A 288,358-nucleotide genomic window follows, 5' to 3' on the forward strand; every position below is an offset into this window, starting at 1 on the left:
ACAACAGGAAACACGGGGGGTTACTGGGAGAGAACTGGGTGGGTACTGGGAGAGCACAGAGAGAACTGGGAGTGGGTAACTGGGAGAGCGTCGGTTACTGTGAGAAATACAGAGCAATACCAAGTATCCCATCAATACCATACGGCCTGTCTGACGTCTGAACTCCTCATCCCAGTGACAGCCCGGCCTGAGCTACCCTCAGAGTAACGACCAGGAACCGTTCACAATAAAAATAATCCAGTCTTTATAACCCGTTATATCCCTGTATATTCCTCATATTATATACTCTCCGGCCGTATACCTAATCCCGTCCTTATAACCCGTTATATCCTGTATATTCCTCATATTATATATTATATACTCTCCTGCCGTATAACTAATCCCGTCCTTATAACCCGTTATATCCCTGTATATTCCTCATATTATATATTATATACTCTCCGGCCGTATAACTAATCCCGTCCTTATAACCTGTTATATTCCTGTATATTCCTCATATTATATATTATATACTCTCCGGCCGTATAACTAATCCCGTCCTTATAACCCGTTATATCCCTGTATATTCCTCATATATTATATACTCTCCGGCCGTATAACTAATCCCGTCCTTATAACCCGTTATATCCTGTATATTCCTCATATTATATATTATATACTCTCCTGCCGTATAACTAATCCCGTCCTTATAACCCGTTATATCCCTGTATATTCCTCATATATTATATACTCTCCGGCCGTATAACTAATCCCATCCTTATAACCTGTTATATTCCTCATATTATATATTATATACTCTCCGGCCGTATAACTAATCCCGTCCTTATAACCCGTTATATCCCTGTATATTCCTCATATTATATATTATATACTCTCCGGCCGTATAACTAATCCCGTCCTTATAACCCGTTATATCCCTGTATATTCCTCATATTATATATTATATACTCTCCGGCCATATAACTAATCCCGTCCTTATAACCCGTTATATCCTGTATATTCCTCATATTATATATTATATACTCTCCGGCCGTATAACTAACCCCGTCCTTATAACCTGTTATATCCTGTATATTCCTCATATATATTATATACTCTCCGGCCCATATAACTAATCCCGTCCTTATAACCCGTTATATCCTGTATATTCCTCATATTATATATTATATACTCTCCGACCATATAACTAATCCCGTCCTTATAACCCGTTATATCCTGTATATTCCACATGTTATATATTATATATTCTCCGGTGGCAGGGAAGGGATGCGCCCAAAAGTATAGAAGAAACAGATGTTTTTAAACGTAAAATTTATTATTTACAAAAAATAATATACAGAGGAAGAGCAGACCACTTCTTACTGCATTACAGGTTACTGTGACAGAGGAACACACTGATCGCCAGCGCTGCAGCTTTAAGCATTAACCCTTTACGTGCTGCCTGGGGCAGCGGCTGCTTAGAGACCCCAAGAGGTCAGACGCTCGCGTTTTCTCTCTCTTTCTTACTCAGCCCTACAAGAAACAAAGAATTTTAGGAGCAAACCTGGAAATGGGGTTCCTGCGCTACATAAAGATCTTCTACATGGCAAACACCTCAGAACATGCGCGGCACCCGGTGAGCGAGACACGAAAAACACAAAATAGTAATGTGCTCCATACGAAGAACTAACGAGGCTCTGACCACGTAACGGTAACGTGCGAGCGATCGCTAGTGGTTCACGGGGGCCTCCGGTATCCGGACGCATTACACCTAGCTGAGAAACCGCCATGAGAGATGCGGCATCGCCCGGGCGGGCAACTCCGAGGACAGGGTGGCAGAGCCCTAAACTACCGCCAAGATGTACAGGGTCCGAGCTCTATTCACTAAGGAGGGAGTCTGCAGGAGAGCCGGTTCTGAAACACTCTGGAGTCGCACTCTGAAGCAGCGGACGCCCCAGACACGCGTCTCACGCAGGCTCCCCGGAGCACGAAGATCTGCACATTATTCACAAAACTCTGAATATCAACACAAACAACCCAAAAGCAGCCACAAAAAACTCCGAAAGCGGGTCATCTAAAAATCACACATTTGGTCATGCGCTAAATACACAGGCAAGCTTTCCTGTCTCTACAGCGGGAGTCCCTCGCGGTTGCCTCGGCTACGGTTTTGATGGGTACGGACAGTGACGGCTGAACCGTGGTCCGTGTTGCTGGCAACCTACCCAGCCAGGGCTTCGGAGTAGTAAGTTCGGTCCAGGTGATCTCACCGCAAGTATCGGTGGACAGGTTACAGACACGCACCTCATTGCTCCACTTCGCTCAGCCCTCGGGATGCCGCAAGCGCAAAGGAGAGCTGCGGGCATGGATGGGAGCTCCACCTGCCCCTGTCCACGGGCGGCCCTGGTGGGGAGTGAATCACAAATACAAAACCACATTTACTTTAATAAGAACAGCCCGATAAAAAGGACCCCCTGGTCATACAAACCGGGAACTTACAAGATGCTCTCGGGTGGATTTTATTTTTGTTTAAATATTTGGCTCCTTAGAACTATGATTACTGACCCGTGCCCCCTGCCACCATCTGCCCCCCAGCAATCCCAGCCCGGAAGTAGAATGACCATAAACGTGACGGCCCAGCCTGTTCATTACGCCTGCAGGAAGTAAGATGACCAGTACCGGTTACGGGCCCCAGAAGGTCCACCTTCCAGTAATGATCATGAAACTACTAAATGTAAGCAGAGGTTCCCCCATTGGTGTCCTGCCTGCTCTCCGGCCCCGGGGTTACACGCGTATTCCCACCGAGGATTACTCCCCAAGGTCTATCATCAGGGGACGGGAGACCCAAAATCCATCAGTTTCCCAGCAGCAGCGCTTTACGAGAAGCTTTAAGTCAGGGACCTCGAGTCTTCTGGTGGCAGACGAAGCCCGTCTGGGTAAAGCTCTTCCCCTGTAGGGTGTCTCAGAGCAGCTTCTGGTGCGTTACGAGGTCGGGTTTAATGCAGAACATCTCGCCGCACTCCTTACCGGCTAAAGCTCTCTCCAGGATGCATCTCCCGGTGCGGCTTCTGGATAAAGCGATTTCCGCGTTCGGTACAAGCAAACCGCCTTTACGGGTCTTGGGAGATGACCTCCACTTTGAAGGCCTCCTCTCTGCCATCCTACTCCACGACCACAACGATCTGGGCGCCTTCCTCTGTAAGCTCTTCCTGCTTGGGGTGAATTCTTTCATGAATGAGGAGGATACCGCGGCGGTTGAACTTCTTGCCGCATTGGCCGCAGGCGTACGGTCTTTCACCGGTATGGATCCTCCGGTGGGTGGTCAGATTATGCTTCAGGCTGAAGGTGCGACCGCAGTCCTGGCAGGAGTACGGTTTCTCCCCGGTGTGCAGTCGCTGGTGCTTGGTTAAATGCTGTTTTTGAGTGAAGCTTTTCTTGCATACCGGACAGGAGTACGGCCTCTCTCCAGAGTGGATCCTCAGGTGGTTGACGAGGGTGAATCTTTGGTTAAAGATCTTTCCACACACCGGACATACGAAAACGCGCCGACCGTGGATGCGTTTGGTCCCTTGGTCGTGAAGCGCGATGGACTTATTGAAGTGCAGCTTCTGGTGGGAACGCAGTTTGTCTTTGCTGCTGAAGCTTTTGAGACACTTGGTGCAGGGGTACGAGGCCTTTCCGGAGTGGGATCCCTTGTGGGCAAGAAGATTGTACTTGAGGTTGAAGCTTCTCCCGCACTCGTTGCACGTATACGGCTTATCAGCTCTGGGCAGCCGCTTGGTAAGGAGTCGTTTCTCCTTAAATGTTTTCACGCGTTGATCACTGGCATGGATGCCGGCTTCTGGGTGAGGGCCCCTGAGCTCCTCCTGATGCCGCCGCTCCAGGATATTCATTCCTGATGACTCCGCAGCGGAGTCTCCTGGGCTCATTATCTGTGCGTTGAGGGCCTGGCGCATGTTTTGGCGTTGGTGCGTCTTTTGGTGCACTGTGAGGATTCCTTTGCGGTTGAAGGTCTTGCCGCACTCGGGACAGGTATACGGACGCTCCCCCGAGTGGATTCTCAGGTGTCTGATTAGACTCTGCCGATGCTTGAAGATTTTGGCGCAAACATTACAGTCATATGTCGGAAGACCAGACTGCGGCCCCCACTGTACGAACCCTTTCTTGTTGTGGCTGTTTGGGGTCGTAGTACGCTCCAGTTGTGTTTCTGGTGGATTCTGCTGAATGCTGCCAGGGGGAGCCGGCATCGGAGGTAATTTCCTACAGCGCATGGACTGGTGTAAGTGGTGGGTTTTGCGGCTGATGAACCCCCTCCCGCAGTGGATGCAGGTGTACGGCTTCTCTCCGCTGTGGATCTTCATGTGCGTGAAGAGGTTGTACTTTGTGCTATAGCTGCCCCCGCACTGGCCGCACTTGTACGGCTTCTCCCCGGTGTGGACGCGCATGTGCTTGGTTAGGTGCTGCTTCTGCACGAAGGACCAGTCGCACTGCGGGCAGGAGTAGGGCCTTTCACCGGTGTGTATCCGGTAGTGATTGACAAAGGTCTGCTTGTTGCCGAAGCGTTTTCCACACTGGGGGCATATGAACGGTTTGGTAACGGCAGCCGGTTCTCTCCTCCTCGGAGAGCCGGCTTTGTGGTGGGCTGGCAGATCTGGCGTGAGGAAGTCCTGCTCTCCGGGGGGATGGGTGGACGTATGGCCCGCTTCCACGTCACCGACGGCTCCTCTTGTCCTCTCGTGACTTTTTTGATGGATAAGCAGGTTCTCCCGGCGGCTGAAGGTCTTGTCGCACTGAGTGAAGGAGCACGGTTTCTGGCCGCTGTGGATCCTTTGGTGTGTGGTCAGGTTGTGCTTTAAGCTGAATCCGCAGCCGCACTCGTGGCACTTGTACGGCCGCTCCCCGTTGTGGAGCCGGAGGTGTTTGGTGAGATGTTGCTTCTGTCTGAAGCGTTTGCCGCAATGCTCGCAGCTGTACGGGCGCTCGCCCGTGTGAACCCGCTGGTGCTTTGCCAGGTTGTGTTTGTGACCAAAACCCTTTCCGCACACCAGGCACTGAAAGGGCTGCAGGGTCTCCGTGGGACTGGTGTCGGCCATGTTGGAAAGATCCTGTCCTTCTATCTCAACCTGCACCTCGTATTTGACTTCGGTGAGATCCGGCTCCTTGCGGTTAAAAAGGTTTTCTGGTGAAACGGCGTAAGGGAGGAGCTCCTCTGCGGCCGATTCCCGAGAACCGCGTCCTCCGTACATCGCGGCGGCTTCTGGAAGAGATGCAAAGAAAGGATAAATAAAAAAACGTGAAATAGAAGTGTCTACGTCGCCTGTGTCCCACAGTCTCTACTGTGTCGCCCTGCAGTGATAGGGGCAGACTCCGTGTCCCACAGTCTCTACTGTGTCGCCCTGCAGTGATAGGGGCAGACTCCGTGTCCCACAGTCTCTACTGTGTCGCCCTGCAGTGATAGGGGCAGACTCCGTGTCCCACAGTCTCTACTGTGTCGCCCTGCAGTGATAGGGGCAGACTCCGTGTCCCACAGTCTCTACTGTGTCGCCCTGCAGTGATAGGGGCAGACTCCGTGTCCCACAGTCTCTACTGTGTCGCCCTGCAGTGATAGGGGCAGACTCCGTGTCCCACAGTCTCTACTGTGTCGCCCTGCAGTGATAGGAGCAGACTCCGTGTCCCACAGTCTCTACTGTGTCGCCCTGCAGTGATAGGGGCAGACTCCGTGTCCCACAGTCTCTACTGTGTCGCCCTGCAGTGATAGGGGCAGACTCCGTGTCCCACAGTCTCTACTGTGTCGCCCTGCAGTGGGAGGGGCAGACTCCGTGTCCCACAGTCTCTACTGTGTCGCCCTGCAGTGATAGGGGCAGACTCCGTGTCCCACAGTCTCTACCGTGTCGCCCTGCAGTGGGAGGGGCAGACTCCGTGTCCCACAGTCTCTACCGTGTCGCCCTGCAGTGGGAGGGGCAGACTCCGTGTCCCACAGTCTCTACTGTGTCGCCCTGCAGTGGGAGGGGCAGACTCCGCGTCCCGCAGGTCCCTTCTGCCGGTGTCACCCTGCAGTGGGAGGGGCAGACTCCGCGTCCCGCAGGTCCCTTCTGCCGGTGTCACCCTGCAGTGGGAGGGGCAGATTCCGTGTCCCGCAGGTCCCTTCTGCCGGTGTCACCCTGCAGTGGGAGGGGCAAACTCCGCGTCCCGCAGGTCCCTTCTGCCGGTGTCACCCTGCAGTGGGAGGGGCAGATTCTGTGTCCCGCAGGTCCCTTCTGCCGGTGTCACCCTGCAGTGGGAGGGGCAGACTCCGCGTCCCGCAGGTCCCTTCTGCCGGTGTCACCCTGCAGTGGGAGGGGCAGATTCTGTGTCCCGCAGGTCCCTTCTGCCGGTGTCACCCTGCAGTGGGAGGGGCAGACTCCGTGTCCCGCAGGTCCCTTCTGTAGGTGTCGCCCTGCAGCCATTTCCTGCTGTTTCTATACACATTATCGGGGCTTTTAGGGCCGTAGAACCCTGCGATACCCTCATAGCAAACATTCTGACCTCCTAGAAAAGAGGGGCATCGGGGGGGGGCATCAGGGGAGCGGAGAGTGGTACAGGAATTCATATAATTAAGCAGCTGATCAGCACATCTAGTCAAATCTTAACCAGTTGTTGGTCTCGTCTTAGATTCAGGAGCCATATGTTTATCCCATGCATGTTTAATAGCCTCACTGTATTACCCTCTACCACCTCTGTTGGGAGGCTGTTCCACTTATCTACCACCCTCTCAGTAAAGTAAAATTTGCATTACACATGGATTTGAGATCCAAACAGGGACTTGTCCTTAGAGAGGGACACTTGGTTGGAACGGATCAGCCATCATCAGGCAGAAAAGGGTACGGAGGAGGTCGTTACACGTAAGGGGTAAAGGTGCAAGGACGTGGCTGCCCAACTGCCCCCTGGGCCTGATCCCATCCCACAGATTACTGATACCACCAATGCCCGTTCTGAGACTCCCCTTCCCAAATGCCCCAGCGATCTCCACACGCAGAGGGGATTCGTGTTAAAGTGACCCAGGGCTAGACTGGAAGCTTATGGGACGAGCCGTAACGCCTGTTATGTCTTTAAGTAAAAGCCCCAGCGCGTCACACTTTACCCTCACACCAAAACTTGCCACAATTACAGCCATTAGAGGGCAATAGAAAGGGCTGGGGCATCTTACCTATTTCCCAGCCGCTCAATGCTTCTGCTGCAGCAAACTGCCCTCCTAGCACATTGCATTATGGGAAGTGTGCAGGGGGAGGGGCAGGCAGGGAGTGAAGGGAGGGATGAAGCTCAAGGAGGAGAGAGAGAGAAAGCGAGTGAGAGAGAGAATGAGTGGGGAATCCAGGACACAAAAGGGTTTATTCACTAAACCGCAGCAGAACGTAACATCTCCCTGCCTTCACGGCACATTATGAAGGGGCAACCCTGTATAATGTATAGTTAAATCATTGAGCCGGCCCCCTGTATAATATAAAGTTAAATCATTGAGCCGGCCCCCTGTATAATGTAATGTTAAATCAGTGACCGGCCCCCTGTATAATGTATAGATAAATCAGTGACCGGCCCCCTGTATAATGTATAGATAAATCCGCGAGCCTGCCCCTGTATAATGTATAGTTAAATCAGCGAGCCGGCCCCCTGTATAATGTATAGATAAATCAGTGACCAGCCCCTGTATAATGTGTAGTTAAATCAGCGAGCCGGCCCCCCGTATAATGTATTATGTTTGCGATATTCTTCCGTTCTTTGTATTCGTATTTCTGTGGATGTTTGCCTCCGGTGTACATGCGCGTGCTGCTAACCAGTATAATAGGCCAACTCTTTGCAATGCCTCTTAACCTTGTGGTTCCAGCCCGTGTCCTCGGTCAGCCTCCAGGGTATGGAAGCTCCTTATCTGCACTTGTTACCTGCCAGAGCGATGGCCTCATGTGCAGAAACGAGAGGATTCTACCCCAAACCGTTAAGAGACCCTCCGTCTTCACATAACACTAAGCACTCGTTTTCTTTCCGATGTCCCCTGGCAGGTCGATCAACAAATAACTCCAGTTGGGACCCAATTGTGGTATCAGTGAGGACCCCAAACCAACCTCCTCCCTGAAAGTAGCAGAGCTCAGACCACGGTGCGGCTTTGGCTTCAAGCGTTAGAGACACAGGACCATCCGTCCTCCTTCAGCCACTCGCCTTCCTGCAGCCAGAGTTAGGAACCTTCCTGCTCCATCGCTTCCCCACCAGCATGTCAGGTTCTCCCAAACACAACATTTCTCATATTATATACTCTCTGTATATTCCTCATATTATATATTATATACTCTCCGGCTGTATAACTAATCCCGTCCTTATAACCCGTTATATCCCTGTATAATCCTCATATTATATATTATATACTCTCCGGCCGTATAACTAATCCCGTCCTTATAACCCGTTATATCCTATATATTCCTCATATTATATATTATATACTCTCCGGCCGTATAACTAATCCCGTCCTTATAACCCCTTATATCCTCTATATTCCTCATATTATATATTATATACTCTCCGGCCTTATAACTAATCCCGTCCTTATAACCTGTTATATATCCCTGTATATTCCTCATATTATATATTATATACTCTCCGGCCTATATAACTAATCCCGTCCTTATAACCCGTTATATCCCTCTATATTCCTCATATTATATACTCTCCGGCCATATAACTAATCCCGTCTTTATAACCCGTTATATCCCTGTATATTCCTCATATTATATATTATATACTCTCCGGCCGTATAACTAATCTTGTCCTTATAACCCGTTATACCCTGTATATTCCTCATATTATATATTATATACTCTCCGGCCGTATAACTAACCCCATCCTTATAACCTGTTATATCCCTGTATATTCCTCATATTATATATTATATACTCTCCGGCCGTATAACTAATCCTGTCCTTATAACCCGTTATATCCCTGTATATGCCTCATATTATATATTATATACTCTCCGGCCGTATAACTAATCCCGTCCTTATAACCCGTTATATCCTGTATATTCCTCATATTATATATTATATACTCTCCCGCTGTAAAACTAATCCCGTCCTTATAACCCGTTATATCCTGTATATTCCTCATTTTATATATTATATTCTCACCGGCCGTATAACTAATCCCGTCCTTATAACCCGTTATATCCTGTATATTCCTCATATTATATATTATATACTCTCCGGCCCGTATAACTAATCCCGTCCTTATAACCCGTTATATCCTCTATATTCCTCATATATTATATACTCTCCGGCCGTATAACTAATCCCGTCCTTATAACCCGTTATATCCTGTATATTCCTCATTTTATATATTATATTCTCACCGGCCGTATAACTAATCCCGTCCTTATAACCCGTTATATCCTGTATATTCCTCATATTATATATTATATACCCTCCGGCCCGTATAACTAATCCCGTCCTTATAACCCGTTATATCCTGTATATTCCTCATATTATATATTATATACTCTCCGGCCCGTATAACTAATCCCGTCCTTATAACCCGTTATATCCTCTATATTCCTCATATTATATATTATATACTCTCCGGCCGTATAACTAATCCCGTCCTTATAACCCGTTATATATCCCTGTATATTCCTCATACTATATATTATATACTCTCCGGCCTATATAACTAATCCTGTCCTTATAACCCGTTATATCCCTGTATATTCCTCATATTATATATTATATTCTCACCAGCCGTATAACTAATCCCGTCCTTATAACCCGTTATATCCTGTATATTCCTCATATTATATATTATATACCCTCCGGCCCGTATAACTAATCCCGTCCTTATAACCCGTTATATCCTGTATATTCCTCATATTATATATTATATACTCTCCGGCCCGTATAACTAATCCCGTCCTTATAACCCGTTATATCCTCTATATTCCTCATATTATATATTATATACTCTCTGGCCATATAACTAATCCCGTCCTTATAACCCGTTATATATCCCTGTATATTCCTCATATTATATATTATATACTCTCCGGCCTATATAACTAATCCTGTCCTTATAACCCGTTATATCCCTGTATATTCCTCATATTATATATTATATACTCTCCGGCCGTATAACTCATCTTGTCCTTATAACCCGTTATACCCTGTATATTCCTCATATTAAATATTATATACTCTCTGGCCGTATAACTAGTCCCGTCCTTATAACCTGTTATATCCCTGTATATTCCTCATATTATATATATTATATACTCTCTGGCCCATATAACTAATCCCGTCCTTATAACCCGTTATATCCTGTATATTCCTCATATTATATATTATATACTCTCCGGCCGTATAACTAACCCCATCCTTATAACCCGTTATATCCCTGTATATTCCTCATATTATATACTCTCCGGCCATATAACTAATCCCGTCCTTATAACCCGTTATATCCCTGTATATTCCTCATATTATATATTATATACTCTCCGGCCGTATAACTAATCTTGTCCTTATAACCTGTATATTCCTCATATTATATATTATATACTCTCCGGCCGTATAACTAACCCCATCCTTATAACCTGTTATATCCCTGTATATTCCTCATATTATATATTATATACTCTCCGGCCGTATAACTAATCCTGTCCTTATAACCCGTTATATCTCTGTATATGCCTCATATTATATATTATATACTCTCCAGCCGTATAACTAATCCCGTCCTTATAACCCGTTATATCCTGTATATTCCTCATATTATATATTATATACTCTCCCGCTGTAAAACTAATCCTGTCCTTATAACCCGTTATATCCTGTATATTCCTCATTTTATATATTATATTCTCACCGGCCGTATAACTAATCCCGTCCTTATAACCCGTTATATCCTGTATATTCCTCATATTATATATTATATACCCTCCGGCCTGTATAACTTATCCCGTCCTTATAACCCGTTATATCCTGTATATTCCTCATATTATATATTATATACTCTCCGGCCCGTATAACTAATCCCGTCCTTATAACCCGTTATATCCTCTATATTCCTCATATTATATATTATATACTCTCCGGCCGTATAACTAATCCCGTCCTTATAACCCGTTATATCCTGTATATTCCTCATTTTATATATTATATTCTCACCGGCCGTATAACTAATCCCGTCCTTATAACCCGTTATATCCTGTATATTACTCATATTATATATTATATACCCTCCGGCCCGTATAACTAATCCCGTCCTTATAACCCGTATATTACTCATATTATATATTATATACCCTCCGGCCCGTATAACTAATCCCGTCCTTATAACCCGTTATATCCTCTATATTCCTCATATTATATATTATATACTCTCCGGCCGTATAACTAATCCCGTCCTTATAACCCGTTATATATCCCTGTATATTCCTCATACTATATATTATATACTCTCCGGCCTATATAACTAATCCTGTCCTTATAACCCGTTATATCCCTGTATATTCCTCATATTATATATTATATTCTCACCGGCCGTATAACTAATCCCGTCCTTATAACCCGTTATATCCTGTATATTCCTCATATTATATATTATATACCCTCCGGCCCGTATAACTAATCCCGTCCTTATAACCCGTTATATCCTGTATATTCCTCATATTATATATTATATACTCTCCGGCCCGTATAACTAATCCCGTCCTTATAACCCGTTATATCCTCTATATTCCTCATATTATATATTATATACTCTCCGGCCATATAACTAATCCCGTCCTTATAACCCGTTATATATCCCTGTATATTCCTCATATTATATATTATATACTCTCCGGCCTATATAACTAATCCTGTCCTTATAACCCGTTATATCCCTGTATATTCCTCATATTATATATTATATACTCTCCGGCCGTATAACTCATCTTGTCCTTATAACCCGTTATACCCTGTATATTCCTCATATTAAATATTATATACTCTCTGGCCGTATAACTAGTCCCGTCCTTATAACCTGTTATATCCCTGTATATTCCTCATATTATATATATTATATACTCTCTGGCCCATATAACTAATCCCGTCCTTATAACCCGTTATATCCTGTATATTCCTCATATTATATATTATATACTCTCCGGCCGTATAACTAACCCCATCCTTATAACCCGTTATATCCCTGTATATTCCTCATATTATATACTCTCCGGCCATATAACTAATCCCGTCCTTATAACCCGTTATATCCCTGTATATTCCTCATATTATATATTATATACTCTCCGGCCGTATAACTAATCTTGTCCTTATAACCTGTATATTCCTCATATTATATATTATATACTCTCCGGCCGTATAACTAACCCCATCCTTATAACCTGTTATATCCCTGTATATTCCTCATATTATATATTATATACTCTCCGGCCGTATAACTAATCCTGTCCTTATAACCCGTTATATCTCTGTATATGCCTCATATTATATATTATATACTCTCCAGCCGTATAACTAATCCCGTCCTTATAACCCGTTATATCCTGTATATTCCTCATATTATATATTATATACTCTCCCGCTGTAAAACTAATCCCGTCCTTATAACCCGTTATATCCTGTATATTCCTCATTTTATATATTATATTCTCACCGGCCGTATAACTAATCCCGTCCTTATAACCCGTTATATCCTGTATATTACTCATATTATATATTATATACCCTCCGGCCCGTATAACTAATCCCGTCCTTATAACCCGTTATATCCTGTATATTCCTCATATTATATATTATATACTCTCCGGCCCGTATAACTAATCCCGTCCTTATAACCCGTTATATCCTCTATATTCCTCATATTATATATTATATACTCTCCGGCCGTATAACTAATCCCGTCCTTATAACCCGTTATATATCCCTGTATATTCCTCATACTATATATTATATACTCTCCGGCCTATATAACTAATCCTGTCCTTATAACCCGTTATATCCCTGTATATTCCTCATATTATATATTATATTCTCACCGGCCGTATAACTAATCCCGTCCTTATAACCCGTTATATCCTGTATATTCCTCATATTATATATTATATACCCTCCGGCCCGTATAACTAATCCCGTCCTTATAACCCGTTATATCCTGTATATTCCTCATATTATATATTATATACTCTCCGGCCCGTATAACTAATCCCGTCCTTATAACCCGTTATATCCTCTATATTCCTCATATTATATATTATATACTCTCCGGCCATATAACTAATCCCGTCCTTATAACCCGTTATATATCCCTGTATATTCCTCATATTATATATTATATACTCTCCGGCCTATATAACTAATCCTGTCCTTATAACCCGTTATATCCCTGTATATTCCTCATATTATATATTATATACTCTCCGGCCGTATAACTCATCTTGTCCTTATAACCCGTTATACCCTGTATATTCCTCATATTAAATATTATATACTCTCTGGCCGTATAACTAGTCCCGTCCTTATAACCTGTTATATCCCTGTATATTCCTCATATTATATATATTATATACTCTCTGGCCCATAAAACTAATCCCGTCCTTATAACCCGTTATATCCTGTATATTCCTCATATTATATATTATATACTCTCCGGCCGTATAACTAACCCCATCCTTATAACCTGTTATATCCCTGTATATTCCTCATATTATATATTATATACTCTCCGGCCGTATAACTAATCCCGTCCTTATAACCCGTTATATCCCTGTATATTCCTCATATTATATATTATATACTCTCCAGCCGTATAACTAATCCCGTCCTTATAACCCGTTATATCCTGTATATTCCTCATATTATATATTATATACTCTCCTGCTGTATAACTAATCCCGTCCTTATAACCCGTTATATCCTGTATATTCCTCATATTATATATTATATTCTCACCGGCCGTATAACTAATCCCGTCTTTATAACCCGTTATATCCTGTATATTCCTCATATTATATATTATATACTCTCCTGCTGTATAAATAATCCCGTCCTTATAACTCGTTATATCCTGTATATTCCTCATATTATATATTCTCCGGCCCGTATAACTAATCCCGTCCTTATAACCCGTTATATATCCCTTTATATAAAAAAGTTTTACCAGTAAATGTTAATTCATGTAAAATATGTGAACAATTGTTTGTTAATAAAAGCTATGATTGAGAAAAATATTTTGTTTTTATTTCCTTTTTTTTCAACCTGCCCCCCCCAGTTATGCACATCTGCCCCAGGCTTGCCACTCCCCAGAAATGCCTTATACCCCCTATATGCCACTGTGCCCCATGATACACCTTTTAACCCTCTATATGCCCACTGTGCCCCATGATACACCTTTTAACCCTCTATATGCCACTGTGCCCCATGATATGCCTTTTCACCCCCTATGTGCCACTCTGCCTCCAGAAATGCCTTATACCCCTATATGCCACTCTGGCATTTAGGGGGTTAAAAGGCATATTATGGGGCAGAGTTGCATATAGGGAGGTACAGGGCATTTCAGGAGGCAGAGTGGCGTATAGAGGATTAAAAGGCATTTCTGGAGGCAGAGTGGCATTAAGGGGGGTACAAGGCATTTCACAGAGCACTCTGCCTCCAGAAATGCTTTATGTCCCCCATTTAACACCCCCCCCAAATTTACCGGAGCTTCTGAGTCCCCGGTGCTTGGTCCGGGCAGCGTGTAGAGCTCTACCAATCGCGGACTCAGATGCACCGGTAAATTGGGGGTTTGGGGCATAACACAGGAGGATCCAGGTCCCCTGCATCGGATCTGGATCTTAGTCTCATAGTCAGACCTATTTGAGCTCTGATTATAAGATGACCCCGATTATAAGACAAAGGGTATTTTTCAGAGCATTTGCTCTGGAAAAAACCTCGTCTTATAATCGAGCAAATATGGTATATACTCTCCAGCCGTATAACTAATCCCGTCCTTATAACCCGTTATATCCCTGTATATTCCTCATGTTATATATTATATACTCTCCGGCCCGTATAACTAATCTGTCCTTATAACCCGTTATATCCCTGTATATTCCTCATATTATATATTATATACTCTCCGGCCGTATAACTAATCCGTCCTTATAACCCGTTATATCCCTGTATATTCCTCATATTATATATTATGTACTCTCCGGCCGTATAACTAATCCCGTCCTTATAACCCGTTATAATCCTGTATATTCCTCATATTATATACTCTCCGGCCGTTATAACTAATTCCCGTCCTTATAACCCGTTATATCCTGTATATTCTCATATTATATATTATATACTCTCCGGCCGCATAACTAATCCTGTCCTTTAGAACCTGTTATTTCCTGTATATTCCTCATATTATATATTATATACTCTCCAGCCCGTATAACTAATCCCGTCCTTATAACCCGTTATATCCCTATATATTCCTCATATTATATACTCTCCGGCCGTATAACTAATCATGTCCTTATAACCCGTTATATCCTGTATATTCCTCATATATATATTATATACTCTCCAGCCCGTATAACTAATCCCGTCCTTATAACCTGTTATATCCTGTATATTCCTCATACTATATATTACATACTCTCCGGCCGTATAACTAACCCGTCCTTATAACCCGTTATATCCCTATATATTCTTCATATTATATATTATATACTCTCCGGCCCGCAGGGGAGGGCTGGCAGCCTAAGGCCTGGGGGGCAAGTCAGGTGAAGTGGCTCCGCCCCCTCGCACTCACCTTTCACCCCTCACGCTGCTCCCATCACTATGCGGCCATCAGGCTGCTGGAAAACTTATCTAAGCGGCCGCTGGTTGCTGATGCCACCGGCCGGAGCTACTTTAATCATTTTTTTTATTTATTTAATATGCAGGATCGCTTTCCATATTAAAAATAAATAAATAAAGTATTAAAGTAGCGCCGGTCGGCAGCATCAGCACCCAGCGGCCGTTTAGATTCGATTTCCAACAATCTGATGGCCGCATAGTGATGGAGCAGCGTGAGGGGTGAAAGGTGAGTGCGAGGGGGCGGAGCTTTCACCCCTCACGCTGCGCTATCACTTGGCGGCCATCGCATACGGCCACTGGGTGCTGATGCCGCCGGCCGGCGCTGCTTTAATACTATTTTTTTTTTTCATTTAATAGCCGATCCGGCTTGCCATATTCAATTTAAAAAAAAAGGATTAAAGTAGCGCCGGCCGGCGGCATCAGCACCCAGCTGCCGTTATCGATTAGATTTCGGACGGCCTGGGGGGCAATTGCCCCCTGCCCAGCCCGCCCCTGTCCGGCCGTATAACTAATCCCGTCCTTATAACCCGTTATATCCTGTATATTCCTCATATTATATATTACATATACTCCAGCCCGTATAACTAATCCCATCCTTATAACCCTTTATATCCCTATATATTCCTCATATTATATATTATATACTCTCCGGCCGTATAACTAATCCCGTCCTTATAACCCGTTAAATCCTGTATATTCCTCATATTATATATTATATAACTAATCCCGACTTTATAACCCGTTATATCCTGTATATTCCTCATACTATATATTATATACTCTCTGGCCGTATAACTAATCCCATCCTCATAACCGGTTATATCCTGTATATTCCTCATATTATATACTCTCCGGCCGTATAACTAATCCCATCCTTATAACCCGTTATATCCTGTATATTCCTCATATTATATATTATATACTCTCCGGCCGTATAACTAATCCCGTCCTTATAACCCGTTATATCCCTGTATATTCCTCATATTATATATTATATACTCTCCGGCCGTATAACTAATCCCGTCCTTATAACCCGTTATATCTCTGTATATTCCTCATATTATATACTCTCCGGCCTATATAACTAATCCCGTCCTTATAACCCGTTATATCCCCAAATATTCCTCATATTATATACTCTCCGGCCGTATAACTAATCCCGTCCTTATAACCCGTTATATCCCCAAATATTCCTCATATTATATATTATATACTCTCCGGTTTTATAACTAATCCCGTCCTTATAACCCGTTATATCCCTGTATATTCCTCATATTATATACTCTCCGGCCATATAACTAATCCCGTCCTTATAACCCGTTATATCCTGTATATTCCTCATATTATATATTATATACTCTCCGGTCGTATAACTAATCTCGTCCTTATAACCTGTTATATCCCTGTATATTCCTCATATTATATTATATACTCTCCGGCCTATATAACTAATCCCGTCCTTATAACCCGTTATATCCTGTATATTCCTCATATTATATACTCTCCGGCCGTATAACTAATCCCGTCCTTATAACCCGTTATATCCCTGTATATTCCTCATATTATATATTATATACTCTCCGGCCGTATAACTAATCTCGTCCTTATAACCTGTTATATCCCTGTATATTCCTCATATTATATATTATATACTCTCCGGCCTATATAACTAATCCCGTCCTTATAACCCGTTATATCCTGTATATTCCTCATATTATATATTATATACTCTCCGGCCGTATAACTAATCCTGTCCTTATAACCCGTTATATCCCTCTATATTCCTCATATTATATATTATATACTCTCCGGCCGTATAACTAACCCCGTCCTTATAACCCGTTATATCCTGTATATTCCTCATATTCTATATTATATACTCTCCGGCCGTATAACTAATCCCGTCCTTATAACCCGTTATATACTCTCCGGCCCATATAACTAACCTCGTCCTTATAACCCGTTATATCCCTGTATATTCCTCATATTATATATTATATACTCTCCGGCCGTATAACTAACCCCATCCTTATAACCCGTTATATCCTGTATATTCCACATATTATATACTCTCCGGCCATATAACTAATCCTGTCCTTATAACCCGTTATATCCCCGTATATTCCTCATATTATATATTACATACTCTCCAGTCCCCACTTCATGGCATCTATTGGATTGGATAGGCTAGTGGATTCCACATCTCTCTGCCTTTTACTCTGAAGGGACGTCCTCTCGTTCTTTGCGCAATCTTATTAATAAACAGGTCATCAGAGAGCAGCTGCTATTGGCTCCCTTTTTTTTGTATAATGACATCATATCACCTGTAAAATGATTTACACATCTCTTCCTTTTCCCCAAGATGCACAACTTTACATTTATCGGCATTGAACCTTGTCTGTCTCCGGCCTTGCACTGGCCCCTCTCCACCTCACCGGGGACTGTTTTGGTGATAAATATTAAACTATGAACCACCTCGTAACGGCCACTTAGCCACGGACTTCTGATTGTACTGCACTTCAGCATACGTTAGTGTTTTGCTCTGGTAAGAAACAGAGAAGACGGGACACAGGACGTGGTGTAAAATACTGGTCTCCATTATATACTTTTGCAGAAATATTGAAAACTTTTACATTATTTTTTTTAAACTGTTCTAATTTGTAAGACTAAAGAGTCAGTCGCCACTCCACACGTTCCGCACTCAAATGCAGGCAACACCCGGCCCCAAGCATCGTCTCTCCCCCACTCTCTATAATCTGCACATCTGGATCACAGCTGGGGGTTATTATTCCTAAATCGTAGGATGCGAAGTCCTGAAAAGCAGGTTGAAGTACCACATCTTGTGAGGGGGGGGGAGGTCGCATGACTTGCGCTCGCAAATCAAAACTTCATCCAGCAGCCCCCCAGCCAGACGCAGCTCACTTTTAATGGAAGACTACAGCGGCCAGACGCGGTCGCACCGGAGCCCTCAAAACCAGCTCCTAGCAAAAGGAGTTTCGACTTAGGTGTCCGACGCTCAAGCCAGAGCCGGCTACTTCATATCGAGCGTAAACCACAGGCCGGGAGACGCGGCTTAGTCCTCCTCGTCGGAAATTTCTTGCGCAGGGATAAGGCGAAGGCTGTTGGCCCGGATGCTTAGGAGGGAAGTGCAGAACGACATGAGGTCAGCTACCCCTTGCCCCGTCACACCGGTGCCGTCCAGGTTCATCTGCACTATAGAAACTTCTCTCAGAAAGCAGAGACCTAAAAGACAGAAGAGACTGAATGGCATGCAGTGAAACCGCGCAGGAGCAGCCCTGAAATACAGCATAAAAATAACACAAAATGTGCCGGGAGATGCGATGGGTATTCTGGGGCAAGTTTCCTCTTCCGTGAAATGAGAAGTCGGCATTTAGTGAGGTAAGGATCACTGATTGGTACAATAACAGGCCCAAGATACGGCACCTGGCTCACAGCAGGCTCTCCTGCCGCTGACACTACCACCACCCCACCATCACACTGCGCAGCAGACACCTCTGGCCCGCCCATCACATCGCACAGCAGGCTCTCCTGCCCCCCATCGCATAGCACACACCTCTGACGCCCCCCCCAATCACACTGCACAGCAGGCTCTCCTGCGCCCCCCCCAATCACACTGCACAGCAGACACCTCTGGCCCCCCCATCACATCGCACAGCAGGCTCTCCTGCCCCCCCATCGCATAGCACACACCTCTGACGCCCCCCCCAATCACACTGCACAGCAGGCTCTCCTGCCCCCCCCAATCAAACTGCACAGCAGACACCTCTGGCTCCCCCCCATCACATCGCATAGCACACACCTCTGACGCCCCCCCCATCGCATAGCACACACCTCTGACGCCCCCACCATCACATAGTACACACCTCTGACACCCCCCCTCGCATAGCACACACCTCTGACGCCCCCCCCCAATCACACTGCACAGCAGACACCTCTTGTATCAGCGACTCTCCATGAACTACCGGTCACATTACCCCCTTTAACCCCCAAACCCCCCCACGCGATCACTTACCCTTGTTGGTCACCCGTGTCCGGCTGAGATTGACCTTCAGCAGGTTTTTGCAGCGTCTGATGCCAAGTTTTAACACATTATCCCCAACAGCCGTGTCCGCGAGCCCCAGAACCTGGACACGGAGATAAATCACACCCGTGGTATAAACGCATTTGTAACGCATGCCACCTGGAGAGCGTGTAAACGCGCAGCAGTAATAATGCACTGGAGTGCCTCACATGCATCTTACCTGCAGGTGTGGCAGGTGTGGGATGCACCGAGACACCCCTCTGCTGGTCACTTTAGTACGGTCCAGACTCAGCTCCTCCAGGTGCCTCAGACCCTGCAAATGGACCAGTCCGGCGTCCGACACCGACGTGTTACACAAGGAGAGGACCTGCAGTCTGCGGAGGGGGAGACCGTGAGATCCCACCCCTGGGGCACATCTAACATCACATGACAGCTTTAAAAACACATTCTACTGGTTGGAAAAATCACTTCATGTGTTGGGAATTCGGGCATTTTAACGTTACGAACATTGCCAGCCAATCAGGCAGTGGGCCAGCCCGGTGCATGCTGGGGTACCACAAGTAAGAGGCAGTTTCTACCGCTCTGCTCTAGTGTCTGTTACTCTCGGGGGGGCGCTGTGACATTCCTGTTTTACAAGCAAATACCTTTTCAGACCAACTGAAGGTTCCGGGCCCCGTGTCAGGTTTACCTGCGCAGGTGGGAGACATGCTGGACGCCCTGGTCTGTGATGTGAGTGTGATCAGTCAGGTCCAACTCAACAAGTGTACTCAGCTGCTGGAGAAAGGACAGACCGTGGTGTGTGAGACAGCGCCGTCCAGGGAGCACCAGCCGTGCAAGCGAGAGACCTGCAAAAAAGAGCAAGACCTTTAAACGGGAGCCCTGGAGACAGAAAAGAGCGCGTAAGACCTCGAGAGCAAGGCACAGACAGCAGGGGAATTCTTACCGAACACACTAGTCAGGGATGGTTTATGGGTAGATGGAGCGGACACTCACCTGACAGAAGTGCCAGCACTCGGTCCGAGGTCACAGACTGCACTCCTGACAGCGTAAGAGTTGTGAGCTCAGACAGAGATGTGACAGCCATGAGAGACTGCTCTGTAACGTGGGTGCTGTCTAAGTGCAAAGTGTTCAGCTGCTTCAGCTCACACAGATGAGAGATGTCCGACACCTGAAACACAAGAGATGTCCGACATTTCAGCGGCCGCGACAGGTCAGCAGGAGATGGGCCGAGACATCCCTGAATGTGAGCGGAGGGGACGCACAGGACAGAACACCAGGTGGGGTAGAAGTAATTGATGCCCCAGTAATCCCAAACACGGCGAGGAGACCTCAGACCCCCTCGGGATCCCGGGGGAAGGTGAGGAGGTGCTATACTTACTGGGGTATGTTTGATGCTTAGCACTCGCAGGTCGGGGGTACGGTGGCCCAGCAGGCTCAGGGTGCGTTCTGTCACAGCGGTCTGATTTACACTCAGGTGAGTCAGTGAAGAGCGAGTGCAGAGCAGGAAATCACACATTCCAGCATCGCTCACTTTGGTCTGATCCAGGACAAGGTGCGACAAGTGCTTCAGATCTGGAAATGGACGGACAGACAGACTGAGCGCGACAATAAGAGTAACGGTTTCTTAAAGAACTCTATAAGCTCTGCAGAATATGATGCCATTATATTATGGGTCACCCCACCCCCAGTTCTTTTCCTTGCATGTGCTGTGTTCTGCCCACGCTTAGGGCCAGAGCGGCCCACTGGGAACCCCGATTATTTATTGCTCTGTCAATGTACTATGTACTGCCCCCCAAGGTGATTAAGACTGAACCATTCTATTGCCCCCCACAGGCAGTATGCCAAGGAGACTGGGTGTTTAGTAGATGGGGGCTCAGATGATCATACAAATGGCTGAAAACATATTTTGGGGCACAAACTAAAAGAAAAGGGTAAAAAAAGAAAAGGGGGAGATTAGCGGAAAATGATTCCAGGGGTCAGTAATTGGTGGGTTTAACCCTTTAAAGGGAAATGAGCGAGGAAGGCAGAGACTCACCTCTCAGGTAGAGCAGACAGGACTCTGTAAGTTTGGTGCAGGAGCTGAGATTGAGATATTGCAGCTTCGGCAAATACTGCGCCACCGACAGAGCCACGTCTGCGAAGAGACAAAAAGGAAACCGTGAGAGTCAAACGCACCGAGTGCACTCAATATACACCCGTTACAGGTTACCGGCGCTGGGGCCGCCCGTCGGCAGGGCACAGGCGCTGGGGCCACACTCGGATACCTGTCAGCAGGGTACAGGCGCTCAGGCTGAGGATCCTCAGATTGGGGAAGCCCCGCAGATGTCGGATGAGGTCATTGGTGCAGTACTGGTAGCAGTTGAGGGTAATGCTGCGGACCGGGTTGCCTGTAAACAGCTCGAGGTTCCGGGGCCGGAGGACGCGCTCCTTGATCATGTGATGGATGAGGAGTTCTGCCAGCTCCGGGGTCAGACGGGAAAGCGAGCCCGAGTACTGCAGGGTCGGTGCTGAGGGAAAGACGGACACGCGTGACACAGGAGGAGGCTAAACTTACCTGGGAGACATGGGAGGTGAAAGGGTTAACAGAGGATGAAGGGGGCCGCAGAAAACGGGGTGGGGGAGGGGAACAGATTAAAATCATCCGGGTGATAAAGTGGCAGGGGGGGGGGGGTAACTTCCGTGGCAGGGCAGGGAGCCTTCATGGATCTTGCAGCACGTAGTCAAAGTGGCCACAGAACAGGGTTATCTTCTCACATGGTGACGTGGCGGGGCAGCGGCGGGAGGTTGTAATTGGGGGTAGCACAGGGTAAGTGAGATGGGGGGGGTACGGGGAGAGTACCGGTGATTACAGCGAGTGCACCCTGCAGGGCCTGGCGGCGTAAGCTGGGGACGGCCGACAGCCTGGAGACTCTGCAGACAGCCGGCTCCCGCTCCACGCTCTCCTGTCGAAGCTCAGCAGCCACTCGCGCCCTGACGCTTGGGGGGCCCTCCAGAGACGGGGAGGAGGCCGGGGCCATAGAGTCACCGCTCTCATCCGACGGTCTGAGGAGACAGCAGTAAAATATTGTACCGAACACACAAAACACACGCAGCACCGAGACGCAGAGACCGCACAAAACACACGCAGCACCGAGACGCAGAGACCGCACAAAACACACGCAGCACCGAGACGCAGAGACCGCACATCACACGCAGCCCCGAGGCGCAGAGACCGCACAAAACACATGCAGCACCGAGACGCAGAGACCGCACAAAACACATGCAGCACCGAGACGCAGAGACCGCACAAAACACACGCAGCACCGAGACACAGAGACCGCACAAAACACATGCAGCACCGAGAGGCAGAGACCGCACAAAACACACGCAGCACCGAGACGCAGAGACCGCACATCACACGCAGCCCCGAGGCGCAGAGACCGCACAAAACACACGCAGCACCGAGACACAGAGACCGCACAAAACACACGCAGCACCGAGACGCAGAGACCGCACAAAACACATGCAGCACCGAGACGCAGAGACCGCACATCACACGCAGCACCGAGGCGCAGAGACCGCACATCACACGCAGCCCCGAGGCGCAGAGACCGCACATCACAGGCTGCAAAAAGAGCACTTAAACTAACAAGCTACTCACCGGAGCCTCACTCCATTAGAGGGCCAGCGGTGGGATCCCGAGCTGGGCGATCTGGAACCCGATGGAATCAAATCAACGTCTGAAAACAGAGCAAGAGCAACAACTTCCTCTGAATGAGTCAGTGGGTGGGGTAAACTCCTGCAGTGGGAGGGGCCAGTGTCCCATAAATTCCTTGTGTTTGTGTCGCCCTGCACTGGGAGGGGCCAGTGTCCCATAAATTCCTTGTGTCTGTTGCCCTGCTCTGGGAGGGGCCAGTGTCCCATAAATTCCCTTTGTGCCACCCTGCACTGGGAGGGGCCAGTGTCCCATAAATTCCTTGTGTCTGTGTCGCCCTGCACTGGAAGGGGCCGGTCACAGTGTTTTATATTTTACCTCCCGGGGCACCCGGCTCTCCCTCGGGTCTGACTTGCTCCTGACTCACCAAGCTCTGCCCTCGACCTGCAAAGGAACCATAAAGATCAGCCGTGGTCTACGAGACGTCTGCCCGCGGCCGGTCTGTTTCCTTACCCCATGAGTGCTGCGGGGAGGGAAGCGGCCCGTCTCTCATTAGGACGTTGGGGGACACGGAGTGAGCCGGTGAACCCAAAATAGGCAGGAGGCGCTGTCCTTGTGACATGAGCTCATCGGGACTGCAGATGGTGTCCACGGGGGCCGGAGACGATGCGGGGGGCTCAGGAGACAATGCGGGGGGCTCCAGGTCGGGTTCTGCTAGAAGCTTCTCTTTGTGGCGAACACACAGAGCGGCATTAGGGGTGAGGCCGAGGTCGCGCAGGCTGTGCTCCATGTCCTCCTCAGTGAAGTGTCTGGTGGGAAAGGTCTGCAGGAGGCTGCAGGGCGCCAGAGACGGCTGCGTGGACTCCAGGTGATCGCAGACGGACCGCAAGAGACAGTCCGCAGGAAACCACAAGCGGACGGAGCTTCCCGAGGGGAGACGCACCTGGAAGGAGGAGGAATCCGGTACATTCGCGCACAATACAGGAAACTCATTCTAATAGCATCCCCTCCCCCACACCTCCGTGCTCCTCGATGTACCCCCAGCGGCGGCCCTTTGCACCCCACGACTCACCATTAGAGCGCAGCCATTATCTGTCAGATGACCTTTGCTCTCTGAACTCTGACCCCTTTGGGGCTCGTTAACCTGCTGCCGGTCATGCAGTTTCTGCCGATCCTCCGCAATACGCTGGAGAACGAGATCCCGATCCTAGAGAACGAGGAACGTCCGTAACCGAGAACAACCATACATTAGACAGGGCACCGGCATCTCGATGATTTACCTATACATTAGACAGGGCGCCGGCATCTCGATGATTCAGGGCGCCGGCTCGCTGATTTACCTATACACGGCGCCGGCATCTCGATGATTTACCTACCATATTTATCGGCGTATAACACACATCTGCATTTCGCCTCCTCTGCAGTCCGGCACTCCGTGTGTCGGCGCTTTACTCTGACTCATTACTATGTGCCGGAACGCTCGCGGTACTTCAGCGACATCACCCGCGCAGTCTGGTGTGTAGTAGTGAGTCTGAGTGCCAGACCGCGTATATCGGCGTATAGCACGCAGCTACGATCGCAGCCCAGACATTTCGGGGAATAAGTGCGTGTTATACGCCGATAAATACGGTATACATTATACAGGGCGAGCCCTTGCTGCGCAGTGAAAGGTCTAACCTTTTTCTTGCAGCGTCTCTCTTCCTTCGCCTTCTCCGCCTCTCTGGCGCTCTGCTTCTCCTCGTACTCTCGTCTGTGCTGCGCTCTGCTGGAGATGGCTGGTGGACAGGCCCCGGGCTCCGGCGACGCTCTAGCAGCTGCAGACACGAGAAGAAAATGGTGAGAGATCCCGCATCACCCGGCAGTGGCAGGGGCAGACCCCGCCTGCGTCACCAGGCAGGGGCAGACCCCACCTGCGTCACCCGGCACCCTGGGCAGTAGGTTCGTCAGTTAAGAGTTGTGGGGTTGAGATGGTGTCTGACCTGGGGCGTCACCGACAGTTCCTCTGTCTCTCGGCGGATTGAAAGCTGTCACGGCTCCTGCTCCGGGGTCTGCCTCGCGTTGGATGTGTAACGAGCCACGCTGCTGCCCACTCCGCAAAATCCTGTCACATAAAATACAAAAATTCACTGCCTTCCCGCACACCCCTCCCCCAAGGGTCAGGATCCACAAATACCCTATCTGCCCCGGCATCAGTAAGAAGCGCACCAAGATCCACCAAGTGGACTTCACTAGCCTGATGCAGTAGCTGCTGGGCCCACACATGGTGAAGTTGGGGTATCTCAGGCTCGTGGACCCCAGGACCCCACACCAGGGATAGTTGTCCCTCCCCTCCGTGCCCCCCCGACATGCGGACAGTATATAACAGATCCGTGGCACTCACCAGTCGGCGGCGTCCTGCACCCCCAGACAGCCGGCCCGCAGAGCGCCCTGAACCTGCGACTCCTCAAAACCCATTTCATAAAGAGCCAGGAAGAGCTCGCCGATCGTCTGCAGGGAAAGAGGCAGCTCGTGGCACAACCAGATTTACCCTCCGATAACCCCCTCTATCTGCTGCCGGCCACGGGATATGTTGGGTGGCTTTCCCGGCACAAACAGCACACTGAGCTGATTCGTGTCCCTACACGGGGTGGCCAGTTACCCGGGCAATAGGGCACAGAGTCAGAGCGCCTAGCGGTCCAAGGAGAGCCAGCACGGAGCGCTCTTCTCCGGCTCACAAGGTGTTCCCAGGGAGCGTCTCCACGGGGCCACCAGGGAGCAACTGCCAGCGGACGGCCCCTGGCACCATATCTCATGCAGCCGCCCATAACACCAACGGACCCCCCCCCCCAGCAGCCCCACTGCATCCAACACACCGACTGTACAATCCCCACAGTGCCCAGTCTTACCCTGGCTACCACCCAGCACCGGGGCCCGCAGAGCAAACTCTTACCCCGGCCACCACCGTGCAATGCCCCTGGCACTCTGCCCTTTCCCCTTCGAGTCACCCCACAAACTCACCCCACGTCCTGCCGGCTCCTCCATGGTCATGGGGGGTCCACAGACTTCCTGTTTCAATTACAAAATAAAGTGCTTCAGCAACGTACACTCAGTTACACCATCACTCAGTGTCTGTGAGTCATCTCTACACTTCGCCGACGCTCACAACCTCCTTGTGTCACTCACACTCACCCCCTCCATGTTTCACCTAGACTCTGACACTTACACTCCGACACTCACAACCCCTTGCGTCCCACCCCGCGAGTCACTCACACTTTTTACTCAGACTACCCCTGTCAGGTTCGCTCACTCTCCTTCGCTGAGTGCAGTGGGGATTCCAGACTCTGATTGGTCCTTCCATCTGTCACTCCTAACACTACGGGTCCGCCTATATCCTGCTGACGATATGATTGGCTGATGTTGTATTATTTTCACGCTTCTCTAGTGACGTCAGTATTTGGCCAAACAACCCGGATTACGCTACTTTTCCAGCCAATAGGAAAGCCAATTGTTTAACCGAGCTTCAGGAGGGGCAACCCCTCACGTCAATCAATGCTGACCACGCCCAGAATCGAAGGCCTGTATCTGTAAAACTTTATTAACAATTAATTAGAGGAAACGGAAGAGGTGGGTTTGGGGTTGTGGATTCTTCCTCTGTCCCCAGTCTCAGAATAGCTATGCAGTATAAACCGTGTATACAGTATATACCCCAGACGGAGTAGAGAAAGATATGGGGGCAGTTTACACGGTGTATACAGTATATACCCCAGACGGAGTAGAGAAAGATATGGGGGCAGTTTACACGGTGTATACAGTATATACCCCAGACGGTGTAGAGAATGATATGGGGGCAGTTTACACGGTGTATACAGTATATACCCCAGACGGTGTAGACAACGATATGGGGGCAGCTTACACGGTGTATACAGTATATACCCCAGACGGTGTAGACAACGATATGGGGGCAGCTTACACGGTGTATACAGTATATACCCCAGACGGTGTAGACAACGATATGGGGGCAGCTTACACGGTGTATACAGTATATACCGCAGACGGTGTAGACAACGATATGGGGGCAGATTACACGGTCTATACAGTATATACCCAGACGGTGTAGACAACGATATGGGGGCAGCTTACACGGTGTATACAGTATATACCCCAGACGGTGTAGGGAACGATATGGGGGCAGCTTACACGGTGTATACTGTATATACCCCAGACGGTGTAGAGAACGATATGGGGGCAGATTACACGGTGTATACAGTATATACCCCAGACGGTGTAGAGAACGATATGGGGGCAGCTTACACGGTGTATACAGTATATACCCCAGACGGTGTAGACAACGATATGGGGGCAGTTTACACGGTGTATACAGTATATACCCCAGACGGTGTAGACAACGATATGGGGGCAGCTTACACGGTGTATACAGTATATACCCCAGACGGTGTAGAGAACGATATGGGGGCAGCTTACACGGTGTATACAGTATATACCCCAGACTGTGTAGAGAACGATATGGGGGCAGATTACACGGTGTATACAGTATATACCCCAGACGGTGTAGAGAACGCTATGGGGGCAGATTACATGGTGTATACAGTATATACCCCAGATGGTGTAGACAACGATATGGGGGCAGTTTACACGGTGTATACAGTATATACCGCAGACGGTGTAGACAACGATATGGGGGCAGATTACACGGTGTATACTGTATATACCCCAGACGGTGTAGGGAACGATATGGGGGCAGCTTACACGGTGTATACTGTATATACCCCAGACGGTGTAGAGAACGATATGGGGGCAGATTACACGGTGTATACAGTATATACCCCAGACGGTGTAGAGAACGATATGGGGGCAGCTTACACGGTGTATACAGTATATACCCCAGACGGTGTAGACAACGATATGGGGGCAGCTTACACGGTGTATACAGTATATACCCCAGACGGTGTAGACAACGATATGGGGGCAGCTTACACAGTGTATACTGTATATACCCCAGACGGTGTAGAGAACGATATGGGGGCAGATTACACGGTGTATACAGTATATACCCCAGACGGTGTAGAGAACGCTATGGGGGCAGATTACACGGTGTATACTGTATATACCCCAGATGGTGTAGAGAACGATATGGGGGCAGCTTACACGGTGTATACAGTATATACCGCAGACGGTGTAGACAACGATATGGGGGCAGATTACATGGTGTATACTGTATATACCCCAGACGGTGTAGAGAACGATATGGGGGCAGTTTACACGGTGTATACAGTATATACCCCAGACTGTGTAGAGAACGATATGGGGCCAGATTACACGGTGTATACAGTATATACCGCAGACGGTGTAGAGAACGATATGGGGGCAGTTTACACGGTGTATACAGTATATACCCCAGACGGTGTAGAGAACGATATGGGGGCAGCTTACACGGTGTATACAGTATATACCCCAGACTGTGTAGAGAATGATATGGGGCCAGATTACACGGTGTATACAGTATATACCGCAGACGGTGTAGAGAACGATATGGGGGCAGTTTACACGGTGTATACAGTATATACCCCAGACGGTGTAGAGAACGATATGGGGCAGTTTATATAGTAAATACCCCCAGATTGGAATAATATATATAGAGAGCTCAAATGGCGTATCTCACAGCTGTGATCCTGCGCCAGAGCTCTCAGGGACTCTCTGGTTAAAGGTTAATATTTATTGGGCCGCCGTAGAAAAAGGTGCGACGTCAGCACCCCGGGGATTCCTGATTCTGCGTAAATAAAGAGACCTCCAGAAGTGGTTACCGAGCGGGGAGCAAGTTTCACTCATTTAACCGAAAGGGGCTGGTATGTTCCAAGGGGAGGGGAAAGGGGTTAGGCCTCCCGTGGGGGCCGATCCGCCATAGGATCCACTGTTCTCCGGCGGCTGCTTCCTCTGACGGGTCCTCTTTTTCTTCTCCGGTTCTCGCATTATATAGCAGCCGCGAGCCGACGTCCTGTACGGAACGCGTTATCCTTTAAGTTTTTGGCGATTTTGGCACTTTTTTAATTCCTTGCCCTTTATAAACCCCGGTACCCCTCTGTGACAGGGCCAGGTTAACTGGAGTTGCCCCGGACCAACTGTACCCGGGCAGAGGCAGACATTCTCGTGGAACTCTGTGTCGGGGGGCAGTTTGCACAAAGTGTTTGGTTGGGTGAGGGTGTTTTGGGGGTCTGTGTTGGGGATTGGTGTGCGGTTTACCCGGGTCATGGAGTGTCTGTGTCCTGGTTCTGATCACATGACCCGGTAATATTTTATAACCATACCTGGTCGAACCCGGAGATTGCCGGGTGAGCGCTGCTCCTCCGGGTCGTGGGAGCGGGGTCTTGCCCCTTTTTCTGGTTGTATATATAGCTCTGTCTTTGGTTTTAATAAAGGAGTCCTGTTTTCACCTCAACATGAGTGCTGCCTGATGCTTGGGGTGGGCTGCCTGATGCGTGTGGTGGGCTGCCTGATGCGTGGGGTGGGCTACTATGATCCTTTATTGTCCTTTTCAGGACAATAGCCACACTGTGTAGCTAAGCTTCGGATAGCCACAGGGCCAAAGCATCTTCGGTGCAGCGATGTCCCCCCTTCTATCTACAACGCTGGTTCTGAAGGGGTTAATGGTTGGTTTCCCGGCAGGAGGAAGCAACGATTGGCGGGAGTACCCAGTCGGGGTGCAGGTCGGTCCCGTCACAGGACCCTCTTCTGCTTTTCTCCAGTTTATTATTGTCTGTGATTCGAAATCATCCTACTGATTCTGATTATAACAGCGCTATGGAATCTGATGGCAGCAGCAGGGTACCTGCCATACCGGAGAACCTACCAGGAGCCGACCATTGTGGGGCGTGGCCAGGACAGCCCACTGATGCCACTGACATAGGGGGCGTTCCAGCTGACATCAGTGATGTCAATGGGTGGGAAACTCCCCCATTTAAGGCAGAAATGGGCGGGGATTGGGGCGTGTCAGGACCCCTGAGACCTCGAGAGTTCCCAGGTATGGTACCTACCGCCCCCACACACACTACCTCCAGGACCCGGTGTCACGGACCCCCTCTCACCCCCCCTCATCCATCGCTCCCCAGGGGGTCTTTCTCCCACGCTATCGCGTAACCCAGTTAGCACATTAATCCCCCGCGAGTAAAAGAGTCTGGTATTCGCTGCACCCCGTCAGACAGATCACGTGGCAGATATCGGGGCCCGGAGGTGATTGGTAGAGGCGCCGATCACAGTGAGGGCTGCGAAGCTGTCAGTGGATTGTGCTGCCCGTGGAGCTGGTGACTGCCAGGGCCACAGACGCTGCGAAGAAGAACCCTGATTGGTTTTTGGCAGGAAAGGTACACAAAGTGACCTCACGGTTGCTGGTCTGGGGTTTAATCCGACTCCCCGCCGAGCCGTAAAGGAGTTTTCTGTTCTTTCTAAGCAAAAGTGGCAGTTGCTTCTGGTCTGATCCGGATCAGCAAAGGGAATCGTGGAAGGGATGAACGCCACGGACTGTTATTAACTCCTTACTAACCAACAGATACCTAGATCCCCGGGGTAAGACCCTTGGGGCCCCTGGGCAAGTGCAGACACACAAGACACGAAACAATCTGCTTACCTATTTACCTCCCCAAACTTGTCGCTCTACCTGGTGGTACCACGGTGACCTCGTGGCACAGCGATCAGGGAGCAGGTCATGTGATCAGTGACGTCAGAGACCTCAGCAGGATGCGTAAAAATCATTTATTTTCTTTACATCAGAGGCAGAGCAGCCACGGGGGACGTGGACTATTATTATATTCACATATAATAATCAGAGGGCTCAGATTGGCTAGATCAGATTGGGGGCCAGTGCAGTTACCCTAGTAACCTTTTGTCATAACCAGTGAAATGTAAGTAATTTGGGTGAAAAGGCAGGAAGGGTTGATTGCCCCCCCCGACTTGATGCCCCCTCTTAAAGATTTGCCCCTCCGGTCTGGCATGGGGCAAAATATGCAGCTGCTGCTGTCCTCTGTGGCATTTCTGACCATCCTGATGTTGACCGTCAGCCGGTTTATTGTGGATCCCGATTGCCCCACGCCAGGAACGTCTGCCACACCTGCCCCATATCGTGGGTCCGTCCGTCTGGGTTTGTCATTGGCGACGGGGACATTAGGGTCTGATTTGGCATCTCGGGCGAGCGGCCGGCCCGAGGGGTTATTATAATTGTGGGGGGGTTCACGTGGTCAGAGGTCACCCCGTGGTATGAATATCTCATAACAAAAATGCCAAGACCACAAAAAAGAAGGAGAAGAGACTCTGCTTCTTCCCAAAGCTTGACCACAGTAAGTTCTGAAGGCCTCTCGTGGTGACCCTGGACGGGCGGCCCAGGCTTATCAGTCGGGTACGTGGTGTCTCACGGGATGCGCGTGGATAACACCCGGTGCGGGGAGCAACGCCTGGAGGGTTCAGGGAGAAGCCGCGGTTTTCTTGTAGAATGATTCTGGTGGACGTGGCGCCGTCATATTCCTTGCTAGGAAGAGCAGTCATTTTAACGGTGCCACAAACTTCTGTCCAAGCTTTACCTTCCCAGCAAGAGCGGAGAGCAGGTGCCCCAAAACACGTGGAGCCCAACCTCCGAGGGTTAATGGTTTGTCAGCTCTGCTCCCTGCAGAACATGAAAGGCGAGCGCTCTGTGGGGTGCGGAGACCCAATGACACGTAAACACGGGCTCTGGAACGCCGTGTCCTGCGTCTCTGCGTGGCTCTGGTGCGCCTGTCACTCCAAACCTTCCCCCTCTCATCAACGAGCCCCACACACTTCACTCACTTATTTCACCCCACATTAACCTGACTGGTGTACCCTCCACTAAATTCCCTCACATCCCCTGTCACACAACTCACAGCCAACCACCTGCCCCACGTACTGCCCTATCACAAAAGTCAGTGCCAACCACCTGCCCCACGTACTGCCCTATCACACAAGTCAGTGCCAACCACCTGCCCCACGTACTGCCCTATCACACAAATCACGGCCAACCACCTGCCCCACGTACTGCCCTATCACACAAGTCAGTGCCAACCACCTGCCCCACGTACTGCCCTATCACACAAATCACGGCCAACCACCTGCACCACGTACTGCCCTATCACACAAATCACGGCCTACCACCTGCCCCACGTACTGCCCTATCACACAAGTCAGTGCCAACCACCTGCCTCACGTACTGCCCTATCACACAAATCACGGCCTACCACTTGCCCCACGTACTGCCCTATCACACAAATCACGGCCAACCACCTGCACCACGTACTGCCCTATCACACAAATCACGGCCTACCACCTGCCCCACGTACTGCCCTATCACACAAGTCAGTGCCAACCACCTGCCTCACGTACTGCCCTATCACACAAATCACGGCCTACCACTTGCCCCACGTACTGCCCTATCACACAAATCACGGCCAACCACCTGCACCACGTACTGCCCTATCACACAAATCACGGCCTACCACCTGCCCCACGTACTGCCCTATCACACAAGTCAGTGCCAACCACCTGCCCCACGTACTGCCCTATCACACAAGTCAGTGCCAACCACCTGCCTCACGTACTGCCCTATCACACAAATCACGGCCTACCACTTGCCCCACGTACTGCCCTATCACACAAATCACGGCCAACCACCTGCACCACGTACTGCCCTATCACACAAATCACGGCCTACCACCTGCCCCACGTACTGCCCCATCAAACAAGTCAGTGCCTGCCCCACGTATTGCCCTATCACACAACTCACGGCCAACCACCTGCCCCACGTATTGCCCCATCAAACAAGTTAGTGGCTGCCCCACGTATTGCCCTATCACACAAATCACGGCCAACCACCTGCACCACGTACTGCCCTATCACACAAATCACGGCCTACCACCTGCCCCACGTACTGCCCTATCACACAAGTCAGTGCCAACCACCTGCCTCACGTACTGCCCTATCACACAAATCACGGCCTACCACCTGCCCCACGTACTGCCCTATCACACAAGTCAGTGCCAACCACCTGCCCCACGTACTGCCCTATCACAAGTCAGTGGCTGCCCCACGTATTGCCCTATCACACAAGTCAGAGCCAACCACCTGCCCCACGTACTGCCCTATCACACAAATCACGGCCTACCACCTGCCCCACGTACTTCCCTATCACACAAGTCAGTGCCAACCACCTGCCCCACGTACTGCCCTATCACACAAATCACGGCCTACCAGCTGCCCCACATACTGCCCTATCACACAAGTCAGTGCCAACCACCTGCCCCACGTACTGCCCTATCACACAAATCACGGCCTACCACCTGCCCCACGTACTGCCCTATCACACAAGTCAGTGCCAACCACCTGCCCCACGTACTGCCCTATCACACAAATCACGGCCTACCACCTGCCCCACGTACTGCCCTATCACACAAGTCAGTGCCTGCCCCACGTATTGCCCTATCACACAACTCACGGCCAACCACCTGCCCCACGTATTGCCCCATCAAACAAGTCAGTGGCTGCCCCACGTATTGCCCTATCACACAACTCACGGCCAACCACCTGCCCCACGTACTGCCCTATCACACAAATCACGGCCAACCACCTGCCCCACGTACTTTCCTGACTCTCCTGGTGTGGAGTCCCGGTAGACGGCTGAAGCCTTTACATGAGGTTGAGTTTAGTGAACAGCAGAGAATTATCCCGGCCCACATCGGACCATCAGATTTAATAATCACACGTGGAACATATCCCACTATTTAGTGAATATGTCCCCACGCTGGGGTCACTGTGTCTGTGATTTAAATCAGACTCAAAAATCGAATCCTCTCTTTTGCCCTCTAATCCTTAGCCCCCCCGACATCAATTTATTGACCACGAACCCTTAGGGTCCCACCGCTCTCCATCACCCTCCACACCCTCCCTGCTCTCTATCTCTCTGCTCTCGTCTCTCTCTCTCTGCACGCTCTGCTCTCTCTGTGCATGCGCTCTGCTCTTTCTCTCTGCACAGTCTCTTCTCGCTCTCTGCATGCTCTCTTCTCTCTCTTTGCACGCTCTCTTCTCTCTCTGCACTCTCTTCTCTCTCTCTCTCTCTCTGCATGCTCTCTTCTCTCTCTCTGCACGCTTTCTTCTCTCTCTCTGCGCACTCTTCTCACTCTCTCTCTTCATGAGCTCTCTTCTCTCTCTCTGCACGCTCTCTTCTTTCTCTCTCTGCACTCTCTCTCTCTCTCTGCACTCTCTCTCTCTCTCTGCACTCTCTCTCTCTCTCTCTCTCTCTCTCTCTGCACTCTCTCTCTCTCTCTCTCTCTGCTCTCTCTCTCGGTCTGCATGTTTCATGTTCTGTATTTCTCTTTCTAGATGCTCTGAGTGCTCTCCTTCTCCTCTCGGTACCCCACCTCCTCCTATCCCCCCTCTCCATTGGAGTCACAGTGTTAGGATCAGTATAGGATGAGCTGGGCGTGTTGGGGCCCGTCCACGGAATTTGCCCCCCCCCGCTCCCTGTTGATCAATAATCTCCTAATAACATTAATTAAGGATCATCGCCTATGTGGCTGGCACTGCCAGGATACAGCAGTACCGAGTATGTCTGCTGTCACAAATAAAGACACAAACGCCGCTACAATGTCAAACCTTTAGTTGGCTGCAGTGCCACGTCTCTCAACCGCCCGCGGTGCCACGTCTCCCATCCACGCACGCTCCCACCTCTCCCAACCGCCCGCGGTGCCACGTCTCCCATCCACGCACACTCCCACCTCTCCCACCCGCCCGCGGTGCCACGTCTCCCATCCACACACGCTCCCACCTCTCCCAACCGCCCGCGGTGCCACGTCTCCCATCCACGCACACTCCCACCTCTCCCAACCGCCCGCGGTGCCACGTCTCCCATCCACGAACGCTCCCACCTCTCCCAACCGCCCGCGGTACCACGTCTCCCATCCACGCACGCTCCCACCTCTCCCAACCGCCCGCGGTGCCACATCTTCCATCCACGCACGCTCCCACCTCTCCCAACCGCCCGCGGTGCCACGTCTCTCATCTGCCTGCTGTGCTGCGTCTCCCATCCACGCTCCCATGTTCCCCATCCACCCGCGGTGCCATGTCTCCCACCTGAGCCCATGACCTAGCCTGACAGGTCCACGTGACACCAGGCATGTCATATTATTCCCCCCCTGCACTATAACCGCGACTAAACACCATCACCAAACCGCACCACCAAATACCACCAAACAATATCGCCAAATACCACCAAACAGCACCAGCAAGAGGTCCAACAACTGACCAGCAGCACCAATAGGGAAGGTGGGAGGAAGAACCACTGATCTTCTAGATTTCTGGAAAGGAAATGCCTACTCGTAGTACCCAGGAAGGAGTTATGTATGCCCATTACTGCCCATCCTGCCCATTCCCTCCATTCTAGGCTCCTTCACTTCAGGGCTTCATCTGACAGCGGAATGCGTCACACTTTGTGTCAGACACGTCCCGCCACAGTAAGCGCCGACCAGTCTGCACCAAATAATAGCTGATGGGGGAGACTCCACGAGGGCGACACACATTCCATCTACCCCAAAAGGGCAACACCATGCTATCTACCCCCTCAAAGAGGGCAACACAGCCCTGGACCCAATCCCCGTAGAAGTTGCATCAGGGACCCACAGTCTGTGGATCTCCGAAGACGAGAACGGCAGACACAGAGCCGTATCAGAATTCCGCTGGCCACCAGAAGCGTTCTCTTTAACAATTTCAGTCACAGAGATCTGCAGCCTGTTTATGTCTCTTTGTAGTTGTTACACCCACCGCATTTCGCCTCAGTAACCCCCTCGGCTCTCTGTGGTGCAGTACATGGCGTGGCCCCGGGGCCATTTCTTGCCGTGTTTTCTGCCCCTCGGAATGTACGTTTTTTCTGCGTTTGAACAATAGTTGTTGTGTTTGTAACAGTTAATGCGATCCCTGCGCAGACACACCCTGCGGATTAACTCAATCTGATTATTACACAGAGGGGAGCCGGGGGCCGGCAGGTTAGTTATACAGCAGTAGTGAGTATCACAAAATGTGCCTACACAGTGCAGTACATGTATGGACACTGGAGACCCACACGTACAGGCAGAGACCATGTGTATTAAATGTATTATCGTATGTGATGTGCATCGAGTATGCATATCCTACGTGTGTTTTAATTCCCTCACTGTATTAACCTCTACCACTTCTGCTGGGAGGCTGGTCCACTTATTTTCCACCCCCTCAGTAAAGTAAAACTCCCTTCCATCCCACCTCAGCCTTTGATCCTCTAGTGTTAGATTCCGGTCTCTTGTTGTAACTTTTCCCTCCTTTAAAATAAATTCTCTCTCATCCTTTCTCTCTCTTCTCTCCTCCATCTCTCACCCACATCCTGTCTCTCTCACTTCTCTCCCATGTTTCTCTGTCTCTCCTATCCCCTCTCACTTTTCCTCCCCGTCTCTCTTCTGTCCCCCAATGAATGATTGAATGTGTGAATGAGTTACTATATTAAGTATGTGTAAGCATTAATGTGGATGTGCAAGTGTTTGTGTGCTAGCATGGCCGTATAAGTGTTTGGGAATGCAAAGATGCACAGATAGGCTGTTTGGGGTGCAGAAACGGTACAGGCAGATTGTTTGGAGGCAGTTATGGCACAGACAGGCTGATCAGGGCAGAAATTGCACAGACAGGCTGATCAGGGCAGAAATTGCACAGACAGGCTGCTCAGGGCAGAAATTGCACAGATATGCTCTTTGGGGGCACAAATGGGACAGGCAGGCTTTTGAGGGGTAAAGATGTCACAGGCAGGCTGTTTGAGGTAAAGACGTCACAGGAAGGCTGTTTGGGGCATAAATGGCACAGGCAAACCTTTGGGGGCAAAAATGGCATAGTCAGTCAGTTTGGGGGATAAAGATGGTACAGGCATGTTGTTTGGGGACAAAGATGGAACAAACAAGCTGTTTGGGGTAAAAACTATTTAGGGGGTTAAGGATTGGTATGAGGACACAGGATGGCAGGGGCCGGGGTGAGGAGGTATTATATGAAAGGCCCCGAAAACCCAAGCTCCCAGTCATTGCCAGCTGCCATGTGCCCCACTGAGGGACTTAGAATGTTGCAGTTCTTGGCTAAGTGCATTGTGTGGTCTGGTCATGCAGAGGTTAACGGGGGCAGACGTCTCACACGCCCAGCAGCCGCTCTCCTTAATCTCTCTGATTAATTTTCAGCCGCTGATTGAGGAATCAGAAATTCCGAAGGAGGCTGTAAGTGGAAAATGGGGAGAGGGTCTCGTCATGAGACGCCCGGGAAGAGACCGCTGCGCATGTAAACCTGAATCATCAGAGATTTCCAGACCTGAACTTCGTGACTTATTCCAGGGAAGGATGTTGTGGAACAATAAGGGGCTCATTTATTACGTCTCCGGTTAGAGGGCGTCTGAGACTTGTACCGGGGCAGTTATCACCATGAGAGGAGACTGTCTGCACCGTAACCATAACGGCTCTTGTCTCGCTATCAGAGTAACGGTGCAGGGCAGAAGCAGCATATCGTTCCTGGGGTCAGAAGTGGAAGCGGCCTCTGGTTCTCTTAGCTAGTGACAGATCACCTTATTGCTTCCCAAACCCCCATTCCTCCTTGACGTCCCTCTTTTTTTAGGAGCTCAGAATCTGGAGTGAGCCTGGGGTTAGTGGCCCCTGGGTGAAGTATTTGTAGAGCGTCTCTCCCCATAACACACTTTCTAACAAGCAAACTCACTCTAACACCCACTCACCACCATACACTAAGACCCACACATTCACCCTAACACCATACACTTACACTCTCTCTCCTCCTCTCCCACGCACCACTAACCCTAGGCTCGCAGCTGACACCTTAGCACTGTACACTGACACATTCTAACACACTTATGCTAACACCATACAGTAACACACACCCTCTAACACCATACTCTCACTTGGACACACTCTAATACAATACACACACTCTCTAACACCATACTCTCGCTCGGACACACTCTAATACAATACACACACTCTGTAACACAATACTCTTACTCGGACACACTCTAATACAATACACACACTCTCTAACACCATACTCTCGCTCGGACACACTCTAATACAATACACAGACATATAGCATACAGTAACACACACCCTCTAACACCATACTCTCACTCGGACACACTCTAATACAATACACACACTCTTTAACACCATACTCTCGCTCGGACACACTCTAATACAATACACACACTCTCTAACACCATACTCTCACTCGGACACACTCTAATACAATACACACACCCTCTAACACCATACTCTCACTCGGACACACTCTAATACAATACACAGACATATAGCATACAGTAACACACACCCTCTAACACCATACTCTCACTCGGACACACTCTAATACAATACACACACCCTCTAACACCATACTCTCGCTCGGACACACTCTAATACAATACACACACTCTCTAACACCATACTCTCACTCGGACACACTCTAATACAATACACACACCCTCTAACACCATACTCTCACTCGGACACACTCTAATACAATACACAGACATATAGCATACAGTAACACACACCCTCTAACACCATACTCTCGCTCGGACACACTCTAATACAATACACAGACATATAGCATACAGTTACACACACCCTCTAACACCATACTCTCGCTCGGACACACTCTAATACAATACACACACCCTCTAACACCATACTCTCGCTCGGACACACTCTAATACAATACACAGACATATAGCATACAGTAACACACACCCTCTAACACCATACTCTCACTCAGACACACTCTAATACAATACACACACTCTCTAACACCATACTCTCACTCGGACACACTCTAATACAATACGCACACTCTCTAACACCATACTCTTACTCAGACACACTGTAATACAATACACAGACATATAGCATACAGTTACACACACCCTCTAACACCATACTCTCACTCGGACACACTATAATACAATACACACACTCGCTAACACCATACTCTTACTCGGACACACTCTAATACAATACACAGACATATAGCATACAGTAACACACACCCTCTAACACCATACTCTCACTCGGACACACTCTAATACAATACACAGACATATAGCATATAGTTACACACACCCTCTAACACCATACTCTCACTCGGACTCACTGGGTATCAGCACCCAGCGGCCGTGTGCGATGGCCGCCTAGTGATGGGAGCAGCGTGAGGGGTGAAAGCTCCGCCCCCTCGCACTCACCTTTCACCCCTCACGCTGCTCCCATCACTATGCAGCCATCAGATTGTTGGAAATCGAATCTAAACGGCCGCTGGGTGCTGATGCTGCCGGCCGGCGCTACTTTAATACTTTATTTATTTATTTTTAATATGGAAAGCGATCCGGCATATTAAATAAATAACAAAAAGGATTAAAGTAGCTCCGGCCGGTGGCATCAGCAACCAGCGGCCGCTTAGATAAGTTTTCCAGCACTCTGATGGTCGCATAGTGATGGGAGCAGCGTGAGGGGTGAAAGGTGAGTGCGAGGGGGCGGAGCCACTTCACTTGACTTGCCCCCCAGGCCTTAGGCTGCCAGCCCTCCCCTGCCGACGGCTTTGATCCACCAGGAAATCCAGTGTTTCAGCTCCAAAGAGGATATTCCGCCAATCTTTTTATTTCTAGTCTCAGATTATAAATAAATATCACGCTGTTTAATTTTTTTACCCCAGTTGTAGTGTTTGCTCCATAATATAATGTTTTCATTTCGGGAACCGAGATCCCTCACACAATTTAATGTACACACAACTTAATGTACACCGATCTGCCATAACATACACACACACACACATATATATATATTACACACACACACACACACATATATATATATACATATACCGATCAGCCATAACACACACCCACACACATATATATATATATATATTATATATACACACACAGTATGAGTCCACCCCTCACATTGGTGTAAATATTTATTATATCTCTCATGTGATAACGCTGAAGAAATGATCTCTGCTACAATGTAACGCAGCGAGTGTACAGCCTGTATAACAGAGTAACTTTACTGCCCCTCAAATATACCCCAACACACAGCCATTAACCCCTCAATATACCCCAACACACAGCCATTAACCCCTCAAATATAACCCAACGCTCAGCCATTAACCCCTCAATATAACCCAACACACAGCCATTAACCCCTCAAATATACCCCAACACACAGCCATTAACCCCTCAAATATAACCCAACACACAGCCATTAACCCCTCAAATATAACCCAACACACAGCCATTAACCCCTCAATATAACCCAACACACAGCCATTAACCCCTCAATATAACCCAACACACAGCCATTAACCCCTCAAATATACCCCAACACACAGCCATTAACCCCTCAAATATAACCCAACACTCAGCCATTAACCCCTCAATATAACCCAACACACAGCCATTAACCCCTCAAAAACATAACCCAACACACAGCCATTAACCCCTCAAATATAACCCAACACACAGCCATTAACCCCGGAAATATAACCCAACACACAGCCATTAACCCCTCAATATAACCCAGCACACAGCCATTAACCCCTCAAATATAACCCAACACACAGCCATTAACCCCTCAATATAACCCAACACACAGCCATTAACCCCTCAATATAACCCAACACAAAGCCATTAACCCCTCAAAAACATAACTCAACACACAGCCATTAACCCCTCAAAATAACCCAACACACAGCCATTAACCCCTCAATATAACAACACACAGCCATTAGCCCCTCAAATATAACCCAACACACAGCCATTAACCCCTCAAAATAACCCAACACACAGCCATTAACCCCTCAATATAACCCAACACACAGCCATTAACCCCTCAAATATAACTCAACACACAGCCATTAACCCATCAATATAACCCAACACAGAGCCATTAACCCCTCAAATATAACCCAACACACAGCCATTAACACCTCAAATATAACCCAACACACAGCCATTAACCCCTCAAATATAACCCAACACACAGCCATTAATGTCTAAACCTCAGCAACAAAAGTGAGTACACCTCTAAGTGGAAATGTCCAAATTGGGCCCAATTAGCCATATGTGTGTACATATTTTTCTGTGTGTGTAAGTATGTGATAGATGTGAGGGAGGGAGGTATGATGGACTGAGGTGTTTTGTGTTAGGGAGTGAAGTGTGATGAGTCACGATTTTTCAGTTAAGGTCTGTCTGTTATGGTGAGTAGTGTATGTATTTTACTGTGTGTGACTAAGTGTATACAAATGTTACTGTGTGTGTACATATGTTACTGTGTGTGTAAGTATGTGATAGATGTGAGGGAGTGTGGTGTCATATGTGATAAGTATGTTGTGTGTCTTAGTGTATACAAATGTTACTGTGTGTGTACGTATCATACATGTCCGTGTATATAGAAAGTATGTTACTGTGTGTATAGTATGTTAGCGTGTCTTAGTCTATGAATATGTTTCTGTGTGTTTAAGTATGTTACTGTGTGCATATAGTAAGTATGTTAGTGTGTCCTAGTGTGTAAATATGTTACTTTATGTGTGGGTGTTCATGGGGGCCATAGCTTTTTTTTGTTACATCACTGGGTAATCCTAACCAAGCACCAAGATTCCTGACCCATCAAAACCAGGACCATCAGAACCATCAGAACCATCGCAAATCTCACAGTTCTCTGTAGAACATAAAGACACAGAATCCTCACCCTGCAATGGCGGGGCTGCCACCTGGATGTCTCGTATTACCTGTGAGCTCCGGTGCTGCCCCACACGACATAACTGACACCAAAGGGATGGAGACTGATTTGGGGGGAGATGCATCTCCAGCACGGGGCAGATACAATTCCAGTCTGTACATATTTCAAATACCTCATTTTATGTGGAGCAGAAAGGGAGCTGCTCCTGCCAGAGGGTATCACAGAGCAGTTCAAATACCCCGACGCATCCTCGTCCCATGGGCAACAATACAGAAAACAGACAAAGGTGTTTTCACTAGAAAGGTCTGACTCTGGTTTCGCATCCACCTGATTTCAAGCACTGTTTTATCTAGTTGGCTGTTGATACACACTTTACACAACTTACACAGTTTGCACTAGAGTCCTGGCTTCGGTGGTTCACATGAGAAACCTCTCAATAATGGTGTTATTTGAAAAATGTCTAGATGTCACCCATTGTGTGTTGAGTGGATTTTATTGAGTGTTGAGTGGATTTTATTGAGTGTTTTGGGAGTTTCATTGGGTGTTGAGTGGATTTTATTGAGTGTTTTGTGGGTTTCATTGTGTGTTGTGTGGGTTTCATTGGGTGTTGAGTGGATTTTATTGAGTGTTTTGTGGGTTTCATTGGGTGTTGAGTGGATTTTATTGAGTGTTGAGTGGGTTTCATTGTGTGTTGTGTGGGTTTCATTGTGTGTTGTATTGGTTTCATTGGGTGTTGAGTGGATTTTATTGAGTGTTTTGTGGGTTTCATAGGGCGTTGAGTGGATTTTATTGAGTGGGTTTCATTGGGTGTTGAGTGGATTTTATTGAGTGTTGAGTGGGTTTCATTGGGTGTTGTATTGGTTTCATTGTGTGTTGTGTGGGTTTCATTGGGTGTTGAGTGGATTTTATTGAGTGTTTTGTGGGTTTCATTGTGTGTTGAGTGTATTTTATTGAGTGTTTTGTGGGTTTCATTGGGTGTTGTGGTGATTTTATTGAGCATTTTGTGGGTTTCATTGTGGATCTTACTTGTTCACTTTATTTGTTTAATATGTTTTTCCTGTTTTCTCCCCTCTGAGGAGAATTTGCCCTTCTCTGCCCCTTGTGGCCGCTTATTCTATGTTCTGTATACGGATGTGTTTGTCTGTATTCTTCTTGGTTGAAGAAAAATGCCAGATAAACAATCCTTTCTAGTATGAAATACTGATAGGTAGTGAAGATGCCTTTGTCCATGTGTGATGACCCAACAACTGCTGGGATCCACTCATGTAGATCTTTGGGTGCTCACAAGGTGACAATGATCATTGTTGGCTGATGAAGTAGACATTGTGAAGATCGGAGTGGATTATTCATACACATTATTGAAAAATCGTGGCACAGGGATCCCTGAGGGTAAACCAGGAACTGATTAAAGTACAATGTACAATGTAATGAATACAGTTCAATGTCTGTGAGTCCGTCTTGGACCCCAGGTTCCCGGCTGTAAAGATTTTTATCATCAATCTCCTGGGATCTGCCATATATATGGTAACCTACACCATTTTGTAACCCTCCAGCGGTTACCCACTTGCCGCTAATCTCACTTTGGGTTTGGGAAAAGCTTAAAACCTGCTCAGCAACAAGATGGTTCAGTTTTGGACTCCAAGATTCTGTCGGCTTTGAAAAGTCTCAATAAAGGTTCACATTTATCGGCTGCAATCAGCTTCCCCTGTCTTGTCTGTAATCGCGTCAAACGGCAAACCGCATCATTCGTATCACAGAACAAGTGGCCAATAAACCTTCCTGCCCCTGTTCTCCAGGCATTACCCCATGGTGCGACTTCCCATAGTTTGATCTCCAAACGCTCATTAGTTTTTTAGATGCCCAAATTGATACATAGAATTTGCCAGCGGATGAGAGCCGTCGGTTCCAAGTAATCTGCACACAGTTCCTTGAAACTCAGTCACTGTTCTCATCTTAGATTAAGAGCCATATATCCTGCACTTCTGCTTAATGGCCTCCTCCAAAGCATGAACCCGTCTCACCAGCATCTCTCCTCTCAAGTAACTGAAGCCCAGGGGCTGCAGACCATTAGATTAATAGGGACAGAACGTTGATCCAGGGATTTATTCTGATTGCCATATTTGGAGTCGGGAAGGAATTTTCCCCCTGGTATGGGGCAATTGGCATCTGCTTCATAAGGGTTTTTTGCCTTCCTCTGGATCAACACAGTAGGGACACAATATGTATATAGGTTGAACTTGATGGACTTTGGTCTTTTTTCAACCTTATGAACTATGTTACTATGTTACTATGTTACTATGGCTAGAATTGGTTTGTCTGCTGAATGTTCCTCTTTTACAGGTTTTGAAACCTTTTTTCACCTCTTGATTGCCCACAAACTGGTGGAGGGACCACAACTTTCATCCCAACAGCCACAGAGATTGTTTATAGCTTTTCCTTCACGTTCGTGGAGAAAGGTCTTGTGCACACTGGGAGTTTCCTTGTGGGACGGCTCTTTGATGCCATCACTGTCCTTCCTGCCAATAGCGCAGATCATCATGTTTATGGAGAATCGTGGAAACATGTATATTCTTCAAACTTGCGATTTTGGGTAATTAAATACATTGACATTAAGCTCAGTATCAAAGGAAGGTGTAAGGGGGACGCACTGTAGGTCCGGCTATTAGGACGCCGTCGGGTTCTTTCCTCCCACTTCTTTCTTCGCCTTTCCCATTTAGAGAGACACATTCCTCCCACTTGTTTTGGGTAACCGGAGCGCATTGTGATAAAAGCACGTGGAATGTTTACCATTATTTCTCTGTGTCTAATTATTCAGAGAAAGCAAAGAAAATAATAGTGCTTCGTACGGCTAATCATCTGAATTATTGTTGGGTAATAAATAGAATTTCTGTAACTGAGACATGTCCCTCCGGAGTGTGTGACACCTGAGCCGTGGGATCGGTTATAAACTTATAATCCACACTGAACAATTCCGAGGAGCTTCGTGTAAAAGCGCTGCATTCATTTTGTACTTTAATTGGGTATTTATTCCTTGACCATAAAACACGTAACAGGCGCTCAGCCACCAAAATGTGAAGCTTGAACCATGGGCCGTGGATGCTCAGGAGCGTGGTGGGGTCTCCTGGACCCTTGTACCATGTCCTAAGGAAAATAAACAGACGGCACATAGTGACACAGTCACACGCTACTGGACATGTTGGCTACAAATCACAACCATACAGCTGCTCTCAGAATGCTTTACCCCGAGGACTTGGCTTTTTCCTCCGGATTTAATTGTGAATTGGTCTGGAATGTTCTCCGATGGCTGAAAAACTCCCAGTACAGCAGGACCTGTTCACTGCTTGAGTCCCAGAGCTGTCTGCCCCGCGCATGGACCTCCACTGCCATCTTTACCTCTGGGGGTTTCTCAATTCACACAGTGGCCACACACTCCATCTCACGTCAAACCAGATGTTATCCCAGAGGCGTTGTTACTGCAAAATTATCTTAACAAGTTATAGACACTTCTAAGCAGGGTCTAGCTGTGAGGCACGCTATGAAGCCATGTCTACACCAGGCCTCGTACAGCTCATTTAGGTTATCTCTGTAAGAGGGAAGGGTATTTCGGCACATAGAATCCCAATAATGTATAGCAATTATATACCTTAAATCTCCCCCTCCATCATGTGCTCGGAGTCCTGACCGGCTGCTTACATGGTAAACCCACCCGCAGCGATAAATGTGACGGAAAAAAAGGGAGCCAGCCGACAGATAAAAGGAGTCAGAGGGATGGAACCAGGTGACGGAGAGGAGCATCAAAGTATCAGATACTGAGGACCCAGAGCAGGACACAAGAACCAGAGCAGAAACTAGTGAGAGCAAAAAAAGACAATTCCGAGGAACAGTCAGAGGGTCAGGGCAGGCGCCGAGTAAGGGTGCTGGCCAATGGCAGCTTGTGTATGGCTAGAAAGAGTCATAGCTCGCAGCTTGGGACCATGGTGCTAGATGCCATCCTCACAACATTTAGGGGTACAATCTGGAGCCTGACAGTTCTCTACCCCAGCCTGTGGGTGGTACAGGAGCACATGAACAATGTGTGAGTTCCTTGGAGCTCTCCTTAGATCTATAACCCTTCCAAATGTCTAAGACGCGGCAACTCATCAATCCAAACACTCGACTATTTGTGATTTTCTTGCATTAGCACATTTCAAGATGTCAGCCCGGTGTGAGCTCTAGAAAGGTCAAACCTTGTAACCTCCTCAGTAGGAAGGGATCTTTGTTCTTCTGTAGTCCAACATTTTTAAACAAGATCGCTGAGTATTCAGGAATACAAAAAGGGAATTTAAACATGCATGGGACAAGCATACCGCAATCATGCATATAGAGGGGGTGGTAGATAAGTGGAACAGCCTCCCAGCAGAAGTGGTAGAGACTAATACAGTGAGGAAATTTAAACATGCATAGGATAGGCATATGGCCATACCTGGAAACTCTCCGGGTTACGCCTGGAGACTCCGGGTGAAGCACCGTTTCTCCAGGTCACCAAGGTGAAACCCTGGGTCCTGGGAGCACACCCCACTCCCTCTCCAACCATTGTGTGTGTTCTGCGATGTCAGCGGGCCGCCAGGCGCCCACTGACATCACCAGGACCTCATACCTGCATTCCGCAAGTGGGGGGTTTCAGGTAGCCAGACATTATTTGCCCCTCTATATCTGTGATCCTTGGAGGCAGTAACTGTACAGAAAACTGAAGTGGATCATTAACATGACTGATGTCTATTACCCAATTACCCCATGCCACCTTATACCACCTCAGGGGGCAGTTTATTGGACTGGATTAAGTGGCTCCTCAGCGGTCACAAAGTTGATTGTTGATGCATTGCTCGTCTTTAACCCGTTGAATTCATCTTCTTAAAATGCAGTGGTTTGGTGGATTCTCTACTGGTTGCCTCTGTAAAATAATGTCCAGTGTCTCCCATGGTCTCTGCTCCCCAGATGCCCCCTTACAGGAATACATTGTCAAATTTCCCCCACACAGGGGGTGTTTCCACTAATTGTGATACAAAGCTCTCAGTTAACAGTTTCAGACACTCTGCTTTTGTTTCTCAGTCAAGTGAGAAAGCTTGGTCTTCAGGCTTTAGGGTCGGGAAAGGGTGGGAAAGGTCTTTCCTCCTTCTTTAGGGTCGGGAAAGCTCGGTCCTCAGGCTTTAGGGTCGGGAAAGCTCGGTCCTCAGGCTTTAGGGTCCCGCGGGAAAGCTTGGTCCTCAGGCTTTAGGGTCAGGACAGTATGAAGTCCAGAGGTCGCTCTGGCACTCCCAGGCCAGGCCACCATTCACTTCTGCTCATCAATTTTTCTTTTGTGTTTTCAATTTTTAATCACAGGAAAGGCCTTGGTGGAATCGGATCCCCTGCAGACTTGATTGTTTGGTGAGGGAGATTCAGTAGCCGTTGGGCTGCCCCTCTCTCTATAGACAGTTCCAGTGAAGATCCGTCCCTCCAGCAGGCCTTTTGGCTGAAGATGGAAGGAAGGGGTTGCATATTCCTTTAGAGAGTGCGACCATCGAAGATGAAGAATGGGGGATCTGGTGTCTGCCGTGGCCCTTGCAGGACACCAGAACCTTTTCCACTTAGTTTGTTTTGTTCTTCGCAGTGAATCACCGACCTCAGGCTTCAATAAAACAAATCTGTGCATATTTCTGCCCATAAGGCTTCCACATAATCACCAGTACCAGCACAGACTACTTCTTAAATACTAGGTCTTTAACTCAGGTGTGACAGACATACCCCTTTGTAGTTCCTATTTACTCTGTCTCTTCTATTTACTGCCCAGCCACGTTTCCGTGATACCCGTTAGGCCCTACCGCACTTCACTTGCCAGCATACCTAGGAACTCACTGGTTGAAGCACCACTTCTCCAGGTCACTATGGGGAAACACGCCCATCCCCCGCCAACTTCCCCAACAGCGGGTGTCCCTCGATGGAACCTTTTACAGCATGGGGGGTCCGGGTAGCCAGAGCCACAAAGTTCCCCCCCAGCTCTCCCATTTTGTTTGCCAAGCTTCTGGCATTTTGTGATTAGATTGAGTGTCCCGTGGCAGCCATTCTTGCTCCGATATTATGTACAGTAGTTGGGTGCGCCCACCATTATGAATCTCAAACGGGTACCAGGACCACGCAGAGCTTTACACGAGACCGGGTGCAGTCCGGAGTAATGCAGAAGAGAAAGGAAATAGCCCAGTTTTTGAGTGACCGAGCTGTGTTATTCCCAGTCATGTTACTGATGTCAGGAGTTATACTGGGCACTGTGGGCACCAGGCGGGGAAAGGGCACAGAGGGTTTATCTGTGAAGTAAGAGATTTTGTTCTACCCCTGAAACAAATTCACATCTCAGAGTGACAGCAATTCACGTCCATGGAGTTCAACCTTCGTTTTGAATTCCTGGCTGTTGTCACTTAGAATGGGGGCTTTAGGAGCCCCCTTTATCCTTTGCCCCTGACCCCCCCCCCTACAGAGTCCAGGTTCCAGTCACTCCTCGGGTAAACGTAGACTTTTATTTACTCTCCTGCTCCGAGTCGCCGACTCCTCCTTGGAATATCCTAAAGAATGTCTTAAGTACCTCTACACTAATCAGCTTACACGGCTTCGGTTCCAGGAATTCGGGATTCTCTGATTCGCCCCTTTGTAAATTGTTATTATTAGTATTACTATTATTGTTATTCTTATTATTCTGATTAAACTAATAATTATTATGATTATTGTTATAATTGTATTATTTTATTATTATTGTTATTATTTTTCTTACATAGTTACATAGTACATAAGGTTGAAAAAAGACCTAAGTCCATCAAGTTCTACCCTTCTACCTAACCTTCCTATTCTTGATCCAAAAGAAGGCAAAAAAAACCTAATTAAGCGACTTCGAAATTCTGCCATCAGGGGAAAAAATTCCTTCTTGACTCCAAAAGTCAATCGGATTTCTCGTTGGATCAAGAAGCTCTAAAATATTAATTCTATTAACAGCCCTTTATGTCCTGCCTTTCTAAAAAAATATCCAGACCCCTTTTGAAGGCATCGGATGTATTTGATAACCACCTCCCTTGGCAGTGGATTCCGTACCTTTACTGCTCTCACTGTAAAGAATCGCTTGCTTTGTCGTCTTCCCGTCTCAGAGGACGACCTCTTGTTCTTTGTACATTTCTGGTAATAAACAGGTCCCGCAATATATTTATATAATATCGGCCCTGCATATATTTATATAATGTATATCGGGCCCGCAATATATTTATATAATGTATATCGGCCTCGCGTATATTTATATAATGTATATCAGGCCCGCGTATATTTATATAAATGTATATCGTCCCGCAATATATTTATATAATGTATATCGACCCCGCATATATTTATATAATGTATATCGGCCCTGCATCTATTTATATAATGTATATAGACCCCGCATATATTTATATAATGTATATCGACCCCGCATATATTTATATAATGTATATCGACCCCGCACATATTTATATAAAGTATATCGGCCCCGCGTATATTTATATAATGTATATCGGCCCCGCGTATATTTATATAATGTATATCCTCCCCGCGTATATTTATATAATGTATTTCGGCCCTGCGTATATTTATATAATGTATATCGGCCCCGCGTATATTTATATAATGTATATCGGACCCCGCATATATTTATATGATGTATGTCGGCCCCGCGTATATTTATATGATGTATGTCGGCCCCGCTTATATTTATATAATGTATGTCGGCCCCGCATATATTTATATAATGTATATCGGCCCGCATATATTTATATCATGTATATCGACCCCGCATATATTTATATAATGTAAATCCGCCCCGCATCTATTTATTTAATGTATATCAACCCCGCATCTATTTATATAATGTATATCGACCCCGCATATATTTATATAATGTATATCGACCCCGCATATATTTATATAATGTATATCGACCCCGCGTATATCTATATAATGTATATCGGCCCCGAGTATATTTATATAATGTATATCGGCCCGAGTATATTTATAAAATGTATATCGGCCCCGCAATATATTTATATGATGTATATCGCCCCCCGCGTATATTTATATAATGTATATCGGCCCCGCATATATTTATATAAAGTATATCGGCTCCGTGTATATTTATATAATGTATATCGGCCCTGCGTATATTTATATAATGTATATCGGCCCCGCATATATTTATATAAAGTATATCGGCTCCGTGTATAATGTATATCCTCCACATATATATTTATATAATGTATATCGGCCCCCGCATATATTTATATGATGTATGTCGGCCCCACGTATATTTATATGATGTATATCGGCCCCGCGTATATTTATATAATGTATATCGGCCCCGCGTATATTTATATAATGTATATCGGCCCCGCGTATATTTATATAATGTATATCGGCCCCGCGTATATTTATATAATGTATATCGGCCCCGCCTATATTTATATAATGTATATCCTCCCTGCCTATATTTATAAAATGTATATCGGCCCCGCATATATTTATATAAAGTATATCGGCCCCGCGTATATTTATATAATGTATATCGGGCCCGCGTATATTTATATAATGTATATCGGCCCCGCGTATATTTATATAATGTATATCAGACCCCGCATATATTTATATGATGTATGTCGACCCCACGTATATTTATATGATGTATGTCGGCCCCGCTTATATTTATATAATGTATGTCGGCCCCGCATATATTTATATAATGTATATCGGCCCGCATATATTTATATCATGTATATCGACCCCGCATATATTTATATAATGTAAATCCGCCCCGCATCTATTTATTTAATGTATATCAACCCCGCATCTATTTATATAATGTATATCGACCCCGCATATATTTATATAATGTATATCGACCCCGCGTATATCTATATAATGTATATCGGCCCCGAGTATATTTATATAATGTATATCGGCCCCAGTATATTTATAAAATGTATATCGGCCCCGCAATATATTTATATGATGTATATCGCCCCCCGCGTATATTTATATAATGTATATCGGCCCCGCATATATTTATATAAAGTATATCCTCCACATATATATTTATATAATGTATATCAGCCCCCGCATATATTTATATGATGTATATCCTCCCCGCCTATATTTATATAATGTATATCGGCCCCGTATATATTTATATAATGTATATCCTCCCCGCCTATATTTATATAAAGTATATCAGCCCCGCGTATATTTATATAATGTATATCGCCCCCGCGTATATTTATATAATGTATATCCTCCCCGCGTATATTTATATAATGTATATCGGCCCCGCGTATATTTATATAATGTATATCGACCCCGCGTATATTTATATGATGTATGTCGGCCCCACGTATATTTATATGATGTATGTCGGCCCCGCTTATATTTATATAATGTATATCGGCCCTGCAATATATTTATATGATGTATATCGCCCCCCGCGTATATTTATATAATGTATATCGGCCCCGCATATATTTATATAAAGTATATCGGCTCCGTGTATAATGTATATCCTCCACATATATATTTATATAATGTATATCCTCCCCGCGTATATTTATATAATGTATATCGGCCCCGCGTATATTTATATAATGTATATCGCCCCCGCGTATATTTATATAATGTATATCCTCCCCGCGTATATTTACATAATGTATATCGACCCCGCGTATATTTATATGATGTATGTCGGCCCCGCTTATATTTATATAATGTATGTCGGCCCCGCAATATATTTATATGATGTATATCGCCCCCCGTGTATATTTATATAATGTATATCGGCCCCGCATATATTTATATGATGTATGTCGGCCCCACGTATATTTATATGATGTATATCGGCCCCGCGTATATTTACATAATGTATATCGGCCCCGAATTTATTTATATAATGTTATCATATCCCCTCTAAGACAATGTTTTTTCCAGTGTATATAATTTTGACTTTTTTTAGTCTCTCTTCATAACGAGTATCTCCCAATCCCTTTATTAATTTTGTTTTCCTCCTTTGTACTTTTTAAGGACCGGTGCCCAGAAATGTACCGCGTATGCAGGGTGAGGTCTTACCATCGACCTGTAAAGAATCAGATAATATCCTCCTCCCGTGAATCAATACCTTTTTTATGCTGCCAAAACCTTATTGGCCCTCGCAGCTGCTCGCTGGCATTGCGCACTGTTGTCAAGTCTGTTCTCAACCGTTATTCTTAAATCCTTCGCATTGGTCGTTTCCCCCAAAGATATTCCATTTATAGTATAGGTTGCATTTTTATTATTTTTACCATAATGCATAACTTTGCATTTCTCTATGTTGAACCCCATCTGCCTGATTAGCGACCCCCCCTTTGCCCATCTCACTGATTTATCTATACATTATACAGTGGGCAGCTCACTGATTTAACTTTACATTATATAGGGGGACGGTCACTGATTTAACTATACATTATACAGGGGGCCGGTCACTGATTTATCTATACATTATACAGGGGGCCGGGTCACTGATTTATCTATACGTTATACAGGGGCCGGTCACTGATTTATCTATACATTATACAGGGGGCCGGTCACTGATTTATCTATACAGTATATAGGGCCGGTCACTGATTTAACTATACATTATACATGGGCCGGTCACTGATTTAACTTTACATTATATAGGGGGCCGGTCACTGATTTAACTATACATTATACAGGGGGCCGGTCACTGATTTATCTATACATTATACAGGGGGCCGGGTCACTGATTTATCTATACGTTATACAGGGGCCGGTCACTGATTTATCTATACATTATACAGGGGGCCGGTCACTGATTTATCTATACAGTATACAGGGCCGGTCACTGATTTAACTATACATTATACAGGGGCCGGTCACTGATTTAACTTTACATTATATAGGGGGACGGTCACTGATTTAACTATACATTATACAGGGGGCCGGTCACTGATTTATCTATACATTATACAGGGGGCCGGGTCACTGATTTATCTATACGTTATACAGGGGCCGGTCACTGATTTATCTATACATTATACAGGGGGGCGGTCACTGATTTATCTATACAGTATACAGGGCCGGTCACTGATTTAACTATACATTATACAGGGGCCGGTCACTGATTTATCTATACATTATACAGGGGCCGGCTCACTGATTTAACTATACATTATACAGGGGGCCGGTCACTGATTTAACTATACATTATACAGGGGGCCGGTCACTGATTTAACTATACATTATACAGGGGGCCGGTCACTGATTTAACTATACATTATACAGGGGGCCGGTCACTGATTTAACTATATTACACAGGGTAAGCTCGCTGAGCTCAGGGGAAGCCCCCATGGTCATCTCTTTACAATTCTCAGTTGGGGAGGAATTACTGCCCTCTCCTACAAACTCCAGGCTTAGTGAGTAGACGCGGTGGGTCTCCACCCGTGGTTGGACCCCCCAGCCCGTGTTCGCTCAGACGCTGTGAATTCCGGCTGAATAAAGGGTAAGAATGCATTAAGAATGAGGATCCGAAGCCGCGGTAACGCAGAGTCAGCACGTTCCGATCTGTTTTTCATGTCTCTTCCTTTAGGACGCTCTCCGTAATGAGGAGCCACGAGTGTCACGCGGCACCAGTGAAATATCATTTATATAGCGCCATCAGATTCCATAGCGCTGTACAGCGAGTAAACAGGACATAACAAGTATGAACAACAAAACAATTCAATGTATAGAAACAAGAAGCCAGGAGGGCCCTGGTCCAATCTAGAGGGAGTTAAAGTTAATGTTTTGTGGCGAGAACCAGGTAAACCCCTAAAAGCCCCCGCACTGACGCACGGCCCCTCGTGGACACGCAGAGTGTGGATAAATCGCAGTCATTCCACGAATGTTTAATTATAGACATTACTAAGCACGGACTCATCGGCCCCTCCGGTCCACGCCTTCCTCTTTTTACTTTAATATTCGATAAACTGGACATGGACGATACAAATGTTAGTAGCAGGTAGGTGAGCAGGTGTGTGGCGTATGGGGAGGGTAAAGGTGGGGCAGTTATACAGGTATTATAGGTGGGGCAGTCCTGGGGGTATGTGTTAGAGGTGGGGGCAGTCCTGGGGGGTATGTGTTAGAGGTGGGGGCAGTCCTGGGGGGTATGTGTTAGAGGTGGGGGCAGTCCTGTGTACGGGAGGGTAGTGCAGCTACCTTCGAGATTTTTGTGCAGACAGATCCTCGGCTGAGAGATGCACGGAGTATGAGGCAGGGGTAAGTGTGGGGGAACTGATATGAGGCAGGGGTAAGTGTGGGGGAACTGATATGAGGCAGGGGTAAGTGTGTGGGCACTGAGTATGAGGCAGGGGTAAGTGTGGGGGAACTGAGTATGGGGCAGGGGTAAGTGTGTGGACACTGAGTATGGGGCAGGGGTAAGTGTGGGGGAACTGAGTATGGGGCAGGGGTAAGTGTGTGGGCACTGAGTATGACGCAGGGGTAAGTGTGGGGGAACTGATATGAGGCAGGGGTAAGTGTGGGGGAACTGATATGAGGCAGGGGTAAGTGTGTGGGCACTGAGTATGAGGCAGGGGTAAGTGTGGGGGAACTGAGTATGGGGCAGGGGTAAGTGTGTGGACACTGAGTATGGGGCAGGGGTAAGTGTGGGGGAACTGAGTATGGGGCAGGGGTAAGTGTGTGGGCACTGAGTATGACGCAGGGGTAAGTGTGGCGGAACTGAGTATGGGGCAGGGGTAAGTGTGTGGACACTGAGTATGAGGCGGGGTAAGTGTGTGGGCACTGAGTATGGGGCAGGGGTAAGTGTGTGGGCAGTGAGTACATGCAGGCAGGGGTAAGTGTGTGGGCACTGAGTACATGTAGGCAGGGGTAAGTGTGTGGGCACTGAGTATGGGGCAGGGGTTAGTGTGTGGGCACTGAGTATGAGGCAGGGGTAAGTGTGGGGGAACTGAGTATGAGGCAGGGGTAAGTGTGTGGGCACTGAGTATGAGGCAGGGGTAAGTGTGTGGGTACTGAGTATGAGGCAGGGGTAAGTGTGTGGGCACTGAGTATGAGGCAGGGGTAAGTGTGTGGGCATTGAGTATGGTGCAGGGGTAAGTGTGTGGGCAGTGAGTACATGCAGGCAGAGGTAAGTGTGTGGGCACTGAATATGACGCAGGGGTAAGTGTGGGGGAACTGAGTATGGGGCAGGGGTGAGTGTGTGGGCACTGAGTATGAGGCGGGGTAAGTGTGTGGGCACTGAGTACATGTAGGCAGGGGTAAGTGTGTGGGCACTGAGTACATGCAGGCAGGGGTAAGTGTGTGGGCACTGAGTATGGGGCAGGGGTAAGTGTGTGGGCACTGAGTACATGTAGGCAGGGGTAGGTGTGTGGGCACTGAGTATGGGGCAGGGGTAAGTGTGTGGGCACTGAGTACATGTAGGCAGGGGTAGGTGTGTGGGCACTGAGTACATGCAGGCAGGGGTTACAGATCACGCAGGGTTTTGGGGTAATTTTGGGGGCATCAGGCTGAATGTGTTTAATGAGTCACATGGAGTTGGGGAGTTTGCCCCAGACCCAGCAGCCTCTGCGTCTCCTGCCCCAGACCCGGCAGCCTCGGCGTCTCCTGCCCCAGACCCGGCAGCCTCGGCGTCTCCTGCCCCAGACCCGGCAGCCTCGGCGTCTCCTGCCCCAGACCCGGCAGCCTCGGCGTCTCCTGCCCCTGGCGTGTCCTGTAGTGCACACTCACTCTGGACGTGGTTCACGAGTAGTAAGGCTAGAGCCAAACGGGTGCCGTTACGCTCGGTCCGTATGGCGCCAGCAGATACCGTGGCGCTTGGTAACTGCAGGGTCTCTGTGTTTCTGTCCGTTTCACTCCCTCGGGGTTAAATGAAGGACAGCCATTTAAGGGTTAACATTAATCCCGTTACCTCCTCCTAACGATCTCAGGGGGTGATTCATTAAGATAATAACCCTGCTGCGTTATGAGTTAATCTTATGTTATTGTGAATCTGCGCTCTATATGTTATAACTGCGCTACGGCATGTGTTGCTGCTATATAAGTGTGAGGGATGATACCGGCGTTGGGGGTCTGCGATGCGGTTGACGCCGCGCAGAATCTGCCGCTTACGGTTCTTCCCGTTTCTTTTAGCTTTCGGCATTTGGGGCAGATTCAGGATATTTTAGAAATCACTCCAAAGGTCTCGGCCAAAGACTTACCCGGCGCCCGCCATGGCAGGTTACGCCAGCGGGGAAGGAGGGGCAGTTAGCGGGCTCTGGTCTCCGCACCCCGCTCCAGCCTTGGCGTGGTGGTCACAGCGTCTGGCTCTTCTACCACTTCTGCTGGAAGGCTGTTCCACTTATTTACCACCCTCTTCCTCTGGCCCTCTATAAATTGCCTTCTTTGCAATCTTGTGTTTAACTCCTTATAACGAGAGCCCCAGATCAGAAACTGCCCCGCTCACTCGCCCCACTGGCTCCGAACCAGCAGAGACACCGTATCAAAGCCACGTGGAGTAATTAGTCCTCCCCAGTATGTGTGCCATATTCCCCACCCTTTGCCCCCTGCCCCACATTTGTAGGTTTAATGCCCCCCCCACCCTCTCTATGAAATGGCCCCAGGTTAGGGGTCTACATTACCCCACACATTACACAATGTATTATTGACCTCGCACACATATTACTCCCCTCAGTGTATATATTTATTGCCCCCCCAGTGTATCTATTACTGCCCCCTCAGTGTATCTATTGCCCCCCAGTGTATCTATTACTCCCCTCCGGTGTATCTATACCTGCCCCCCCCCCGTGTAGCTATTACTCCCCTCAGTTTATTGCCCCCCAGTATATCTAACCTGCCCCTATTGTATCTATTACTCCCCTCAGTTTATCTGTTATTGCCCCCAGCGTATCTATTACTCCCCTCAGTGTATCTGTTATTGCCCCCCGTGTATCTATCACTCCCCTCCGTGTGTGTATATATATATATATACCGGTATATATATATATTGCCCCCCATCTATACCTGCCCCCAGTGTATAATATATATTGCCCCCCCCGTTGTATCTATTACTCCCCTTAGTGTCTCCATACCTGCCCCCAGTGTATCTATTATTGTCCCCCATTGCACCTATGACTCCCCTCAGAGGGCAGGAGGGGGGCGGAGGCACTCAGTGAGTGAGGGGCTGCGTCTCCCAGCATGCTCTGTGGGTCATGTGACTGTCAGCCGGAGCGGGCCACGTGATGCGGAGCCGGCAGCGCCGGGGATGAGAGGTGAGAGCGGCCGGTAACCCTTTCCTGCCCGGAGCCGCGGCATCCTCATGAACCCTTTCCTGCCTAGAGTCACGGGGAGCAGCATTAACCCCTCCGTGCTCAGAGACGAGGACGTATCATTGACCTTTCCCATTAGAGGGGTAATTAACCCCTTCCTGTCCACCCTGCACTCGCTGTCAGAGCCTGGACATTAACCCTTTCCTTGCAGAGCTCTAAAGAGCTAACAGATATTAACCCATGGCTTGCCGTGCATCAGGTAGGACAATTCCCCTTGAGCCCCCTCACTGTTGCCTGCAGGTAGTTAACCCTGTAGGTGCCAGAAGCCATTTGCGGTATCCCGTTCTGCGAAAATGTATAACGTGGCAAATAATGTAATTTACTCGTTCACTGCCAGAGTGAGAGAAGGTTGTTAACCCCTTCCTAGCAGTTCGTGGGCACTTGCTGATCCTTAACTATTTCTCTTTCAGGTATGAGCCAGGCATTGTTAACCCATCACCCTCCAGAACATGTATTTTCAAGAGGTTGTTAACCCTTTCTCACCCAGAATATTCCAGCATCCTGAATCTAAGCTTCCTGGGCAGAGAAGAGGGGATGTCCCCGCGACACCGCGTTACCCCCCAAACCTGCCCCAGCTAAGCCTGTCCCTGGGTGGGGGTTAAATGGGGCAGATCCACTAAGCATTACTGGGTTAAGGAGGCCGGTGCCTCTGTTTGCCGGTTCTGGTGCGGATTCCGCTCCGGTTTCTGGATCGCGGATCGGATGCAGTTTGTGGAGTTAGTTGGATGTTTGAGTCTTCGGGGTGAACGGGCAGATTCTCAGCTATTACCCCCAGTCTCGCGGTGAAGGGGCAGATTCTCAGCTATTACCCCAGTGTCGGGGTGAACGGGCAGATTCTCAGCTATTACCCCAGTGTCGGGGTGAACGGGCAGATTCTCAGCTATTACCCCCAGTCTCGCGGTGAAGGGGCAGATTCTCAGCTATTACCCCCAGTCTCGCTGTGAAGGGGCAGATTCTCAGCTATTACCCCCAGTCTCGCGGTGAAGGGGCAGATTCTCAGCTATTACCCCCAGTCTCGCGGTGAAGGGGCAGATTCTCAGCTATTACCCCCAGTCTCAGGGTGAACAGGCAGATTCTCAGCTATTACCCCCAGTCTCGCGGTGAAGGGGCAGATTCTCGGCTATTACCCCAGTCTCGCGGTGAAGGGGCAGATTCTCAGCTATTACCCCAGTCTCGGGGTGAACGGGCAGATTCTCAGCTATTACCCCAGTGTCGGGGTGAACGGGCAGATTCTCAGCTATTACCCCCAGTCTCGCGGTGAAGGGGCAGATTCTCAGCTATTACCCCCAGTCTCGCGGTGAAGGGGCAGATTCTCAGCTATTACCCCCAGTATCGCGGTGAAGGGGCAGATTCTCAGCTATTACCCCCAGTCTCGGGGTGAACGGGCAGATTCTCAGCTATTACCCCCAGTCTCGCGGTGAAGGGGCAGATTCTCAGCTATTACCCCAGTCTCGGGGTGAACGGGCAGATTCTCAGCTATTACCCCCAGTCTCGCGGTGAAGGGGCAGATTCTCAGCTATTACCCCCAGTCTCGGGGTGAAGGGGCAGATTCTCAGCTATTACCCCCAGTCTCGCGGTGAAGGGGCAGATTCTCAGCTATTACCCCCAGTCTCAGGGTGAACAGGCAGATTCTCAGCTATTACCCCCAGTCTCGCGGTGAAGGGGCAGATTCTCGGCTATTACCCCAGTCTCGCGGTGAAGGGGCAGATTCTCAGCTATTACCCCAGTGTCGGGGTGAACGGGCAGATTCTCAGCTATTACCCCCAGTCTCGCGGTGAAGGGGCAGATTCTCAGCTATTACCCCCAGTCTCGCGGTGAAGGGGCAGATTCTCAGCTATTACCCCCAGTCTCGCGGTGAAGGGGCAGATTCTCAGCTATTACCCCCAGTCTCGCGGTGAACGGGCAGATTCTCAGCTATTACCCCCAGTCTCGCGGTGAAGGGGCAGATTCTCAGCTATTACCCCCAGTATCGCGGTGAAGGGGCAGATTCTCAGCTATTACCCCCAGTCTCGCGGTGAAGGGGCAGATTCTCAGCTATTACCCCCAGTCTCGCGGTGAAGGGGCAGATTCTCAGCTATTACCCCCAGTCTCGCGGTGAAGGGGCAGATTCTCAGCTATTACCCCAGTCTCGCGGTGAAGGGGCAGATTCTCAGCTATTACCCCAGTCTCGGGGTGAACGGGCAGATTCTCAGCTATTACCCCAGTGTCGGGGTGAACGGGCAGATTCTCAGCTATTACCCCCAGTCTCGCGGTGAAGGGGCAGATTCTCAGCTATTACCCCAGTCTCGCGGTGAAGGGGCAGATTCTCAGCTATTACCCCAGTGTCGGGGTGAACGGGCAGATTCTCAGCTATTACCCCAGTGTCGGGGTGAACGGGCAGATTCTCAGCTATTACCCCAGTCTCGCGGTGAAGGGGCAGATTCTCAGCTATTACCCCCAGTCTCGCGGTGAAGGGGCAGATTCTCAGCTATTACCCCCAGTCTCGCGGTGAAGGGGCAGATTCTCAGCTATTACCCCCAGTCTCGCGGTGAAGGGGCAGATTCTCAGCTATTACCCCCAGTCTCGCGGTGAAGGGGCAGATTCTCAGCTATTACCCCCAGTCTCGCGGTGAAGGGGCAGATTCTCAGCTATTACCCCCAGTCTCGCGGTGAAGCGGCAGATTCTCAGCTATTACCCCCAGTCTCGCGGTGAAGGGGCAGATTCTCAGCTATTACCCCCAGTCTCGCGGTGAAGGGGCAGATTCTCAGCTATTACCCCCAGTCTCGCGGTGAACGGGCAGATTCTCAGCTATTACCCCCAGTCTCGCGGTGAAGGGGCAGATTCTCAGCTATTACCCCAGTCTCGCGGTGAACGGGCAGATTCTCAGCTATTACCCCCAGTCTCGCGGTGAAGGGGCAGATTCTCAGCTATTACCCCCAGTCTCAGGGTGAACGGGCAGATTCTCGGCTATTACCCCAGTCTCGCGGTGAAGGGGCAGATTCTCAGCTATTACCCCAGTCTCGCGGTGAAGGGGCAGATTCTCAGCTATTACCCCAGTCTCGCGGTGAAGGGGCAGATTCTCAGCTATTACCCCCAGTCTCTGGGTGAAGGGGCAGATTCTCAGCTATTACCCCCAGTCTCACGGTGAACGGGCATATTCTCAGCTATTACCCCCAGTCTTGAGGTAAAGGGGCAGATTCTCAGCTATTACCCCCAGTCTCGCGGTGAAGGGGCAGATTCTCAGCTATTACCCCCAGTCTCGGGGTGAAGGGGCAGATTCTCAGCTATTACCCCCAGTCTTGCGGTGAACGGGCAGATTCTCAGCTATTACCCCAGTCTCGGGGTGAACGGGCAGATTCTCAGCTATTACCCCAGTCTCGCGGTGAAGGGGCAGATTCTCAGCTATTACCCCAGTCTCGGGGTGAACGGGCAGATTCTCAGCTATTACCCCAGTCTCGGGGTGAACGGGCAGATTCTCAGCTATTACCCCCAGTCTTCGGGGTGAGCGGGCAGATTCTCAGCTATTACCCCAGTCTCGCGGTGAAGGGGCAGATTCTCAGCTATTACCCCAGTCTCGGGGTGAACGGGCAGATTCTCAGCTATTACCCCAGTCTCGGGGTGAACGGGCAGATTCTCAGCTATTACCCCCACTCTCGCGGTGAAGGGGCAGATTCTCAGCTATTACACCCAGTCTCGCGGTGAAGGGGCAGATTCTCAGCTATTACCCCCAGTCTCGGGGTGAAGGGGCAGATTCTCAGCTGTTACCCCCAGTCTTGCGGTGAAGGGGCAGATTCTCAGCTGTTACCCACAGTCTCACGGTGAAGGGGCAGATTCTCAGATATTACCCCAGTCTTCGGGGTGAACGGGCAGATTCTCAGCTATTACCCCAGTCTCGGGGTGAAGGGGCAGATTCTCAGCTATTACCCCAGTGTCGGGGTGAACGGGCAGATTCTCAGCTATTACCCCAGTCTCGCGGTGAAGGGGCAGATTCTCAGCTATTACCCCAGTCTCGGGGTGAAGGGGCAGATTCTCAGCTATTACCCCCAGTCTTGGGGTGAACAGGCAGATTCTCAGCTATTACCCCAGTCTCAGGGTGAACGGGCAGATTCTCAGCTATTACCCCCAGTCTCGCGGTGAAGGGGCAGATTCTCGGCTATTACCCCCAGTCTCGCGGTGAAGGGGCAGATTCTCAGCTATTACCCCCAGTCTCGCGGTGAAGGGGCAGATTCTCAGCTATTACCCCAGTCTCTGGGTGAACGGGCAGATTCTCAGCTATTACCCCCAGTCTCGCGGTGAAGGGGCAGATTCTCAGCTATTACCCCCAGTCTCTGGGTGAAGGGGCAGATTCTCAGCTATTACCCCCAGTCTTGCGGTGAACGGGCAGATTCTCGGCTATTACCCCCAGTCTCGCGGTGAAGGGGCAGATTCTCAGCTATTACCCCCAGTCTCGCGGTGAAGGGGCAGATTCTCAGCTATTACCCCAGTCTCTGGGTGAACGGGCAGATTCTCAGCTATTACCCCCAGTCTCGCGGTGAACGGGCAGATTCTCGGCTATTACCCCCAGTCTCGCGGTGAAGGGGCAGATTCTCAGCTATTACCCCCAGTCTCGCGGTGAAGGGGCAGATTCTCAGCTATTACCCCAGTCTCTGGGTGAACGGGCAGATTCTCAGCTATTACCCCAGTCTCGCGGTGAAGGGGCAGATTCTCAGCTATTACCCCAGTCTCTGGGTGAACGGGCAGATTCTCAGCTATTACCCCAGTGTCGGGGGTGAACGGGCAGATTCTCAGCTATTACCCCCAGTCTCAGGGTGAACGGGCAGATTCTCGGCTATTACCCCCAGTCTCAGGGTGAACGGGCAGATTCTCGGCTATTACCCCAGTCTCAGATTCCTTCATATGCTCTGATTTAATAATATCTGAGCGTCTCGCTTGGCTCTTTTCTCCCTGCTATATCACAGCTGGAATCCCTGCTTGAATACGGGTGACTCCATTCAGAATATCTTTACCTCTCAACAGGTGACGGTTTCCATAACGACCATTATTAGAGTAATTTGGCTGCCGTCATTAGGGAGTCGCTGCAATAGTTTGTGTGACGGGCTGTTAAAGGGTTAATAATATGGATCCTGTGTGTGTGGCACAGCTGCATGTATGTTCACCGTGTGACTGCATGTGTAACACGTTTACGTGACGTGCATGAGATGCGTGGTGTTAGCGGTGTCCATGCGGGGCCTGCGCGGGGCCCTGCGGTGGCTGCGATATACCAGAAATATTATATACATGCTAGGTGTCCCTGTGTAGCGTACCTAGTCCTGGTTTGAGGCTCTCAAATCCCTGATGTCTCTCTCTTCTTCCACTGATTCCCCCTCTCTCCTCCCCAAATGCCTCTCTCTCCTCCCGCTGATGCCCCTTCACTCCTCCCCGAATGCCTCTGTCCCCCCTGATGCCCCTCTTTTCTAGGAGGTCAGAATGTTTGCTGGGTATGAGGGGATCGCAGGGTTCTACTGCCCTAAAAGCCCCGATAATGTGTACAGAAACAGCAGGAAACGGCTTTATACATTAAACGGGGTAAATAAACCCCATTATTCCTCCCCTGATGCCCCACTTAGTTACACAGATAGATTGCTGTTTTGGGTGAGCTCGTTCACTATTACATGTCCTGAGTGGCGCATGCGGTGTGTGGATGGGAATCACTTCCTGCGGGGGGCAGCGCTGTACCTGCACCGCTGTCTTTAGGGGGCAGTTGGTTTGCCGGTCCGTCGTTAACCTGCTTTATCAGGAACAGTTGGAATCAGAAGGGTGTCGTGGCCTCGCTGCCGTGGGGTCTCCAAGGCAATAATCCAGGGGTTGCATTAGTAATATGGTATACTCCCTGTCTACAGCTATCTCATCAACTGACACCAAATAATCAACTGGTGAAGAGTGGTGGATAAGTGGAACAGCCTCCCAGCAGAGGTGGTAGAGGGTGCTACAGTGAGGGGATTAAACATGCATGGGATAGACATACGGCTCCTGAATCTAAGACGAGACCAGTGACTGATTAACGTTTGAGTCTTTACAGCAAGAGAAACGGGCGACTAGACGGGGGCCGTCGGGGGCCGATCTGCCTGTACAGGTTTTTAATTCTTTGAACGTGGCCTGGAAAATCAGCGGCCTCCAGTGGACAATCAGCAGATTACACCAAACAGAATGGGGATGCTGAGGCAGGAACAGCCCTGGGTCACATGGGCGAGTGCCGGGGCCCCGCAGAGAGAAAGGAGCGACCCAGGGCCCAGTGGGAAATTTACCCTGTGCAGGATGGACACGAGGCTCCAAGAACCTGATCGGACCTCGGCGCTGGAAACATGGGCAGAAGAAGCCCCTTGGAGGCGGGTTGCTGCTGCCCGTCTGGCTCCGTCCTCCCTGTGGCCTCTCCGATTATTTCTATAGCGCCATCGCATTCCGCGGCGCTGTACAATACTCTCCATCTCTTGCGGAGCAGTAATGTCCCCGAGTATCTTCTGCCTTTTCTGGGGAGGAATTTAGAAGATTCCGGAAGCTCGGTAGCACCGTGTTAGGATCTTTTGTGTAGCCGTGGCCACAAGAGCTTGCGCTCTTATATGTTACACTTGGGACAAACCCTTTGCTCTCTGCCGCCGGCGTCCTGCAATCCGTTCACTCGATCTGTGCGGGAATTTGTAGAATAAAGAGAATAAAGTGTGTTCCGAGTGGCCTGGCGTCTTCCCGAGCGGCTCCCTCAGCCTCCTTCCATCCCCCGGCCTCCATCATTCAGGAGACTCGCGAGGATCTGGTTAAATGTTTGTTTCGGAAGATTTTTGCTGGAAATGTTAGTTTGGATCAGTGATCCTGCGCAGGTTGTTGGCGGATCGCGCCACGGATGGTCTGTGTAACGGGTGCTCATTGGCTGAACATTGACCCGCCTGGCTGTCACATTTCATGTCACTGTATGAACCGTCCCCCGGCCCTCAGATAAAACCAACCAAACCGCCCATCGGCCCTCAGATAAAACCAACCAAACCGCCCATCGGCCCTCAGATAAAACCAACCAAACCGCCCATCGGCCCTCAGATAAAACCAACCAAACCGCCCACGGCCCTCAGATAAAACCAACCAAAGCGCCCATCGGCCCTCAGATAAAACCAACCAAAGCGCCCATCGGCCCTCAGATAAAACCAACCAAAGCGCCCATCGGCCCTCAGATAAAACCAACCAAACCGCCCATCGGCCCTGAGATAAAACCAACCAAACCGCCCACGGCCCTCAGATAAAACCAGCCAAACCGTTCCCCGGCCCTCAGATAAAACCAACCAAACCGCCCACGGCCCTCAGATAAAACCAACCAAACTGGCCCTCAGATAAAACCAACCAAACCGCCCATCGGCCCTCAGATAAAACCAACCAAACCGCCCATCGGCCCTCAGATAAAACCAACCAAACCGCCCATCGGCCCTGAGATAAAACCAACCAAACCGCCCACGGCCCTCAGATAAAACCAGCCAAACCGTTCCCCGGCCCTCAGATAAAACCAACCAAACCGCCCATCGGCCCTGAGATAAACCCAACCAAACCGCCCATCGGCCCTGAGATAAACCCAACCAAACCGCCCACGGCCCTCAGATAAAACCAACCAAACCGCCCCTGAGATAAAACCAACCAAACCGCCCACGGCCCTCAGATAAAACCAACCAAACCGCCCCTGAGATAAAACCAACCAAACCGCCCACGGCCCTCAGATAAAACCAGCCAAACCGTTCCCCGGCCCTCAGATAAAACCAACCAAACCGTTCCCCGGCCCTCAGATAAAACCAACCAAACCGTCCCCCGGCCCTCAGATAAAACCAACCAAACCGTCCCCCGGCCCTCAGATAAAACCAACCAAACCGGGGGGCGTGGCCGGCCGAGCTCCAAGATGGACGTGCAGTGAACCTGCTCCTCCAGGACGCCCTATAATTAGCACTAATAACGGCTACCTACCTCGATTTTTTTTATACCGCACCCGTTCGCAGAGGCACCCGGCATGACTGGGGGCTCTCGCAAGCTGCCGAAGAGGAAGACCGTGCCAGCCATCTTCCAGAAGAAGATACTTGCGGCCGAAGTTCCCGCGCTTCCCATGATGGCGGCGTCGGGCCCCACCAACGATGAAGCCTCGGTTTCCTGCACTAAGAGGGACGTGGAGGAACTTAAGGACTTGGTCTTATCGGTCAAGAAAGACCTGATGGATCACATCCACACGGAATTACACCAACTGACGCGCGATATCACGGACATTGGATCCCGCACGGACGTACTCGAGCGCACCCATACTGACCTCCGGCGCGGCCAACACTTGCTGGAAACTGAGGTGGCTGCTCTACGCCACGAGCTCGACACGCTACAGGATGCCCAGGAAGACCTGGAGAATAGGTCCCGTAGGGCCAATTTTCGTATTCGGGGTGTCCCTGAGACGTACCAAGACACCGATGAGGTACTGCACCAGATTCTGCAACAGCTCCTACCTGATGTCCCGCTGTCGGACGTTGCCGTGGATAGAATCCACAGGGCGTTGAGGCCTAAACCCAAGCTGGCTGACAACCCTAGGGACATTATTGTCAAACTACGCGACTACGCACTCAAGGAGGACATCATGAAGGCGGCTAGGTCTGTGCAATTGCGCATAGGTAATTGTGAGCTTCAACTTTATGCGGACCTATCGCCCAGAACACTTCAACGGCGCAAGGCCCTCCATCCTGTAACGGCTCACCTGCGCTCTCACAATGTGCCCTATAGATGGAGGTTCCCTTTCGCGCTCCAGGTCATCAAGGAGGGTACTAGCTACATCCTCAAGGCCCCCTCGGAGGCCGTAGAGTTCCTTCACTCTTTGGGTCTTCCCCCCTTAACGTCAGGCCGAAAAAGGAGCCGTCAAGACCGTGGACCCATCGCGACTGCCGAGTGAATGGATGTCCCGAGTTCCTCACGCGCAGCCCCGTAGGCTAGGATCTCCGACTTGGCAGCTACGGATCGTTCTTGCAGACCTGCTCACCCCGGGTTTGGCCACCCTGATCGTCTAGCTGCAGTACACTACACTCAGGACATCACATAGCCTTTCGACAGCCCTCGATATGGACGCACTCTCCTGCCAGCTCGTCGCTCCAGCACTTCATCCGCCCCGAGGAGCCCCGCCGCGTTTTGGGACTCTCCGCACTTACGGTATCCTTTGCGGTATGAGGGGGTCATAGACTGCTGTGGACTGCGATGTAGCGGGCAGACCCTACAATGTTGCTATGCTTCACAGTTCCTATCGGGGTGGCTTCGATATTGGGGTCTGCTACTGTTTCGTATGGTTTATTGTTTCTTTATCGGGATATCGCGTTTTTATTCTTTGCGATTATTATAACTTTAATTTATCCGCATTTATTTTCGGCGTCCGAATTCGTTTCCGTGCACGCGTTTGTCTTCCTATGGCACACGTTTACGCATCATTGCCCAGAGGTAGAGTCAAGTTACACAGGGCCGCGGAGGCCATTGTGGTAGTGCGTGCCGCTAATTCCCCTTTAAGACCGATGCTGGTCTTCACTCAGTCTGGCGCTATGCCTTTACTACCGCCGATACTTCGGCGCGGGGGGTTGATGGCCAGGTTGATCCGTCGCATACAGCCTAGCCCATTATATGTTGTTACGCATCATGTTGTGTGCTGTATGACCTTTGTTCTTCCGTCTCTTTCTTTTTCTGTTTCTTCTGCTTTCCTCTTTTCCCCCCCTCTCCTTTTTTTTTTTTTTTTGTTTTTTTTGTTTTTGTTTTTGTTTTTGTCTCCAGGCAACCTTCTTCAGCTTTCTCCCACCGGGTTAAATGTCTGGTGATGTGAAGCTTATATCCCACAACGTCAAGGGGCTCAACACTCCTCAGAAGAGGCGATTGGCGATGACCTATTATCATAAACTTCATGCTGACATTGTTCTCCTACAGGAAACTCACCTACGCTCCTCTTACCTCCCACAGTATTGGGGTAAGTGTTTTGGTGCCCACTTTCATGCCACACACCCCTCACAGAAGAAGAACGGAGTCAGCATTTTTATCAAAACGTCACTTGGCTTTCAGCACCAATCGACCACGAAAGATAAATGGGGCCGCTTTCTCCTTATCACGGGTCTCCTGCACAATAAACCAACAGCGATTCTTAACGTCTACGCCCCCTCCACCTCGGCGGCCTCTTTTTACTCCACCCTCGCTGACTCCCTGTTGCCTCTGCGAGGTCATCAATTATTTGTTGGAGGTGACTTTAACACGCTTTGGGATCTACACTTGGACAGAAGGGGCCCTGCGTTGCTGGTCCATCCTCCACTCAATTCTAAACATCTCAAAGATTTCGCAACAACATCGGCTCTAGTTGACGTGTGGCGTCTCCTTCACCCGCGGTCGTTGGATTTTACTTTTTTTTCCCATCCACACCAATCCTACTCGAGAATTGACTATCTGTTCGTGGCCCAGCATCAGGCTAATGTTGTCCGTTCCTCGAAGATCCACCCTATTATCTGGTCTGACCATGGAGCTGTTGAGTGCGTCTATCGTATGTCAGACTGGCATCCGGGCCCCAAGCAATGGAGACTGGACGAGTTTCTCCTTACAGATCCATCGGTACTGGAGGAAGTCTCGGGTGACCTAGATGACTTTTTTTCGTTTAATGAAGCCCCTGACATGGACCCACTTTTGATTTGGCAGACACATAAGGCTTATATTAGAGGCTCCTTCATCCGTATCAAGGCACGTCGCAAAAAGTTGCGCCAAGAAGCCATCACATCCCTCACCAACAAAGTGAGCGCTTTGGAAGCGGCGCACAAGCATTCCTTGGATGCAGCTGCACTACGCGAACTGATCCAGCTGAAAGGGGACTTGAACCTTCTCCTTGGTAAGGAGGTGGTGTACTCGCTGAATGCCACTAAACAGAGATTCTTTGACAAGGCCAATAAACCCGACACGATGCTGGCTAGGAGATTGCGCTCCCAGAGAAAGGCTCAAAATATCTCGAAGATTATTGACTCGAACAATAAAAGCTGGTTCCACCCCCGCGATATAGCGGATCAATTTGCGTCTTTTTACCAAAGTCTCTACGATGGCCAGAAGGCCCCCCTGACAGCTCAGGACCCGACCCGCCTCCATGCTTTTTTGGGCTTGTTTCCTTGCCCCGGCTCTCGTTGCCCCAGATGGAGCGTCTCGGCGAGCCCTTCAGTGAGGAGGAACTTCGTGACGCCATTGCCTCCCTCAAGGCTTCTAAAGCTCCTGGACCTGATGGCCTCCCCGGCTCTTATTATAAGAAATTCCAACTTCAGTTACTGCCTCGTCTCCTTTCCATGTTCAATGTATTCCTCACAGGGGTGCCTCCGACTCGGGAAATGCAGATGGCCAAAATTATCGTCATACACAAGGAAGGGAGGGACCCCGCTAGCTGTAGCAGCTACCGCCCCATATCCCTCATCAACGCGGATATCAAGCTGTATGCAAAGCTGCTAGCGACCCGCCTGGGAGCTGTCCTGCCCTCCCTGGTGCATCCGGATCAAGTGGGATTTGTCCCCAATAGAGAGGCCCCGGATAACATTCGCCGGACAGTAGACCTGATTGAAGTCGCCAAACTCACCAACCAAGAATCTCTGTTGTTGGCTTTGGACGCCGAGAAAGCCTTCGACAGGGTCGACTGGAGGTATATGTGGGAGGTCTTGCGGAGGTTCGGCTTTCATGAGGGCTTCCTGAGGAGTATCCGTGCGCTCTATGACCAACCGTCCGCCACGATTGCCCTGATGGGCTGTGAATCTTCTACTATCAACATCAGGAGTGGTACCCGTCAGGGGTGTCCTTTATCCCCGCTCCTGTTCGCACTCTGTATTGAACCCCTGGCGGCGGCCATTCGACAACACCCGGATATTACGGGGATTGTGGTTCAGGACACTCAGTACAAGTTAAGCCTCTTTGCGGATGACGTTCTGCTTACACTTACCAACCCTGTGGTGTCCCTTCCTAATCTCTATAGCACCCTTCGAGAGTTTTCGCGGATCTCCGGCTATAAAATTAACGAGACCAAGTGTGAGGCGCTGAATGTCAACTGGACGGACCCGGTCCGATCATCTATTGCGTCTTCCTTTAACTTTACATGGCAATCCTCCAGGTTGAAATATCTGGGTATCTACCTCACCAATGACTTTCACTCCTTGTACAGGACTAATTTTCCTCCGCTTCTCACAGCCCTTCGGAAAGAGCTTAGACGATGGTCCCAATACCCTATCTCGTGGATGGGGCGTATTTATGTATAAACCGAAACACTCTGGAGGTCTGGCGGTTCCCAATCTCTACCTGTATTACCTGGCAGCCAGGATATCCCAACTAGAAGCGTGGTCCCTTCCTCCAGGTACTCTTCCCTGGATCGACATAGAAAGGGGATTTCTAACTTGCTCTGACATTCATGTGGTCCCCTGGCTGGATCCTCTGGGACCCCCGGCGGCTCCCACTTTACCGGCTATAACCACTACTCTCACCATCTGGCGCAAGTGGAGACGTAAGCTTTCCCTCATGGGTGCTGTATCCCAGCTGTCGCCCCTGTTGCACAACCCCCTCTTCCAGGACGGAGTACAGGCGGCCAAATTCAGGTGGTGGCGGGATGCGGATCTGACCAGACTCGGAGCGTTGGCTAAAGGCAATAAGGTGCTCTCCTTTCAGGAACTCCAGGAGGCTAAGGGTGTCCCCAACTCGGAACTGTTTCGTTACCTGCAGTTGCGCCATTTTGCTCAGTCACTGCTTCGTGCCGGGGATCTCTCGGCTCTCACGACCTTTGAACAGCGCTTCCTGCTCCGCAAACGCCTCCGAGGTTCTATATCGTTACATTATGCTCACTTTGTGTCCGTGCTCTATCCCCGGTCGCCGGCTTACAGGTCTCTGTGGCACAGGGAACTCCAGGAGGAATTCCCCGATGAATCGTGGGATGCGGCCGCGGTACAGGTCCACAAGCTCACCGCTAACACGGTCATCCGTGAGAGGTCTTATAAAGTTGTGGCCCACTGGTATCTGTCGCCTGTGCGACTCTCGCGCATGGCCCAGGGGAGCACCCGCAGCTGTTTCCGGAATTGTGGAGAACCTGGTACTTACCTCCATGCCTGGTGGACGTGTGACTACCTTCGCCCGATTTGGTCCTCCTGTTTCGACATGTTGTCAAGAGCGCTTGGCGTTACCATCGCGCCGTCCCCGGAGCTTGCCTTGTTATTCATGGACACAACGGACTCTTTGTCCCCCTCCGCTTCTCGCCTTATCCACCGTATATGTGCGGCGGTGAAACAAGCCATAGCCCGACACTGGAAGGGCTCTCCCCCCTCTCAGGGTGAAATTAACGCTAACATCTGGCATATTTTTACCATGGAAAAAATGACGGCTACCCTGCGAGACGAAGTGCCAAAATTCGAAGCGGTTTGGGATCCTTGGATATCTACCTTTATGGACCCTGTAGGAGTCCATTCTGTTCTACACCTCTAGGTTCCTGGGGACATGTGTTTATTTTTTTTTAATTATTATTTATTTATTTATTTATTTTATTTTTTATTTTTTTTCTCTCTCTTATCCTCTCTTATCCTCTCTCTCTCACTCCCTTCCTTCTTCCTCTCTCCCCTCTGGGTCTCTTCTCCCTCAATCAGAGGTGGTCTCTCAACACTTCTGTATAAACATAGAAAATTGCTTTGGTGTCACAACATTGTATACCTGGTCGTTCGTGTACTGTTATGGTTGGTCCTTTTGGGTCTATTTCTGTGTATCCGACATGTTATGCCATGATCAATGCTGTCTGCTATGTGCATTCTCTGTATTGGCACGTTGTCTTTTCCTAGTGCATTACATGTATGATTTCTGACCTCGGGTGCAAGATGTTTCTGTTTATGGATCGTTCGACTACTGAGTTTCCTGTTATTTATTTCTGCTTTGTGACCAATGCTAATAAACAGATTTAAACAAAAAAAAACCAACCAAACCGTCCCCCGGCCCTCAGATAAAACCAACCAAACCGTCTACCGGCCCTCAGATAAAACCAACCAAACCGCCCACGGCCCTCAGATAAAGCCAACCAAACCGGCCCTCAGATAAAGCCAACCAAACCGGCCCTCAGATAAAACCAACCAAACCGGCCCTCAGATAAAACCAACCAAACCGTCCCCCGGCCCTCAGATAAAACCAACCAAACCGTCTACCAGCCCTCAGATAAAACCAACCAAACCGCCCACGGCCCTCAGATAAAGCCAACCAAACCGGCCCTCAGATAAAGCCAACCAAACCGCCCATCGGCCCTGAGATAAAACCAACCAAACCGCCCACGGCCCTCAGATAAAACCAACCAAAACGTCTACCGGCCCTCAGATAAAACCAACCAAACCGCCCACCGGCCCTGAGATAAAACCAACCAAACCGTCTACTGGCCCTCAGATAAAACCAGCCAAGCTGTCCCCCGGCCCTCAGATAAAACCAACCAAACCGCCCATCGGCCCTCAGATAAAACCAACCAAACCGCCCATCGGCCCTGAGATAAAACCAACCAAACCGCCCACGGCCCTCAGATAAAACCAGCCAAACCGTTCCCCGGCCCTCAGATAAAACCAACCAAACCGCCCACGGCCCTCAGATAAAACCAACCAAACTGGCCCTCAGATAAAACCAACCAAACCGCCCATCAGATAAAACCAACCAAACCGCCCATCGGCCCTGAGATAAAACCAACCAAACCGCCCACGGCCCTCAGATAAAACCAGCCAAACCGTTCCCCGGCCCTCAGATAAAACCAACCAAACCGCCCATCGGCCCTGAGATAAACCCAACCAAACCGCCCATCGGCCCTGAGATAAACCCAACCAAACCGCCCACGGCCCTCAGATAAAACCAACCAAACCGCCCCTGAGATAAAACCAACCAAACCGCCCACGGCCCTCAGATAAAACCAGCCAAACCGTTCCCCGGCCCTCAGATAAAACCAACCAAACCGTCCCCCGGCCCTCAGATAAAACCAACCAAACCGTCCCCCGGCCCTCGGATAAAACCAACCAAACCGTCCCCCGGCCCTCGGATAAAACCAACCAAACCGTCCCCCGGCCCTCAGATAAAACCAACCAAACCGTCCCCCGGCCCTCAGATAAAACCAACCAAACCGTCTACCGGCCCTCAGATAAAACCAACCAAACCGCCCACGGCCCTCAGATAAAGCCAACCAAACCGGCCCTCAGATAAAACCAACCAAACAGGCCCTCAGATAAAACCAACCAAACCGGCCCTCAGATAAAACCAACCAAACCGGCCCCCGGCCCTCAGATAAAACCAACCAAACCGGCCCCCGGCCCTCAGATAAAACCAACCAAACCGTCTACCAGCCCTCAGATAAAACCAACCAAACCGCCTACCGGCCCTCAGATAAAACCAACCAAACCGCCCACGGCCCTCAGATAAAGCCAACCAAACCGGCCCTCAGATAAAGCCAACCAAACCGCCCATCGGCCCTGAGATAAAACCAACCAAACCGCCCACGGCCCTCAGATAAAACCAACCAAAACGTCTACCGGCCCTCAGATAAAACCAACCAAACCGCCCACGGCCCTCAGATAAAACCAACCAAACCGGCCCTCAGATAAAACCAACCAAACCGCCCACCGGCCCTGAGATAAAACCAACCAAACCGTCTACTGGCCCTCAGATAAAACCAGCCAAGCTGTCCCCCGGCCCTCAGATAAAACCAACCAAACCGGCCCCCGGCCCTCAGATAAAACCAGCCAAACCGTCCCCCGGCCCTCAGATAAAACCAGCCAAACCGTCCCCCGGCCCTCAGATAAAACCAACCAAACAGGACCCCGGCCCTCAGATAAAACCAACCAAACCGTCCCCCGGCCCTCAGATAAAACCAACCAAACCGTTCCCCGGCCCTCAGATAAAACCAACCAAACCGCCCACGGCCCTCAGATAAAACCAACCAAACCGTCTACTGGCCCTCAGATAAAACCAACCAAACCGCCCACGGCCCTCAGATAAAACCAGCCAAACTGTCCCCCGGCCCTCAGATAAAACCAGCCAAACTGTCCCCCGGCCCTCAGATAAAACCAACCAAACCGGCCCCCGGCCCCCAGATAAAACCAACCAAACCGTCCCCCGGCCCTCAGATAAAACCAACCAAACCGTCCCCCGGCCCTCAGATAAAACCAACCAAACCGTCTACCGGCCCTCAGGGGTATTTACACGTATGGAATGTATAGGTTAGGCGGGGAAGGGATAATTCTATGTATGGAATGTATACGTTATGAGGGGGAGGGGTAATTCCACATATGGAATGTATACGTTAGGATGGGGAGGGGTAATTTCACGTATGAAATGTATAAATTAGGCAGGGGAGGGGTTATTCCAGGTATGGATTGTATACGTTAGGATTGAGAGGGGTAATTCCATGGATGGAATGTATACGTTGGGGGGAGGGGTTATTCCAGTTACGGAATGTATAGGTTACACGGGGAAGGGTAATTCCACGTATGGAATGTATAGGTTAGACGGGAAGGGGTAATTCCACGTATGGAATGTATACGTTGGGCTGGGGAGGGGTAATTCCAAGTATGGAATGTATAGGTTAGGTGGGGAGGGGTAATTCCATGTATGGAATGTATAGGTTAGACAGAGGAGGGGTAATTCCACGTATGGAATGTATAGGTTAGGCGGGGAGGGGTAATTCCACGTACGGAATGTATAGGTTAGACGGGGAGGGGTAATTCTACGTATGGAATGTATATGTTAGGTGGGGAGGGGTAATGCCACGTATGGAATGTATACCTTGGGCGGGGGAGGGGTAATTCCACGTATGGAATGTATAGGTTACGCTGTGGGTTTCACGCTCTTTCCTTCGCAGGTTATGTTGTTCCGACGGCTTCAGATTCGAGAGCGTGATAAAGAGAAGGGCTGACGCCGTCACCCTGATGATCATCGGCCTCCGCTCCCGAGACCCCAAGCCTTTCCCCCGAGCCTCCTGAAGCTGCGTCTCGTCTCGAGCAATGAGCGGCTCCAAGGTGTCCTCTGAGATCCACGAAATCGTGTCCTCTGTAATCCATAGTGTGAGTACCGCGCAGCCCCGCATCCCATACATTGTATCCAGACTGGATCTTTTACGCGGATCCAGTGATGTTTGCGTGCGGTTAAATAGGTGCTCGCCGTCAGCCATAAGGGTTTAACGGGAATTTGTGGATGAGGCGTAACTTTGGCCTGAGCTGTTTCCATAGTATGTAAGTAATCAGGACAGTTGGCTTGTTTTAGAAAAAGCAAGCAGGTTTCTGGGTGTACAGTGAGGGGCATTAGTGGCAATATGAGGGAGGGGGTTCTGCCCCTTTACAGATCTCTGGACAGACCTCACCTAGAGTAGTTGGGACAGTTCTCCGTCCCCCCGGCCTCTCCGGTCTCCCCGGCCTCTCCAGCCAACGGAAGAATAAAACCCGTTTATTACCCAAATAAAAACCTCAGGTAAGATAAAAACGCCCCACGGCCGCTAGTAATTCCAGGAAAAAACATTATTATTATTGGAATAAAGGGTTATATTAGACGCGGAAGAATCAGGAGCATGTCAAGTGCAACCTATTAAAAGTGGAGCAGTCGCCATGGAAACCAACCCCACTTTTCCCCCCGAATTGCTCATTATACCCGTGGCCCGAGGGCGGCCCTTCCTAATTCAGAGTCAGGAAGTGAAACCTTTTGCTGGCATTTTGTGTATTGGTGGCTTCTGTGTCCGTGTCGGGGGGCCGTATCGTCGTTGCGTCACTTTGGATTCTGTGTTGGATGCCGTTTGTGTGGGTTCTGTGTCGGTTTTATGAGCTTTGTCACTAAGTTGGGGGCCACTTTGCCCTATGGTGGGTACCGTGTCACTGTATCTTTGGGGCCACTTTGCCCTGTGGTGGGGACTGTGTTGCCATGGGGTGGGTACCATGTCACCGTGGGGTGGGTACCATGTCACCGTGGGGTGGGTACGTGTCACCGTGTGGTGGGGCTGTGTTACTGTGTGTCGGGGGCCGTGTCGCCGTGGGGTGGGCACCGTGTCGGGGGCCGAGTCGCTGTGTGTCGGGGGCCGAGTCGCTGTGTGTCGGGGGCCGAGTCGCTGTGTGTCGGGGGGCCATGTCGCCGTGTGGTGGGCACTGTGTCGCCGTGTGTTGGGGGCCGTGTAGCTGTGGTTTGGGTACCGTGTCGTTGTGTGGTGGGTACCATGTCACCGTGTGGTGGGGCTGTGTTACTGTGTGTCGGGGGCCGTGTCGCCGTGGGGTGGGCACCGTGTCGGGGGCCGAGTCGCTGTGTGTCGGGGGCCGAGTCGCTGTGTGTCGGGGGGCCATGTCGCCGTGTGGTGGGCACTGTGTCGCCGTGTGTTGGGGGCCGTGTAGCTGTGGTTTGGGTACCGTGTCGTTGTGTGGTGGGTACCATGTCACCGTGTGGTGGGGCTGTGTTACTGTGTGTCGGGGGCCGTGTCGCCGTGGGGTGGGCACCGTGTCGGGGGCCGAGTCGCCGTGGGGTGTGTACCGTGTCGCCGTGGGGTGGGTACTGTGCCACTGTGTGTTGGGGCTGTGTTACTGTGGGCTCCGTGTCACCGTGTGTCGGGGGCCACGTCGTGCAGGTGGCTGGAAGTTCTATCACCGGAGTCTCTCCTCTATCAGTGTGATAAGGCCGCGCTCCCCTGTTTGTTTTGGGTTAATCAGTAACCGGCTCTGTCCGCAGCCTCGGCTGGATGCCTGGCGGCTCCTGGGGCTGGATTCAGGATAGAGAGGGCCTGTGGGAGCAGGTGGCAGGAAGGAAGTGGCTTTTAATCACCTTGGAGATCTTTCTGCCCTGAGAAGGGTTAATAGTTGAAACGCTTGGATGGTGATGGGACAGTCATTGCAGTCATGTGACTTGGAGTCGCCTGTTTGGCCAGCAGCTCGTAGGTGATCCCTCCATGGACTTTCTGCTGAACCAGGTGAGTGGCCGGGGGTCTAGACAGCAAAGGTTAACGGAGGCCACAACGTGTCACCTGGTGCTAATAAATCGTCCCCTGTGCTGTGTGTCAGTCGTACACCGTCCCCTATCATGTGTGTTAGTCATAGAACCCCCCCGGGGCCGTGTGTGTGTCAGTTGTACACCGTCCCCTGTGCCATGTGTGGGTTACCTGCGCTGTGTATCTGTAGTAAATCGTCCCCTGTGCTCTGTGCGTCAGTCATACAGCGCCCCCTGGGGCCGTGTGTGTGTCAGACGTACACCATTCCCTATTATGTGTGTGTCAGTTGTACTCCATCCCCTCTGCTCTGTGCGTCAGTCATACAGCGCCCCCTGGGGCCGTGTGTGTGTCAGACGTACACCATTCCCTATTATGCGTGTGTCAGTTGTACTCCATCCCCTGTGCTCTGTGCGTCAGTCATACAGCGCCCCCCGGGGCCATGTGTGTGTCAGACGTACACCATTCCCTATTATGTGTGTGTTAGTTGTACTCCATCCCCTGTGCTCTGTGAGTCAGTCATACAGTGCCCCCCAGGGCCATGTGTGTGTCAGTCGTATACCGTCCCCTGTGCCGTGTCTGTGTCAGTCGTACACCGTCCCCTGTGCCGTGTGTGTGTCAGTCGTACACCGTCCCCTGTGCCGTGTCTGTGTCAGTCGTACACCGTCCCCTGTGCCGTGTCTGTGTCAGTCGTACACCGTCCCCTGTGCCGTGTCTGTGTCAGTCGTACATCGTCCCCTGTGCCGTGTCTGTGTCAGTCGTACACCGTCCCCTGTGCCGTGTCTGTGTCAGTCGTACACCGTTCTCTGTGCCGTGTCTGTGTCAGTCGTACACCGTCCCCTGTGCTGTGTCTGTGTCAGTTGTACACGTCCCCTGTGCCGTGTCTGTGTCAGTCGTACACCGTCCCCTGTGCCGTGTCTGTCAGTCGTACACCGTCCCCTGTGCCATGTCTGTGTCAATCGTACACCGTCCCCTGTGCCGTGTCTGTGTCAGTCGTACACCGTCCCCTGTGCCGTGTCAGTCGTACACCGTCCCCTGTGCCGTGTCAGTCGTACACCGTCCCCTGTGCCGTGTCAGTCGTACACCGTCCCCTGTGCCGTGTCTGTGTCAGTCGTACACCGTCCCCTGTGCCGTGTCTGTGTCAGTCGTACACCGTCCCCTGTGCCGTGTCTGTGTCAGTCGTACACCGTCCCCTGTGCCGTGTCTGTGTCAGTCGTACACCGTCCTCTGTGCCGTGTCTGTGTCAGTCGTACACCGTCCTCTGTGCCGTGTGTGTGTCAGTCGTACACCGTTCTCTGTGCCGTGTCTGTGTCAGTCGTACACCGTCCCCTGTGCTGTGTCTGTGTCAGTTGTACACGTCCCCTGTGCCGTGTCTGTGTCAGTCGTACACCGTCCCCTGTGCCGTGTCTGTCAGTCGTACACCGTCCCCTGTGCCATGTCTGTGTCAATCGTACACCGTCCCCTGTGCCGTGTCTGTGTCAGTCGTACACCGTCCCCTGTGCCGTGTCAGTCGTACACCGCCCTTTGTGCCGTGTCTGTGTCAGTCGTACACCGCCCTTTGTGCCGTGTCTGTGTCAGTCGTACACCGTCCCATGTGCCGTGTCTGTGTCAGTCGTACACCATCCCCTGTGCCGTGTCTGTGTCAGTCGTACACCGTCCCATGTGCCGTGTCTGTGTCAGTCGTACACCGTCCACTGTGCCGTGTCTGTGTCAGTCGTACACTGTCCCTTGTGCCGTGTCTGTGTCAGTTGTACACCGCCCTTTGTGCCGTGTCTGTGTCAGTCGTACACCGTCCCCTGTGCCGTGTCTGTGTCAGTTGTACACGTCCCCTGTGCCGTGTCTGTGTCAGTCGTAAAACGTCCTCTGTGCCGTGTCTGTGTCAGTCGTACACCGTCCCCTGTGCCGTGTCTGTGTCAGTCGTACACCGTCCCCTGTGCCGTGTCTGTGTCAGTCGTACACCGTCCCCTGTGCCGTGTCTGTGTCAGTCGTACACCGTCCCCTGTGCCGTGTCTGTGTCAGTCGTACACCGTCCCCTGTGCTGTGTCTGTGTCAGTCGTACTCCATCCCCGGGGCCGTGTGGCACAAACAAGGAGCCCGTAGGATGAATACAGAAGCGTTGGCCGGACGTTGGAATTGCACGCGCATGCATGCTCCTTCACTGTAGCTGCATGGAAAGGTAGAGCGGCGTCTCCTGGGTACAAAATGGCACTTGGAGCCGGAAAGCTGCGCATGATAACCTGCTCTGAGATTTGCGGGGTCGGGGGGTCTGTTCTGGGTCCGATTAGTGGCAGTCTGTGGCCCCCGATCCATTGCCAGGGATCTCGTAAGAATGCTGTTTGTGAGCCGTTACCCTTACAAGGCACAGGGGCAGTGACTGGGGGCATCTCTCAGGGGGTTGGGGTATTTATTCTCAGTTTTAGGAAATGGGGCGCATGAAGAAGATTCCCCCGGCGGATAAAGCATCTGCATCTGTATCTAGAATGTTCTGCAGCATCGTGTAGAGGGAATATAGACAAGGCAGGGCTGCCACAATTACCCCAAGGGGCAGGATTGGCCATGTGGCCCAGTAATGAGGTAGCCTAAAACTTTTATTTAGCAGACATGTTCAGGGTGCATATTTACAGACTGCCCCGAGGGGGGAGAAAGGATCCAGCGGAAATGCTGCCAATAAAAGAAGGGCAGCCCAGGGGCAGTTACCGCCTCACACCCCTTGCACTAACCCCCCCGCCCCCACCCCATGTATAGTACAGCGAAGGAGGGCATCTCTGCGGAAAACTATCCTACCCTCTCTCCCTGCCCTTCTCTATCCTACCTTCTCTCTCCTCTATCCTACTCTCTCTCCCCAACCTCTCTCCTCTATCCTACCTTCTCTCTCCCCAACCTTCTCTCTCCTCTATCCTACCCTCTCTCCCCGACCTTCTCTCTCCTCTATCCTACCCTCTCTCCCCGACCTTCTCTCTCCTCTATCCTACCCTCTCTCCCCAACCTTCTCTCTCCTCTATCCTACCCTCTATCCCCGACCTTCTCTCTCTCCCAACCTTCTCTCTCTCCCAACCTTCTCTCTCTCCCAACCTTCTCTCTCTCCCAACCTTCTCTCTCTCCCAACCTTCTCTCTCTCCCAACCTTCTCTCTCTCCCAACCTTCTCTCTCCCCCAACCTTCTGTCTCCCCAACCTTCTCTCTCCCCAACCTTCTCTCTCCTCTCTCCTACCCTCTCTCCCCAACCTTCTCTCTCTTCTCTCCTACCCTCTCTCCCCAACCTTCTCTCTCCTCTCTCCTACCCTCTCTCCCCAACCTTCTCTCTCCTCTCTCCTACCCTCTCTCCCCAACCTTCTCTCTCCTCTCTCCTACCCTCTCTCCCCAACCTCCTCTCTCCTACCCTCTCTCCCCAACCTTCTTTCTCCTACCCTCTCTCCCCAACCTTCTTTCTCCTACCCTCTCTCCCTAACCTTGTCTCTCCTCTCTCCTACCCTCTCTCCCTCCCCTTCTCTCTCCTCTCTCCCTACCCTCTCTCTCCGACCTTGTCTCTCCTCTATCCTACCCTCTCTCTCCGACCTTCTCTATCCTGCCCTCTCTCCCCAACCTTCTCTCTCCCCTATCCTTCCCTTTTCCTTGATCTTCTGTCTCCTCCGTTCTGTCCTCTCTTGTCTCTCACCTTCTTATTCCCTCTGCCTTTCTTTTTCCCCTCTCTTTGGCCTTCTGTCTTGCCAGCCTCTCTCCCCCAGTATGGCTTCTCTCTCTCTCTCTTTATATCTCTTCTGTCTTAAGCTATTATTTATTTGTTACATTTTATTAGTAGAGCGCCAGCAGATACCGTAGCGCTGTTACAACAGAGAGACAGTGAAGATTAACAATGACATTGAAACAATTAGATGGACACACGTCAAAAGAGGAAGCCGGGGCAGTTACCATAGTTACCAGAACAGTGTAGTGGGGTAAATTCTATCTATATACGGTGTAAGAAGTATTCGGGGGGGAAATGGTGACCGCTCTCCGGCAATAGAGTGTGTGGTAGATTATAAGGGTGGGTTTTTAATGTTAGAATAGGTAGAGGAGCCCCTTTTCCCTGCCCCCCCCCCTTCCCGACATTCTCTCTCCTTCCTTCCCCACCTTCTTCGTATAATATCTGGTTAAGGAAGATGGGCCTGGCTCTGTCTGTACTGGGGTAACGTGGCTGGGATTCATGGAACCTGCCCCCTGGTGGGGTGGTAGTGATGTGTTATCACCGATTTGGGAGCTTACACGCTAAGGCACGCGCTCTTTGTGTACCCGCGACACGTGACATTGTTTAGAATCTGTCAATATTTGGCGTGTATGAGATTGGGATATGAATTAACGTCCCCGTGCCCTTGGGCCCCGCGTTATAATCCAAGCCGCTGATAAGCACCTGGGAGGGGAACAACCCCCTTGGAGCACAATGTCACCCTGCTGTGGCTACGCGTGTCCCCTCCCTCCCGTCCCAGAAATATCCCTCCAAGTCGCTGTCACCCTGTTACTCCCCACTCGTCACCCGACCAGAAATGGCGCAGGTAAGCTGGAAAAATCCCAACATGTCCAACTCCTTCCTTTCGGCCCCGGCTACCTCCGTTGTGTTTTTCCCCAAATCCTGAATCCTGTAAATTTATCGACCACCCCAGAAATCGTTTCATTGGTTGGAATTTGGTTGCATTTTTCATGTTTTTCGCATTCGGGTTTGTGAAATAGCTGAGATTTTAGTTGGAAGCCGTCCCGCTCCGTCTAATGCCGGAGACTTTCCTCGCCCTCCCTTGTCGTTATGTTATTGTCATGTTACGGGGCTTAACACTCCTCTTGCCCTTAATCCCCCCTTTCTTCTCTCCCAGCCGCCCCCCGAGGCCCCTCCGGCCGCAGCCCTTCGTTATGAGGATGACGGGGATGCGATCCAGGCGCTGGGTGTGGAAAGGTTTGAGGAGATCCTGCAGGACGTCCACCCGCGGAGCCCGACCGAACTCGGCAAGAGCTACAGCGAGGAGGACTTCCAGTGTGAGTGTCTCCGACGGGGCCACGGCTCTCTCCCTCACTGTATTCCTCGCTGCTCTTCCCTTCATTTGCCCCTCTCCGTCGCTGCTTTTCTCCTGATTTGCCCCTCTCCTTCATTGATTTTTCCATGATTTACCCCTTTCTTTCGTTGGTTTTCCCCTTATTTGCCTCCTCCTTGATTGGTCACTCCCCCCTATATTTACCCCTCTCCTTCCTTTTTTTCCTGATTTGCCCCTCTGCTTCACCCCCCCCCCCACGATTTGCCCCTCTCCTTTGCTGGTTTTCTCCTGATTTGCCCGTCTCCCTCATTGTTTTCACATCTATTAGGAGGATGGGGGGGGGGGGTGTCGAGACAGAAGCAGGAGAGAGCCCTGTTCCTAGGAGCTTACAATCTATTAGGGGGCTAAGGGGAGGATGAGACAGGAGGAGGAGATGGCCCTGTTCCTAGGAGCTTACAATCTATTAGGGGGCTAAGGGGAGGATGAGACAGGAGGAGGAGATGGCCCTGTTCCTAGGAGCTTACAATCTATTAGGAGGCTAAGGGGGAGGATGAGACAGGAGGAGGAGAGGGCCCTGTTCCTAGCAGTTTACAATCTGTTAGGAGGCTAAGGGGGGGTGAGACAGGAGGAGGAGAAGGCCCTGTTCCTAGAAGCTGTTCCATGCACCCACCACTCTCTCTGCAGATGTTTATGGTTGATCCCGCTGATAACGCTGATATGTTTCAGATCACAGGCACTCCTCTCACCACATCCACCACCCTCTCTCCTCTCATCTGCCCTCCGACTGCGGCGGCCGGGACGGCCGAAAACACAAGAAGAGGAGGAGGAGGAGGAAGAGGAGGGCGTCTGTGGCCGGAGATACCCCGGGAACCATCCCTGAGAGAGAGGAGGAGGAGGACGAGGAGGACACCGACGATGACAAAACCCCGGAGGAGCGAGTCGAAGCGGCAGACGCACAGGTACAGCATGCGTGAGCCGTGTTTCAAATGCATGCGTGCATATGTCATATGTGGTATACGTGTGACGTGTATTATACGTGTGTCCCGTGTAGCTGTACGTATATGTGTTATACGTGTGTCCTGTGTAGCTGTACATATGATGTGTGGTATACGCGTGTCCCGTGTAGCTGTACATATGATGCGTGGTATACGCGTGTCCCGTGTAGCTGTACATATGATGCGTGGTATACGCGTGTCCCGTGTAGCTGTACATATGATGTGTAGTGTATATATGATATGACATGTGTTCCGTGACTCTACATCTTCATCTGCTTTGGCCATAGAAGGTGCCACCTGCAACAAAATGACTTAATCAGTTATTTTACAAACAGACCCCGAAGCCCCTCGATGACGCTGCAGCGGTTGCGAAGGAATACCCCATGCAGCCGTGTGAAAGGAGTGGTCTAATTAACATATCTCGCTGGGCTTCATTTATACAGGGCCAGCACAGCCCTTCCTGCCCCCCCCGGACACCCCCGGGGCCACTTCTTTTATAAAGCAGAGACTCACGGTTTAGTTAACTGAGCCCTGTGTGCTGGTCTGTCTGCTTGTCAGGGCATCACTCTCACTGTCTGTCTCTGTCTGTCTCCAGCTCTTAGTGTTTGAGGGGAATGTCTCTCCCAGGAATGGTGGGCTGCTTTCCGTGTCACTTCCAGATGGAAAAGTCAGTGAGCAGACCCCGGAGGAGAAGCCCAAAGGAGGGTAAGAAAGGCTGCTGGGGAACCCAATGACGACTGTTAGCTCATGGGGCAAGAGAGCAGGACCACACCAGGGTAGATGGGCCAAAAGAACAGGGATTAAAGTGGGGGATGGGCTGATGTTTGGGGGTCGGGCGGTGAAATTAATGAGGTCTGGGTGGGTGTCCCCTGAAGACCACCGGCGGGGCCACTACAAGCCTAATAACACTAAGTATTATTGGCTATTTCTATAACGCCACCACATTCTACAGCGCTGTACAAAGGGGGTCTAATATATTATGACATGTAAACAAAGACAAATTGTGAGGAGGGCTCTGCTCCCAGAAGCTGACAATCTAAAGGGCCCGTTGGTGCTGGGTCAGGGGTAAGTCTCGGCTCCATCTGGTACTGGTCTGTACTGGGTTCTCTTCCCAGTTATACTGGGGCTGATGTCTTTTTACTGATTTGAACGCAGTCTCTTTTTGTTCTTATGTGTCTGTCTCTCGCTTGGCTGAGACCCCACAATAAACGTGGAGACCGAGGGGTTAATTCTATAATCCCCCACACACACACCAGGGACCCTCATACTCACCTTGCACCATAATTTCACACACAGAGAGGCGGAGGGAGCCGGAGAGTCCATTGGGAACCCTCGTCACCCCCATCGCCAGCCGCCCCACCGCAGCTACAGCCTCACTGAGCGCCGGCGGATCGGCAGCATGACCCACTCCGAGGACGCGCGTTACCAGCTGGTACCGACAGACGAGAGCGAAGCCCAAACGCTGGCCTCGGCCGACCTGGACTACATGAAGAGTGAGTGAGAGACCGAGGCTGACAGTCACACCGGGGCGAGAGGAGACTGCAACACAAAACAGGCACTCTCGCTGACCCCAACGCTCTGTGACTCTCACTGACCCCAGAGCTCTGTGACTCTCTCTCACTGACCCCAGAGCCCTGTGACTGTCTCGCTTGGACCCCAGCTCTCTGTGTGTCATGTTTCCCCTTACAACACTCTTTTGTCGTAGGCCACCGATTCGAAGACCTTCCGGCCGTGCGCCGGCATCTTGTGCGTAAAAGCAAAGGCCAAGTTATTCACATCAGCAAAGAACACAAAGAGCGTCACCCGCACCGCAAGAGCGTCACCCTTCAGCCCCACGAGGTGAGACGCTGCGACCCAGACGCGTGCCGTCCGGGGGCAATACCCAAGATCCCCTGGTGACCCCAGGGATTTCTGCCCCCCGCCGCTCCATCCTTTCCATTTCTCTTTGCACAGGTGTTTGTGGAACTCAACGAGCTCGTCGTAGACAAACACCAGGAGCTGCAGTGGAAGGAGACGGCTCGCTGGATAAAGTTCGAGGAGGACGTGGAGGCCGAGACGGACCAGTGGGGGAAACCTCATGTGGCCTCCCTGAGCTTCCGTAGCCTGCTGGAGCTGAGACGGACGCTGTCTCACGGTGAGAGCGCGATGGAGGTAGGAACTGTCTGGCCGGCGGGGTCCGTCTAAAGCCTGTCTGAGGGGTCTCGTTCACCTTTAGGTGCCGTCCTCCTGGATCTGGACCAGAGAACGTTACCAGGGATCGCCCATCAGGTGGTGGAGCAAATGATCATCAGCGACCAAATAAAAGCCGAGGACCGGGCGAACGTGCTGAGAGCGCTGCTCCTAAAACACAGGTAGGGGGCAGAATACACGCAGGTTATCTCAATGCAGGGGGTAGATTACTCACAGGTTAATGACCATGCGGGGGCAGAATACACGCAGGTTAATTTTAGGCAGGGGGTAGATTACTCACAGGTAAAAGCCCCTGCGGGGGCAGAATACACACAGGTTAATTTTAGGCAGGGGGTAGATTACTCACAGGTAAAAGCCCCTGCGGGGGCAGAATACACGCAGGTTAACCTTATGCAGGTTAACCTTATGCAGGGACAGTTACTGACTGTCACCCTGTCTACTGCAGCCACCCCAGCGATGAGAAGGACTCCTCGTTCTCCCGAAACATTTCAGCCGCCAGCCTGGGCTCTCTGCTCGGACATCACAGCACCAATCACCTCGCCCAGAACAGTGAGCCCAACCTGACGGACCCCCTGATGGGGGGAGACCCTGCCGAGCAGGAGACCAAGGTTGACGTGGAGCGAGAGGTGAGGCCGGAACCCAAAGAGACATTAAAATGGAGGGTATCTCTGGTTTGTCGCGCTCCTGTGCAGCGAAATGCGTTGGTTAGTGGCCTCACTGCGCCTGCGGAGCGGAATGCGTTGCCCCCTGCGGAGCGGAATGCGTCGGTTTGTGGCGCCCCCCTGCGGAGCGGAATGCGTCGGTTTGTGGCGCCCCCCCTGCGGAGCAGAATGCGTCGGTTTGTGGCGCCCCCCCTCCGCGGAGCAGAATGCGTTGGTTTGTGTTGCCGCAATCCCCCCCCCCCGCCGAGCGGAGTGCGTTGATTTTTGCCGTGACTGCGCATGAGCAGCAGAATGCGTGGGTCTGGTACATTTATCCTCTGATAAACTCTGCTTTTGTCAGAAAGATCCCAGGTTTGTTTTCCAGACTCCTTCACGCTGTGCGGTCAGCGTTGGTTCCCCAGACATTTAGGGACTGTGGCCCCTGCAGGACAGACTGAGAGATAATATAACCCCTTGTGTGTTTTGTACAGAGAGACTCGGTCCCCTCCTTGCCCTCCATCCAACGCTCCAAATCTAAACATGAACTGAAACTTCTGGAGAAGATTCCAGAGAATGCGGAGGCCAGCGTGGTGCTTGTCGGTGAGTGGGGTATGATAGGAGTTTATAGGGTGGGTATGGGGTATATTGAGCGTATGATATGGGGGTATTTGGTGGGTATGGAGGTATATTGAGCGTATGATATGGGGGTATTTGGTGGGTATGGGGTATATTGAGGGTATGATATGGGGGTATTTGGTGGGTATGGGGTATATTGAGGGTATGGAGGTATATTTAGGGTATGATATGGGGGTATTTGGTGGGTATGGAGGTATATTGAGGGTATTTGGTGGGTATGGGGTATATTGCGGGTATTTTGTGGGTATGGAGGTATATTGGGGGTATGATATGAGGGTATTTGGTGGGTATGAAGGTATATTGAGCGTATGATATGGGGTATTTGGTGGGTATGGGGTATATTGAGGGTATGATATGTGGGTATTTGGTGGGTATGGAGGTATATTGAGCGTATGATATGGGGGTATTTGGTGGGTATGGGGTATATTGAGGCTATGATATGCGGGTATTTGGTGGGTATGGAGGTATATTGAGGGTATGATATGAGGGTATTTGGTGGGTATGGAGGTATATTGAGGGTATGATATGGGGGTATTTGGTGGGTATGGAGGTATAGTTAGGGTATGATATGGGGGTATTTGGTGGGTATGGGGTATATTGAGGGTATGATATGGGGGTATTTGGTGGGTATGGGGTATATTGAGGGTATGATATGGGGGTATTTGGTGGGTATGGAGGTATATTGAGGGTTTGATATGGGGGTATTTGGTGGGTATGGGGTATATTGAGGGTATGATATGGGGGTATTTGGTGGGTATGGGGTATATTGAGGGTATGATATGGGGGTATTTGGTGGGTATGAAGGTATATTGAGCGTATGATATGGGGTATTTGGTGGGTATGGGGTATATTGAGGGTATGATATGGGGGTATTTGGTGGGTATGGAGGTATATTGAGCGTATGATATGGGGGTATTTGGTGGGTATGGGGTATATTGAGGCTATGATATGCGGGTATTTGGTGGGTATGGAGGTATATTGAGGGTATGGTATGAGGGTATTTGGTGGGTATGGAGGTATATTGAGGGTATGATATGGGGGTATTTGGTGGGTATGGAGGTATACTGAGGGTATGATATGGGGGTATTTGGTGGGTATGGGGTATATTGATGGTATGATATGGGGGTATTTGGTGGGTATAAGGTATATTTAGGGTATGGGTGTATTTGGTGGGTATGGGGTATACTGAGGGTATGATATGGGGGTATTTGGTGGGTATGGGGTATATTGAGGGTATGATATGGGGGTATTTGGTGGGTATAAGGTATATTGTGGGTATGGGGTATATTGAGTGTATGATATGGGGGTATTTGGTGGGTATGGGGTATATTGAGGGTATGATGGGGGTATTTGGTGGGTATGGGTTATCAGTGCTTCGTGGGATTTTAAACTTAGGTCTGCTTTACAAATATGTCAGGTGTGTACAGCGCTGTGGTGTATGTGGGTGATATCTTGGCATGACTGGTCTTCGCAGGCTGCGTGGAGTTCTTGGATCAGCCGACCATGGCGTTCGTGCGTCTCCAGGAGGCCGTGGAGCTGGACTCAGTGTTAGAGGTTCCTGTCCCTGTGCGCTTCCTCTTCGTGCTTCTTGGACCGACTTCGTCTAACATGGACTATCACGAGATCGGGAGGTCCATCTCCACCCTCATGTCCGACAAAGTGAGGTTCCTCCTCTTATCCACCCCGTGTCCTTCGTCCCTGCTCTCATCCCACCCATCGCACTCCCATCTTCATTGGTCTCTGCTCTCATCCTACCCATCGCACTCCCCTCTTCATTGGTCTCTGCTCGCATCCCAGCCATCACGCTCCCATCTTCATTGGTCTCTGCTCTCATCTCACCCATCGCGCTCCCATCTTCATTGGTCTCTGCTCTCATCCCACCCATCGCGCTCCCATCTTCATTGGTCTCTGCTCTCATCCCACCCATGGTGCTCCCCTATTCTTTGGTCTCTGCTCTCATCCCACCCATCGTGCTCCCATCTTCATTGGTCTCTGCTCTCATCCCACCCATCGCGCTCCCATCTTCATTGGTCTCTGCTCTCATCCCACCCATCGCTCTCCCATCTTCATTGGTCTCTGCTCTCATCCCACCCATGGTGCTCCCCTATTCATTGGTCTCTGCTCTCATCCTACCCATCGCGCTCCCATCTTCATTGGTCTCTGGTTCCCTGGATGTTCTAACCATGCCGTTGTTTGTAGTCATTTCACGAGGCTGCCTATCTTGCTGATGACCGTCAGGATCTCCTGAACGCTATTAATGAGTTCTTAGACTGCAGCGTGGTCCTGCCGCCCTCTGAAGTGATGGGTGAGGAGCTGCTCCGCTCTGTCGCTCTGTTCCAGAGGGAGATGCTTAGAAGACGCCAGGGCCAGGAGAAGAAGCTTCTCGATGAGCCCAGTACCCCCGAGGATAAAGGTGAGGAAACTCGCTACTCACATGGAACTCCCACTCTCCATTCCCATAGTACTTCCATTCTCGTGGCACTCCCACCCCACTCTCCATTCTTTTGTACTTCTGTCCCCACTCTCCATTCTCATGGTATTCCTACTCTCCAATGTATGGTACTTCCATCCTTCCCTCCATTCTCCTGGTACTTCAACCCCCTCTTCTTCTTGTGCTACCATCACCCTTCTCCCCACTCCCTCTGTACTTTTATCCCCACTCTCCTTTACTTGTGGTACTCCCACCCATCTGTCCGTTCTTATGGCGCTCCCATCTCTTCATTCTTATAGTACTCCCACCATCCCCTCCACTGCCGCATTTTCCCATCCATTCCTTTAATTCACTTTGTCTTCTCTTTCCCTCCATCCCTATTTCTCTCTCTTTTTACGTGTCCTCTCCCTTTCTCTATGATCACTTGTCTCCTTGATGTTGTTGTCGTTCTTCAGCTCTGCTCACAAAGTCGGCGGTGGTCGGTGGGACAGATGATGATCCCCTGCGCAGGACGGGCCGGCCCTTTGGTGGCCTCATCAGGGACATCCAGCGTCGGTACCCTAAATATGTTAGTGATTTCCGGGATGCTCTCAACGCACAATGCATGGCAGCCGTCATCTTCATCTACTTTGCTGCACTCTCTCCAGCCATCACCTTTGGTGGTCTCTTGGGTGAGTGGCCCACAGCCTTTTCCTTCTGCCGCCTTTTGTTTTCCTGGAGTGCGGTCTCTCGCTCTCTGCCTTTTCCACTGTTTGTCTCAGATGTTTTCTTGCCCGTTTAGGTGAGAAGACCCAGGGGCTTCTGGGGGTGTCGGAGCTGATTATTGGGACCTGTCTACAGGGGGTGATTTTCTGCCTCCTGGGGGCGCAGCCGCTGCTGGTTGTCGGATTTTCAGGACCACTGCTGGTGTTCGAAGAGGCTTTTTACACTGTGAGACATGTGTAGTGGCAGGAGGGCATTAAAGAAGGGTATGGGGGTATGGAGGCACATCAGAATCGGGTACAAAAAACATGCAAAGGAGGCAGCTGGGCGAGATGGGAATGAGAGGGAGGTCTGGGGATGTGCCACATACATAAGGATGAAAGAAAGACCCAGGGTTCCCTGCGGCTCTTACAGAAGGCGGTTAAGATCTGCAATTTACAAATAGTTTTTCAAATGTTTCTTCCAAGAGACAGATAAAGTGGATCCGTGGCCAAATACGGGGAGGAAAAAATCCCTAAGGTTGGGAATTATGTAAGTATGGGTCACGGGACCTGTCCGTTCATCTCTTCCGTCTTTCCTTTCAGTTTTGCTCCGCTAACGGGTTGGAGTACCTCGTGGGCCGGGTGTGGATCGGCGTGTGGCTTATAGTGATCGTCGTGGCCATGGTGGCCTGTGAGGGCAGCTTCTTGGTCCGTTTCGTCTCAAGATTTACACAGGAAATCTTCTCGATCCTCATCTCCCTGATCTTCATCTACGAGACTTTCTACAAACTCTTCAAGGTATGACGTCAGTTCAGGGTATGAACGTAACTACACTCCCTGCCCACCGTGATACATCAACTACCCTCCCTGCCCACCGTGGTACATCAACTACCCTCCCTGCCCACCGTGGTACATCAACTACCCTCCGTGCTCAGAGCATAACCTCAAATATCCAAAAATATAACATTAAATACCCTCCTGCACAGAGTGTGACAGAGTGCATGAGTTCTGCCCCGTGGTGGTTCTCTCTCCTGTGTTCTGCACTCCCACCTCCCCCTTATTCTCCTCTTCATTGAGTTTAGACCTTCGCCGGTTCCTTTCAGGTTTTCCAGGAGCATCCGCTCACCAACTGCGACCTGAACCAGAGCGAGTCCCAGCAGGAGAACGGGGCGGGTGGCTTCCCAGAGAACGGGACGCGTGGCTTCCCAGAGAATGGGACAGAGTCGAGAGCCAGCGGCCCGGTGATGGGGCAGCCGAACACGGCTCTTCTCTCCCTGGTGTTGATGGCCGGCACCTTCTTTATCGCTTTCTTCCTACGCAAGTTAAAGAATAGCAACTTCTTTCCTGGGAGGGTGAGTCATCGCTGCGATTCCCACTTCGTGCCACACGCCTGCTGAGGAGACGTGTCGCGTTGTGACATGACCTTAAATAGAACGGTAGACGAGCTGGAGGAGCGTCTCTGGTGGGCTGGAGGACAGAGCAGGATCTGGATTAAGATAAGACTCCCTTTTACAAGTGTGGTTTGTGAGAAACCTCCGACCTAGCCGTGGGTCTGGCTATTAGCCGTGTTCTCCTTTGAATGTGACACCACATGCCACTGTTAGCGTGATCGTTCCGACCTGTCTTCGCGGTGAGGTCTTAGAATTGAGTGCTGTGGTCGAAGACTGGAGATCTGCTTGGCATAAGTCTATCCTGAACATAAGACACGACCAAAGAGAAATGTTTTCGGAAGAGGGGATGGAGAAGGGGGTATAATCCAAATTAAAAAGGGAGAGGGAAGTGTGATAAAACAAAGGAGAGGGGGAGAGATGAGAGAAGGGGTGTGATAAAACAAAGGAGAAGGGGAGAGATGGGAGAAGGGGTATGATATAACAGGAGAGGGAGGAGATGGATGAAGGGATATAACGAGAGAGGGGGAGAGATGGATGAAGGGATATAACGAGAGAGGGGGAGAGATGGATGGAGGGGGATATGATATACCGGGAAAAGGGGAGAGATGGATGAAGGGATATGATATAACGAGAGAGGGGGGGGGATGGATGAAGGGATATGATATAATTAGAGAGGAGGAGAGATGGATGAAGGGATGTGATATAACTAGAGAGGGGGAGAGATGGATGGAGGGGGATGTGATATATTTAGAGAGGGGGAGAGATGGATGGAGGGGGGTATGATATAATTAGAGAGGGGGAGAGATGGATGGAGGGGGATATGATATAACGAGAGAGGGGGAGAGATGGATGGAGGGGGATATGATTATATCGGGACACCCTGTATACCTTGCCTGCCCTGATGCCCCTGCTTTCTCTCCTGAAAGGTGCGCCGGGTCATTGGAGATTTTGGGGTTCCGATTGCCATCTTGATCATGGTTCTTGTGGATTTCAGCATCACTGACACATACACTCAGGTGCGTAGTGCCCTACTTGATATCGGGGCCCCACCCCCGGGAGGTGAAGGTTAGGGTAGATCCTGAACTTGGGGGGCTGTTCTAAAATCCACCACGTTCGTAGTATGACCTTCTCCCGGGTTTTCGGCTCTGTAGAAGCTGAGTGTTCCTAGTGGCTTCAAGGTGACCTCACCGGATAAACGTGGCTGGGTGATCAACCCACTTGGGTCCGACCAACCTTTCCCCATCTGGATGATGTTTGCAAGTGTCCTACCAGCCATACTGGTCTACATCCTGATCTTCATGGAGACCCAGATCACAACGTGAGTTATACTCCAGCTCGTACCCTACTAGTAACGCTAACCAAAAGTGTTGTCTCAGGGGTAGTTCTTGATCGGGGGTAGTTCTTGGGCATAGTTCTCAAGCAGTAGTTTTTGGGGGAGGGGGTAGTTCTCAGGTGTTTTTTCTCTATGCTAGTTTTCGGGGGTTAGTTCTCGAGGGGGGTGGTTCTCTGTTGCTAATTCTCGGGGATAGTTCTTAGGGTGGCAGTTCTCTGGGGTAGTTCTCAGGCTGCACCTCATCACATTATTCTGTCAGCTGCCAAGCTTCGCTGAGATCTATAATGAAATAATGCCCCCCCTTTCAGCCATGTGGCCATTGGCCCCCGCCGGTGTGAGAGGGCAGGATGTTTTGCAGTGAGGGGAAGTTAAGATGTCTCGGCGAGGGCCACGTTTTCGATCTTCTGTGTCTCTCTGCAGTCTGATTATCAGTAAGAAGGAGCGAATGCTGGTGAAGGGATCCGGATTCCACCTGGATTTACTCCTCATTGTGGCCATGGGGGGGATTTGCGCCCTCTTCGGGTTACCATGGATGGCGGCCACGACTGTTCGTTCCGTGACACACGCCAATGCGCTGACCGTCATGAGTAAAGCCGTGGCCCCTGGAGACAAGCCCAAAATCCAGGAGGTGAAGGAACAGAGAGTCACCGGCCTACTGGTGGCCATTCTTGTGGGTGGGTTGAAAGACTGAGTATGCCTCATACCCCACATATATACACGCTATACCCACTTACCCCTAATCTTCCCCGACACCCTGCGTTCTTACTCCATTTACCCCCACACTCTGCCCACTTACACCTAAACCCACACTCACCCTCTGCCCAATTACACGTAAACCCACACTCACTCTCTGCCCACTTACAACTTAACCCACACTCACCCTCTGCCCACTTACACCTAAACCCACACTCACTCGTTGCCCAATTACACCTAAACCCACACTCACACATCCTATTCATTTCCTAACATTAACCCCGACATTCCTACAGGGCTCTCCATTGTAATCGGGGATCTCCTTCGCAAGATCCCATTGGCCGTTCTCTTTGGGATCTTCCTGTATATGGGGGTCACTTCGCTTAACGGCATCCAGTTCTATGAGAGAATTCAGCTTCTGCTGAAGCCCCCAAAGCATCATCCGGACGTCATCTACGTCAAGAAGGTGCGTAACAGAAAAGTGGAACAGCCTCCCAGCAGAAGTGGTAGAGGGTAATACAGTGAAGGTGTTAAACATGCATGGGATAGACATCCGGCTCCTGAATCTAAGACGAGACCAACGACTGATTAAGATCTTTACAGACTAGACGGGCCGAATGGGGTTGATCTGCCGGCAGGTTCTGGGTTTCAGTGTGCCTTAGCGTACAGGCCAGTCTCTGCCTGCACTACACTTTGGCCACACAGTCAGTACGTGGCTTCAGCAGGGATGTTCTAGAAAGTGCGGCAGGGCCAGCAGTGTATCTTCCCGACGCGCCTAATGGTTATCCTCCCGCAGGTGCGGACGTTGCGCATGCATCTCTTCACAGCGCTGCAGTTGGTTTGTCTTGCAATACTCTGGGCAGTGATGTCGACGGCTGCGTCTCTGGCCTTCCCCTTCATCCTCATTCTCACCGTCCCCCTCCGCATCTTCCTACTGCGGCGAATCTTCACTGAACGCGAGATGAAATGCGTGAGTTCTCATTCTGATCACACATTGCCCCTCTCCCCCTTTCCTGATGCCCCTCTCTCTCTCTCTCCCCCTTTCCTGATGCCCCTCTCTCTCCCCCTGTCCTGATGCCCCTCTCTCTCTCTCCCCCTTCCCTGATGCCTCTCTCCCCCTTTCCTGATGCCCCTCTCTCTCTCCCCCCTTCCGTTTTGCTCGCTGTTGGTGGCCCCTCTCCCTTGTGTCACATTATCCCTTGGTGGCTCCTCCCCTTCGTGTCACATTCTCTATTGGCTCCTCACTAATTTCTGTGTCTCCACAGCTGGATGCTGATGAGGTGCAGCCCATCTTTGATGAGCAGGAGGGAGTGGACGAGTACAATGAGATGCCAATGCCAGTATAGTGCCCGCTGTGTCACTGTGCCTTGGGGCAGAAATGCTGTATAGAGAGCTGGCAGGTGCCCAGCCATTCCCCCTAGTGCCCCCACCCACTCACACTGTGTCCACATTGTCCCCTCACATCCTACAATCAAGTGTAAAAGTGGCTACAGAAGGAGGCTGAAGGCAGGACGGGTCTCCAGAGACTCTGCTTTCCCCATAGATGTCAGACCACCTGCTGCCGTGGCGGGGGCCTGGTGGACTGGTAGCTGCCCTCTGAGGTGCTGGGCCATCAAAGCTGTTATTCTGAGACGTCTACAAGAAGTTAGACTTGTGTCTGCTGTGTCATGGAGGCCGGGCCCAAGGTTAGATCTTGCATAGATCAATCGTTATATAGGGCCATGACAACAGCTCCTCAGGGGCTGAGCTTTACACACAGCAGGAGAGCAATCGACCAATGGGCTGTGAAGGCGTGGTCAAACATATTTGTATTTAATGTTTTTGTATTATCCAAAGAGTGTATATTCTGCTATATACAGAGGTACTGAGTATTACCAGAAAGGATTATTAGCTTTAGGAGATAACATGAGGCCAGATATACATGAAATCTACTGCATTGTGATCCAAGAATCAGCCCCTCAATACGCAGCACCACCATGCGGTGCAGCGAGTCCGGTGTTCCTATAAAGAGACGTATTCAAGGTTACCCAGTAAAGGGTTCTGCTCTATGTTATAAACCACCTCCGCATGTAAACATTTTTACAGGGAGCGCAGTGTAGCTAAGCTCAAGGGACCCTCTGAGGCATGGAACCCGCGTGACGACAGCTTTCCTGTCCTGCTGCCATTTGGACACGTTGGCTACGGCTCTTTTACTCAGTCCTGGAGGTCCAGGGGGCAAGAAATGGGGGTCTGTGGACCTAACACAACGACGAGCTTCAGCGACCACCCAAAATTTGCTCTAGAGCTTATATCTAGCAGACAACCAGAACTACGGATATATTAGCCTCAAGGTAACCAGCAGCGCCCTTTCCGTAATTCTACCAGCCCGGCTCCTAATTAAAATAAATCAGTCCCTCAACTCCTGAATACAGTATATATGATAAGGAACCTCCAGTAACCCGACTCTAGAATATAGTATATATGATGAGGAACCCCCAGTAACCCAACTCCAGAATACAGTATATATGATGAGGAACCCCCAGTAACCCAACTCAAGAATACAGTATATATGACGAGGAACCCCCAGTAACCCAACTCCAGAATACAGTATATATGATGAGGAACCCCCAGTAACCCAACTCCAGAATACAGTATATATGATGAGGAACCCCCAGTAACCCGACTCTAGAATACAGTATATATGATGAGGAACCCCCAGTAACCCAACTCCTGAATACAGTATATATGATGAGGAACCTCCATTAACTCAACCCCAGAATATATAGTATATATGATGAGGAACCCCCAGTAACCCGACTCTAGAATACAGTATATATGATGAGGAACCCCCAGTAACCCAACTCCTGAATACAGTATATATGATGAGGAACCTCCATTAACTCAACCCCAGAATATATAGTATATATGATGAGGAACCCCCAGTAACCCAACTCCAGAATACAGTATATATGATGAGGAACCCCAAGTAACCCAACTCTAGAATACAGTATATGTGATGAGGAACCCCCAGTAACCCAACTCCAGAATATAGTATATATGATGAGGAACCCCCAGTAACCCAACTCCAGAATACAGTATATATGATGAGGAACCCCCAGTAACCCAACTCCAGAATACAGTATATATGACGAGGAACCCCCAGTAACCCGACTCTAGAATACAGTATATATGATGAGGAACCTCTAGTAACCCAACTCCAGAATACAGTATTTACCACCAGGAAACCCTACTGCTTCTAACCCAACTCCAGCATTCAGTATTTACCAGATGGATCCCTGTGGCTTTGCTCCCATCTGTCCCCTAGTATGGTGTCATATTTCCCCTTCCAACATACCAGCAGCAGCCTTTCCGGTAACCATACGACAAAGCACAGGGGATCTCCTAATCTCCCAGAATACTATATACCAGCGTCCTCCAGAATATGACGTAAACCCTGCAGTAAAAGCTCTAACCTCTCTAGGGACCTGTTCCCGAACACGGCAGTTATAGACTCTATGAAGCAGCTATCTCCGCATTCTCTAGAGTAAAGCATGTGGATTTCCGTGGTCCTCCAGTGTCCGGGAACTTGCACCGGCCGCGTGGAAGTGGCTGGTTGACGTCAGCTGTTTGTGGAGAAATATACATATATATGTGACCGCCCTTGCATCAGAAGCTCCACACAATCCACGAGGAGCGCATACGGTCTGAGTGGCCTAAGTTTTGGGCAATTTAAGGAACAATGTTTTCCTGCATCAGGAAGGAGTCTGTAGATTAGGAGCGACTGACACATCAACCATCATATGGTGGAGAACCAGCAGAGCACACAGTGCTGTCCTGGTGTATTGTGACCTTATGGTGTGGACCAGAATCTGTGCCTCCACAACTCAAAAAGCCTCCACGTCCCTCACTGAGCCTCCTCCTCCTGTGCCTCCGCTACTGTACCAATGTGATTCATTTTCTAACCCCCAAAAAGCAATAAGCGGTTTGGGGTGTCATATAAAACACTGTATCTTATTTAAAGAGATAATTTAATAATAGCACAAATAAAGACGTCGGTTTGATAAACTTCCTGCATTTGTGTTTACTGGAAGGGATTATGGATTCATTATTTCAAGTAATAGGAAGAGAGAAGGAGGGAGTCGGGTTTTGTCACACGGACTCCCTCACCAGCTGAAGACTTTTCCTGCCCACTTTATGCCCACCGGCGCTAGGAAGGTATGAGGACACCTGACCATCGCACTATATGAGCTTGATGGACAACCCATTCCAAAACCGGGGGCATTAATATGGAGCTGACCTCTCTTTGGGGTTATAGACGCCTCCACTCATCTGTGGAAATTTGTGTCCATTCCCAGACCCTCCTGAGACCACTAAGCTGCCCCTGCAGGGTGATCACAACTACTGAGAACAACAATGCAGGGCAATGGAGCCCAGCTTACTGATCAATCTGACATCAGTACAATATAGAATATAAAAAACTAAATATAAAAACTTTTTTTTAATAGTTAAAAAAAGTAATAATAATGTAATGACATTTAAAAATAATAAAGACTCCATTGATGTCACCATGAACCATCCTCCAGTTATAAGAAAAAGTTAAAAAAAAATGTAAAAATGGAATAAAAACCCCTCAGATTCTGAGGTCACTGACTCAGCTTCAGATTTTGATGTTGGTCGAGTCCCCTGCCACAAGTAGTCGTGGCGGTGCTGTTGAGGAGTAGGTAGTGCCTAATATTCCTCCAGCAATTCCTGGCATTAATGTAACAGAATTTAACCCCTTGCAGTTTGTGTAGCTTTTTCTGGGAGATGATGATCTAACTTTTTTTTATTTTTGCAAAGCAGACACGGACCCTCATTGATGACTCAGAATTTCTTTAATTCTAATGGACATTATAAAAAAGCCCTCTATCCAGCCCTCTCATTAGTACCCCCAGTCTACGGCTAAGCAAAGGTATGAATTGATCCTGCATTTCAGTGACTACAGCCTGTGCCCCCCGGACACCCCCTGTTTGACAGGCTGTGTAAACCCCACTCCTGATTACCCACCTCGCTGCCGGGTTTGCAGAGGCTTGTACTCCTGGATGTAATAGCTGTGTGGAGGAATGGGGGACGGTTGGAATTCAAGCAGTATATTGCTTCCAAGTATTTAAGCTCTGTGAGGGCGAGGCCAGGTATACTCATGCCTTCCGGGCTTAAACGTTAAAGGATTTCCACATTGACACTCCAGGTTACCCAGAACATCTGGGAACCAGTGCCAATGCTCCCCCTTATAATGTCTACACAAGTGTCCCTTTGTTCAAGCTATTGTATTGTTTTGATACAGTAGCCTGCGGTACTATATGGTAAAATACCACCAGTTGAAATAGCCTGGGGTGTTTAATTTTCAAAAATGTATGGTTCAATGGGGTAAATTGAGTGGACCACCTTTAAAGATGTCCCAAATAGGAGAGGGGCAAAGGATGACCAGATGTCATAATTACAAGTTTAAAAATGTGCTCCTCCAAAATGTGGTCCTTTACTGCCCAGCAAACAAACAAATGCATAGGGGAACCACTGTACTCGGGTGATGTTACTGAACACATATTGGGGTGTTGTTTGACAGTTACATATAGAAGGACCTTTATATTCACACCCAATGTATAATGTTGGTGGAAGAACTGGTACATGAAGAGAGTTAAAGTACCAACATTTAAAATCCCCTGGGGTGATTGTTAAAATATATGGTTTAATTGGGTTAATTGAACTGGCTGGATGCAAAGATGTCCCAAACAGGACATTGGGGCAGCGTGACCAGATCTAAAAAAAATGTTTTGAACTGCTACTTGTACTTATTGCCCTATAACATGGAAAAAAAAAACATTGGGTATTTCTACTCTTTTACAGTTTTGTTAATTAGCGTCTGTAGTTGAGAAAAAGATTTTTCAAATAATAGAAAAGTCTGTGTACAGAGAACCTTGTCAACCACTGTGTGTTGCTTTTAAGATCTCCTAGTTTGAAGGGACCACACACCATCACACATAACACATCACTACCGCACACAAGACACCTTACTCCGTCACACCTATCACACTCTCACACAACACACCGTACTCCATATCACATGAAACACATCACTCCCTCACACAAAACACAGTCACACCTATAACACAAAACACTTCACTCCTCACACCTAGCACACAAAACATCACTCTCACACAAAACACCACTCTCACATCTATCACACAATATACATCACTCCCTCACACCTACCACACAAATCACACTAATGACATAAGTCCCTCACACCTATCACACAAAACATTGGATTAAAACACAAGGGGTGCACACGTAAATATAAACAGGGATGTAACAAAAGGGTTCGTCTATAGTGTAAGGATGGATATAATTGGGCATGAAAATGTGTCAAGGCAGATCAGGAACCATCTGCACCCTAGAGCTAGAGCCGGGCCCGGACTGGGACAAAAAATAGGCCCGGGCATTTAAGCCCAAGCAGCCCATTTTTATTTATTTATTGTTAAAGCCCACCCTTCATGTACCATCTTTGCATTCACTCATTCACACAAATCATTAACACATTATATTAATGCAGTCTCACAAATCATTCAAGCAATTCATCCAAACATGAATTAATTCATTCTCATACGCATTCACACTACCCCGTCTCCCCATCTTATCTGCCCCTTCTCACTATGTTCCCCCTTTTCACTATGTACCCCCTCTCACTATCTATCCCCTCTCCCCATTTCTCACTATCTAACCCCCCTCCCTCACCCTACTTACCTTGTTGCCACGGGCTGAATAAAAGCATAACATGCGGCCGCATGTATCCAGCCGGCGGCCACACATACGGTACATCGTTTAGTGCTCGGTGGCCTTAAAACACCTGGGCCACTTCATCCCCAGTCCAGCCCTGTGTCTTAAAAACGGCCTGACTCTCCTTATGCCACGTAAAAATACCCCCTAATATCTGCATTAACAGACAGGTGGCCAAATCTTCATTCTTGGAATCAATGAACACAAACACATTCCATAGATTTTTATTGAGTCTCTTCCTTGTGAATGAAGCATCACCTTCCTTTCATGGTTTTACGAAGGTTTCTGCTATTTTTTTCTCTCATTTTTCTATAAAGTCCTGATACTCAATCATTAAAGATCTGTGAAGGAGAAATGAGGCTCAGAAGAACCGTTTTGTTAAAACTCTCTGCGGTACGAGGAGAAAGCCATAACCCCGACCAGCAGCGTCACTCCCCCCAGGCAGGCGGTGGCCGTCGCGGTGAAAGCGTAGGGGTACTGGAGCTTATAATACCATAACAGCATCAGGATCAGGCCTAGGAGTGGCACCAACAGACTGCCAATGTTAAGAGGCACTGGAACCAGCTCTGGCCCACGGGGGCCCTGTCCTAATGCATGCTGGGAAATATGGCAATGAAGGACACATCCATCTCTCAGCTGCAGGGCAGAAACCGTTTGGGAATTGTCGCGCAGGAGCTGTCCCTGGTAAATGAGCCGGACACGGTCCTCCTGCCCGGGAAAATACGTCCTAGGGAGGCAGAAAGAGAAAGCATTAGAGAGACAGCTGAGAATGAGGACAACAGAAGAAGGGGTGGTAAGAACCAAGGAACGAGGTGAAGACGTGAGAATGGGGGCAGCTGGAGAGAGGAACAAGGATGACAGAAAGAATGAGTGAGCGAGATAGAAGACGGTGGAGAGAAGCAGCAGGAACGCGGGAGAACCTGCTGCCCACTTACTGTTTGATATGCAGGACAGTATCAGATGGTCGGACTGTGAGCAGCCTCTCGGTATCATTCAGGAACTTCAACCTCAGCACAATAGTGCCTCCTGCCTCTGAGGGGGCCCTTTCTGGACCGTTGGGAGGACCCCGGTGCCTCAGAGTATTAGGAAGGGAGTCATCATTACTCAAGATGGGCTCATTATCATAGCGCGTTTCCCTTATAGCTGAGGGTGACTCACTGGGGTCACCTGCAGGTGAAGGTTCTCTGTTACTCTGAGTGAGGTCACTAGCAGGTGAGGGTTCCCTGTTACCCTGAGTGGGGTCACTAGAGGGTGAGAATTGCGTGTTACTCTGAGTTGGGTCACTAGCGGGTAAGGTATTCCTATTACTCTTGGTGGGGTCACTAGCTGGTGAGGGTTCCCTGTTACTCTGAGCGGGGTCACTAGCGGGTGAGGGTTCCCGGTTACTCTTGGTGGGGTCACTAGCTGGTGAGGGTTCCCTGTTACTCTGAGCGGGGTCACTAGCGGGTGAGGGTTCCCGGTTACTCTGAGCGGGGTCACTAGCGGGTGAGGGTTCCCGGTTACTCTGAGCGGGGTCACTAGCGGGTGAGGGTTCCCGGTTACTCTGAGCGGGGTCACTAGCGGGTGAGGGTTCCCGGTTACTCTGAGTGGGGTCAGTTCTAGGATGTGTTGGATGGCTATTCAATGATGTCCCCCCAGGGTCTGACACTGATGGCCCCCAATGCGTGGGCAGGCGATCCGTGGTATGTGTCGATACCCATGCCAGGGCCAGCACAGTGAGTAGTATTACTACGGCGAAGAGGAGAGTCACCTCATCTCCAACACCTTCTATGAGAGCCATGGAGAGGTCACACTGTGGGGCAGAATAAACAGCGATGAGAGACATTCCTCCAGTACTCTATACTATTACTACCGAGCCACTTGTGCCAAAGATATGAATATATACATAGAGCGCGGAGAGAGTACCAGGAGAGGGTAACCACCCCCCTGTAGAGTATGAGTACATATTACATTACAATAGCAAGCAATGCACTAGAGTAGCCCTGGGGGCATCTGGGGTATTTATTCCTGCCACTGATACTCAGTATTAATACTGGGTGCAGCTGGCAGTAATACTCCATTACTCCCGCGGTATTAATACTGAGTGCAGCTGGCAGTAACGCTCCGTTACCCCGGTGGTATTAATACTGGGTGCAGCTGGCAGTAATACTCCATTACTCCCGCGGTATTAATACTGAGTGCAGCTGGCAGTAACGCTCCGTTACCCCGGTGGTATTAATACTGGGTGCAGCTGGCAGTAACGCTCCATTACCCCGGCGGTATTAATACTGGGTGCAGCTGGCAGTAACGCTCCGTTACCCTGGCGGTATTAATACTGAGTGCAGCTGGCAGTAACGCTCCGTTACCCTGGCGGTATTAATACTGGGTGCAGCTGGCAGCAGAGCCCCGTTACCCTGGCGGTATTAATACTGAGTGCAGCTGGCAGTAACGCTCCGTTACCCCTGCGGTATTAATACTGAGTGCAGCTGGCAGTAATGCTCCGTTACCCAGGCGGTATTAATACTGAGTGCAGCTGGCAGTAACGCTCCGTTACCCCGGTGGTATTAATACTGGGTGCAGCTGGCAGTAACGCTCCATTACCCCGGCGGTATTAATACTGGGTGCAGCTGGCAGTAACGCTCCGTTACCCTGGCGGTATTAATACTGAGTGCAGCTGGCAGTAACGCTCCGTTACCCTGGCGGTATTAATACTGGGTGCAGCTGGCAGTAGAGCCCCGTTACCCTGGCGGTATTAATACTGAGTGCAGCTGGCAGTAACGCTCCGTTACCCCTGCGGTATTAATACTGAGTGCAGCTGGCAGTAACGCTCCGTTACCCAGGCGGTATTAATACTGAGTGCAGCTGGCAGTAACGCTCCGTTACCCCCGCGGTATTAATACTGAGTGCAGCTGGCAGTAACGCTCCGTTACCCCGGCGGTATTAATACTGGGTGCAGCTGGCAGTAACGCTCCGTTACCCCGGCGGTATTAATACTGGGTGCAGCTGGCAGTAACGCTCCGTTACCCTGGCGGTATTAATACTGAGTGCAGCTGGCAGTAACGCTCCGTTACCCTGGCGGTATTAATACTGGGTGCAGCTGGCAGTAATGCTCCGTTACCCCCGCAGTATTAATACTGAGTGCAGCTGGCAGTAACGCTCCGTTACCCTGGCGGTATTAATACTGGGTGCAGCTGGCAGTAGAGCCCCGTTACCCTGGCGGTATTAATACTGAGTGCAGCTGGCTGTAACGCTCCGTTACCCCCGCGGTATTAATACTGAGTGCAGCTGGCAGTAACGCTCCGTTACCCCCGCGGTATTAATACTGAGTGCAGCTGGCAGTAACGCTCCGTTACCCAGGCGGTATTAATACTGAGTGCCGCTAGCAGTAATACTCCGTTACCCTGGCGGTATTAACGCATCACTTACTGTTACTCTGCTCCCAGTGCTGATGCAGGATTCTCACTTCCTGTTTGGTGACATACAGATCACACCCACAGCCCCTGTGCATGATTGGAAAATACCCGCAGCCATTTTTATTTTGGGCAGAGTGCTGGCACAACTAGCCCTTAGTATGGAATTGTTGTTATTATTATTATTTATGATTTTTGGTATTATTGTTGTTATAATTATTTATGATTGTTATTCTAATTGTTATTATAATTATGTATTATTATTATTATTTTTTTAATTGTAATTATTATTATGGTTGTAATTATTATTGATATGATTATAATAATTTATTGTTGTTGTTGTTATTATTGTTGTTGTTGTTATGGTTATCATTATTATTGGTATTATTATTAGTAGTGAGAAAGGGACAGATTCTCAGGGTAAGGGGGCATATTCCCCCGGATAAGGGAGCAGATTCTCTTGATGAAGTGGCAGATTCTCCGGATGAAGGGGCAGATTCTCTAGATGAGGGGGCAGATTCTCAGGGTAAGGGGGCAGATTCTCAGGATAAAGGGGCAGATTCTCAGGGTAAGGGGGCAGATTCTCCGAATGAGGGAGCAGATTCTCAGGGTAAGCGGGCAGATTCTCTTGATGAAGGGGCAGATTCTCCGGATGAAGGGGCAGATTCTCTAGATGAGGGGGCAGATTCTCGGGGTAAGGGGGTGGATTCTCTGGATGAAGGGGCAGATTCTCAGGATGCAGAGCAGATTCTCCGGATGAAGGGGCAGATTCTCTAGATGAGGGGGCAGATTCTCGGGGTAAGGGGGTGGATTCTCTGGATGAAGGGGCAGATTCTCAGGATGCAGAGCAGATTCTCCGGATGAAGGGGCAGATTCTTGGGGTAAGGGGGCAGATTCTCAGGAGGAAGGGTCAGATTCTCAGGGTAAGGGGGCATATTCTCTGGATGAGGGAGCAGATTCTCTTGATGAAGTGGCAGATTCTCCGGATGAAGGGGCAGATTCTCGGGGTAAGGGGGTGGATTCTCTGGATGAAGGGGCAGATTCTCAGGATGCAGAGCAGATTCTCCGGATGAAGGGGCAGATTCTCAGGGTAAGGGGGCAGATTCTCAGGATGAAGGGGCAGATTCTCTGGATGAGGGAGCAGATTCTCGGAGTAAGCGGGCAGATTCTCTTGATGAAGTGGCAGATTCTCCGGATGAAGGGGCAGATTCTCTAGATGAGGGGGCAGATTCTCGGGGTAAGGGGGTGGATTCTCTGGATGAAGGGGCAGATTCTCAGGATGCAGAGCAGATTCTCCAGATTAAGGGGCAGATTCTCCAGATGAAGGGGCAAAATTCTGGGTAAAATCTGGATACTTGGGATCTGTGGGCAGATTCTCAGGGTCATGGCTCATCTTGGACTCACAGCAGGTTGGGGATGAGACCTCCGTATGACAAGCACCATGTTGTTCCCCTGAGCCAGTAGGTGCCGAGTAGCCTCAAGGCTGCCGCCATCTGCCGATGTCCGCCGTACCGGTGGGACGATAAACCTGCCATCCGAGGAAAAAAAACAAGACTTTGTTGGAAAACTTTTTCCATATTTTCCCTCAATAATTGCGCCACCTCCGCGGAGACCTCAGCCTTTTCTTCTTACTGACAGGTGTAATGCCCTCAGCAGACCATCTCTTAAATATTTTGGACTCCATCTAAAGAGTCCCGACCAGTGGTGTATTTAGGTTTTGTGCTGTTCTAGGACTTACTAAGTTCCCCACACTTCTTCCACTTCCTTCCACTGTAAACTCCACCCATTCATATTTCTCCACCTTTTTCCTATTTGAGCTCCACCTTTTCCTCTCTGTATTTAAAATGTGGATACCGAGTGCCTACTTGTATATTTCAATTATTTGGACCATAATGTTTTATCTATTATTATTAAAATAACAAAGCGTGTAAATTCAACCATTTTCTCCAGGATCGATCATCAGTACTAGAAAGATCACAGATGCTCAGATTGGCTGAATTAACACGTAGTGAGTACGCGACGTGAGCATGATGTGTGTAACAGCATTTACATTTACTGTACATTGACATACCATTTAAGCCATGCAGACAGTGCTATATCTGTGCCCAAACAGCTAAACAGTGCCATCTTTCTGCCCAAACAGCTAAACAGTGCCATGTTTGTCACCAAACAGTTTAATAGTGCCAAACTTGTCAATGCTCACCTACTTATACATACACGTCCATGCTGACACACACATACAGTATCTTCTGCCTCTGATGGCAACCGCATGGTTTCCCGTACAAGCAGGCGCACGCAACCAGCCCCTCCCCCATTTTGAATTCTGGGAGGGAGATTCTATTGAAGGAATATTTAAACCTGGTTCTAATACTATGTCAGTGCCTGTGATAGCGCCTTGTGCATTTGGCTGTGTATAATACATTTATTGATCTTTTGGTTCCAACCCTGGCTTGATGTCTTTCTCCTGCCTTTGGCCCAGCTAGTTATTTGGTTGTTCTGTCCTTACCCATCCCTGACCTCTGTTAGGGATGTTTATGAGATAAAATAGGCAAAAGCAATATTCTATCACATACGCAAAATAATGACGCTATCAATTATTGTAGGACCACATCCACAATATTAATATAAAGAGAGACCCTATATTTTATCTCTGATCCTAAATTCTTTCAGATTGCGCCCAAAATTATAATTCAAAATGAGATATCACCACGATAGTCAATCAAAATATAATTTATTGTAAAAACACAATCTACAAAATATCTATATAAGTCATGCAGTGCAGAAGATAAAACACAAAAATTATCTAAACATGTCAAAATAAATCAAATCCAAAATACAGTATATTATCGATTAGTTATCAAATATGAATAATTATCTTATGAGTCTAACACATATAAAAAGCAACAGGTGAAAAAAACATATGGCATCAACATTTCAGCTTGATCAAATTATATCACTTTATATAAACAGCATTTAATATCAAACCAATTAATTTCCAATCCACTCAGCAAACAAAATAAAATAAATCAGTGTGGTAACAAAAAGATCACTATCTCCCTGTATCAGTGTTACTAATATGACAATTAAAAATAATTTAATAATGTCTTAAGAGTATTAGTGAGATTTTAATAGATGCAAATAATGCCAAACTTCATCTACAGGTAAAATACCTTTTACATCATTGTCATTATCACGGGTTATAAGCTGCAGTCTCACAAGCCGTCATATACAATAACGTCATATACTATGTCATATACAATAACGTCATATACAATAATGTCATATACTATAATGTCATATACAATAACATCATATACTATAATGCCATATACAATAACGTCATATACTATTTCCCAGAAGAAGGTAATTCTATATTGAAGCAGACAAAATTCACCTCTATTCAGAATAATAAAACCATTATATTTACCACCACTTTTTACTGTGGTACGACTGGTCCTTGTAGAAATTAATCCAGGTTCAGTGGAAAAATTAAGTGGCAAGAAAAATTACTTTCTTAAAGTTATATATATGTTAGATACTCAAAGTAATTCTAAGAGTAAAATATGGCGCCAAGATCTTGTGATATTCCAAAATTCCAATTGTCTTTCTGGTTCAAATTGTCAGTTCTCTGGGGTCAAAGTGTCTGGGAGTCCCCAGATTGTTAAAGCTTTTAAAGACAGGGCTTATATTATCATATTCTCCACCTATTGATTGAAATTCTCCAATCATAATTGTGGGTTTTACTCATTATAATTAGGACTTCTTATCATATTTGCACCATTGTATTTCCTTCATTTACCTCTAAGAGACGCTCTGGTCTAAGAAATAACTTTAAGACCATTACATATACATCTGGAATGTGAAGTGCTGGGGAGGGCATTACAATCAGAGATGTTGTGTGGCGAGAGAGGTTACAGAAATAAATGAACCCCTTAAGGACAATGGGCGGTCCCTAAACCAATTGAAAAAAATGCATTTTGAGCCTGTACATGTACGGGCTTTGTCATTAAGGGGTTAAGATTGTTGGGTGAGGTGGAGAGCGGAGTAAAAACTTTGGATTTCGCTTAGGGAGAAGCCGCAGTGACAGGAAAGTGTTCCCATTGAAATTAATGGGGGCACTTTCTAGCGAGTCGTCCCTTGAACCCTCATGGGGCCAGCGTTGGAATCCACTGGTGATAAGTATACCCCGTATACAGGTTCAGCTGATCACATATCCTGCAAAGCAAATAGTGTGGGGGAGGCTGGGGCAAATGCAGGTGGGGGAACTGGGATCACATGGAAATTTAAAGGGACCACTGAACTACCATATGTGTTAAAGTGCATATGATGACTGGAGCGTCCCTTTAACAACCTCAGGACATCCAAAGGATTGCGTCCTGGGACACCTATAAGACGCCATCGTATGCGTAACGGTTCCCGGTACCCCCTTAAAGTCATTTTCCTCGGCTACTCCGAGCGCTGAGCCTCGCGCTGCGAGATGCTTGAGGGTAAATCATGAACTGAGTTTAATGGGAAACGTGGGGTATTTAAACAGTACAAGGGGGTAATTTGCATACAATAGACAGCAAACCACACATACTCCTCCATTTGCACGTGGCTCAGTATTTGTGCTCGGGTCACTATTGTAGTTTTCCTTACGTTTGGCTGAAACCTGCTGGATATCAGATCCAGGTGCAAATACTGTCCATAGAGGTCTGTGCTGTAAGTCATAATCCCCCTCCCAAAATGCAGGCGCCCCAAATCTGTGTCCGAGTTCCACAGTCTTTAGAGTCTCTGGTACTTGGAGAAACGCGGCGCTCTGTACCAGGAGGAAGAAGTAGTCCAAACGGACCCCCTGTACCCACCTCCCCAAAAACAGAACCCCTTCCAAGGCCAGGGGTGGATTGCTGGCTCAGTGTTCAGACGGATTTGGTGTAACGGCACCCAGTGGGAGCACCGGTTACGGTTATTTAAGTGCTGAAATGTTCCGAGAGAAAGAGTCCCTTGAGGGTCTATCCAGACCTCGCCGGGACCCCTGATGACCTCCGCCCCACAGGACAGTTACTGGTGCAAGCACCTCTTTTTTCCTGTGACCAGTGTGCAGCGCATCATATTAGGGTTTCTGTCTGGTGCGCTTTCTGCATATTTTTGGTTGTTTCATTAAACCCAACAGCGGGGGCCAAGCGATCAAAAACATAGAAAAAATTCAAACTAAAAATAGTTAAAAACAAAACTTCAATAAAACACAAAAAATATAAAATAGTAATAAAGTGAAAGTGATTTTTTTCCATTTACTTTTTTTTGGGGGGGGGGGTATATTCTCTGAGTTTTGTGCCTAGTCTGCTGATTTTGGGGCAGATTCTCGATGTTTTGGGCAGAGTCTGCTCGATTTTGGGACAGATTCTCTGTGTTTTGGGCCGAGTCTGTGGTTTTTGGGGCAGATTCTCTGTGTTTTGGTCCGAGTCTGTGGATTTTGGGGCAGATTCTCTGTTTTGGGCCGAGTCTGATGATTTTTGGGCAGATTCTCTGCGTTTTGGGCGAGTTTGCTGGATTTTGGGGCAGATTCTGTGTTTTGGGCGAGTCTTTTGGGGTAGATTATCTGTGTTTTGGGTCAGTCTGCTGGATTTTGGGGTACATTCCCTGTGTTTTGGGTGAGCGCTGGATTTTGGGGCAGATTCCCTGTTTTGGGCCGAGACTGTGGATTTTGGGGTAGATTCTCTGTGTTTTGGGCCGAGTCTGTGGATTTTGGGGCAGATTCTGTATTTTGGGTGAGTCTTTTGGTGTAGATTCTCTGTGTAAAGGGCTAAACTGCTGGATTTGGGGGTAGATTCTCTGTGTTTTGGGCCGAGTCTGCTGGATTTGGGTGTAGATTCTCTGTGTTTTGGGCCGAGTCTGCTGGATTTTGGGGCAGATTCTGTGTTTTGGGTGAGTCTTTTGGTGTAGATTCTCTGTGTAAAGGGCTAAACTGCTGGATTTGGGGGTAGATTCTCTGTGTTTTGGGCCGAGTCTGCTGGATTTGGAGGTAGATTCTCTGTGTTTTGGGCCGAGTCTGTGGATTTTGGGGCAGATTCTCAGTTTTGGGCCGAGTCTGCTGGATTTGGGGGTAGATTCTGTGTTTTGGGCCGAGTCTGCTGGATTTTGGGGTAGTTTCTCTGTGTTTTGGGCCGAGTCTGCAGGATTTTGGGGCAGATTCTCTGTGTTTTGGGCCGAGTCTGCTGGATTTTCGGGTAGATTCTCTGTGTTTTGGCTAAATGTTTAAAATTGTGCTCAATCTGCCCATGTGTTGATTTCGTAGGTTTGTGGTTCTGTGTTTGGGATAAACTCCTCAGCTTTTGGGGTCTGCTGGAATTCAATGTCTGGAGGAGGACTATCTGACCGGAAGAAAATGCTGCGGGCTGTTGGTGGTCTCTCCATGACCGGAAGCGGCAGCGGCGTGCGGTGGGGGAGTTGGTGACGCAACCTGTGACGCAGCCGATGACGTGCCCGCGCGCTGTGTGTGTGTGTGTGTGTGGGAGTGCGCGCTCCCGGCCCCGCTCCGTTATTCTCATTCAGTGATCGCCGGACACCGGACACCTCCCACCCCGGGCGGCGGATCCCTGCCCCCAACCACCAATTGCCCCTCTGCCTGCCCCCACCACCAATTGCCCCCACGCCAGCTGCCCCTCTGCCTGACCCATTTTTTTGCCCCCTCAATCGTTGCCTTCCAGCAGTATTGTCCCTCATTTACTTCTCTTTATTTCTCCCCATCTTATTGCCCCCCATTTATCTCTAATAGTCCCATTTACGTTCATCACATTTACTCTCTGGTTATCCAAGTCCCCCCACCTCTTTCTAATTTCTGATTGTCCCTCTTTTACTCACATTTATTGCCCCCTTTTGTTCTCTTTTATTATTGTATTGCTTTTACTCCTATTTTGCTCTTTTTATCTCTCTGACCAAACCTACTGCCCCCCCACATTGTTCCTCCATAGGTGAACCCCTCAGTCTGCTATATCAGTTGCCCCTGGGTTCACCATGAATTTCCCCCCTCCTGGCCTGTCCGGGAGCCCCCAGTCGTCCCTCACCTCGCAGGTTTCTGTCTCTGCTTCTTCCGTCCCGTCTCAGTTTGGGACGGTCTCTCAGTTTGGATCGGGGTCGGTACCGGCGTCCCAGCCTCCCGGTGGACCCCAGTATGTCCTGTCCAATTCAGTGGCCATTAGGGCAGAGATTCAGCGTTTTGAGTCGGTGCACCCCAATATCTATGCCATCTATGACCTCATCGAGAGGGTGGATGACTTGGGACTTCAGAACCAGATCAGAGAGCATGTCATCTCCATTGAAGGTGAGTCGCTGCCGGGTTGCAGAGGTAAGGGGGTAAGATGGGGTGTATGGCTGTGGGTTCAAAGCGCATGAATGAGTGGGAGATAAGTAGCCACGGTAATACTCCCCGTTTTGTGGTTATATATGGGGGGCCGTGGTGTAGAGGATGAAGCCTGTGTCAGATCCCTGCTGCATTTTCCCTGCTTAGCCTGGAACGTCGTCATTGCCCTGCATTCCGTGTGATTGCTGATACGCGTGTGCGCTTAGACATGATGCCTACGAGAAGACGTTACTAATAACGTGCTCCTTGCTTTCATACATGTACAGTGTAAGCAAGGGAGATGTTTTGGCAGGTGAGGCAGGGTCTCTTTAGAGTGGATGCTTCATGTGGTTTAGTGTCGGGGTCTCTGGTGACGAAGTGGTGACGAAGTCTCCATGCCTGGGCCTTTGGTGACTTTTGGAGTAGAGGCTGTGTCGCTGTCTCTGGTGATGGAATGGATGCTGTGCCAGGGTCTCTGGTGACGGAATGGAGGCTCTGTATGGTTTTGGTTCAGTCAAGGTCTTGTGATGGAGTGGAGGCTGTGCCTGGGTCTCTGGTGATGGATTGGAGCACGTGTATGGTTTTGCTTCTGTCAAGGTCTTGCGATGGAGTAGAGGATGTGCCTGGGTCTCTCGTGATGGAATAGAGGCCGTGTATGGTTTTGGTTCAGTCAAGGTCTTGTGATGGAGTGGAGGCTGTGTCAGGGTCTCTGGTGATGGAATGGAGGCTCTGTATGGTTTTGGTTCCGTCAAGGTCTTGTGACGGAATGGTGGCTGTGCCTGGGTCTCTGGTGATGGAATGGAGGCCGTGTATAGTTCTGGTTCAGTCAAAGTCTTGTGAGGTAGTAGAGGATGTGCCAGGGTCTCTGGTGACGGAATAGAGGCCGTGTATGGTTTTGGTTCAGTCAAGGTCTTGTGACGGAATGGTGGCTGTGCCTGGGTCTCTGGTGATGGAATGGAGGCCGTGTATAGTTCTGGTTCAGTCAAAGTCTTGTGAGGTAGTAGAGGATGTGCCAGGGTCTCTGGTGACGGAATAGAGGCCGTGTATGGTTTTGGTTCAGTGAAGGTCTTGTGATGGAGTGGAGGCTGTGCCGGGGTCTCTGGTGACAGAATGGAGGCCGTGTCTGGGTCTCTGGTGATGGAAGGGAGCACGTGTATGGTTTTGGTTCAGTCAAAGTCTTGGAGTCAAGAGTTGATGCTTCAAGTTGGTACTCATTTATCTGTAAAATGCATCTTCCTGCTGTTGCTTATAACCAGGGCTCCTTCTCATATTAATGATGAGGCCTATGAGTAATTTCACCAATCGCGCAGAAGCTGAACTGGAATCGGTGGAGCAAAACTAGGAGGTCAATCTGTAAACATGGACAAAGAGGTCTATCGGAAAAGTTATTTTTGGGGCCAGTTAATGGACACTTTTAAAAAGTGATTTGTTTTTCTAGTTGTGCCGCCCCAAAAGTAATGTGTCTGATGTGATCCTGATGAGAATTTGCAATAAAATCCCTCTCCTCAGAAACTGATTCCCACATTCTGGCCACTGATCCTTGCTGATGAGGTAGTGCCGCAGACTGATCACTAATCAAATAATCCCACCTAATGATGACTGATCCCTGCTGATCACCCAATCCCACAGACTAGTCCCCGGTTGATCGCCCAATCCCGCAGACTGATCCCCGGCTGATCGCCCAATCCCGCAGACTGATCCCCGGTTGATCGCCCAATCCCGCAGAATGGTCCCCGGCTGATCGCCCAATCCTGCAGAATGGTCCCCGGTTGATCGCCCAATCCCGCAGAATGGTCCCCGGCTGATCGCCCAATCCCGCAGACTGGTCCCCGGCTGATCGCCCAATCCCGCAGACTGGTCCCCGGCTGATCGCCCAATCCCGCAGACTGGTCCCCGGCTGATCGCCCAATCCAGCAGACTGGTCCCCGGCTGATCGCCCAATCCCGCAGACTGGTCCCCGGCTGATCGCCCAATCCCGCAGACTGGTCCCCGGCTGATCGCCCAATCCCGCAGACTGGTCCCCAGCTGATCGCCCAATCCCGCAGACTGGTCCCCGGCTGATCGCCCAATCCCGCAGACTGGTCCCCGGCTGATCGCCCAATCCCGCAGACTGGTCCCCGGCTGATCGCCCAATCCCGCAGACTGGTCCCCGGCTGATCGCCCAATCCCGCAGACTGGTCCTGGTCCCCGGTTGATCGCCCAATCCCGCAGACTGGTCCCGGTCCCCGGCTGATCGCCCAATCCCGCAGACTGGTCCCCGGCTGATCGCCCAATCCCGCAGACTGGTCCCCGGCTGATCGCCCAATCCCGCAGACTGGTCCCCGGCTGATCGCCCAATCCCGCAGACTGGTCCCCGGCTGATCGCCCAATCCCGCAGACTGGTCCCCGGCTGATCGCCCAATCCCGCAGACTGGTCCCCGGCTGATCGCCCAATCCCGCAGACTGGTCCCCGGCTGATCGCCCAATCCCGCAGACTGGTCCCCGGCTGATCGCCCAATCCCGCAGACTGGTCCCCGGCTGATCGCCCAATCCCGCAGACTGGTCCCCGGCTGATCGCCCAATCCCGCAGACTGGTCCCCGGCTGATCGCCCAATCCCGCAGACTGGTCCCCGGCTGATCAAACTATCCCACAGACTGATAAAACTCTGATTTAAAATCCAATCAATTGATTACTGAAATGATTAAACACCATGGACTAATTGCCGATTAGCATTTATCAAATAATATAATAAATTGATTACTGATATCCAAGCAATCTTTTACTCCTCAGCTGATAGCGGCTTTTTTTTTGTCTGTCTTGGGTGCTGCTCTATACCTTAATGATACTTTTAATCGGGGGGCCGGGGAGGGACTTCCTTTACACTTCAGCAACCCTCATTACTGCCGTTGCGTATTTGAATAACTCGTTCAGCGGTAATTTAAGAAGCCGCCAACCTTGTTGACGGGGAGAGAAAACTTTCAGGGAACTCCAGCCATTGTATGCGCTTTAATGCATAGAATGGCCAATAGAGTGCTGTGGTGCCCCCTTGCTTCTAGCAGCCAATCAGTGGTGTGAAAAGTCTGACCATGGAGGGGCTGCAGCTTCCCCCTAAGGTTAATATTATTAAGGTAAATTTTTCCAACGAGGAGCAATGCTGACAAATGACTTTGCGTTGATTTGTTTTGGGGGCTTCCCGTAACCTGTCGGACACCTGATACGTGAAGCCGGTGCCGTCGCGCTCCCGATACGTGAAGCCGGTGCCGTCGCGCTCCCCGATACGTGAAGCCGGTGCCGTCGCGCTCCCCGATACGTGAAGCCGGTGCCGTCGCGCTCCCCGATACGTGAAGCCGGTGCCGTCGCGCTCCCCGATACGTGAAGCCGGTGCCGTCGCGCTCCCCGATACGTGAAGCCGGTGCCGTCGCGCTCCCCGATACGTGAAGCCGGTGCCGTCGCGCTCCCCGATACGTGAAGCCGGTGCCGTCGCGCTCCCCGATACGTGAAGCCGGTGCCTCCGCGCTCCCGATACGTGAAGCCGGTGCCGCCGTGCTCCGTCCGTCATGGCAGCATGTGACTTGCGTGTGGAATGTCAGCTGCCCTTCGCGGCGTCCGTATTCCGATCGGGGCTCCTGAAATGTGTGTGTGGGGGGGTGCATGTCGGTGCTCCGCCCCTCGGTGGGGTGTGCATGTCGGTGCTCCGCCCCTCGGTGGGGGGTGCATGCAGGTGCTCTGCCCCTTGACGGGGGTGCATGCAGGTGCTCTGCCCCTTGGCAGGGTTCTGGATCAGTTTTTATGTGTTAGGTTCTGCTTTGGCGTTGGGTGGGTTAATTGTGTCATCTCACTCCTTTCACAGTTTCCATGGTAACCGCTGTTTCTTTGCCGTAGCGGCGGTTGTGCTGTCACACGGCTGACGTGTTCACATGGGATGGATACTGTTCACTATTCCGCGTGTCACTCTCTGGAGTCGGGTGATACTCGGTACTGATGGGGGGTAGCCCTGCTTGGACTCTGGAGGACTCCTAATTGCTGAGCATGGCCGGGTGTCCTCTCCATGTGAAGCCTGTGCAGAGTGATGCCGCCACGCCGTGCGGCCCCGATCCATCCTGTATGTGATCTCTGAGCCCCTGGGCAATGTATACAGCAATGTATTTCACCCAAAGGGTTTATTCACTAAATGCAGAGATGAGCCGGCCCCCTGTATAATGTATAGTTAAATCAGCAAGCCAGCCCCCTGTATATTGTAAAGTTAAATCAGCGAGCTGGCCTCCTGTATAATGTATAGTTAAATCAGCGAGCCTTCCTCCTGTATAATGTATAGTTAAATTAACTGTGTAATGTATAGTTAAATCAGCGAGCCGGCCCTCTATAATGTATAGTTAAATCAGTGACTGGCCCCCTGTGTAATGTATAGTTATATCAGAGGGCTGGCCCCCTGTATAATGTATAGTAAAAACAGTGAGTAATACTCTGCAGCTGAAATGCTCTGCCCCGGCAGCCTGTACGCACACGCTCTTTGCTCGCACTCTGCAGTAATTACATAGAAGGGAGGCTGCTGATCGCTGAGCTGTAAGCGAGACCCCCGCACACAGCCGCTGAGACTGTGCATTGCTGAGCTGTCAGCGAGACCCCCGCACACAGCCGCTGAGACTGTGCATTGCTGAGCTGTCAGCGAGACCCCCGCACACAGCCGCTGAGACTGTGCATTGCTGAGCTGTCAGCGAGACCCCCGCACACAGCCGCTGAGACTGTGCATTGCTGAGCTGTCAGCGAGACCCCCGCACACAGCCGCTGAGACTGCGTCTGGAACGGTGACTCAGATCGAGAGCTGGACGACTTTCCTTCCAGAATCATCTCGTGGTCCTCGTACCGGCAGCGAGACCGCGGCGCCCTCTAGTGCTCAGGATGGAGACAACAGCAGCCGTCATGTGGATTAAAGCGCGTCTTCATCACGTGACAGCGCTCGCTCTCTCCCAGACTTTTAGATCAGTGAGAGGGTAGGGTGTGACACTTGCCCCATGTTTGCCCCCATCTGGTCCCGCAGAGGGGCATCTGAACTACAGAATGCTCTAAAACTCCCAGTTCAGTGAATAATCGCTATCTCCCCCTTTCTCGTCAGCCATAATGCTGCTACCCCCTAGGGGATGAGCTGCTGCCCCCCCCAAAGGGATGAGCTGCTGCCCCCCCCAAAGGGATGAGCTGCTGCCCCCCCCAAAGGGATGAGCTGCTGCCCCCCCCAAAGGGATGAGCTGCTGCCCCCCCCAAAGGGATGAGCTGCTGCCCCCCCCAAAGGGATGAGCTGCTGCCCCCCCCAAAGGGATGAGCTGCTGCCCCCCCCAAAGGGATGAGCTGCTGCCCCCCCCAAAGGGATGAGCTGCTGCCCCCCCCAAAGGGATGAGCTGCTGCCCCCCCCAAAGGGATGAGCTGCTGCCCCCCCCAAAGGGATGAGCTGCTGCCCCCCCCCAAAGGGATGAGCTGCTGCCCCCCCAAAGGGATGAGCTGCTGCCCCCCCCCAAGGGATGAGCTGCTGCCCCCCCCCCAAGGGATGAGCTGCTGCCCCCCCCAAGGGATGAGCTGCTGCCCCCCCCCAAGGGATGAGCTGCTGCCCCCCCAAGGGATGAGCTGCTGCCCCCCCAAGGGATGAGCTGCTGCCCCCCCCAAGGGATGAGCTGCTGCCCCCCCAAGGGATGAGCTGCTGCCCCCCCAAGGGATGAGCTGCTGCCCCCCCCAAGGGATGAGCTGCTGCCCCCCCCAAGGGATGAGCTGCTGCCTACCCTGTTCCTGAAAAATACCCCCGTTACTCTCCACCCTCCTCCACCAATGTACAGGCGTCATGGACACTGTCCCCTCGCCCACACGGGCATCACGTCATAACATCAGGACGCTGGGGTCGGTGGCAGCCTGTGGCACGGCCAACATATAATTAATTTCTGGTCTTCCCACCCTTACAAAGTCTGCCTGAGCCAATCAACAGCAACCGGCAACTTTACAGTAGGGGAGAGAGAGAGCTTATTGGGGAGGAATAATCCTGTGTGATTTACATAAGAGGGGGTTCTTATTATGTATGTTGGTTATTGTAGACACCATTATATGCGTGTGTTTAGCGGAGGGTTTGGAAACATGGCGGATCCGGGGAAGTCGGTGGCTGGCGTTGTGCCGGTTGGGTCGCTCCGGAGTAATGCTTGTGGTGAGAGTGGCTCCTGTGATCTCCTCTTATTGAATGTGTGATGGTTTCGGTGTTGTGCGTCTCTGCGGCCCATCCCTGCTGAACCTGTTCGCATGACACATGTTTGAACATGTTACATGCAACCAGAGGAGACGGCTGTGGGTGTGCGTGGGGCGTGTTCTCGTCTCTGGACTCTGCGTTCCATTTCTCCTGCTAACGTCTTCACCTACCGACCTCCTCAACCAGCCTCCAGTGCGTGTCCGTCCCTACCGGCCTCCTCCAAGTGCTGCCCTCCGCCGCCGGCCTCCTCCAAGTGCTGCCCTCCGCCGCCGGCCTCCTCCAAGTGCTGCCCTCCGCCGCCGGCCTCCTCCAAGTGCTGCCCTCCTCTCCTCGTTTAATGCCCCTCTTTGTGTTCTGCATGCTTTTCCCAGCTTCTCTTCTTGCCCCCTGTTGCGGTCCTTTATATACTTGTCTCCGTCGAGGCTTGCCATTCTCTTTCATTCCTGCCATCCAAGCCCTTCTCCCTCATCCCCTTTGAGCTTAAACCTTCTGTGACTGCTTCCTCTATGCCCAGCGGTCTGTCTTCTTCCTCCCCGTATGAGACCCTTCCCAAACCCTCCAAACAAGATGATTTAAACGCTGTCACGGGGCAATGTTCCCACTGAGGGCATCCATCACGCCATGAGAACATGCAGGAGTGTGGAGCTGAGGCATGGCTGCCAGGTGGGAAACATGGACCAGAAGCACGGACATGAAAGCTTCCTTCACCGACCCGTCCCGGCTGCCGACTCTTCTTCCCGTCGAGCTGTTCAGGCTGCCGTCCAGTCATCAAAGCAGCAGAAGCGGAGACCTAGGAGTCTGTGCTCGGTTGGGAATGGACTCGTGGGACACAAAGCAGAACAGGGTTCGAGCTCCTTGGGAGGGCTGCTGGACTTTCTGAAGCTGAAGTCAGGGAGACGATACGACCCGGCCGGAAGCTGCAAGTCCCCGGCCTCCCCGGCCTATCCTGAAACAAACATGCCCCGGCATCGCCCCCTGAGCATGAGTGTCCTGGATATACACCGCCTCGGCAGGGCTCAGGTGGGTGGCTCATTTGAAAGGGTCCCCGGTCCTGGTGGCTTCAGCCGCAGCAGTTCCGGCTTCCTGCGGGGAACGTCACTATGGAGCAGCCAGCGATGGAACGTGTTTGGCAGCAAAACTTCTGAAGAGCAGCCAAGGAGGAACTTCTCCTCTTTGCGCAAGAGCTTCAGCTTCCGAGTGCGCCGGGGCATGGAGTCCAGGAGGGCCGAAGAGGTGTGCGAGAGCCGAGTGCGGAGCCGCAGCGAAGGGGACACCTGCTCCCTGCACGCTGCTTCTTCACGAAGGGACCTCATCGGTACAGAGAGCTCGGCCACCAAGAACAAGGACAGCGGACACAGCCTGTGGAGACTACTTACCGGCCCTTTCCGGAAGAAGGAGTACGTCACGGGGAGCGCGGGAAACCAGAGAGGCAGAGCTGCGGAGCCCATGCTGGTAGGGGTGACGCGGACGGGGAGCCGAGTGAGCCGAGGCTTTGGGGGTAAGGACAGTGTGTGTGATGATGCTGTGCGATGTCGAGTGCTCTGCTGAGCGACTGATGTGTCATTGGAGTTGTGTCTGGGGTCTTAATGTCTTAAAGTCCTCTCCTGCGAGATACCTGAGGTTTTGCACTCTAAAGCGGAGTGCACTCTCAGCTGCTTCCTGCTGTCACAAATACCTCAGCGGAGAGGTGAAGAGATTTGCTCTCTCCTCAACCCCCCCCCCGTAGATTGTAAGCTCCCAGGAGCAGGACCTTCCCTCTGTACCAGTCTGTCTAAGGATTTTTTTTGCTGATCCCATTTATCACAGGGCACCCCCCCCCCACACACGCTTTCCAATTGTCTTGTGAGGTGTTTGGATCAGTTGTACTGAGGAGGGGGGACGGGACCCTGGGGGGTGTCAGTGCAGGCGGGGCCTCTCTCCAGCTGTCATTAGGTGGCCCCCAATATCAGACAATGCCGGGTTGGAGGCAGCGCTGGCAGCTCACCCTGCCGGCAGGTTCTGCCTTCGGTGCTTATATGTAGGAAGCGTTTATGATCGGTGTGACTTTTCCCATGAGCCTTTGGGGCTGCAGACTTGGCCTGGGGACGATCTTGCAGACCTTGTCGTGGCTTGTCCGGCTTCTCACAGATTGTGTGTCGGGAGGAGCGCTTGCTGTCGGCTGCCATCTGTGTTTATTAATGTGGCATCGGAATGGTTGACGGATGTCGTAACGGTCTTCACTTTGGCTTAGGGGCTGCTGGGTTTCAGGGGGCCCTTGTGTGTCGGGGCCACAGGTCTGTGTTGGGGCCCCTATGTTTTCAAGTTCAGTTCCTAAATAAATTTTTTGTTCTCCTTCTCTGCAGATTCGTTTGTGAACAGCCAGGAGTGGACTCTCAGCAGATCCGTCCCGGAGCTCAAAGTGGTAAAGATTTGATTTATTTAAATGGCGCCGGTGTGTGGGGGTTCTGCTGTTTCTTGGAGGGCTTGTCTCGGGGCGTGGTCTGTCTCACAGGGAGATCCCGGAGGAGAGGTCGATCAAGAGCTTTTCTCTCATGCAAAGAGCGTACAGGAGGGATCCATGGAGGGTTAGTTAGTGCATGATGGGGTAGTTGGAAGCTGGAATTCTTCCTCCCCAATCCCATAGTAACGAGTTCACATTAAGGCTGCTGAAATTTGGATTATTTTGGCATTGTGAACCCGGTTATTAAGACCTAGGAACTCCCTGGGCCACTGCTCTCCTCTGATTCCTGGCCCTGGGACTTGCTGTCAGGGCCCCCTTTTCCTCGCTGGTCTCTAGAGATCCTTTTCCCAGCTGACAGGAGGAGGACAGGTCGCGGTATTGGCCGGCGCAATGTTCCCTTACGGTGTTGGCCGGCGCAATGTTCCCTTACGGTGTTGGCCGGCGCAATGTTCCCTTACGGTGTTGGCAGGCGCAATGTTCCCTTACGGTGTTGGCCGGCGCAATGTTCCCTTACGGTGTTGGCCGGCGCAATGTTCCCTTACGGTGTTGGCCGGCGCAATGTTCCCTTACGGTGTTGGCCGGCGCAATGTTCCCTTACGGTGTTGGCCGGCGCAATGTTCCCTTACGGTGTTGGCCGGCGCAATGTTCCCTTACGGTGTTGGCCGGCGCAATGTTCCCTTACGGTGTTGGCCGGCGCAATGTTCCCTCACGGTGTTGGCCGGCGCAATGTTCCCTCACGGTGTTGGCCGGCGCAATGTTCCCTCACGGTGTTGGCCGGCGCAATGTTCCCTCACGGTGTTGGCCGACCTAATGTTCCCTCACGGTTTTGGCCGCCCTAATGTTCCCTCACGGTTTTGGCCGCCCTAATGTTCCCTTACGGTGTTGGCCGCCCTAATGTTGGCTTGCGCTATTGCCCGCCCTAATGTTGGCTTGCGCTATTGGCCGGCCTAATGTTGGCTTGCGCTATTGGCCGGCCTAATGTTGGCTTGCGCTATTGGCCGCCCTAATGTTGGCTTGCGCTATTGGCCGCCCTAATGTTGGCTTGCGCTATTGGCCGCCCTAATGTTGGCTTGCGCTATTGGCCGCCCTAATGTTGGCTTGCGCTATTGGCCGCCCTAATGTTGGCTTGCGCTATTGGCCGCCCTAATGTTGGCTTGCGCTATTGGCCGCCCTAATGATGGCTTGCGCTATTGGCCGCCCTAATGATGGCTTGCGCTATTGGCCGCCCTAATGTTGGCTTGCGCTATTGGCCGCCCTAATGTTGGCTTGCGCTATTGGCCGCCCTAATGTTGGCCTGCGCTATTGGCCGCCCTAATGTTGGCCTGCGCTATTGGCCGCCCTAATGTTGGCCTGCGCTATTGGCCGCCCTAATGTTGGCCTGCGCTATTGGCCGCCCTAATGTTGGCCTGCGCTATTGGCCGCCCTAATGTTGGCCTGCGCTATTGGCCGCCCTAATGTTGGCCTGCGCTATTGGCCGCCCTAATGTTGGCCTGCGCTATTGGCCGCCCTAATGTTGGCCTGCGCTATTGGCCGCCCTAATGTTGGCCTGCGCTATTGGCCGCCCTAATGTTGGCCTGCGCTATTGGCCGCCCTAATGTTGGCCTGCGCTATTGGCCGCCCTAATGTTGGCCTGCGCTATTGGCCGCCCTAATGTTGGCCTGCGCTATTGGCCGCCCTAATGTTGGCCTGCGCTATTGGCCGCCCTAATGTTGGCCTGCGCTATTGGCCGCCCTAATGTTGGCCTGCGCTATTGGCCGCCCTAATGTTGGCCTGCGCTATTGGCCGCCCTAATGTTGGCCTGCGCTATTGGCTGAACACTTATTGGTTTGTTTGTGTTTTGCAGGGGATTGTGGGTAATCTCTCCAGTGGGAAGTCAGCGCTGGTGCATCGGTATCTAACAGGAACATACGTGCAGGAGGAGTCACCTGAAGGTAATGGTGAAGAACAATAAAAATAGATGATCATGTGTCTATAGCGCGTGCTTGATGTGTGTACTTTGTTATGTAAGGAAGTTTTACTTGTGAATGGGTAAGTGGTAGAGGTTAACACAGTGGGGGTGATATCATCATGCATTAGGCATATGGTTATTGCAGATATAAGAAGAGAAGGTGGGAATGGCCAGAGAGGACCCCGTCGGCGCAGGGCTTAGAGATGTCGGCCTCTTTATTCTTTTGCGTGTTCTCTGGCTCCCTCTGCTGTCTGGTTTGGTTATTGCAGCTTTTTAGGTGATTTATCTCATCAGCCCCAGAGAGGTTACTTTATGACATTTATAATCCATGTTTATTGTGTATTTTCTTTCAGTTGAATCATCAGAATAAGTTTAAGGCCGTATGTAGAATGTGACGTCATGTGCATGCGAAGAAATCTGACAGGAATGGTAGAGACTTTGACATGAGACATAGTGTTGGGGTCTCGTCTCGCAGTCCCGCCATTATTTTGTTTGCCTGATTCAGTGGAGTGTTGCTTTATCTTTGCACGTCCCGCATCATTACAGAGTAGAGGAAGCCGGAGGCTGTCTCGCTTAACGTGAACAAATGTACAGAAGGGTGACTGTCTCTGGGACTGTGCAGAGGGGTGACGGTCTCTGATAGGGCGAGGGACTGTGTGGAGGGGTGACGGTCTCTGATGTGCGAGGGACTGTGTGGAGGGGTGACGGTCTCTGATCTGCGAGGGACTGTGCAGAGGGGTGACGGTCTCTGATGTGCGAGGGACTGTGCGGAGGGGTGACGGTCTCTGATGTGCGAGGGACTGTGCGGAGGGGTGACGGTCTCTGAAGTGCGAGGGACTGTGCGGAGGTGTGACAGTCTCTGATGTGCGAGGGACTGTGCGGAGGGGTGACGGTCTCTGATGTGCGAGGGACTGTGCGGAGGGGTGACGGTCTCTGATGTGCGGAGGGGTGACAGTCTCTGATGTGCAAGGGACTGTGCGGAGGAGTGACGGTCTCTAATATATAGACAGTTAAGTACCAGCTCTATTGGAACACGCCAGTAGAGGGCACCAAACGGTAGATCCCTTTACTACCCACTACTCCCTATTAAAGCATTCCAGATCCTATCCCTCCCCATCTGTCTGCCGTCAAAGCTATCCCAGTACCTCTACACTAAACCTTTATATGTGAAACCTACCTATATTTGCTCTACTACCCCTGTCCCCCACATAGTCTTCCCTATTCCTATCACTCTAAACCAGCAAACTCAATCAACATGCGCAACCTAACCAATCTTATTCCTATCATCTCCAACCATAAGCTACCTCCCGTCTTTAACTGTGCCCTATGGAATGCCCGCTCGGTATGCAACAAACTTGCTTGTATACATGACCTTTTTCTATCCCATGCTTTTAACCTCCTAGCTCTTACTGAAACCTGGATCCCCTCCCATGACACTACTGCTTCTGCTGCACTCTCCTTCGGAGGACTACACTTCAGCCACACTCCTAGGCCTGATGGCAGAAAGGGTGGTGGTGTAGGCATCCTTCTCTCACCTCACTGCACCTTCCAGAATATACCAAGCCCTCCCTCTCATTCTGTTCCTTTGAAACTCACACAATCCGTCTTTTCTCTCCACTCTCTCTTCAAATTGCTGTCATATATCGCCCTCCAGGTCCTACCTCACAGTTCTTTGACCACCTCTCTGCCTGGCTCCCTTTCTTCCTCTCTCCTAATATCCCCTGTCTTATTCTGGGTGACTTTAACATTCCTCTAGATATATCTAACAACTCTGCTAGCTCCAAACTCCTCTCCCTGACATCCTCCTCTGGTCTCTCTCAATGGACTAATTCCCCTACTCACACCGAGGGACACTCACTTGATCTGGTTTTCTCCAGATCATGCTCCCTTTCAGACTTCTCCATCTACCCGTTCCCTCTGTCTGACCACCACCTTCTATCCTTTTCTCCAGTGCTAACCCCTAACAAGACAAACTTACAGCGTTCACCTCATACTTGTAGGCCATTACCAGACAATACCATTACCCAACTGTCAGCCTCACTTGAACCTCTCTTACCTTCCATGTTAACCCTTTCCTGCCCAGACACAGCAGCCTCTTTTTATAACAACACACTTGCTTCATCCCTCGACACCATAGCTCCAATTACTACAAGTTACCCCCGACAATTTAAACGCCAACCATGGCATACCAAAACCACACGGTTTCTTCAGAAGTGCTGCCGCACGGCTGAGCGTTATTTCAGAAAATCCAAATCCAGCGAAGACTTTACTCATTATAAATTCATGCTCCACACCTACAACTCTGCCCTCTCTCTCACCAAACAGCTCTACTTCTCCACTCTCATATCCTCTCTTTCTTCCAACCCACGACGCCTTTTTTCTACTTTCAACTCCCTTCTCTGTCCCTCCACACCCACACCACAAACCTCTCTCACTGCCCAAGATCTTGCTGCCCACTTCAAAGAGAAGATCGAGACTATTAGAAAAGACCTCTCTTCCTTACAACTCCCTCCTACACCACTCAACACCACTCTCTCCACTCCTACTATACTAACTGCCTTTTCCCCTACAACCGAAGAAGAGATAGCCACTCTTCTTTCTTCCTCTCACCCAACAACCTGTCCCCTTGACCCCATCCCTTCACACCTTACAAAGTCTCTATATCCATCCCTTGGTCCATCACTTACCCACCTATTTAATCTTTCTCTATCATCTGGAACTGTACCATCTGCCTTCAAGCATGCGCTAATCACACCAATTCTAAAGAATCCTTCCTCAGATCCCGTCTGTTTGTCTAACTACCGCCCTATCTCTCTGCTTCCTTTTACCTCTAAGCTGCTTGAACGGATTGTGTACAACCGCCTCATTAACTTCCTCTCCTCTAATTCCCTCCTTGACCCTCTACAGTCTGGTTTCAAACCCCTTCACTCTACTGAAACAGCTCTAACAAAAGTCTCCAATGACTTGCTCTCTGCCAAAGCAAAAGGTCACTACTCTATTCTAATTCTACTGGATCTCTCTGCTGCTTTCGATACTGTTGATCACCACCTTCTTCTAGACTCACTTGCTTCTATAGGCATTCGAGATACAGCTCTCTCCTGGATCTCCTCATATCTGTCTAACCGTTCCTTCTCTGTCAACTTCTCTGGCAAGACATCATCACCCCTTCCACTTTCGGTTGGTGTCCCCCAAGGTTCAGTCCTTGGCCCTCTGCTGTTCTCTCTTTATACTTCATCTCTTGGCAAACTAATCAACTCATTTGGCCTCCAGTATCACCTATATGCAGATGATACCCAAATCTACCTGTCTTCTCCTGATCTCTCTCCATCTCTCCTGTCCCGTATTACCAATTGCTTGTCTGCTATTTCTTCATGGATGTCACAACACTACCTGAAACTTAATCTTTCTAAAACTGAACTCATTATCTTCCCTCCCTCCATCTCCACTCCACTACCTGAATTCTCTATCACCATTAACAACACGACTATCTCTCCTACTAACCAGGCCCGATGCCTTGGGGTCATCCTTGACTCAAACCTCTCCTTCATCCCTCACATTCAGTCCCTCGCCAGATCCTGCCGCTTGCACCTAAAAAACATCTCTCGTATCCGCCCATTCCTCACCCAAGAATCCACAAAAACCCTGGTTCATTCCCTTATCATTTCCCGTCTTGACTACTGCAACACTCTTCTGGTTGGCACTCCACTGTCTCGACTCTCTCCTTTACAGTCTATCCTAAATGCCGCTGCTAGGCTCATCTTCCTTGCACGTCGCTCCTCTTCTGCTTCCCCCCTCTGTGAAACCCTCCACTGGCTCCCAATTACCTTTAGAATTAAATTTAAGATCCTGGTACTGACATATAAGGCCATCCATAATACCGCTCCTCCGTACATTTCTGACCTCATTAGCAAATACTCTCCTACTCGATCCCTACGTTCCTCCCATGGGCTAAGGCTCTCCTCCTCACTCATCACCTCTTCCTTTTCCCGTCTACAAGATTTCACTCGAGCTGCCCCATATCTCTGGAATCTTCTCCCAAGGAACCTTCAGCTTCTCCCTCCCTCCCAACATTCAAGAAACATCTAAAAACCCACTTCTTCAGAGAAGCCGCACCATCTTAGCTGCTAGAACTTCCTTGTCATCGATACAACCCCCACAATACCTCTCACCCTTTCTCTATGCCTTATGTTTGTCACCCCATTTCCCTCTAGATTGTAAGCTTGCGAGCAGGGCTCTCTCCACCAAATGTATCGGTTTGTCCTAGTCTGTCAATTCTTGTCTTGTCAGATCCCTTGAATTTATTTATTGTATTAAGCGCTGCGTAAACTGTTGGCGCTATATAAATAAAGGATAATAATAATAATGATAGCGCGAGGGACTGTGCGGAGGGGTAACAGTCTCTGATAGCGCGAGGGACTGTGCGGAGGGGTAACAGTCTCTGATAGCGCGAGGGACTGTGCGGAGGGGTGACGGTCTCTGATAGCGTGAGGGACTGTGCGGAGGGGTAACAGTCTCTGATAGCGCGAGGGACTGTGCGGAGGGGTAACGGTCTCTGATAGCGCGAGGGACTGTGCGGAGGGGTGACGGTCTCTGATGTGCGAGGGACTGTGCGGAGGGGTAACGGTCTCTGATAGCGCGAGGGACTGTGCGGAGGAGTGACGGTCTCTGATAGCGCGAGGGACTGTGGGGAGGGGTGACGGTCTCTGATAGCGCGAGGGACTGTGCGGAGGAGTGACGGACTCTGATAGCGCGAGGGACTGTGGGGAGGGGTGACGGTCTCTGATAGCATGAGGGACTGTGCGGAGGGGTGACGGTCTCTGATAGCGCGAGGGACTGTGCGGAGGGGTGACGGTCTCTGATAGCGCGAGGGACTGTGGGGAGGGGTGACGGTCTCTGATAGGGCGAGGGACTGTGTGGAGGGGTGACGGTCTCTGATGTGCGAGGGACTGTGCGGAGGGGTGACGGTCTCTGATAGGGCGAGGGACTGTGTGGAGGGGTGACGGTCTCTGATGTGCGAGGGACTGTGCGGAGGGGTGACGGTCTCTGATAGGGCGAGGGACTGTGTGGAGGGGTGACGGTCTCTGATGTGCGAGGGACTGTGGGGAGGGGTGACGGTCTCTGATAGGGCGAGGGACTGTGCGGAGGGGTGACGGTCTCTGATGTGCGAGGGACTGTGCGGAGGGGTGACGGTCTCTGATAGGGCGAGGGACTGTGCGGAGGGGTGACGGTCTCTGATAGGGCGAGGGACTGTGTGGAGGGGTGACGGTCTCTGATGTGCGAGGGACTGTGCGGAGGGGTGACGGTCTCTGATAGGGCGAGGGACTGTGTGGAGGGGTGACGGTCTCTGATGTGCGAGGGACTGTGCGGAGGGGTGACGGTCTCTGATAGGGCGAGGGACTGCGTGGAGGGGTGACGGTCTCTGATGTGCGAGGGACTGTGGGGAGGGGTGACGGTCTCTGATAGGGCGAGGGACTGTGTGGAGGGGTGACGGTCTCTGATGTGCGAGGGACTGTGCGGAGGGGTGACGGTCTCTGATAGGGCGAGGGACTGTGCGGAGGGGTGACGGTCTCTGATAGGGCGAGGGACTGTGTGGAGGGGTGACGGTCTCTGATAGGGCGAGGGACTGTGTGGAGGGGTGACGGTCTCTGATGTGCGAGGGACTGTGGGGAGGGGTGACGGTCTCTGATAGGGCGAGGGACTGTGTGGAGGGGTGACGGTCTCTGATGTGCGAGGGACTGTGCGGAGGGGTGACGGTCTCTGATAGGGCGAGGGACTGTGCGGAGGGGTGACGGTCTCTGATAGGGCGAGGGACTGTGTGGAGGGGTGACTGTCTCTGATAGCGACTTTTCTTTTTTTAGGGGGCAGATTTAAGAAAGAGATTGTGGTCGATGGACAGAGTTACCTTCTCCTGATCAGAGATGAGGGCGGCCCCCCGGAAATGCAGGTAACGAGTGCGATGTGTGGGAGACGCCGTGATGGGAGGTAGTGCCGGGCGCACTCTATTTAGTACTCTGTGCTGTCTGCTGCTTCTTGTGCCGCTCTAATAAAAAAAAAAGTATTCCGGAGAGCCAGACCACAATCCAGCCGGAAGAGCCCCTCTGTGAACCATTAAAGGGCGATCCATATGGGGTGCTCGGGGCAGATCACTGGGACTGCACTTTGGAGTGTGTGGCAGATCACTCTGAAGGGTGTATGGGGCCGTATTAGACCGTGACCCCTGCAGAGCCCGAGGTCTCGCCCCCCAGCCCTCTTCTCTCCTCATGACCCCCAGCCCTCTTCTCTCCTCATGACCCCCAGCCCTCCTCTCTCCTCATGACCCCCAGCCCTCCTCTCTCCTCATGACCCCCAGCCCTCCTCTCTCCTCATGACCCCCAGCCCTCCTCTCTCCTCATGACCCCCAGCCCTCCTCTCTCCTCATGACCCCCAGCCCTCTTCTCTCCTCATGACCCCCAGCCCTCTTCTCTCCTCATGACCCCCAGCCCTCTTCTCTCCTCATGACCCCCAGCCCTCTTCTCTCCTCATGACCCCCAGCCCTCCTCTCTCCTCATGACCCCCAGCCCTCCTCTCTCCTCATGACCCCCAGCCCTCCTCTCTCATGCCGCGCTCTCTTTCAGTTCGCTGCCTGGGTGGACGCCGTCGTCTTTGTTTTCAGTCTGGAGGATGAGATCAGTTTCCAGACCGTGTTTAATTATTACGCCCGTCTGTCCAGTTACCGCAACACGGCCGACGTCCCGATGGTCCTCGTAGGAACGCAAGGTGAGAGTGCAGGAGATCATGGAGAGGGTTGCGAGTGTCTAATACCCCGGCAACAACCGCGTTTCACTGATTTCCCCAACCGGCTCATTAACACTATATTGTCGCACTTCCTTTAAAAGTGTAGCACAGGATATGATGTAATTTCCTAACACCCAGAAGTAAGGAGAATGGCACAGAGAGGGGAGCAGGCAGTGCTGCTCTGAGGTAGTCCTAAGGCAGTGCCAAAAGTAGGCCATATTACAAACCCTGTGCATATTAAGTTCTTTATGTGTAGTTAACTATGACCTCATATAATGTGCTAGCATCAGGCTGTAAAGTGATTTTTGGATGATTCAACAATAAGAAATAGAAAGCCGGAAAGAAATCTTTGAACCAGAAGTTGAGGTCTAATGATATCCGGCACTGTGTGGTCTCGCAGGCAAACATACTTGGAGGGATGCCCCGATTCTGTATAATTGGAGGTCAAAATGGTTTGTAGCAATATCTTTAGGTTACCATGTTAACACAGGAGGACATATACTGATGTTTTACATGTTCGCCCATCCTCTTTAACCTTAAACCTCTGTATTGCACACTTTTTATACCGATTGCCTTTGCCGTCTGTTTTGACTCTTTAGAAGTGTTAAAAGCTTTGTTAAATTCCAACCAAAACATGTATGTTCTTATATGTTTTCCTGTTATGACCCAGATGCCATCAGTGCCACCAACCCACGGGTGATAGATGACGCTCGGGCTCGGAAGCTCTCCAACGACTTGAAACGCTGCACTTACTACGAGACATGCGCCACCTACGGGCTGAATGTGGAGCGCGTCTTCCAAGACGGTGAGAACAGTGAGAGAGGGCGTTAGGGGTCGGTAAGAGGTGCGGGGTAAATAGAGAAAGTGAGTAAGATGAAGCGTGTCGTCTCAGAGGTCTTGTTTTGAAAGGTAACTCTTTATTTCTCTCTGGCTGGGCTTCCCTTCCCAGTGGCGCAGAAGGTGGTGGCTATACGGAAAAAGCAGCAGCTCTCCATTGGTCCGTGCAAGTCCTTGCCCAACTCGCCCAGCCATTCGTCCGTGTCTGCAGCCTCCATCCCCTCCATGCACATGAACCAGGCGAGTACCCTGCGCATGCAGACGGGGGGGTCACAGAGCAGGGACGTTGCAGCTGAGGGATGGACGAGATGGATTAGATGTAGTGTGTTTTGTTGCCTGAGGATGCTGGGGGCTGGCAGGTTTTCTGGGCTGACCGCTCCAGTCCCTCTTGGCCCCGTTACTTTTTAGCGTAGGGAGTGCTTTGGGTCCCTGTGGATTTTACTGCTTCTAGTTTCTTGATTAAACTCTTTGGGATCTGCGATGTAGAATGATGGGAATATTTCCATTCTAGAGAAAAATGGAGAATTTTGTTTGTGACAGTAATTATTATTATAATTACAAAACATCCTAATCCAGAGATCAGGGTCAAGAAAAGCAGGGTGCGGGTCATGGAGGTCAAACGGGGCTGTAATGAACTAGGTCGCTGCCGGCGGGGGGTGAAGGAGAGGAGGAAAAAGGCTGAGCGTCTAGTCAGAGAAAAGTGGCGAAAAAGAAACGGGAACATTGAAACTACCTGTACTGGCTGCACCCTGAGGACTGGGTCAGGAACCGCTAATAGATTGTAAGCTCCTAGGAGCAGAGCCACCTCCTCGGCCTGTAGTGATCTGTCCTAATGTGCATTAATGTTATTATGAATTCTAAAATAGTCCGTCTAATGCTGCGGTTAACTTTCTCTCTCCCCTAACAGCGCTACAGAGTCTGCTGGCGCTATAGAAATATCTAGAGCGTTATGGACACGTTTGGTAATTCAGTTCCCGTATCCCGTTCTGATGGCATTTTGTCTTTGTGTCTGGATAGGCCACCAATGGTGGGGGGACGTTCAGCGATTACTCTTCCTCCGTGCCGTCCACCCCCAGCATCAGCCAGCGCGAGCTTCGCATTGAGACCATCGCTGCGTCCAGCACTCCGACCCCAATCCGCAAACAAAGCAAGAGACGCTCCAACATCTTCACAGTGAGTCCGGGGTACATTGATGGGGGGTCTGTGGCAGCCCAAAAAAGATATAAAAAAAACTAGTGGGGTAGCTGTTGATGTTATAGCTCTCTCTCTCGTAAAAAGCAAGTGACGTGAATTAGTGGGGCCTGTGGTAAGAGACAGCCCTAGACAATGACAGTGGAGGGTGTTTGATCAGCAGTCGGTTGAGGCCTGTGTCCCGGGACTCGGCAAGCTCTCGACATAAAGGAACCAGAAGGAAAGGCTCATGGGATGTCTCAGGGCAGCCGGACTGTGTCTGTAGACAGCCTTTCCAAAAAAGATTTCATTTATGTCAGACATTAACTGGTTAAGAGCTGACAGTAATCTCAGGGAAGACAAAATTCTGTCCGTCCCAATAGAGAAGAGACTTCCAGGGAGACGCCATCCTCTTCTTGGGGTTCCATGTGAAACGACGTCACCTGTCCGGTCGAGTGACGTCTCCAAAGCAAACCCCTTAGACTGCGTTTTCGGTGTCCCCAGTGAGTGAGACGTGGTATATGACTGTATTTAAACGTCTTAATTCATTAACTTGCCCCGGTACAAACTGCCCCTGTTGACCTGAAAGTTACTTCTCTCCCAAATCCCTTCATTCTTCATCCTGTCCTGTCCAGAAATGGCACCTTCATCACACCTCTATCCCGAGGTGAGCCTGCACCTCCATGACCCCTACCTCCCTGCACCTAGGTGTCCACTTCATTCCTCCGTGACCTGAAAGGACTTTCTTATAACCAAGACGCCCTTCAATTAATCCTGACCTGAAATGACAGCACTCCCCCCTCCCTGGCTTCCTTCAGATCCTTCATTTGGCCCCCATGACCAGGACTCTCCACCCCGCCTTGACCTGATACAGCAGCTGCTTGGACCCTTATCGCTCCAGATCCTGATACAAGGCCCTCTTCATCTCATCCTGACGTGACCGCTCCATAGCTTTACCCATCACTCCTCTGTTGTTGTGACGGAATGACACGGGTGGGCACATGCTGTGAAGATATGAATCCATCATTCTAGGAATTGTCTCTCAGAACTGGGCGACGTGGTCTTGGTCAGGACAGTCACTAGACAATGTGAAAGGACATATAGGAGAGCGCTCGGCACTCGCTGCGCCTGCAGAACGAGCTGTCACGTGGTGTCTCCCTTGTACTGGGAAGCACCTGGCAGAGACGCGGCCTGCTTTGCTATGACGTTCCCACCATACGACGCGTTTTGGGCCCCTCTGTGCCCTGTCTACTACCTCGTGGGTACTTCCCGTAGTGGGGTCAGGTTCTTTCTCAGTTTCAGATGCTTTAAGGTTGGTTATCTCTGGTCTCCTCAGACGGCCTCAGAGCTTATGATGCAGTTTTTTTGTCTGTTTTAGTGGAGGGAGGCCAGTTTGGGTTGTTTTCAGTTAATTTTGGTTTTGTGAGACCGGTCGTGACGATTTACAGGCATTATTGGAAATTATTTTTGGTGGTCTTCCATCGTGTGGGGTCACACTCTGGGATTTCCATTGAAATGTCCACAGAGAGGGATCTGGAGTTGGGATAAGGCCAGTGAATATATGTACTAAAGGCTTCATTAGCACAGGTGGAGCTGAGACACGGATGAATCCACCCGTGGTCATGTATGGAGGACGTCATATGAGTAACAGTCCTGGTTTGTAGTGAGAGTGTTAAATGCAACCATTAGCCTGCGTCTGTCTGGGTTTATAGGAGAGTTTGCAGGAGACCTCCGTGCGCATGATAAAGGGCTGACCCAGAGAGCCTGTACTGCAGGAAGGACTGAGCCAGCCCTGTATGAAGTACAGGTAAAGCAGATAGATGCCCCTGTAGAAAGTATAGGTAAAGCAGTGAGCCTGCCCCTGTAGAAAGTATAGGTAAAGCAGCGAGCCTGCCCCTGTATGAAGTACAGGTTAAGCAGATAGCTGCCCCTGTAGAAAGTATAGGTAAAGCAGTGAGCCTGCCCCTGTAGAAAGTATAGGTAAAGCAGCGAGCCTGCCCCTGTAGAAAGTATAGGTAAAGCAGCGAGCCTGCCCCTGTAGAAAGTATAGGTAAAGCAGCGAGGCTACCCCTGTAGAAAGTATAGGTAAAGCAGCGAGGCTGCCCCTGTAGAAAGTATAGGTAAAGCAGCGAGCCTGCCCCTACTGAAAGTATAGGTAAAGCAGCGAGGCTGCCCCTGTAGAAAGTATAGGTGAAGCAGCGAGCCTGCCCCTATTGAAAGTATAGGTGAAGCAGCGAGCCTGCCCCTATTGAAAGTATAGGTAAAGCAGCGAGCCTGCCCCTATTGAAAGTATAGGTAAAGCAGCAAGCCTGCCCCTGTAGAAAGTATAGGTAAAGCAGCGAGGGGGCCCCTGTAGAAAGTATAGATAAAGCAGCCAACTGGCGGCTGAATAATATATAGGTAAAGCAGCGAGGCGGCCCCTGTAGAAAGTATAGATAAAGCAGCAAGCCGGCGGCTGCATAATGTATAGATAAAGCAGTGAGCTGGTCCCTGTATAATGTATAGGTAAAGCAGCGAGCCGTGTATAATGCTCTTTCCCATGTGACGGGCTAAAGTAAGGGCTTTAAGGTAGATTTCTCCAGGAGGTAAACTTTTCAGCTGAAACATGTTCTGTTTTTACATATTAAGCACACGCTGTGATTTTCATATGATGGAGTGTGTTGTGTCACGCTCTGAAGACCTCCTTGTGGTGTAAGACCCCTGTTATTCATTTATCCCGTAGTGCGAGCTCTCTCGTGAAACTCGGTTCCATATTTACTGCCTCCTAGTCACTCAGTGAAGGTCTTTGAAGTCTTGTCAAAGGCTCTGCCGCCCAGGAGTTGCAGACGTTTGTGTCATCTCACTTAAGAGCCTTTGTAGTATCGCTTATTGGTGGTGGATGGCCCCGGCGGCTCTCGCCGAGGCCCTTCCCCTGACCGGAGCGGCTCTGGGCGAGGCCCTTCCCCTGACCGGGCGGCTCTGGGCGAGGCCCTTCCCCTGACCGGGCTGCTCTGGGCGAGGCCCTTCCCCTGACCGGGCGGCTCTGGGCGAGGCCCTTCCCCTGACCGGGCGGCTCTGGGCGAGGCCCTTCCCCTGACCGGGCGGCTCTGGGCGAGGCCCTTCCCCTGACCGGGCGGCTCTGGGCGAGGCCCTTCCCCTGACCGGGCGGCTCTGGGCGAGGCCCTTCCCCTGACCTTTTCAGATTATATAATGAGGAGGCCTCCTGTGTCATAAGGTATGGGTTTTCACACAAATGTAAGGTTGTTCATGCCGCATGGTGTGAGCTTCCATCACTCATATAAGGTCCTTCTACCATGTCATGGTGGGTTCCCATCACGTTAAAGTCCATGACACAGTGTGGGTTCTTCATTTGTCTCTATGTCGGGTTTCCTCTCGTCCCTTTTCTGTACTGGAACCTTTCACCTTTTCTAGACTGGGACGTTTCAAAGGCTCCCGCTGGCTCCCCTACCACCTCCTCAGAGCCGTGTGTCTGTGCTTCGCAAGTATCTGACAGCTCATTCTACCAACTGCCCCTGATTGTGGCCCCGGGGTGCAACGGGTGGCCTTATACCCCATCCTCCTGCAAGGAGAAAGGGACTACGGGGTACTGACTGAACGGAAAAATACGGGACAACCCCTCCCCCACTGTGCCTGGGCAGGGGGCACTGAGTGCTGGAGACCCCCTCTGTTGGACAGCCGCTCTCCACCCTGCAGCCTGCACGGATTTGCCCCTTCCTCCCATTGCCCTGGATGACGCCTGGACACTTGGACCCAGGGGATCCTCGTGGGAACCCGCCTAACCCCATCTTATTGACATGCTGCTGTTTCTTCCTGTCTGAATGTAATCCTCGTGCTCTGTATATGGTTACTGAGTATCTCCATGGGAAGCACTTTCTGGAGCCAGCCTTTTGCAGTTTGTATATTTATTATTGTGTCCTCCTGCTGACGCCCGGACATTCAGAGATCTATCACACGGCGGCCGGAGGTCCCTCGTCTATCATGCTGTTTTGTACCAGACTTTCCTCCTCTCTTCTCCGGTTGCTCCCCTTCCCTCCAAAGTCTGTAACTGAATAAAATTATTGGAATGGCACCGACAATGTGTATTTTTTTTTTTCCTCCCCATGATGTGGTCGCGCATGCCCCTCTGTTGCTTCATTTCATGCCTTTTTTTTTCCGTGTCCTGTGTCCCGAGCAGGATTCCCGCTGCCGCCTCTGATATTATATGTAGAGACAGACACGGGGTAGGAGAGGGATTAGGCAAGGGTGCGTCTTTGGGTAATGTGTGAGTGTATGCACAGTGTGCCCCTCCTGTACCCATGTCTATTGCCCTCTCCGTGTGGGTGAAGTTCCATCCTCTCCTGTAAGATGTCTGGTGCCTCCTCCTGTAACGTTGTAGTGTGTGATGTCTTATCATGTACATTTATAGAGTGTGCGCATAGTATATCACTGTATAGAGTGTGTGTGCAGTAGCTCCTCCTGTACCGCTGTAGTGTGTGATGTCTCATCATTTACATTTATAGAGTGTACGTGTATTGTATCACTGTAGAGTGTGCGTGTATTGTATCACTGTAGAATGTGAGTGGTACCCTGCGTACTGTTAGTTTGCGCATTGTGTATCGCTGTATAGGGTGTGCGTGCAGTACCTCCTCTGGTACCATTGTAGAGTGTGTGTGGTGTCTCATGTACATTTATAGAGTGTGCGCGTAGTATATCACTGTATAGAGTGTGCGTGCAGTACCTCCTCCGGTACCATTGTAGAGTGTGTGTGGTGTCTCATGTACATTTATAGAGTGTGCGTGCAGTACCTCTTCCTGTACCGTTGTAGAGTGTGTGATGTCTCATCATGTACATTTATAGAGTGTGCGCGTAGTGTATCGCTGTATAGAGTGTGCGCGTAGTGTATCGCTGTATAGAGTGTGCGCGTAGTGTATCGCTGTATAGAGTGTGCGTGCAGTACCTCCTCCTGTACCGTTGTAATGTGCGCCTGTATCTTGTTCTCTTCCAGTCTCGGAGGGGAGCAGAGGTGGACAGAGAGAAGAGGGCCCTGGAATGTAAATCTGAGAGTGTTGGCAGTGGAAGAGCCATTCCTATCAAACAGGTGGGGCCCCGCATAGATCCCATGTGTGCGTGTTGTGTGCGTGTGGTGTGCGTGTGCCAAGGGGGCAATAAGGAAAGCAAAAACATAAGAAAATACCGCTGCTGTATTGTGGGATATTAACCCCTAGTGCGCCAGCCGGAATCCCGTCTGTGTTACCATGATGCCGCAGCGTGCCGCGTAGTGCTCTGCGTGCCGGTGCCGCGTAGTGCTCTGCGTGCCGGTGCCGCGTAGTGCTCTGCATGCCGGTGCCGCGTAGTGCTGTCACTGTAAGCTGTGTTATTTGAAAGCTCATTTTGTTGCTGTAACAAAGTGTGGAATAGTCTGCGCTCAGTGTGGGGCATCGGGTGTCTCTGCCCATGGGCCTGTCTAAGCTGCCATACTTAGGTGTCTCTGCCCATGGGCCCCTCCTAGGTGAGCGGCCGCTGTGGGTATGTCTGATTGTATGATCATGGTTCATTCCTTCCCCTGCACCGGGGCCCATGTGCGCAGTGTCTCTGCATGTGCTTCTCTCCTCTTTCTGTTGGCTGCATGCTTTCTGTGAGTAGATCATGTAAAGGCAGCCCGAGCCCAGCCGTGGTGCTGAATGCCGGCTGTACTGCGCTCCGCCTGTAGGTGGCGCTCCGCCTGTAGGTGGCGCTCTGCCTGTACATGGTGCTGTAGAGATGCTTTGAATTTTTCCCCTAGCCTGTTCCATAAGTGAAGCGGATTAACCCCCGCCTTGCCAGAAACCAGCAGAACAGTGCTTGGGTTTTAAACCTGAGCCTCTTATTAATGCCCCGAGAACCAGGTCACTGCCCCGAGAACCAGGTCACTGCCCCGAGAACCAGGTCACTGCCCCGAGAACCAGGTCACTGCCCCGAGAACCAGGTCACTGCCCCGAGAACCAGGTCACTGCCCCGAGAACCAGGTGAATGCCCGGTACAGCGCGATGCGTAAAAGGTGCCATTTTAGATTGTCCGTCCTTTCAAGCTGAAAAAGAAAAATTGAGCTTCCCGGGAGCCGTGAGAGCGGCCGGGCCCTCCGAGGACGCTGCTGGAAAGAGGTATTATGGGGCTTGTGCTCTGTGGGTTTGATGAAGACTGCGGCGCATCCCGGCTTCTGAAGGAACGTCTGGAGCCGAGTATCTAGAGGGACGCCGGCAGCGGCTCACAGAAGCCGTGAGGTTTTATTATTTCGGGGGTGATTGTGTTCTTTTGATGTCTCTTTTTCTGTGCATGTCTCTCAGGGCTCCAACCCGCTTTGTGCGTCGTATCTGTTTCTGCCCCGTGTGATTGCAGTTTCTGCCCCGTGCATGTGCTGCATCCATTCCTCAACCACGAGAATAGTTTGAGGTACGAGAGTGGGCAGAAAGTGGGTTATTGTGCTGTGAATCATGCCCCGCATGCCGTGTAAGGTGCCCTTGTGCTGGTCACAGATGTGTGCTCTGCACTGCACATGTTCGCTGCTCTGCCAGTTACTTGTCTGCTCCACACAGGGGGTCCTTCTGAAGAGAAGCGGGAAGTCCTTAAACAAGGAGTGGAAGAAGAAGTATGTCACCCTGTGTGATAACGGTGTCTTAACCTACCATCCGAGCCTACACGTGAGTGACCCCTCTCTCAGCTCAATACCCCTATTACCCCACATGTGAGTGACCCCTCTCTCCACTCAATACCCCCTTTTACCCCACACGTGAGTGTCCTACGCAGTTTTATGAAGGACAGATTTTGTCAGACTAACTAAATTGCATTCTAAAAAGAAGTGAGAGTAATATGGCCCGGGGGCCAGCTGGTGGACAGATTAATTTTTTTTATTTTTTTTTTAAAGCATTTGATACAGAGCCTTATAAAGAGTCACTATATAGATTAAAAGTGGAGGTTTAGGGTAGAAAACTGGAATTTTCACTTAAAGCAGCGAAAAGTGTTAATTGCAGTAAGACTATTAAAAGTGTGGGAATCTACTCCCCACAGAGGCCATGCTATCGGATCCAATACAGGCCGGAGAGTATATAATATATAATATGAGGAATATACAGGGATATAATGGGTTATAAGGACAGGATTAGTTACATGGCCGGAGAGTATATAACATATAGTATGAGGAATATACAGGATATTACGGGTTATAAGGACGGGATTAGTTATACGGCCGGAGAGTATATAATATGAGGAATATACAGGGATATAGCGGGTTATAAGGAGGGGATTAGTTATATGGCCGGAGAGTATATAATATATAATATGAGGAATATACAGGTTATAACGGGTTAAAAGGAGGGGATTAGTTATACGGCCGGAGAGTATATAATATATAATATGAGGAATATACAGAATATAACGGGTTAAAAGGACGGGATTAGTTATACGGCCGGAGAGTATATAATATGAGGAATATACAGGGATATAACGGGTTATAAGGACGGGATTAGTTATACGGACCGGAGAGTATATAATATATAATATGAGGAAAATACAGGGATATAACGGGTTATAAGGACGGGGTTAGTTATACGGCCGGAGAGTATATAATATATAATATGAGGAATATAGAGGATATAACGGGTTATAAGGACGGGGTTAGTTATACGGCCGGAGAGTATATAATATATAATATGAGGAATGTGGAGGATATAACGGGTTATAAGGACGGGATCAGTTATACGGCCAGAGAGTATATAATATATTAATATGAGGAATATACAGGATATAACGGGTTATAAGGACGGAATTAGTTATACGGCCGGAGAGTATGTAATATATTAATATGAGGAATATACAGGATATAACGGGTTATAAGGACGGGATTAGTTTTACGGCCGGAGAGTATATAATATGAGGAATATACAGGAATATAACGGGTTATAAGGACGGGATTAGTTATACGGCCGGAGAGTATATAATATATAATATGAGGAATATACAGGATATAACGGGTTATAAGGACGGGATTAGTTATACGGGAGGAGAGTATATAATATATAATATGAGGAATATACAGAGATATAACGGGTTATAAGGGCTGGATCAGTTATACGGCCGGAGAGTATATAATATGAGGAATATACAGGAATATAACGGGTTATAAGGACGGGATTAGTTATACGGCCGGAGAGTATATAATATACAATATGAGGAATATACAGGATATAACGGGTTATAAGGACGGGATTAGTTATACGGGAGGAGAGTATATAATATATAATATGAGGAATATACAGAGATATAACGGGTTATAAGGGCTGGATCAGTTATACGGCCGGAGAGTATATAATATATAATATGAGGAATATACAGGATATAACAGGTTATAAGGACCGGATTAGTTATACGGGAGGAGAGTATATAATGTATAATATGAGGAACATACAGATATAACGGGTTATAAGGACGGGATTAGTTATACGGCCGGAGAGTATATAATATATAATATGAGTAATATCCAGGGATATAACGGGTTATAAGGACGGGATTAGTTATACGGCCGGAGAGTATATAATATATAATATGAGGAATATACAGGGATAGAACGGGTTATAAGGACTGGATCAGTTATACGGCCAGAGAGTATATAATATATAATATGAGGAATATACAGGATATAACGGGTTATAAGGACGGGATTAGTTATACGGCCGGAGAGTATATAATATGAGCAATATACAGGATATAACGGGTTATAAGGACGGGATTAGTTTTACGGCCGGAGAGTATATAATATATAATATGAGGAATATACAGGAATATAACGGGTTATAAGGACGGGATAAGTTTTACGGCCGGAGAGTATATAATATACAATATGAGGAATATACAGGATATAACGGGTTATAAGGACGGGATTAGTTATACGGGGGGAGAGTATATAATATATAATATGAGGAATATATAGGGATATAACGGGTTATAAGGACGGGATTAGTTATACGGGAGGAGAGTATATAATATATAATATGAGGAATATACAGAGATATAACGGGTTATAAGGGCTGGATCAGTTATACGGCCGGAGAGTATATAATATATAATATGAGGAATATACAGGATATAACAGGTTATAAGGACCGGATTAGTTATACGGGAGGAGAGTATATAATGTATAATATGAGGAACATACAGATATAACGGGTTATAAGGACGGGATTAGTTATACGGCCGGAGAGTATATAATATGAGGAATATACAGGGATATAACGGGTTATAAGGACGGGGTTAGTTATACGGCCAGAGAGTATATAATATATAATATGAGAAATATACAGGGATATAACGGGTTATAAGGACGGGATTAGTTATACGGCCGGAGAGTATATAATATATAATATGAGGAATATACAGGGATAGAACGGGTTATAAGGACTGGATCAGTTATACGGCCAGAGAGTATATAATATATAATATGAGGAATATACAGGATATAACGGGTTATAAGGACGGGATTAGTTTTACGGCCGGAGAGTATATAATATATAATATGAGGAATATACAGGAATATAACGGGTTATAAGGACGGGATAAGTTTTACGGCCAGAGAGTATATAATATACAATATGAGGAATATACAGGATATAACGGGTTATAAGGACGGGATTAGTTATACGGGGGGAGAGTATATAATATATAATATGAGGAATATATAGGGATATAACGGGTTATAAGGACGGGATTAGTTATACGGCTGGAGAGTATATAATATTAGGGCTGCAACTAACGATTATTTTAATAATCGATTAGTTGGCAGATTATTTTTTCGATTAATCGATTAATCGGATGAAAAAAAACAATATGCAAATTTTTTGTTTATTTAAAATAATTTAATGAACTGGATGTTAAAAAACAATTTAAAATTTACATTAACATTCTTATTTTGTTATGATGTAATAAAAAACAATATTTTCAAAGTACAAGAACCCAAACACAATATTTATGAAACAAAATAACCCCAAACATTCTGAAAAGAGGTGGACTATTACTGTTCAAGAAACTTTGCCCCAGCACTTTGCACCCAGCCCTGGCACTTTGCACCCAGCACTCAGCACTTTGCCCCAGCCCTGGCACTTTGCACCCAGCCCTGGCACTTTGCACCCAGAACTTTGCACCCAGCCCTGGCACTTTGCACCCAGCACTTTGCACCCACCCCTGGCACTTTGCACCCAGCACTTTGCACCCAGCACTCAGTACTTTGCCCCAGCCCTGGCACTTTGCACCCAGCACTTTGCTCCCAGCCCTGGCACTTTGCACCCAGCCCTGGCACTTTGCACCCAGCCCTGGCACTTTGCACCCAGCCCTGGCACTTTGCACCCAGCACTTTGCACCCAGCCCTGGCACTTTGCACCCAGCACTTTGCACTGTGCCCCTGCACCCAGTCTCCAACTCTGCCCTGCACCCAGCCCTGCCCCCACATTCTGCCCTGCACCCACACTCACACACTGCCCCCACACTCACACACTGCCCCCACACTCACACCCTGCATCCACTCTGCCCTGCACCCACACTCACACCCTGCCCTGCACCCACACTCCCACCCTGCCCTGCACCCAGTCTCCCACTCTGCCCTGCACCCACACTCACACCCTGCATCCCCACCCCCACTCTGCCCTGCACCCAGTCTCCTGCCCTGCCCCCACACTCACACCCTGCCCTGCATCCCCACCCCCACTCTGCCCTGCACCCACACTCACACCCTGCCCTGCATCCCCTGAAACCCCACCCCCACCCCCGCGAATCGCTCTGTGCGAATGGAGCCACTCGCACAGAGCGAACCGCTCTGTGCGAATGGAGCCACTCGCACAGAGCGATTCGCACAGACATGAAGAATACTTACCTCCGGAACGCGTCACGTAACTAAAAGAAGGCGGAGACTGCAGAAGCGGGGAACGCTCGCGGAGGTAAGTAAACAACGAATCGATCACTCGATTAATCGATAACGGAAATCGTCGACAACGATTTCTGTTATCAATTAGCGATTTTATCGATTCGTTATTTCAGCCCTATATAATATACAATATGAGGGATATACAGGATGTAACGGGTTATAAGGACGGGATTAGTTATACGGCCGGAGAGTATATAATATACAATATGAGGAATATACAGGATATAATGGGTTATAAGGAGGGGATTAGTTATACGTCCGGAGAGTATATAATATATTATATGAGGAATATACAGGATATAACGGGTTATAAGGAGGGGATTAGTTATACGGCCGGAGAGTATATAATATATAATATGAGGAATATACAGGATATAACGGGTTATAAGGAGGGGATTAGTTATACGGCCGGAGAGTATATAATATATAATATGAGGAATATACAGGATATAACGGGTTATAAGGACGGGGTTAGTTATACGGACCGGAGAGTATATAATATATAATATGAGGAATATACAGGGATATAACGGGTTATAAGGATGGGATTAGTTATATGGCCGGAGAGTATATAATATATAATATGAGGAATATACAGGATATAACGGGTTATAAGGACGGGATTAGTTATACGGACCGGAGAGTATATAATATATAATATGAGGAATATACAGGGATATAACGGGTTATAAGGACGGGGTTAGTTATACGGCCGGAGAGTATATAATATATAATATGGGAATATAGAGGATATAACGGGTTATAAGGACGGGATTAGTTATACGGGAGGAGAGTATATAATATATAATATGAGGAATATACAGGATATAACAGGTTATAAGGACGGGATTAGTTATACGGGAGGAGAGTATATAATATATAATATGAGGAATATACAGAGATATAACGGGTTATAAGGACGGGGTTAGTTATACGGCCAGAGAGTATATAATATATAATATGAGGAATATACAGGATATAACGGGTTATAAGGACTGGATTAGTTATACGGCCGGAGAGTATATAATATGAGGAATATACAGGATATAACGGGTTATAAGGACGGGATTAGTTATACGGCCGGAGAGTATATAATATATAATATGAGGAGTATACAGGGATATAACGGGTTATAAGGACGGGATTAGTTATACAGCCGGAGAGTATATAATATATAATATGAGGAATATACAGGGATATAACGGGTTATAAGGACGGGATCAGTTATACGGCCAGAGAGTATATAATATATTAATATGAGGAATATACAGGATATAACGGGTTATAAGGACGGGATTAGTTATACGGCCGGAGAGTATATAATATATTAATATGAGGAATATACAGGATATAACGGGTTATAAGGACGGGATTAGTTTTACGGCCGGAGAGTATATAATATATAATATGTGGAATATGCAGGAATATAACGGGTTATAAGGACAGGATTAGTTATACGGCCGGAGAGTATATAATATACAATATGAGGAATATACAGGATATAACGGGTTATAAGGACGGGATTAGTTATACGGCCGGAGAGTATATAATATACAATATGAGGAATATACAGGATATAACGGGTTATAAGGACGGGATAAATTATACGGCCGGAGAGTATATAATATACAATATGAGGAATATACAGGATATAACGGGTTATAAGGACGGGATTAGTTATAGGGCCGGAGAGTATATAATATACAATATGAGGAATATACAGGATATAACGGGTTATAAGGACGGGATTAGTTATACGGCCGGAGAGTATATAATATACAATATGAGGAATATACAGGATATAAGGAGGGGATTAGTTATACGGCCGGAGAGTATATAATATATAATATGAGGAATATACAGGGATATAACGGGTTATAAGGAGGGGATTAGTTATACGACCGGAGAGTATATAATATATAATATGAGGAATATACAGGGATATAACGGGTTATAAGGAGGGGATTAGTTATACGGCCGGAGAGTATATAATATATAATATGAGGAATATACAGGATATAACGGGTTATAAGGAGGGGATTAGTTATATGGCCGGAGAGTATATAATATATAATGTGAGGAATATACAGGATATAACGGGTTATAAGGACGGGATTAGTTATACGGACCGGAGAGTATATAATATATAATATGAGGAATATACAGGGATATAACGGGTTATAAGGACGGGGTTAGTTATACGGCCGGAGAGTATATAATATATAATATGGGAATATAGAGGATATAACGGGTTATAAGGACGGGATTAGTTATACGGGAGGAGAGTATATAATATATAATATGAGGAATATACAGAGATATAACGGGTTATAAGGACGGGGTTAGTTATACGGCCAGAGAGTATATAATATATAATATGAGGAATATACAGGATATAACGGGTTATAAGGACTGGATTAGTTATACGGCCGGAGAGTATATAATATGAGGAATATACAGGATATAACGGGTTATAAGGACGGGATTAGTTATACGGCCGGAGAGTATATAATATGAGGAGTATACAGGGATATAACGGGTTATAAGGACGGGATTAGTTATACAGCCGGAGAGTATATAATATATAATATGAGGAATATACAGGGATATAACGGGTTATAAGGACGGGATCAGTTATACGGCCAGAGAGTATATAATATATTAATATGAGGAATATACAGGATATAACGGGTTATAAGGACGGGATTAGTTATACGGCCGGAGAGTATATAATATATTAATATGAGGAATATACAGGATATAACGGGTTATAAGGACGGGATTAGTTTTACGGCCGGAGAGTATATAATATATCCTGTATATTCCTCATATTGTATATTATATACTCTCCGGCCGTATAATTTATCCCGTCCTTATAACCCGTTATATCCTGTATATTCCTCATATTGTATAACGGGTTATAAAGACGGGATAAATTATACGGCCGGAGAGTATATAATATACAATATGAGGAATATACAGGATATAACGGGTTATAAGGACGGGATTAGTTATAGGGCCGGAGAGTATATAATATACAATATGAGGAATATACAGGATATAACGGGTTATAAGGACGGGATTAGTTATACGGCCGGAGAGTATATAATATACAATATGAGGAATATACAGGATATAAGGAGGGGATTAGTTATACGGCCGGAGAGTATATAATATATAATATGAGGAATATACAGGATATAACGGGTTATAAGGACGGGATTAGTTATACGGACCGGATAGTATATAATATATAATATGAGGAATATACAGGGATATAACGGGTCATAAGGATGGGATTAGTTATATGGCCGGAGAGTATATAATATATAATATGAGGAATATACAGGATATAACGGGTTATAAGGACGGGATTTGTTATACGGACCGGAGAGTATATAATATATAATATGAGGAATATACAGGGATATAACGGGTTATAAGGACGGGGTTAGTTATACGGCCGGAGAGTATATAATATATAATATGAGGAATATACAGGATATAACGGGTTATAAGGACGGGATTAGTTATACGGCCGGAGAGTATATAATATACAATATGAGGAATATACAGGATATAAGGAGGGGATTAGTTATACGGCCGGAGAGTATATAATATATAATATGAGGAATATACAGGATATAACGGGTTATAAGGACGGGATTTGTTATACGGACCGGAGAGTATATAATATATAATATGAGGAATATACAGGGATATAACGGGTTATAAGGACGGGATTAGTTATACAGGAGGAGAGTATATAATATGAGGAATATACAGAGATATAACGGGTTATAAGGGCTGGATTAGTTATACGGCCGGAGAGTATATAATATATAATATGAGGACTATACAGGATATAACAGGTTATAAGGACGGGATTAGTTATACGGGAGGAGAGTATATAATATAAGGAATATACAGCATATAACGGGTTATAAGGACGGGATTAGTTATATAGGCCGGAGAGTATATAATTTATAATATGAGGAATATACAGGGATATAACGGGTTATAAGGACGGGATTAGTTATACGGCCGGAGAGTATATAATATATAATATGAGGAATATACAGGATATAACGGGTTATAAGGACGGGATTAGTAATACGGCCGGAGAGTATATAATATATAATATGAGGAGTATACAGGGATATAACGGGTTATAAGGACGGGATTAGTTATACAGCCGGAGAGTATATAATATATAATATGAGGAATATACAGGGATATAACGGGTTATAAGGACGGGATCAGTTATACGGCCAGAGAGTATATAATATATAATATGAGGAATATACAGGATATAACGGGTTATAAGGACGGGATAAGTTATACGGCCGGAGAGTATATAATATACAATATGAGGAATATACAGGATATAACGGGTTATAAGGACGGGATTAGTTATACGTCCGGAGAGTATATAATATGAGGAATATACAGGGATATAATAGGTTATAAGGCCCTCCCCTCCTGTGTGCCCCTGCCATGTATCTTTAGTGTAAAGCCGACATGCTTGAAATGGTGTGTACGGGCTTTCTTGGGAAGACATTTCTGCTGCATGTCATCACTTTCACCTCCTGTTAATTGTCTGCTTGGCGTCAATTAGATTGTTTGGAGAAGTTAATTGAATGTGTGTTAATCACGTGTGTTAATAGCAGCTCCTGTGAATCCCACTCAGAGCAGGAAATGAGAAGTGCTAATTACTAACGGGTTTGGGAGGGGGCCGCACATTCCGTTGTGTGCATGCGTAGCACGCACTCACTTTCTGTCGGAAGTAAGTGTTGTTGGCATAGACTGAGTATCCAGCACTGTACACTTCCCATACCTTTGTCTCAGGACTATATGCAGAATATACACGGGAAGCAGATTGATTTGCTTCGGACAACCGTCAAAGTTCCTGGAAAGAGACCACCCAGGGCAACGAGTGGGCCCCCTGGAGCCAGCAGCCAGCTCACGTCACACACAGGTACTTACCTCAATCCCTGTAACGTCACACCTTTTAGTTCAGTTGCTGCACATCGCCTGTTAAATACTGAATTCCACTGCGACCGTTCCCCAGGCAGACGCCGGGGTTCCGTTACAGGTTCCTGCACTCCCCAGGCAGACGCCGGGGTTCCGTTACAGGTTCCTGCACTCCCCAGGCAGACGCCGTGGTTCCGTTACAGGTTCCTGCACTCCCCAGGCAGACGCCCCGGTTCCGTTTCAGGTTCCTGCGCCCCCCCCAGGTGCCGTGGTTCCATTACAGGTTCCTGTGCTCCCCGGGCAGGTGCCGCGGTTGTGGTGGAAGTTGATGAATATGGCCCCAAGGTGTTGAGCTTGCTGAAGTGCTAAACGAAAAGGAATACATTTGGGTGCCGGGGTAGGGCAGGATGGAGGGAAGAACTAGATATAGAGAAAGATGTTGTGGTAGGAAGGAGATATCGAAGATAAGATCGCTGCTCGGCCCTTTGTGATGAAGGGCTGCAGACAGATCAGGAGATGTGGGGAGCCTGTTCTCTGTGCTGATGCTGCCAATGGGTTAAAGCTTGAGGAGAGGCAAAAATGGGGTGTAGGAGAAATGGAGATGGAGAGAAACCCAATGAGAACCATGCAGTCAAAGATGCACAAGAGGATCCCAATGAAGATGGTGTTAAGTCCCTTGGTGGCTCTGTGGAGAAGGCAATGGGAGGGAAGGATGGATTCCGGAAGGTTGCAGATGTTTAAGAAGTAGAGATTTGGTGGTGAGAAAATGATCCAGTGGTTGCCCACAGACCTCTCTGATAGAGAAAACAACTTAGGAGAAGATTAGCTTGTTGGGTGTGAAGGATAGATTTTTGGGGAAAGTCATGTTAGAGAGAATCGAGTCTTTGCAACGGAAGAAGTTATTGGGAGTCCCAGAGGGGGTTGAAAAGGGAGGTTAAAGAGACGTTTGGGAGGAACCGACGATTAACACAGAACCACAGAAAAGTAGTTTTAACCGTTCCCTGCTAAATATTCATTGTTTAATGTGGCCACTCCTGTGAGCGCAACCACCGCCTCCCCTCCCCGACGCGCACCGGTCACCGCCTCCCCTCCCTGGTACGCCACCGCCTCCCCTTCCCGGCACGCCACCGCCTCCCCTTCCCGGCACGCGCCGGCCGCCGCCTCCCCTCCTTGGCACGCCACCGCCTCCCCAGCGCGCGCCGGCCACAGCCTCCCCTGCGGCCTCCCTTGCGCACGGCCAGCTCTGTCCATTGAGGTTGTCCCCGTCTCTGTAATGTAATGACCGCAGTCTGCCCCAGCCTGTCGGATCGCCGCTGTGGTTGGAGTCGGGATTTGCCCCGTCGTCTCTCTGTATGCGAGCGTTTTTTCACTCTCTGATCCTGTCTGCAGGATGTTAACAGCTCATTATGTATGTTCTGTAATTACATTACCCGCTGCTTTATGCAGAATAATTCTCACAGGACTAATTGATGGCACATGTTTAATTCATTAATCATTAGCATCAAATTTGACAATTACACAGGCGCTGATTGTACGATCTCGAGTATAATGATGGTCCCATTACCTGCCACGCACCCCCACCCTGTGTGTTTATATAGGAGGATGAGAGCTTGCGACCAGTCTCTATAACTTATTCAGTTTATTCAGCTCCGTATAAGCCCCAAGTATCGCTTCCTTTGACTTCTGATTTTTCATTTACCCCCCATTATAACCCCAGTTATTCTGTATAAATCTTCCCGTAACTCTTAGGGGTACAAACCATCCGCCATATTGGGAGTATGAACCCCGCTGTATGAGATGCATACATCCAACCTTTATAAACCTGCATATAACCCCTTCCATTCATTTGCATAACCCCTCCTATTACACCATATAACCCCTCTTATTGGTTTCTCGGACTCTTATTTGTTTTGTTCCTTGCCAATTTCCAGGGTCCTCTCATTCGTCTCTGCCGTCCGAGCGGTCACTCAGCGGTCTCAGCCTGGCCGCTTTCAGTGCTAAGAGTGAAGGAGGTGGCATGTCTCAGAGGTCTTTCTCGGTGTGCAGCGGGGAGCAGTGGGCCGACACGGTCACAGGTAGGTGATACTAATGCGAACGGAGGTCCGCGTGATTTGCACACTGGGTTCTCCGGGCTCGACTCCATGATCCGGCACTGGGTCCGAAAGGGCTCCCTAAGAGATTCATCAGTGAAATAAAACAGCTTCACACCAGGCCAAGCACCTCGGCATCTTGAAGCCCCATCCAAAACAGTGGCCGCATGGGGCAGGACACGCTACTGAAAGAGCCAAGCCCCATCTGCTAATGAACGGCTGCACTGCAACCCAAAGACCTTCTCCTCCTCTCTTCCTCATGGGACCCTTGTGCTTACATTTCATACTTTATGCTTCCCCAAACGCATGGAACTGTAACATGGTATTTACTAAACGCAGGCGGCATAGAGAAAGAACGTATGCTGCCAGTTTTACACCCGTGTAAGCGCCGAAATAAGGTCCTGCGTAATGCGATCATATACCATGCGAGTAAAAAGTGTGAAGAACTCCTCTCTGGGTGATTGATGGAAGCACGTATAAGGGGCGCCGGATGTGATTATTTGGAAAGTGAGCCGACACTCGTATTCTTCTCCCTGCAGGCACTTGTCCGAGTGACTCCCTCAGCCCTGCATCCAATGTGGGTGGCACTGCGAGCCCAAAACAGGATCCACCACCTTCTCCGCATGCCAACCGCAAGAAACATCGCAGGAAAAAGAGCAGTGGACCCCCGCGTTCTGAGGGGGTCCCCAACACAACAGATGGTGGGTTTAGAGGTGATTTGTTGGAGGTGATTGGTAGTTTAAATGTAAGCAAGGTTTCTCCTCACTGAGTCGCTTTGTGACTTGGTTGGGGGTGACGCGTTACGCTGGCGGCTGGATTGGGGGTGACGCGTTACGCTGGCGGCTGGGTTGGGGGTGACGCGTTACGCTGGCGGCTGGGTTGGGTTGGGGGTGACGCGTTACGCTGGAGGCTGGGTTGGGGGAGACGCGTTACGCTGGCGGCTGGGTTGGGGGGTGACGCGTTACGCCGGCGGCTGGGTTGGGGGAGACGCGTTACGCCGGCGGCTGGATTGGGGGAGACGCGTTACGGTGGCGGCTGGGTTGGGGGAGACGCGTTACGCTGGCGGCTGGGTTGGGGGTGACGCGTTACGCTGGAGGCTGGGTTGGGGGAGACGCGTTACGCTGGCGGCTGGGTTGGGGGAGACGCGTTACGCCGGCGGCTGGGTTGGGGGTGACGCGTTACGCTGGAGGCTGGGTTGGGGGAGACGCGTTACGCTGGCGGCTGGGTTGGGGGTGACGCGTTACGCTGGCGGCTGGGTTGGGGGAAACGCGTTACGGTGGCGGCTGGGTTGGGGGTGACGCGTTACGCTGGCGGCTGGGTTGGGGGTGACGCGTTACGCTGGCGGCTGGGTTGGGGGAGACGCGTTACGCTGGCGGCTGGGTTGGGGGTGACGCGTTACGCTGGAGGCTGGGTTGGGGGAGACGCGTTGCGCTGGAGGCTGGGTTGGGGGAGACGCGTTACGCTGGCGGCTGGGTTGGGGGTTACGCTGGCGGCTGGGTTGGGGGTGACGCGTTACGCTGGCGGCTGGATTGGGGGAGACGCGTTACACTGGCGGTTGGATTGGAGGTGACACATTATGCTGGCGGCTGGATTGGGGGAGGCGCGTTACGCTGGAGGCTGGGTTGGGGGAGACGCGTTACGCTGGCGGCTGGGTTGGGTTGGGGGTGACGCGTTATGCTGGCGGCTGGGTTGGGGGAGACGCGTTACGCTGGCGGCTGGGTTGGGGGGTGACGCGTTACGCCGGCGGCTGGGTTGGGGGAGACGTGTTACGCCGGCGGCTGGGTTGGGGGTGACGCTTCGCGTGTTACGCTAGCGGCTGGGTTGGGGGTGACGCGTTACGCTGGCGGCTGGGTTGGGTTGGGGGTGACGCTTCGCGTGTTACGCTAGCGGCTGGGTTGGGGGTGACGCGTTACGCTGGCGGCTGGGTTGGGTTGGGGGTGACGCGTTACGCTGGAGGCTGGGTTGAGGGTGACGCGTTACGCCGGCGGCTGGGTTGGGGGAGACGCGTTACGCCGGCGGCTGGGTTGGGGGAGACGCGTTACGCCGGCGGCTGGATTGGGGGAGACGCGTTACGCTGGCGCCTGGATTGGGGGAGACGCGTTACGCTGGCGCCTGGATTGGGGGAGACGCGTTACGCTGGCGGCTGGGTTGGGGGTGACGCGTTACGCTGGCGGCTGGATTGGGGGTGACGCGTTACGCTGGCGGCTGGATTGGGGGTGACGCTTCACGCGTTACACTGGCGGCTGGGTTGGGGGTGACACGTTACGCTGGCGGCTGGATTGGGGGAGACGCGTTACGCTGGCGGCTGGATCGGGGGAGACGCGTTACGCTGGCGGCTGGATCGGGGGAGACACGTTACGCTGGCGGCTGGGTTGGGGGTGACGCGTTACGCTGGTGGTTGTGAAGGCCGTTCTTGTCTGCCGAGCCGTGCGTTTAGGTGATTTTCTTTTTATTTCCAGAGCCTGAGGAGTCGTATGGCTTTGTCATTGTGTCGCTTAGTGGTCAGAGTTGGCACTTTGAGGCATCTCTGTATGAAGATCGTGAGCTGTGGGTTCAGGCCATAGAGAGTCAGATTCTGGCCAGCCTTCAGGGCTGCGAGAGCACCAAGAACAAGGTATGATCCAGGCGTGACTGCCGATCATATAGTTTCACTACGTGACTATATGGGTGATGCAAACAATTACATCAGAGCAAACCTCTAATGTTTTTCGGGACTCCCTCCCTTTCTTGTTCCAGACCCGTCTCGGAAGCCAGAGCGATGCTCTTGCGATCCAATCGATTCGGAGCGTGCGTGGAAACAGCTTATGTGTTGACTGTGACACCCCAAGTGAGTACCAAATGGCTGCTGTCATTGTCTTTGCCCTTTGGTCATGTTCTGCTGCGTTGGTGGAGAGTGGGAATCTGGGCTGTGCCGGGCCCTGCTCGACGCGTTCTCTCATTACTCACCACTTCTTTTTCTAGTGATGGACTGGCCTCTGACAATCACTTTTGGATCCCCCAAGGATCTGAACAGCTCTTGTTTTTTTACAGATCCTGACTGGGCGAGTCTTAACCTGGGTGCCCTAATGTGTATTGAGTGCTCAGGGATTCACCGCAATCTGGGCACTCACTTATCCCGCGTCCGTTCCCTGGATCTCGATGACTGGCCGGTTGAACTTACTATGGTCATGATGGCGATTGGGAACAGTCTCGCCAACAGTATCTGGGAGCATTCAACGGAGGGATACAGCAAGCCTGCCCCAGAGAGCTCCAGGTAAGACCCGTGACAGAGCGTGACTGGGTATAAAGCTGCAGGTGAGATCGTAACAGAGTCTGGAGAGAGTCAGCCAGGCTGCTAATAGACACGTAATCATGGGGGACAGGCGGCCCATAGGCTGCAAAAGTGCAACCCCCCAACATGTTACCGTTCGTAACAATAGGAGGAGATTGTCGGTCCTGATGAGTTTCTGTCGGATTTGTCAGCCTATACAAGCTGTGGCCTTGTGACTGTCTGTCTCTGGGGGGTTTCTGTCAGTAACTGTCAGTCAGGGATTGTCTCGTTGTCCATGCACGACAGATAACATCCAGGTCGCAACAGGGTTAACGCACATATGGATCTACAACGTTTTCCCAAAAGCACCATCTAAACATGACATTTCACAGACCGAGGGGTTTGCTTTTTTTGTATCAATGACAGTTCTTCCCCCGAGCGCGCACGCCTGCCGCGTCATGCAGTGTCATGGCTTGCACTCCTGCCGCGTCATGCGGTGTCACGGCTCGCACGCCTGCCGCGTCAGGCGGTTTCACGGCTCGCACGCCTGCCTCGTCAGGCGGTTTCACGGCTCGCACGCCTGCCGCGTCAGGCGGTTTCACGGCTCGCATGCCTGCCGCGTCAGGCGGTGTCACGGCTCGCACGCCTGCCGCGTCAGGCGGTGTCACGGCTCGCCTAGTGATACAGTATTACCAATACTACGTACCCCCTGCATCCCCCCAGTATAACACCATATTACCAGTGGCCCCGCCCCCATCATATTACCAATAACATGGCGTCGGAGCCTTCCCACAAACTACAGGTATAATAACACGCTGTGGTAGAGTTAGTTTCTGTATATTAAGTATATATTATATTAAGTATATTAAGAACCACAGGGCATGCCCGCGTTTGTTGCCCCACATGGTGTGCTAGACGTCGGCAGGGTATATCACCGGGAGATATCGTTGACCCTCTTTCACTGTGATGCAGGGAGGAGAAGGAGCGCTGGATCAGAGCCAAGTACGAGCAGAAGCTGTTCCTGTGCCCCCTGGACGCCTCAGACGTTCCTCTGGGGCAGCAGCTTCTGCGAGGCGTGGTGGAGGATGATCTACGAATGGTGGTCACGCTGCTCGCTCACGGAACCAAGGAGGAGGTGAATGAGACCTACGGCGACGGAGATGGACGATCAGCTCTTCATTTGTCAGCAGCCATGGCTAATGTGGTGTGCACACAACTCCTCATTTGGGTGAGAAAACCGAAAATAAGTCGCAACCCCTGGGGGCAACACTGTGCATGGTGGAGTAGGTTGGAAAGAAGTTGGGGGCCCATCACATGTTGTAGTGTAGTGGGTGTGTGGAGCAAACACGGCGAGCTAGCCCTGCACAATGCATAGGTAAAGCTCTCCTTACAGATTGAACTATACATGTGTTATATTTATACACCCGTTTCCCATTTTGTCTCCACAGTACGGCGTTGATGTGAAATGCTGTGACGCGCGGGGTCTCACCCCACTCTCCTACGCGCGGCGAGCTGGCAGCACAGAATGTGCCGATATCCTGCTCCAGTATGGCTGTCCCAGCGATGGGTGCAGTCCTACTCCCGGCCTGTGACTGGACGCTGTCCACCCCGACTGCCCTTATCTTCTGCACTTCCAGACTCCTAGCGCTGTGTGACTCCGCCGCTGGCCTCCTCGGCCGGCACTCGGTGACCTGTGTTTGCCTTCTGGTCCATCTCGATGCACAGGGTTTCTTGGCTGTTGTGGCCTTTTTTATTTCCCTTCTCAGGATACTGGATTTCGCTCTGCAGCGATCCACCAGCTCCGCACCTTTCCAGGCATGCACGCCCCATTCTCTTATTATCACACTGCTGTCACGGCTGAATAATATAAATCAGCCCTGCACAGGGGTAACGGCCTCAGATCTTTACACTGTGCTGCTATGTTATATACAGTGTACAGGACTGATATATATCGGTGTCTGTGTAACATGCCAGACATGAAATAGTGTTTAAGTATGTGCGTGTACCCGGTATTGAGATGTTGGCATGTACCCCGCTCTGTGTTTATATATGTAATACACCCACTAACCTGTGCTGCTCCATGTTCACCACTCGTGGGCCTCAGGGTGAGTGGGGTAGTTTTCTGCCATAATGTGATAAGTTGCCTTTACATTAGTCTCTTACGCCCCTCAGTGGTTCGGGAACATTTTAGGGAATGATTGTATCTCATACACGTGAGCACTTGGAGTATCACTAGCGGACATGTTTTTTGAGGGGTCGAGGTGGACAAGGCAGCAAGGTTGGGACTTGACAACATAATCTGGACCTAATAATCACTAAGCCAGAGAATAGAGCTGGTTTAATGACAATCTGGATGAGAAGCCATTCTCAGCTTGGCGAGCATCTAAACCGCAGGATAGTCATTGGATAGTGGCCAAAGGTACGCGGTAGGGATGACTGTTGGCTATGATTGAACCAACATTTAGGCCTAAGCTTTCCAGCAGTATGGTCTGGACTGGATGATAGTCTGAGACACTGGATAGTTTGAGCGATTGGATAGCCTGGGCTGGATGAGAGTCTGAGCGATTGGATAGCCTGGGCTTGATGAGGGTCTGGGCGATTGGATAGCCTGGGCTGGATGAGGTCTGAGCAATTGGATAGCTTGGGCTGGATGAGGTCTGAGCGATTGGATAGCCTGGGCTGGATGAGAGTCTGGGCGATTGGATAGCCTGGGCTGGATGAGAGTCTGGGCGATTGGATAGCCTGGGCTGGATGAGAGTCTGGGCGATTGGATAGCCTGGGCTGGATGAGAGTCTGGGCGATTGGATAGCCTGGGCTGGATGAGAGTCTGGGCGATTCGATAGCATGGGCTGGATGAGAGTCTGGGCGATTGGATAGCCTGGGCTGGATGAGGGTCTGGGCGATTGGATAGCCTGGGCTGGATGAGGGTCTGGGCGATTAGATAGCCTGGGCTGGATGAGGTCTGAGCGATTGGATAGCTTGGGCTGGATGAGAGTCTGGGCGATTGGATAGCCTGGGCTGGATGAGGTCTGAGCGATTGGATAGCCTGGGCTGGATGAGGGTCTGGGCGATTGGTAATCTGGACTGGATGAATGGTCTACAGAATCACCATAAGAAAGATGGGAGGAGGTTAAATGTCAGGATTTGTTGATGGCCCTAAAATGACGCGAGAGGATTTATTGTGTCGTAGTGGGTTGGCAGCTGGAGAAAAGTCGGAATTGCCGTTATATTTAACATAGGAGCTGATGCATCTAGTAGATTCTTGAGAGGAGACAAATGAGTGTCATTGCTCCAGGAGCGTCCGAGATGGATGCAATACAATGGAACGTACAGGAAAGTCCCAGAAGCGTGAGGTGCGATGACGACAATATTAACGCCTAAATTCCACATGATACACTGCTGGGTTCCTTGGGCATGTTTCATGGCTCTGGGCAATTGGATGGGAGGGTGAGGTACAAGCCGGTGAAGCGGAAAGGGGTGGGCGAGGTATGAGCCGGTGAAGCGGGAAAAGGGTCCGAGGTACGAGCTGGGGAAGGGGGGGCAGAGGCACGAGCCGGTGAAGCGGGACAAGGGGCCGAGGTACAAGCAGTCGGGGTTGGGAATGGCTGAGCATCAGTGCTTCAAGACCATTTTTGGTGGATGAGAGCCTTAGCAGCTGAAAAATCTGTAGCAGATGAGGAAGCGGAAGGGAGACAGAAGTTGTGTACAAATTGTACAGTATAAATATTTATATTCTGTGTATATACTGTGCCCTGTGTCATGTATGTGTAATAAACAGACTGCCCTAACAAGCTGCCATTTACTTTGTGATAAACATGGGCAGGGAAGTACATGAGCCAAAAAACCTGATTGTTTCATAAACGCTTGTCACGTGAAGAAGCTAAAAGGCTCCGGTGGGATCTCTGCACCTCGTCAGTCTCCTGAACAGCGGTACTGCGTCTCTGTTGCACTTCATATCTCCAAAGTAAAACAGTTAAATGTTAGAAGAATGGGGGGAGCGCAGCGGCTGCAGTTTGTTAGGGGAATGGGGGAGAGCGCGGCGGCTGCAGTTTAATGTTTGAAGAATGGGGGAGAGCGCGGCGGCTGCAGTTTAATGTTAGAAGAATGGGGGGAGCGCAGCGGCTGCAGTTTGTTAGGGGAATGGGGGAGAGCGCGGCGGCTGCAGTTTAATGTTAGAAGAATGGGGAGAGCGCGGCGGCTGCAGTTTAATGTTATAAGAATGGTGGGAGCGCAGCGGCTGCAGTTAGGGGAATGGGGGAGAGCGCGGCGGCTGCAGTTTAATGTTTGAAGAATGGGGGAGAGCGCGGCGGCTGCAGTTTAATGTCAGAAGAATGGGGGAGAGCGCGGCGGCTGCAGTTTAATGTTAGTAGAATGGGGGAGAGCGCGGCGGCTGCAGTTGAATGTTAGAAGAATGGGGAGAGCGCGGCGGCTGCAGTTAAATGTTAGAAGAATGGGGAGAGCGCGGCGGCTGCAGTTAAATGTTAGTAGAATGGGGGAGAGTGCGGCGGCTGCAGTTAAATGTTAGTAGAATGGGGGAGAGTGCGGCGGCTGCAGTTTAATGTTAGAATGGGAGAGAGCGTGGCGGCTGCAGTTAAATGTTAGTAGAATGGGGAAGAGCGCAGCGGCTGCAGTTTAATGTTAGTAGAATGGGGGAGAGCGCGGCGGCTGCAGTTTAATGTTAGTAGAATGGGGGAGAGCGCGGCGGCTGCAGTTTAATGTTAGTAGAATGGGGGAGAGTGCGGCGGCTGTAGTTAAATGTTAGTAGAATGGGGAAGAGCGCAGCGGCTGCAGTTTAATGTTAGTAGAATGGGGGAGAGCGTGGCGGCTGCAGTTTAATGTTAGTAGAATGGGGGAGAGCGCGACGGCTGCAGTTTAATGTTAGTAGAATGGGGAGAGCGTGGCGGCTGCAGTTTAATGTTAGTAGAATGGGGGAGAGCGCGACGGCTGCAGTTTAATGTTAGTAGAATGGGGAGAGCGTGGCGGCTGCAGTTAAATGTTAGTAGAATGGGGGAGAGCGCGACGGCTGCAGTTTAATGTTGATAAATGCACTTGGAAAGTAAAAATCCCAACCCAGAAGAAAGCGAGTTGGGGGTAATTACTTAAAAGGATTTAAAGGTAATCAGGCAACGCAAGAAAGGGGTGGAATAAGCAAAGAAGCAGGAAGAGGGAGCTGGTTCTGCCCCTTTACAAATCTCATCTGGAGTAGTGAGTACAGTGCTGGACACTCCATCTGGGGAACTGTGTTAACATTCTGGAGAGACTTCAGAAAAGGTGACTGAAATGGAGAATGGTTTACAGGAAAATGATCAGGAACGACTGGGGGGGCTCAATGTGTCCGATTGGGGGAGAGAAGAGAGAGGAGACGGGGGGATATGAGAGACATTTAAATATATAAAGGACAGGACAGAGTCTAACACTAGAGGGTCAGAGGCTGCAATGGAAGGAGGTTTTACTTTACTCTGAGGGTGGTAGTTAAGTGGGACAGCCTCCCAGCAGAAGTGGTAGAGGGTGATACAGACATATAGCTCCTCAGACCAGCGACTGATTAAGGTTCAAGTCTTTACAGTAGGAGAAACTGGTGATTAGACGTACCGAAGGGGCTGATCTGCCGGCGGGTGGTAACGTTCTCTAAATTGCCCACCGTCTGGATGGCTGCCCCTGGGCTTCATTTTCGTAAAGCTGTTTGTAGCTCGGGCTTCCGGGTAAAGCTGAGTCTCCAGCTGGAGGTAATTAAAGCCTTTACTGATCATGCTGTGTGAAAAGTACCTCTCCAGGGAGACAAACCCATGTTCCACTACCTCCTCAGGAGAACAATCAGAGACAGGAGTGATAGTGCTTATTTAGGTGTGATGAGCTGAGGAGTGATGCCGGGGGTCTTGAGATCAGGGGTGTTAGGGGGTACTGGCCTGCTAATACCCCCTTCTTTCCACATTGCGCCGAGGAGGGAATTGCTGCCCCCACCCTGAGCAGCGAGCGCCTGGGAACCCCCGCGGGGTTTGTTAATCACCCGCAGACAGGACGCCTTGATTACAAGTGCTACGAAATTCATTAGCAGATTCAGCTCTGACAAGTGGCATCAGTAGCGGGAACTGCCTCATTACCCACGGAGATGAGAGCGACCCCCCCCACCCGAGCAGAGCGTCTCACCAGGCAGAGCATTCTGCCCCGTTGTGCAGGCTTGTATAGCAGTGCAGAGCATACCTCTGTGCGGGATGAAGGCGCCACCTCACTGGAAGCGCCCGCCGGCGCCGGGTACTTCTCTGGGTACATTCATGAGATTTTAGCTATTAACGCCTGCTTAAAATACTTCCTTTGAGTGCCCCCCGGGGGTTAAAGAGACCCAAACTCCCATCTTACTGCCCTGTGGGTACCGGCTTCCAAGGGGCCCAATGAATGAAGGAGCTCCTGGGTCAACAGGGGCCCAAACCGGCTGACACTATTTATATGGTGGAGCCACCTGTCACCCGATGCATGGAGGGCCGCGGTGAGTTTTGTATGGAGACCGGTACTTGGTACGGAGGGCGGAATGGAGTTAATATGGGGATAAATATAATATACGATCCGATTCGCTTCCCTTTATTCTCTCATGAAGTATTCACCCGGTCCGCTGATTCGTTGAGTGGCTCTACGAGGCTGAGCACGGAACTGGCCGCCTCTTTCTGAGTGACAGACGTGTGAGGGAGGAATGGGTTGACGTGCAGGAAGAGGGGATCGATTTGTGGGGGATTGTCAATTTCTGGAGATTTTCAGGAAAGAGGAGAACGGAAAATAAATCGTTAGTTTGGAATTCAGAGCTTGGTGGGTTTGGGGAGCGGAGGGTCGGCTGCGCCACTATTCTGGAGCACGAAGACCACCTTCAAAGTCCACCAGCTCCTTGGATGGGGGGGGGGTAATTCATAAGAATACCAACCAACTATATATCCCGGAGCAGATCCTCATAGAATGAAGAGACTTGTAAGCCCCAATCCAGAGCCTAAGCATAACCATCAGTTATGGGTCCCACACGTGGGGTTCACATGCACCCTGATACCTACTGGCCTCCAGTCTCTCTCCTATCCCCCCCACCATCCAAATCTCCTGAGGCCTCCCTGCCTCAGTCCTGTGTAGGCTCCATCATCACAGCTCCGTTCCACCTACTAAAAAACGTCTATCACTCCAGCATCCACAGCCACGGATTAACATCATGGCTAGTGTGTCCTGACTCATCTCAGACTCTCTCGCATGCTCTCGCATTTCTGTGGGAGTGGCTTCACAAAGGGTCAGGGCCGAGAAGGGATTATGTAGGCAGGGCTATCCTGTGTGGGTGGAGCTAATCACATTCTTAGTTGGGGAGTAGGAGGGGAAGTGGGTGTGGCTACACACCTCTCCCCTGTCTGGAGATAGGAGAGAAGTGACCATGGAGACCCGGGGAAGCAGGGCTTCATCCGGAGACTCTGGGACAACCAGGTAAAGGGTATAGACTGTTCGTGACCGTCTCATTTTGGGTGTCCTGCCATGCAACGTGCGCCCAGAGGTACCTGTTTTTAAACCTTTGACATTAACCTTTTCTATACCTACAACTGTCACACTTCCTGAATCCTTGGTTACAAACCTTTGTAGAAACCAGAACGTCATGAAAACCAGTTCTGAGACTGTGAAAGTGTAACTGTTGGCGAGACGCAGTCCACAGTGAGACAGCCCGGCAGGCGCTCCCCGTGACCCATGCTTAGTCCTGCGAGACAGTCGTGAGAAGAAGTTTCACTCAGCAAACCCATGCGACTTGCTCAGAGGACTCGCAATGTAAATCTGTAAGAGATTTTTACACTTTATCACCAAAGGGCCCCAAACCCGCTCTTGGGGTATCCAGCATGTGGTTACGCATGGAGGGGTAATTTAAACACCCATGTCTCTTTAAACTGTATTTTATTAAATAAAGAATCTTTTATCATTTTACATGTTTTTCTTTAAAGAATTATCCCTAATTTTGGTTCTGAAGACATGGTGACTATAGGTATCTGTGATGTCACTGCCCTGCGCCCTGCACGTAGAAATCATCATGCTGATGGCGGCTCCCAACGGCTCCTCCAGGTGCCACAGCAAGTTGTGTTCATATATCCAGGTTGATTGTCAGCTCTTTGGACATCCCATGTTTGTCCGGTATTGCCCATATAAAATTGTCGCTGGAATAATAATAATGGCACAAATGAGACAAATGTGGTCTCTGCCGCGTTCCTGTCACGGCCTCCCCCCTTCCAGCTGCTGTGTCCGGATGGTGAAGCGGTTCACATGCACTGGGATGGGAACCACAATCTTAGGATTTCGTACGGGTTCCCCGGCGCGGCTGCTTACGTTCCCAGCTTTGATCCGTTTCCATTTGGCTCTTCGGTTCTGGAACCAGATCTTCACCTGGACCTCACTGAGCTTCAGGGTGTGAGCGATCTGGGACCTCTCGGTGAGAGACAGATATTTCTTGCAGTGAAACTCCTTCTCCAGCTCCAGCAGCTGTTCACTAGTGAATGCTGTCCTGCGCCGCCGGCTCTTCCCAGAAGTGCCCACCCCGCCACCAACAGGTTCCTGGGCGCTGCTCTTCCCTTTGCCCCGGGACCTGATGGGGATCGGAGCATTATCTGGAAGGCTCTCATCACAACTGTCCCCTGTGCTGTCCTCCTCCTCGCGGTCACTGCCATGATCGGATGTCTTGCTCTGTGTTTTCTCCTCGTCGGAGCTGTACAGCTTTCCATCCCCTGCGAACAGATTGACGGTGAGGGATAAAGGAGAGAGAGGAGAGAGAGAGAGAGAGAGAGAGAGAGAGAGAGAGAGAGAGAAGGGCGGGTGCAGAGGACAGAAAGAAAGACATTAAAGCTCTAATTGTAATGATGTCAAAGTCAGCGCCAAGTAGAATAAGATCAGCTCCCTTTATGTCCCGGCAATGTTTTCCCATACACCGCTACTGCTGATGGGGTGATATTCCTTATCAGTATTGTGGGATCAGCTTTCTTAACATGGGGTGCAGAGGGGGCAGCATCGCTTGCAGCAACAGTTGGCGTAAAACTGGGGTACAGAGGGGGATAGCACTGGCACTGGTATTCTGGGGGTCAGCTAGTGTAATCCTGGGGTACAGAAGGGGCAGCGCAGCTGGCGGGATCAGCTAGTGTAATACTGGGGTACAGAGGGGGCAGCGCAGCTGGCGGGATCAGCTAGTGTAATACTGGGGTACAGAGGGGGCAGCGCAGCTGGCGGGATCAGCTAGTGTAATACTGGGGTACAGAGGGGACAGCGCAGCTGGCGGGGTCAGCTAGCGTAATACTGGGGTACAGAGGGGGCAGCGCAGCTGGTGGCATCAGGTAGCGTAATACTGGGGTACAGAGGGGGCAGCGCAGCTGCTGGTGGCATCAGCTAGCGTAATACTGGGGTACAGAGGGAGCAGCGTAGCTGGTGGGATCAGCTAGCGTAATCCTGGGGTACAGAGGGGGCAGCGCAGCTGGCAGGATCAGCTAGCGTAATACTGGGGTACAGAGGGGGCAGCGCAGCTGGTGGCATCAACTAGCGTAATACTGGGGTACAGAGGGGGCAACGCAGCTGGTGGCATCAGCTAGCGTAATACTGGGGTACAGAGGGGGCAGCGCAGCTGGTGGCATCAGCTAGCATAATACTGGGGTACAGAGGGGGGCAGCGCAGCTGGCGGGATCAGCTAGCGTAATACTGGGGTGCAGAGGGGGCAGCACAGCTGGCGGGATCAGCTAGCGTAATACTGGGGTACAGAGGGGGCAGCGCAGCTGGCGGGATCAGCTAGCGTAATACTGGGGTACAGAGGGGGCAGCGCAGCTGGCGGGATCAGCTAGAATAATACTGGGGTGCAGAGGGGGCAGCGCAGCTGGCGGGATCAGCTAGCGTAATACTGGGGTACAGAGGGGGCAGAGCAGCTGGCGGGGTCAGCTAGCATAATACTGGGCTACAGAGGGGGGCAGCGCAGCTGGCGGGATCAGCTAGCGTAATACTGGGGTACAGAGGGGGCAGCGCAGCTGGCGGGATCAGCTAGAATAATACTGGGGTGCAGAGGGGGCAGCGCAGCTGGCGGGATCAGCTAGCGTAATACTGGGGTACAGAGGGGGCAGAGCAGCTGGCGGGGTCAGCTAGCATAATACTGGGCTACAGAGCCTCGCCCCTAACCTATTTATAAATATCTATCCCCCCCCCCAAAAAAAGTATTTTCCCCCATTATTTCCCCAGAAATGGTAAACCACAAATTATTTTACACGTAGATTCCATGTGGAGCTCCTCATAGGAAAGGGGAGACTTACGCTAAAGAAACAAATTATTTCAGCCTTTTATTAATTATTTCTTGACAAATTTAAATTGTATCCGGCCGCTTTCTCCACATGTTGCCTGAGGTCATTTGCCACTTGCCACGTGTGGCACTCGGTAGGTTCACCCTAATACCGCCCATATGTTACAGTTATTTCTGCTACTGCTGATTGTGTCCATTCTAGAAGCCACAAGACGGATCAGTTCGGCCACCAGCATCAGCTTTAGACTCTGGATCAACTTTTCTTGGAACCTGACCTAATACAGAGTCACATTCTCTATATACAAATAAACAAGTCCTAGTAGCCACCTGTCCTAATACAGAGTCACATTCTCTATATACACATAAACAAGTCCTAGTAGCCACCTGTCCTAATACAGAGCCACATTCTCTATATACAAAAAAACTAGTCCTGTAGCCACCTGTCCTAATACAGAGTCACATTCTCTATAAACAGATAAACTAGTCCTGTAGCCACCTGTCCTAATACAGAGCCACATTCTCTATATACAGATAAACAAGTCCTGGTAGCCACCTGACCTAATACAGAGCCACATTCTATATATACACATAAACTAGTCCTGGTAGCCACCTGTCCTAATACAGAGCCACATTCTCTATATACAGAGAAACTAGCCCTGGTAGACACCTGTCCTAATACAGAGCCACATTCTCTATATAAAGATAAACTAGTCCTGGTAGCCACCTGTCCTAATACAGAGCCACATTCTATATATACAGAAACTAGTCCTGGTAGCTAACTTACCTGATACACAGCCACATTCTCTATATACAGAGAAACTAGTCCTGGTAGCCATCTGTCCTAATACAGAGCCACATTCTCTATATAAAGATAAACTAGTCCTGGTAGCCACCTGTCCCAATACAGAGCCACATTCTCCATATAAAGATAAACTAGTCCTGGTAGCCACCTGTCCTAATACAGAGCCGCCTTCTCTATATATACAGAAACTAGTCCTGGTAGCCACCTGTCCCAATACAGAACCACATTCTCTATAAAGATAAACTGGTCCTGGTAGCCACCTGTCCCAAATACAGAGCCACATTCTCTGTATAAAGAGAGACTAGTCCTGTTAGCCACCTGTCCTAATACAGAGCCACATTCTCTTTATACGGAGAAACTAGTCCTGTTGCCACCTGTCCTAATACAGAGCCACATTCTCTATATACAGAGAAACTAGTCCTGGTAGCCACATGTGCTAATACAGAGCCACATTCTCTATATACAGCGAAACTAGTTCCGGTAGCCACCTGTCCTTATACAGAGCCACATTCTATACATAGATAAACTAGTCCTGGCAGTCACCTGACCTACTACAGAGCCACATTCTATATATATATATACAGATAAACTAGTCCTGGTAGCCAACTTATCTAATACAGAACCACAATATTTATATACAGATAAACAAGTCCTAGTAGCCGCCTGACCTAACACAGAGCCACATTCTCTATATACAAAAACTAGTACTGGCAGCCACTTTTATTAATACAGAGCCAGGCTTTTTGTACACAGATAAACTAGTCTTGGTAGCCACCTGTCCTAATTCAGAGCCATAATCTCCATTAAGGATAAACTAGTCCTGTAGCCACCAGTCCTGATACAGATCCACACTCTCTATACGAATAAACTAGTCCTGGTAGCCAGCTATCCTAATACAGAGCTTTATAGTGTAACTAGTGCTGGTAGCCACCTCTCTCTCTGGTGTGTGCCTGGCAGGTGGTGGCCACTCCATTTCACCGACCCAGTAGCCATCGACTTAGCGCTGCTCCTTTATCATTCAATGTAGTGTTTCAGTAGCCCCCTTTGACCTATACAGTAGCCGTCAATACTGTTTTGTACTGAGACTGGAAACTTTTAATTCTCAGGTAGCTCACCTGCCAGGCCGGGGTACATCTCCGGGTAGGTTGCTGGCTCTGAACCTTTATCCTGTGTTTCATGCTGTTCCTGCTGCCTACTGCCACCCGGCAAGTCTGGCGTTCCGGCACAAGGGGCAGTCAGTTCCTGGGTCTGTGAGAAGTATCCCTCTCCATTGTCTCTGAAGCTGGGCAAAGCCGTGGTTAGAGCCACCATAGAAGGAAGCCCTTGCCCCAAGCTGGCACAAAAACTGTTAGTCAAACGGCCAGTAAAAGAAGCCAAAGGTCCAAGGGGGGGAAGCGGGGATGAGGGTAAAGTCTGAGGAATAACCAAAGGTCTGTAAGGCATAAACATGGGGTATCCTGTGTAGAGTACATGCCCCGGTCGTGGTGGGGGGCTTCCAATCAGAGAGTCTATTGAGAAAGAACTGGTCATTCCATTGGGTCTCTGCATGGCCTTCAAGTTCCCCTTCTGTGGCTAGTGCCAGCTCTGTCAGGGGAAGACACCCAGGAGGTCTCTGACTTTGGAAGTGACTGTCAGTGTGCGAGCAACACAGCTTCTCATCAATAGGAGGAGGCTGCACAGGGGAGGAGGACTCGCTCATCTATCTTCACTCCTTCCGCATCACTTCTTCATTCAACCTCTTGTGATCCTCCTGCCTTTTGGCCGAGAGAGGAGACACAGAAAGGGTCCAGAAGGAGAGGGCAAAGGAGGACAATAGAGCAAGTGGACCAACCCCAGGAAAATAATTCTGGAGAGGTAGATAGATATATTCTCAACATATCAAACAAAATGCAAAAACAGGCATTCCAGGATTCCGTGGCTAACGATGAGAAACTCACAAATACCTACAGTATCTCCCAAAAGTGAGTCCACCCCTAAGTGGAAATGTCCAAATTGGGCCCAAATAGCCATTTCCCCTCCCCAGTGTCATGTGACTTGTTAGTGTTACAAGGTCTCAGGTGTGAATGGGGAGCAGGTGTGTTGATCTGGTGTTATCGCTCTCACGCTCCCTCATACCGGTCACTGGAAGTCCAACATGGCGCCTCATGGCAAAGAACTCTCTGAGGATTTGAAAAAAAGAATTGTTGCTCTACATAAAGATGGCCGAGGCTATAAGAAGATCGCCAAGACCCTGAAACTGAGCTGCAGCATGGTGGGCAAGACCATACAGCGGTTTCACAGGACAGGTTCCACTCAGAGCAGGCCTCGCCACGGTCGACCAAAGAAGTTGAGTGCACATGCAGTATGCGACCCACTAGAGACTGACGACACAGCCTGCCCTTCACCGTGGGGCGGCCGTGATGGAGTGGCGGCGGGTAGGACCGCGGGCGTACGGGGATGCAGGTAAGAGGCGAGGGGAAGGACCGGGGGCCTGACAACAGTTAGGCATGGTGGTGGGAATGTCATGGTCTGGGCCTGCATGAGTGCTGCCGGCACTGGGGAGCTACAGTTCATTGAGGGAACTATGAATGCCAACATGTACCGTGACATACTGTAGCAGAGCATGATCCCCTCCCTTCCAAGACGACCACTGCCTTGCTAAAGAAGCTGAGAGTAAAGGTGATGGACCTTTCTCCATGACATGTCTCCAGACATAAACCTATTGAGCATCTGTGGGGCATCCACAACCACAAGGTGGGGGAGCGCAAGGTCTCTAACATCCACCAGCTTGCGATGTCGTCATGGAGGAGTGGAAGAGGAATAAATCAGTCTTCGTTTTGGTTTATACCCATACCTGGGAACTTCTTGCAGGACGCGGCCAGGACTGCACACCGACCCGCTGGCGTCTGGGGCGTTTCCACTGACGTCGGGGGCGCTCACCCGGCAATCTCTGGGTCAAACCCGGAGAGTTTCCAGGTATGTTTATACCCTACACTGAGTCTCGGCTCGGGAACTGGGGAAAGAGTGTGTTGTCCCAGGCTAAGGGAGCACAAGTTAGCGGAGGTAGTCGCTCGGACTATCCAGCTCCGTGACACCCCCGACCCCTGGCATGGCCACTGGAATCCGCTGTGATACCCCCTGGGCAACTAGGAACACAAGATCAATGGGCGGGCTGCATGCTGTGCCCTGAGTACACAGTTATACACCGCTCCAGTCTGTGTTGCAGATATAAATAAATAATGATGGGATCAGAGGCCACTTCAGACTCTACACGCCGTGCATCAAGAGAGGGACCCCCGTTACAACCCACCTGAAATAGGGGTGATTGTGCTAACCATGCAACCTACCTGTCGTGAAGGGGTTAATGGTGGGGGCTGGTGGCACTGCCCCTCCATGCGCTGATTTCTCTCTTCCTGACACTGATTAGTCCTATTCAGCTGCCCCGTCTGATTGCTGGAGAGGGGGCTTCACTGATTAGTACAGAGGGTCAGAGATGCTAATTACCCGAGTAATTACCCCTGTCCACCACTCACTAGCTGAAGGGGCAGATGGGCACATACTGGCACAATGCAAACAAACCCCACAGCAACTGCCCAGAGACGCCAGGATCTCCCAATCAGGGAGGTAGGAGCTGGAGGAATGGGGAGTCGTCCCAACATGGCCAAAAGATGTCACTGGGGGCTTTATTGAGACCACTTTATACGGAAACATCACCAACCGACTGGTAACTATGTAACCGGATAAGAAGAACCAGATGCCTTTAGTTCAAATATATTCTGGGGTTTAAAGGGTTAAAAATTCCATCTTATTCTGCGCTGTGTACAGTAATAACCCCCCAGCACTGTATACAGTAATATAACCCCCAGCGCTGTATACAGTAATAACCCCCCAGCACTGTATACAGTAATATAACCCCCAGCGCTGTATAGAGTAAAAACCCCCCAGTGCTGTATACAGTAATAACCCCCCAGCACTGTATACAGTAATATAACCCCCAGCGCTGTATACAGTAATATAACCCCCAGCACTGTATACAGTAATATAACCCTCAGCGCTGTATACAGTAATATAACCCCCCCAGCACTGTATACAGTAATATAACCCCCAGCGCTGTATACAGTAATGTAACCCCCAGCGCTGTATACAGTAATGTACCCCCCAGCGCTGTATACAGTAATATAACCCCCAGCGCTGTGTACAGTAATATAACCCCCCCAGCACTGTATACAGTAATATAACCCCCCAGCGCTGTATACAGTAATATAACCCCCAACGCTGTATACAGTAATATAACCCTCAGCGCTGTATACAGTAATATAACCCCCAGCGCTGTATAGAGTAATAACCTCCCAGTGCTGTATACAGTAATAACCCCCCAGCACTGTATACAGCAATATAACCCCCAGCGCTGTATACAGTAATATAACCCCCAGCGCTGTATACAGTTATATACCCCCCAGCGCTGTATACAGTTATATACCCCCCAGCACTGTATACAGTAATATAACCCTCAGCGCTGTATACAGTAATATAACCCCCAGCGCTGTATACAGTAATATACCCCCCAGCGCTGTATACAGTAATGTACCCCCAGCGCTGTATACAGTAATATAACCCCCAGTGCTGTATACAGTAATATAACCCCCCCCAGCACTGTATACAGTAATATAACCCTCAGTGCTGTATACAGTAATAATGACTACAGGGGGTCCGAGGTCCTGGTTCCATATGATGATCCATCTGCTTGGCTGCATCTACAGTGATCGCTGCGCTTTCATTTGCCCCCCTTATGCCTGTAGTGCCCCCCAATGTCTCGGTTCACAGAGGGAGAAGCAGGGAATTCGGACCGCGGACCTTCGTGGGGGAACCTGTCAGATCCGCGTCTTCTTCCGAGCGCGGCCAACCTTGCTTTTTTTACTATATTTGGGAAGGCGAGGTTTTCGCTCATTTGTTTTTTTCTCGTTGTGGTCCATTTCTTCATGTTCTAGACCCAGAACAGACTCATTTTTCTCTTCGATCGTCACGGTTTGGCCTTCGCAGATCTGTCGTCGGTTTCACTGGTTTTGTTGTCTTGCATTTTATTTCATTATTGGGCCGGTTCCACGCTCAGGACTTTGTAGTTAGGATGTTGAGTCCTTTTCTTGCACCTTATGTGCACCTTGCACCTTTCTAAATTATGTTACATACTACATGTTTTAAGCTGTCTACACATTGTACAGTGCTACGGAATTTGACGGCGCTATATAAAACTATAAATAATAATTTCTGTGGGCGCAGGGTATGGGGGCTGATTCACTAAAAGTTACATAATCTGGTTTAAGGGTTAACCCGACCCCACTCACACTTAGTCACGTTTTGATGTGTGGAGTGGGAGGAACAGGGTCACACGCACATCCACTCGTTACATCGTGGTCTAGTGATATGATGTCACAGTTTAGTGAATCACATCTTTCTATGTCCATCTGTGTATCACCCTCTGTCCTAGTTGGTCTGTCTCTTTGCCTTCTCTCTCTGCCCCGGTCGGTTTGTCCTTTTGTCTGTCTGTATGTCTCTCTCTGTCCCAGTCGGTTTGTCTCTTTGTCTGTCTCTCTCTGTCCCAGTTGGTTTGTCTCTTTGTCTGTCTCTCTCTGTCCCAGTCGGTTTGTCTCTTTGTCTGTCTGTCTCTGTCGGTTTGTCTCTTTGTCTGTCTGTCTCTGTCCCAGTTGGTTTGTCTCTTTGTCTGTCTCTCTCTGTCCCAGTCGGTTTGTCTCTTTGTCTGTCTGTCTCTGTCGGTTTGTCTCTTTGTCCGTCTGTCTCTCTCTGTCCCAGCCGGTTTGTCTTTTTGTCTGTCTGACTCTCTCTGTCCCAGTTGGTTTGTCTCTTTGTCTGTCTCTCTCTGTCCCAGTCGGTTTGTCTCTTTGTCTGTCTGTCCCTGTCGGTTTGTCTCGTTGTCTGTCTGTCTCTGTCCCAGTCGGTTTGTCTCTTTGTCTGTCTCTCTCTCTGTCCCAGTCGGTTTGTCTCTGTCTGTCTCTCTCTGTCCCAGTCGGTTTGTCTCTTTGTCTGTCTGTCTCTCTATCTGTCCCAGTCGGTTTGTCTCTTTGTCTGTCTCTCTCTGTCCCAGTTGGTTTGTCTCTTTGTCTGTCTCTCTCTGTCCCAGTCGGTTTGTCTCTCTGTCTGTCTGTCTCTCTCTGTCTGTCCCTGTCGGCTTGTCTCTTTGTCAGTCTGTAGATATTGGCTATCAGATCCCTGTCACTCCAGCCATTCACCTCCAAACACTATGAGTGACAGACAGATAATCGGGGGTCAGGGGCCACAGAGCAGATTCACGCTGAGGAGTTGCGATAAAGAGATGTGCAGTCTGTGCCGAAACAACAGCACGATGTGAGCCGGCGAGGGCCATGAACCTGCTGCCTACACCTATATAACCTCACAATATAACCCTGTAGACGCCAGCTCCTCATAAGCCATTACAACGCAATGTGCACCTCTGCTGGGTCTTTGGGTGACATCATACCCCAAAAAGTCTACGCGCCCTTCACACACATGCCCTCTGGTTCTTCCATTGTCATAGAAGAGATTGGTGCGTGATATATACCTTGTATACGTATGATTTATATATGAAATGATAATAGATAGACGGATAGACCTGTATTACCCCAAGATGCTGTCTTAAGTCTAACTTACGGTAATACCCTGGGATGCAGCTGGGACACAATCTCCAATAGACTGGAGATTGTAGGGGAGGAGTCTCTCTGATCAGTCCTACAGGACTGATCAGAGGACTTCTGGGGGCTCGTTTTTGCTGTTGCTGGTCTGCCTGGGCTTCCAGGCAGACCACCAGCAGCAGAACCCCCTAAAAAACGGGAATTAACCCCTTCAATGCCGCGATCGCGGCATTGAAGGGGTTAACGCTGCACTGACGCTCTCATGGAGCGATCAGGCAGCAAGGGGGTGTTGGATCAGGTCCCCACACTTGTGTGGGGACCCATTCAATACCCCCCCCTTCCCTGAAGCTGCCTGTGGCAGCTGAAACAGCGATTGCAGATTTTTCTGCAATCGCTGTTTTTGCCTACAAAATCACTCCGTGGGAGTGATCGTGGGCTTGGGGGCGGGCTTAGACAGGCTGTGCTGTCTGCCCAGGACTCCTGGGCAGACAGCAGCAGCAGCGCCCCCACGATCACCGCGATTGTGGTGATGTGGGGGCGTTTTTTGGAGGAGACGTACCTGGTACGTCCCGGTCTACCGGTGACTGTTAACCAGGAAGTACCAGGTACGTCCCGGTACTGAAGGGGTTAAACTTGAAAGATCCTGCAGTCAGGACAGAATCAATGGGCAACAAGCTCCGAAAATAACATTCAGTCCGTCGTGAGACCTGTAGCTTTATTTATTGAAGGTGTTTCATACTGAACGACATGAAAAGAGCGCATTATGGCGGATTTTATATTTTATTACCCCAGACGGAAATCTATAAAACCAGCAAATAAACCACGGAAAGTGGTAAAAAAATTTCAGTATAAACAAAATTGTAGATTTTGGAAAGCTTGTGAACAATTGATGAGTGCCCTGTGTGGAATTAATGGCAGTGTTCAGTGGCAAAACAGGGTGAGTATCTCTTGTGGGGCAGAATAGGGTGAGTCAGTTCAGGGTTAGTGTTCCTTCTGAGGTGACTGCGTGGCCACAGAGTATTAGTAGAGGACGTCCTCAAACCGAAGCTGCAGGAACTGACAGAGTGGAGGTGGAAGGGGAAGGTTGGGCAGCGTCTGCGGGAGTCTCCCCTCCAGGTAGGATCGCAGGGCGCAGCGGCAGAGATGCTGCAGGGAACGTGGTCTCTCTGACAGCGAGAAGACGGACTCGAAGAACCTCGAGTGTTTCTAAAAGAAGATAGAGGGCAAGAATGAGAGAGGGCATGAAGGGTACTAGGGGTGAGTGTTGGGGACTAGATGACTCGGGGTGTCCCTACAGGCAGTTTGCCACCAGATGGCAAGTTCTGGGTCACAAGAGGCTTTCCCCAAGACTGAATCTAAGACGAGACCAACAACTGATTTTTGACTGAATATTTGAGTCTTTACAGCAGGAGAAACGGGTGACTAGATGGGGCCCCTGGGGGCCGATCTGCTGTAAAGTTTCAAATTCTGTGATCCATTGGGTTGGTGAGAACCTCAGACTGACGCTTGGTTGTAGAGACACTCAGAGCATTGTGTTAGCGAGACCCTCAGACTATTAGGTTGGTGAGACCCTAAGACTGATGCTTGATTGTGGAGATGCTCAAAGCATTGGGTTGGTGGGATGCTCAGACTGATGCTGGGTTAATGGGACCTGCAGATGGATGCCGGGTTAATGGGACCCCCAGACTGATGCCGGGAACGGTGACCCTGTTACAGACCCTCAGACTGATGCCGGGTTGATGGGACCCTCAGACACACATATAGACAGTATTATACACAGATGAGATGACCTGTTGTTCCTCCTTTGGTACAACCTCAGCCCACTCTTCTGTCACCCGCACTCGGCTGTATGTGTTTAGCAAAGCCTCCACTGTCCGAGGGGACGAGTAGCAGTATCGCAGGACCTGAACCAGGGGACAGGGGAGTCGGGTTACTTTATGAACACCAGGAGTTATAAAGTATAATTGCCCCTAGGCTGTGCTGATGTAAATGATGCCAGGGTTGGGGTCAGGTGGGGCCATGGGGCAATACTGTTAGAAGCGCCCCTTTACAATATATACAGCTCGTAACAATATTCTCACATCCTGATATTCACTCTGTTGTATAAGGGACAGGAAGGGGCCACAGACACGCCAGGGGGCCCAACATGAAAGTTATAACAGCGACCAAGTATCCAACACGATCCGGCACCCAGCAGATAAGGCAGGAGAAACAGACATCTTTACATCTGTCATGGAAGCTGCTTCTGTCCGTGTGCTGCTACCGGATATACAGATATCCCCACATACATGCATACACACACACACACATATATATGCACACATGTACACACACACTTATACATGCACACACACTGACTGCCATAAACCCAGATCTCAGCTCCCTGGGACCGCGGAGTATCTCGGCTCCCTGGGACCACGGAGTATCTCGGCCCCCTGGGACCGCGGAGTATCTCGGCCCCCTGGGACCGCGGAGTATCTCGGCCCCCTGGGACCGCGGAGTATCTCGGCCCCCTGGGACCGCGGAGTATCTCGGCCCCCTGGGACCGCGGAGTATCTCGGCTCCCTGGGACCGCGGAGTATCTCGGCTCCCTGGGACCGCGGAGTATCTCGGCTCCTGGGACTGCAGGCTGCTAGCTGGCATCCCGAGTAACTCTGAGCCTCACCTTTTCTTTATGATCAGAGAGCCACGCAGCTTCCACGCTTACTGACTGCAGCATGTGACCACAGAGAGAGCTTCTTACTGGCTGATCCTGTCACAGGAAGACAGGATCAGCCAGTAAGAAAAAGGAAGCCCACAGGAAGAAGTAAGCCCACTTTGTCATCACTGATCATACATCCATAATGGAGTCTATCTGAGTCTTTGAATATATCCCTGGTGCAAGAGAGGGGCCCCATGCACCAAGTGGGCCCCTAAAAGACCTCCCACATCACCCAGGACAAGTGCACCCCTAGAGGAAGCCATCTTGGCTACCATGCTCTATTCTGAGCACTGGGGTATGATGGCAAATTCTGTTCCTGGTGAATCTAATGGTCACTTCCTGTATTCCTCACACTCGTTTACTACTCACGTCATTCCTGCCAGTCCTTCCTTTGCATTATAACGCTCACCTTTATTAGAGCCCCTGGCCACACGCGAATTGCCCCGTGATTGAGAAGCGCTCGTACGATGATCTCTGGCTGGTGCTGCAGCTTGTACGCGATGGTCTGCAGGATGTTGTGCATGGCTGTGTTGCCGCTGTAGCTCATAATGTTCACTTCAGCTCCATGTTCCAGCAGCAGTTCCACCACCTGGGGGTTGGCGCTCTTACAGGCCACGTGCAGCGGGGTCTGCTGGTCGCGGTCACCGACATGAATGTCTGCTCCGCTTTCTATGAGCCGCTGGCAAACCTGGAAGTATTGCTCCAGTTCCTGTGGGCTCTGAGGTTGGCCGCAGGTGGCACACAGTGGGGTTTCTCCATTTACATTCTTCTTATTTACGGCGGCCCCGTAGCCCAGGTAAAGGTCCACGTGTTCCCACATCCCGTGACGAGCAGCCACGTGTAGCGGTGTTCCTTCCTCGTCTTCACTCTGACTGTTCACGTGGGCGCCATACTGCAGCAGGAGCTTGGAACATCTGGCCAATGCAAGACAACAGCTGGGAAAAGGCGCTCGGTGACCCCCCGGCCGCTGACCTCACCCTGCGAGCACCTTATAACTCCTGGGACTTACTGCTAGGACTGGGGGTCTCCCTACAACTTACACCCCGTTACTGACTGCTAGGACTGGGGATTTCCCTACACCTTACACCCCGTTACTGACTGCTAGGACTGGGGGTCTCCCTACAACTTAACCCCGTTACTGACTGCTAGGACTGGGGGTCTCGGTACACCTTACACCCCGTTACTGACTGCTAGGACTGGGGGTCTCGCTACACCTTACCCCCCGTTACTGACTGCTAGGACTGGGGGTCTCCCTTCACCTTACACCTTGTTACTGACTGCTAGGACTGGGGGTCTCCCTTCACCTTACACCTTGTTACTGACTGATAGGACTGGGGGTCTTGCTATACCTTACACCCCGTTACTGACTGCTAGGACTGGGGGTCTCGCTACACCTTACACCCCGTTACTGACTGCTAGGACTGGGGGTCTCACTACACCTTACACCCATGACTTACGGGTAGGACTGGTGGGTCGTGCAGAGGTGTAGCGGAAATGTTCCCTCCTCGGAGCGCGAGTTGGGATTGGCTCCGTATCTCAGCAGGATCTCTGCACACTCGGGCTGTGCGTTCTCACAAGCACCATGCAGAGCACTCTCCCCGCCTGGGGCAAACTCCACATCTGCCCCTTCTCTGAGCAGTAACTGGAGGCATTCTGCGTACCCTCGAGTCGCTGTGACGTACAGCGGGCAGGTGAACTCCTCCTCATAGGTCAGCGACCAGATTCCTGAGAAGAAAAGGGACAGGAGATTTTGTGGAGGCAATCAGATTAATGACTACTGGAGGCAAAGTAATAGAGCAGCCAGGGTCTAATGCCCCAGTCACTGTCTGATAGCCGGTGTCTAATGCCCCAGTCACTCTCTGATAGCCGGTGGCTAATGCCCGGTCACTGTCTGATAGCCGGTGTCTAATGCCCCAGTCACTGTCTGATAGCCGGTGTCTAATGTCCGGTCACTGTCTGATAGCCGGTGTCTAATGCCTCAGTCACTGTCTGATAGCCGGTGTCTAATGCCTCAGTCACTGTCTGATAGCCGGTGTCTAATGCCTCAGTCACTGTCTGATAGCCGCTGTCTAATGCCCAGTCACTGTCTGATAGCCGGTGACTAATGCCCGGTCACTGTCTGATAGCCGGTGTCTAATGCCCGGTCACTGTCTGATAGCTAGTGTCTAATGCCCGGTCACTGTCTGATAGCTAGTGTCTAATGCCCGGTCACTGTCTGATAGCTGGTGTCTAATGCCCGGTCACTGTCTGATAGCCGGTGTCTAATGCCCGGTCACTGTCTGATAGCCGGTGTCTAATGCCCGGTCACTGTCTGATAGCCGGTGTCTAATGCCCGGTCACTGTCTGATAGCCGGTGTCTAATGCCCGGTCACTGTCTGATAGCCGGTGTCTAATGCCCGGTCACTGTCTGATAGCCGGTGTCTAATGTCCGGTCACTGTCTGATAGCCGGTGTCTAATGCCTGGTCACTGTCTGATAGCCGGTGTCTAATGCCCGGTCACTGTCTGATAGCCGGTGTCTAGTGCCTGATGACCGTCTTTGTCTGGGTCACTGCCCAGCTCTCAGGTTTAGTGAAGTCTCTGTCCCGCTCTCTGTCCCCATCGTCCTCGGTCTCTCTGTCCCCTGCCTATCTCTCTACTCCCCTTTTACTGCCCTCGGTCTATATTTAAATCCCTCGTGATGTCTATCATTTGCAGCAGTTCACAAGCCAACGCAGGCTGCAAACACTCTCGTAATCACATAAACATACAGACGCTCTCATGGTGAAAAACATTAAAACATGCGTTTTTACATTTTTATATAAATAATTGGTCGTCACGCGTGTAACACACACCTGCAGATGCATGTGCACCAACATAGAGGCGTGTGAACACGAGAACACGGACATACTCAGAGCTGTTGTGTTATAGTGATATTCCTTCCACTCTTCCAAGTCACTCGTATCAAACACAGAATTGGGGTGGATCTGATCCTCGGGGTCCCTCAGCAGCGCACGCACACTCTCTGTGTCCCCGGATAAAAGAGACATCCAGTATTTCAAAGGTGCCCCCTCTGCTTTATGCGTCACAATGATGCCACGATACATGTCTGATGTGTCCCTGGCTGTCTACTGTCTCTGTGTAACGTATCTCTTGCGGTCTAATGTCTCCAGACGAGGACTCCTTGGCTATCTAATGTCTCCTTGTGGCATTTCCCTGACTGTCTCATGTCCTCCTTTGCAGTTTTATGGTTCCTATTTGAAACGTCTCTCTCTCTCTCTCCCCAGTCTCTTCTGTAAGGCTTATTTTTAGACCCTGAGGACGGTTCTCTCACTGATGATCATTTTAGGTAATCGAGAACACGTCAGGGCTGCACAACACGCTAACACCGGTGCGCACACACGGACATTCATGTGGGGCAGCCGGTTGGGAGAGTTTGGGGGACAATCTCTATGGACTGCTGACACAACAAGGCAAGGAACACAGGGGAAGGAGTGAGGAGCCGGAATCCTCGGACGCTTCTCCTTTAAGCAAGGATAGGACATCTTAACTGGGACATGGGGAGAGGATAGAGGAACCAGAATCCTCAGATGATTCAGGGAAGAAGGGCAAAGGTACATAGGAGACAGACAAACATGGATACAGGAACTAGCCTAGGACTATGTGATAACAATTGGAGATTCCATCACATCTTATGGCCATAGTATGCTTAGCCCACCACTACGCCAAAATACTCCAATGACGGCGGGTCCTAACGCTAAGCCCTGCATATGAAAGGACTGATAAACTAAACATTGAATCCAAACACAGAACCGAGAAGGAAATACCTTTAGACTGCAGACTGAGACAAACAGAGCACACAGGTGGGGCGCACCTTATAAAGGAAACAGAGCTGAAGCAAAGAGCAAGACTAGAATCAGAAGTTCAGTACAGAGCATACGGAAATCCAGGAATGGATCACAGCAAAACATGGGAACTGAGGCAAGGCAGGGAAAAACAGATATGCAGCTCCGCAGCCTGGATGGACCCTGACAGGGAGCAGCGATTATAATATGGCTTCCTCTTGATTTAGCCTAATATGGGACTAAGAAATACACTTAGAAATAGACTTTTGCATCAACACAAATTTTCATTTTAAAAAACTTTGTTTGTTCTGCGAGATAGGTCAAGGGACTAGTGCTTGTCTTCATTCAAACCAGGCAAACAGCATTAAGTTCGTGCAATCTGACACAGGGTCAGGTTTATTAGAAAGGTCGCAAAGACAAAAGAAATATAACAACACAGCAACAAAAGAAATACCTTGCCTGTCCGGCACTTACTACACAAGGGATGCCCCTCACTACCAGCTGGAGAGCTGCTCTCTGCCAACTTAACACAATCCGTCCAGCAACCTTTACTCACTTTACTCCAACATCTCTCCCACACAAAGGCTTTCTGTGTCCTCAGCCAGAGAGCTACCTGCCCTCCTGGCTTCCCTTTTATATCCGCCCTCTCATTCACCTAAATTAATCACCTCGCAGGTGGAAGACTCTGGTGTTACTTCAGATAGGAAAGGAACCTAGGAGAAACATACCTCCCTTCCCCACCAATCCTACATGAATGTCACAGTTCGTACAAATGCCTGACAAAAGGGGGGGGGACAAAACGAGCTCAAAGCAAATGAGAAAGCTCCGAATCTTCACTTCTCTCTCTCAATCCCCCTTCCTTCCCCGACGACCACTTCCATGTCTCCTTCTCTGCTCCTCCGAAGGTCCGCTTCTCCATGGCTCCATTATTCTCTCCTCTTCCGAGTGCTTCTGCAACAGAGCAGTTTGGGGAATGGGAAGGGGCTTCCCTGTGGTGCGCACCGAGGAGTTATTCGGGGGTACGGATCGCAGCTTCAGTGAGACTTTATTCTCACTATCCGCGGGACCACGAGTTTTCCCCGTTTCTTGACAGAATTTTCATGTGTTCATTTTTTGGGCTTCACCTGGACCAGCATTCTCAGGGGTAACATAGTAACATAGTTGAAAAAAGACCAAAGTCCATCAAGTTCAACCTATATACATATTGTGTCCCTACTGTGTTGATCCAGAGGAAGGCAAAAAAACCCTTATGAAGCAGATGCCAATTGCCCCATACCAGGGGGAAAATTCCTTCCCGACTCCAAATATGGCAATCAGAATAAATCCCTGGATCAACGTTCTGTCCCTATTAATCTAATATCCATAACTTGTAATATTATTGCTTTCAAGAAACACGTCCAGGCTCCTTTTGAACTCTTTTATTGAGTTTACCATTACCACTTCCTCTGGCAGAGAGTTCCATAATCTCACCGCTCTTACTGTAAAGAACCCCCGTCTGTGCTCCAGCCGTAGAGGATGTCCCCTTGTTATAGATACAGTCCTGGGTATAAATAGGTCCTGGGAGTGATCTCTGTACTGTCCCCTTATATATTTATACATAGTTATTAAATCCCCCCTAAGCCGTCTTTTTTCCAAACTAAATAACCCTAATTCTGATAATCTTTCTGGGTACTGTAGTCCTCCCATTCCCCTTATTACTCTGGTTGCCCGTCTTTGAACCCTCTCCAGCTCCACTATATCTTTCTTGTACACTGGTACCCGGGGAAGATCCGCCTGATGGTCTTAAGTAACTACACTACATGAGAAAAGTACGTGGCCCCGGTCTGGCCCCTGCTCCTAGTTACTGAGTTTGGGTTTCAGCCCAGAGACAGACGTCGGCAGCAGAACGGGTCATGCTTAAGAGCTCAGCGACTCTAAACTGCCACAGGATGCCACCTTTACCACAAATCCGTCCATGAAACCTCTGCCCTGATAGATCTGCCCCGGTCTGGTGTAACCGCTATTATTGTGGGGGTGTCCAGGAGTAACTACAGCTCAGCCACAAAGCGGTGGCCCTTTTGTCAGGCTCTGCCTGGTGGGTCAAATCTCTTGCCATTCATGAAGACCCAATACTTCGGTGGAGGAAATGCCATCATCACCTGGCAGGAGGTTGGCACCTGTCATACTTCTATACATCTCCTCCTTGGTGGAGGCAGAACCTTTTACCAGGACAGAGGCACCGGACATGATACTTAACCTCCATCATTGGCACCTCCACTTTGTTCAGAGGCCCAGACCCTATACTTGTCCCCTGTGAAGGATATAAAATGGCTGCCTTATGTGTAGTTATAGTCTGAGAAGTGCCCTGGCTCTCCCGTCCTGGCTCTCCGCTCTCTAACTGTCCACACGCTCTTACACTCTGCTCCATATCCACCACCTTCCCTCAAGCGTACCACGAGGCCAGGCCTCAGCGTCTGCTGTCCCGCTCTCCTGCATGCCCCGCTCATGCGCGCCACATGTTCTCACCAGTTCGCTGACTGCTCCAACGCAGTTCATGGCTCCGGTTCGGGATCAGTAGGTCTGCAGGACATCTCCCTCCAATGAAGCTTTTCAGAGCTTCCAGGTCCCCGCTGAATATAGCCTGGTGCACTATGGGGTCCGTGCACAGCAGTGAGGGGCGGCGTGGAGTTCTTGGGACCCCCTCTCTCTGCTGCAGGGATCTCAATGGACGAGATTTTACTTTCTTGCGGATTTCCCACCTCTCCAGCTGCTCTGCCTCTAATGCAAGGGAACGCAAAGCGCAGGACGAGAAGGGGAATCGATGCAAAGACATGTTACTATCCTCAAAATCAGTGTCACGATGCCCTATCACAATCCCTTCATTATTCCTCCCCAGTAGGGCAATATCACCTGGTGTTAGGTCAAAGCTTGCTATTAGAGAGCTATAAACGTCTCACGTGTGCTCAGTGAGAGTCTCAGGGATCACAGGACATTAGATAGTCTCGCAGGCTGTGACACTATAACACTCCTCTCCCTCAGTATCTACAGAGCATTCAGTGTATCCTTCTCTCTCTCTGGCACTGAGTGTACTCCTCTCTCTCTCTCTGGCACTGAGTGTACCCTTCTCTCTCTGGCACTCACAGCCTTCAATCACCACGCTATGTCCTTTTTCCTGTATCTGCCGCTCTCCAAGCTGTCTCTCTATCTACCCCTCTCCAAGCTGTCTCTGAAATCACCGCACTCCTGGCTGTCTCTGTATCCACTGCTGTCCCAGCTGCCTCCCTTCTTGTCTTGCTCCCTGATGTCTCTGTATCCACCACTCTCTCGGCTGTCTCTGTTGCCGTAGTTCTTCTTTCTTTGACCGCTCTGTGTCTGAGATCCAGGTTATTAATATCTGGAGTCACCTGACTCAGTCCTTATATACAAAACAGACTGTCCATCAGCTCCAGGGCTCACACACTGCACTCATACTGCACTCACTCACACTATATCCCTCATATTGTATATTATATACTCTCCAGCCCGTATAACTAATCCCGTCCTTATAACCCGTTATATCCCTGTATATTCCTCATATTATATATTATATACTCTCCAGCCGTATAACTAATCCCGTCCTTATAACCCGTTATATCCCTGTATATTCCTCATATTATATATTATATACTCTCCGGCCGTATAACTAATCCCGTCCTTATAACCCGTTATATCCCTGTATATTCCTCATATTATATATTATATACTCTCCAGCCGTATAACTAATCCCGTCCTTATAACCCGTTATATCCCTGTATATTCCTCATATTATATATTATATACTCTCCGGCCGTATAACTAATCCCGTCCTTATAACCCGTTATATCCTGTATATTCCTCATATTATATATTATATACTCTCCGGCCATATAACTAATCCCATCCTTATAACCCGTTATATCCCTGTATATTCCTCATATTATATATTATATACTCTCCGGTCCGTATAACTAATGCCGTCCTTATAACCCGTTATATCCTGTATATTCGTCATATTAAATATTATATACTCTCCGACCCGTATAACTAATCCCGTCCTTATAACTCGTTATATATCCCTGTATATTCCTCATATTATATATTATATACTCTCCGGCTGTATAACTAATCCCATCCTTATAACCCGTTATATCCTGTATATTCCTCATATTATATATTATATACTCTCCGACCCATATAACTAATCCCGTCCTTATAACCCGTTACATATCCCTGTATATTCCTCATATTATATATTATATACTCTCCGACCCGTATAACTGATCCCGTCCTTATAACCCATTATATCCCTATATATTCCTCATATTATATATATACTACTTCCCGTATAACTAATCCCGTCCTTATAACCCATTATGTACTTGTAAATTCCTCATATTATATACTCTCCAGCTGTATAACTAATCTTGTCCTATACTCTCCAGCCCGTATAACTCATCCTGTCCTTATAACCGGTTATATCCCTGTATATTCCTCATATTATATATTATATACTCTCCGACACGTATAACTGATCCCGTCCTTATAACCCATTATATCCGTGTATATTACTCATATTATATATTATATACTCTCCGACCCGTATAACTGATCCCGTCCTTATAACCCATTATATCCCTGTATATTACTCATATTATATATTATATACTCTCTGACCCGTATAACTGATCCTGTCCATATAACCCGTTATATCCTGTATATTCCTTATATTATATATACTCTCCGGCCGTATAACTAATCCCGTCCTTATAACTCGTTATATATCCCTGTATATTCCTCATATTATATATTATATACTCTCTGGACGTATAACTAATCCTGTCCTTATAACCCGTTATATCCCTGTATATTCCTCATTTTATATATTATATACTCTCCGACCCGTATAACTGATCCCGTCCTTATAACCCATTATATCCCTGTATATTCCTCATATTATATATTATATACTCTCCGACCAGTATAACTAATCCCCTCCTTATAACCCGTTATATCCCTGTATATTCCTCATATTATATATTATATACTCTCCGGCCATATAACTAATCCCGTCCTTATAACCCGTTATATCCTGTATATTCCTCATATTATATATTATATACTCTCCAACCCGTATAACTAATCCCGTCCTTATAACTCGTTATATATCCCTGTATATTCCTCATATTATATATTATATACTCTCCGACCCGTATAACTAATCCCGTCCTTATAACCCGTTACATATCCCTGTATATTCCTCATATTATATATTATATACTCTCCGACCCGTATAACTAATCCCCTCCTTATAACCCGTTATATCCCTGTATATTCCTCATATTATATATTATATACTCTCCGGCCATATAACTAATCCCGTCCTTATAACCCGTTATATCCTGTATATTCCTCATATTATATATTATATACTCTCCGACCCGTATAACTGATCCCGTCCTTATAACCCATTATGTACTTGTATATTCCTCATATTATATACTCTCCAGCTGTATAACTAATCTTGTCCTATACTCTCCAGCCCGTATAACTCATCCTGTCCTTATAACCCGTTACATATCCCTGTATATTCCTCATATTATATATTATATACTCTCCGACCCGTATAACTAATCCCGTCCTTATAACTCGTTATATATCCCTGTATATTCCTCATATTATATACTCTCCGACCCGTATAACTGATCCCGTCCTTATAACCGGTTATATCCCTGTATATTCCTCATATTATAATCGAGCAAATACGGTATGTACTCTCCGACACATATAACTGATCCCGTCCTTATAACCCATTATATCCCTGTATATTACTCATATTATATATTATATACTCTCCGACCCATATAACTGATCGCGTCCTTATAACCCATTATATCCCTGTATATAACTCATATTATATATTATATACTCTCTGACCCGTATAACTGATCCTGTCCTTATAACCCGTTATATCCCTGTATATTCCTCATATTATATACTCTCTGGCCGTATAACTAATCTTGTCCTTATAATCCGTTATATCCTGTATATTCCTCATATTATATATTATATACTCTCCGGCCGTATAACTAATCCCATCCTTATAACCCGTTATATCCTGTATGTTCCTCATATTATATATTATATACTCTCCGGACGTATAACTAATCTTGTCCTTATAACCCATTATATACTGTATATTCCTCATGTTATGATACAATGTGCTATCTCCACAGCAGTAATCCTGGGGCCCCAGTGCTGCTCAGCCGGCCCCTGGACCAGTGAAATCTGCAAGGGGCTGGCTGGAGAGTGAATGGAGTAAGTGCTGGAGTGAGTGCTTAGAGGCTGAAATCAGGCAGGCAGGCGGTTCAAGGGACAACGGTAGCACAGGTAGAATGCTAAAGGCACAGAGTTGGCACAGGCAGGCTGTTTGTTAATCTCTCTCGATGTTGGAAGCTTTGTTGTATTCTGTGAAGTAAAATCTTTCTGTTACACCTGTTTTTTTTAATGGTTCTCCCTCCTCCTCTAAACCCTCTGTTAAAGAATCCTTTTCCTCATTTACTTGGCTCTCACAGAAGTTTAATCTCCCCATTATAATGCGTTTGGGGAATAATAAACTCCCCTCTCCAAGTAATGGGAGCCTCGCGGCATCCGTCTCCAGATTATGTCTGTAATGACTTCATAATGTACATCAGTCCGCACAGCACCTGGCTCCCCCATCGGGCACCGTCCTGCCTTATTGCCTCCCAAACTGATTTTCTAGATGATTCTGGCAGCGCTGTTAAGGTCCAAATGCATGAGGCCTGTGATGCCAACAGGCGTAAAACCGCTGCTGCCCCCCGTGCCCCCGAGTCAAATGCCTGTAATTTAGCTCTAGCACACGCCACCAGCCGCCATTCTATCCAAATCCTAACAAGACACACCATTCTACCAATACATGGTGCAGAACCGGCACGGGCTTTACATGGAGCCACTCATATGCCCACGAATGGCGTAACTAGGTGACCCGGATTCATCCTCCAATAGCCTCCTAAAGGGAAAAAAAACTCCCAGAAGCAGGTTTTATTAACCTGGCAAAGTATGTTTTAGACAAAACAAGTTTATTTCCGTTACACTAATACTCAGCTCTAGGGCAGAAAGGGAGCCTGGACCTTTAGTTAGGCCCTTAAACTTTGTCCACATTAAATGTTGGAGGGTCTGCGGGCCCCCCACGGACAGCACCGATGCAGACACTTCCCAGTAACAGGATGCAGGATTATTAGGGAAATATTACTGTTTGCCCCACGCCCTTTTCAGATTGACTAGGCTGACCCACATGTTAACCATGCCTTTGTGTTTTTTGCCCCCACCCAGACTCTTCCACCCCAGGCACCATTACATCACCACATCCCTACCACCAACACATCTGCACACGCACACCACTTCCCTCCACCCTCACTCACAGTCATCTGTGCATACACACAGCTCCACCACCACCACCATATGCAAGCATCCACACAGTCACCACATCACTCCACCCTCACTCACAATCATCTGTGCATACACACAGCTCCACCACCACCATACGCAAGCATCCACACAGTCACCACATCACTCCACCCTCACTCACAATCATCTGTGCATACACAGCTCCACCACCACCACACGCAAGCATCCACACACTCACCACATCACTCCACCCTCACTCACAATCATCTGTGGATACACGCAGCTCCACCACCACCACCACCATACGCAAGCATCCACACACTCACCATATCACTCCACCCTCACTCACAATCATCTGTGGATACACACAGCTCCACCACCACCATACGCAAGCATCCACACAATCACCACATCACGCCACCTTCACTCACAATCATCTGTGCATCCACACAGCTCCACCACCATGCGCAAGCATCCATGCACACACAGTCAGAATCGTCAGGCCGGACACCATGTTCTCAGATGCAGTTTGTTTATTGGGGTCATTTGCTGCTGGTGTACTTTGTCACAGCCTTGGTGCCCTCAGACACCGCGTGTTTCGCAAGCTCTCCTGGCAGCAGAAGGCGGACGGCGGTCTGGACCTCGCGGCTGGTGATGGTGGAGCGTTTGTTGTATTGCGCCAGACGAGACGCTTCGCTCGCAATCCGCTCAAACACGTCATTCACAAACGAGTTCATGATGCTCATGGCTTTACTGGAGATCCCCGTGTCTGGGTGCACCTGGGGGCAGAGGAGGCAGTTACAAGGAGCACCATATGGGGGGGGGGCACCTTCTTTACCCCCAGAGTACCCTACATTATTTATATTATACGTACACATCAGATTTATGGGGAGCGTCAATATATGTGGGAAGTCACCGGCAGAATTATTGTTTGGCAGACAGCTGGTCACACGAGTTCCAGTATTGAAAACTTGGAAAAGGTTCCCACAAAAACAGGTGATAGAAAAAAAAGGAATGAATAGAATGACCGAGCTGCAAAGCCTTTGGAGAATCTTCAGGTACAAATTCCTGTACAAGGTTCAAACGACGGGAACGCTGAAGGGAAAGTTATCCAGCATTATTCTCCAAGATCATATATAGTGCAAACCAATGATGGGCAAGGCTTACGTAGGAATCGCAGGCATTTCATGGCTATTCCATCAGGTCACAACAATTCGTCAGTGACCGAAACCTGTGAGGATTCATCGAACGCTCCCTTGCAACTGGAGAACGAAGATGCCAGAGAAACTTTGCAAAGCTCAACTGACTTTCCTGCCAGGTGGATATATCAAAAAACCTAATCGTCTCATTGAACAATGTTAACAGGGACTGAAGTTATTTCACAGACTACAATTTAAAGAAAACCATTGTACTTTAAGTTTTCTGTTTAAAAGAAAAAGGGAAATGTGTGGTGTTGAGATTATCTAGCCTGTCATGTGCACAATGGTATAGTCAAGAAGAGGCTCGAGAGTGTGAACGAAAAAGTTCAGTTATGAAGACATGTGCTTGATAAGACACTGGTTACTGATTTAACAATACATGTATTTAGCTATACATTAGACAGGGCGCCAACTCGCCGATTTAGCTATACATTAGACAGGGGGGCCAGTTCAGTCCTTCAGTTTGCACTCAGGAGTTTGTGATGTTCAGCTCTCCCACCATCTACAGCTTTAGTGAATCCCAGAGAAGTTTCTCAGATGGCTTCATGTTAAAGTCGTACTGACCCCGGCTGGTTGGCAGGTATGGGCACCATGAAGCCAGGGCACTTTACCATAGAAGAGACAGGCTGGGGCATTAAGGGTAAGATGTTCACAATGGCAGGAAAGCAGCCTCCAGGACTTAGAGCCCATCAGATTTTGTTCACAGTGCAGTCTTTAGGTAAAATTATTAAAAGCTGCCCCTCAGAAGCCCAGCAGCCATCTCCCAAAGAGTCACCAAGTGGCCAATAAACCACAGCACAAGCCAGGGCCCCAGCACCTGAAACAAAGCACAGCCTGTCCTGCTCAATGACAGCTTCTCAAAACACCTACCTGCTTGAGCACCTTGTAGATGTAGACAGAGTATGTCTCCCGCCGCTTGGCCTTCCGCTTCGAGGGCTTCTTATCACTCACATGTTTGCCTTTCTTTTTACTCAATTCAGCATTCATGTCTCCCACAACCACTCAGCACCAAAGCCCACATTCGCCCCACTCACACTCCACTTATATCCACAGGCCTCGTTAAGCTTCTCGGCTCAGACACACCCCAGGCCCCAAACAACTCACCTGCAAGATAAATTGGGGGCAATTTATCCCCATGGATGTGTCAAAAAAGGGGTCACAGACAGCAGCTAAGGGTTTCTCAGGCCTAGAAATAAACGTCTAGTTAATGTTGGGGCGTGAAGACATGTGGGAACTGCGATATCATAACTGATGGTATAACTTCACAAAATCTGCCCCTTCTGTCTCAAAGATAGGCATTTAATCATTGTCCTGTTGAGAGAGGGTTAATCATTCAACTGGTATGAAGAGGGTTAATCGCTGCTTTGTAGGGATCATCTGGTGATCTCGGCACCCCTACAGGGAAATAGTTATTCCCAAACAGAGAAAGGGTTAATCAGTATTTGTATGGCTTTCAGAACACTCATACATGTCCATTGGACTGAGCGGCGCATGCACGATGTATGCTCTCCCGGAAGGGAATTGGTTACTCATGTGACCCACATCCAGATCTATGCACGGACTGTATGGGGTGACGAATCTGAAGAAACCTGGACGTTCTAATGGACTTTCGCGATCATCACGATGAGTCTTGTGCTGACCGTATAGGTGCGAGGACATAGCCCGGACCCTGGTCAGCTCCCAGTTTCTACACTTTCCTCTTCTTCTCATGCTTGCCGCCGGGAAGCTAAAAAGCTAAAAACGCAAGAAAAGCACTTTCTCTAATTAGGCAGCAGCACCCAAATAAGCGTTCCTCCAACACTTAATAATCTATACAACTCTTCCATTCTGGATCTGTTGAGCTGTAAGGAAGGTGGTCTACATTATATCTTCAGGCAAGCTGCAAAAGAAAATCCTGAATCATCTCCTGAGGAGGCCGCTTGTCCGGTGAAACGCATTGAGCGAGAGAGATATTGAGAAGCTCTTGCTGCTGGACGGTGGACTTCCCTGTGCCTGGTGTTACGCTGATCACCTTCTACACGCTTTTGTACGTTTCATACGTTACCTTATCCACTCAACCGAGTGATACTGTGCCATTGCTGCTGTGTTTTTATATTTTTTAGCTATGAACAATTAAAGAATATTTTATGATGAGCTCATTTATGTCCTTAGAAATGTGAGTGCATTACTTGCCAAATATCTCTTTTTTCCCTTTGTGTATGTGCGCTCCATTTGAAAGAGAAGCTGAAGAGCTCCCAGTTTCTATCCTTTCCTCCTCTTCTCACGTCTGCCGCCGGGAAGCTGAAATCTCCCATTTTCTATGCTTTCCTCCTCTGCTCATGTCCGCCGCCAGGAAGCTGAAGATCTCCCATTTTCTATCCTTTCCTCTTCTTCTCGTGTCCACCACCGGGAAGCTAAAGAGCTCCGAGTTTCTATCCTTTCCTCCTCTTCTCACGTCTGCCGCCGGGAAGCTGAAATCTCCCATTTTCTATGCTTTCCTCCTCTGCTCATGTCCGCCGCCAGGAAGCTGAAGATCTCCCATTTTCTATCCTTTCCTCTTCTTCTCGTGTCCACCACCGGGAAGCTAAAGAGCTCCGAGTTTCTATCTTTCCTCTTCTTCTCACGTCCGCCGCCGGCGGGAAGCTGAAGAGCTCCCAGTTTCTATCCTTTCCTCTTCTTACATCCACCGCCGGGAAGCTGAAATCTCCCATTTTCTATGCTTTCCTCTTCTTCTCTTGTCCACCGCTGCCGGGAAGCTGTTGGTCTTTATAAGTCAGCATTTAGCATGTACTTTGTGGACTACGAAATCGGACCAGATCCCGCGGAGCTCTCAGAACCAACAGTCAATGTGGCCTGAGAAAGCCTTCTGCATTGTGGGTATCTGGGAGAGGTTGGAGGGGACAAATCTACAAGGTGGAGGAGAGTGAACTGGATGGAGCACCGCCCCTACATCCCCGCCGTGGCTGGACAAAGCACCGCCCCTACATCCCTGCCACAGCTGGATGAGGCACTGGCCCCGCCTTCTTTATTAATTGGGTGACAAAATAATAGATGGAGGAGGCGCCAGAGACGTCGCGGATGCATCTTCATTCAGAAGACGCGTCAAAAAACTGCAACCTCTGAGTTTAGATCCTAATATCATTGAATGCATCTGAGCGACAGAAGGTTGTAGTGAATGGTGTATGTTCAGAGCAAGGTCTTATTGCCAGCTGGGTACCTCGGTGGGCTCTACTTGGACTCGTTCTGTTTAATATTTTTATTAAAGGTCTTGTTCCCAGTGGGGTACCACAGCAGCCCAACCAACACGCCGCAGCTGTTGCGGGTCCATCCAGGGTTGCCTCTTGGACACATTTGTTGGGAAATATGGAAAAGCAGCTGTTTCTTCCCCAGCTCATAACACATTTAGTTACATAGTTACCTAGTTATATATGCTGAAAAAAGACCTGCGTCCATCAAGCTCAGCCTTTCCTATATCTGTTAATTTGTTGCTGTTGATCCAAAAGAAGGCCAAAAAAAAACCACCTGGTTTCGCTCTTTCCAATTTTGCACTAACCAGGGAAAAAAATTCATTCTTGACCCCAAAATGGCAGTCAGATTTCTCCTTGGATCAATAAGCCATTTCCCCATAATTAAATATTATATCCCTGAATATTATGTTTTTCCAGGTATCCATCCAGTTGCAGTTTAAACGTCGGTACAGACTCCGATAAAACTACCTCCGCAGGCAGAGAATTCCACATCCTTACTGTAAAAAACCCTTTCCTCTGCTTTAGTCTAAATCTCCTTTCTTCCAGTCTAAACGCATGACCACGTGTCCTATGCATAGTCCTGTTTATGAACAGATTTCCACACAATGGTTTGTATTGGCCCCGAATATATTTATATAATGTTATCATATCCCCTCTGAGGCGACGTTTTCTAAACTAAACAGATTTAAATTAGTTAACCTTTCTTCATAACTATAGAGCTCCATTCCTTTTATTAATTTTGTAGCCCGCCTCTGCACCCTTTCTAGTGCTATGATATCCTGCTTTAGAACAGGTGCCCGAAATTGCACAGCATATTCAAGGTGCGGCCTTACCATTGATTTATAAAGGGGCAAAATTATATCTTTATCCCGCGACTTGATGCCCCTTTTTATACAGGACAATACCTATCGTGTGGAACCGTGTCAAACGCCAAATCCAAGTAGATTACATCCACTGAAACAGCCTGATCGACACTGCTACTTACTTCTTCATAGAATGCAATTAAATTAGTATGACAGGACCTATGTTTCATAAAACCATGCTGATTTTTGCTTATACTATACATCTCATGTAATTTGCTGCCCCCTGCAGGCTGTGGGATGTATAACTGCGTACCTGATTGCTCCATTTATAAAGCCCATACCCTGCAGAGGGCAGCATACAGTGACACAAAGTTTTACTTCATTGAGAGGGTAGTAGATAAGTAGAACATCTTCCCAGCAGAAGTTGTAGAGACTAATACCCTCACTGTATTAAACATACATATGGTTCCTGATTCAAAGACGAGACCAATCACAGATTAAGGTTTGTGTGTTTATAGCAGGAGAAATGAGCAACTAGACAGGACAGATCTGCTGGGAATTCAAGCTGTAAGCCCCAGACCCAGGCACTGAACACAGTAGCTTCCAGCAGGCGGCGCTCGTGTTACACGTAAACGACTGAACTGATTTCACGCACTCTGCGCATTTCCTCTTTAAGTTTATTTGCTTTCTCTGAGTTACAGATAAATAATTTGTTAAAAAAACAAAACAAATGAAAGATAGACGTGAGGCTGAGTGGCGGCGGTCGCTCAGGGGCCAGAGTCAGAAGCTGCACACACTACACCTGTCTGTACAATAAGCGCTGCCCACCACGGCTCCGTGACTGCCTACATAACACAAGCAACGCCACAAACCGCCCTCATGCTTCGACTCATCGGGGACATGTCTTGAGAAAGGAACACAATGAGGCTTGTTCCTCATGTGTGATTTTATTTGCATGAGGGTCTCATCTTGGCTTCAAGGAGGGATATCGCGGCTGTCCCGGGGGTGGGGGGGGGATGATAAGGTTCATTGGCCCTTGCGCGGGGCTTCACCATCATTCAGCCTGGACTTCAGATGTTGCTTGTAGGAAATGATACCTCCTGTCCACTTGGTGACCGCCTGCTTTTCACACACCCAGATCTCCTGCGCAACCTGTGGATCGGGGTTAGAGGATCAGCACCTACAGACCGGCCTTTTTACATTCAGCAGGTAGACGCAACCTCGTGACTTACCTGCTGTATAAGCCGGAAGTCGTGGCTTACAAGCATCATCCCCCCCTCAAATTCATTGATGGCATCCGCAAGAGCGTCTATGGTCTCGATGTCCAGGTGATTAGTCGGCTCATCCAGGAAAAGCATGTGGGGTGTTTGCCAGGCCAGCCAAGCAAAGCAGACGCGGCACTTCTGCCCATCGGACAGGTTTCGGATCGGACTCACCTGGGAAGGGAAGAGACCATAAGATGTTACTGCCGGTCTTGGTGAGCATGCGCAGCAGAGAGACAGGAGACACCAAACAAAGGATAAAAACGCATGGCTGCCCCTCTACGGCAGCAGGCTCCGAACAGAAGACGTAAGTGAACATTGAATACAATTTACAGGGACGGGGAGAAGCGAAGAACCTAAACGAGGATCCGAGGGAATCACCTGCTGTTTCCCGGTCAGGCCGTATCTCCCAATGATCTTTCTCATCTCCTCCTTCTCTTTGATTTCTGGATAACATTTCATCATATATTCCAGGGGAGACAGGTCCAGGTCAAGCTGCTCTGTTAGATGCTGGTGGTAGCGGCCAATCTTCACGTGAGAATGTTTCCGGATCATTCCATCTGATGGCAGCAACTGGACAGACAGAAGACAAAATAAATGGGGACCGTGACAACGGATGATTAAAGAAATGATACAGAGGAAGCTCTCTGCAGGGTCTCACGGCTCACCTCTCCCGCCAGTAGTTTCAGTAAGGTGGATTTCCCAGCCCCATTAGGGCCTACAAGGGCCACACGAGTATCCAGGTCTATTCCAAACTCCAGGTTCTTGTAGATTAGGGGCTGTGGAGCAGGAAGAAGTTGGAGATAAGAAGAAAATACAAAAACCTAATGGCCAGGAGAAGACACGGTTTGTGGCGACCATCCCTTCACCCATCTTACCCCATCAGCCGCGTACCGGAAGCTGACATTCTGCACCATGATCACCGGAGGAGGGATCTTGCCACAGGATGGAAAAAAGAATGAGAGCGTCTGTAACAGAGAGAAAATATAAAAAGGAAAAGCTGTCTTCCGTGGCTTTTATCAGACAAAATTAAACCATAAGGGAAGTGGCCCCAACACAATGATACCGGACGGCTGCAGGAGATCCCCAAGTGGTCTGCAGGTAGCATCCTTCGTCATATAATGTAAACCCTTTATATAATGGACGATGAGTAAAAAAATGATATTCATAGAAAGCCGTTTATGTCCTTACAAAAAAAACGTGCAGGAGCAAAATATCCATAATTACCGTATCGCGCAGACCTTCCCCGACTGTGGGGAGTTCTCTCTGACAGTCAGGGAAGGTCTGCGCGATGGACGCAGACAACCCCCGCTGCTAACCGCACCTCCTTCCCGCTGCAGCGGAAGTTGCCAACGCGAATCGCGTAGACTTCTACCTGCTGCCCGGGGAGTCAGAAGCACCGGTGAGTTGGGGGGGGGGGGTGTTAAATGGGGGGCATAAGGCATTTCTGTAGGCAGAGTGCTCTATGAAATGCCTTTTAACCCTCTATACGCCACTCTGCCTCCTGAAATGCTTTATACGTCCCTATATGCCACTCTGTCCCATAATATGCCTTTTAACCCCCTAAATGCCAGAGTGGCATATAAGGGTATAAGGCATTTTTGGAGGCAGAGTGGCACATAGAGGGTATAAGGCATCTCTGGGGCAGATGTGCATAACTGGGGGGGGCAGGTTGGAAAATAAAAGGAAATAAAACCAAAAAAATATTTTTCTGAATCATAGTAAAACTTTTTTCCTATAGGGTCGTCTTATATTCAGATTTTAGGGGGGTCTTCGAGCAAATACAGTATTAGGGAATTAGGGTTAAACACAGAATAGGGTGGGAAATAACCATGAAGGGGTTAATACTCCTCTACGGCTATGAGCCCACTGCCGAGTCTTACCTTGTCGTTGACCACCTTTTCTGTTAGTCCTGATGACATCATCTTCTGCAGGGTTTTCTCTTTGCTCTGTGCTTGTCGGGCCAACTTCGCACTTCCGTGACCAAACCGCGCAATGTAGTTCTAAAACACAACCCAACAGATCAAGGAAAACTCCTACTATGCACAGCTCATTCCTCCACAGGCGCCACGCGGCAGCCCACCAGGGACTCCAAAATTGGAAGTTCACAGCAGGAATCGGGGAGATGATGTCCAAAATGTCTCCCTACATTAACTATACATTACCCAGGGGGCCGGCTCGCCGATTTAACTATACATTACCCAGGGGGCCAGCTCGCCGATTTAACTATACATTACCCAGGGGGCCGGCTCGCTGATTTAACAGTTTTCCCCTTTAATGAATTGACGGCAGCCTTTCCAGTCTAGCCACACAAAACAACTTTTATAACCACCCTTCTACAAAATACAACCAAACCACCTCTCCTCCGCAGCCAAGGAACCTTAAAAAAAAAGAGCGCCGGACCTCTCCGGAACCTCCTACCTTCATGTGTGCGATCTGATCCTGCTCCCAGTTGAACCTCTTCATCTGATTCTCCTCCAGCTCCAGGCGAGTTTTTACATACTGGTCATAATTACCCTGCAGAGAGACAGAGGTGAAAAGTTAGTCTGCGGGCCCACTCCCCCCCCTCCTCTCACGGCGGTTCCGCTCTCTTCCAAAACCCCAGCCCCTGCGCCGCCTCTCTTCCAAAACCCCAGCCCCTGCGCCGCCTCTCTTCCAAAACCCCAGCCCCTACCTCTCACAGCTGGCCGGCGCCCCCCAAGCGCCACTTACCGTGTAATATTTCAGCTTGCGGTTGTGCAGGTGGATAATATTGGTACAAACGCCGTTAAGGAAATCCTGGGAATGCGACACGAGGACAAGAATCCTGCGGAAACTGCAGAAAGAGGGAGAGAAAACAGGCATTGGAAGCCATAGGAAAGCTGCTTTCTAAATCAGACTTAAAATATTTCCTTCTACTTCAAATGACCCAAAGGTCACTAAACTTCACGAATACAACGGCTCAGATTTATTGCTTTCTGGGGACAGCGCAGTGTTTTTCACAGGGCTATTCCTCTCCCTCGCATTATGGAGGGCTTACCCTGGGGAGCTTCTCGTGCAGGAAAGGCTGAGGTGGCCCCTGCATAATGTACAGGTAATATGGGGGAAGTTTTTTAAAGTCATGTCAATACACTGTTAGGAGCATTAAAAGCACGTGAGCTCTGGGTTCACCAGGTTGGTTGCATTAGTGGACTCCATGTCACGGTTTCCACCGAAAACTCACTTTTTCAGCTCTTCCTCCAGCCACACGCAAGCCTCGAGATCCAGGTGGTTTGTGGGTTCATCAAGTAGCAACATGAAAGGGCGGATAAAGAGGGCTCTGAAACCAAGACAAAACCCGTTAACTCCAATAGTCCGGAAGCAGCTCTTTAACACATCGACAGAAGCCATGAAGAAGAGGAAATGGAGACGCCATGTACAGCCAACCCAGAGGAAAGAAAGGTTTCACCTGGCAAGAGCCACACGCATCCTCCAACCACCACTGAAGTCCTTCAGCTTCTTGCGCTGCATGGCAGGTGAGAACCCAAGGCCGTGGAGGATCCGCGACGCCCGCACCTCTGCCTTGACAGCATCCAATTCCTCGAGACGCTCGTACAGTTCGAGCAACTTCTCGCATTCAGCTGGAGAGGACAGACGTTCAGCGCGGGGAAGGATGTAGAAGACTTCGAACATTTTAGCAGAGGAAGGAGGGGGGCAGAACACCTAAACTGCCTCCTAACATTATAGTGCTATTGGCTCGATACCCTGGTGAAGGTAAGACCTAACTAAGGACCCTAACCCTATAAAAGGAGGCAATCCTCAATGATGGATTTAGTGATGTAAAGAGAGGCAGCCGACCCCCAGCTTGTCTAAAGGCAAGCTATATGATTACAATATACCCTTGGGCAGACGTATAATATGCCCAGACTTCAGGACAGGCCCCAGTTAATACGCCACAAAGTGACAGCATTTTATAATATAACTCGCATACGCACTAAACAAAAGCACATCACACGACACGTGGAATTTAGCAATATGTACAATAAGAAAGCAGTTGGCTGCCCCCCGCAGGCAGACCCCCGCACTGCACCCAGCTGTATTTCCACGCCGGCTACACGCCAGCTTCTACGTCTTCCAGACGCCGGGACAAGATGGGCTGCGAACCGACCAAATATACAGCAACCCGTCGGCAAACTACTCAGATAAGCCCGAGGTACACGTGCTGCTCCGCGCGCAGTGCAGCTATAGTGAAAATACTGCATCTCACATTGGGTGCTACGTAAAACCCAGGGTGCCGGCGTCCACATTTAAACAGAAGCCAATGACATGTAAACATGCAATGTCATACATGGTAAACGGGGCAACGCTGACCTGGCACAGGCATTTCAGGACTGACCCAGCACACACCCTGACCAGAACCTCACCATCCTCATGCGCTAGTCTCTCGGCCTCTTTTTCCAGCATGTTCCTCTCGGTGTCCACCTCCATCACACATTGAAGAGCAGTCTTCTCACTGGGCGGCATCTCGCGGGTTAAATGATAGATGTCAATGTGCTCAGGGATGGGCAGCTCCCTCCCCCCTAAGGCTGAGAGTAGCATGGACTTCCCTGGAGAGAAGGGAGGAAACAGGTGAGGAGCGGTGCATCATTTCTCGATATTCCATGAATCGGGTGTAAATTCTGTGTTCCGCTCAGCTTTTCCCTACAGAATACCCTCTGTGTCCCATCTTTCCCAACTCCATCTCTTCCGCTGCCAGGTAATTTCGCCTCAATACCCATTTCTTTTACCCACCCCATCAATTTGCCACCAAGCATGGCCGGTGTTTTGTTATTTGCCCCCTGGTAATTACCGGTGCCATTAAGACCAATGAGCCCGTATCTCCTTCCGGAGTTCAGCTCTACCGTTGTGTCGCTCAGTAACTCCTGGCCATGAAAGGTCAGAGACATGTTTATGATGTGAACATCTGTACTGTTTGGGTGCGAAGCCAAAACCCCGGTGACGGCGCGGGCCTCCGCCTTCCGGAGCTCGAATTCCTCCATCTGACGAGTCACTTCATCCACTTCATCCACTGTGCAAAGAAAAAAACTCTCAGAAACGCTCCTGTAAAGCTTCCCCTCCACCGCCGGGCCTCAGGGGGTCTCGTAACAATAGTACCAAGACTACTCACCAGCTGCCGCCGTGCCATTGGTTGGCTGCTGTTCAGTATCCTCAGGGGCGGGGTCTCCATTCTCCTTCTTGGGCCTCTGACGAGCCTTAGCTGCCTCTTTTTTCTTGGCGGCTTTCTTCTTGGCCAGGTCAGAGGGCATGTTTGCAAATAACCAGTCTCAAGAACAGCAATCTACGGGTGGGGGGGTTTGGGGGCAGAATTACACATGCAGCTCAACCCCCAAACATTACAGAGGACCCCCAAACATTACAGAGCAGAGAGAAGGGCAGCTCCAGGGCAAAACTTTAAAGTTATCCCTATAGCAACATGACAAGTAGACTTTGTAGGCCCCCTGCTCTCGCCTCACCCTGGGGCCGTCTCCTAGGGGGCCCCCTGCTCTCACCCCTCTCTGGGGCCGCCCTTTTCCCCCGGGGCCGTCTCTCAGGGGGCCCCCTGCGCTCACCTCTGCCCGGGGCCGTCTCTCAGGGGGCCCCCTGCTCTCACCTCTGCCCGGGGCCGTCTCTCAGGGGGCCCCCTGCTCTCACCTCTGCCCGGGGCCGTCTCTCAGGGGGCCCCCTGCTCTCACCTCTGCCCGGGGCCGTCTCTCACCTCCCGGGGCCTGCGTCCCAGCCTACCGCCGGCTCCTACCTCTTTCCAGACTCCCCGCTCCTCCTCAGCCGGGATGACTCTCTCTCTCCGTGACTGCCCCACGTGCCGCCGGCTCACCCACCAATCAGCGTCCACCTTACTGCAGCGTGAACCCGTGCAGATGCGATGGTTTCTGGAACGTGTAGTTTACCAGCGCTTCCTGAATGCCTCAGACATCAGAATTAAACTACATTTCCCATTGAGTATCGCGGGCCGGCAAACTGGCTACGTCACGGTGGGCGGGCATTTGTAGCGTCATTGGTGACGTCAAAATCCCGGCTGCTGGCAATAGCCCCAATACAGTGATATATTAATCCCAGCAATACTCCCGTCCCTACATTTGATAGAGATTCAGGCAGAGAGGGAGTTGTGTATGTCCCATGTGTCCTGATTTTAGCAGGGCTGAATTGCTTTTGAGGGAAGTTGCGCTGTTATATCTCTCGCCACCTCGTAACGCAACTCATAACGTGCTGGATGGCCCTGCCCATAGCCACACCCTCAAAACAGGTGGCCCAACTTGGACCCGTAAAGTGTTGGGATTTTGGAATTTAAACCGGGGGGTGGCAGAATTAGCTGTCATGCAGGCCCCAAGGTAGCCACAGATGGCTCCAGCCTGCCAAACAAAGACAGCACAGGCAGGAACTCCATTGTGTAAACGAATCCCATTAACAGGATGGCTGCGTGGGGGGGGTTTTGAGAGAGATTCCGTAGCTAAAGGGGATTAAAGGTGGGGTTGTCTACATGTACCTGTTTATCAATGTTAATTTATGTTAATGAAGTTCTGTGGTTATATGAGGCTATGTTTTACATCAATAAACTGTTCATTCCTGCTGTACTCAGTTCAAGGTAGTTGTGTCTACTTATTGGGTACACATAGCAGGGTTCCAAGGTGCGCATGCTGGCTGGTGCTGGAAGTGATTCCGGGGACAAGAGGAGGCTACATGTGGGTGATCTCTGGGAGTTACTACAGCTCTCTCGGTGAACCCGTTACAGACCTCCGAATGTATGACTGACGCCCAGCTGAGGGCCGCGCTCTGCTCACATCACATGGGGCCGCAAAAAAAGGGTTTTTAGACCTTGGGGAGCAAGCAGGAACCGTCCGGCTCTGACGGGGAGCAAGCGGGAACCGTCCGGCTCCGACCAGGAGTAAAAGGGAACCGCCCGGCTCTGACGGGGAGCAAGCGGGAACCGTCTGGCACCGACAGGAAAGAAACGGGAACCGTCCGGCTCCGACAGGAAAGAAAGGGGAACCGTCCTGCTCCGACGGGAAAGAAATGGGAACCGTCTCGCACTGACGGGGAGCAAACGGGAACCGTCCCGCACTGACGGGGAGCAAACGGGAACCGTCCGGCTCCAACAGGAAAGAAACAGAAACTGAGGGGAAAGAAGTGGGGACCGGCGGCACAGACTGGACAGTAACGGGAGCTGGTGGAACTCACAAAGTATTTTATGACAGAGAGAAAATGGCAAAATTGACCGGGGCAGGGTTAATCCTTCACTGCCTTATCGGCATTTACACCCAATAGGCGTTTATGGTAATTAGCGAGTGAGGCTGCGGGCATTGCATGTAGACGATAAAACCTAAAGAGTGTTCCGGTCCGGCGTAGAGGGGCTCTTGTTATGTAACGGCTGATTCGTCACGTCGTCCATCTGCCGGGGGGGGGGGGGTCTGTTTACAGATAATGCGCAACTTCTTATATATCCCCTTCGCGACCTTTGCCGGTTCAGGACCGTCATAAAATAAAATAAGCTTAGAAAGTGATCAACGATCACTTTCTTCGCTTAAACGGCGTTACTGTAATGCCTCGATGTCGAGGCATTCAGTAACGCCGAGATCGGCATCGGGGGCCATGTCTGGCCCCTCCCCGGGGCGTCAACAGCCGCCATACATTGTATGGCGGCGGACGCCCGTTTTAAAAGCGTTTAGGAGGCGATCGACGATCGCCTCCTAAACTTAAATGGTGTCGCTGGAATGCCTCAATCAGGAGGCATCCAGCGACACCAAACACTTACCTCTGGGTGGGCTGTGACCGCTCCGGAGAGCGGTCACAGCCGCCGCTGCCGGTGATCTTCGCCATCAAGCAAGATGGCGGCGGTCCGGGAAAATAAACAATAAAGATGATAGAGTTAGCTAGACGGTCTCCAGACCCTCTAGAGAACTCTGGCTCCACTTGCAGGTTGAATACAGGTACTGCATTCAACCATGCAAGTCAATGGAGCCCAGCTTTCTAATCACTATGTGATTAGTAAAATATTAAAAAAAAAAATAAAAAATGGAAAAAAAATAAAAAAAATGTGCTAACATTTAAAAATAATTATGCAGTGATGTCACTAGATGAACCATCCAGTACATTGCAAAATGTGTAAAAAAAATATAAAAAAGTATTAAAAAGATAAAATAAAATAAAAAAATAAGGTTTATTATTTTGAGCAAGTGCTAAAATTTCTCAAAAATCTCAACAAAGAGTTAAAATAAAAGCACTTCAAATACCCAAGGGGTGTCTAATATATAAAAAAATGGCTGATGGGGTAAATTGGAGTGGCCAAGCTCAAAGATAGGGCATAGGTCCAGACTGACCAAAACGGAGAAAAAAAGCGCACTTCCCAAATGTGGCATTTTAAATCTCAAACAACCCGACAAACCCATGCATGTCGGGTATCACTGCACTCAGGAGATGTTCCTGAACACATATTGGGGGGTTGTTTGACAGTGGCATATACCAGAACCTGTATATCTATAACTAAAGTACAATTTGTGTGGAAAAAAAAAAAAAAAAAAATACTATTACAAAGTTTGACAAAGTGTAGTTCTATAATTGGTGCATGGAAAGGGTTAAAATAACAGCATTTGGAATACCCTGGGGTGTCTAGTTTTCAAAAATATATGGTTTAAATGGGTTAAATTGAGTTAACCGGCTTCAAAGATATTCCAAAGAGGAGATGGAGGCAGAATGACCAGATTTGTTAAAAAAGATTTGGAAATCATAAAACGCTGCTTGTACTTATTGCCCTATAACTTACAAAAAACAGCAAAAAAACATAAAAACATTGGGTATCTCTAAACTCAGGACAAGTAGTAGAATCTATTTAGCTAGTTTTTTTACTTGCTTTTTTAGGTGAGTAAAAGATTTTTCAAATAAAAGTCATAAAATGTGTTTTTTTTTCAATTTTTCACCATGTTTTTTTTATTTTTTTTATAGTAAATAAGATGATACGATCAAAATAATGGTATCTGAAGAAAGCCCATCTTGTCCTGAAAAAAACAATATATAACTTATGTGGGTACACTAAATGGGTGAGGAGAAAATTACAGCTGAACACAAGCACCACAAAAGTGTCAAAACAGCTGCGGTCCCACAGGGTACAAAACGAAAAATGAGCCTGGTCCTTAAGGGGTTAAATATGATAGAACTATGGCGTACAGAGCCCGGGGTTTCCACTAGCAGCCAGAGGAGGCATACCAAGCCCTGGTGCCTCTGCCGGTAACGGCGGCTCTATTGTAGGGTAACCGGCTGACGCCTTAAAGCTGCTGTTCCACTTACACAAAACATTCACTCTCTAGGCTGTAAACGAACCTTTGCAGATTATTATTTTCTTCTTAACGTTTAAACCTTAAAAAGCCATTTTGGCTTTGGGTCACATGGTGCGTATTCCCAACAAAGCATGAAGAAAGCTGACTCATTAACCCCGTATCTTGCTTACATTTTCTTGTGTACCGTAAGTGCCACGTCTCCTGATTACAGTCGTTCCCCGCATACATAATGTTTTATGTGCTTTATATATTACCCCATCTGACATGTTTTTATAATACTATTGATTTAAGGGGGGTGGGGATAGTGATTTTTTTAAATATTTGCCCGGGATTGGGCATTTCTTGAATGTCAGTGTGCCAGCGCTTGCATCGTGCACCGTTACACACTATCAGTTGGTAGGAGGCCAGCGATGTCAGGAGCAGGGCCCTCTTCTCCTTCGCACCAGTTTGTTATTGTGTGTGTTGTTGTATGTGAAATTGTTCTACTGACTTTAACAGCACTGCGGAATCTGCCGGCGCTTTATAAATAAATGTAATGTAACGTAAGCCTGATCGTTAAAGGGTTAAATGGCAGACAATGCAATTCACACTCCAATCGCAGTCAGCCAATCACAGAGCTGCTCTCAGGTACGCTGGGCTGGTCCTAGAGAAAATGGATAGAAAGGACCGACCATATAGTGATGTCCAGATCATGAACGAATCGTTAATTTGATCCGGTTCTTTTTAGTGATCCGGATGAATCGGTTCACTAGACTGAACGATTCATTTGTAGCGGTTCAGTCTGTGAATCATGCAGCTGTAACCTGATCCTAGAGCTGTGAGTCATCTGCAGAGCACTCAGACACAGACTCTGGGGTCAGGTTACAGCTCATTAATTCACACAGGAACGATGACTCATAGAGTCAGAGACTCGTTCAATGATTCGAATGATCCGAAGAGTCGAATGATCCGAAGAGTCGAATGATCCGAAGATTCGAATGATCCGAAGAGTCGAATGATCCGAATCTTACAGGGATCCGGATCTTACAAGGATCCGAATCTTACAGAGATTCGAATCATTCAGAGAATATTACTGATACCATACTTTTATAAATAAATACATTAATAATGTTCACACTGCCCCCAGGATTTAGATTCCTCTGACTTGGCCTCCCTTTACCTATAACTGCACCTACAGTTAACTTTATTAAATTAATTAAATTAACCCTCAGACATCAGCATAAAATTAACCCTTATACCCCATCAACCATAACTGCCCCTGAAATTAACCCTAAATACTCCATTAACCATAACTGCCCCTAAATTAATTGCATGTACTCCAGATAAATTACCTAATAAATTGGTATGGTTGAAGGGGTCTTTAGTGTTAATTTAGGGGCAGTTATGCTTAATGGGGTGTTTAGGGATAATTTAGGGGCAGTTATGCTTAATGGGGTGTTTAGGGTTAATTTGGGGCCGTTATGCTTAATGGGGTGTTTAGGGTTAATTTGGGGCAGTTATGGTTAATGGGGTGTTAAGGGTTAATTTTAGGGGCAGTCATGGTTGATGGGGTGTTTAGGGTTAATTTAATGGTGAGGGTTAATTTAATTAATTTAATAAAGTTAGCTTAAGGTGCAGTTGCAGGTAAAGGGGAATGTAAATCCTGGGGGCAGTGATTATTAATGTATTATTTATAACAGTAAGGTGACATTCTCTGAATGATTAGAATGCCAATGAAGGCAGAGAGTCGTTCAAAGATCCGGATCTTACAATGATCCGGATCTTACAATGATCCGGATCTTACAGTGATCCGGTTCACTGTAAGATTCGGATCCCTGTAAGATCCGAATCTTTGAACGACTCTCTGCCTTCATTGACATCACTGGAAGCAGGGGGGAGGATTCATAATGAAAGGGGAGGGGCCAATCGTTAGTGTGCCTGCACGGAGTTACTGGAAAACAGTAACTCCGTGCAGGCACACTGAGTGATCCGAAGATTCGGATCATGAATCGGATCATTTCAGTGAACGAATCGAAATGATCCGATTCACTTTAATGATCCGAACTTCCCATCACTACGACCATAGAGATAGCAAAAGTATAGAAAATACCAACCATAAAGAGAGAGAAGGGATAGAAGGGCCTAACCATAGAGAGCATGAGAGAAAGGATAGGAAAGGCTGACCATAAAGAGATAAAAGAGATAGACTGGATGCTGGAGTAATACTAGTTCTGAGAGAGACTTTCCAGTCAGCCACTATACTACAGATACCGAGAACTGGGCACCACCAAGCACTATACCACAGATACCGGGCACCGCTGACCACTATACCACAGATACCTAGAACTGGGTACTGCCAACCACTATACCACAGATACCTAGAACTGGGTACTGCCAACCACTATACCACAGAAACCGGGCACTGCCAACCACTATACCACAGAAACCGGGCACTGCCAACCACTATACCACAGAAACCGAGCACCGCCAACCACTATACCACAGATACCGGGCACTGCCGACCACTATACCGCAAATACCGGGCACCGGTGACCACTATACCGCAAATACCGGGCACCGCCGACCACTATACTGCAAATACCGGGCACCGCCGACCACTATACCGCAAATACCGGGCACCGCCGACCACTATACCACAGATGCTGGGCCCCAGCTGACCACTATACCATGGATACCGGGCACCGCCGACCACTATACCACAGATGCTGGGCCCCAGCTGACCACTATACCACGGATACCGGGCACCGCCGACCACTATACCACAGATACTACCGGGCACCGTCGACCACTATACCGCAGATACGGGCACCGGCGACCACTATACCGCAGAAACCGGGCACCGGCGACCACTATACCGCAAAAACTGGGCACCGCTGACCACTATACCGCAGAAACTGGGCACCACCGACCACTATACCGCAGAAACTGGGCACCACTGACCACTATACCGCAGAAACTGGGCACCGCCGACCACTATATAACAGATACTCATAGTCGGGTGCCGCCAGCGGAGACGTTTGTTGTAAAAATGAAGATCCCGTAACTTCAAGCCAGTTTCTATCATGCCTTCCATTTCTCTAGGTTTCTCCGGGTCCCTCCTGTATTTGCTGCGTGGCTCTGTCGCCAGGCCCGGGTCCCCCTTGTATCTGCTGCATGGCTCTGTCACCAGGCCCGGGTGCCCCCTGTATCTGCTGCATGGCTCTGTCGCCAGGCCCGGGTCCCCCCTGTATCTGCTGCGTGGCTCTGTCGCCAGGCCCGGGTCCCCCCTGTATCTGCTGCGTGGCTCTGTCGCCAGGCCCGGGTCCCCCTTGTACCTGCTGCGTGTCACCAGGCCCGGGTCTTTTAATTCATTTGGCGCAGGTCCCACGTGGTCTCTGCAGCTACACCCCCCTGTTGCTTTACTGTCTCACAACCTGTGTGCTATTGTGTGTTTCTGTACGAGTGGTTCATCCCCAGACGCTCGACCACGACGGGGCATTTCTTCCCACTGCTATGGCCTTTTCATAGAGGAGACTCCCCTGTTTGGCCATTCACAATGCATAGTTAATGTAATGAAATCTCACCCATCTCTTCCACTTTGCACTGTTTAGTGAATCCAGCCCATCTTTTTTGGCTTCTGGCAGCGTCCGTGACGCCATCACACTGACTTAATCTGTTCCTTTATTCCACAGGCTGTGGTTGCCATGGGCCTCCCTCTGCCACCAAAGTTTCTGGCGTCCCTCTTGGGCTTCCTCTGGCCGGCTCTTCCCCTCATCTTGGGACTTTCCTTGGGCTGCAGTCTTAGCCTCTTGCAGATGTCCTGGATTCGCGGGGATGAAGATGCTTGTATAGGGAAGGCCCAGAATTTCCAGGGGCCACAAGTTGGAAAACAAAAGCCACAGATGAATGAGCTAAAACCCCAAATAATTCCTTATTACCGGAACCTCCAGACACCTAGTCAGAGAGTACAGAGGTAAGAGCTCTTACTGGTGCACCATGTACAGGACACGTGTGCTCCCATGTGTCTTAGTGGCAGTGGCTCGATCATGCTTATATCTCCTTATGTGTATTTTAGATCTCGATACATCCAGTCTGAGCTCGGCTTCAGGGAACGTCTCTCGATGCTGGTTTTATCTTCACATCCCGCACTGAACACTCTTGCTGTGGCTATAAACCAGACTCTCTCTTCTCGTGTGAACCACCTAATGTTCTTCACTGGATCCCGAGGCCCAAAACTTCCACAAGGAATGGAAATAGTGTGTCATGGGACGAAAGGCCAGCGTGGCTGATGTACCACACGCTGCGCTATATAGAAGCACATTTACTGTCTGTCTACGATTGGTTCTACGGGACTCAGGATGACTCGTATACCAACGGACATCGCCTGCAGGACATGGCGTCTCATCTCAATCCTGGGCCCCCACATTATATTGGTCGGCCTATGGAGTTCATTGGAGGGCAGGATGAGTGGAGATATTGCCACGGAGGATCAGGATACATGTTCTCCAGAACCCTTCTCCTCAATCTGGGTCCGCATCTGGAGTTTTGTCTCTCTGATATTCTCAGCTCACGGCCAGATGAATGGTTGGGCCGCTGCATCCAGGATACTCTCGGAATAGCGTGTGTGGGAGAGTATCAGGTAGATGATGAGGGCATCTGGAAAGGGTATCTATGATGACAAACAAAGTGTCGTGGAACAGTAGGAATTGTGGGTAAAGATAATTGCCTAATAAGCTTTCCAGAAGAAGTAAAGGTAAAATGCTAAACAGGACGGTTGAGGGCTGCGTTGGAGGGGAGAGTATTGAGAGGTGCAGGATGTTGGGTATTATAATACTTACCATCGGGGTATCATCATCAGTGGTACAACTTACAGCCATATGTTCTAGCCGTGGCATCAATCTCTAATAGACTGCGCAACGTATCCCTGTGTCGCCTTCACATTTGGGAGCAGTCCTTCTTCTCTCTTGGACTGCTTCGGTGTCCATTTTTGTTTGGTATCTGGATACTGTATCTAGCTTGCTTGTGGCATGTCTGTTTTTTAGTACGGTGTTACTCTTTACCTAGGAATAGAATTAGACAGGAACCTCTCGGCATGTCTCGTCTGCCGTCTTGCTCACCCCCTTTGCTGGTGGAATGCTGTATATCTCATGAAGAACTCTTTTCTGTCTCTGCCAGGGTTTCAAGTATGTCTCATTAGCTCTGCCACGAGAGGTGGATGTGGACGATGTTGACGAGACCTTGTTGAGTAAAGCATTCTCTGTGTACCCGGTTGCGGAGGCCACGCTCATATAAAGACTGCAGCGTAAACTCAGATTGTGCTGCGTCGGATTTACCACAGGATCCAGAAGCTGCAGGTACAGTTCTGATGGTCTCTTGATGCTTTATAGTCACATTTGTGTCCACGTTGCCCTCTGCGGCTTCCTCGTGTGACATTAAAGTGTAGCTACTGACGCCATGTTTTTATACAGTCTGCTAAACATTGGGGTTGTTTCTCTTACCCCAGGTGTATTTTGCGGTGCTCTTCTATGATTCAGGCTCTTATGCCTTGCATGCTGTCGCTGTGCATGTTTTTCTCCTGAGCATGCTGTAACTGCACGCAGTGCTTTACACGTCCATTTCTTTATCCACCCTTAGTCCTGCGACATATAACCACCTTAATCTCCTTATACAAGTCTCTGTCATTTGTCTCCACTTGCAGAATGAAATCCAAAACCTTTCTTCTCTGACCCCAAAACCAGAAGTGGGCGTCTCTTGGCCAGCAGGTATAAACCCCCCTTACAAGTCCACTTCACAACATGATGTGCTGTCCTGGGAGTATTTTACAGAAACACATTCTTTCTCCTGCCCTGATGGGACTCCGAAGTTCCCACTACAGGGTATGTGGCTGCATGATGTACAGCAGGTCCTACAAGAGGCTTTAGAACATCTGAACCACCGCCACAATCCATGGCTCCACTTCCGCCTGCAGCGCCTGCTCAGTGGCTATCCGCGTTTTGACCCAACCCGTGGAATGGAATATATTTTGGATGTGTTGCTGGAGACTACCACAGAGAACGGCCATGTTGGTTCAATGAGCAAACAGTTCACGCTTCTGCGTCCGTTGAGCAAGGTAGAGCTTCTTTCTATGCCTTATGTGACGGAGGCCACCCCCGTGCAGTAAGTGCTGCCCCTGATAGCTGCAGATGCTGGACATGTTCCTGGGTTCTTAGATGCTTTTGCCACTAATCTTTTGGACCTGCAAGAGAATGTGGCGCTCACTGTTCTTCTTGTGTATGATATGGGCTCTGTAGTTCAGGAAGGCAACATCTTTAAAGAGGTTCGTAGGATCATGGCAGAGCTGGAAAACAGGTACCCACACCTAAAGGTGGAGCTGGTGAGTGTCCACACTGAAAGGCCTTCCCAGATCCAGCTTATTGATGTGGTAGCAAAGAAGCATCCAGCGGAGACTCTCTTCTTCTTGGTCGGGGTGTGGAGTGAGGTGACGGTAGATGCTCTGAACCGCTGCCGGATGAACGCTATTTCTTCATGGCAAGTTTTCTCCCTGGTGCAGCCCGGACGTTTTACGGCACGGCTTCCCTGCACCTCCTCCTGCTGCAGGCCATCTTCGTGATGGACATTTTGACCGCTTTTCTTCCTCTGAATTATAAAAAACAGAACTCTGACTTTATGGCAGCCTATGGAAGGATGGCCTCAGAGGATGTTGCAGAAGATGGGGCCACAGAACTATTGGAGCTGTTCCTGCAATATTCTGAGCTGCATGTTTTTCGTGCTCTGGAGCCAGCGTTGGTTCAGCGGTTCTCTGGACGAACATGCAGCTCCCACCTGTCTGGAGACGGATATCACCGCTGTGTGCTCAGCAACCTGGAGGTGCTGGGTTCCCGAATACACCTGGCACTGGCTTTGTATGAACAAGATCAGACCAATAATACTTAGAGGACTAAGGGAGCATATATGGTTACCATAATGAATTCTATAGGTTCAGAAAGACTGGTTTAGGCTAAATACATGGCCTCCCTGCGCTTGAAGGCATCCACAGAAGCTACTTACAGCAGTTGTCAGCTAATGGTTCTGCGCATGTTTCAGTAGACGGCGGCAGGCATTGTGGCAGGAGTGTCAGCGAGGTGTAGCTTCTGTAACCATGAGACGTGAATCCCGCAGCCCTGTCTCATGTGGGTGATAACAGCGAGCAGGACTGTTTTACTTTTGTGGAAAAGCATGTAACTTATTATTTATGTGGGGTATATAGCTATGGAGCCGGGTTTCAGGAACCAACGTGAAGGTCGTTTATTACCTTAATTAGTCATTAAAAGTGTTTTATATAAGGCATATATTTTATGTAAAAGAACAGGATTATCTGTCCTTAAACGTAAATGTTCCTAAGTATTTAAAATCATTTAACTGAAATATCGGATTTTTGGCCCCTTCGCTAGGTGTTTAGTTGCTTGGAGGATACGTTATTTGGACCCCCATTACCAACTTCCTTACAGCTGCCTGGTCTCACTGGAAGTGAGTGCTTTTTCTGCTCAAGGGGTAAAGGTCTGGGGGTAGCGGCCCCTTGTAGGTCCGGAGGGGACAGCTTGAGGTACAATATATATAAATATATATATATATATATCCCTCCATACTGTGCATGGACTCTCAGTCTACTGCTGAAACTGCCGGGATTGCCACAGTAAAGCAGGGAGAGATTTGGCAGCATTAATGGGGAACTCCAACTAATCTTTTTATTCCAAGTCTCTGATTAAAAATGTTTCCAAAAATATATGACTGTTTACTCCAGTTGTAGTTTTCCCCCATAATATAATATTTGTATGATTCTCACTCTGTAATCTGACCCCCGATCTACTAAACCCCATGACTCCTTCCTATACTGCCTGTGGGGTACAATAGAATGGCTCAGTCTTTATTACCCAGCTGGACATGCTAATAGACCTCTATGGAGGAACAGACTTGTTGCCATAAAGCATCAGCTCAGTGTGGCATTTGAGCTGGGAAAGTCACCCAAAATATCACATGACCGACAACAATGGTGCCTCCAGGTCTGCAGATAAAGGGGGTGTTATTAGGGCAAAATTAGATAAAACCGGGTTTTTGTCGACCGTCATTACTGTATATATAGCACTGGGGGCGGGGGTCCTCAGGCCTTCCTCTTCTGACATTTTATATTTTGCTTTTGACATCCGGTTAAATTGGAGAAGGGCCCTGCTGGAGCAGGCAGGTCTCCCATATGATTTCCATTACAGAAGCCCAAAATGGGCATATTTTGGCTGCCTGGCTCCTCCACAACCAATCTGACTGAGGAAGAAAGATTTGACGTATGGCAACGGGCATCTAATGACGCCTCTTATGAATGATCAAAAACAAATCATTTTCCTTTTGTCGCGGTTTTGAGAAGAGTTTTAAGATCTTTGTAGAGAAAATATGGGGGGGGTACCGCTCAAACAAATACTTAAAATCCATTAGATCAGCCCTGAATCTTAATCCAGGAGATGTATGAGAAATGAAGTAACTATAACTCCTGAGAAAGGAAAGGGCAGCCGCACGTGGAGGTGCCTGAAAGGAAGCCAGCGGTCCATCTTGGTCTGGCGTGTGGTCTCTCCCTCTGGATGAAAATGTCTAAATGACCTATGTAATTCTATGGTGGATCTAGAGATTAACATTCAAATGGTTTGCAGATTATGTATCCAGGGGAAAGTGTTATTTTTTCAAATACTAATCTGTCCAATGTCTTCACATTACTTTTAAAGAAGTACGAGGCTGTGTGACCACGAGCATTAAATCATCATTGTATGCCAGAACTTTGTGACAGATCCCACCAGCCCTTAGTGCCATTGGGCTGGGCGAATGAGTTGGAGAGAATCCTATTACTTCTTATATGAGTGGTGGGGTTGCAATGAAGTGGTTGTATCTAGTCTATCATGTTCATAGACGACAAAGGAAGGGATTTTTTACAGTGAGGACAATAAAGGTATGGAATTCACTTCCAAGGGAGGTGGTGTTATCCAATACATTAGATACCTTCAAAAGGGGCCTCGATATTTTCTTAGAAAGGCATGACATACAGGGATATAAATAGAATAACATTAATATTTAAGAGCTTCTTGATCCAAGGAGAAATCCGATTGCCTCTTGGAGTCAAGAAGGAATTTTTTCCCCCTGATGGCAGAATTTCGAAGTAGCTTAATTAAGGTTTTTTTGCCTTCTTTTGGATCAAGAATAGGAAGGTTAGGTAGAAGGGTTGAACTTGATGGACTTAGGTCTTTTTTCAACCTTACAAACTATGTCACTATGTTCAGCTGTAAAACTATCCATCCAAAGGTCTTGAACTTGGATTTTCCCTGGTTTTAGAGTGGAAGAACATCTAGGGACTGAGGTGGCAGGAAAGATACTCCTGCTAAATGATGTATTTTGAGAAGTATGAGCTCCATATGCGTTTGAAGGTTTTGTCAGTCAGCCTGATGGCCCAAGCAAGCTCCTCAGAAGTCAAAAGTTCCCCCCCAGAGCTTAAGAGGACTCGGGGTCTAGCTAATGAAGTCCAGACCCTTAGAGACATCTCTCTGACTCTGTGAGCGTAGTCTATGGTGTCAGCCAGCTGGGAGCTTTCTTCATGTTCCGGTTCCACTGCTTCCTATCAGCAAAATACTCAGTATACCTATACCTACCAAGCGCAGAAAGATTCACTTTTGCCATTTGTGTTTTCTGATCTTCTTGAACTCCACGCAACTCGGGGGGCCAGCCTATCCTTACTATTAACATCTGGACACGCAATGGCGTTGGTTATTTCAAACTACATGATCATCTTGAGCCTTTATAAGGTTTAAGATTCAAAGATGACCTGCATGTTGAAAGAGCTAGTGTGTGTTACCACCTCGAGTAGGCTCCTCTAGGACTGCTAGAATGGCTTGATCTTTGGTTTCAATGTTGACTATGTCTCTGTGATATCCATTTGGCTCACAATTATCTGACTTGTGTTCTGGCCTATGCCTTTTACTACAATCTAAGATTTAGGACCTGAGAGCAGCGAAGGCCCAGTGGCCATAAAGTATCTGAAGCCCAACCTCTGGGGAAAAGACCCCAGTGCCTCCTCTGTGTCTGTGTGAGGGGATCCTGAAAACCTGCACTGTTGGGGGCACATTGAGGGAAACTCTGAAATCTGCAGAATATATGAGGCTTTTAAGTCTTGGAAAGAAAAGAGGCTGCCTCACCCCGGTAGAAATGAAATTTATTTTCATGTCACATTGTGACTCTACCTTAATAGCAGCTACGGCAGGAAGATACAGTGATGCACACAGTTAATGGATTTATAACTACCTCAGCCTATACTAACACAGCAGTCCTCCTGTCTAGGAAACGGGTACGTGCTCTCCATTGGTTGACATTAACCCCCTTCACAAACCCCCTCTTGGCTTCCACTATGGTTCACTAATTGTGGTAGGGCCACATCACTATTGACCCAGCCATATGAGCAGTGTGACAAGTGAGAGCTGTGAGCAAAAACATAAAATCTGAAAGAAACATAATGACAAAATACGGAATAAAATCCCATTCCCATAAACTCTGACCCCAGCCTTGGCGGGATGCAGCATCCTGGGCCCCTCATCTAAAGTAGCTTATTAGACCATTATGGCACTTTTTCAGTAGGTGCAACAACAGTCTGGGACATGTACGTCTAATAATTGGCACAACATTTAGTGCATAAATCACAGTGTGACAAATGGCAAATGTGGCGCAGCACCATGTACCAAGAGGCACTGTGTAACTGGCCTGGCCACACAATGGGATGGGAGCCAGAAGCTGTGTCAGTGTATGGGAAGGATAGTGGGCAGCATTATTACAGTTGACTTGGCCACATCTGTGTCATCTACACTTTGACCACTTTGTACGAGTTGGCACAGAAAACTTAAAGTCCATTTTAGCAAGAGGTATTTTCCTGCGCCAAACTAAGTAACTCCTGGGTCGTAACACTGAATGTAACGAGAAATCCTTTTAGCGCATGTGATTAACATGTGGAGACCACGGACACAGAGATTTACGTGTTTCTGACTCCAAGAGATTGCTCCAACTCCTGTCTGCGCTGCTGGATCTGCAATAAAAGTCATAGAGAAGGTTATCAGGGTCTGTCGCTGCATCTCACAAGCATGGAAGGATTTAACTGTAAGATGGAGAACATGGTTTGAGCGCTAAGAAGGTGGACGGCCTCCCTGACTATTTACCTGGTCCTCTCTTCAGACTATTCACCGTATAATGTGCCCAAACACCATCACTCACCTTGCAGTAAAAGTATCTGCTAACAGCCTCCTGCGACCAGGGCTCCTGATAGAAGTCGGCTCTTCTCTCCTGCTCCGGATTACCGACCACGTCTGTCATAATCTGCGGGGAACACAGATTGACCTCGTATAACGAAGAACTGGCCACAAAACATCTAATCTCTGCACCCAGGAGACGCGCCATCAAGCAGGAAGAATACAATACAAGTTTCTTCACATATGGCTGGAAACGTTTGTGGCTTTTAAAGCCCTATTGACTAGGTTAAAGCAACCTAACTGAAGAAAACGTTTAGTGAATAAACCCCACAGGCCAAATAATTTTGATATAAAAATTGGTCGTTGTGCATTTCCGACTTTCTGTTTCAGCGAAACGACAGCAAATACGCTGCCACCGTTTTATCATTCCCTCAGATTGCTTTGAAGGCCAAGCATAGAAACTAAAAAACCATCCAGTATTGCTAATCCCGTCCCTTTATACACATTATATCCTCATATTATATATTACAGGGGTGTCGAACTTGTGGCCCTCCAGCTGCTGCAGGAGTACATCTCCTATAATGCTCTTTCAGCTAATGGGCTGGCTGAGGAGTATGGGAGATGTAGTCCTGCAGCAGCTGGAGGGCCGCAAGTTGGACACCCCTGATATATTATATACTCTCCGGCCCGTATAACTAACCCTGTCCTTATAACCCGTTATATCCCTGTATATTCCTCATATTATATATTATATACTCTCCGGCTGTGTAACTAACCCCGTCCTTATAACCCGTTATATCCTGTATATTCCTCATATTATATATTATACACTCTCCTGCCCGTATAACTAATCCCGTCCTTATAACCCGTTATATCCTGTATATTCCTCATATTATATATTATATACTCTCCGGCTGTGTAACTAACCCTGTCCTTATAACCCGTTATATCCCTGTATATTCCCCATATTATATATTATACACTCTCCGGCCTGTATAACTAATCCCGTCCTTATAACCCGTTATATATTCCTCACATTATATATTATATACTCTCCGGCTGTATAACTAATCCTGTCCTTATAACCCGTTATATCCCTGTATATTCCTCATATTATATATTATATACTCTCCGGCCGTATAACTAATCCCGTCTGTCACGGAGCTGACTAGTCCGACCGAAACACACTTTCCCCGGTTCCCCAGTCACTGGCCGAGACTCAGTGTAGGGTAAAACCAAACGAAGACTGATTTATTTCTCACACAGAGCTGGATATATCCAGCAAAACACACATTAACATAAAAACAAGATATTGGGACACAAACCGCCCCCTTAATCTGCCTCCCAGAGACAACAGGGACAGTAACGGGATTAACAATACAATGGACCATGCGGTGGAGGGGTCTGATATTAAATTAAAACAATGGCAGTCACTCCCTGGTGACAGATCCAGGCTGTCTGCCGGAGATAATCCCCTCAACCAGTGATGAGAGGATACTGCTGGGGGTAGCCACAGAAGCCTTTACAAACCCAGGGCCCATAGTCAATAGGGAGGAGGCTGGCAGTCAGGCCTCTCCAGTGGTCCCAGTGATGGAGGGTTCCGTCACACCGTTCTTATAACCCGTTATATCCCTGTATATTCCTCATATTATATATTATTTACTCTCCGGCCGTATAACTAATCCCGTCCTTATAACCCGTTATATCCCTGTATATTCCACATATTATATATTATATACTCTCCGGCCGTATAACTAATCCCGTCCTTATAACCCGTTATATTCCTGTATATTCCTCATATTATATATTATATACTCTCCGGCCGTATAACTAATCCCGTCCTTATAACCCGTTATATCCCTGTATATGCCACATATTATATATTATATACTCTCCGGCCGTATAACTAATCCCCTCCTTATAACCCGTTATATCCTGTATATTCCTCATATTATATATTATATATTATATACTCTCCGGCCGTATAACTAATCCCGTCCTTATAACCCGTTATATTCCTGTATATTCCTCATATTATATATTATATACTCTCCGGCCGTATAACTAATCCCGTCCTTATAACCCGTTATATCCCTGTATATTCCTCATATTATATATTATATACTCTCCGGCCGTATAACTAATCCCGTCCTTATAACCCGTTATATCGCTGTATATTCCTCATATTATATATTATATACTCTCCGGCCGTATAACTAATCCCATCCTTATAACCCGTTATATCCCTGTATATTCCTCATATTATATATTATATACTCTCCGGCCGTATAACTAATCCCGTCCTTATAACCCGTTATATCGCTGTATATTCCTCATATTATATATTATATACTCTCCGGCCGTATAACTAATCCCGTCCTTATAACCCGTTATATCGCTGTATATTCCTCATATTATATATTATATACTCTCCGGCCGTATAACTAATCCCGTCTTTATAACCCCTTATATCCTGTATATTCCTCATATTATATATTATATCATATGCCCTCTAAGGCACCTTTTTTCTAGTGTAACCAAATTCAGCCTTTCTCCATAATCGTTTCCACTCCTCACAGGCTGTCAGTCTGTATTTATTAGTCTGTCAAGTGGAAGACTCTCCAAAAGTGTGTTTATGGAGCAGTTTTAGGGTCTTTGACGTGAAATGCTTCCTCCTCAGATAGGGCAGAACACATCACAGCAAAACAAGATCTGTCCGAATGTGTCAAGCGCTTGGCGTTGTTTTGCTGCGGTGCATTCTGCTCCATGCGATTGGATTGGATTTGGATTGACTCTCGGATCCTGCAGTTTGATTTCCTTCTTGTTGTCTTTGGTTCAGTGTGATCCCCCCGCCGGAAATTAACGTACCGGTTGCTCCCGCACACGTATAGACTGCCAGGATCTCCCTAAAGCTTACTTCTTCCGTACAGTATATAGTGACAAGACCTGCAAAATGTATAGGTCAAACAGTGAGGTGAGATACATATACTTATTTCTTACCTTTAAGTCCCTGCTCTGGGATAGCAGCCAGTCCTGTATATATCCCTTGGGGTCACGGGAGAAACTTAACATGAAGTCTCTCTGTATCTTCAGCTGGTTGATGGATTCAATCGTCTCGTGGATCTGAGCAGAGATAAAACATTGAATTTAAGGACTTGAAGAAGCAAATGGCTACACAGAGTTGCAGGAAAGAGACAGACCTGTATTAAGGGTTAATGCTGATATAAACGGATGGACCCGTGTTAAGGGTTAATGCTGATATAAACGGACGGACCCGTGTTAAGGGTTAATGCTGATATAAACGGACGGACCCGTGTTAAGGGTTAATGCTGATATAAACGGACGGACCCGTGTTAAGGGTTAATGCTGATATAAACAGACGGACCCGTGTTAAGGGTTAATGCTCATATAAAGAGACGGACCTGTGTTAAGGGTTAATGCTCATAAACAGATGGACCCGTGTTAAGGGTTAATGCTCATATAAACAGACGGACCCGTGTTAAGGGTTAATGCTCATATAAACAGACGGACCCGTGTTAAGGGTTAATGCTCATATAAACAGACGGACCCGTGTTAAGAGTTAATGCTCATATAAACAGACGGACTCGTCTAAAGGGTTAATGCTCATATTAACAGACGGACCCGTGTTAAGGGTTAATGCTCATATTATACCTTGTTGTCCAGAGCAGAGATCTCCTGCTGATTGGCCGTAGACAGCAAGAAGCTGCTCATCTGACTCTTCAGCGGGTCCTCAACCTCCACATCGATGTCATAACAGGCTGTCTTCTTCTGGTCGGTGGGGTCTACGCTGCAAGACAAAATAACTTCAGGTGAGAATAAGGGGTAACTGGGGCAACAATCACTGCTCACCACTGCAAGACAGACGTTTCTCTGGACTTCCTGGGACAAAATGTGTTTGGATATTTTGGAATCATATGGAAGACACAGGGTTGATTCCCAGAAACAAAATAAACAAAGGACGGTTAATGTACCCCGGGCACTTCCGGGTAAGAAAGTGTTTGGGGCAAGCATGGTGGGTTACACTTGGAGCTGGCGAGTAACCAGTTGGGAGGTCGCTGACCCCATTTCCAGAGAGCCGGAGGGGGCAAAAGAAAGAGAATTATAAAAAAGCAGCCCCTTCGTCTCTCCCCGTCCCTCATATCCGAAACTTTATCGTCTGAAACCTTCCGCTCCTCCAAGTAAATAAACTTTGATCCTTAAACCTTCACTGCCATCTCCATTTTCTGCATATTACCCCTGGGTTGGTAGAGGGCAGTTCCCTATGTCCCGTATTTTCTCGATTATAAGACGACCCTGTCACGGTCAGGACTACTTGCCAAGCCGTGACTGAGTCGAGGGCGTGGGCGTGAAGGGGTTAATAGCACCAGGCCTCTGGATTTACTAACTTGACCCCTTAACAAGGCATAAGTTACACCAAATTAACCCCCAAATCCTGCCTGTATCCCCCCAGGTAGTCTGCCACCACTCACCATTTTGATACCGGATTCGTGAGAAATCCGAATTAGAACCTTTATCTCTATATATATATCAACCCACCCCGGGCAACCAACATATATATATATATCAACCCCCCCCACCCCGGGCAAACAACATATATATATATATATATATATATATATCACCCCCCCCCCCCACCCCGGGCAAACAACATATATATATATATCAACCCCCCCCCACCCCGGGCAACCAACATATATATATATATATCAACCCCCCCCCCACCCCGGGCAAACAACATATATATATATATCCTGTAGAACTTAATAACAATACGGTAACGTGTTATCCTCTCTTAGGGTTCGTGGATGTCGATACCAGAGCCCAAAGACAGACTTGGATTATGAATATTTTAATAACAAAAAGACAAAGATCACACAGGGCCAGAATTACAAAAAAGAAGACATACAAAATAAAAATCAAACAGCAAACAGTTCTTAAAAACAAAAGGGACTTAAACACAGGACCCTCACTCACGAGTTTCTCCAATACACAGGACCCTCACTCACGAGTTTCTCCAATACACAGGAACCCCACTCACGAGTTTCTCCAATACACAGGACCCCCACTCACGAGTTTCTCCAATACACAGGACCCTCACTCACGAGTTTCTCCAATACACAGGAACCCCACTCACGAGTTTAGTTTCTCCAATAAGCCGGCCTGTGGGAACTCCTTAAGTCCAGATGGTGTCTTACGATGTTGTTCCGATCAGAGTATATCATGGAGTTCTGCCTTTCGGTCGCTGCATTGTCCCTAAATCAGACTCTTTTGCAAGAAAACGCCCCTCTGACCACATGACTGATTATATGACACCTTTTCCAAGATATGGTTCCCATCTTTGATGTGCCAATAAGTTATGGTGGGGTAAAGGTGATGGAAACCCCTCCACTTAAGATAGGAATGGATTTCCTATAACTCAGGGTCCTTATCTGTTAGGCCATGAATCACCACAGGGGTCCTTTGGGAAGATGACACCTCCAGCCAGAACAGATACAGAGGACATGCACAAAAACACATTTAATTCAACCTCAGATTAACTCATTGAATGCTTCAACAAAGAAACTAACCACCTCTGCTGGGTTACCCTTCCATGCATCCACTACGTTATATGAGTTAATCATGACAGACCCCCCAAAATCTGAATATTAATTTAGGAAAAAAAGAAAAAGCCTGAATATCAGACGACCCTATAGGAAAAAATGTAAACTATTTTTTTTAATAAAAGCTATGATTGAGAAAAATATTTTGTTTTTAATTCCTTTTATTTTTCAACCTGCCCCCCAGTTATGCACATCTGCCCCAGGCTTGTCACTCTGCCCCATAAATGCCTTAAACCCCCTATATGCCACTGTGCCCCATGATATGCCTTTTAACCCTCTATATGCCACTGTGCCCCATGATATGCCTTTTGACCCCCTATGTGCCACTCTGCCTCCAGAAATACCTTATACCCCTATATGCCACTCTGGCATTTAGGGGGTTAAAAGGCATGTTAGGGGGCAGAGTGGCATATAGGGAAGTATGAGGCATTTAGGGAGGCAGAGTGGCATTAAGGGGGTTAAAAGGCATTTCAGAAATGCTTTATGCCCCCCATTTAACACCTACCCCCCAAAAAACAGTAAGGATCCAGGTCCCCTGCAGCGCTGCGGGAGATCTGGATCTTAGCCTGAAAAAAACCTTGTCTTATAATCGAGCAAATACGGTATTACCCTGGTTTGGGCTGACATCACGCAGCGCAGGGTAGTTCCTTATGTATTTACTCTGTGGATCTCACAGTACGGGGCAGTCACCTAATTATGTGGTTGATGACGATTGGATCGGGCGGTAGCAGCAGGTTGGTCAGTCTCTGCGGGATCTCGGAGAACTTTAACCGCGTACAGTCAAATATCTGAAAGAGACAAATAGGAGACACCATGAGTATCTGCAGAGACCGTCCTGTCCTCCACCCCGTGGAACAATTCAAAAACAAACAGACTCTGCGTGCTCATCTGCACCGTCTCCACGGGGCCTCCTCAGCACATGATTGCTTTAGCCATGTGTGTCATGCTTATATGTAACTAGTGGAGCTGCTCCCATTTTTCTCCCCTCCCCTTCTTTCTCCATCTTTCACCCCCTTTTTCTATTTCCCCCTCCTCATTTCTTCCTTTCTCCTTCTCCTCTTTCTCTATTTCCTCCTCCCCATTTTTTCCTCTTTCTCCTTCTCCCCTTTCTTCCTCCTTCTCCTTCTCCCCTCCTCTTTCTCTATTTTCCCCTCCTTTCTACCTCTTTCTCCACCTTACTCCCCCTCCCTCCTCCCTCCATATGCTTCTCCTTTGCCCTCCTTTCTCCCCCTGCCTTCAGCTATCTGTATTCTGAACACTGAGCGCACTACCTGCTCTATGAGTGGACCTTGGCATTAAGCCCCACTCAGCATGTCACAAGCCTTTCATATATAGAGAGATCCAGGAGTGTGCACTCACCTGCTGGAAGTACTTGTCTCCGCTGATGTACTCCTTGTCGTGACAGTCTTGAAGTTTGTTGGTTTTTATGTATTGCCAGAGAGCTTGGATGATAACGGCCCTCGTCTGAGTGTGGATCCCCAGTAGACGAGCCAGACGGGGGTCCAATTTAAATTGAGGGGGCTGTGGGACAAAGCAAATTGCTGGTTTAGACTGCTCTACTGCAGGTGTGGTTCATGGCACAGCTTCAGTCACGGGCAGCTTCAGTCTTAGCTCAGTATACATAGCAGAGCCGCGCATGTTCTTACTGCAGATTTGAGAGTATAATGTTTATATTCCAAAGCCTGCGTATCTGCTTACATTGTGGGATCCATATATCAGCTCATGCGGCGATCTTTGTGTACATTATTTAAAATAGATGGACACGTGACACTCGGCCACTCAGCCCTGACTAAAGGTAGAGGTAGCGGGGTTGTCTTGGACTCACAGTACCTGATAATCCAGCATTTGCAGGAATCGTAACAAGGGTCGGTACAGAGCAGAGTACCTGATAATCCGCCATTAGTACCGATTGTAACAAGGGCCAGTACAGAGCAGAGTACTTGATAATCCAGCATTTGCAGGGATTTTAACAAGGGTCGGTACAGAGCAGAGTACCTGATAATCCAGCATCAATAAACTCACATCAATAAGCACACAAACCCCCAATTGCAGGGATCGTAACAAGGGTCGGTACAGAGCAGAGTACCTGATAATCCAGCATTAGTACTGATTGTATAAATAAAAGATAATAATAATAATTGTAACGAGGGTCGGTACAGAGCAGAGTACCTGATAATCCAGCATTAGCAGGAGGGTGCAGCGCACACTGACATCTCCCGGCCTCTTCACCTGAAATCCATCCGTCTCCTGCGTGCTCGGGGTCCTATGCCACTGAAACACATCAATAAGCACACAAACCCCCAATATTCAGAGGGACCCTGACAAATACACAGAACCCCCCGACAAACGACCCCGCTAAATACACAGAACCCCCAATATACAGAGCACCCCCAATAAATACACACAACCCCCCAACAAGCAGGGACCCCGCTAAATACACAGAACCCCCAATATACAGAGGACCCCCCAGTATACAGAGGGACCCCTATAAATACTAAGAAACAAACCAACATACAGAGGGACCCCCATAAAAAGAAACACCCTGATATGAAGAAGACACTCTGGGAGTCGCAGTAGATCATAGTAACTGCTCCGGCGCCGGCACCAGATTCCCCAGAATTGCTCTCTTTGAGCCCCCAGATCATTAGACTCACCTCCACTAGATGGTTATCCGGTCCATAAAGATCTTTATCCAACTCGATAACCAAACTTTTAAAGAACGAAGAAAACTTTCTCTTCATCTTACTGGGCTGTAAAAGAAATAGAGTGTCAGCTCTGGAGAACAGATCTAGAGGAATCCACCCTGTATCTAGACATAGGATCTTATATAGATTCAAGCCAGGGATCCACCCAATAGAGGTAGGATCTAAAACAGAGTGATCCAGAAATCTACCTCGTACCTAAAGAAAGGATCTCAAACAGAGTGCACCAGGAATCCACCCCATACCTAAAGAAAGGATCTCAAACAGAGTGCGCCAGGAATCCACCCCATACCTAAAGAAAGGATCTCAAACAGAGTGCACCAGGAATCTACCCTGTACCTAAAGAAAGGATCTCAAACAGAGTGCGCCAGGAATCCACCCTGTACCTAAAGAAAGGATCTCAAACAGAGTGCGCCAGGAATCCACCCCATACCTAAAGAAAGGATCTCAAACAGAGTGTGCCAGGAATCCACCCCATACCTAAAGAAAGGATCTCAATCCGAGTGCACCAGGAATCTACCCCGTACCTAAAGAAAGGATCTCAAACAGAGTGCGCCAGGAATCCACCCCATACCTAAAGAAAGGATCTCAAACAGAGTGCGCCAGGAATCTACCCCGTACCTAAAGAAAGGATCTCAAACAGAGTGCGCCAGGAATCCACCCCGTACCTAAAGAAAGGATCTCAAACAGAGTGCGCCAGGAATCCACCCCGTACCTAAAGAAAGGATCTCAAACAGAGTGCGCCAGGAATCTACCCCGTACCTAAAGAAAGGATCTCAAACAGAGTGCGCCAGGAATCTACCCCGTACCTAAAGAAAGGATCTCAAACAGAGTGCGCCAGGAATCTACCCCATACCTAAAGAAAGGATCTCAAACAGAGTGCGCCAGGAATCTACCCCGTACCTAAAGAAAGGATCTCAATCCGAGTGCGCCAGGAATCCACCCCTTACCTAAAGAAAGGATCTCAAACAGAGTGCACCAGGAATCCACCTCACATTTAAAGATTGGAGCCTCCATTCAGTGAGCCATTGATTCTTGGCAGCTTAAGCCGGGAGATGTCGCAGGGCAGTCCCTGCAGGCAAAGGCCGCACAGACCTCTTCCTGTAGACAGACCGGGGTTATTGAGCCCCTTGGGAACAAAATGGAGGGAGAGGGTTTTTGGGGTAGAAAGCTGAGGGTCATTTATCTGCCTGGCGTTCTTGCTTCGCCCTTCCATGGGCCGGATGAACGCGATGAAGCCGCGATATCTATAAACAGCTAGCGTGGTCAGTAATCCATTCCACCACTTATATTATTCTTAGGCTGAGATTTATACCTCAGATCCTTGGCACCACCGCACAGCCGACTGAGCCTAGAGGCTTGTCGCTCACTCCCACTTACTCTCTCTAACGCTCTCACTCAATGTCTCACTAGAGACTAGAAACAGAGGAAGATATTCTACTAAAACTCTCCAAAGTAAAAACAAAAAATGTATGGGATCTGATGGAATGCAACAGAAATGATTAAAAGAGCTTCTCTTTTTGACTGGGTAACTAAGACAGTACCCCATGGAGGGGCAGTAGATGTCGCCTGTCTAGATTTCGACCCGTCCATCATAGAAGACTTATAAATAAATTGCAGTCTGTGGGTTTGGATGCCAGGATAGTTGAATGGATGAGGCGATGGCCGAGTGACAGGAGGCAGAAGGTTGGGGGTAATGGGGTATATTCAGAGGAAGGACCCCTCAGTGATCAGCATTGGGACTTTTTATTAGTAATATTACAGAAGGGCCTAATGACATATGTCTCTTCCTTCTACTGCAGCTTTTCTCTCGCCTCTTCTTGTTCTTCTGTCTTCGTTCTTCGTTCGCTTCTCCACGGTATCAGCTCAGTTATCCAGATACTTCCACAAAAGGGCCTCTGCGGACACCCTCTCCCCAATCGGAGTAAGTTGGAAGACATTGTCCCCGTGGGGGCGAACTGGGACTACAGGAGGCCAGAATATTTCGGGCAGGAAGAGAAGCGTTTCTGCACCTTGACAGAACAAGAAGAGGCAAGAGAAGAAATGGTGCTACAGAAAAAGAGACGCGAGAGAGAGTGAAAGAATGCATGAAAGAGATAAAAAATACAGGTTATTTTTTAACCTTTTCTTTCTTGTTAATGTCTCCATTGTCTCCAAGACAATGAGGGAGCTGAATTTGAATGCTAAACTATACCCGGAAAGCGGCGGGTGACGGTCCGGGCTCTAACGGGTGAAGGTCCGGGCTCTAACGGGTGAAGGTCCGGGCTCTAACGGGTGAAGGTCCGGGCTCTAACGGGTGAAGGTCCGGGCTCTTACGGGTGACGGTCCGAGCTCTAACGGGTGAAGGTCCGGGCTCTAACGGGTGAAGGTCCGGGCTCTAACGGGTGAAGGTCCGGGCTCTAACGGGTGAAGGTCCGGGCTCTAACGGGTGAAGGTCCGGGCTCTAACGGGTGAAGGTCCGGGCTCTTACGGGTGACGGTCCGAGCTCTAACGGGTGAAGGTCCGGGCTCTAACGGGTGAAGGTCCGGGCTCTAACGGGTGACGGTCCGGGCTCTAACGGGTGAAGGTCCGGGCTCTAACGGGTGACGGTCCGGGCTCTAACGGGTGACGGTCCGGGCTCTAACGGGTGAAGGTCCGGGCTCTAACGGGTGACGGTCCGGGCTCTAACGGGTGACAGTCCGGGCTCTAATGGGTTAAGGTCTGGGCTACAACTCATCCGCTCCAAAAGGCAAACTTTTTTAAACCATTCTGTAGTAGATTTTTTTCCATGTTTGGGGTCGTGGTCCTGCTGCATCATCCAACTTCTAGTATGATACGTCGATGGACTGGGGAATTCATTGTCCCCATAGCCTAGGGATTCACATACTTTTTCCACCCCACACTGGGAATGTTTGAGTAATTTCTTCAATATGGACAAGAAGAATAATTTGCGTTATTAGTTAAAACGGGTTGTGTTTGCTCATTACTGTAATTTAGATGAAGGTCATATCATATTTTAAGACAAATTTATGCATAGATGCTGGGAATCCCAAAGAGTTCACTTGCTTTTTCTTGCCACTATACATTTTATATACACATACATACACATACATTATATACATATATCTATAGACAGCATATTAGGCCAATTTCCTATTCAGCCTCAAAAATCACTTAATCCAGAATTGAAGCCGGACTATGAGGAGTTGGCAGAATACACAGCAGAGTTCTCGTCCCATGTTCTAGAATCTGCCCCCATCCCGTGTACTGACCCTTCTCCCCGTGTACCAGCCAAAGCCCCGGCAGCCAGAGCCCCCGGCAGAGCTGCAAACTGCCTCTGGGTCCCAGCTCTCGCCCTAGACTTACTATATAGACCTGATGAACCTATTCCTGCATGTCACCGCACAGGCAGCTGGGATTGACGGTGACTCTCAGGTAGGGCTGCAACAACTAATCGATAAAATCGATAATGAAAATCGTTGCCAACAAATTTCATTATCGGTTAGTTGAATCGACTTTATTGATTATAAGATGAGGGTTTTAATATCTGGGGGGTATACGGCTTATCTGGGGAGGACAAAGTGACATATCTGGGGGTATAAGGCATAACAGGGGGCACAGTGGCATATCAGGGCATATAAGGCATATAGGGTATATACTGCATATGTGGGGAGGGCAGAGTGACATATCTGGGGGTAAGGGGCAAGCCTGGGCTCAAATGTTCATAACTGGGGGGGCAGGTTCGGAAATAAAAACAAGAAATGCATTTTTATCAAAGTTTTTTTATTCTGCTGTTTGTTTTTAACATCCTGTTTTTTGATTAAATTATTTTAAATAAATGAAAAATGTACATTATTTTTTTTTATCTGATTAATCAATTAATCGGAAAAATTATCGGCCAACTAATTGATTATGAAAATAATCGTTAGTTGCAGCCCTACTCTCAGGCCTACTATCCAGCAGTTCCAAAGAATGACTTTGAACATTTATTTATAGAGAGAAATTCTGGTGCACGGTGTTAAAAGTAGTACAACCACGGTGTGTGGCAGCCAATGAGGTTAAATTGATGAACATCTCCTCTAGTGCAACTGGGACCAAAAGGGTTAACACTACTACAAAACTGAACCCTAAGACACTGGGGGTCCTACGACCACGGGCCACCCCAGGGCCAAGACATGTTACGTGTCTGCAACCTCACTCACATCATCCAGTAGCTTCCCTTCCACTCGGAGCTCCCAAGATGCGATGCTGCCATCTGAATCCTCGGCATCGGGCTTTGCGGGGTTAAACGTATTTGAGATATAAAGGCGCAATTTCCGCTTTTGCTGGAAAACAATACAATAAGAAATATTTAGATCTAATATGTGGCACACTGCGAGTCTGTGGCCAGATCTCTGTAAATCAATGCATCACGTGGCACCGTTCAGCCAGATCCCCATATCTATAAGCACCACGTGGCACCCTACAGTCTGTGGCCAGATCCCCATAATTATAAGCACCACGTGGCACCCTACAGTCTGTGGCCAGATCCCCGTAACTATAAGCACCACCTGGCACCCTGCAGTTTGTGGCCAGATCCCCATACCTATAAGCACCACGTGGCACCCTAGTCTGTGGCCAGATCCCCATACCTATAAGCACCACGTGGCACCCTACAGTCTGTAGCCAGATCCCCCTAACTATAAGCTCCACGTGGAACCCTGCAGTCTGTGTCCAGATCCCCATAAGTATAAGCACCACGTGGCACCCTACAGTCTGTGGCCAGATCCCCATAATTATAAGCACCACGTGGCACCCTACAGTCTGTGGCCAGATCCCCATAATTATAAGCACCACGTGACACCCTACAGTCTGTGGCCAGATCCCCATACCTATAAGCACCACGTGGCACCCTAGTCTGTGGCCAGATCCCCATACCTATAAGCACCACGTGGCACCCTACAGTCTGTAGCCAGATCCCCCTAACTATAAGCTCCACGTGGAACCCTGCAGTCTGTGTCCAGATCCCCATAAGTATAAGCACCACGTGGAACCCTACAGTCTGTGGCCAGATCCCCATACCTATAAGCACCACGTGGCACCCTACAGTCTGTGGCCAGATCCCCATACCTATAAGCACCACGTGGCATCCTAGTCTGTGGCCAGATCCCCATACCTTAAGCGCTGCGTAAACTGTTGGCGCTATATAAATAAAAGATAATAATAATAATAATAATAATAAGCACCACGTGGAACCCTACAGTCTGTAGCCAGATCCCCCTAACTATAAGCACCACGTGGAACCCTGCAGTCTGTGGCCAGATCCCCATACCTATAAGCACCACGTGGCACCCTACAGTCTGTAGCCAGATCCCCATAAGTATAAGCACCACGTGGCACCCTACAGTCTGTGTTCAGGTTCCCGTAACTCCCCACCACGTGGCGGATGAATGAGCTCTTTATAAATAAGATAATGTTTAATATGCAGACAGCAGTGGGACAGGATCCACTCTGTGCCACCAATTTGGTTAAGAGAATATGTGGCTCTCCCCAGCCGCTATCTATTGATGTTCCTCCAGGCTCAGTTCTTGGGCCTCTGCTATTCTCCATCTACACTTTTTCCCTCGGACAACTTACTTCTTCCTTTGGTTTCCAGCACCACCTATATGCAGATGACAGCCTACTCTATACTCCGCTCCTGACCTTTCCCCCTCTCTTCTGACTCCCCTCACTGACTGTCTATCAGGAATTGCATCATGGATGGCGTCCCGTTACCTAAAGCTCAACGTCTCTAAGACCGAACTCATCCCGCCATCTGCTCGGTCCACTTTTCCTGACACCTCTATTACCATTGACAACTCCACTATCGACCAACAGACCAGGTTCGCTGCCTTGGTGTCACCCTCGACTCTGCTCTCTCCTTCATCCCTCACATCCAGTCCCTCACCAAATCCTGCCACCTCCACCTGAGAAACATCTCCCGAATCCGCCTTTCCGCACACAAGAAACCACCAAGTTACTATCCACTCCCTTGTGATATCCCGTCTGGATTATTGCAACTCCCTACTAACCGGTCTCCCCCTCTCCCGCCTTTCACCGCTTCAATCCATCCTCAACACTGTAGCCAGATATACTATACACCATACCACTATACTACACAACACAACACTATACTATACCTTACATCTCTATCCTCCTATCCAAATACACCCCTATACTATACTATACACCATAACACTATACTATACAACACAACACAACACAACACTATACCTTACATCTCTATCCTCCTATCCAAATACACCCCTATACTATACACCATAACACTATACTACACAACACAACACTATACTATACCTTACATCTCTATCCTCCTATCCAAATACACCCCTATACTATACTATACAACATAACACTATACTATACAACACAACACAACACTATACCTTACATCTCTATCCTCCTATCCAAATACACCCCTATACTATACACCATAACACTATACTATACAACACTACACTATACCTTACATCTCTATCCTCCTATCCAAATACACCCCTATAATATATACCGTAACACTATACAACACAACACTATACTATACCTTACATCTCTATCCTCCTATCCAAATACACCCCTATACTATATACCATAACACTATACTATACTATACAACACAACACTATACTATACCTTAATCTCTATCCTCCTATCCAAATACACCCTTATACTATACACCATAACACTATACTATACAACACTACACTATACCTTACATCTCTATCCTCCTATCCAAATACACCCCTATAATATATACCGTAACACTATACTATACAACACAACACTATACCTTACATCTCTATCCTCCTATCCAAATACACCCTTATACTATATACCATAACACTATACTATACAACACAACACTATACTATACCTTACATCTTTATCCTCCTATCCAAATACACCCCTATACTATACACCATAACACTATACTATACAACACAACACTATACCTTACATCTCTATCCTCCTATCCAAATACACCCCTATAGTATACTATACACCATAACACTATACTATACAACACAACACTATACCTTACATCTCTATCCTCCTATCCAAATACACCCCTATACTATACACCATAACACTATACTATACAACACAACACTATACCTTACATCTCTATCCTCCTATCCAAATACACCCTTATACTATACTATACACCATAACACTATACTATACAGCACTATACTATCCCTTACATCTCTATCCTCCTATCCAAATACACCATAACACTATACTATACAACACTATACTATACTATACCTTACATCTCTATCCTCTTATCCAAATACACCCCTACACTATACTATACACCATAACACTATACTATACAACACTATACTATACCTTACATCTCTATCCTCCTATCCAAATACCCCCCTATACTATACTATACACCATAACACTATACTATACAACACAACACTATACTATACCTTACATCTCTATCCTCCCATCCAAATACACCCCTATACTATACACCATAACACTATACTATACAACACAACACAATACCTTACATCTCTATCCTCCTATCCAAATACACCCTTATACTATACACCATAACACTATACTATACAATACAACACTATACTATACCTTACATCTTTATCCTCCTACCCAAATACCCCCCTATACTATAGACCGTAACACTATACTATACAAAACAACACTATACCTTACATCTCTTTCCTCCTATCCAAATACACCCCTATACTATATAACATAACACTATACTATACAACACAACACTATACCTTACATCTCTATCCTCCTATCCAAATACACCCCTATAGTATACTATACACCATAAAACTATACTATACAACACAACACTATACTATACCTTACATCTCTATCCTCCTATCCAAATACACCCCTATACTATACACCATAACACTATACTATACAACACAACACTATACCTTACATCTCTATCCTCCTATCCAAATACACCCCTATACTATACACCAGACCTGGGCAAAGCACGGCCCGCGGGCCACATCCGGCCCGCTGAATAGCTCGGACCGGCCCGCAAAGAGTGTCCTGGTGACTCACCAATGAGTCCGGTGTCCCCTCCCGCCCCGGTCACTTACCTTAAACTCCTGTGTTGGAAGCGTTTGTCTCGGGTGCCGGCGCTTTACGCTGGGCGCCGGCATATGACGTCAGACGCCGGCGATCAGCAGTGAAGCGCCGGCACCCGAGACAAACGCCTCACGCTTCCAACACAGGAGTTTAAGGTAAGTGACCGGGGCGGGGGGGGAGATCCTGAGAAGGGGGGGTTAGGGAGTTAGAGGGGAGATACTGAGAAGGGGGGGTTAGGGAGTTAGAGGGGAGATACTGAGAAGGGGGGTTAGGGAGGGAGGTCTTACTGTGTGTGTGTGTCTTACTGTGTTTGTGTGTGTGTGTCTTACTGTGTGTGTGTGTATCTTACTGTGTCTGTGTGTGTCTCACTGTGTCTGTGTGTGTCTTACTGTGTCTGTGTGTGTCTCACTGTGTCTTACTGTGTCTGTGTGTGTCTTACTGTGTCTGTGTGTGTCTTACTGTGTCTGTGTGTGTCTCACTGTGTCTGTGTGTATCTTACTGTGTCTGTGTGTGTCTCACTGTGTCTGTGTGTGTCTTACTGTGTCTGTGTGTGTCTTACTGTGTCTGTGTGTGTCTTACTGTGTCTGTGTGTGTCTCACTGTGTCTGTGTGTGTCTTACTGTGTCTGTGTGTGTCTTACTGCGTGTGTCTTACTGTGTTCATAGCTTATTCAGTTATTGTAATAAATATTTTAGCCCATTTTTTAGCTCAAAATATTTTTTCCTTTTTTTTCTCCTCTAAAATCTAGGTGCGTCTTATCAGCAGGTGCGTCTTATAGAGCGAAAAATACGGTATGCACTCCGAAGCCTTGTTCATTTTGTTCACTTCTGTGCTGTGCTAATAGTTATTCAGGCCTTACTTATTCAAGCACCTCTACCAATGACGTAGGCTTGAATAACTTTATTAAACAGCACATAAGTTAACAAAATGGACAAGGCTTCGGAGTTTGTAGTTTGTAGAGGTCTGGCCCTCTAAAACCATTCCAATTTCTCATGTGGCCCCATGGGAAAATTAATTGCCCACCCCTGCTATACACCATAACACTATACAACACTATACTATCCCTTACATCTCTATCCTCCTATCCAAATGCACCCCTATACTATACACCATAACACTATACTATACAACACTATACTATACCTTACATCTCTATCCTCCTATCCAAATACACCCTTATACTATATACCATAACACTATACTATACAATACAACACTATACTATACCTTACATCTCTATCCTCCTATCCAAATACCCCCTATACTATACACCATAACACTATACTATACAACACAACACTATACTATACCTTACATCTCTATCCTCCTATCCAAATACACCCTTATACTATACACCATAACACTATACTATACAACACAACACTATACTATACCTTACATCTCTATCCTCCTATCCAAATACACCCCTATACAATACTATACTATACACCATAACACTATACTATACAACACTATACTATACCTTACATATTTATCCTCCTATCCAAATACACCCCTGTACTATACTATACACCATAACACTATACTATACAACACAACACTATACCTTACATCTTTATCCTCCTATCCAAATACACCCCTATACTATATACCGTAACACTATACTATACAACACTATACTATACCTTATATCTCTATCCTCCTATCCAAATACACCCTTATACTATATACCATAACACTATACTACACACCATAACACTATACTATACCTTACATCTCTATCCTCCCATCCAAATACCCCCCTATACTATACACCATAACACTATACTATACAACACAACACTATACCTTACATCTCTATCCTCCTATCCAAATACACCCTTATACTATATACCATAACACTATACTATACAACACTATACTATACCTTACATATTTATCCTCCTATCCAAATACACCCCTGTACTATACTATACACCATAACACTATACTATACAACACAACACTATACCTTACATCTCTCTCCTCCTATCCAAATACACCCCTATACTATACTATACACCATAACACTATACTATACAACACAACACTATACCCTACATCTCTATCCTCCTATCCAAATACACCCCTATACTATACACCATAACACTATACTATACAACACTACACTATACCTTACATCTCTATCCTCCTATCCAAATACACCCCTATACTATACACCATAACACTATACTATACAACACAACACTATACCTTACATCTCTATCCTCCTATCCAAATACACCCTTATACTATACACCATAACACTATACTATACAACACAACACTATACTATACCTTACATCTCTATCCTCCTATCCAAATACACCGCTATACTATACACCATAACACTATACTATACAACACAACACTATACTATACCTTACATCTCTATCCTCCTATCCAAATACACCATAACACTATACTATACAACACTATACTATACACCATAACACTATACTGTACAACACTATACTATACCATACATCTCTATCCTCCTATCCAAATGCACCCCTATACTATACACCATAACACTATACTATACAACACAACACTATACCTTACATCTCTATCCTCCTATCCAAATACACCCTTATACTATACACCATAACACTATACTATACAACACAACACTATACTATACCTTACATCTCTATCCTCCTATCCAAATACACCGCTATACTATATACCATAACACTATACTATACAACACAACACTATACTATACCTTACATCTCTATCCTCCTATCCAAATACACCATAACACTATACTATACTATACAACACTATACTATACTATACACCATAACACTATACTGTACAACACTATACTATACTATACTATACCTTACATCTCTATCCTCCTATCCAAATACCCCCTATCCTTGGAAATGTAGCTGCTATGGCCTCTTCCCAAGTGGATAGTTAAGAGTTACACGGGAGGAAAACTGGAGGGAAACGACACACCAAGTACCACTGCAGAAAGCAGCTTCAACACATCAGAAGCAGATCAACTCATCCCCATCCAAGCCGTCCTCTCCTATTGTCTCCCTTCCCCCTCAACCACCGACTAGATTGTAAGCTCGCAAGAGCAGGGCCCTCTTCTCCTTTTGTACCAGTTTGTTATTTAATGTGAAATTGTTCTACTGACTGTAACAGCTCTGCGGAATCTGCCGGCACTTTATAGATAAATGTAATGTACCCGCCCCCTGCGCTCCCCTTATGACCTACGGCTTTCTTCTACTGTTGTTACCTCTTCCCACTCCCGTATTCAGGATTTGCCCCGCGCCGCACCCCTCCTGTGGCATTCCCTTCCCCGTTCCGTCAGACTTTCTGCCTTGTACGCAACTTTCAAAACCTCTTTGAAAACCCACCTGTTCAGGGAAGCGTAAAACATTCCTTCCCATTACTGAACAATCAACAGCTTCAACACGTCATCGGAAGCAGATCAACTTATCCCCATCCCAGCCGTCCTCTCCTATTGTCTCACTTCCCCCTCAACCACCGACTAGTTTGTAAGCTCGCAAGAGCAGGGCCCTCTTCTCCTTCGCACCAGTTTGTTATTGTGTGTGTTATGTGTTATTGTATGTGTTATGTGTTATTGTATGTGTTATTGAATGTGTTTCTAAACTGTTCTTCTGACTGTAACAGCGCTGCGGAATCTGTGGCTGACACACCTTCATGGGTCGCTTCAAGGCTTCCTGGATGTCCACCCGTTTCCTCATGATGGTTTGGTCCAGTTTTCTCTCAAAAGCCAAAAGGTCCATGTAGGCCTGAGACTCTGGGACCAGTTCCCGTATCTACGGAGGCAAATGAGACCAGTATTATGGTGAAAAACAACCACCAATCAGAGACGAGGGGTAACTGGGAGACACTTCCTACACTGTGCAGGGACCAGGAGAGACACGGGGAACTGGAGCCTCACAAACTTGTGATCCTAGAGGTGTTCAGTAAAGTCAGGGCTTTCGCTTAGTAAGTTAATGAGCAGCTGATGGGCGTCCAGGCCATGTCTGGACAGTAATGTCCAAGCTGGAACAAAGGGTAGCCAGATGTTAAAGCTTCCGGCCCCTGGCACTAATCCTACGTGATTCATGGCATGAAGCTCAATCAAAAACCGAACAAGCAGAAAGGGTTAAAACATTATATCTGCCCACCACGGAAGACGAAACCTCGCCTTGCTGATTTATCTATACATTATACAGGGGCCAGCTCGCTGATTTAACTATACATTATACAGGGCCCGGTCACTGATTGAACTATACATTATACAGGGGGCCGGCTCACTGACTTAACTATACATTATACAGGGGGACGGCTCACTGATTTAGTTATACACCATACAGGGCCTACAGGAAATGTCCACTAGAATATTCCAGGGTGCGGGCTTCACTCACCCTCTGAGGAAGAATCTTATCCGCCATCTTTCTTCTCTTTGCACTGAATGAAAAACAATATGTTTTGATTCTGGCTGAGAAACATTTAAACTTATTTTAAACGTCCCTGGGACCCCAACACTAATTTTATGGACCTCATCTCCACATCCCTGAGACCTCAACCGTAATTCCCTTGAAACCTATCTCCAAATCCATAGGACCCAACCTTAATTCCCCAGAACCCATGCCAAAATGTCTGGGACCCCCACCAAGATTCCCTCAGACCCCCATGTCCAAATCCATGGGACCCCCAACCCTAATTCCCTTGAATTACATCTCTAAATCTTTGGGACCCAAGCCCTTAATTTTCCAAGGACCCATTTCCAAATTCATGGGACTCCAACCTAGATTCACTCAGTCCCCCATCTCCAAGTGCACAGGACCCCCAATCCTGATTCACTCAGTTCCCCATCTCGAAGTGCCCAGGACCCAACCCAGATTCACTGAGTAATCAGTCTCCAAGTGCACAGGACCCCAACCCAGAATCACTCAGTAACCCATCTCCAAGTGCATGGGACACCAACCCAGATTCACTCAGTCCCCCATCTCCAGGTGCTTGGGAACCCATCCCAGATTCACTCAGTCCCCCATCTCCAAGTACACGGGACCCCAACCCAGATTCACTCAGTCCCCATCTCCAAGTGCATGGAACCCCAACCCAGATTCACTCAGTAACCTATCTCCAAGTGCATGGGACCCCAACCCAGATTCATTCAGTCCCCCATCTCCAAGTGCACGGGACCCCAACCCAGATTCATTCAGTCCCCATCTCCAAGTGCAAGGGACCCCAACCCAGATTCACTCTGTCCTCCATCTTCAAGTGCACGGGACCCCAACCCAAATTCACTCAGTAACCTATCTCCAAGTGCATGAGAACCCAACCCAGATTCACTCTGTGGTCCATCTCCAAGTGCACGGGACCCCAACCCAAATTCACTCAGTAACCTATCTCCAAGTGCAAGTGCCCAATGAACCTTTGTTGCATCCAAACTGCTGACCTGCGGACTCTTCCCTGTGCAGGGGCACCTTGTTGTGGAACCTGTGCCGGGGCGGCCCGCTTCCGTGTTGGTTCCATTACTGTTGGAGGGATTCCAGGTCGAACTGAAGGGCTGCTGCCGAATGGGGGCCCAGGTGGGCCCATTGGAGCCCCCTGGTGGGGCATACGGGCACCAGAGGGCATTCCAGGGCGCTGCAAAGAGACATAACTGTATTAGGGGACAAACAGACAATCAGTACAGCATCACCAAGCGTTGAGAAAGAAATGGTCCGCGCAGTACTACTGGCCTCCATTGACCTATTCGCATAATTATAACGCAGAGAACTGCACTATAGCTGTGGGGTATCTGTAAATTACACACACAGCAGTTGGGGTATCTGTATACTACACACACTCAACAGTTGGGGTATCTGTATATTACACACACAGCAGTGGGGTATATGTGTCCTACACACTTCGTTTTGGGGGGTATTTGTGTGTTACACGCACAGCACTGTATAAAATAATCTGAAGTAACTACCCCACTTGCCCCAGTATCTACCCTCCACTCACCACTCCATGTACAAGGAACTCAAAGAGTTTGCTCTTAGTTGCTCTGCGGGCTCCTCCAGCAGATTCGTCAGTTGCCATTCCCACAAGTGCTCTCTTTGGCCCCTGGCCCCTTCACTGGTCTGTGTAATCACTGTGCCCCTCTCAGTGCCCCGTGGTATGTCTGTCTCTCACTGGTTAAGCCTCAATCAGAATTACATTACACCGGGGAGTATCCAGTAGACACGTACCCCCCCCCGCCCCCTGTTACCCCTCCTGTGTTCTGCCTGTACCTCCTGCCCCTGGTCTCCCTTTTACCCCTCTTGTATTCTGCCTGCACCCCCCTGCCCTCTCTGTTACCCCTGCTGTATTCTGCCTACACCCCCCCTGCCGGTAGTATCACTGTTACCCCTCTTGTATTCTGGCTGCACCCCCTACTAGTGGTCTCCTTGTTACCCCTCCTGTATTCTGCCTGCACCCCCTGCTGGTAGTCTCCCTGTTACCCCGGCACCCCCTGCCCTTGATCTCCCTGTTACCCCTCCGGTGTTCTGCCTGCACCTCCTGCCCGTGGTCTCCCTGTTACCCCTCCTGTGTATTAAGAACCATCTAACCCTCCATCCCAGGAAGTGCTTCCCCAGCCTGTGAGATTTGCCCTCTTTTCTGTTCTCTCCTTGTCCCTCTCTTTTACGGATCCTGTCACACCCCCTCCTCCCCAACACAACTTTCCACCCTCCTGCCCCTCCCCTGCCCTCCCTCTCTCTTATCTCCCTCTCAGCAGTCTCTCTGCCTTTCACCCACTTTCCTTGCTTTCTGTCCTATCTGCACTTCTCTAGCTGTCTCTCTCTCTCAGACACACTGCTCATGTGCATGTCCCTCTTCTCTCTGCCATGTATTGTTCATTCTTATTTTATTGTCCCCTCTCTCTCTCTCTCTCTCTCTCGAGCATTTTCTATCTCTGTGTTTGTCTCTAACTCTTTCTATCTGTACCTGTCTCTATAGATATATATGTCTCTCTCTAGTGCTTTCTATCTCTCCATAAGGATCTCTAGAATTTTCTGTGTCTCTATATATCTCTCTGTGTTCTTCTCAGAATTTGTTTCCAGAGGCCTGGTCCAAACTCTTCTGCTTTCTATCCTTCGCCCCTTTCCCCGTCCGCTCACTTTCCTGCACTTCCATCTTAGTTTTTTAGAGCGAGTATAAAATAATATGGTGACATATAATGGGTCCAGGAGGCGCGCTTGGGGCCGTTTATAATGGAATATCAGCCTCTCTAAGCCCTCTTTCCATCACAAAGCCCTCTAACTCTTTCTCTGATACCCTTCTCCCTGTTTATGGTCCTCCCTTGCTATGATCCCACTGTCTCTGATCTACTCTCACTGTCTCTCCTCCCACCCTGTCTCTGATCTATCCCCTCTCTCTTTGTCTAGTATCACCCCCTCTCTGATCTCTCCTGTCTCTGATCACCCTTTGTGCCTGATCTTTCTCAGATATCTCTGTCTCTGAACCCCTCTATCTCTCTTTGGCTGTCTCTGCCTGACCCCTCTATCTGTGGGTGATCCCCCTCTCTGGCTGTGGGTAAGGCGGGGGTCCCACAGGGTAATGCTGAAGACCCACTGTCTGAGCTCCAGCTGCTGCATTCCATTCACTGATAAGCCAGGAACAGAGTGTCTGCCCCAGAGTCTCGCTTTCCCTCAGCTGTCTCTGTCTTTCTTTCCCTCTCTTAGCAGTTTGTGTCTGCCCATCCAGCTGTCGCTGACTGTCAGTCTCTGTCTATCCATCTGTCCTTCATCGTCTCACATGGGAGTCTGTCTGTCCTGATATGGCTCGGCTGTCTGCCTGCCTGTATCGTTCCTACTCTACCAATAGAAATACATGAGTCTTCACAAGTAAATGGGGTGGGGGAGGGGGCATTCAAGAATATTTTAAGAAATAGGGGTGATCAGACCACAGGCATTCAGGAATAGGGTGCTAGACATACTGGCATCCGCTTTGCCTTCTGTAAAGACTCAAACCTTAATCGGTTCTTGGTCTTGTCTTCCCTCGCTGTTTTAACCTCTGCCACTTCTGATGGGAGGCTGTTCCATGTATCCCCCAACCTCTCAATAAAATAAAACTTCCTTTTATTCCATCTTAACCTCTCTGTCCCTCTAGCGTTAGATTCTGGCCTCTTTTCTATCATTTATCCTCCTTTGAAATACATTTCCTCCTGTGTTTTGTTAAATCCCTTTATGTTTTTAAATGTCTCTCTCCCATCTCCACTCTCTTCTCTACCTCTCCTATCCCCACACTCTTCTCTCCCTCTCTTTTCCCATCCCACTCTATTCTCTCCCTCTCTCCCATCCCCACTCTCTCTCCCTCCCATCCCCATTCTCTCTCTCTCCCATCCCCACTCTCTTCTCTACCTCTCTCCCATCCCCTTTCTTCTCTCTCTCTCTCTCTCTCTCTCTCCCATCCCCTCTTCTCTCTCTCCCCCATCCCCACTCTCTTCTCTCTCCACTCTTCTCTCTCTGTCTCCCATCCCCACTCTCTTCTCTCTCGCCCATCCTCTATTTCTCTTCTCTCTGCCCCATGTCAGACATATTAAGATACCTCAGTTTCTCATGATCAGTTTTATCCTGCAAACCATTCCCCATTTTAGTTGCCACCTCCCTTCTAAGCCTACCAATAATGCCTTTCGCTATACACCCAGCACCCTGTTGCTTTTTCGGTATTGCCTGCTTACCTTTGGGTCCTCATAAATTAATTACCCTGAAGTCACTCTCTTCCATTGTCGCTGATGGCACAGAGGCCCCAATGCTATATTCTGCATTAGGATTTTTATATCCCAATTGCATAATTTTACATTTATGAAAATTAAGCTGCAGCTCTTGCGCTCTCGCAGATTCTTCTAATTTACTTAAATCCCTTGTCACTTGGCTTGCTCACTTAAGGAGGTGGTAGATAAATGGAACCGACCCCCAGCAGTATGAGGTTATCTAGCGAAGCGGGGGGGTCGTTGTTTGGGTGGTTGGGCCCGCATTCATACATCTGATAATAGAAACAGCCTGGGTAGAGAGTGGTTGCCAGTGTGGCACGTTTGAGACCCTGTGGTGCCAAGAGCATATTCTTGCCCCAAATATTAGGCCTTGCACATGTGAGTGCACCTCGCTGGTACAGTGTGACTGCAAAAGTCTTGCTAAATCAGTTATGGTTCCTTTGACTGCCCTTTCTATTATGAGGATAACTGTGGTAACTAGGGCTATCTTCTGAGGACCCCTTTGATATACACGCCTTCTTATTTGCCAAAGAGTTTGGGGAGAACATGTATAGGGGCACCTAGATTAAGTCACAGATTCAAAATGGTAACCAACAAAATGTACCATTGCTGTCTGGCCACCCTACCTTTTAAGAAAGCAGAGGCTTTTTAAAATTCCAGATCACCCAAAAGCCACCTGGTAGCAAAACCTTCCACATGCAGGGTCCCTGGATTAAACCCCGTGGCTGCTAACACACACTCTAACACCATCCACTGACGCACATTCTACTACGCACACTAACTCTCTCCCCTTGCAGCTTTATCTGTGCAGCTTGCCAGCTCTCCCTCCCTATCTCCTGTTATAGGACCTGAGTGGACAGCAAGATTTTTGTGGTGATATGAATGATCTGATCTTCATTGGCATATGTCACAGGGGCCTAGGGTTGCCACCTTCTACTGCGCTATTTCCTGGACACTCTTCAAGAGGGTGTGCCTGGGGGTGTTATCAGGGTGTGGTCATGGGTCATATTTTTGCAGATGACACACACCCAGTCTAACAAACCTCACTTGCTGTGTGTGAAGCCTTAGCTCCATCGTTATGTGGCCCTTGTGAAACCTGCCTCCACCTCTGTTTGGAAACTGCCACCAGCCAAAAAGTTTCTGGGGCTAAAAGCGGTAAAAGCGGGACTCGAGAGGTGGTAATGCTATTCACAATCAAAATGTTTGCAAGAGTTTGACAATAACACTAATGATATTTGTACAAATAGAGGAAACAGCGGAAACTGAGAGAGAGCTCTGCTGCATGCTGGAGAGAGAATGGCGAGATGTGAGGTGTGTGGCAGCCTCTCAGACATCCCATATAAATGATTACATTATACTGCCACCTGCTGGACAGAGCACAGCATCTCAATGTTCTTTATTTCAAACATCTAAAGAAGGGATCTCTGAGGTCTGGAAAGTTTGATAAAATTCTTCTGGGCTCTAAAATGGACTCTAAAATAGACTCTACTGGGTAAGAGCTTCTATGAAGACTTGTCATTAAATGAATCACAAACGACATTGGAATAGATGCAATCAGTTCTATTAGCTATAGATCTGTGTCTCCCGCTACTGACGCCTCAACTCACTGCATCATTTAGTATGTCCACTTTGAACCAGTTCTTGGCTTCACAACCCTTTGCAAGGGTCTCTGGTTGTAAACTACAAACGTCTACAAGTATGGCTTTCTTTTTTGCACTCTTGTGCTAATGTTTTTTGTTTTGTTTTTACTAACCCACAGCTGCTGATCCATGCATATTAGCAAAGGTCAGACTTTTTAGTGCATGTTGGCCAGGTGATCTTACTATTACTTTTACTTCTTTTTAATGTGGGTTGCCATGGCATTAAGCAGCCTACCTACCCCATCGGGATTGGATTTTCATTCCACTTTTTTATGTCTGTGAAGCTACCAATCAGCTGTGGGAAAAGAAGCATGTGAGTTTCACTGTAACTGTGAGGCTTTCCCTTTAAGTGGGAGACGTGTTTATACAGTTAGATGCACCAGAATTCTGCTGGGAGGACAATTCAGAGAAACTTCGGGACATCTGAATATCAAATACTGTGAATCTAAGACCAAGGACTGATTAAGGAAAAAAGGCCAGACTAGACGGTTCCAATGGGTCCAATCTGCAGGCAGGTTCTGTTTCCATGGACAGGAATTTGACCAGATGATGTTAGTTCATCTTTAGTCTGGTCTCAGGTTCTCCATGGTAAATTAGACCCTTAGACCACACAATACAGAGAGCCACTGGAGAACCCAAGGGCCCGTCCTTGGTCCTATTCCTCTTTATTTATACAGAGAAATTACAACTGATGCATTTGGAGAAGATAACCAGGCGTGCTAATGACACATTGTATGGCTATGGACATACCTGGAAGCTTCTGAGCTCCTTCTACCCGGAGCCTTCCCTTTCGTGACGCGGCCAGGACTGACCACTGATGTCAGCGGGCGGTCCCATGACATCGGTGGGAGTTCCCTCTGACATCAGCGGGAAACACCCCCATTTAAAGGGAAAATGGGTGGGGAGCAGGATATGTCAAGACCCCTTTCCCAGGACCCGGAGGATTCGGCCCTTGACCCAGAGAAGCAGTGCTTCACCCAGAGATCTCTGGGTCAAACCCGGAGACTTCACAGGTATGGCTATGGAGAGCGATCTCAAAGTGTTATCGAATATTAAAAGAGAAATGAATGTTCAAAATGCAATTGTGATGGCAAACCCCCAACATTTCAGAAGTCCACACAAGGACACCTTTTTGTTGTTGTGGGGCTATGAGTGGGCAGGGTGGTGCTAGTGAGAGGACTAAAGGCAGCACCAGGGGCACTTGCCTTACTCAATGCAAGTGACCCCTTAAGGACAATGGGCTGTCCCAAAACCCATTGAAAACAATGCACTTTTAGCCTGTACATGTACGGGCTTTGTCATTAAGGGGTTAAGTGAAGCTAAACAGCAGGATATGATGTCATATCGCCGAGCTCCACTTCATTATGTCACAAGGCAGCAATGTGGGAACTGCAATTGAGATGGGTTTCACAAATTAAAAGATCTTCTCAACTGCCCTACGATTATGATATTCAAGTTGGAATAATGGGCCAGTTGGGCAGATGATCTGCTCGCCCCTGAGCTGTGAAATCAGTTGAGAACTGTGCTGTTGCAGCAGCTCCGACATGTTCCCTCTCATGCTTTCCTTTAACGCAACCAAAGGTTTATTTACGGTTGGGGCAGTTAAGATGTGGGATGTGCTGCCGAGTGAGGTAGATTTGGTGCACTGAGTTAATACTTCCTAGTGAACGCAGGCGTTCAGGGTCATAACAGTTTAACTGTGACTGCCTTTGGGGTCAGGAAGCAGTTTTCTTTTCCTTGGGGCCAGGACTGGATAAAAGCCTCACCGTGTTTTTGTTTTGCCTTCTCCTGGATCAACAGAATTGGGTACTTGGAATGGTTGAACCTGAGAGATTTTATGTCATTTTTTCCAACATGAGCAACAATGTAACTCTCTGCGCCCTCGTTTCTAGGCTCTCAGAATGTTTGCTTGGTATGAGGGTATCACAGACTTACACAGCTGTTAAGCCGCCAATAATTTGTATAGAGACAGCAGGGAATGGTTCTATAAATTAAATGCCCCACTCACTTACAGAAATAGCCAATAACAGGGCACAAACCCCCAGCCACACCTCTAACCACAAGCTCTGGAAATGTTGAGTGGTATGGCATGAATCTCAGGAGGGGTGAGTCTAGGGTTAGTGGCCCCTGGGTGCAGTATTTAATTGGCGCCACTCCTCCTATAACTAAAACATACACACATACAAACTCATTCTTGCACCCACTCACCATACACTTTTTCATACATACATATCTCATTCCCTTGCATGAGAAAAAAATCCTCTCCCTTGCAATACTAACCCTAGGCACACATACTCATGCTAACACCATATACTTAACACACATGTTATCATACACTAACATACACACACTAAGACCATATGCTGACACACACTCATTGTAATGACATTTATTAACATACACACATTCTAAAGTCATATGCAGACACATGTGTATGCTAGCACCACACACACACACACTAGCACAATGTTGTGATACACATGCATGCTAACACCCACACAGATATGCAAACACCAAACATACTCATGCTAATATACACACACTCATGCTAAAGGCATACACCCACATATGCTAACACCATATACCAACACACACACTCTACCACCATACAATAACACACACTAACACCATACTGTAATACACACTCATTCTACCACCATTTACACACACACTCACTCTCTCTTTCCCAACAGTTTAGAATGTGCAACTCTTCCCCTCTACATCTTAGTACACAGCCCTGTCTTCACTAGAAGTCCCATGTACACGGTGATAACTAAAGACTGTTGCTGCATCCATTGAATGGTCTCTAAGGCACGATGTCTCTGGCTGCATCTCCCTGTGTCACTGGATGTCTCTAGCAATGTCTCCCTGTGTCACTGAATCTCTCTGGCAGTGTCTCCCAGTTTCACTGGATGTCTGTTAGTGTCTCTGTGTGTCGCTGGATGTTTCTGATACTGTCTCCCTGTGTCACTGGATGTCTCTGATACTGTCTCCCTGTGTCACCAGATGTCTCTCAGTGTCTCCATGTGTTACTGGATGTGTCTCATAGTGCCACCCTGTGTCACTGGATGACCCTCGTAGCTTCTCCCTGGATGTCTCTGATACTGTCTCTCTGTGTCCACTGGATGTCTCTCATAGTGTCTCCTTGTGTCACTGGATGTCTCTGATACTGTCTCTGTGTGTCACTGGATGTCTCTGATAGTGCCTCCCTGTGTTACTGGATATCTATGGCAATGTCTCCTTGTGTTACTGGATTTCTCTCATAGTGTCTCTGTGTGTCACTGGATGTCTCTGACAGTGTCTCCGTGTGTCACTGGATGTCTCTCGTAGTGTCACCCTGTGTCACTAGATGTCTCACAGTGTCTCCCTGTGTCACTGGATGTCTCTCATACTGTCTCCCTGTGTCACTGGATGTCTCTAAAAAATCTTGTGGGTTTTGTATAAAACAGATACATGGTGCATTTGAAAAGTGTCCTCATTACCATAGCAAGCGATTGATTGTTCCTTCTGATTGGACCACCCACTGGTTTCACATTCCGTAAAGAATGGTTTTTAAAATATAACCCTAATGTGACTGCGTATCCGGAGTCTCCGTCACTGGCACCAGGTCACTGCTTCAATCAATCAGAGAATGCTATCAGTGGTTTTTTTTTTATAATCAATCGCTGCTGCCTTCACTGGCCAATAGGTCTCTCTAAAGGTCTACTGCCGTCTCTCCATCTCAGTGGATCCTTTGTGGTCTGTTTCTGGAGGGCTCCTCTGGTCTTTCTCTCTATCTGATCTCCTACGGTCTCTCTATATCTTGTTGTCTCAGGCTGCCTCTCAGTCTCACTTCTGCAGTCTCTCCATCTGTAGATGTCTCCCACACTCTCACCTTTCTCTCCATGTCTGTCTCTTGGTCCTGGATCCGTGGATTCTACTGGAATGGGATACATTGCGCATGCACAGAACAAGGGAGTGTCTGACAATATCCAGTCATCATACACAGACATAGAGAACATCGTACAATTCCACTCCTTATAGCCACTCGCCCTAGGAAGCATTTAACAAGTACCACACACAGAAAAAGCCACCCACAATGCCAGCTGGCCCAGGAAGTGTGTGCCAATTCCCAGCCAGCTACAAACACACACCCAGGGAGCATCCGACAATATTCAGCGACCTACACACACAGACCCAGGGAGCATCTGACAATATTCAGCCAGCCACAGACACATACAGACCCAGGGAGCATCTAACAATATTCGGCCAGCTACAAACTGACAATATTCGGACAGCTACACATACACATACACACACACATACACACACACCCGGGGAGCATCTGACAATATTCAGTCAGCTACACATACAGTCAGTCAGGTACATACACACACATACACACGCACACACAGAATCAGTGGAAGCATCTGACATTATTCAGCCAACTACATACATACACACACACATATATATATATATATATATATATATATATATACAGACCCAGGGAGCATCTGACAATATTCAGCTAGCTAGACACACACAGTCCCAGGAAGCATCAGAATATTCAGCCAGTCAGTAACACACACACACACACACAGACCCAGGGAGCATCTGACAATACTCTGACAAGATTTTATATATATATATATATATATATATATATATATATATATATATATATATATATATATATATATATATATACCGTATTGGCTCGGATATAGGCCGCCCCCGTATATAGGCCGCACCCTAAAAGTTTAGTGCCTTTTTAAAGAAAAAGTTTTTTTCTTTAAAAAAGCACCAAAAAAACATGCTGCCACTCTGCCCCCCCCCCGAGATATGCTGTCACTGTCCTCCCTCCCCGAGATATGCTACCACTGTCCGCCCCCCCCCGAGATATGCTGCCACTGTCCTCCTCCCTCCCCGAGCTATGCTGCCACTGTCCTCCTCTGCCCCCCGACTTACCGGAGCTGACTCCCGGGTGTCTTGCGAGGCCGGCGGGGGACATCTACGCAATACGCGTATACAACTTCCGGTGCCGGATGTGCCGGCACCGGAAGTTGTATACGCGTATTGCGTAGATGTCCCCCGCCGGCCCCGCAAGACACCCGGGAGTCTGCTCCGGTAAGTCAGGCGGGGGGCCAGAGGTAAAACGCATCGTGCGGTTAGACAACCGCATGATGCGCTTAGACAACCTCCCGTGCCGGCACCCCCCCCGTGGGAAGTGCTGGCAGGGGAGGCTGTCTGAGCGTATCGGGGAGTAGGATGCAGGTCCCCTGCACCGCTGCGGGGGATCTGTATCCTAACCCCGCTGCCTGCCCGGCGCCCGGGACTCGGGCGCTAGACCCCGAATATAGGCCGCACCCCCATTTTAAAGACTTAAAGTGGGGGAAAAAGTGCGGCCTATATCCGAGCCAATACGGTATATATATATAGTAGAGTAGAGGTTGTAGCCGTATTAGACCAGTGGTGTCAATATCAAATAACAGATGGAATAAGTATCTTGTGATAATACCTTTTTTATTGGACTAACAAAAATTTGGAATGACAAGCTTTCGGGAGCTTTCTCAAGTCTAAAACATTTCTGAGCAAAACGACACATAGAATTCAATGTTGTGTGGCAGGGGAGGGGGGCTTACTGCCCAGATCTGATAAGGGAGGGTGAGATGTAAAAGTATGTGTCCCTCCAGAGGGTCATACATGTTCTGAGTAGGGAATTTTGAGGGGGGGGGGGGGTTTAGCACTGCTGAAGATAAATTGACAAAAAAACCCATAAGATGCTAGTGCTCACATACGGGGAATAGGAATGCAATGATGAATATAGGGATGGGAATGTATATGTCTACACATGTTGTCATATATGCCTCTAGATTGTAAGCTTGCGAGCAGGGCTCTCTCCACCAAATGTATCGGTTTGTCTTAGTCTGTCAATTCTTGTCTTGTCATATCCCTTGAATTTATGTATTGTATTAAGCGCTGCGTAAACTGTTGGCGCTATATAAATAAAAGATAATAATAATAATAATAATATATACAGGTAAATATAGATGAACATGGTGCACTTAAAAATACAGTACATACTACATATAGCAGGTGGGGGGTTATGTAAAACCTGTGTAGTGGGACAGGAAACCCAAAAGTCCTCTATTCTTGCTGTTGAATAGTTGAATCATTCTGACTTCAAAAGTTTGTCTTTTAAATAATTAGTAAATGAAAATGAGCACACTAGCATATATGGCTAATATATTCTCGGGCAGAATGCTGCCATCTATTGGTAAGATACATTGAGTAGCATTGTTCCATATGCTTGAAATTCCAAGATTTTACTATTACATAACGTAAAGTCATGATTTTATTAATGACACAGAGGCGAGTATTATGCATTCTCTTTCTTTATTACCCCCTCAGCAGCAAAGAATTGAGGGAAAAAACTTGACTGAAAGAGTTAAAACAAATGAAATAGTAACAACCATAACACTGCCCAGCGATAGCCCAACCAATCAGCAGTCCTCATCATCCTCAGGGGGAATGCAATCCTAACGAACTTCCTCTTTCTTTGCGGATCCAATGAAACCTAACCAGAAGAAACCAAACAGGAAACCGAAGCAAGGCCTCATGTAGAACTCCAACGAAACATCCATAGCAGATCAAGCTAGAGAAAATGAGAAAAGAGTTGATAGTAGTGATCAAACAGGTACCAAAACGAGAAATCGTCTAGGCAGCTAAACATAGGCGGGTATAAATACAGAAATCGAATAAACATGGTATAAATATAGAAGCCGAATAAACATAAAAAGATCTTACCTGAGACCAGACCACAATCATTTCTCTCGCCCGGGGAGGGAAAGAATGGGTGGAATAATACTCGCCTCCGTGTCATTAATAAAATCATGACTTTACGTCATATAATAGTTAAAGACACGGAGGCTCCTATTATGCAATTTTAAAGCTGATCTACCAGGCATTCTGAGAAATGTTGAATAGGATGGAGATAAAATTCTTTAAATGTGGTATCCGAACACCGGTCAGCGGCCTTAATGATATCTTCCATGCGGCAACCAACCGATGAAGCCTTGGATGCCGAAGCACCCCGAACAGAATGAGGACAAAATATGGACATATCGATACCTGCCCGAAGCAAAATCCATTTAAGCCATCGAGAAAGGGTGGAAGTAGACACCGGATGATGCGGATGTTTGAAATGAATAAAGGAAGAGACAAGGGGTCTCGAAGCATATGGGTGCGAGACTCATACTCCTGAAGACAAAGAACAGGACATAAGAGAGGTCTATGAGGAAAGGCCGGATAAAAGACAGATCTAGTATTGGATTTAGTTCTCCTGGAAATATCAAAGGAAACGCCATCAGGGCAGAAGACCTTCGCATGGAAATCCAAAGCTCTGACATCTGAAACACGTTTACAAGACAGAATACAGAGGAGGAGAAGAAGTTTGGCAGATAATTCTTTAAGTGACAAATCCTGATTAGAGGACCATTGTTCTAAGAAACGCAAGACCACATTAACATCCCAAGTAGACGAGTAACGGGGTAAAAGAGGCCTGGAAAAATGAATACCCTTAAGCAACCTACAGACTAGAGGTTGCTGACCAATAGGAACCCCATCCAGAAGATCATGACCGGCAGAAATAGCAGAGCGGTACAGATTTACTGTACGATACGCTTTATTATCCTGAAACAATTCAGTAAGAAAAGACAAAACCATGTTCAAAGGGGCAGAAATGGGATCCAATGATGTGCCCAAGCACCAGCTAGACCAACAATTCCACGCAGAGGAATAGGCTCTTCTAGTACCTGGGGCCCAAGCATCGGCCAAGAGAATGAGAGTCTGTTGTGAAACTCCCTCGACAGACCAGGGTCCCCTGAAACGCGCCAAGCTATTAGTTGAAGCTGGCCCTGGATGATCAAATCGTGGGGTTGAAGGTCTGGATCGAGTAACAGATCCTGAAAAGGAGGAATGGTCCTGGGGAAGTCCACTGATGTTTCCAGCAGCCTGGGAAACCACGGTTGGGATTTCCACAGAGGCGTTATGAGGACCAAGGATGTTGTGAACCGCAGCATATGAAGGATTGTCCTGGCAATCGTGTTGAAAGGGGGAAAAGCATATAGTAGAGACCGAGGCCACTGTTGGAGGAATGCGTCGGTGGCCACTGCTTCCGGATCTGGTCTCCAACTGAAGAACTTCGGCAGGTGGGTGTTGAGACGTGAAGCGAAAAGGTCCATCTCCATAGGACCCCAGAGCAGTTGGAGCTTGAGGAAGACGGATGGATGAAGACGCCAATCCCCTGAATCCCTGAGAAAACGCGAGTTCCAATCCGCTGCACAGTTGGAAAGACCGGGAATGTGAACGGCCGTCACCGAGATTCCGTGAAGGAGACAGAACTTCCAAAAATCCCTCGCAAGACAAGCTAGCATCTTGGATTTCGTGCCTCCAAGGTGATTGATATTTCTCACCGCTGCTACGTTGTCCATTTTGAGTAGAATGGAGCACGACGCTCCGGAGGGAGCAAGACTGCGGATGGCAAAAGATCCTGCCAAGAGTTCCAGGCAGTTGATATGCAGGTAAGATTCCTCTGTGGACCATCTGCCACCTGTAGATACGGTCCCGTAGCGCGCTCCCCAACCATGTAAGCTTGCGTCTGATTCTATGATGACGTCTGGAATGGTACCGAAGATGGCTCGGCCGTTCCACGCCTCCATGTGGGACAACCACCAATTCATCTTGTCTCTGGATTTGTCGTCGAGAGAGATGCAGGTCTCGTAAGAATGAGTAGAAAGCAGCGAAGAACTTCTTAGTCTTTGAAGCGCTCTGTAGTGCAGGGGGGCCGGAAATATGGCTTGAATGGAAGAGGACAAGAGACTGTTGAATGGAGTCTATCCGGAATCCCAGAAACTCTGTGGATTGGGAAGGAACGAGGCAAGACTTGTCCCAGTTGATGAGGAAACCCAGAGACTGAAGGATATATAAAGTCCAGTCGAGGTGAGTTTGTAGAAGACGAGGGGACTGAGCCATGATGAGAATATCATCCAGATAAATGATCAGACGTATACCTCGGGACCGAAGAAACGCTACTACTGGCTTCATAACCTTCGTGAAACACCACGGTGCCGATGAGAGGCCAAAGGGAAGGCACGTAAACCTCCATTTCTGATCTGCCCATACGAACTGAAGAAGATCCTGATGATCCACTGCAATGGGAATAGTGAAGTAAGCGTCCTGAAGATCCAGTTTCACCATCCAATCCTCTGGTAACAATAGATCTCTGAGGCAATGTATCCCTTCCATTTTGAAGTTGTGATACACCACGAACGCATTGAGAGGACGCAGATTGATGACGGGTCGAACACCCCCTCCTTTATTCGGGACTAAGAAGAGGGAGCTGACAAAGCCTGGGGAGTCCATGGGGATTTTTTGAATAGCCCCTTTCTCTGAAAGTGACTGAACCTCCTTTGAGATCAGAAGGACCTGCGACATGTGACACTTTGCAGTGGGAGGAAGACAAGTCTGTTGAGGCAAAGCAGTTAATTCTATACGATAGCCCCTGATCGTGTCTAAGACCCAAGCATCTGAGGAGATATGAACCGAAGCCTGATAAAAAGAAGCAAGGCGACCGCCCACCTTTGGAAGGGGAGAATGAAGAATGGTACTCACCATAAGGCCGTCTGGAAGAGGTGAAACCTTGTGAAGTCCTGGAAGGCCTGGCCCGTCCTCGATAGGGGAAGAAAGGCGCTGGTCGCTGCTCGTAAGAAGCTGGGCGTTGTGAAAAGGAGCCTCTGTAGGTTCCGCGAAACCTGGCGTCACGGCCGGACGAACAACCCCTGCTAAAATCTTAGGAGCAAAAACCTTTTTCATGGAGGTTTGAGCCCTATCCAAAGCCGTTTTGACAAATGAACCGACATTCTTGACTAATGAATCACCAAACAAAAGGCCTTTAGCTGCTTGGCCGGGTTCTTGAGAAGCCATATTAATAAGTTTGGGCTCAATCTTAAGTAAGATCGACTTGCGTCGTTCAGAGCAGAGCGCAGAATTAGCATTGCCAGTAATACAGATAATGCGCTGAAGCCAACCTAAGGCCACATCAAAATCAAAAGTTTCAGGCGAAGCTTTACCTGACTCCAACAACGCAAAGAGTTTTGTAATCGGACCCAGTATGTCTAACAGTTTGTCTTGGCAATGGCGCAGGGAGAATTCCAACCCTTTCCTGGGTTTCCAACCCGTTTTAGCGAGAAACTGGGTAATCTGGGGATCAACGTCTGGAGTTTTACAGACCCCATCAGGCACTATGGGGCGAAGGCATTCGGCCCTAAGCTTGCGCCTACTCTCTTTAGAGAGAGGCTTGCGCACACAAAGTGCCAGATATTGAGCAATATGAGATGGAGGATCCCACTCAGCAGACCGAGGGTGGCGCAAGTTATCAGGGTCCCTGACACCATCGTCCTCACCCTCCGCTGCCAGGACAGGGTCTGACCCTTCCCCATGAGGGGAGGATGAAAGGTCAGGAAAGTCATCAGCATCTGATCTATCGGACTCTGGATCCCTATAGGAATCCAGATCCTCCTCACTCAAGTCAGAATCTGACAAATCTTGAAGAGCCCTAGCTCTTTTCCAATTTCTGGCCGTTTTTGCCTGGTCAGTGGCTCTCTTGCACGGTAAACCAGCGCTCTCAGGGACAGGATTAGAAGCCTTGTCCATCTCAACAGCAGCAAGGCTGTGCATCGGGAGTGAGGCAGTATGCTTAGACTTAAACAGAGCCTTTTTGCCAACAGGAGCAGGAATAGAAACAGCAGGTATGGAAGTAGAGGGTAAACGGGCCTGAAGTAAAGCCTGCTGAATAGACTGGCCAATAGAATGGGACATGACCCCCATAGCTGAGGACAGAGCCTTAGAGATGGAATGGGACATAGTGGCATCTAATAAGGTTTGAAAATCCTCTGAAGATAAGGGGTGAGAATCTGCAATTTGGCCACCAGAGGGAGTGCCAGCCTCTCTAGAAGAAGCAAAATGAGCATCCTGCTGATCCATACTGGCTCTGAACCAAGGTAAGGAAACAACCAAGGGACCTGAAAGGGAAAAAATCGTGGGTTGATTAACCCAGCAAATAAAGGGGGAACGAGGAGAGGATAAAGAGCGCCAAGACAAGAAGAACCGAATAGAGAAACGAAGCAGCACCACGTGACCGCGACAATAAACGCGCACGAAGGTGCAATATACAAAATGACCGCTATAGAAGAAACGCGCATGCGCGGATACAAGATACCTCGCGGGTAGAGGGAGAAACGCCGCGATGCAAGAACCGAGCCGGTGACGGAGGGAAGAGAAGAAAACCACAAACGTGTAAGGTAACACAGTTAGAAGGGCAAAGAGGAACGAAGGGAAAGAGACAAAAAACTGTACATGATAACGGCACAAATAGAAAAACAGTCAAGGGTAATATATGCAATAAAATATAGAGACACCGGCATAAATATCAGACATAAAAATATAAGGAATATATATAAGAAATATACAAATATAAGGAGAGCAAAAAATACTTTACCGTTCCTGAGGGAGCAGCAAAGAAAGAGGGAGTTCATTAGGATTGCATTCGCCCGGAGGATGATGAGGACTGCTGATTGGTTGGACTATCGCTGGGCGGTGTTATGGTTGTTACTATTTCATTTGTTTTAACTCTTTCAGTCAAGTTTTTTCCCTCAATTCTTTGCTCCTGAGGGAGTAATAAAAAAAGAGAATGCTTAATAGGAGCCTCCGTGTCTTTAATAAAATCCAAAGTTATTATGCTACTCAATGTATCTAACCAACAGAGGGCAGCATTCTGCCAGAAGATATATTAGCCATATATGCTAGTGTGCTCATTTTCATTTATTAATTATTTAAATAAAATATATTCCCATGATCCGCTGGTCTCCCCGCTGCAACAGTAAATTCTGACGAACTTGCAAACTTTTTTTTTCTATTTATTTTGGGGTTTTTTTTGTATTAAACTGTTAGACGAAAGGATCATGGGAATATATTTTATTTGAATAAATGCAAATGAGCACACTAGCATATATGGCAAATATATGTTCGGACAGAATGCTGCCATCTATTGGTAAGATACATTGAGTAGCATAAAGTTATTATGCTACTCAATGTATCTTACCAATAGATGGCAGCATTCTGCCCGAAGTTATAATTAATTATGCTAAGTTAAATGTCCGTACCAGCGACTTTGTTGGTCGCTGGCATGGACATTTAACTGACACAGCGGGGAGACCAGCTGTCCTAACCGGTCTCTGTCCTAACAGTCTCTCTCCGAACCAGTCTCTCTCCACTCACCTCCAAATACACTCCTAACCGATCTCTCCACTCATCTCCAAATAAACTCCTAACAGGTCTCTCCGCTCATCTCCAAATACACTTCTAACTGGTCTCTACTCTCATCTCCAAATACACTCCTAACAGGTCTCTCCGCTCATCTCCAAATACACGCCTAACCGGTCTCTGCGCTCATCTCCGAATACACTCCTAACCCATCTCTCTCCGCTCATTTCCAAATCCATCCTAACCGGTCTCTCTCCGCTCATCTCCAAATACACTCCTAACAGGTCTCTCCGCTCATCCAATGATCTCTGTTTGCCCCCTCCTCAAGGGCTGCTCCTATACTCTGGAATGCCCTCCCCAGCCTATCTATATTTCCCCTGCCTTCAGGACTTCAAAAAATTTCTCAAGATCCACTTCTTTAAGGATGCTTATGAACTTACACTTTGGTTTCCTTCCTCCCATATTTCCTTTGCTCTCCATTCCTAGTCCCTCTCCTGCAATACCTTTACTAGTGCACCTAACAGAGGAACTTTTACCACTTGTGTAATACACTCTAACATCATCTAGATTATAAGATTGTTTGAGCAGGGCCCTCCTCACCAGTCAAGTTATTTTATATACTACTTAATATGCCCTATTTACCCATTGTACAGCTGGAATATGATGGTGCTATATAAAACAATAATAATTGGCCTTGGATGCTGTTGCATGGCCTCACAATAACATTTAAAGGGACACTCCAGGCATTTTAATGCACATGATAGCCGCATGGTCCCTTTAAACTGTGATATTACCTGTTTTACAAATGCATTGTTTCGAGCAGCCAATCAGCGGCAAGAAATGTTGAACCACGGAGGAGGACAGCTGCGGCAGCAGTGATGCAACTTCTAGGCTAGTCAGGTGATTTTTTGTATTTGAAGACTGCATTAAAGCTGTTACAGAGGGTCAGGGTTACTTAAGGAGACTTTGGTCTGCATTCCGCTATAGAGGGGTTGTCAGAAGCAATAGACTGTCCCCTTAACAGAAAATCAATTCATGTAATCCCAATTCCTACCAATCAACATCCACCCCTTTAGTATATAGCGATTTTCCTTGAATTACTAGTAACCATTTTTCTTTGCTGCTCCCAAAGAAAGATCCATATTCTTTTCTTCATATTTATGAATTTAAAGTAGTTATGCAATTTTTTGTGCTTTAATTTGACTTTATTTGAATTATTATATTATGTAGTTATGACTTTTACCTCCTGTTCATTACTTTGTATTTTTTTAGTATTGACCAGGTCTGTTGCTATTTCTGTTCCTTCTTTTTCCCTTGAATGTCGTTCTTTGCATCGCCTAAATTTTATTTCCCATTTTCTAGCGTAATGGTGAGTACCGAGTCTCTGTGACTGCTGCCATCAACAGTTTGATTCCCCAGGTAGCCTCACCAAAGAAGAATGCATATTCTACAGAAATACTTTTCAATGTTTTCTTTTTTAAATGAAACATCTTACGGCACTGCAGCTTCCCACCTTCACTGTGGTACAACAATTTGTGAAGCTAATTGGCTGCTTTCCATGCATGTGCATGGGGGTCTCGTTAGAAAACTATACGGGGCATTAACCAAGAATGCCCTGGAGCTGACTGGCAGTAAGTATATAACATTTTGGGAGATGTTGTCAGGGTTCCACCTTGCTAGCCTGGGCTATGTGATATAACATTGTCATGTCTACCTGCAGCCACTAGTGGCCACCCTTCCCTTTCAGGCGCACACCTTGGGACAGCTTAGCCACGTTACCTGAGTTTAGCCCTTTTATACCTGCTCTGCCCTTCAGTCCTGGCCTTTGCTTTGTCTGGCATTGGTTCCTGTTAGAAAGGATCCACTAGGGGGCGCTCGTGTATACCGGTTCAAGGAATGGGAGCAAAAATAAAACAAGAAAGAAAAAAACAATAGAGGTACTAGCGACTCCATCCTAGACCTCTTGTGTTTACTACTACACTATTGTTTTTTTCTTTCTTGTTTTATTTTTGCTCCCATTCCTTGAACCGGTATACACGAGCGCCCCCTAGTGGATCCTTTCTATATTGTCCAACACCAGGAGAGTGTTGTTTACGGGCTGCAGCTGGGTATCAGCTAAACAGGAGAAAGGAAAGTATATAATAAATTTTTTCCTCTTAACCCCTTGTACACTGGTTTTCATCACTTTTCCCCAGTACATTTGGTTCCTGTTAGCCTGCTTGCAGCTAAAGCTCCATGTACTTCATTCTTGTCCCAGACTCACCTACCTGTCCAAACCGTGTGCCCTGCCTGAGGGCTTCCAAGCCGTGTGCCCTGCCTTAGGGCTTCCAAGCTGTGTGCCCTGTCGGAGGGCTTCGGTCTCTGCCTGGTTCTTTCTCAGCTTCAGCCTTGCCACTCCTAGTCCTGCTTTTCTGTCTGTTGTGTGTCTGTCTGTCTGTACCTACTGTGACAGGGAACAGGGCATGGTGGTGGATAACATGTACATTTCCCACAAAATACTGCAGTGCAATGTATTCGATAACCCCAGGGAGTGGTAATGTTGTAGTTATGTTTGGGTCCCTGGGGTGGAGCATTTGGAGAGAAGGGAGGGCCAGTGCTCCACTCCACAGTTTACTTGCAGCAGGTGATGCAGCCAGTCCAGGAGTTCTGGTTATCCCAGAGAGTTACTCACCTGTTACCAATGAGCGGCAGGGGGCTGCTACAAAAAGGAGCCCTGTGAGTTATTCAGGTGAGAAACATACAAGCAGTGAGTGAGACTGCATTTTCTCCTAAACAAATCTGCTGAACGGTTCCTAAACGAAAAAGGTCTGTGCTAAATGTTTTTTTGTTGGTAGCGGGTAAGCCGTCCAACGATAGTTAGTTGCTGTTTGTCAGTAAGTGCTCAGAGAGCAAGGCTTTTCTTTTTGTTTGTTTTATTTATGTTTGTTTACAGACCTTTTAATAAAAAGGACTACAATTCTAAAAATAATTCAGCCTTATGTGGTATTTCAAACCTTAAGACTGTGTGGTTACATGATCCCAGCTCACACTACCTACCAGTCATTAGACATCAAGGGGTGCAGACAGAGCCCCTGGTATCCCCTGCAACTGAGCTCCTACCCGACCTGCTTCCCCGGGTCATGACAGATGTGTTCGCCCAAACATATTCAATACACAGAAAATAACTGAAGGGTGGGGAAAGGGGCAAATGCATCCAGGACACATCAGAAAAAAGAAAAAGCTCCATTTCCTAGTAAATATTTCAACTACAAGAGGGGTAGAGGCACATGATGAGGCCCTCCAAAGAGTTTGTAATACATTTTAACCCTCCCTCTCCATAGTGGGCAGATATTAAGCTTTATTTTAAACTGCCATCCTACCAGACAGGGGATGGAGGATGAAGGGCTGGCAAGACTTGGGGTCTGTGCCTTCCATAGAGTAATATTGCCGGTTGTACCTCCAGCTTGACTTAATAACCTCCTTGTCAAATTGTGTAGTGCGTCCATGAATTTGCTACTCGGTTGAGATGGTAGGGCCAATTTCAGTGAGAGAGGTCAATTTCATTTCATAAATTGCAAAAAAAATAATAGTTGCAAGAACTATCTTTGGGGTAAGCTCAGGAAAGAAAATAAAATCAAAATTCTCTGTTTGGACTGGTGCGAGGAGGTCACTTAAGCTTCCTAGATCTATGTATATATCTATTGACACCACCTCTGGGCCGAAAACTCGAGATGAACTGAGAAGGTATAAATCTAATGATGGGAAATTGGTCAGTGAGCTAACTAGGGGCCAGGATCTAATTTTGAGTCGCCATCTTTCCTTTCCAGAGCCCAACGGACAAAAGAACCGTTACTTTACCCTCCAAGTGAGTATTTGGGTTTTCTGTTAATTTCTCCTTTGTATTTTTTTTTTATCAGTTTGGTGTAAATAATCTGTTTATCATATATGTTTGTGCGCATGATGACTATTTTTTGTACATCATAAATATCCATTTATTAAGTTCTGCCCTTGTCTGGTAAAGACTTGCGTTATCGGATTAAGCTTATTTTTATAGATATTGCGTTAAAGCGTATTTTGTGGGGTTTTAGCCTAGTTTGGGGGCCAAGGCAACCCCATGTAGTAATTGTCTTGGTGGTGGCCACGTTACATCATTATAATTAAGTGTGGGTGGTATTAAGTGGGGGCATTTATCATTATTTCCGGTCTAGGACAGACAGATTTTTAACCCTTTTACCACCAGAACCAAGTCACGTGCACTCTTGGAGAAGGGAGTGCCCGTAAAACCCCCATCACACTGCACACAGAGCGGGTAAAGGAAAGGAGTTTCACTTTTATTCATTTATTTAAAATTGAATAGTATTTGTATTGCAAGAAGTGGTTTAAAGGAAAACATTTCAGACCCGGACATGGGCGTTCTCATTGAGGTTGAGTGTTAGTGTGTGAGGGCATACGACTCGTCTGGTCAGTATAGTAAATGTGGGAGGGTCAGCAACATATGTTAGGCCGAGGACGGCAGGTCCAGGGGGTGGCAGTCCCTCTGCTGCAAAAATGGGGGCACATCGCCCTCTTGGGTGATCAGGACCCCTGGTGTGCTGATGCTGAATGGGCCTGTTACAGGGGAGATCTCTGGCTCAGTACAGCCCCCATAGACTGCATACACCATATCCCAGGGCTTGGTGTCTTAAAGGCACTCATTGCCTTAAAAAGCAGTGGAGATGGAAGCCTCAAAGGGGCTAGGGCAACACCAACGGTAAATACGTTGCTGGGAGGTCTGTCTACAACTACAAGGCTTGATACTACGGGTAAGATAAATGCACAAAGGGGACTGAAAAGGAGCTGATGGAAAGAGATGGAAGTAACAGTATGTTCTGGGAGTAGCAGGAGGAAGGAACACGGCTACACCACCGCCTCCGCCTGCCAAAAGAGCTGTGTGTGAGGACACGTCACCACGTGACAATGCAGCTTCCACAACTCAATCATGTTGAGAGAGCCGGGTCTCAGTAACAGCAAGAATCTGACTGAGAACAGAAGAGGTTATGCATGGAAATAGATTTGTAAAAGTAGGAGCAGTACGTTCAGGAGACCACAAAAGATGGGCAGGTAGAGGGAAAATACAGGTATGGATAAGGTTAGAAGGTTAAAGTCTTTATGGGATGTGGAAGAAGCAAAGAGAGGCAAATACTAATGGGGATGTAAAGAGGGCCAGGATTAGGTGAGATGTCACCAGCCACCAGGAAGAGTATTTTGGGTTAGGAGTTTTGACAAGGAATGCGTGAGAATTACTGATTAGGAGGTAAGTTCCGGAGGAAATACACATAGGTTTGAGTTTCAAGCACATAACCGACCAAACTTTCAGACAGAAAGGCTTTCACTTACAGGATAAGGAAACATGGGTGACAACACAATATGGGAAACTATTCATGGCAAACACTGAGGAAGAGTTATCTTCTATATGTGATGTCCCTTCACTCCACATGTGTCTAATTATCTGGACAAAATTTACGATTCTGTAAATTACGACACATTCTGTTCTACAATTAAACTGCAAATCAATTCTTCCTGAATCAACCCTTTCTGGGCAGAACAGTCAGCATCAAAAACACCCTTTGGACGTCTGTATCCTGTCGCCTTCATGTCATTTAATAAAGGTATGAACAATTTCAGCTGCAAATATATAACATGCCTGAAGAAGAGATCTAGTCTCAAAGGCTAGCATAATGTAATTCAGATCATCATCCTTATCAAATTTGTTCATAACTAGGGGTTACAAAAATTGGCCTGGCCTTCCAGGGTAAAAATGTGTCCTGAACCCTCAAAGGGTTAACAGGACTTGTTCTACATATGCAACTCACTATATCTGTCATATATGGCACACGCAGAATGTCCCAGCTGTGCTCACCAGAGGCAGATGACACGCGGGGGACAGAGGGTGTCTCCACTATCCGAGATAAGATAAGGCATGTGCCACGTCCTCCCTTCACACACACACACATAGCCGTGTGTCACCCCATGTTACTACATCGCTATGACATTAGTATATTCCCTATGTGTGTGTACATACACGTATACATTTATATATACGTGTTGTGTATATAAATATATATATATCTATCATCTATACGGAAAGAAGATCTGGGGCTGGCCATGGGTTACTACAGGTGCACGCAGTTTCACGCTTCCATGACTCATGCTAACATGTACAGTGGGACTGTATGTACACAGACACGTGGGATTGCCACACACAGAAAAACATACAAACAAAAAGGGGTGATAAAGGATCCTTAATAACAGGGTGCTTCTGGACCAGGGGTATCATTTGGCTCCACAGTCAACCAACTAGTGGGCATTCCCACCAAACTTTAATAAAAGGACTCCAGGCGTTACCACCGTTAAGATGTCTGAGTGGAACTTAGAAATCTTGGCTAAGCAAACTGGAGTGAGAAACCACTTCATGAATGCTTTGGAAAGGTTCTTTTTATACATTATTGGAAGCTTCAATGGCAAGATCGCCTACCAGTGTTTCTCTGAGTTCCCAGTCCAACATGTCTGCCATCAGCTGAGGGCGAGTTGAGGAGTCAATAAAGTCTTATAGATAGATATAGAACTTTTTAGAGGCACCCCTTCCAAACAGACATCTTCTAAAGAATTAGTGGAACAGTCAGGGCTGAGACTCCTAATCCTGATCAAGCACCTGGCAGTATTATCGCCAATTAAAGATCCTCAGTCCCAATCTGGTGCACAGCGTGTGAAGGTCCAGGAGCTCCCTCATTTACAGCATGTCTTTTATCCTATACATGCCCTTTATTTCCCCAAACCTCCCAGAGGATAATTCACAGTGTCACGTGTCTAGACACAATGTGTACCCATTTTATAGCATACGATAAACTCTAAGCTAGTCTGGGTGCTCCGTAATAATGTTCTAGATGAGACCCCCAACACCCCCCCCCCCCCCGATTTATGGCAGTGAAGTATTTCTTCCAAATTCAAGGGATCCTATCATCCCAAATAATGGTGGGGGGCCAAGTATGGATACTGTCAAATTTAATGTTACTGCTAATTTCCCTCTATTGTAACAGCGCTACAGATCAGTGGGTTCAGCTCAACATCAAGACAGCAATAATCAAATCAACACTAATAAAACATAAGAAGAGGGAAGAAGCCACAGCAAACAGGTAACTCTGATGATTAGTGGGAACTGATCCGTTATCCGAGCATCAGAAACTATAAGCGGACTTTATGAAATCCTTCAATGAGGCCAATCACTTCTGATAAAGCAGGGTCTATGGCATGCATGTGTCCCCGCCACAGAGAACAGGAAAACATATATAAAACTGGCAATCGGTGTCAGCATTTTAGGAACATGTGATTGCTAGGAACGGGATTGACGACTAAGAGTGGTGGGGTTTTCAGACTGCGTTAGGCGTGGTAGAGGCATTGTGGGAAGATTGGATGATCTCCATCTGTTCGAATCCTGTTTTACTGATAAGAGTTTATGGTTGTCGTTGATGATCGTTAAACACAGCTCCACCCCAGGGGGTATATAGGGCATGAGACAACAGGAGGAGACAGCGCTAACCAGACACCAAGAGCCAGGTGAGATATGCGGTACCACTGAACCTGACACACACACGCAGCTATCTCACTATGACACACACACACACACACACACACACACATCTACCTCTGTCACCAACTCCCATTTAGGCATCTGTCTCTCTCATTGCCAGGGCCAGATAGCAGGAACCCCTAAGCCTTCCTAATGGCAAAGGGGCTCCGCAAATTCTTCTTGCCCTGTGCCTCACAAACCCAGAGGCCAGTCCTACTCACCGCTACACACGCAGCATTCTCTCTCCCCGCTTTATGCACATGCCGCTGTCTCTTTCATTACATGCATATGTGGTTGTCTCTCTCTGTGTTATGTACACATATAGCTATCCCTCTTACCACTTACTGTCTCTCTTCATTACAGGTAAAGATGTCGTGGTTTCCTGTTCTGCTTTTGCTTGGGGCATTGGCTCTCACACACGTTGTGGAAGGTAAATCAGTTTTTTTGAGATGTTCAGCTTTTGTTTGTAGGTCCCAACCCCTCCTGCAGGGGGAACCTTCTGGGGCCCCCGCTAATGAATCCCAAGTTATTGATTCTTCACCCAAGGACCCCTGTTGGGTTGCCCATAATGTCCCTCACAGATATGCTGCATGACATCCCCAACTAGACATACTGCCGCCTCTCATGTTTTTTGTTTTCCCTCTTAATGTGTTACAAGGTGTAACATTGTGTTACATTCTATTGTTCCCTTCCAGCTGCACAGGTCCGCTCCATGTGCCCAAATGGATGGTTCTACTACAAGGCAAATTGCTATGGATATTTCAGGTACCCTCTGAGCTGGTCTGATGCCGAGGTGAGAAGTTCTATATTCCCCTAAATAACAGTTTTTTGCCACATTATGACTTTAGCGATAAGGCCAATTTTAATCACCCGTCATCCGCTATGACATCCTATATGCTTCCCAATAACCCTAAGAATAAGAGGATAACGCTCCTCACCATTATTATCTGCAGACCTTTGAGGTATTTGAGAAGCGACTCCAGTACTTTGGAATACCCTCTGGTACCAGTTTTAGACGCTACCGGTGGAGGAAAACTCACATTCTCTGAACTACTATAAATGGTCTTTCTGACGTTGATGTTGATGTAAGCTGCACTTACCCCTTGCCTTGTGTTTCAGTTTGACTGCCAAGCCTATGGACACGGTGCCCACTTGGCCTCCATATTAGACTCTTCGGAAGCTGACATCATTGCCTCTCATATATCTGCCTATCAGAAGACCCATCCGGTGTGGATCGGACTGCATGACCCAGAGCAGGTGAGTCTATATATTCTGAGGGTCACAAGGAAATGAGACATAAAGTGGGATTAGACAGCAGTAACAGCGTGACCCAGGGCCAAAAACCGGCTCATCAGATACAGACAACTGCAGGATAAAGACAAGCCACAAGTATAATGTTACTATACATTCTACAGGCAGGTTCACTGATTTAACTATACATTATACAGGGCAAGTTCACGGATTTAACTATACATTATACAGGGCAGGTTCACTGATTTAACTGAACATTACACAGGGTGGACAGCAGGCCCATGCTACTGCTGCAACTTACCCTCTTGGTGTATATGCGACATGAGGATATATCAGTGATGACTTCTGTTTCTCTATATAGAATCGCCGCTGGAAGTGGAACGACGGATCCATGTACAACTTTCGCTCATGGATGACAGGTCAACCGGACAATGCCCAGTCATCAGAGTACTGCGGCGAGCTGTCGTGTAAAGAGAGTGAGTGAGACCTCCCTATATCAATGCGTAACCCTCCAATGTTTGCAAAGTTCCATAAAACATCTCATCTTCTGACAGTCCACATAATACCATCCAAGGTGCGGGGAGGCTAATAAACAGCTTGATAGATTATGGGAATACAACTCCCATTCTGGCCAGAGAGGAGAGAGTCTAATTCATAGACTTTTGATAAATACGTGAAGCCCTCTAATAGGAGTAAAAGTGACTCCAGGCTTAATGTAAAGCTCAAAGGGTGATTACTGTACAGCCGGGAAATGGTTGCACCTGAAGCATGAGTGTGTTTACTTCTGCCCAAGCTGAGGTTATTGCGTGCATCAGATCGTAGTGTGCATGGGGTATCAGTGAGCGAGTGGAGGACCTGAGCCTGCGCAACTCTGAAAACCTGAATAATACCCAGCTGCTAGAATAGGAAATGCCAGATGTCGATCATCAGATTCTATTACCCAAATCGGACACAGGAGCGCATACGGAAATGGGGGTGGAACTCCAAAGCGAGCCAGCAGAAGGTCCATCAGAACCACATGACCAAAGCAATCTGCCCCGGGCATTTTCCAGAAAGGATTATGTCCAGGGACATTATTATTAAAATGCGGGGATTTCCTCCACATATAAACTGCCATGCGTTTCTCTTTCAGAATTCTTGAAGTGGAATGACAGTAATTGTAAAGCTGAAAAGCATTACGTGTGTAAATTTAAACCCTAAGAAGCTCCCAGTCCCGACAGTCCCCTGCCTCCAAGATCGAAATCATCTGAAGAGTTCTATCAATGGTCTCTTCATGGAGAACAGGATCCCTGGGACACGACCTTGAAAAACATCTAAAAGCCCTTATCGACAGGAGCTACTCCAAGTAGAAGAGACAGGACCACGGAGGAGGAGGACCCTAGCGAGACCCCCATTAATACATTTAATTGCAAATAAAGATTTAACCTGTGAAAAGCCTGTGTTTCTGGTCTCAGTGGGTAACAATGCATCGGTGGCAGAACACGCTAAGAGCACGCCGACGCTTTTATGTGATTAGATATTAGAGGTGGGAATCGGCCATTAGGTTAGCTGAGGTGTACTATAAAAAATACTAAAATACCAGGAGAAAGATGAGTTTCTGTTAATGGAATGTCGGGTACCTTATCGCAGAGAGGGTCACCCAAGGCGGGTCTGGAGCTCGCTTCAATGTAAGGTCTTTGAGTGAGTTGATTGTTTAGGGGCATTTGCAGAAGGGCATGGCTGCCCTGGCATCTGTGTGTACGGGAAATCAATGACACACGTGGACAGCTTCATCTGAGCAGACCCTAAGCAAGAAAAACGCAGATAGACCCGGGGGCAACATGTCCGCCAGGAGGGTCACGGAATAAAACCTATGAAGGTATATGAAGACATAGAAAAATATTGAAATAAAATGAATGTGCAGTTTAACACGTTACACGCCGGCCTAAATTGGGAAAGAACAATGCGTCCAACCAATGACTCCTCGACCCTGGGCTGAGGTGTAGCGGCCCTCACCGGGCCAGTCTGTACAGGACTCTACAAACGCCTGATCACAGGCCTCGGCTTAACTGCTCGTTATATTTAAGAGACACTTCAGCTTTAATTTGCCAACATGCCTGACCCTAAAAGCTTGCACTCTAATTCTCTTTATCAGCCAATAAACGTAGTCTACAGTCTCCTGAATCTCTGGGGATAACGCAGACGAGGCGGACAACTCATTCGTTTGCGGGGCAGGAATTAGGGTCAAAGGGCACAATGAGAGCCCAAAATACAGTGACCTGAAAAGTCTGAAAGGAACGTGAATTCTTTCACTTAAATCCGGGGATGTTATATATACAGGGCTTGACAAATTTGCTGTGACTCTAGGCGCCAGGTAAAAAAGTTAGGAGCCAGGATTTTTTTAAACTAACAGTTGGTCAAGAGTGATCTGATCATCATCAGCCCACTTACTAAACTCACAGCATTTGACCTGGAAGCACCCTGGACTTTCTTTTTTTAAACTCTTTCGATGCTGATGTTCCATTGGAGCACAGGACTGACTGATATTTAGCCCCCAAATGTTAACCCCTGCAATGCCACGAATGTGTTATACACAATTGTGGCACTGAAGGGGTTAACGCTGCACTGTCGCTCTCATGGAGCGATCAGGCAGCAGGGGGGTGTTGGGGCTGGTCTCCACACTCATGGGGAGACCAAAGAACCCTCTCCCCTGTCCCTGAAGCTGCCTCTGGCAGCTAGGACACAATTGCTGGTCTATAGACCAGCCATTGCAGGGGGAGTCTCTGATGACTGCTGTAGGCTTCCATGCCTACAGGAATCATCAAAGGGCTTGTGGGGGCTCGTTTTTACTGTTGCTGGTCTGCCAAGCAGACCACCAGCAGCAGAGCCCCTTACAAAACGGGAATTAACCCCTAAAATGTCACGATTGAAGGGGTGAACGCTGCACTGTCGCTCTCATGGAGCGATCAGACAGTGTTGGGTCAGCCTACAGCAGACCTGGGCAAAGCACGGCCCGCGGGCCACATCCGGCACGCTGAATAGCTCGGACCGGCCCGCAAAGAGTGTCCTGGTGACTCACCAATGAGTCCGGTGTCAGCAACGGGAAGCAGCGAAACTATGCACTCCGAAGCCTTGTTCATTTTGTTCACTTCTGTGCTGTGCTAATAGTTATTCAGGCCTTACTTATTCAAGCACCTCTACCAATGACGTAGGCTTGAATAACTTTATTAAACAGCACATAAGTTAACAAAATGGACAAGGCTTCGGAGTTTGTAGTTTCACTGCTTCCCGATGCTGAGTAAGTGATGCCACTGTAACTTCTGAGTGCCAGGATGCTCGTTGCGGACCTTGGGGAGTGCCAGGACAATCGTTCCACGCTCGTCATTGGTAAGTGTCAGGACTTTTCCCTTTGCATTGTAATTACAATAATAATAATGCTAATAATATTCACTTTTTAAGCTCTCTTCTTGGGGCAGCTCTCTGTGCCCTCTCCTAGGAGCATACTACTGTGTATTAAAAAAATCTATTTTCCGAGGTTAGCTGTTAACCCTTAAATATGGCGGCTAACATTGAAAAAAGAAAAATTGATGCAGAATGCCGAGTTTTTAACAAAGAATGGACTTCTAAATATCTATTTACTGAAACCAAAGGTAAAGCTGTGTGTTTAGTTTGTGGAGAGCAGATAGCTGTATTTAAAGATTACAATTTGCACCGCCATTATGAGACTAAACACGGAGAGAAATACAAGAACTTGACGGAGGCAGAGCGGGCACGGGTATCTGAAGATTTGCTAGCAAACCTGCAAAGTCAGCAAGGATTTTTTAAAAAGCTTCACTCATCCAGGGATGCAGCCGTAAGGACCTGCTTTGTAGTATCCTACAAAATTGCAAGAAACAGTAAGCCATTCTCTGATGGGGAGTTTGTCAAAGAATGTTTGGTGGACTCTGCAGCGCTAATTTGTCCTGAGAAAAAAGAAGCATTCGCAAATGTGCCCCTCTCCAGGCGAACTATAACGAGACGGGTCGAAGACATAGCGGGGAATTTGGAGCTTCAGCTGCAAAAGAAAGCGGATGATTTTACCTTTTTTTCCTTGGCTCTGGACGAGAGCTGTGATATCCGAGATACAGCCCAGTTACTTATTTTTTTACGTGGGATAACAAAAAACTTTGAGATGATGGAAGAGCTGGCAGCTATGCGATCAATGAAAGATACTACAACGGGGAGTGATTTGTTTACAGAGGTAAATGCATCCATGGACAAGCTAGGACTAAAATGGAACAAATTGGTAGGTGTTACAACCGATGGCTGTCCAAATCTGACAGGGAAAAATGTCGGACTTTTGAAGCGGATGCAAGAAAAAGTGACTGAAATGAATCCAGAACAGAAATGTATATTTCTGCATTGCATTATTCATCAGGAGGTGCTGTGCAAGTCGGTGCTAAAAATCAGCCATGTTGTTGATATTGTAACTAAGATAGTTAATTTCATCAGGGCAAGAGCACTAAATCACAGACAATTTGTTGCACTGTTGGAGGAGCATGACAGTGAACATAGTGACATAGGCTACCAGACGGCTGTGAGATGGCTCAGTGTTGGCAAGGTGCTTAAAAGAGTATGGGACCTGAGAGCCCAGATTCAGGAGTTTTGTGAGCAGAAAGGCAAAGACATCCCAGAGTTCTCAGATACACGCTGGATGGCAGATCTGGCCTTTGCTGTTGATGTGACTGCACTCATGAATGAACTAAATGTCAAGCTGCAAGGCAAAGGCCTCTTTGTACATGAAATGTTCAACTTTGTGACAGCTTTCATGAGAAAGTTGACGTTTCTTTCAAGTCAACTGAAGGACAAAATTCTCACTCACATGCCAACACTGAAAGAAGTCACACCATCAGCTGATCACCTCCAAAGGTATTCATCCATGTTAGGGGCACTACATGATGAGTTTTCCAGAAGATTTCAAGACTTCAAAGCAATTGAGAGTGAAATGCACATGATTTCTTCTCCCTTTACATGCAGTGTGGATAATGCACCCAGTGATGCCCAGCTTGAACTCATTGATCTGCAGTCTGACAATCTACTGGCAGAGCATTTTAAGTCAGTATCACTGCTGGAGTTTTATTCTTCTCTCAAGGTGGAAAACTTTCCACACATAAGGACGCATGCTCAGAGGATGTTAGTTCTCTTTGGATCTACCTACGTATGTGAAAAAACATTCTCAATGATGCAGTTCAACAAATCCAGATACAGATCCTCTCTCAGTGATGATCACCTGTGTGCTGTCCTTCGCATAGCCACCTCGGATATTCAACCTGATTTTAATGCACTTGTTCAAGCCCAAAACAGGCTAGATTTCTCTCATTGAACGTTTTTGTATACATTAAAAATGGTAATGTTACGGTGTTTGTCACTGTTGTGATTTTTTTCTCTGTTTTTGTATGTTGAAAAATGTATTAAAGAAATATCTGATTTAAAAAAATGGTAAGGATGCATATACTGTAATGCAGGTTCATTAAAGTTTATTATCTTTTCACTGACTCATTGTAAAGTTTCATTTACCATTTTTTTAAGAAGGGATAGTATATGTATGCAGTATACAGGTATTGGTAGAATGAAGTTAAGGGCTCATGCACACTGCTGTAGTTTCCCCCGGGCCGTAACCCAGGCGAAACTACGGCGTGCTGCTGCGGAGAGGAGATGGGAGTGCTCCTTACCGCTCCCCTCTCCATTGGCAGACACGGGGGCCGCGCCGTAAAACGGGGTGAAACACCGGTTGCTCACCGCGCCGTATTACAGCGCCATTCATTTTCAATGGCGGACGTATTCTGGCCGCAAATCGGGCGGCTGGAATACGGCCCCATTACGGCAATGTGCATGGAGCCTTCGTATGTTGGTCTGGCCCTCTAAAACCATTCCAATTTCTCATGTGGCCCCATGGGAAAATTAATTGCCCACCCCTGGCCTACAGGATCACTCCGTGGGAGTGTTCTCAGGCTCGGAGTGGCTGTGCTGTCTCCTGGGCAGACAGCAGCAGCAGCGCCCCCGCGTGGTGACTCAGCCTCCTACATCCACAATTTTTTCTGGATATAAGAGGCTGACAACACCTAGGCGCCAGGACGAAATTCTCTGTCGCCATGGCGACCGGGATTTGTCGAGCCATATATATATATATATATATATATATATATATATATATATATATATATATATATATATGTCATTTAACGCATGCTCCGCATAACTATCATTTAAGGGTTTATATAATAAATTTCAGTCATGGCAGTAAGAGAACTCCGAACGTAAATCTCTTCCACACAGCGCAAATATGTCACTTTCCCAAAATAAAGAAATGATTGATTCGAAATCCGCCGAAAGCGAATCCCGGGGAGCAGTCCCCCAACTCCCTGTACTCAGGGTCTGCAATGCTTAAGAGAATCCTCTAGGGGCCACACCTGGTACGGCTGCAGAACTGATCTGACAGGGGCCCCACATCCGGCATGGCCACGGAACTGATCTGACAGGGGCCCACATCCGGCATGGCACGGAACTTATCTGACAGGGACCCACATCCGGCATGGCCGCGGAACTGATCTGACAGGGACCCACATCCGGCATGGCCGCGGAACTGATTTAGCAACAGTGCCAGCATCCAAAATGGTGTCGAGTTTAATCTAAGGGCAACGCCAGCACCAAAAGTAAAGCGCTGTGATAATTGCTGCAGACACGGTGCCAGCTTCCAACATGGCCACTGAATACGGTCACGTCACGTGACGGGCGGGAACTTTGAATCGGATGTCAATCCGGAAGTGGATGTGAAGAGAACCGGCAGGGCATGGTCACAGTAAGTGTCTATATAACGGGCTTAGACATCAGTACTCTCGGTCACAGTACGTACCGTGTGTTCGCTCCGTGCACGGCCTGGTTGTACTCGGCATATGTAAGTGATGGAAGCATTTCAAACTGTCACACTGAACCTTCCTCCGTTACCAGGTGTGATCCTGGGGAGGAATAATGGATTTATTCACTCCGTTTAATGTATAAAGCCTTTTCCTGCTGTTTCTATACCCATTATCAGGGTTTTTAGGGCTGCGGAACCCTATGATACCCTCAGGCAGTGGCTGTACCCAGCTGGATGGCTGTACCCAGCTGCATGCGCGCCGTCTGGCAGCGGCGGTACCCCGCTGTGTGCGGGCCGTCAGGCAGTGGCGGTACCGTGTACACCCTTAAGTCTCATTTTCTGTACCCATGTAAACTGTCGGCGGTCTCTATTGTCTCTTTGTCCTGATTTCAGGAATGGCTGGCAGAAGTGTTCAGGGAGGAGTGCAGCGCACGTACAGCCGCCTGAACCCCGTGCGGAGGGTACAGCCTCGCAGCTGCTTTTCTCCTGGAGAGTGGAAGAATAACCTCTTCTCCAGCTCATCGTCCCTCCTGTCATCGCCATGCGAGCCGTCATCCTCCGGGGACTCGGACTTCATACCCTCCAGACGGTGGGTGCGCGCGGTGCCGAGGTGGGGAGAAGCTCCGCCTCTGAGGTGTTAAAAGTTCCTCTCTTTGCAGGAAGACGAGAATCGCTGCTAACGTCGGGAAGAAACGTCATGGGCCCCAGAAACGCGCAGGAGCCAAAAGGAGGAAGAAATCCTCCACCTCCCAGACAAGAGCGCGAGGGAAACCCAGAACCGACGGAGAGGACAAGGAGGATGGACCCCCGGAAAGGTGGTGATCGCAGCGCTTCCCTCCTGTCATCTGTTCCTAGCACAATGTCACCGGGCTAGGGAGAGGCCAGGGGTCTCCAAGAGGTAGGAGTGGGGGGTCTCCTCTAGGGCTGCAACTAACGATTATTTTCATAATCGATTAGCTGGCCGATTATTTTTTCGATTAATCGGCTAAAAAAATAAATGTAAATTTTTCATTTATTTAAAATAATTTAATAAACAAACCGGATGTTAAAAACAAACAGCAGAATAAAAAAAATGCATTTCTTGTTTTTATTTCCAAACCTGCCCCCCCAGATATGCCACATACCCCCAGATATGCCACTCCGCCCTCCCACATATGCCTTATATACCCTATATGCCTTTATACCCTAGATATGCCACTCCGTCCTTCCCAGTTATCCCATAGTGCCCTCATAGATTCAGACTCGTTCACAGACTCGTTCGCAGCACACTGACACAATACTTTTATAAATAAATACGGGGTTAATCTTCACTGCCCCCAGGATTTAGATGCCCCTTAGTTTGTCCCCCTTTACCTCTAACTGCACCTTAAGTTAACCTCATTAAATTAATTACATTAACCCTCAGTCGTGAACCGAAAAAAACAAAAAAAACACGTGTCACTCAGGTAGGGTGTAATAAAAAATGAAATAATAATAATACTTCCCTAATTGGACCGCAGCTCCCAAACAACACTCTCCTCAAAGTGTAAAATGCAAACAAACCAAAAAATGTATGGGGCGCAGGAACATATATAGGAAAAAAACAAAATGGAAAACAACACAATATAGTGTAGATTGTACTTCCAATATTAATGATTAAGTGATATATTGCACTCACAGGAAAAAGAGGCAAATCCAACCCTTCAATATGGACTGTAAAAAGGCTTTAATATTCTTCAATGAAAATCTAAAAAACAAATTTAAAATAGTGCAGTATCTTAGACAGACTACAGACTTTGCTGATACACGCAGAGACCTTACCAGTTGATTTCCTGAAGAAGCCTAAGGGCGAAACACGTAGAAAAAGACTCAATTGGACTTTAACCTATGCCTGTATATGCATTTTATGCATGAAGAAATTGTGAGTGCATTTCTATTTGGTATATACTTTTTACCTAAGATACTGCACTATTTTAAATTTGTTTTTTAGATTTTCATTGAAGAATATTAAAGCCTTTTTACAGTCCATATTGAAGGGTTGGATTTGCCTCTTTTTCCTGTGAGTGCAATATATCACTTAATCATTAATATTGGAAGTACAATCTACACTATATTGTGTTGTTTTCCATTTTGTTTTTTTCCTATATACATTAACCCTCAGTCATCAGCATTAAATTAACCCTAAAGACCCCAATAACCATAACTGCCCCTTGTCACGGATCTGGCTAGTCCGACCGACTACCTCAGCTGACTTGTGCTCCCTTAGCCTGGGACACCACACTTTCCCCGGTTCTCCAGTCACTAGCTGAGACTCAGTGTAGGGTAAAACCAAACGAAGACTGATTTATTTCTCACACAGAGCTGGATATATCCAGCAAAACACACATATATATATATATATATATATATCTATCTATCTATCTATCCAGCAAAACACACATTAACATAAAAACAAGATATTGGGACACAAACCGCCCCCTTAATCTGCCTCCCAGAGACAACAGGGGCAGTAACGGGATTAACAATACAATAGGGTCCCAACCTCCACTATTGCTGGCCGAAACCAGTTCTAGGGATGGCCGGGGGAAATGCCTGTAGTAGTGGAACTGGGGGGAAGGGGACAACGTAATAATGCACCATGGGGTGGGGGGGTCTGATATTAAATTAAAACAATGGTGGTCTCTCCCTGGTTGCAGATCCTGGCTGTCTGACAGAGATAATCCCCTCAGCCAGTGATGACATGATATACTGCTGGGGGTAGCCACAAACCCAGGGCCCATAGTCAATAGGGAGGAGGCTGGCAGTCAGGCCTCTCCAGTGGTCCCAGTGCTGGAGGGTTCCGTCACACCCCTAAATTAACCCTAAAGACCGCATCAACCATAACTGCCCCTAAATTAACCCTAAAGACCCCATCAACCATATCTGCCCCTCAATTAACCCTAAACACCCCATTAACCATAACTGACCCTAAATTAACCCTAAACACCCCATTAACCATAACAGCAGAAAGGGGTGGGGCCAATCATCAGAGGGACTGTAAGTAGTAACTGCTGTAAGTGACATTGAATGAACGAGGGGTATTTTTCAGAGCAAAACCCCTCATCTTATAATCGATAAAATTGATTCAACTAACCGATGGCAATGATTTTCGTTATCGATTTTATCGATTCGTTGTTGCAGCCCTAGTCTCCTCCTCCTCCTCCTCAATGTATTATCAGAAATTCATACAAAGCCCTGCGCGGCACAGCAGTCTCCAGCTCCTCTACACACATGCCAAGAGGCCCAGAAACCTGCTCTGTAGCCGGCCGTTTCATTCATTACAGGCCACACTTCCCACCTGACCATCCTGTGACACTTATGCTTCCCCCTTGCGTTCTCTGCCCGGGCAGGGTACCCGTTACCTGCTGCCCCTTCCCTGGTATGCCACCTGTCATACCGTTCTCTTTCCCTAGGAAGCCAATGACGTCTCTTGAGTTGTCTACGCCGTTCAGAAGGTTTGTGACAGTCCGACGGAAAGCGCCTGGTCAGAGTGAAGCATTGAAGGGGAAGGTAATTGTGTTATCTCAGATGCCCCTCCCCCATCACCCCCCCCCCCCAAAAACCTCCATAAAAGTAATACCAAAAAAATGGATGCCGGTACTCAAGCCTGCTGTACAGATCGCAGGTGGCTGGCAGACCTAGGCCTACCTGGCTGCTGTTTGGGGCATGTTGCATGTGGTGTCATGGAGAGATCTTGGAAACTTCTTTGTAGGTCTCATGTTTCTCCTCTGTAATTCCAGCTCGTTCCTCCATCCCCTGACTCCAGTGGGGAGTTCCAGATGTATGTTCCGGTGCTACGTAACAAGCGGAGGCTGAGTTCACGTTTCAGTAGTATCCTCGGCTCACCAGGAGACACTCTTCACAGTCCTCTCCAGAAGCCTCCGCTGCTCTCGAGTACGCCATCAATGCCTTTGATACTACGGCCAAAGTGCAGCTCGACGTTTGAAAGGCAGCTCACCTTGTGCAATCCCTTGGAGGAAAGCGTGGTTTTGAGTTGTGTCGAGTATCCTTGTAAGGTGCAGACAAAAGGGTTGGGGTTTTTGGAGATGACATCACAATGCGTGGACCCAGAAACTAGTCCTTTGCACCATACAAATAGCGTATTGAGATCCAGAAGCACCTCGGCTGTTGCCGGAGACCAGCATTGCTGCAGTCAGAAGACGAGGTCTGAATCCTCAGCCCAGGAATCGGATCCATCAGTTAAATCCACATCCGAGGTGAACAATGTGAGACACGAGGATAGCCTGAAACCAACAGCACCTTCCGCTCCATGTTCCTGCTCGTCTTTTTCTCTCATTTTACTCTCCACTGACTCCCAGTCTGTCGTCTGCATTGATGGGGACCAGAGCAAACAGGCCCAGCCTGGAGACCGTGAAAGTGAATTTGATGCCACGTCTGAGCTGTTTTCTGCCTCAGACCTTAATGTTTCATTGCAAAGAAATCTGTCCAAAGATGACTCCACAGTAGACGGGACTCGAAGCGTTGCTGAACTGTGCATGACAGCAGCGCTCAGGGTGGGCAGTCCAGATAGTCAGGCTGGGCGCCCCCTCGTCATGCACCCTACTGATCTCTCTAAAGACACATGGACCTGTAGCCAACTGGACACCAAAAGTGTAAAGCATTTGCAGCCATTTGTAAGACTGGACTCCGAGTCAGTGACTAAATATTTCAAAAACATAGCTCCCATATTAAGTCCGACAAATGACGAGAGGAATAAGGGGCAGCGTCAGTCAGAGAATAGCATTCTGCCGGATGAAAACCTGTGTCTGGAGAAAATGCAGCCCGTCGTCCTTCTGGACCCAAGCTCAGTGGCCAAGTATTCTCTCCGTAAAGTTGATGAGGCCGCAGATCCCGGTATCAGGAAAGCTGACATGGGGTCTCCAGCCCTGCCTGGGAATGCATGTCCAGGTATTCGCACGATGGCCAGGACCCCTGATCTCACTGCTTCTCAGGTGCAGAACAAGGTACTGAGTTCCGTTGGTGCCCAGGAGATGGCTGGCACCGGCAGGAAAGTGTGCATCAGCGGGTTTAGTGCCAAGAGATGGGGCACCCGACAAAAGAATAAAACCCGAACCCGACAGGAACTCTCTTTCCAAGACTACGAGATGTCTGCGCACAAATTCAAGCGGGTATGTCGGGTGGATGGGGTAAACAGGCGTTGTCAATACCCTGCTGTGATAACGAGAGCCTGAGTGAGAGAGGGATTCGCACGGAGGGAGAGGAGAGGGGTGCACGGTTGGATTTGCTTCCATTACAATACGAAGCGTGATGAGTGGTTTACGTTATTAAATTGAAAGGAGACACGTAATACGGTGCTTTGTACTCACTGGCTCTCTTTCTTTAATAGGACGTCACCAATTCCAGTACACTCTCTTCCTCTGTTCTGTTCTCTTCCTCTTTTCTGACCTCCTCATTCATGAACTCCTCTGCAGTCCTAAACCTGAGTCTGTCTCCAGATGCCCACAGAGACCCCCATAAAGAGCACCAGCGCTGGCTGCGTCTCCGAGCCGCTCTGTCTCTGCACCGTAAGAAGAAAGGTGAGCTGGTCTAGACCCTCAATGTACCCCCAGAGTCGACGCTACTCAACCCTCATTCTGTCCTGTTATCTTTTTGTATCTCAGTGGAATCTGCTGTGCTGTCTGAGCGACCAGAACGCCAACGTGACCTTCTGACTCCAAGCAGCCTGAACTCCACACTTATCTCACAACGTTCCTCGCTGGTAAAGTGTCCTTCTGTTCTCCATTCCAGTATCTAATACAGATAACACATGCAGTGCACCACGCGTGGGGCCAAGCTGTGTCCTAGGATTAACACACGTCACATGTGGGGTTGGGCTAAGACATGGTGAGTTATGTTCTACATGCATGTACCCTTTCTGTCCCCACCAGTTCCTGCTGTCCCCTCAGCGCCTGTCGGCCTGCGAAGATATCAGTGACGCAGACAAAGTATTCATGGAGTGCGATCAGGATGGGCCCATTCCCTTCTCTCGCTGCCTGAGCTCATGTCAGCTTCGCCTTTGTCAGAAGGTGGGGGAAGGGGTGTACGGCGAGGTGTTCAAGACTCAACGAGGGGGGAAACATGTGGCTCTGAAGGTGAGGGGTCAGTATGAGACATTGAACATGCAACATCTCCCTCCTTGCTGACTGATCAATCATTTAAAGGGACACTTGAGCTGTCATATGCACTTTAATGCACATGATAGCTGAGAGGTCTTCACATTTACATTGTGTCCCCCTTCCAAATGCATGAGTGGATCATATCCGCTGTTTTTTTTTGAAGCGGAGGAGAGAGAGAGAGGCACCGAGTGGTTTTTGCTTACCCGCTCGGCGCCCCTCTCTCTCCTCTGCGGCGAGTTTCCCTGTTCGGTCTCTGTGCCGGCTTGTAATGCAGAGCGCCGGAAGTGACGCGAATTTCCGGCGCTCAGCATTACAAGCCGGCACCGTGGCAGCACAGGGAGACTCGCCGCAGGACTGTTTAAGGGTAAGTACCGGTGGTGGGGGTGGGGTTAGAGAATGCCGCCCCCCCCCCCCGGCGTCGGCGGGGGGCGGCATTTTAAACTTCGCCCCAGGCGGCGTTAAGTCTTCGGCCAGCCCTGATCATATCCCCCCATATGCGTCTGCACTCAGATACTTTCCATGCAGGAAATGTTTTATCTCACGTACTGGTCATTCCGGCTGATTTCAATAGAACCGCTTTCCCATCGCTTGTTTGCTGCTTAAAGGTGAAGCTGTGGAGCTGCAGCTTCTACCTATGCGTTGTTTGCATAGGTATGCATTATTCTTTGGAATAGCTCCCTGTTGCATTAAACTGTCCCTTTAAGGGTAATACGCTTCTAATCCTTGTGTGGACCGTTCTGTTTCTTTCGTTAAGTTGCTGGTGGTTGTGAAGTGTCTTCCCTAACATCTCTCCAGTCTGTGTCTGTTTTTTAAGGTACCGACGTGGATGATATCATGGTCTGTAAAGCCTCATCCCGAGGCACGTTTTTGTCTACTTGGGATATAAAATGTTCCCCGTGTGCATGTTCTCGGTGCTTAGCAGTTACATTATCTTTAGGTTATACCGATGGAAGGTTGTCAGAAGGTTAATGGAGAAGATCAGAAAAGCTTTGCCGAAATCCTGCCAGAAATAATCATCTCTAAGTAAGGCGAGCGGGCGGCAGGGCTGCATTGTGTTATGTGCTGGTGTACGGAGAGTGTAATATGCCGATGGTCTCTCTGCAGGGAACTTAGCTTGCTAAGTGAAGGTACAGATAATAATACTAGTGGCTTCATCAAACTTCACTCGTGAGTAAATCTTATTTGCATTACTACTTCTCCGATGTCTGTCTGCTCTTTTTTCCTTTCCTCTCTTCCTCATGCCTCGTCAATTGGGTCTCCTTTCTCACTCATGCTCCTCTCTGATCTCCTTGTCTTATGCCCCTTCTTTATAATCTGTTCTCTGTCTCATGTCCTTTCTATCTGGCCTCATTTTCTTCTCCCTGGCTCATGCTGCTTCCCTCTCCCCCTCTCTCCTCCCTGGCTCATGCTCCTTATCTCTAACTTCTTCTTCCTCTTGTCTTTATGTCGCGCCCGTATGCTCTGCCGCCCCTTTCCCGTATGCTCTGCCGCCCCTTTCCCGTATGCTCTGCCGCCCCTTTCCCGTATGCTCTGGCCATCCCTTTCCCGTATGCTCTGGCCATCCCTTTCCCGTATGCTCTGGCCATCCCTTTCCCGTATGCTCTGGCCATCCCTTTCCCGTATGCTCTGGCCATCCCTTTCCCGTATGCTCTGGCCATCCCTTCCCCGTCTCGCGCCTGCATCCTCTGCCACTCCCTTCCCCGTATCCTCTGCCACTTGTCTAACAATTTTCACCTTGTCTTCTTGCTCTTGTAGGGCTCACTGTGTTCAGGGCTCCTATCCTTCTGAGCTCCTTCAAGCTTGGGACACGTATGCCGATGAGAAGGGGTCAGAGAATGAAAGGCCGGGTGAGTGCATCTACCCTGGTGGGCTCAGCGACGTTGCCCGCCCTCCTGGTGTCCAGCTTACCCCATGCTCACTAGGTCACTTATTCACAAATTTGGAAATCCCCCTCTTTGATAAGAAAGCAGAATCTTATAAAATTTACTGATGAGGAGCCGTCCATCGCCGTATTGCAAGTATATAGATTTAGACCTTTTTAGCTGCACACAGGGCGATCCTCCGGTCCATAGACTCGGCACATTGGACATCTGTGGTGCTGGGGGAATGTAGACGAGCCACGTGAAGGATTTTCACAGAATGGGCGCTTTTTTTTTTTTTTTTTTTTTTTACATTTTCAGATTTCTTCAGCCAAAGCCAGCTCTTCACTATCTTGGAGTTTGAATTTGGTGGAAATGACCTGGAGCGCATGAGTTCCCAGGTGAGTCAGATGCTCGCTGGGGAAGGTTCACCGTTCCATGTCTTCCCCTGACCTTCTCCTGGCGCAGTCCCCCTGTCTCACAGTCCCATTACCCCACTGACCCTCTCTCTTTGCCGTCATCTCCACAGCTCTCTTCTCCGTCTGTTTCTCGGAGTATACTCCATCAGGTCACGGCTGCTCTCGCTATAGCTGAAGCGGAGCTCAGGTTTGAGCACAGGTGAGTGTCGGCTCTGCCTCTCGCGTCTGCCTCTCATTAAAAAGAAGGCATTATCTGACACGGATGTCTCTTATTGCAGGGACCTACACTGGGGCAATCTCTTAATAGAAAAAAGTGAGTCTCAAACCGTGACTGCGCTTCTGGATGGTGAAATGATTAATATCCCCACTTCTGGAGTCCAAGTAAAAATTATTGATTACACCCTTTCGCGTCTGGATAAAGGTGAGTTTTTATAAAGGACTATATTTCAAGCTAATTCCCATTCACGTGTATTCTGGTGCGTCTCTCCTATGCTTTCTGCTTGTACGGGAGTAAAGGTGGGTAGAAGGTGAGCAAATGGATGGTGTGGGGAGGTAAATGGTTAGGGTGGGGCAGGTAAGTAAGAAAGCTGGAGCAGGTATCGGGATGGTAGAAAAAGCAATACATCGGACAGAAATTTTGTGTGGGCAGCAGAGTGATCGGAGGGTAGATTTGTGGACAGGGTGTGGGGGTGCTGCAGGGACACTCAGTATGCAGGCTGAGAGCAGAGGCTGTAATATAGGGGGGTGTATGTTGTAGAAGTACATTATTACCTGTCTGCCTGTTTGTATAGAGGTAAGATTGCTAATTGATGGGATGTTCTACGGAGGAAGCCTGAACCTATGTTCTGTGACATGCTCTCCCTTACAGACGGTCTAACTGTGTTCACGGACCTCTCCTCGGATGACGCTCTCTTCCTTGGCGTGGGAGATTTGCAGTTTTCTGTCTATCGAGATATGAAACAGGAAAACAAGTGAGTGCTTCACAAAAATGTCTTTCCTTTAACTCAAACCTACTGCCAATATCAATGCGCACCAATTGGAGCCTCTGTCACATGCTAAGCTTTCCCCTTTCCAGGAACTGCTGGTCCTCGTATGATCCTCACTCCAACATCCTCTGGCTCCATTACTTGGCCGAAAAGCTTCTCAGCGCAGTGAAGTACGTCAAAAAACCCACCTCTGTGGCCCACCGCAGGGAGCTGCGCAAGCTCCAGGATTTCCGCAGAGAAGTTCGGAGGTTTAGCTCCGCTGCCGAGGCTCTGCGCAGAAGCAAACTCTTCGTGTGATTCACCTCGAGACGTTTCTGGGTGCTGTGAGGAGACTCCAGCGATCCCGTTTTGTCACTTGGACATAAAAGTACCAAATGGAACTAAATCTTCTCTCCATTCAGATCAAAAATAACGATGTCTGACCCCGAAAAAATGTTCAAAACCTTTTGTGATGAATCTTGCTGCTCAGAGTTAGAGGGTTAACAGTGACTACTAACTCACGCCAGCAGCTCCTGTAGATTTTGTCTCCGGATGTTCCAGGGACGGCGGCAGATTCATGCAGTCTCTGGTAACAATTGTTTTTTATTTTACAATAAATAATTTGCTATATGGATTCTGGAAAGCATTCTGGCTCAGTTTAATCCACAGGTAATCACTGCTTCTGTTTAGATATTTTAATTTCCTATTCCAGTGCTGCTTAAAAGCTGGGGGCCACAGTCTGGAGTTTTAGGTCCCCCTCATTGCTAATAACTTCTGGAGTGTTATTGTTCTGGCCGTGCTGCATCTTAGGTCCCTAACACTAATATACGATGCAGCATATAGTCACGGAGCTGGATAGTCTGACCGACTACCTCCGCTGACTTGTGCTCCCTTAGCCGGGGACACAAACTCTTTCCCTGGTTTCTCAGTGTAGGGTATAACATTATGTAGGGTATAACATTAATGTATAATTAATGTATAACATTAGGAACGCTTTATTGTACACAGGCACAAATATATATATATTGACATAATCACATCAACACACAGAATGAGAAATCTGAGTAATAGAACAGCCCCCTTTAGCTGGGGGATTCAGGTCTCTCAGGAATAATAGGGGAGATAAAGACCCCCACCTCTGATATCTTCCTCTGATCGCCAGGCAGGAACCCTGACTGGGCACCCTGTGGAGAAACTCCTGTCTGGTTCACAAAGGGCATAGTGGGGAAGGAGGCTATTCTGGCTTCCCAATGGTTCCAAAGGGAAAACCTGTATGTCGTAGTACTGGGCGGCAGAAGGACAGCTACTGGGTCGGGGCAATATGAAAAATGTGTTTAACATCAAACTGGGTACATAGGGGGTCCACGGACAACAGATGGTTCCAACACTTGGGGAAACTACACCGAATGTATATAAGAAATGTTAAGTAATATTTTTCTCCTCAACTTCGTTCACCGGTATTCGGCCAAAATGGATTCCAGGCGAACGGGTGGTTGGGCTGGTATAACATCCACAGCGGTGTACCTGAAGGGATGAGTCCGTCACACATATCAACTCTGCAGGGAAAATAGTCAAGTAATTGAAAACAGTCTCTAGACTTCAAAACTAAGACCACAATGAAATGTGATCCTCAATGGAATGAAACGCGTGTGAGACAGGGCGCAGCGTAAGGAGCCCACACTGAAAAATATGGTTTATATGATGTTAGTCTGGGCATAAGTGCCCTATTTATAATGGATTCTAAATATAGTTCTAAAAACACATAAATCTGTCAACACGTTCCAATAAAAGTTTGAAATCCAGTGCCAAGGCGACGCAGTCCATGCCGACAGGTAACCCACCCTGGATGGCTCTCGTAATCAGGCGGCTGCACCCTAAACTCTAACACGATGAGTTAAATGTACGGAATACTCTGGCTTGCGCTGTCACCAGCTATGTGGTTTTTATAAGCATGTCACACGCGTGTGATGTGCAGACAGCGGTTGCTGGGTCCGGGCGTTGCCTCTGTCGGGAAGGTTTGTTTGATGTGCTTCGTAATGTGTTTCCCCTGAGCCATTAGCGCATTATGGGATTACTGGGAGGGCGAAGAAACTCACTTCTGTCAGTCCGTTCTTGTCCTGTTCGACCCTCTTGAATGTATGGTCTGTAAATTATAAAAGATACTAATAATAAAAGACTAAAAACCGATTAGGATCTGACTCTAAATCAGGAAAAACGGGCCGAATGGTTCTTATCTGGTATTCAATGTTACTGTGCTAATAATATCGTACTATTGTTTTTGATCTTTGCCAAAAATCAGTAAAGCTAGTTGTGGATGACCTTGGCTATTTTGGCCCTGATTTGTCTGACAAATCCCCAAAATGTGTAGCACGGTCTCCTGCCGTCTACTAGTTTTGGACATTGTATGCAGATGGTGCACAAGCAGAAAGCCACCACCATGCTTGGCAGCATATGCTTCATTCTTCTCCCTCCCGACATGCCGCTGACCCATTTGTTCTTCGTTCCACACAACAGAATGCCAAAATGCCTGTAGCTTATTTATGAGCATATTGGAGGTGATTTTCCTTGTGCTTTGGGGTCAGTCGTGGAGTAAGTCTTGGAGCACCTCCATGGAAACCTGTATTTAGCATGCACCGCTCTGCGCTCACTGACACCGCGTTTTAACACTTTTGCGGCTCTCGTGTCTAGCTGTAATTTTCTTCTCTCTCGTTTAGTGAACCCACACAAGTTACATATTGTTTTTTCAGAACAAATGTCCTATTAAAAAAGAATGGTGAAAATTGAAAAAAAGCACCTTTTCTCACTTTTATTTGAAAGATCTTTTACTCATTGACAAAAGTTAATGAAAAATCCTGCTAAGCAGATTCTACTATTTGTCCTGAGAATAGAAATACTGAATGTTTTTATGTTTTTTGGAAGTTATAAAGCAATAAGTACAAGTAGCCTTTTGCTATTTCAAAACCATTTTTCTGCTAATGTGCCATTTGGGACATGTTTGAAGCCGGCAATTATATTTACCCCATCAAACCAAGTATGGGGTAAAAGTATTTAAATTCACAGCTCCTGTTATATGTAACTGTCAAACAACATCCCAATTTGTGTTCAATTCATTTTTGTTAAAGTAGACACACCATGAGTATTTGAAATGCACCGCGGAATTTCTTTCAAATGCTACCAATTTTTTCCCCTGCTATTTTTATTTTTTTATTAATTTATATTTTACTAGTCACATTGGGATTAGAAAGCTGAGCTCCATGACTTGCATGGTCGAATGCAGTACCCTCTTTAAAACTTGGGGTTTCATTGTTGCTGAATGCCTCGCAATTGAGTTGTTTCAGTGACACTGTTGAAGCTTAGGAGGTGATCATCGATAAAAACTGTTCAAGCGAAAAAAGCCTGGCATGTCATCGGTCCCTAACTAACCTGTCTGGTACATCACTGGTCACTAAGGGGTTAAGCCCAGGACAGGAACCAGAGACCCGAAGGGTTAAATAAATAAATAGCGCTATTTGCATATTACACCAACCACCAGCCAGACAACTAGTGTTGAGGTAAAACCATGACTGACTTTTATTGAAGACCCCCAACTATATTCACACACAAAAATGTTGATAAGAGCATGATCCAATTAATGCCCTATCTAGACAGCCTGGCCACTATAGCCAGCAATACCCACACGACACAAAGTCACTGATTACAGGGGGTTCCCGGGGAGCGCTGGCAAACCCAGTTTACAGATGGATAGCTCCGAGTCCCAGGGTCTGTCAGTTCAAAAAGCACCCTGATCCGAGGACAGGTCTCTCAGCGTCAGCGATGGAAAGTCACCCAGGCCCGGTCCGAAATGTAGCCAGACCCGAGTTCCATGGCTACGGAACCTCGATCTATAGATGACGAAGGGAAACCAGGGTTCCTGAATGAGTTTCCGCTCTGGAACCCCAACCTGTGGCCAATTGTGCGTCCAACACATCCCCAAAAGGGCACTCTGATTGGGCAAAAGGCAGCCGTAGTAACCGTCATCAACGTTCAGCGGATATTCCCGTGGGGCCCAGCCGCCAAACGGTTCCATGTAAGTGAGCAGAAAGAACGGGCCAAGGAAACAAGGAATGTATGAAACATAATATCATTCTCTTATCGTAATACATTTACTTAGAGAAAACACAATAAATATATTCTCTCTGCATCCCTATATCCGTGACAGGACCAGACCTGATTAAGGGTTTACAGCAGTTAAAAAAGGCAGACTAGATGGGTCTAATGGGGCCGATCTGCCCTCAGGCGCTCTGTTTCTATGTAACACTTCATTGAAGTTGCAGCCAATTGTTATAAAATATCATTTGTAAATTGTTGTATACATTACAAAATATCAGAAAGTGAAGCTGGACTGGGAAAACGTATTTATTTTTACATATCCTTTTTCTTTTTCATTACTGTACGTCCCATTCTAAACCTTCCAACATACGAATTGTCGCAGGCGTGGCCAGCAGCCATTTCCTGCTGTTTCTATACACATTTTGGGGCTTTTAGGGCTGTAGAACCCTGTGATACCCTCATACCCAGCAAACACTGACCTCCTAGAAAGGAGAAACTTGAGGCCAGTACAGAACCAAAAAGGGACTGGCCAAACTAAGCGGGGATACTTTGCAGGTGAGATGTAACATCATTTGCTGGAATAGTATAAATAAAGAGTTTAAGAAATATGAAATAAAATACATCCCCAGATTTCTCTTTAAAGCTACGATGACCGGATGGTATGTGCTCAGCGTAGGAGAGTACTCCATTCGCACCTAACGTTACTATGGATGGCGGCTGCTGCATGCTGATCATGTGTCTGTGCCTCCAGGCACTAGTCATGATATTTTCAGCCATACTCATACTACTTGGGGGCCGCAAACAAAGAAATGGGAAATAGCTTATTGCCCTGTCTGTGGTGGGAAGAAAATCACTCATTCTGTGACTTAGTAAAGTGGACAACTTCTGATATGTTCTGGCTACACCTTGTAATTCATGTGAGATTATAGAAGTATTTATACGAATTTCCTTGTGTTGTTCCAAACATCAATTAAGAAGAACAATTTGCTGCCACCTAAGCAGAAAATGTGGTAATGTGAGAAAAGGAGGGTGTGGCGGCCATGTCAAATGATGTCAAGTATTCGCCTCATCTCATCTAATGAGATAATAGTTTAGGAGAGGAGCTCCGACGATATAAACACCTGAAATAATTAGTACTAATCAACCAACGACTCTTTCATTAAACTGAATTAATAGCAAATGCTGGATATGTAACTCGTTTCACACATTCTACGCAAATACAGAAAACTTGCATTGATGGAAAACAAGCATCAAATAAACCACCCAAGAACTTTAAAAAATGCTTCATATATGAGAAACGTGGAGAGAGCTGGAGGGTGCGGATATACTTACCAACACTTGGAGTGCCCAGGGGCAAATGAGGTCGTATGCAGCTCTTCTCCTGTTTATGGATTCCCAACTGTGATAATCAGGGAACTGGTTGGTATGTCCAACAGCCTGAACAATGGCCTGGTATCTGGGACCATCCTAGCAAATTTGGGCATGTTGGTACCTAAGATAACCCTAATCAGAACCATTTGAAAGCCTAGATGAAGGAGGTGACAGTATCAGAGTATCCCATCAGGTAGTGACAGTATCAGAGTATCCCATCAGGTGGTGACAGTATCAGAGTATCCCATCAGGTGGTGACACTATCAGAGTATCCCATCAGGAGGTGACAGTATCAGAGTATCCCATCAGGTGGTGACACTATCAGAGTAGTCCATCAGGAGGTGACAGTATCAGAGTATCCCATCAGGTGGTGACACTATCAGAGTATCCCATCAGGAGGTGACAGTATCAGAGTATCCCATCAGGTGTTGACAGTATCAGAGTATCCCATCAGGAGGTGACAGTATCAGAGTATCCCATCAGGTGTTGACAGTATCAGAGTATCCCATCAGGAGGTGACAGTATCAGAGTATCCCATCAGGTGTTGACAGTATCAGAGTATCCCATCAGGACGTGACAGTATCAGAGTATCCCATCAGGTGTTGACAGTATCAGAGTATCCCATCAGGACGTGACAGTATCAGAGTATCCCATCAGGTGGTGACAGTATCAGAGTATCCCATCAGGTGGTGACAGTATTAGAATATCTCACAGATGCCTTGAACTGTAAAGCTACATAAATGGGGCAACTCCTATGCAGCCCAAATTAGAGGCATTTCTATAAACCTTAGAAAGTATCGTTTCCAGCTGACTTTAGACATACTGAGTTTACGAGGAAGGACATGCTAAACAATTCCATACATTTTTCAAACAGTGAAATGGAGATGATGGGATCCTCTGGATTTCTATCGCATTCTACACCCCCAGACGTGTCTGTTTGACTAAAGTATATTACGGTGAAGAACTTTTTACAAAAAGGTAAACTTTAATTTATACTTATCACACCTAAGACTCCACAGCAGGCGTGGGACTCTAGGGTAACAAGCTGCATGAAAGTCCCAGATTAAAGAGGCTTTAAGGAGTTACAGTAAATTGGGAGGATTGCCAGATCTGATGAGCGCAGCATTTCCTTGAAAGTGTAATTTTCTAGCCTTTCTGCAACAAAAGCTCTATAAAACAAGTGTGTATCTGTCAGTGACTAAGACCTGGAATTATCAGAAGCAAAGATGTGGAGACATCAGAGTTTGGCTCTAGGAGGGACCAGACAATTATGCAAATGTCTCCTTATATCCCTCAAACTGTCCCACAGACACACCTTCTCCCTCCCAGCCATTATAAACGCTAAGCACCACCACAGGAGCGGGAGCTGAAACAAGAGGACAACAGCAACCGCAGACGCTGAAGGGGTGACCGGTGGCAGCAGATCACAGCTATCTACCAGAGAGAGAGAGAGAGAGAGAGGCAACCAGAAACACTGAGGGGTGACCGGTGGCAGCAGATCACAAGTGTCTACCAGAGAGGCAGACCAACAGAGACACTGAGGAGTGACCGGTGGCAGCAGATCTCAGGTATCTACCAGAGAGAGAGAGAGAGAGGCAACCAGAGACACTGAGGGGTGACCGGTGGCAGCAGATCACAGGTACCTACCAGAGAGAGAGAGACAACCGCAGAAACTGAGGGTTGAAAGCCGGTAGCAGATCACAGGTATCTACCAGAGAGAGAGTGACAGCCGCAGACACTGAGGGTTGACAGCCAGCAGCAGATCATAGGTATCTACCAGAGAGAGAAATGACAGCGGCAGACATTGGGGTGACAGGCTGCAGCAGATCACAGGTACCTACCAGAGAGAGAGTGACAGCCGCAGACATCGGGGTGACAGCCTGTAGCAGATCACAGGTACCTACCAGAGAAAGAGTGAGATAACCACAGACACTAAGGGGTGACCGGTGGCAGAAGATCACAGGTACCTACCAGAGAGAGAGAGTGACAGCCGCAGACATTGGGGTGACGGGCTGCAGCAGATCACAGTAAAGGTCAGTGTAGCTGAGACAAGACTTACATTAGTCGGATGTTGCAGTCCCTAACCCCATTTCTCCTAAGCATGTTGCAGTCCCTAACCCCATTTCTCCTAAGCATGTTGCAGTCTCTTACCCCATTTCTCCTGAGCATGTTGCAGTCTCTTACCCCATCTCTCCTGTGCAATCTCTGATATCCAGGAGGACACCTCAGCTCCTCACAAGTCTTCATCATCACTGTGTGGGGGTTTAATGAGAAGAGGGGTCAGACACTTCCCAACCCATGTGAGGTTTGCAGGGTAATACAACAGATCTGTCACTTTTCTCCTGAGGTGTCTTGTTCTGGTGTCTGGCACAAAGAGTGTGGAGCGAAGCTCTGCTCGTGATAAGCCAGGGTCAGGCCTAACGCTAGGGGGCTTGCAGCGGTGCATTATGGATAGGTGCTTCCTAAGCCATCATCTCTATTTTGAGTGCCAGCATCTGACATCATAATCCAACACTCTGCCTCGTGGTGCCACCTAAGGTTGCCCGCTGGGCACAGACCTTTGTGTAACTTGACTGTTTACAGTCAAAACACACCACTGAGTATTATTATTACTTATTGTTTTATATAGCACCAACATATTCCATAGCGCTGAGTAGGGGCATTTGGAACTTTGAGTTAAAACATGGAGCCAGTTTTAGTTGTTGTGATACAACAGCCAAATGAAAGGATTAAGTCAAGCTTTAGTGAATGGGGCCCATTGAGAGAGAGGAATGTGACAGATGGAAGCCACTGAGGAGTGACTGGTGGCATGGAATGAGAATGATCTGAGTGGTGTGAAAGGTGGGGACGGCGAGAGTGCAGGTAATGATTTGTTGGGTGTGAAAAGTAATGAGCGTTTAGTAGCTTTAGTGGTTAAGATGAAATATGAGTGACAGCATGGGTGCAGTCAGTGAGGATGGGGCAGAGCAGTGAGTGAGATACCTGGGTGTGGAGGCGGGAGTGGGTGAGGTGGAATGGGTGGGAGTGGATGGGTGGGTGGCAGTCGGTGGGTGAGTTTAAAGTGCATGGGATGGGTGGCTGAGGTGGGAGTGTATGGGTGAGTGAGGTAGATTAGATGGCAGTTGATGGGGTAAGGTAGATTGGGTTGGGAGTGGATGGTATGAGTGGGTGAGGTGGGAGTGGATGGGTGAGGTAGACTGGGTGGATGTGGTGAAGTGGATTGAGTGGAAGTTGATGGGTCATGGATCTACCTCTAACTGACCCAAAATGAAGGGAGCGTGAGGTCTGTTCATACTGAGCTCTGCTTCAATGCTCCCTCAATGTGTGCCGGCGATCAGCGACTAGATTCTTGCCTGGGGTGCCCCTTGGTCTAGGACTGGCCCTGGGAAGGGTATCAGATGATATTGAGGATGGGGATAAGCATGAAGAGCACTGAAGGTAAGAAGGCGCTTCTCGGCCATTACAGAAACATAGAATTTGATGGCACCTTTAAAATTCCTCATGCATCGCCACTTAAAACACGTTTCATTTTTGTCTGACAGTCATGCATATTAAACCAACACATTGAATTGAATTCCCATGAGGCTCAGCCAGACATACTGCTTCCATGATGCTGGATGAGAATCATGGGAAGTGCAGTCAACAGCAAAGGTGCAGATGTTAGCTGAGAACTACAATTCCCATGATTCTCAGCCAGACAGGTGTCCACCATGATGCTGGCTAAGCATCATTGGAAGAGTAGTCCACAGCAGCAGAGATATTTTTTTAATTTAAAAAAAAGGGCTAATTTTAGCCTCCCTCCCAGGACCCTCACACACTGCCTTTACAGACACCTGCCCATAAATACACATATACACATACACTGCCTTTACACACACCTGCCCATAAATACACATATAGAAAGTGACGGCAGATAAGAACCATTAGGCCCATCCAGTCTGCCCAATCTCTGAGTACTTTCCTTAGTACCTGGCCTTATCCTAAATCTAGCTTGGCCTTATGCCTATCCCATGCTTTGCTTAAATGTATTTACTGTATTAACATCTACCACTTCTGCTGGAAAGATATCCCATGCATCCACTACCCTTTCCTGATGTTACCATTAAACCTTTGCCCCTCTAGCTTATGACTATGTCCTCTTGTTGTGATAGTATTTCTCCTTTTAAATATCTTGTTGATACCCTTTAAGTATTTAAATGTTTCTATCATATCCCCCCTGTTTCGTCTTTCTTCCAGGTTATATATGTTAAGATCCTTTAACCTGTCCTGGTAAGGTTTATCCTGTAATCTATAAACCATTTTAGTAGCCCTTCTCTGAACTTTCTCCAACATATCTATATCCTTCTGGAGATCTGGTCTCCAGTACTGTACACAATACTCCAAGTGAGGTCTCAGCGGTCCTCTGTACAACGGCACAAGCTCTTCCCTCTTCCTACTGCTAATACCTCTCGCTATATAATCAAGCATTCTGCTCGCATTACCTGCTGCTGTAAACATACACTGCCTTTACACACACAACTGCCCATAAACACACATATACACACACACTGCCTTTACACACTCCTGCCCATCAAAATGCATATACACATACACAGCCTTTAGACACACCTGTCAATTAACATGTATATACACATACACACTGCCTTTACACATACTTGCCCATAAACACACATATACACATACACTGCTTTTAATCACACCTGCTTTTAATCTCACACACCTACCCATTAACGTGCATATACACATACACTACCCTTACACACCAGCTTCCAAATACCTACACTGCTCTTACACACACCTACCCATTAACACGCATATACACATACACTGGCCTTACACATGCCTGCCCATACACACTGCCTATTTAGACACACCTGCCCATAAACACACATATACACATACACTACCCTTATACACCAGCTTCCAAATACCTACACTGCTCTTACAAACACCTGACCATACACACACATACACTGCCGTTACACACACCTGCTCATAAACACACATTTACACATACACAAGCTTACAAACTATATATATATATACATACACACATACACTGCCCTTAACCCCTTTCTCCCCATCTCTTACCTTATGTTATGGATAATGGGGTATTTAGGGTTAATTTAGGGGCAGTTATGGTTGATGGGGTGTTTAGGGTTAATTTAGGGTCAGTTATGCTTAACGGGGTGTTTAGGGTTAATTTAGGGGCAGTTATGCCCCTAGTTATCACATCACTAGCCACCTCCCCCAAATTCTCTATACTTCCCCCACACATGGCCTTTGTCCGCCTAGCTGTGCCCCCTACTCCCAAGGGTCCGAATCTCTATAGCCGCAGTAACAGCTTCAGTCTATAGATGGTATAACTTGGTTATACATTACACATGGTGTCCCTAACACTAGTCACATGTGATATCCGTGCAAATCCGTGGATCTTATATCCACTGCACTCATCAAGAATTTGTAATTAGTTGCTGTTTAAAAATGCAAGAGAAACATGTCACCTGTCTTTACCTGGCCAGGCAGCTCTTGTGCCCTGACCAAGAAACACAGCCGCTCGTCCAGTAGGGTTTAAAACATTCAGTAGCCTGGGCTAGTAACAACCAGGGCAAATGACCAGTTTGCCCATTTCCAGCCTGTGTCTTTCTCACAGTTGGGTCATGAGCAAACTAAGGAGCACATTTAATACGAGGTTAGGAATCTAAAACTTACACGCCTTATAACATGTTCTTTGCTTTAACATGTACCGGTATTAAAAGCTTTGAAGAGTCTGCAACACAAAATTTGACAACTTTACAGGCAGAGCTCTTTCTTTGTTAACAAGTGTAATTGATTTGCAAGTATTTAACCTCAGGAAGCTTAGTGTTACGTGTTAAATCTTAACAATAGGGCAACATCCTCTGGGGAAAGATTACACGTTTTACTCTGCGGTTCATAACCGTTATACCCGTATAGACATGCTTTTTCTCTCCCATCATCATTTACTGCACTTACATTCGACTGACATTGGCGTGCGCTCGTTTAGTGACCATGCCCCGGCCCTTTTATCTCTTAAATTGTCTCAGTCCTCCCGCAAACCCTGGTGCTGGTGGCTTAATGAAAATCTGCTTGACAATCCCTCATCACTAGCGGACCTTTCGGACCTCCTTACCAATTATTTTCAGGACAATGATTCGGACGAGGTTCCCTTTCCCACGGTTTGGGAGGCCCACAAAGCCTTTATTAGGGGTCACCTTATAAATCTGGGTGCCACACTTAAGAAGCTTTGGTTAGCTGATATTACCGCCCTGACTAACCGTATCCACCGGTTGGAGCAATCGCATAAAGCTACGTTAGACGCGTCTCTGCTGTTGCAATTGCAGGCGGCTCGGGAACAACTGGCGTCTCTCCTGGATAGTAGGGTGAAGCGGTCTTATTTATTGACTAAGAAGCAATTTTATGAGCTGGGCGACAAGCCGGGTAAACTGTTAGCTCGGGCTCTTAGGGCTAAGAGGTCGGACTCGTTTATCCCTAGAATTTGCGATCCTAAGGGTTCAATCCGGTTTGAATCTCACGAGATTGCCCGTTGTTTTCGGGATTTCTATAGTGACCTATACAATTTGCCATCGCCAGACTTGGCTGAGTCTCGTCACTTGGCTATGATAAAGGAGTATCTTCATAAATACTTACCTCGGCGTTTAGATGTCGAGGCCTTAGCTGTACTGAATTCCCAGATAACGTGCGATGAAGTCAAGGCAGCGCTGAAACTCACCCCTACGGGCAAAAGTCCGGGTCCAGACGGTTTGACGAGAGGTTACTACAACCGCTTCTTCCCAGTCCTGGGTACCCCTATAACAAACTTTTTTAATCAGCTTGCTAGCGGCCGCTCCCCAGATCCACACACTAATTTAGCACATATTGTCGTTATTCCCAAGCCGGGTAGAGATGCGGACTGCTGTTCCAACTACCGTCCCATCTCCCTGATAAATACAGATCTCAAATTACTTGCCAAGGTGATGGCGCTTCGTTTCCAACGGTACATACCGGGCCTGATTCACGGGGATCAGGTAGGGTTTGTCCCCGGGAGGGAGGCCAGGGATAACACCATTAGGGTGTTGAACCTGATGTCTTACGCTCACGCCCACAAGCTTCCCTATGCTCTGGTTTCTATGGACGCCGAGAAGGCATTTGATAGGGTTGCTTGGCCTTTCCTCTTCCAGACGCTGGATGCTATTGGCCTGTCCGGGAATTTTCTTAACCTTGTCAAAGCCTTATATTCTAATCCCACTGCCCGCGTAAAGGTTAATGGTATCCTCTCCGATGCCCTCCGTATTCGCAACGGTACGAGACAGGGCTGCCCCTTGTCACCGTTGCTATTCATTCTGACCATGGAGCCCCTTTCCTGTGCCCTGCGGGAGAACGTCAATATCACTGGCATCTCCATCGCCAACCATGTCCACAAACTTGCTATTTACGCTGATGACATGCTCTGCATGATAACGCAGCCGCACTCCTCTCTTCCACAGATTGTAGCGGAGCTCGACTCCTTCCAGACGCTCTCGAATTACAAAATTAATTTACAGAAATCTGAAATTCTGGGCATTAATGTTCAGGACCCGCTTAGGGAGAGCCTTGCGCGTGTCTTCCCCTTTAAGTGGCAGCCGGTGGCGCTTAAGTATCTGGGTTTGATGCTACCTGCAGATTTATCTCGGCTCCGTCAGCTGAACTTTGATGCCTTGCTTTCCTCTGTGATAACGGATCTCCGTAAATGGTCGGTTCCGCACATATCTTGATTTGGCCGAATAGGTGTCTTGAAAATGAACATTTTGCCCAGATTTCTGTATTTGCTACAATGCCTGCCGATCTCTCTCCCCAGGGCGTATTTTAAGACCTGCCAGAGTGTGTTTCGTAGATACATTTGGGGGACTCTGAACCCCCGGTTGGCCCTCACTCATCTGATCCGGCCCAAACGTAGGGGGGGTTTGGGGGTTCCATGTGTGGAGTGGTACTGGATGGTGGCTCACTTACGCCGCATAGTGGAGTGGTCCTTGGAGGTCCCGAAGCTGTGGGTGCCCCTGGAGAATTCATTCCTGGTGCATCACATCACGGCGGTGCCGTGGCTCCCAGACAGTTATCACACTTTGACAGTGTCTTCTCACCCCACTGTTACGGCTACCTTACGGGTCTTTAAACGGCTGACCTCCCGCCACCTCATTTCGACGTGTCCCAGTCCCCTCTTTCCCCTCTCGCATAATCCTGCTATTGACCGAAATATTCAGGCAGGCCTCCAAGGTTTCTGCCTACAACTTCGTACTAAGCACATACTCCTCTTTCAATTTCTTCAGGGTTCTCAATTTCGGCCCCTTAGGGACCTCTTGAGGCAGGCCCCGCATTCCTTTCCCTGCGTTTTCTTACATCACCAACTCAAGCATTACATTTCCTCGCTCCTGCCGAACGCACTCCTCACCAGACCTCTCTCCCATTTCGAGAACCTGTGCTTTGCTCCCCGCGAGCCTGCCCACCTCCTCTCGCAAATCTATAACATACTGGTTGATGAACATTGTACAACTAAGCCGTTTTTCCTTAGTTTGTGGGAGAGAGATCTTTCCCTGCCTGCCCCCTTTTCTGATTCTGAATGGGATAAGATCCTAGTGCTGACGCATAAAGGCTCCATTTCGAGCAAGATACAAGAGTTCTCCTATAAGTTACTATCCCGTTGGTATAAGGTCCCCCAGGACCTTCACCACTACATGCCTCAGGTCTCTCCTCTATGTTGGAGGTGTGGCGTAGCTGTTGGCTCTTATATTCACCTTTGGTGGGAATGTAGGGACATCAGGCCATTCTGGGATACGGTGGGGCAGTGGTCAGGGAAATTGCTGATCCCGACTTCGTCCCCTTTCCAGTGGCGTACCTTTTCCATCACACCCGCTCTTTCTGTGGCTCCTATAAACGGTCTTTAGCCTTCCATCTTATCCAGGCGGCTAAATCAATTATTCCCCGTTTTTGGAAGACCCCGGGTCCGCCTCCCATAGGGGCCTGGATCTCCAGGGTAAATACAATCTCCCAGATGGAAGACTTAGTTGCTTCCGCCAAAGGGGAGGAATATCGGAATACCCTTCGGTGGCTCCCGTGGTCAATGTTTCTATCCTCGCCTCGTGTGCGGGATCTGGGTCTGGTTTAACCCCACCTCATCGGATTCGGTCTTCTCACCCGTGTGTTGTCATCCTTACCTGCTGGGCTACCTTTATCGGCTGGGGTTACCGGTCGTATTTCGGAGTTTCTCACACTTCGGTGTGGGTTGTCATGTCTTTGTCCGGACTACCGTGCAGTGTCTTTCTTTCTTATTTTGTACTTTTTGTTTTTATTTACTTTGTTACGTTTTCTTTGTATCATTGTTTCCTCAATGTCTCCAGCATTATCTGTATT

At 48.4% G+C, this 288,358-nt stretch overlaps 11 protein-coding genes and 1 pseudogene across 12 annotated transcripts; 5 read left to right on the forward strand and 7 right to left on the reverse strand.

Moving 5' to 3' along the window:
• Window positions 1-3,137: 3,137 nt before the first annotated feature.
• Window positions 3,138-5,222, reverse strand: LOC149274299 (uncharacterized). Its single transcript, XM_089505662.1, has 2 exons — window positions 4,708-5,222; window positions 3,138-4,572 (listed from the first exon to the last, which is right to left on the reverse strand). The coding sequence occupies exons 1-2, from the start codon at window positions 5,220-5,222 to the stop codon at window positions 3,138-3,140; spliced, it is 1,950 nt and encodes a 649-aa protein (XP_089361788.1).
• Window positions 5,223-18,897: 13,675 nt separating this feature from the next.
• On the reverse strand, window positions 18,898-26,527 carry LOC149274300 (uncharacterized). The gene is made up of 16 exons (XM_089505663.1): window positions 26,498-26,527; window positions 25,881-25,987; window positions 25,480-25,601; window positions 25,178-25,314; window positions 24,573-24,707; window positions 24,014-24,443; window positions 23,507-23,585; window positions 22,706-22,908; window positions 22,131-22,373; window positions 21,902-22,000; window positions 21,245-21,438; window positions 20,860-21,034; window positions 20,555-20,711; window positions 20,087-20,240; window positions 19,858-19,969; window positions 18,898-19,067 (listed from the first exon to the last, which is right to left on the reverse strand). Exons 1-16 carry the CDS (start codon window positions 26,525-26,527, stop codon window positions 18,898-18,900), a joined length of 2,547 nt encoding a protein of 848 aa, XP_089361789.1.
• A 50,027-nt stretch (window positions 26,528-76,554) lies between these two features.
• On the forward strand, window positions 76,555-93,925 carry LOC149274301 (anion exchange protein 2-like). The gene is made up of 24 exons (XM_089505664.1): window positions 76,555-76,575; window positions 77,247-78,686; window positions 81,053-81,118; window positions 81,431-81,590; window positions 82,313-82,545; window positions 83,177-83,286; window positions 83,878-84,074; window positions 84,287-84,420; window positions 84,535-84,715; window positions 84,797-84,932; window positions 85,217-85,397; window positions 85,904-86,012; window positions 87,523-87,707; window positions 88,248-88,461; window positions 88,935-89,150; window positions 89,261-89,409; window positions 89,766-89,960; window positions 90,266-90,514; window positions 91,480-91,569; window positions 91,705-91,871; window positions 92,307-92,560; window positions 92,876-93,045; window positions 93,376-93,549; window positions 93,845-93,925. The coding sequence occupies exons 1-24, from the start codon at window positions 76,555-76,557 to the stop codon at window positions 93,923-93,925; spliced, it is 5,112 nt and encodes a 1,703-aa protein (XP_089361790.1).
• A 15,828-nt stretch (window positions 93,926-109,753) lies between these two features.
• Window positions 109,754-152,277, forward strand: LOC149274302 (arf-GAP with GTPase, ANK repeat and PH domain-containing protein 3-like). Its single transcript, XM_089505666.1, has 18 exons — window positions 109,754-110,060; window positions 118,621-118,679; window positions 120,562-120,649; window positions 126,525-126,610; window positions 127,281-127,422; window positions 128,111-128,245; window positions 128,390-128,517; window positions 129,295-129,450; window positions 134,432-134,524; window positions 135,999-136,103; window positions 145,220-145,385; window positions 147,277-147,420; window positions 147,948-148,136; window positions 149,895-150,049; window positions 150,172-150,262; window positions 150,466-150,688; window positions 151,658-151,913; window positions 152,134-152,277. Exons 1-18 carry the CDS (start codon window positions 109,754-109,756, stop codon window positions 152,275-152,277), a joined length of 2,667 nt encoding a protein of 888 aa, XP_089361792.1.
• A 6,622-nt stretch (window positions 152,278-158,899) lies between these two features.
• On the reverse strand, window positions 158,900-163,302 carry LOC149274303 (homeobox protein GBX-1-like). The gene is made up of 2 exons (XM_089505675.1): window positions 162,870-163,302; window positions 158,900-159,408 (listed from the first exon to the last, which is right to left on the reverse strand). The coding sequence occupies exons 1-2, from the start codon at window positions 163,300-163,302 to the stop codon at window positions 158,900-158,902; spliced, it is 942 nt and encodes a 313-aa protein (XP_089361801.1).
• Window positions 163,303-169,397: 6,095 nt separating this feature from the next.
• Window positions 169,398-177,712, reverse strand: LOC149274304 (ankyrin repeat and SOCS box protein 10-like). The gene is made up of 5 exons (XM_089505667.1): window positions 177,406-177,712; window positions 172,536-172,803; window positions 171,488-171,992; window positions 170,168-170,281; window positions 169,398-169,583 (listed from the first exon to the last, which is right to left on the reverse strand). The coding sequence occupies exons 1-5, from the start codon at window positions 177,710-177,712 to the stop codon at window positions 169,398-169,400; spliced, it is 1,380 nt and encodes a 459-aa protein (XP_089361793.1).
• A 5,152-nt stretch (window positions 177,713-182,864) lies between these two features.
• On the reverse strand, window positions 182,865-184,508 carry LOC149274305 (putative histone H2B 3). The gene is made up of 2 exons (XM_089505668.1): window positions 184,392-184,508; window positions 182,865-183,101 (listed from the first exon to the last, which is right to left on the reverse strand). The coding sequence occupies exons 1-2, from the start codon at window positions 184,506-184,508 to the stop codon at window positions 182,865-182,867; spliced, it is 354 nt and encodes a 117-aa protein (XP_089361794.1).
• Window positions 184,509-188,577: 4,069 nt separating this feature from the next.
• Window positions 188,578-194,077, reverse strand: LOC149274306 (ATP-binding cassette sub-family F member 2-like). Its single transcript, XM_089505670.1, has 13 exons — window positions 193,939-194,077; window positions 193,621-193,839; window positions 193,196-193,378; window positions 192,241-192,412; window positions 192,016-192,111; window positions 191,526-191,628; window positions 191,235-191,330; window positions 190,697-190,816; window positions 189,692-189,781; window positions 189,482-189,592; window positions 189,195-189,386; window positions 188,784-188,987; window positions 188,578-188,703 (listed from the first exon to the last, which is right to left on the reverse strand). The coding sequence occupies exons 1-13, from the start codon at window positions 194,075-194,077 to the stop codon at window positions 188,578-188,580; spliced, it is 1,851 nt and encodes a 616-aa protein (XP_089361796.1).
• Window positions 194,078-198,664: 4,587 nt separating this feature from the next.
• Window positions 198,665-205,009, forward strand: LOC149274307 (chondroitin polymerizing factor 2, non-catalytic subunit-like; annotated as a pseudogene).
• Window positions 205,010-209,105: 4,096 nt separating this feature from the next.
• Window positions 209,106-231,810, reverse strand: LOC149274308 (SWI/SNF-related matrix-associated actin-dependent regulator of chromatin subfamily D member 3-like). 2 transcript variants are annotated; one of them, XM_089505674.1, is made up of 13 exons: window positions 231,733-231,810; window positions 231,182-231,372; window positions 230,145-230,187; window positions 229,428-229,550; window positions 221,824-221,946; window positions 217,595-217,690; window positions 217,110-217,211; window positions 216,300-216,461; window positions 215,631-215,728; window positions 212,992-213,127; window positions 212,320-212,442; window positions 209,345-209,446; window positions 209,106-209,159 (listed from the first exon to the last, which is right to left on the reverse strand). In XM_089505674.1, exons 1-13 carry the CDS (start codon window positions 231,808-231,810, stop codon window positions 209,106-209,108), a joined length of 1,431 nt encoding a protein of 476 aa, XP_089361800.1. The 2 variants fall into 2 exon arrangements, with proteins under 2 accessions (XP_089361800.1, XP_089361799.1); XM_089505673.1 differs by having other exon boundaries at window positions 231,149-231,372.
• Window positions 231,811-255,932: 24,122 nt separating this feature from the next.
• LOC149274309 (regenerating islet-derived protein 4-like) lies at window positions 255,933-257,726 on the forward strand. The gene is made up of 4 exons (XM_089505671.1): window positions 255,933-255,978; window positions 256,687-256,784; window positions 257,111-257,248; window positions 257,604-257,726. Exons 1-4 carry the CDS (start codon window positions 255,933-255,935, stop codon window positions 257,724-257,726), a joined length of 405 nt encoding a protein of 134 aa, XP_089361797.1.
• Window positions 257,727-260,553: 2,827 nt separating this feature from the next.
• On the forward strand, window positions 260,554-273,811 carry LOC149274310 (uncharacterized). The gene is made up of 15 exons (XM_089505672.1): window positions 260,554-260,608; window positions 264,510-264,705; window positions 267,548-267,644; window positions 267,875-269,272; window positions 269,482-269,671; window positions 269,756-269,853; window positions 270,023-270,226; window positions 271,188-271,273; window positions 271,355-271,417; window positions 272,006-272,097; window positions 272,431-272,510; window positions 272,639-272,727; window positions 272,807-272,949; window positions 273,397-273,499; window positions 273,604-273,811. Exons 1-15 carry the CDS (start codon window positions 260,554-260,556, stop codon window positions 273,809-273,811), a joined length of 3,102 nt encoding a protein of 1,033 aa, XP_089361798.1.
• Window positions 273,812-288,358: the final 14,547 nt, after the last annotated feature.

This window comes from Sceloporus occidentalis, unplaced genomic scaffold, assembly GCF_023333645.1.
Source record: "Sceloporus occidentalis isolate IW3139 unplaced genomic scaffold, rSceOcc1.0.p SCAF_337, whole genome shotgun sequence".
Lineage (NCBI taxonomy): Eukaryota > Metazoa > Chordata > Lepidosauria > Squamata > Phrynosomatidae > Sceloporus > Sceloporus occidentalis.

What these genes read in the sequence shown, in the direction of transcription:
- LOC149274299 (XM_089505662.1), bottom strand. Translation starts at nt 5,222, where the DNA reads ATGTACGGAGGACGCGGTTCTCGGGAATCGGCCGCAGAGGAGCTCCTC. An exon ending in CATCAAAAAAGTCACGAGAG is followed by an intron (nt 4,573 to 4,707) that starts GACAAGAGGAGC and finishes ACCGGCTGCCGT; the next exon opens with TACCAAACCGTTCATATGCC.
- LOC149274300 (XM_089505663.1), bottom strand. Translation starts at nt 26,527, where the DNA reads ATGACCATGGAGGAGCCGGCAGGACGTGGG. An exon ending in AACTGTCGGTGACGCCCCAG is followed by an intron (nt 25,315 to 25,479) that starts GTCAGACACCAT and finishes TCGTGTCTGCAG; the next exon opens with CTGCTAGAGCGTCGCCGGAG. An exon ending in CATGTCTCCCACCTGCGCAG is followed by an intron (nt 20,241 to 20,554) that starts GTAAACCTGACA and finishes CCCCCTCCGCAG; the next exon opens with ACTGCAGGTCCTCTCCTTGT.
- LOC149274301 (XM_089505664.1), top strand. Translation starts at nt 76,555, where the DNA reads ATGGACTTTCTGCTGAACCAG. An exon ending in GTGGCACAAACAAGGAGCCC is followed by an intron (nt 78,687 to 81,052) that starts GTAGGATGAATA and finishes CTCCCGTCCCAG; the next exon opens with AAATATCCCTCCAAGTCGCT. An exon ending in CCCGACCAGAAATGGCGCAG is followed by an intron (nt 81,119 to 81,430) that starts GTAAGCTGGAAA and finishes CTTCTCTCCCAG; the next exon opens with CCGCCCCCCGAGGCCCCTCC.
- LOC149274302 (XM_089505666.1), top strand. Translation starts at nt 109,754, where the DNA reads ATGAATTTCCCCCCTCCTGGCCTGTCCGGGAGCCCCCAGTCGTCCCTC. An exon ending in GCAGGAGGAGTCACCTGAAG is followed by an intron (nt 120,650 to 126,524) that starts GTAATGGTGAAG and finishes TTCTTTTTTTAG; the next exon opens with GGGGCAGATTTAAGAAAGAG. An exon ending in GTGGGCCGACACGGTCACAG is followed by an intron (nt 147,421 to 147,947) that starts GTAGGTGATACT and finishes TTGGAAAGTGAG; the next exon opens with CCGACACTCGTATTCTTCTC.
- LOC149274303 (XM_089505675.1), bottom strand. Translation starts at nt 163,302, where the DNA reads ATGCAGAGACCCAATGGAATGACCAGTTCTTTCTCAATAGACTCTCTG. An exon ending in GATGTACCCCGGCCTGGCAG is followed by an intron (nt 159,409 to 162,869) that starts GTGAGCTACCTG and finishes ATCTGTTCGCAG; the next exon opens with GGGATGGAAAGCTGTACAGC.
- LOC149274304 (XM_089505667.1), bottom strand. Translation starts at nt 177,712, where the DNA reads ATGTCTTTGCATCGATTCCCCTTCTCGTCCTGCGCTTTGCGTTCCCTT. An exon ending in TTGGAGCAGTCAGCGAACTG is followed by an intron (nt 172,804 to 177,405) that starts GTGAGAACATGT and finishes TTTTCTTCTCAG; the next exon opens with GAATCTGGTCGCTGACCTAT. An exon ending in ACGACCCACCAGTCCTACCC is followed by an intron (nt 171,993 to 172,535) that starts GTAAGTCATGGG and finishes TGCATTGGCCAG; the next exon opens with ATGTTCCAAGCTCCTGCTGC.
- LOC149274305 (XM_089505668.1), bottom strand. Translation starts at nt 184,508, where the DNA reads ATGAATGCTGAATTGAGTAAAAAGAAAGGCAAACATGTGAGTGATAAG. An exon ending in TCTACAAGGTGCTCAAGCAG is followed by an intron (nt 183,102 to 184,391) that starts GTAGGTGTTTTG and finishes CTCTGCCCCCAG; the next exon opens with GTGCACCCAGACACGGGGAT.
- LOC149274306 (XM_089505670.1), bottom strand. Translation starts at nt 194,077, where the DNA reads ATGCCCTCTGACCTGGCCAAGAAGAAAGCCGCCAAGAAAAAAGAGGCA. An exon ending in CATTGGTCTTAATGGCACCG is followed by an intron (nt 193,379 to 193,620) that starts GTAATTACCAGG and finishes CCTTCTCTCCAG; the next exon opens with GGAAGTCCATGCTACTCTCA. An exon ending in GAGACTAGCGCATGAGGATG is followed by an intron (nt 192,413 to 193,195) that starts GTGAGGTTCTGG and finishes TGTCCTCTCCAG; the next exon opens with CTGAATGCGAGAAGTTGCTC.
- LOC149274308 (XM_089505673.1), bottom strand. Translation starts at nt 231,810, where the DNA reads ATGGCAACTGACGAATCTGCTGGAGGAGCCCGCAGAGCAACTAAGAGC. An exon ending in CCTTGAAGCGACCCATGAAG is followed by an intron (nt 221,947 to 229,427) that starts GTGTGTCAGCCA and finishes ATTGTTTTCCAG; the next exon opens with CAAAAGCGGAAATTGCGCCT. An exon ending in TCTCTGCTCTGGACAACAAG is followed by an intron (nt 212,443 to 212,991) that starts GTATAATATGAG and finishes ATCTCTGCTCAG; the next exon opens with ATCCACGAGACGATTGAATC.
- LOC149274309 (XM_089505671.1), top strand. Translation starts at nt 255,933, where the DNA reads ATGAGACAACAGGAGGAGACAGCGCTAACCAGACACCAAGAGCCAG. An exon ending in AACCAGACACCAAGAGCCAG is followed by an intron (nt 255,979 to 256,686) that starts GTGAGATATGCG and finishes GTTCCCTTCCAG; the next exon opens with CTGCACAGGTCCGCTCCATG. An exon ending in GACTGCATGACCCAGAGCAG is followed by an intron (nt 257,249 to 257,603) that starts GTGAGTCTATAT and finishes TTCTCTATATAG; the next exon opens with AATCGCCGCTGGAAGTGGAA.
- LOC149274310 (XM_089505672.1), top strand. Translation starts at nt 260,554, where the DNA reads ATGCTCGTTGCGGACCTTGGGGAGTGCCAGGACAATCGTTCCACGCTC. An exon ending in TCGTTCCACGCTCGTCATTG is followed by an intron (nt 260,609 to 264,509) that starts GTAAGTGTCAGG and finishes TCCTGATTTCAG; the next exon opens with GAATGGCTGGCAGAAGTGTT. An exon ending in GACTTCATACCCTCCAGACG is followed by an intron (nt 264,706 to 267,547) that starts GTGGGTGCGCGC and finishes CTCTTTCCCTAG; the next exon opens with GAAGCCAATGACGTCTCTTG.